At 37.6% G+C, this 288,358-nt stretch overlaps 1 protein-coding gene and 1 non-coding gene across 3 annotated transcripts; both read left to right on the top strand.

Moving 5' to 3' along the window:
- The first annotated feature begins 71,359 nt into the window (after positions 1–71,359).
- On the top strand, positions 71,360–276,404 carry SVEP1 (sushi, von Willebrand factor type A, EGF and pentraxin domain containing 1). 2 transcript variants are annotated; one of them, XM_054500630.2, is made up of 48 exons: positions 71,360–74,278; positions 103,159–103,414; positions 106,974–107,150; positions 139,189–139,347; positions 140,185–140,364; positions 149,958–150,137; positions 153,929–154,126; positions 156,231–156,349; positions 163,414–163,543; positions 169,508–169,615; positions 170,721–170,852; positions 171,802–171,996; positions 173,484–173,605; positions 176,936–177,047; positions 180,922–181,086; positions 181,650–181,883; positions 184,157–184,318; positions 186,929–187,090; positions 193,930–194,091; positions 194,481–194,572; positions 195,687–195,783; positions 197,347–197,460; positions 201,642–201,755; positions 203,007–203,208; positions 206,188–206,345; positions 207,208–207,409; positions 209,524–209,699; positions 218,369–218,493; positions 219,505–219,628; positions 220,366–220,536; positions 222,232–222,405; positions 222,826–222,945; positions 224,410–224,586; positions 224,854–224,938; positions 225,514–225,705; positions 227,087–227,254; positions 237,888–238,560; positions 240,588–243,370; positions 244,558–244,783; positions 248,080–248,235; positions 252,991–253,054; positions 255,128–255,301; positions 256,470–256,646; positions 263,078–263,248; positions 265,235–265,330; positions 267,127–267,222; positions 272,537–272,630; positions 276,025–276,404. In XM_054500630.2, the coding sequence occupies exons 1-48, from the start codon at positions 73,748–73,750 to the stop codon at positions 276,044–276,046; spliced, it is 10,707 nt and encodes a 3,568-aa protein (XP_054356605.1). In that variant the 5' UTR covers positions 71,360–73,747; the 3' UTR covers positions 276,047–276,404. The 2 variants fall into 2 exon arrangements, with proteins under 2 accessions (XP_054356605.1, XP_063506350.1); XM_063650280.1 differs by lacking the exon at positions 193,930–194,091.
- LOC129044864 (U6 spliceosomal RNA) lies at positions 272,852–272,960 on the top strand. The gene has a single exon (XR_008504838.1). It is a non-coding gene; the product is annotated as a U6 spliceosomal RNA (small nuclear RNA).
- Positions 276,405–288,358: the final 11,954 nt, after the last annotated feature.

The raw sequence follows: 288,358 nt of genomic DNA, 5'->3' as shown, positions 1-288,358 counted from the left end.
CCATAGTAAAGCCTTTACAACAATATAAAACAAATACAATAATGACCACCTCTTTTTTTATAAAATAAAAAAGTTATTATATAGTTATATGTTATATAACATATATAGTTATTATGTTCTTATTTTTTTCTTTCTAAATTTTATGATTTCCACCTGTAATACTGTTGTTCATAGTTCACTGTTACAGAGATGTCCCTCCCAACAACTTGGAAATAAGAACACAGTTGCCATCAGAGTTAAGTTCTGAAATCTATGCATAATAGATCAGTACACATAAGTACATTCAAAACATTGTGAAAATAAGATAAAATATATTTCATGCTGAAAACTGACGCAAGAACAGAAAACCAAACACCGCATGTTCTCACTCATAAGTGGGAGTTGAACAATGAGAACACATGGACACAGGGAGGGGAACATCACACACCGGGCCTGTCAAGGGTTGAGGGGCTAGGGAAGGGATAGTATTAGGAGAAATACCTAATGTAGATGACGGGTTGATGAGTGCAGCAAACCACCATGACATGTGTATACCTATGTAACAAATCTGCACATTCTGTACAGGTATCCCAGAACTTTAACAAAAAATTTATTTCATGCTGAAAGGGCTTTGGTATAACCTGTTTTAATAGTCACTTATTTAATTTAAGAATTTTGTAATAAAAAGGTGGTTCTATTAAACCTTGGAAACATAAATAAATATCTCCACAGGTTGGTATTGATAGTACTATTCCAGTAACGTCCCAAGAAAGCTGAGTTTTAGAAATTAGGCTTTCAACTTTTCTTAGAATTATTCTTTGTAAGATGATATTAACAGCTAACTCTGCTTGAGTGCTTACTCTGTGCCAATCACTGTTCCAAGTATTTTGTATCTATTATTTAATCCTCATTGGAATTTAATCCTCATTAGATAGTATAATACATATGAGGTAGGTATTTTCTCATTTTACAGGTAAGGAAATTAATTTTGTAATTTGCAGGCTACGTGGTTATTAAGAAGCAGAGCAATGATTTCAATTAAGGAAGCCTGAATCCAGCACCTGTGCTCTCAGCCACTATCTTGTGCATTCATGTATTCATTCAACAAATGTGTACTGAATGCTCCTAGCTATGCCAGGCACTGTGCTAGATGCTGAGAATAGTAGAGCTCAAAACAAATATGATGCTTGCTCGCCTGGAGCTTACAGTCTAGAGGCAGACAAAACTTAAAACAACAAATAAATGCAGAGCTACAGATTGAGGCAAGTGTTACAAAAGAAAACCACAGAGTGCTCTGGAGTATACGTCAGGGCCCCTTCTTAGATAAGAAGCCCAGGAATGGTTTCTCTAAGAAAGTGATAATTAAGCTAAGATTAAATGGATTACTAAAAGTAAGCAGAGAATGGGGGCGGGAGAGTGTGCCAGGCTTTGGTAAGAGCATGGCAAAGTGTTTCTAATCCCTTTGACAAGATCTCATAGGGAGATAAATATATCTCTCTTAGGCCAGTGCCATTAAAATAAATTTCTCTGTTTACCCTTATTCTGACTTCATATTTACTAAAATCTTCTTATAAACTGGCTTCAGGTATAATTTGACAATAAGAGGAGAATGCACTTGTTGTGTAGACTTTTAGTATGCTATTATGAGTCCTCTCCCCTTATAAATTAATAAATGTGCATTTATACCTATCTCTAGTACCTTCTCTTCTTATTACCAAGCTTATAAGCAACTTCAGATCCTGAGCCTTCAAAGCAGAAGACCAGATCCTTAAATGGAATGACTTGGATTCCAAACTGAGCTCTCACCCAGCTCCAAGCTGCCTTTCCTTTGAATGCTTATATTGGATCTCTCTTATTGGTGAAGTTTTATAAATATGCAATATTTGGTAAAGTAGGAAAAAAGACGAATTATTTTGTATTAAAAAAAGAATAATAGATTTAGTGAGCACACAATCCATGATTATTCTGGTTAGTTTTACTGAAAAGAAAGTCTATCTGGGACAGAGTCTGAATGAAATAATGTTTTGAATATTTAGGGAATAAAACAGACACCATTCTTGTCTTAGCAGTCATGTGCTGAGTGAGTAATGCTGGTATTGTTTTACGAGATTGTTTTAGTATAAAACCGTAGTAAACTGTGCTGGAAAGTATTTCCCCACTACAAGCATGGAAACGAGACTTACTCATAATATTTATTTCTTCTCCAGAGTGCCTTTGCAGACCTGAAACATCTGAACTAACAAAAGGCCTCCAATTTATAATATAACACAGCTGCTCCGAGGATTGCGTGCGGGCATATGTGTGTGCATGATGGGAGGGGATTTCCTTGTATGTATTCATTTATGTGCCCTCTGGAGAAGGGGCAATTTCAGTCCAACTGGAATTCTAAGTGTCTCTTACTGGGCATTTGTTATATGTAAAAAGCTGGCTCATGTCTAAAGTATCTTCCAGGCAGTGTGCAGCTGAGAGCCATAAAAGACAAGATTGTATATTGTTTAGGAAGAGTGATGCTAATGGGTAGCATTTTCACTGTGAACAATTAGTTTTTCTACCACTGAAGAATAGTGTATTTATTACAAAGAAATGGGAATTATACAGAAACTATCATCAGAAGATATGTTTCTATCATTATTTTCTATTATTAGTTATTCATAATCAGTAAGTTCACTTCTAACACATGTACTATACTTTTAACAGAGCAGAAACAAAAAGGCTATCAGTATCACAATTTAGTTCTTTCTTTATTCTTCACTTTTGTTCTTCCAAACTGTCAAAGCATGATTAATCTTAAATGTTACCAATTTAGAAAAAAATCTAGATATTCTAATAAATTGTTTTCTTCTTTTCTTTCCCATCTCTTTTCCAAACCTATTTATTCATTTAACTAACTAAACTTGATGCCAGGAATGCGGTGACAGGTGGATGAGTCTCTACCAGAGAACTCACAGTCTGACTAGGGAGATGGGTGACTATATCAACAACTATGAGAGAGTGCAATAAGTGTTAGGCATGTTTAGAGCTCTTGGGAGAACAGAGTATGGGCACTTACAGGAGTTAGGCAATCATGGGGGCAGTCTGAGATGACCACCCCACCCCACCAAGAGAGGACAGTGCTTGAACTAAGCAGTTGTTAAGTGGGTAGATGTGAAGGCAGGGAGAGCAGCAGAGCTCACAGAAAACAGCCTACAAGATGTCGGGATCTGAGAGATACATGCCATGTCCTTTCTGGCCTAGTTTGTTTTTCCCTTGTACCTTTCCATGAATGCCAAGAGCAAATCATGAGACAAGGATTCAAAGAGGTGAAATAAAATCAGAGAACAAATTGGTATCACTTTGCCTTCTGGAGGAAGGTGGCCACTTGACAACAGACAGATATTTTGCATATTCTCCCCCAGTAACTAGTGAAATCACCCAGAAAATGGTGAAACAACTACATTCACATCAGAAACTAGGGAACCATCTAAATGCTAGAATTTCTGTTACTTACAGGACAGATGAGACATGTATGAAGAAGGCTGAGCAGGACTGGCTTGCAAATCACTTGCCTTAGAAAGCAGAACCTTTCAAAAATTAACAAGAGATTTTGAATGTCATAAATCCCATTATTTATCTAGTCTAGGACTTGGATAGGTAATGGACCACCTAATCAGAGGAAAATCTCGTTCTTTGAGGGCGTTTGGCAGAGGCTGCCTGCTCGCCAGACTTCAGTGGCGTAGCTGCCTAGGGAGACTGTAACAGGATTCAGGAGTAGCTATCCCATGAGGTCTGGGCCATAGATGGCTTTATCAAGTCACTGGCTGCTGGCAAAGGTGACATTGGAAAACTTTTGTCAAGGTCTAGGTCACTAACTGTTCAGAATGCTAAAACTGGGGGGTAGATGAAGGCAGGTGAGGAACGATCTCCTGTAGGAGGCACGTTTTCATTGGGTTCTCATAGTTTTTCATATACTGCACCAGGAATGGGATGCAGCCATAAATGATTTCGCACCATTATAGATAAGTGTTGAAAGACACAGATGAGAAACTCTCCTGAAATGAGATGTACTTGCCAGGACTACCTACTGCCCCAGATCACTATGCACTCAATCTGGGCTACCGGATGAAGGAGCTAGAGATTAGGCTTCATTATGAAGACTCAAGTGAAGTATGGGAAAATATAAGGGGAATCCAGGCACCACACCTATAGGGAGACGTATTAGGCCTTTAACAAAAGAATGAGTAAACAGAAGAGACTCTTTCATCAAAAGTGGAAAAAATAGACCTTAAGAAAAATAAAAGTAAATTATTATAAAAAAAACAGAAACAAATTTTTATTACATAAGTAATAAGTATTCAAAATGTTAAAATTTCAGTTATTGTATATATATGTTTGTGTGTGTATGGTTGCGTATGTGTGTACTTTTTGCTACTTAACATCCAGAACTTCTCCCTTCCCACACTTGGAGACTTGAGAAGAAGTCAAAGTCCAGCCTTACATTAAAGAAGCTGAAGGTTCCAGATCTCTTCTCCTTGCAGGCAAAGTCAGGTGGGCACGTGACCAGGATCAGCCAATGGGATGCTCCTGACCATGGCACTGACTCTTGAGTAAGTCAAGCCAAAGCAAAAAGGCACTGGAGAATACATTCACTGTCATGGTGCACAGCAGCAACCGAGTCTGGAGCAGCAGTGTTGGTGACAAGATGTCACCAGAGCCCATCTGCTCCTAGGCATGACTTTGACTAAACTTTTGTGCCTCCCACCTAGCTTTCCTTGGGTTTTACCCATTTTTTCAAGTTTTATTCTCTAGCCTTCCTGTTGTTTCTATAAACTTCACAATATTCTTCTAATAATTCCTTTTCAGCCTAAGTTAGGCAGAGCTGATATTAATTGGCAACACCTAATACAACAGATACAGAAATGTTTTGTTTTTGTTTTTTGAGTCAGTGTCTCCCTCTGTTGCCCAGGCTGGTGCAGTGGCACAATCATAGCTCACTATAGCCTTGAACTCCTGGGCTCAAGTGATCCTTCTGCCTCAGCCTCCAGAGTAGCTGGGACTACAGGAGCACACCACTATGCCCAGCTAATTTTTTTTAAAAAGTTGTATAGATGAGAGTTTTGCTGTGTTGTCCAGGCTGGTCTTGAACTCCTGGGCTCTAGTGATCCTCCCACCTTGGCCTCCCAAAGTGCTGGGATTACAGGCATGAGCCACAGTGCCTGGCCTGGAAGTTTTTTGTTTTTTGTTTTTAGTTTTCCCAAAAGTTTTGCTTAATGAAAAAGTGCATTTGTACTGTCTCCTGGGCATTTAGAGTTTTCACAGACATAAGCATGTAAAATTTTCTTGTCATAACTGATGAAGATTCAGTGCTGGGATCCCGCCAAAGTGATGTCCTAGTAGTTAGCACTCAGCTTCCCTGTGTTGTTGCCTGTTCTGATTGGCATCTTGCTCCCCGTAAACAGAGCTCATTGATCACAACTACTCTTTGAACATACTCGTTAGTATCAACCACCTTCTTCATTTGTACTTGATGCTCTCTGCATTTCTCTTACCTGGTTGAAAACCCTAGTTCCAACCTTTTCCATCACCATGACTTACATGCTAGGCCCTGTGCTATATCTCACAGCTGAATCGGGTTAAAAATGTGACCTAATTAATTGTGTGGTACACACAGGCCTAAATCCTATTTTGAATGTAAGCCAATTGTATTTCTCTCAAATGGGTGTCATAAAAGCTTTAGCAAGAACTTCTCATAGCTCAAAGAGAGACATGCCTGATTTATGATTTCTTGATAGCACTTAACATTTTATTTGGATTTAGAGATAACTCTAGATACATCAATCAAACAAGCTGTTTTCAAATCCTTCTGCTCAGCTGTTCCTGGTGCCAGATTGTCTAACAAATAGAAGCATAAACAGATGTAATTTGTGACTTGTGGAGACCATTCTCTGTCATGCAATAGGCCAGCTGGTGGCACGAGCCACAGTACAGTCCACAGCCTGACTCACAGGCATCAGGCTTCTCACTCCTCATACACGTGAGCAATGTTTAAAGATCACAGTTACATAAAAGTTTATTCTGGAAAATTCATTTAAATATTTGCTTACAAACTTGATTGTTGAAAGATGGTATTTTATCATAACATGTATCCTCATAATCACACCTTGCAAAGTAGAACTTTCCTTACCCGATTAAAAAAAATGTAGCTATGGTAATTTGTAAAATAAAACTTTGGCAAAAGAACCAACAGCATGTATGATTGATAGCCCAGAAAAATGACATATACTAATATGTATGCACATACTTACATGCATATATACACATATATCTGTGTGTACATGTATGTATATATATGTTTGTCTATATATGTCATATACAAAATATGTATGTGTTGTGTGTGCATGTATATACAACATATACATATTAGGTATATGATAAAGTTATCACAATTTTGTGAATAGAAAGGATTATTTGGAAAAGTTGCACCAGGATGTTTTCTTTTTTCTTTTTTTCAAAACAGGATACAAGATCTATATACAAAAATCAATTGATTTAATTTCTGTGTACTGGCTATTAAAAATCTTTTTTTTATTACTATACTTTAAGTTTTGGGGTACATGTGCACAACGTGCAGGTTTGTTACATATGTATACATGCACCATGTTGGTGTGCTACACCCATTAACTCGTCATTTACATCAGGTGTATCTCCTAATGCTTTCCCTCCCCCCTCCCTCCTCCCCTCACCCCATGACAGGACCTGGTGTGTGATATTCCCCTTCCTGTGTCCAAGTGTTCTCATTGTTCAATTCCCACCTATGAGCAAGAACATGTGGTGTTTGGTTTTTTGTCCTTGCAATAGTTTGCTGAGAATGATGGTTTCCAGCTTTATCCATGTCCCTACCAAGGGCATGAACTCATCCTTTTTTATGGCTGCATAGTATTCCATGGTGTATATGTGCCACATTTTCTTAATCCAGTCTATCATTGTTGGACATTTGGGTTGGTTCCAAGTCTTTGCTATTGTTAGTAGTGCCACAATAAACATATGTGTGCATGTGTCTTTATAGCAGCATGATTTATAATCCTTTGGGTATATACACAGTAATGGGATGGCTGGGTCAAATGGTATTTCCAGTTCTAGATCCTGTCTTCCACAATGGTTGAACTAGTTTACAGTCCCACCAACAGTGTAAAAGTGTTCCTATTTCTCCACATTCTCTGCAGCATCTGTTGTTTCCTGACTTTTTAATGATCGCCATTCTAACTGGTGTGAGATGGTATCTCATTGTGGTTTTGATTTGCATTCTCTGATGGCCAGTGATGATGAGCATTTTTTCATGTGTCTGTTGGCTGCATAAATGTCTTCTTTTGAGAAGTGTCTGTTCATATCCTTCACCCACTTTGTGATAGGGCTGTTTTTTTCTTGTAAATTTGTTTGAGTTCTTTGTAGATTCTGGATATTAGCCCTTTGTCAGATGAGTAGATTGCAAAAATTTTCTCCCATTCTGTAGGTTGTCTGTTCACTCTGATGGTAGTTTCTTTTGCTGTACAGAAGCTCTTTAGTTTAATTAGATCCCATTTGTCAATTTTGGCTTTTGTTGCCATTGCTTTTGGTATTTTAGACATGAAGTCCTTGCCCATGCCTATGTCCTGAATGGTATTGCCTAGGTTTTCTTCTAGGGTTTTTATGGTTTTAAGTCTAACATGTAAGTCTTTAATCCATATTGAATTAATTTTTGTATAAGGTGTAAGGAAGGGATCCAGTTTCAGCTTTCTACATATGGCTAGCCAGTTTTCCCAGCACCATTTGTTAAACAGGGAATCCTTTCCCCATTTCTTGTTTTTGTCAGGTTTGTCAAAGATCAGATGGTTGCAGATGTGTGGTATTATTTCTGAGGGCTCTGTTCTGTTCCATTGGTCTATATCTCTGTTTTGGTACCAGTACCATGCTGTTTTGGTTACTGTAGCCTTGTAGTATCGTTTGAAGTCGGGTAGTGTGATGCCTCCAGCTTTGTTCTTTTGGCTTAGGATTATCTTGGCAATGCGGGCCCTTTTTTGGTTCCATATGAACTTTAAAGTAGTTTTTTCCAAGTCTGTGAAGAAAGTCATTGGTAACTTGATGGGGATGGCATTGAATCTATAAATTACTTTGGGCAGTATGGCCATTTTCACGATATTGATTCTGCCTTTCCATGGGCATGGAATGTTCTTCCATTTGTTTGTGTCCTCTTATTTCATTGAGCAGTGGTTTATAGTTCTCCTTGAAGAGGTCCCTCACATCCCTTGTAAGTTGGATTCCTAGGTATTTTACTCTCTTTGAAGCAATAGTGAATGGGAGTTCACTCATGATTTGGCTCTCTGTTTGTCTGTTATTGGTGTATAAGAATGCTTGTGATTTTTGCACATTGATTTTGTATCCTGAGACTTTGCTGAAGTTGCTTGTCAGTTTAAGGAGATTTTGGGCTGAGACGATGGGGTTTTCTAGATATACAATCATGTCATCTGCAAACAGGGACAATTTGACTTCCTCTTTTCCTAATTGAATACCCTTTATTTCTTTCTCCTGCCTGATTGCAGGATGCTTTCTTAACTATTCAGAAAAGAAATCCTCACATCATGTACAAAAACTGGTTCCACATGGATTTGAACAACAAAAACCAAACTACGCAATAGGTAGATAAAAATATAGATAAATCTGAATGATCTTGACTTGGGGAAATATTTTTTAAGAATCAAATCAATGTGAGGAATAAAAGAAAGCATGAAGAGATTTGACTTTACAAAAATTAAGGTATTTTGTATTATAAAAACATCATTAAGAAGCAAACAACAAATAACTGGAATTCAGGGGCTGAATAAATAAGACACCTCTACTCTGGTCAACTTCTGAACCAAGTGAACAATAAAGAAGATGAGTCAATAGGATAGAGGCCAAAATATCATCCTTATCATTATTAAACTAAGGTTGTAGAATGTTGCTGGACGGTGGTGGGCAGGTGAGTTTACTAACATGGGTCCCTTAAATTAGGCAGATATATCCATCCACGCACAGGCAGTCTCGGAGTGACTCAGGCCTTCCCTTATGGTGTCTGCCTCTGATGAACTTACAGTGTAAAAAAGCAAAAAACAACTTATGCCTCTTGTCTCACTGTGGGGAAGTTTGCCGCCAAAGAATAAACTTGAAAAGGATGTCAGGCTATATATGCCCAAGATTGTGCTCCCAAACTCATCAATTGGATTACAATGCTTCTTCTCCCCTTGAAAGAAATGGGTTAAAAAATAACCAGCAATCTTACACAAATAGAGTTCACACATAAACATCAGAAATAAGGTAGAACTATTATTTGCCAAATAGAATTTAAGGGTACATATTGGTTAGGGATTTGAACTGGCTACTACATATAGTGCACAAAGAGCTTATATAAGGGGAAAAAAAGAGAAATTCCAAAGAAAATAGAGCAAAGGATACAAAAATTCACACAATTACAAATACCTAGTAAAATATGAACATTTTGAAATTCATCTATTCAAAGAAATACAAATAATAAACATCAGAGTTTTATATATATGAAGTTTCTTAGAGTTATTTATTCTACCTTGGGAGATGAAGAGAAAAAAGCAGGAACAGTTTGCTAATATACAGCTAATATTGTGATAAGTCAAAGTAACTTTGTACTGATCAGCTCCTGATGACTATAAGAATGTCTTAATTTCTAATGTTATTAAGCTTTACTTTATCAAGGAAGTTAAATCAAATGCCATTAAGAATTTGTTCTCTGTTTCAAGTTAGCAAATTGTAAGAGAATGTTAGTCAATGAAAAGCAGTGAACATACTATGCTTCTAACCCAAGCTCTAACTTACTTTGTTCCAGTCTATGTGGTAGGTAGATGGTGTAACAATATGACAGTTGCTCAGAGCTAGAAAGACAATATAGGGGCAGAGTGGTGTGCAGGGGCGATAGACAGTGAGGATGGTATGGTTGAGGGCTCGGTGCCATTAAGATGTAGACATAGTCTATTCAGATAATGTAGTTAAATAGAACATGACTCCTTGCCTCCTTCACTAGCTACATTTATTCCAGGGAGAATACCCTGACTTGAATTTCTGCGGATGACACAGGTGCTAAATGAAATAAAATATAATGCCTTTAAAATGGAAAAGTTATATTTTTTGAGGATAAGTATTGCTATTGATGAGATAGTGAGACTGATACTCTTATTCACAGATGAAGATTGTGCAAATTAGTTAAAAATTTTTATCAAAAGCTTCATAAGGACAATACCTTTATATCAACTAGTCCCACATTCAGTACTCTATCCAACACAGAACTGTAAAAGAGATTTACATCTATGTTAGACATTATAGCCCAAAAAAAGAAGCTGAAATAATCATGTTTTTTGAATTTAAGAATATAAATTTTGATCCATTTTTTATTATCATTATTATTATTATTATTATTATTATTATTATTATTATTATTTTGAGACAGGGTCTCACTCTGTCGCCAAGGCTGGACTGCAGTGGCGTGATCTCTGCTCACTGCAACCTCCGCCTCCCAGGTTCAAGCAATTCTCGTGTCTCAGCCTCCTGAGTAGCTAGGACTACAGGAGCACACCACCACTCCCAGCTAATCTGTATATTTTTTGGTAGAGACAGGGTTTCACCATGTTGGACAGGCTGATCTCGAACTCCTGACCTCAAAGTGATCAGCCCGCCTTGGCCTCCCAAAGTGTCATTATTGTTTTTAAAGTATAAAATGTGCCTATATAGTATGGTTTGTACACATGCATATATGTAGAGAGAGAATACACTGAAATCTTTAGAATTTTCTCTCAGAGGTAGAAGAGCAGATACATTTTAAATATTTTAATACTTTAATTTTATATTTATATAAAAAGTTTCTACATTTTATATAAAATATATTTTTATATTCTTATTTTATAATTGAATTTTCTGATTTCCTAAATTATTCACTATGATTATGCATTACTTTCAACTATACACATACATATATATAAAATTTATAAATAAACATTTACATACAATTTTTATGTCTATGCCCAGTTTTGCAGTTATGCTTACAACACTTTAGTCAACTTTATACATTATTCCTGCACTCATCAGTTCTTATATGTCACAAAACTATCTTGACTTGCGAATTTTTTTTTTGAGATGGAGTCTCGCTCCATCGCCCAGGCTGGAGTGCAGTGGCACCATCTGGGCTCACTACAACCTCCGCCTCCCGGGTTCAAGTAATTCTCCTGCCTCAGCTTCCCAGAAAGCTGGGATTACAGGTGCCCACCACCACGCCCGGGTAATTTTTTGTATTTTTAGTAGAGACAGGGTTTCACCATGTTGGCCAGGCTGGTCTCAAACTCCTGACCTCAAGTGATCCACCCGCCTCAGCCTCTCAAAATGCTGGGATTACAGGCATGAGCCACTGCACCTGGCCTTGACTTGTAAATTTTGATTCATTTTTCTATTGAGTAAAATATTTTTCTTTCTTTTTCAGGAAGGGTACATAGTAGCTATTTTCTAAGGCTTTGTATATGAAAGATTGTCTCCTAAAGACTCCACTCATAAAAGGCAATAGATTGAATACAGTCTTTTCGTACTGTTGATGGACATTTAATATTGCATGAGTTTGAAGCAAATCTAATTTTTGTAGTATTGAAAGTCACCTTTTTAATTTTGTTTTTGCCTGGTTACTCCTACAGTGTTTCATTATCAAAATCGGAAAAACTTTGGTTCCATTTCTCACCAATTTTAGCCATTAAGACAGAGGCTTGTTTCAATTTGAAGGTCAGTGTCACCTGGAATATGGAAATTCTGTGGTCACCCCTGGTGACTGCACCAAGGCTATGTATGCTGTCCCTCAGATCAAGCAAAGCTCAGGGCACTTGGCAGAGCTAGGGCTGTGACTCTGCAGGTAAAATTATAAATATTTGCTCTGACTAATTTAGTAATCATCCATGAAAAACGATGATGTGTAACCCATGAGTGGATCTTTCTAAATCCTACATTAGCTTTTCTCTGAGCCCCATTAAGTTTTCATCATTTGAAGTTTGCTTCAGTCAAAGGACCAACTGACTCAAAATAAAGATAACTGGATTTCAGCTATCATAAAGCATTGCAGCCCAGGAATGAATTATGGCTGTGCAAATCAATCCCTTGATGTCATGAAGGTAATTCTTGCCAAATTACATCAACTTTGCCCCCTCGACACAGCTTCTCTGTCTTGGTAGAGGAATACTGTCTTTTCTCTAGACCATACCAGAGGCAAAAGTAGGACTATTTGTCAAGGCATATGCAAAATTTTCTGCTTTCAACTCCTTCACTCCATGTAGCATCAGGCATTCTGCACAGTCTATCATATACATTGCAAGTCTCCAGGGTAAGTGAGTGGGTGGGCGGTTGCACTTGAATTCACAACTGAATCTCTTCTCCTACCCCCATAGCTGCTGTTATCTTACTTTCTTGCAACAGCCTCTTCAATGAGACATCCTGTCAAACCTCAGCTGTAAGAGCCTCTCATCACTGTCACTCCTTCTATTGTTCTCTGTAATAATGTCACCAGGCCTGCCAAAAGGACTGTCTTCTAATACTCCTGAAGCTGTCAAAACAACTTCCACTGCAGATGTCTAGGTACTCCCACCGGGCACCCACCCAGCCACAGATGACAATCAATGTTATGTTAAGTCATCTTACAGAGTTCTAGGTAAAATCAGCACTTGAAGTTTTTATTTGCAGGCCTCTCTCTCTCTCTCTAACATAGTTGTGGAAATAAAACCACAAGCTGTAAGATGTTTTTGCTGTGTGGGTTTGAAGCCTGGCTATATTACCTTGGGCAAGTAATTTAATCTCTTTCCTCCTTTCTAAAATGTTATAATAATAATAATACGTACCTCGTGTAGATGTTTTGATGAGCAAGTACACCTATCCCTTGCTTAAAGAGTTTAAATTATTCTGGAAACTTCGTCATTAATCGAATGGCCATAATTTTTGAAAATCCACTAATTGAAATGGGAACTATTCTAGTCCAGTTAGGCAGCTTCCTAAATACTGAGCACATAAAGATATTCCACATTCTTCTTTACAGCATTTATACTATGGAATTCGGACCTCATTAATTCGTCATATGTAATGCTGTCACAGACTGTGGTTAGGCTACAGTTTGAAGGAAGCCATTGAAAAACGGTAAGATATATTTTTAGGAAAACTTTTAATGCTACTGAAAAGATCAAATGTTTCAGTTACTTTAGAAGCATATATTAATTGATATACTAATAAATATACTCATTGACAAACTAATTAGAAGGTATACTAAGTACAATTTGAGTTAAGAAAAGCAAAACTTAAAATGAGGCAAAGGGCTTTTTAAAATCAAAATGAAAAAAATCACACTAAAATATGAGTTATAAGCTTTAATTCATTGAATAATATAATGGTAAAATATATAAAGAAAAAGCAAATGTTAATGAAAAGAAATACAATTGTCAGAGATTTTGGTATCTCTTCTCCATGAGAAATCAAGTGGTTAAAATCAATGTAGCATTGGCTGGGTGCGGTGGCTCACGCCTGTAACCCCAGCACTTTGGGAGGCCGAAGCGGGTGGATCACCTGAGGTCAGGAGTTCGAGACCAGCCTGACCAACATGGTGAAACCCTGTCTCTACTAAAAATACAAAATATAGCTGGGCATGGTGGCGCATGCCAGTAATCCCAGTAATCCCAGCTGCTTGGGAAGCTGAGGCACGAGAATCGCTTGAACCCAGGAGGTGGCGGTTGCAGTGAGCCGAGATCACGCCACTATACCCCAGCCTGGCTAACAGAGTGAGACTCCATCTCAAAAAAAAAACAGAAACAACAACAACAACAACAAAACACATAACATTATATAGAGAATCTGAGAAATATAAGAAGGTTATAACATTTGAATTCTATATCATACAAATATAGATTAATCCTTTTCATGGTCCCTGAGAAACAGTTATTAAAATTTATCATGAAAAAACACTCAAAGAAAAATTCAATAAACTTTAAAAAAAGACACATTTTTTTCTAAAGTAAAATAATACTCTCCTAAATAACACTTGGGTTAGCAACATTGGCTTATATAGAATAGCCTTAATTGCAATGATGACTTTAATAAAGAGTATTCACAAAATAAGTAGAAAAATTGTGAATTATTCTATTTTTAAAAGGGTTAAAAGACATGAAAATGAAATTCACAAATATCAAGTAGATCATAAACCTACAAAATGTTTGAAAACATTTAATCAAAGACATAATTTTAAATAAAGTTATATTTTGTACCTATTTTGAGACAAATGATTTTTAATGTAACATTCAATGTGTATAAATTTAAAAAATGAGTGCAAATTATTATACCCTTTCTTGGGTCCAATTTGAAAATAATATTTTAAAAATATATTCTAATACAGCAGTTCTACTTTTGGGAATTTATCCTGTGGAGACAATTAAATATGTGACCTATAACTCAGGAATTAGACACAAGGATGTTCATAACAGTGTTATTTATGAGAATAAGAGATTGGAAATAAACTAAATTTCCTACTACAAGTCATTGGTTAACTAAAGTACGGTGTATTTATATACCATAAAAAATCATGTTGCCGAGAAAGATTTAATGACATGGCAATTTGATATAATACATTTTTTATTTTCAAAATTCAGTTAGTAGGCTCTTGTAGGATAGATTCCATTTATGTGAATATAAAACTTGGCCATGTACTAAAATGTTAATCATTATTTTATATACAATTATGGATCATTTTAAATTTCTTCCACCTGTTTAACATTGTTTTCTCACTATTCTGTAACACATCATAGTAACTGTTAACAGCTTTAAAAATATGTCATCAATTTTTAATATATCTAGGAATTGGTTTTTCAAGTTAGCAGTGCCATCTGCTGATCATCTTGGAGTGTTCCTTCAGAACAACAATAAAATTTTTCGGAACTTAGGGAAGTCAGTAATTATCATAATTAAACATTATAAAATATTTCAGAAGAAAAGTGGAATATATAAGAAGAAATATTGTGAAATTTACTTAGTTTAACTCTTACATATGGTGTTCAGAATCTGAACACTGAGTCTACCATTCTTTTATTCCTACATTTTGCATTACAGTTTTATCATCTTCAATTTACAGTAATTCCTTGTCATAGAAGTGATCAAAGAGAGACTTAGCCAAGTTTAGAATGCTAGTGAAGTGTAGATGCTAGCCAGAAAATTATAATAAGTAATAGTTCCAAGGCTCAAGGTAAAGTGAAATACCTTAATAAATAAATAATAAATGGGAAAATAAATCAGGGTAATGAATGAGGAACAACTGTTTAGGACATGGGAGTGGAAAAGAATGTGTTAATGGACTTCTTTTATATGGTGGGGTGAGTATCTGACACAGATATGTCTAATACTTATAGGAAATAATAGGAATCAGATGATACTATAATACAGGCTATATTTTCCATTTGTCCACAGGGATGTAATAAAAGATTTGTCAAATGTCTTCTCAATTCCAGATACATCATATTTACAGTAATCCCCCAAACCTATCCATCCTATAGAAGAAAGTAGTCCAGCTAACATGATAGTGCTTCTTCACAATGGACTCCTCTTCAACTAGTGCTTCACCGTAGTAATTCCAAACTACCTTTTTAATAACCATTCTGTGACCCAGCTTAGGCACATTGCTATAATTGTCTTACATAACTCATCTTTCACTTTGTGGAAATGTGAACACTATTTCCCACACGCAATCTCCTTGCAACTGTCTCATGCCCCTTCATATCTCTGAGGATCAATAGCAGTGGTTCCGGTAGCTCAATAGCAAGTACTCTTCCAGCACAGCCTGAAGACTTAAACATGTTTATCTGGTGTTCTCTTTAATTCCGTGCTCATTGTCCATCTAGGGCTCCAGTCATCTTCCAAGAGAGATGTTTTTCTAGAATTTTCAGTCCCATATTTATTTGCTTTAAAGAGAAGACAAAAGTAAATTTGGACCAGAGTAGCTCTATATTTTTTCCTCATTCATTCATATTTCACGATGGTATCAAATAAAATCTAATCCATGTCTGTGCGCTGTAATCCAGATTTACTGAGAAGCTTCTCGTGCTGCTGTGTGGGATTGTTTTAAAAATACATATTGTTTTCAAAAGTACCTTTAATCAAGTTGATAATATATTACAATTTGCCACCTGAGAATAAATCAGGGGAATTTAGGGGAAGCCAAAACAATGGCAGTGGTGAATATTCAAACCTCCCAGCATAACTTTTAAAGAAAGAAGTCAGAACAACAAAAAGAACCAATATGACCATGCAAAACACCTGCTTTCGTGAGTTTTATTAGTAGAGAATGCCCAAACTTCATATAACCTGTAAAGTAAGAAAAATAAAAACAAAATACCACTGAATTACCTCTTACACTCATGACAAATGCATTCATGGAAAACAAAACAGTCAAGTAAAAACTGAACAAAAGAGAAAAGAGGGGAACTAGCAGTGCAGCTAGGATTAAGCTAAAAAAAAACACTTCCAGAGGAAGAAAATCAACCATAGGTATAAAAATACTGAAAAAAGGCCGGGCACAGTGGCTCACACTTGTAATACCAGCACTTTGGGAGGCGGAGGCAGGCGGATCACCTGAGATCAGGAGTTTGAGACCAGCCTGGCCAACATGGTGAAACCCTGTTTCTACTTAAAAACAACAACAACAAAAAACACAAAAATTAGCTAGTTGTCGTGGTGTGTGCATGTAATCTCAGCTACTCAGAAGGCTGAGGCAGGAGAATTGCTTGAACCCAAGAGGCAGAGGTTGCAGTAAGCCAGTATCTCACCACTGCACTCCAGCGCGGGCAACAGAGTGAGACTCCATCTCAAGAAAAAAAAGAAAAATACTGAAAAAGAGTACTGATCTCATGGAAGAGACTTAAAAGTGTACCTAAGATATGAGGAGGCAATTATTTTAAAAAAAGTAAATATTTGGAGGCGATAATGGTTAAAAGGATAGAAGAGGCACCTTTTGGAAAATTCACAGTGAATAAGAAAAAGAAGCAAGAGATAGAAATTTAAGATCTTGAAACACAAAAGGAAGTAAAAATATCAAAGAACACACAATTATTCTCCCAAACCCCTACAGAAAGCAAAGCTATCTAGAAACAAGGTCTACTTTGCTATATTGATAGAAGGAGGCAATTTTGAATTAGGATTCTTATATACTACAACAAGCAGGGACATAGTCTTTGTACAAATTACTGTTAAAGGAAAACAAATTAAAATAAAAACAGTTTATCTGAGGAATTTTTCTCTAAGCAGAAGAATAGCAAAGCAAAACAAAACTATTAAACAGTTTCTAAAACTGAATTAAGTATCCTCAAACAAGCATTTTGATGTATGAAACAACAACAACAGCAAAAGACCTTGCATCTGAAGTTGAAAAGTCAAGAATAGGAAGAAATGAAATGAGAGCTGACTGAATTCAGGGGCAAAAATTACATAAGAAATGAAGACTAAGGCACCTACGGCACCCAAGGAAGAAAAGGTGTGGATGATCACTTAATAAAGGGCAATGAGTAGAAGTGGAAAAACAACTAATAAAATGAAAAAATAAGAAAAAGTCTTTTTAAAAAGGTCAAATAAAATTGGTTGAAATGGTATTCAGGCAAAAGACCAATTTATGTATAATTGGAGTTTCAAAAGAAGAAAAATTAAACAATAGAACAGAACTAATATTTTAAAAAATTATAGTAAACTTTCTAGAAATAAAGAAGATCTGTATTTACATATGGAAAGGACCCACCAGGTACTGGAGGAAACTGACCCACAATGATAACTCTGTGATAAACTCTAGTAAAACTATCAAACTTTAAAATAAAGAAAAAGATTTATCAGGGCCATTAGATTTTTAAAAAACAAATAGATTACAAGGACAAGATTAGACTAGGATCAAATTTCCCAGATAATAAGGAAAAACCAAACATACAAAGCAAAGCATCAATGGGGCAGCATTTTCAAAAGATTCAAGGGAAGAATATGTGAACTAAACATTTTATAAAGCCAAGTTGTCTTTAAAATGTCAATGCTTCAAATATGGAAGAAATCAGGAAATTCTATCCTCAGCAGCCCATTTTGAGAAATACACTAGAGAATGGGCTTCTTTGAACCAAGATATGACTAGTGAAACTTCTGGAAGAAAGACTAATGGTGAGCATTTAGTATGTTCGATTTGTAGATACAAGTGAGATCAGAAAAAAGTGAGGATAAGAGTGAGAGAATAACATGTTACATAGCGTATATTATATATCATATTATGTGTCTTATCTTTGACAAATATAAATGATGTGACTAAGAATGAGAGAAGAAAAATCGAAAGAGGAAAATAAAATAAGCACATTAATTTTTTAATATAGGGAACAAGTGAAAGCTAATGGATACCAGCAAAAACTAACAAAGTAGTAAGTAAAAGGTTAAATATGGAAACAGAGAACTAATGATATTTAAAAAGCTATAAAGATATATTCCACATATGAGAGAGATCATGATGTATTGTGACTATAGTTAATAACAATATATTGTATTCTTGAAAAATGCTAACAGAGTAGATTTTAAATATTCTCACCACAAAAATGATAACTTTGTGAGGTAGTGCATGTGTTAATTATCTAGATTTAACCATTCAACAATGTTTATATATTTCAAAACATCATGTTGTACATAATAAATACATATGATTTTATCTATCAATTTCATTAAAAAGGCATTAAGATAAAGATGGTCACTAGAACTTTCTAAATAGCCAAAGAAATTGTAAAGGTAAAACAGCAAAGAAAATATATGTAAAGGAAAAAGCTCAGCAATTGTAACATAAAATGCATAATTATGACAAATAATATGTAGATGTGAGACTAGACAATCACACTTACTAATAAACGTGAATGGATTTGATCCATATATTAATAGAAAAAGATTTCCAATTTGACTCACAAAACAAGAACCAACTATATGGACACACAAGACACATCTCTAAAATAAGTGACTACAAGGATAAAAATAAAGAGATAGAAAAAGGCATACCAGGCAAATGGAATCTGTCAGGGAAGCAGGTGTAGCAATTCTGACATTAGACAAAGAAACATTCAATTTTATAAGCATTAAAGGTATAAAAATGACACTTCTTAATGTTAGAATGAACCATAATTCACTTCTTAATGCTAGAATAAACCATAATTCACAACAAAGTTATATTTATGAATATCTATGCACTAAATAACAGAATTGCCTCACTGAAGCAAAAACTACAATGCAAGAAGACATAAGTGGAAACACACTCATTATAACTTTAGCACAGTATTCTCCACATAAGACAGATTAAGTTGACAAAAAATAAATAAGAAGATAAAAGACCTAAACAACATAATAAATAGGGTATATTTTAAGGCTATACAAAACTTTAAACTCTGTTAATGGAGAGTGCACCTACTCAAGTGTAAATGGAAGTCACAAAAATTGACTTTGAGATCATGTTACACACACAAAAAGTCAGTAAGTAACATGAACTAGAAATATTACATATTCTCTTATCACAAAGCCAAGAAACTAAAAATTATTAGCAACAAATAAAGGTTCAGCTGGGAATTTAAAAGCCTTACATTAAACGATTTTTGCAGAATGGGCAAAAGGGAAATACAAAAGGTTGGTGCAAAAGTAATTGCAGTTTTGGATTATGAATTTTAAGTCATTATAACTAGGCACAAACACATATTTGTTAATCAAAACAGGAACCATTACAATCAACACATTTTTGCCAACGAGAAATAAGTTTGTTTATACCCATAACATAAAAATTCGTGTTTTGGGATTTGATGAACTCTTGGAAAGCAATGTCTGCATCCTGCTGGTTGTGGAAGAGTTTTCCCTGCAAAAAGTTGTTGAGGTGCTTGAAAAAGTGGTAGTTGGTTGGTGAGAGGTAAGGTGAATAGTGGATGAGGCAAAACTTTGAAGTGTTGGTTGTGTGATATATGGTTGGGCATTGTTGTGGAGAATTGAGCCCTTTCTGTTGACCAATGCTGGCTGCCCGTGTTTGGTGCATCTCATCGATTTGCTGAGCATACTTCTCAGATGTAATGGTTTTGCCAGCATTCAGAAAGCTGCAGTGGATCAGACCGGCACAGACCACCAAACAGGGACCATGACCTTTTTTTGGTGCAAGTTTGGCTTTGGGAAGTGCTTTGGAACTTCTTTTCAGCCCATCCACTGAACTGGTCGTCGCCAATTGTGATATAAATTCCATTTTCCCCATTAACTCGTCATTTATAGCATTAGGAGATATACCTAATGCTAAATGACGAGTTAATGGGTGCAGCACACCAACATGCCACATATATACATATGTAACAAACCTCCATGTTTGTACCCTAAAACTTAAAGTATGATAATAATAAAATTTTAAAAATCCGTTTTTCATTGCATGTCATGATTTGATTGAAAAATGGTTCACTGTTGTGATGTAGAAGACAGAGTACACTTCAAAAATGACGATTTTTAAAAAATTTTTTGCTCAGCTCATGAGGTACCCACTTATTGAGCTTTTCCACCTTTCCAATTTGCTGCAAATGCCAAACAACCACAGAATGGTTGACTTTGAGTTCTTCAGCAACCTCTTGTGTAGTGGTAAGAGGATAAGCTTCGATAATTGCTCTCAATTGGTTTTTGTCAACTGTTGATGGTTAGCCACTATGCTCCTCGTCTTCAAGCCTCTTGTCTTTTTTGCAAAACTTCTTGAACCACCACTGCACTGTAGGTTTGTTAGCAGTTCCTGGGCCAAATGCATTGTTGATGTTGCAAGTTGTTTCGGCTGCTTAAACGTTTTGAACTCAAGAAAATCGCTCAAATTTGTTTTTTGTCTGACATCATTTCCATAGTCTAAAATACATATAAAATAAACAGCAAGTAACAAGTCATTAGCAAAAAACATAAAGTGAGAAATGTGCATTAAAATGATGTCTAACATAACCACATTTAAGAATGTATTCTAATATCAAAGAGCAAATTTCAACAATGCAAAAATCGCAATTACTTTTGTACCACCTAATACATTTGCAAAAAGACTTTACAAATAAAGTCACATTCACAGGCACTGAAGTTTAGGACTTGAAAATATCTTTTTTAGGGAGCTGAGGACAGGGTGGGAGGGACACGATTCTACCTACACAGAAATACAGGTTACAAAAATTTCCTATGAGACATACAAAGCTTAAACAGATTAATTTCCATGAAGAAATAGAAAAAGTGATAAAGGCAAGAACCAATAAACAATTGCCAGGAAGTTCTACCAGATTTTCATAGGCCAAACAGTCTCTATATGTTTTCCATTGCCTAAACCTGACACCTAAATCTAGTAAAGAAAGTATAAAATTAAAGATACTAATATTATTTATCAATATCAATGCAAAGTTTCTAAATAAAATATTAGTAAAGATAATCAAACACCACATTAACAAAACAGTATGCCACAATCAAGTAGTTTTTTTTCCAAGGATGCAAGATTGATTCAATATTAAGAAATTTATTCAAATAACACTTGTAATAATAAGCCTTGATTATATTCATAGATAATGAAAAAAGTCTTAGATAAAAACGAATATTTGTCTGATGAAAACACTCAAGAAAATAAAAACTGATGAATACTTTTTAAAGTATATATATTCTCCATCTCTCTATATAAATCTAGATATATGTATTAGAATATGTGTTCTAAACAATAAAGATGTGTGTTTTTGTATGTGTATGTGTATATTTTAAAACCCTGTTCACAATAGCAACAAAAATAAAATACTTAGAAATATATTTAATAGAAAATGTGTAAAATTTATATGAGGAACACTTTAAAACACTTGTGTTTAAAACCCAAAAGGAGATTTGAACAATTGGAAAAATATTCCTTGTTCTTGGAATGATTCAACATCATAAATACATCAGCTTTCTCTAAGTTAATGGATAAATTTAGTGCAATCTCAATAAAAACAGCAGCGAGCTTTTAAATGGAGCTAGATAAGTTGATACTGAAATTCATTTGGAAAAATAAACATGTAAGAATATCCAGGAAATGGATGTTGAAACACATTATAGAACCTCTCTAATAAAAACAGTTTGGTACTGGCACACAAACAAGCAGACAGGCCAATGAAATTAAATAAAAAATTCAAAGATATCCAAGTACATATGGAAATTTAACATATGATACATGTTGCAAAAATTGCTGGGACAAAGTCAGACATTTTAATAAATGGTGCTAAGTAGCTAATTCAAAAAAGTTAAAATTAGATCCATACCTTATACCAGGGATAAAGATAAACTCCAATGATTCAGAAATCTGAATATAGACTATAAAAACCATACAAGTGGTAGAAGAAAATATGGGTGAATTCGTCTTTAACTTCAGTGAGGAAAAAAGGTTTTCTAAGTAGGACTAGAAATTGAGATGGTATAATTCATTTGACTATAAAGGAATAAAAATAAATACTTCTGCATAGCAAAAAAAAGAAAAACAACAGAGTTTAAAAGAAACCGAGAGAAAATATTTGCAATAATTCACGCACACACACATGTAAAAGGAACTTAAACATATGGAAAAATGCTCAACATTGCTTACCATGAGAGAAATGCAAAATAAAACTGCACTGAGGAACTATTTCTCATCCATCAGAGTAACAAAATTTTTTAAATATAACAACACACACTCAACTGGTGTGGCTGTGGTGAAAAAGGCATATGTCCATATCAGTGGCAGGAATACAAGTTGTTGCAATACTTATGGAGTATTTAACAAAACTACCTTTAACCCAGTGTTCCCACTGGCTAGAAATATACACTAAAGTTTCCTCTAGCAATACAAACTACATATGTACAAGTCATTAATTAAAGTATTGTTTGTACTGACAAAGTCTTGGAAACACTGCATGTTTGTATATATGGAGGTAGTTGAATAAACTATGTTACACTACACAAACAAGTACTTCATAGCTGTAGAATTCATCTTATTAAACTAGAAAATGTCTCACCCTGAATAACTAGAAACCAAATAAAGTGCATGAAAAAACTGTTTTTAGACATTGGACAAGGGACAGCTAGAAGAGTGGTCCCTGAGAGTAGGAAACAAATGAGGTGAGCCCTATGGTGGCCAAGCTTACCATCGATGGAGAGTCTCCAGGCTGCAGAGCATAAAGAGAACATCCAAAAGCATCCAGCAGCCACTCTGAGTTCCAAGTCGAGGTACGCTAAGTGGCTAGAATTTGCTGGGGAAAATATGCCAGAGGAGAAAGACCTACACAGAAAGAGACCTGACCACTGCAAAGGAGTCTCCTTGAGTCTTTATAACCAAGTAATGACCTAATATGAGTGTGAGTTAGCTACTCAATGCCAGGGAAAGAACTGATAGAATGAAGGGGAACCATTTCTAAAATTCACAAAGAGTTGGGAATAGTTCTTCGTCCCACCAGCCAGGGTAGAAAGACCTCTTAATACACGGGTTTGGGGTAGAATCATTTAAAAAATACTGAAGCAAAATTATTTTAGGACTAAAGTGTGCTTTAGACACACACTAACAAAGCTTAAAGGCAAGAATCAAAAGAACAAATTAATTCCAAGTAACTTGACTGCATCCCAGAACAAAACCCCAAAAATATTTAAAGGAATACAACAAAATCCAGCACCTAACAATGTTCCGCATCCAATTAAATATTACCAGGAATGCAAAGAAGCAGGAAAATATGAATATAACTCAAGAGGAAAATATGAGCATAACTCATATAAGAAAAATCAAGCTATGGGAACAGATCCATGAGTTATTATAAATATGTTTCATATATTCAAGAAGATAGAGGAAGGCATGGGTGTGAGGGCAGAGGAATAGAAGGTGATAGATTTTTCAAAGTATCAGGATTATGGCCATATTTATTGGGAGGTGTTTTTACATTTAAATCCCAATCAAAATATTTTTTGGAAAAACAAAATTTATTATGTTATATAATAAGGCCTTCTATAAGTGATCAATTCAGTAGCTCTGCAATGTCAACAAAGACACAGATTCTTTTTATCTCTTCCGTTTATCATCATCTGTGGCTGCTAACTTTCCTCACAGAGATAAAATAACTGCAGCAGCTTCAGGCCTCATATCATTACAAACCAACATCTAGGTATAAAACAAACAAACAAACAAAATTTGAAAAGACAGTCTCTTCTTTATGCCTCTTTTCCAGATCCCAGAATTCTTTCCAGAAATCTGGGTAATTATCTGTCATCTCTCATTGACCTAAAATGTTCACATTTTGGCTTATCACTGGCTTAAACTAATCAAGATTTAATTGACGAGACTGGAATTGAGTCTGTCTTTCTCTTAAGCACTTAGACACACAAAAGTGCATGGACAAAAAACAAGGTCAGAGTTCTACTAATAAGAAAAAAAGATAATGTCTATGTGACAAAACATTCTTTGTAAGAAGGGTTAAAATTATTTAGATAATAAAAATACTATAATAATAGACATCACATATAGTTTAACCCTGTGCCAGGCTTTACACTTAGATTCTAATTGTTTTATATTTATTAACTCATTTAAGACTCACTGAATTATTATTTCCATTTTAGACATGGAGGACATGGAGTCAGGTCACTTGTCCAAGGTCAGTTTAATAAATAACAGAAAAATAAATGGTGATACCCAGACAGAAAACTTAATCATACAACTCATCTGAATTTATTTTTAAAAGATGATTTAACGTGCGTATATATACATACATATATATAATATATACATAACTGCAACACGTTTGAACTCAAACTATATTAAAGACATCATTCAATGTTTGTACACATAGTTCTAACCCCTTTTAAGTGGAAGCATTGCATTACAGCATACTAGTAATAAGCACATATTATAGTTTATTTAATCCTTTATATTGATTACAATTTGACTACTACACAAATATTTCTACAGTGAACAATTTTGTACATAAATATTTTTACCCTGTTTGCTTATGGGTATATATGGGTGCATTATAGTTTTAGAGATTAAATTCCTTGAAGTGAAATTGCTGTCTTACCTTTTCACATTTTAAATATTTTTAGAGGGTGTAACACTGTCTTCCCAAAGGCTCTGTTAATTTGCCTCTCAGTAACAACAGATGAGAATGTCTCTGTGCTTACATCACTGCTAAACTGATGGAACAAAATGGAATTTCATTTTTGTTTTAATGTGCGTTTCTAGGGTTCCCAGAGAAGATGATTTACTTTTTGTGTTCCTACACCATTTGCATTACTCCTATGAATTGCCTGCTCCATCCTTTGTTCATTTTTCAGTCAAGTTTTGCCTTTTCTTATTGATTTGAAAGATTTAAGACATTAATTCATGACTCATGTGTTGCAACATTTTCTTCTATTATTTGCCTTTTTAGTCTTGTTTATGAACCATCATTATCCTGAAAGAATATTTAAGTAATTATATTTTTCATTTTTCATTATGGCTACTGTCAACATTTTTCATTATGGCTACTGGGTTTCTCAGGCCACTGAAAGAATGAGCTTTTGCCACTTTCTAGTCTTCATTTTCTCCAATCAGAAAAGCTGATGGGAAGAACAGGTGAGACAATGTGGCTATCACCATCAAAGACATTGGGACAAACACAGTTGTATGATACCCAGAGGCTCTTCAGAACAAAGGCTTAATTTTATCATTCATTTATATCACTCAAATTATTTTCTCATAACTTTATTTTTGGCCTGCAACAAAAATCTCTCAATTCCTCTTCAGATCTTTCCTTAAAGTGGAACTAAGTAGAACACATGTGACTCAGTTTTTAATTATTGCTTATCTTATTTGGATATGTTTTATCCTCATTAAAATGTAATTATTACAGAAATGACAGCCCCATTGCCAGGAAAATTGGGAGTGTTATATGCTTTATTTGGCTTTTGGTAAAATTTTAATTCTATTAGGTCAAATTATTATTGTGTTATTTGTCTACTTTTGTTGCAACAGGAATGGAAGGCATTCCACAGATTGGTCAATTTGTTTGCCTTTTGTGTGTGTCTCCGTAAGTCTCAATGACAAATGTCTTCTTAATTTATCTATTTATCTTGTTTTATTTTTTGTCTATTAACCAAGCTTGATGTATTTTGCTTCTAAAGGGGTTCAGAACATGTCACCCCCAAATTTACTGTTTTGCATATTGATTATTTTGAGCTGGAGACACTTGAGAAACAGCAGATACAGAAAATACTCTTTGAACACCTTTTATCTAAAAGCAGGCCATAAAATTTCCCATGAAAAAGATGCCCTTCTTGTACCAGGAAGAGAAGACCATCCTTATCACTGGAGACTAGGAGTTGACACCAAAATCAATCGTACAAACAAATCTATTATAATAGTCCTTATCTTCCACTGGTCTCTCCCATATATTTCCTAGTCACTGTCCCACATTTACTGCCTTTGGCCCAAGCTTCTTTGTTGTCACATCCTCACAATTTATTGTTCTTTGTTTAAAAAGATATATAACTATTGAGGCCTAATAGCTTCTTCAGGTCTTAATTTTCCTTATGAAGACTCCCATGTACATATGAAAAAAATTAAACTTGTATGTTTTTCTCTTGTTAATATGTCTTCTGTTACTTTAATTCTCAGACCCAGCCACAGAACCTAAGAGGTTTGAAGAAAACTCCCTGTACTTCTCCAATGCAGTGTGTTATGATTTCTAATGTTATCATTTCTGTCTGCTTTGTTTTTGCGATCTCTCTCTTGAGAGTCGCCATAAGCCGAGATAGACACTCCCTAGGAGAGCACTGATGGGGGAAAGTTAGGCTCAAGTGGGTCAGCCAAGTGAGACTCAGTGAGGTTGTGAAACTAAAATGCATAAAACACAAGCAATTTATTACTCACCGGTTCCAGAGAGGCTGGGGGTGCCAATGTGAGGCCTATGGGGAAATCTGTAGGTGGTAGCAGGAAGCTCAACCAGTAGGTGGGCAATGAGATGGGGAGGCAGGGAACCTGTGGGGCTATGTCTTTAGGAAGGACCACAGCCACGGGCACTATCCCTTAGTTTTTCCTGCAGAAGTTGTGGATTGGCTAGTGTAAAGAAAACACGTGTGAATGAGGAACTTATTTATAGAGCTCTGGTGTTGACCATTAGGTGTTGTTGTGCTTGGCAATGGTGGGATGCATTGGGTTTTGGATTCAGTGGGATGAGGCATAAGCATGTTATTTTGCAAACAACCTCACAGGAAGGGGGAGTTTTAACTAGGCCAAAGGTGACGGGGTATGACTGGGTTTCAGACAACTTATGTCAGGCCTAAAGATGAATGCTGAGGCTGCAACTATAATAAACAAACGTATGACACAGTGCATTTCCACTTTGGAATTTCCCCCAATTCAGTAATGTCCATTGGTCAATAGAATTATCTTACTGTTCTGATCTCAAATTTATTCCACTAAGAACTGATAGGAGATGATAGAATAAAGATGGCATTATAATGTGTTAGATTTTCTTGCACTATAATACATTTATGAGAGTGTTTAGGAAACTGAAAGTATATGCTAGAGTTTTTTTTTCATTTCAGCTGTTTATTTTTTTTTTAATACTTTAAGTTTTAGGGTACATGTGCACAACGTGCAGGTTAGTTACAGATGTATACATGTGCCATGCTGGTGTGCTGCACCTATTAACTCGTCATTTAACATTAGGTATATCTCCTAATGCTATCCCTCCCCTCTCCCCGCACCCCACAACAGGCCCCGGTGTGTGATGTTCCCCTTCTTGTGTCCAAGTGTTCTCATTGTTCAATTCCCACCTGTCAGTGAGAACATGAGGTGTTTGGTTTTTTGTCCTTGCGATAGTTTGCTGAGAATGATGGTTTCCAGCTTCATCCGTGTCCCTACAAAGGACATGAACTCATCCTTTTTTATGGCTGCATAGTATTCCATGGTGTGTATGTGCCACATTTTCTTAATCCAGTCTATCATTGTTGGACATTTGGGTTGGTTCCAAGTCTTTGCTACTGTGAATAGTGCCGCAATAAACATACATGTGCATGTGTCTTTATAGCAGCAAGATTTATAATCCTTTGGGTATATACCCAGTAATGAGATGGCTGGGTCAAATGGTATTTCTAGTTCTAGATCCCTGAGGAATCGCCACACTGACTTCCACAAGGGTTGAACTAGTTTACAGTCCCACCAACAGTGTAAAAGTAGTGTATACTAGAGTTTAAGGAACTATTCAATTAGATTAAGGACTTCATGAAGGATAATGGAGTTGAGATTTTTTTTATTTTAGATTTAAATAATGACAACCACACCAAAGATAAAATCACTATTAGTAACTTAGATTATATCCTTTAGGCATTTTTTGTGTGCATATACATAACATATAAACATACATATGATGTACACACGCATATCCATTTCTAAAAAAATGGAAAAAATCTTGTATATACTTCTCACCTTTTAAAATTTTTTTAATTTACAAAATATCTTATAACTTTAACTTCTACTTGATATGTTATAGACTTGTCACAAGCCAATGAACATTTAAATAAAATATAATTTTAATTACTGAGTAATATTGCATTTTTGATGGTACTGAATTTATATAATACATCTCCTCTTGTTGGACATTTAGTTAACTTATTTTTTCTAATGCTTTACTGTTATAAAATATGCTTTGATGAGACACTTTATCTTAGGATTCGTTCTAAAATGCATTTTATGTACACTAGTCTCAACATATTATTAATTGAAAACAAGTTGCAAAATTACTATGACATAGAAAGTTGGAAAATGGTACAATTGTTAAACCCAAGCATTCGTGAGAATGCCAATAAAATGTACATAAAATTCCAGTAATCTACTTGAGAATAAAAAATACAGACGTTCATTATTATGAAGGACAAATGAGACATACTACAGAAAAAGAAGAAATTGCTTAGGTAGTAGACTATAATCCAAAAAGACAGGCTGCAAATGAGCAAAAAGATGGAAATAATCGTACCACCTAGAGGCACAGTAGCAAACTTTTGAAGAAATTGAGAGATTTCCTTGGCTAAAACCAAAAGAATATTCCAGAACCACAATAATAGGGAAAGGTAAAACATGTTAAGAATTCATCTAGACAAGAACTCAATTGGAGATCACTATCTAAAACCCCAGGATGAGGTCTGAGTCATAGGAGATCTGGGAACAGGTGATAGTCAATGTCAAAAACCCCATTTTCTTAGATACAGAAAGGTTTTCTCCTATGCCTACAAAAGACACCAAATGAATTCAGAATGTAATTCTCATAGTCCAGGGCAATAAAAAATATATAATTCTAATGGTTACCAGATTGCAGAAGATATTTGTTGATGATATTTGCTGCTAAGCTAACATCTTTCTACAGCACCACATTGTAAGTTTTAGAGTACAAACTGTTCATAGGGTTTTCATACCTAAAGATAACACTGACACCATCACCCACTTTGTAAAGGGAATCAGAGAAATTTCTAATAAACGAGATGCAATTGCTATCACCACTATTTCTTACTAGGAGTTTTCTGTGATAACACAATTGAAAAATCTCTATAAACTGTCCATGAACAAATGCTAGTATTTATTGGCACCATTTATGGCAGTTGCTCCAGCTTACCCTTCTGCAGGTGGGAGGAGATGGGTAATGCATTTAGTCTTGGGAATTTGGTCTTGATATACCAAGGTAATATCTAATAGGACAAATACAAAACTGTCCAAGAAAATTCCCAAGCTCACACACCTGAGCATTCATACTCACCACAAATAAGGATCTGGGAACAGACGGCACTTGATTTTCTCTTTTGAAGTTCTTCAGAGTTAAGCCACTGGAGGGCAGCAGAGACAGGATTTTAATACACAAACTTCAGTTTCTATTCATTGACCAGTTCATGGATTCATTAGATACATAAGTGCCCATGAGGTGCAAGGCATTCACCTTTTATGACAGTCATGTTGTATGCTTTTTCATTAATTATCTATTAAGAAAGAATATTTGACAGATATTTCTATTTGAATCTCTACTGGATTGAAATCTATATATTTTTTGACAGTACAATTGAGAACTCATAAAATTAGTTTTAAAGCTAGCAAGAAACTTATGGAACACCCATATCTACTATCCCTCTCTTGAACAATGTAATTATCTTTTCTGCTCTATCTTATATATAAAAATGTTAATTGGTTTTCTTTTCTATGTGCTCATTCTCAAAGTTTGGAAAAATATAGAAAAGTAAAAAAATGAAAATAAAATTCAACCCTTAATACTATCATTAGTGTTTTAATACAGTGCTTCCTAGTTGAATATGCATAGATGTATGTTTATTTCATTTACATATTTGATCTTAGAATCTATAGATAGAGCTTAAAATCATAGTATAATACTAGATTGCCATATCATTATCAATAAATATTTAAAGAAATGTTATTTATGAATAAAATTGTTTTAGAAATACAGCTGTTTACATGTGATACTGAGCAGGCCAAAATATTTTACCTAAGCAAATGCAATTATCTCTCTACTGAACATATTTATTTCTCTAGATTAGTTAATTTGTTATTATTATTCTGCTTCCAAAACAAGAAAAATATATTTAAGTTGATCTTGGAATTGTTTTGTATTTCAGTCTATCATAATGCATTAAAGTAAGAATAAGAAGAAGAAGTCACATACTCTTCTCCACAAGAAAAATTGAGGCATTACTGATTTAAGTTGGAAATATTTTAATAGTAAATTAGAATTTAAATGTAGTGTTTAAAAAAGAGTATGATTAAGTATGCGCATTTACCATCAAATATTCCAACCCATGTAGTCAAGTGGCAAGGCAAATGAATGCCTCCCTCGTCTTTACACCCTTGCCATTTTGAATGACCTCACCCAGAGAGACAAGAAGAATGCATGGCTCACTCTTCCACTTCCTCATTCAGCATTTTTTTGCCAAGGTATGCCAAAGCGCTATTTCACATGACGAGGTTTCCAGGGCAAGCAAAGTATATTTCCTGTCCTCAAGGGGTTTACAGTCCAGTAGAAGAGGCAAGGAAATAAATAACTTGCTGTGTTATGTGCTGCAAGGTGGAAAGCACAGGTCACTATGGTCGTCTGACTTGGCATTGTTCCTTAGGGAAGGTTTCACTGATAAGAAGATGTTTATGTCAGAAACTAAAGGGTAAAGAAAAGAAGTCAGGTAATGAGGCCAGGAACGGTGGCTCACGCCTGTAATCCCAGTACTTTGGGAGGCCTCAGGCAGATCACTTGAGGTCAGCAGTTTGAGACCAGCCTGGCCAACATGGTGAAACCCCGTCTCTACTAAAACTACAAAAATTAGCCAGGCATGGTGGTGCATGCCTGTAATCCCAGCTACTTGGGAGGGTGAGGCAGGAGGATCGCTTGAACCTGGAAGGCAGAGGTTGCAGTAAGCCGAGATTGCACCACTGCACTCCCGCCTGGATGATAGACAGAGACTCTGTCTCTAAATAAATAAATAAATAAAAGTTTTTTTAAAAAGAAGCCACGTAAGGAGAGGAGAAAAAAAAATATTTTTGGTGGAGGAAAGAGCATGCAAAGAACTAAGTCTCAAGTGACAGCAAAGTAATTCAGTATGGCTAGACAGTAAGTGTAGAAAGGCAGAGACTAAGAGGGTAAGTAAAAGTGAGACTTCTGTAAAGGGCATTGTAAACCATATTAAGGACTTAGACCTTTATCATACAATTGTAACTTTACAAAATTTACTCTGGCTATTATGTGAAAAATGGGTTAGAGTAGAAATTGCTGGAGGAAGGGGGCCAAGTTGCATCTCTAAGATGATAGATAAATATTATTTTAAAATGATAAGGAAATTATTGATTAATTGCAGAAACTAATGTGAAATCTAGACATAGTAGGTGTTTGATATATGCTGAATAACTGACTAAAAGGATGAATATATTTGTAAACAATGCAACACCTATATTTAGGCTTCCCTGAGGAGGCCATTGGTCCATTGCTATTTCTCCTACCACAGTTTCAGCATCACTTAATAACTCTTATTTGTATTTCTATATCAGTTTCAACGACTTGGAGTCATACACATTGAAAAAATAAGCCACTTAATTTTCCATTACCGCTGTCAAAAACTGGAAGTCTAACTTTTTCTAAATGTATGCTTAAATTTCGTAGAAGGAGAATCTATTTAGTTTATTGGATTATTTTTACTGATATTACTTGCTTAGTCTCCAACTTCCCTTGGAGTGTTTGTTTGGGTAATCTAGTCATTTATTAAATGCTGGCTTATCCATGAAGCATACAAAACTTCATGGAAATTCATTACATTTTAGAATTCAAATTATAAAACCAGATCTGCATACTAAAAAATTGTTGCATAAACTGTGTACATAGCATATAAAATACTGTTTCCTCAGGCATAATATAGCCACAGGGTCAGAGGGAAAATCAGAAGGGAAATATCTGATTATAACAAAACATTTATATAGCTCTGTGTTTCTTGAGTACTTCATCTGCTGTTTATTAGGAAACAAGCTGGGAGGAATGGAAATTCTTCCAACTTATTTTCTTTAAGAAATGTCCATGGAAGTATTTCAAAACTGCCAAGTCTGGAAATGAAATTTTTAAGCATGCCAAAGTGTTGTAGGAGCAGATGGTGCTACAGGATTTTTTAAGGATGGAAGGAAATCACATCAAAACAAAAGACAGTAAGACGAGGAAATATTTGAGTCATCTACAGCTAATAATATTTTACTTTGATCATTTTGTATCTGTGATGTTCATTTTAAACTGCTAAAATATGTCTTGTCAATTTTTCTTTTGAATTTAAAGTTGTATTATGTTGTCAAAAAATAGATAGGAATAACAAGTTTAATAAATAGCATTCCTTAAGTAATTTTTAAAGATGCAAATAATAATTTTCACATACAATTATCAAACACACACAGTATCTCCAAGAGCCAGATGGGTTGAGTAAAAATATTAACATTTTCTAAGCCAAAAGTAAACAGTTTATAAAGTTGGAATATTTTGCATTTTATACTTGAATTCATTAGAAATATCTCCATCATTTTAATCACACAAAAATATATTTGAAAAGGCTTTAAAATAATTGCAAAACCCCTGCTGGGATAGGTGGATGTTATTCTTCCTGCTTTCATATGCAGACGATGGTGATTAATGAGCGAAAATATCACATGGATAAATGAATGTAGGTAATTTTGAATTGCACATGGATTAATTCATGCAGGTCATTATTACAGGTTGGGTAGTGAGAAACATCAGAAGTTAATTCTTTATGGGTGAGAGATGGGAGGGAGATGAATGGGACAGGAGCTAGGAGGATCATCAGGGATGATAACTTCATTTTTGATGTGTTGATTTTGAGATGTCCATGGAAATCTGGATGAATAATCTGTGTTGCAAGTGACTAAACAAACCAAGAGTTTGGAGGGAGGTCTGGGCTGGAAATGAAGATTTATTTGGCATGAATACTTGAAAGTGAATGTGGTCATCTAAAGAGAATGTTTGGAGAATGAAAATCTGAGACCAAAACCAGAAATACCCATAAAAGGAGCTTTAAAATGGTGGAAGGTTCCATCCAGAAGCTGGAAGAAGACAAAAAAAGAAAGCAGATTATTATAGTATCAGCAGTTTACATTACCTGTCAACATTAGCAGCAAACATTTGCCAAATAAATTTGGTCATGATAGTCTTTACCATCAGTTAAATATAGTCTTTACTAAAACCCTGTTCTTTCCTTCATAATCTTTCAATTAACACTTTAAAGTGGGAATTTTATAGCTACTTTCATATTTAGCATGAAATCAGGTTGAATGAAGCAGAAACAAGCTATGGAGGTATAGAACATAAAATAAGGTTCAGTTTATAATCTAGGTAGCATGCTCTTGGAAAAGCCAAAGATAATGAGGAAACCAAATGACAATGTTGAAACTATGCCATGGAAATTCGAGTCACCATGCTGAAGAGAAGAGTGAGAATAGCTTCTAGCTAGCTATCCATACTTATCCTGTCCAGAGTCCTTACTAAAATATCAGTGAAAGCCAGATTATACATCAATACAAAGCAACAAATTATCATTAACAAATGCTTGCTGGAATCTGGAGGAAATTTTCAGCAATTATTTTGCCAATAAAGGTGGTTATAAAAAATACAGTTTGTGTTCTATACATTCTTCACGTCATGAAACAAAGTTGTTCCCGACACATGACAGTCTTTGGGACCATTACGAGTTACTCTAAATCTCAACTTCTTCATTAGAGAAACCTACTTATTGGGATTTGTTTGGATTAAATGAGCTAATCCAGGTAAATTGATTATCAGCGTGCTTGGTATAAAGTAAATAACTAGTTGTCAGGAGTTCCTCAATGGACTATTCCATATTGCCAAAACTGCCGACTAAAAACAAAAGAATGAGCATTAAAAATAATAAACACTGATAATAAATGTTAACAAACAGCCTGTTTCCAGACTCTGGACAGATATTTTCTGTAATCATTAAAAACTCCATTTATAAAAACAAGTATTTTTTTTCTCATTCTTCACTTCATGAAACAAAGCTATTAATTCTCATCATCACCAACATTTATAACTTACTACATGCCAAGAACAGCATGAACCCTAGCTACTGTTAACCTGGGTTCTAGGAGTCCTCAACTATTGGTGTTCTTCAGGAATCTGCAATCTATGAAAATTACATGCAAAATTCTGAATTTTTCTGGAGACTCCATAGCTTTCATAAACTTCCGAGAGCATTTTGTGATCCTCGCCTCCAAAGTAGTTAAGAAACAGTGTCTAGAACCTTCTCATTTTGCAGAGAGCCCAGATGGACTTTCATCCATCTTCACCCACGTTCACTTGCATTGATTGGTTACCTGCGGCCTCTATACTTTCAGACATGAACTCTGAGGCTGGTGAGGATTATCCTAACTAGAAAGAGAGAAATACACATATTACTGATCTGCTAAACACTGTATTCCTAATTAGGTTTTGGAAGATGGTCTTATTCCCATATTGTAAGTTACCAAAATCAAGGGAAAAAAATACGTAGATATAAATATCACAATCAGACTCTCCATGCGTTCCTCTTAAGTTTCAGAACTGCGGGAGCCAAATTTGATACTGTTCTTAGTATACTTAAAAGCAGAAATGTGAGTTACTGGTTTACGTTTACATTCTTGGTTAGAATTGATTATTTATACTTAAACTAACAGATGGAAAAGCTGAATATTAATTTTTAAATATCACCAGAAAAATTTCCATATATAATGTTGATGGGATTATATCATGGAAAAGCAAGTGTTACGATAAATGAAGGAACAAAAGACTGCATATTGTGTGATCCCATTTATATGATATGTCCGGAATAGGCAAATTATGGAGGCAGAAAGCAGCTTAGTTACTGCCTAGGACTCAGATAGTAGAAAAATGGGGAGTGATGAACAATGAGGTTTCTTTTGTGATGATGAAAAGATACTGAAAACCATAAAATTGTACATTTCAAATGAGTAAATTATATCTCAATAAAGCTGTTAAAATATGTAATCATTCCATGATTTGGGGGGCATTCTTGAACATTAGACACCTTTACCTTAAAAAAAGGTAATTTTGTAATTTTGAATTTCTCGTTATACATTTCCAAAATATTTTGGTAATTTCTCAAAGATCATGGAATTTTAAAAAATCATGTATCCGTGTAATAATATGGAAATTAAGGAATAAAATATCCTTTAAATTGGTGCTTTGGTGCTAATTTTTTCTCAATATTTTTACAAAATAAAATTTATTTACTGTATTCTCTACTCATAATTGCTAACTTCCGTATTCTAATCTTTCGCTGTTTAAAGTGTGATCCATGGATCAGCAGCACTGGCATAACTTAAGAGCTTATTAGAAATGCAGAATTTCAGGTCCAGTTCCATATCTACTGAATCAAAACTGCCTTTTAACAGAATCCTCAGGTGATTCATTTGCATATTCAAGTGCTCTAAAGCAGTGATTCTCAAGATATAGTCTCCAGAAAAACAGCATCAGTTTTAGCCAAAAATTTGCTAGAACTGGAAATTCTCTGGTCTCACCCAAATCTACTGAATCAAAAACTCTAGCAATCTATTTTATCAAACTCTCCTGGTGATTCTGATCATGCTAACAAGTTTGCAGTACAAGAGTCACTTCGTGGCACAATAGAATCACCTAGGGAACTTTAAAAAATCTTGATGCTCAGGTTGCAATTCATACCATTTAAATCAGGAGCCTTGTGTGGGATCCAGGTGTCGGTGTTTTTTAAATTCCTCAGGTGATTCCAGTGTGCATTCAAGTTTGAAAATTAGTGTCCTAAAGGAGACAGACTATGCAAATTCATTTTACTGGCTATAGTTCTCAAAATTACTATAAATTATTGGATGACATTACATTTATCGGAAATAATAATTGACTGCCATTTTTGCTTTATCTTTTACAGGAGAGTTTGCCACACTTCATTCCCCTCCCACTCTGTTTTTTCCTTTACTTAATCTAGTAGAAATCCTCAGGTGACATTATTACCACAAACGTGGAAAACATTTCAAAGTGAAATTCAAGCCCTATGTTTAATAATCCTAGGGACTTAGAAGAGGAAACAAGAGAACAAAAAGGGAAGTATTTGTTTTGAGAAGACCAAAGCCTAAAGAAAAGGCTAATTCTATGAAAGGGGATAGTAGGCAGCCACTGCTACCTGGGTGAGCTTTAAATTAAATTTAAATAAATTTAATCTCAATAATGCTGTTAAAAATATGTAATCATTTCACGATTTGCGGTGGAAGTGCGGGCATTTGCAGAAAGGTAGAAAGAGTGGAGTGGGAATGAAATTTTCATTGAGAAGCAACGTAAGCACAGGCCACAGATTCTGGTTATGGGGGAAAAAGGAAGAGGAAGGTCTCAGCTAAAAAATATACTGGTGGCAGCATTCAAGTGCTTCTGGAAAGCTGAGGATCATTTTAATAAGTCAGTCATAGTCCACTTGTAACTAAGAGGAGGAGTCCAGTTTGGGAGACACCACAAGGACCATGTCTTTCTGCTCTTAAAGTCATGAGGAAGATCTTGGATGAAAGTCAGAATTCCCACAGAGTATGGGAGAAATAAGGCCCAGCTCTGGTAGTTTAAAGAAATTCATATTAAATATGGAGATGGACCTTGGGAGGTTCAAACATTGTAACTTTTTGGCTTAATCAGTGCATCCATTGCACACTCTGTTGCTGTTGTACTCAAAATATTGCTAGCAAGAAGACACTCTTATGATTATCAAGCTACTAGCAAAATGTTGCCTAAGAGTATATATTTTTCCCTCACAGGCAGTATTAGCTTGCGGATACCACTCCCAAATGAGAAGAAATTGATAAAAACTGCTTAAGCACTTTGAGACAGAGCTAAGAACTACATCTTTGAAATATGTATTTTCTGCCGTATAAATTAACAGAAACTAATTGGAAAGCTGGAAAGAAAGGAGGGACTCTGGATGTGAACCCATAAACCAGAATTTACAGGCATAAGATGTATGAAAAAACAAGGCGTATAGATGTCCTTCAGTGTCTTAGCCTTGCCAAAATTATTTGGGCAAGGAACTCGGTTCCTCTGAGGACTGTTCATCCTTTAAAGCAGGAAATAAAGCTTATGAGACAAGCTACATGCTACTGAAAATTGGTGGATTTGGGGGATAGTGTTGTAAGACCCGTAGAAGGCAAACACTGTGCTGCAACTATGGCCACACCACAGAAAGGTTTACCAGAATGGTTAAGTTCTGAGTCAGAAAAGGGAACAAAAACCTGGAGGAGATGGCTCCCCTGGAGACAGCTCAAAGCCTCAAATCCATCTGCAATGATGCTGGAAGCAGCAAGGCCCTTGACTGAGAGGGTGGCCACGTAAAGAGTAGCAGACAAGTGCTTTGAACCTTCCTAAATGTGCACTAATACAAAGTATACACATCGCCGCTGAGGGGTTTGGCAGAGGGGAATGGGAATTGGGTTCCTAGAAAGAGAGGCTAGTCTGATACGCTTCAAAATGTTTCTGCAGATGTCTAAGGTTTCTGAGGTTCCTGAAGGTTATGTCAATTATCACTCTCAATAAATAAAGTCTTGGAAAGGAGGAGGGATGGTATTCAAAGTTAATGGGAAAAAAGTAAGAGGAATAAATCAATGATTGGTAAAGATTCAAGACTAAGCTTGATGGAAGCAGGCAATGGCTCTGAATAAAGTCTGGAGAGTCTGCTGAGATAAATGCCTCCAGTCACTAAAAATTCAGTTTGGGGTGACTTTTGGCATTTATAATTTTCAAGGAATTTGTCCATCTCATCTAAATTGTTGAATTTGTATGCATAAAATTGTTTATTGTATTCCCTTATTAGCCTTTTTAATGTCTGTAGGGTCTGCAGTGATATCTCCCTTTCAGTCCTGGTACTGGTCATTTGTATCTTCTTCCTCTTCCCACTCCCCCACGTTAGATATGAATTGTAAATTTCTTTTCAAAGAATCAGTATGTCAGTATGTTCAATTCTTTGCCTTCTACTTTTAAACTTAACTTCCTCATAAAGCAACCTTTTTCGATTACCTGCTCCACTCTGACTCATTTCAATCACCTGCTCCACCCTGACTCATTCCGATTACCTGCTGTCATTTTCGATTACCTGCTCTGTCATAACCATTTTTCCCGCCAAACCACTCACCCCGTCACTCTCTTTAAATGAGCCAATCAGAATTAGTTTAGCCTGTGCGGTCTAACCCTAGCCAATACGGGAATGACACAGCATCAGGGGACACATGCGTCAAGGATAAGAACCCCTTTCCCTCCCTTGTCCAGGTGTGCACTCACCATTGCTCCGTCTGTAAGGGCGCACCCTTCTGTAGAAGTACCTTGCCTTGCTGATAATTAAAAAGAAAATTTTATATTCAAGTGCTATTTTTTTTGCAGTACCAAAACTATTTATAACACCCACCACCCATAGAAAGTCTGAGTAGAGTTTTAATTAGAGAACCACCTTTTGGTTTCATTGATTTTTCTCTACTATTTTTCTGTTTTCCACTTCATTTATTTCTGTTTTTATATGTATCATTTCTGCCCTTCTGCTTGTTTGGGGTTTAATTTGATTTTTTTTTTTACTAGTTTCTTAAGCAAAGAGGCTAACTAACAAATTTGAGACCTTTCTTCTTTTTTAATATGAGCATTTAATGATCTTTTCATGTATTTCATAAATTACGATATGTTGTATTTTCATTTTTATTTAGTTCAAAATATTTTCTAATATCCCTTGAGGTTTTTTCTTTGGCTCATGGATTTTTTAATTTCCACATATTTTGGGATTTTCCAGATGTATTTCTGTTATTGATTTCTATTTAATTCCTTTAAGGTTAGAGCACATACTTTGCATGATTCCAATTATTGTAAATCAATTAAGGCTTGTGTTATGGCCCAGCATATGGTCTTTCTTGATGAATATTCCATGAACAGTTGAAAATATTGTGTACTGTACTAATGTCGGGTGGTGTATTCTATAAATGTCAACTAGTGTTGTTTTAGTCTTCTATATCCTTATTGATTTTTCTGTCTAGTTCTTCTAATTCCTGAGTGTAGATATATTCAAATAGATTTGTTAATTTGCCTATTTCTTCTTTCAGTTCTCTCAGTTTTTGCTTCACATAGTTTGATGCCTGTTGTCAGGAGCATACACATTTAGGATTATTACGTATTCTCAGAGAATTCACCCCTTCCTCAGTATTTAATGTCTTTTCTTATCCCTGATAATATTTTTAATTCTGAAGTCTATTCTATCTGATATTAATAAAGCAACTCCAGTATTCTTTTGATTGGTGTTTTTATGATATATCTTTTATCTTTCTCTTACTTTTATCTATCTACATATCTATATTTAAATGGGTTTCCTGTAGTCAACATAATTGTCTTTTTAAAAATTGAATCTGATAGTCTGTTTTTTAATTAGAGCATATAGAAATGTAGAAATCTTACATGGTCCCTTTTTGCTCTCTTCTTTATGTAGTGAATATATATAATATCTATAATATAATACTTATATATAATATTATATTATTATTTATGTTAATATAATATTAGGGTTGGGTTAGGATTACTATCCCTGTTGTATAAATGAAAACACCAATACTCAGAGAGGTGAGGCAACTTGTCTATTGCCATATAATTGTATTACATAATATAATAATTATATAATATCTGTGCATATTATGTATATAATATATATTCATTTACTCACATGGAAACCCCCACCAGACAATATTATAATTTTGGCTTTTGATAATTCTACTTACTTAAAGAACTTAAAAGTAGAAAAATAGGCTTTTAGATTTGACCTTTGAACAATACATGTTTGAACTGTGTGGGTCCGCTTATACACAGACATTTTTCAACCAGATGTGAATCGAAAATGCAGTATTGAAGATCCAAACCTTGCATATACTGAGGGCCAACTTTTTGTATACGTGGATTCTACAGGGCCAAATGCCGGACTTGAGTATGTGCAAATTTTGGTATATGTAGTGGTTTGGAACCAATCACCTGTATATATTGAGGGATGATTGTATGTTTACCTTGATATCTACATTTCTGTTTTTCTAAAGCACTTCCTTCTACATTTATTTTAAAGCACGTCTGCTGCCTGCCAATTCTTCAAGCTTTCGATCAGCTGAAAATGTCTCTAGTTTGCTATCATTCCAGAAGGTCTTTTCATTGAATATAGGCATAGGAGCTGGCAATTTTTTTCCCTTTCAGCACTTGAAATTTGGTATTTCCCTATCTCTAGCCTCCACAGCTTTTGATAAGAAAATTGTTGTTCCCCTGAATGTAATGTGTTATTTGTCACTGATCACTTTCTCTCTATATAAATATTTAAATCTTTGGTTAAGTAGTTAATTATGTGCCTTAGCATGGTTTTCTTTGAGTTTATTCTATGTGGGGTTCTCAGAACTTGTTGAATCTGTAAATTTATGTCTTAAATTCATAAAATTTACAAAGTGTTCACCTATATTTCTTCAAAAAAAAACTTGGCAGTCATCTATTTCTCCTCTTTTTCTAGGATTCGAATGATGCAAATGTCTTTGATATTCTTCTACAGGTACCAGAGACTCTGTTCTTTTTTAAAAATCTCTTCTGTCATTTTGTTTTTCTGATTTGATAATTTATATTTTCCTACTTTCAAATTCAATGCTATTTCCTCTGTCATTTCCCCTATGCCATTAAGCCCATCCAGTAATTAAAAAAAATTTTATATTCTGTTTTTCAGTTTTTAAATTTCCATTTCATTGATGTTCATAGTTTTTCTGCTCAGAACTTTCACTTTGCTGTTCATTTAAAAGTGTTCACCTTTACCTTATGGAACATGTTAATAACAACTGCTTTAACATTTTTGTCTGATAATTCAAATATCTAGGCCATCTCAGGGTTTGCATTTGTTGTTTACCTTTTTCCTTGAAAAGTGATCAGATTTTTCTTTATTTTTAAAGTAATTTTGGGTTGCATGCTGAAAACTTTGATGATTATATTGTGAGATTCCTGGTCATGTTAAAACCTTTCGGAGATGTCAATTTGTTTTTGTTTTTGCCCAGTTAGGTTTAGACCATGAGCTCTGTCTCTCCTTTTATGGGAGGCAGTTATAGATTTCAAAGCCTTTTCTATGCTGCTTGGGTCTGCTCCGTGCATGTACCTCATTGGGTTAGTCTGAGATATAGCTGGTGGTTTATATTGTAGCTCACTTTTCAAAGCTATGCTTCTTTGTGTCTGTTCCATGCATTTGCAGGTCATAGTGAGAACTTACGTTAGTGCATACACAGAATTAGGGGATATCTTTCTCCAGCTCTCCCCTACCTGGCATTTCCCATCACACTCTCTGGCTCTTATGGTTCCTTTTCTTATGGTCCCTTTTCCATAGGGACCATAAGATCCGTTGAGCACATTTGTCTAACCAGAAAGCCATGGTATCTGAGTTTTAGCCCCTTACTCTGTGTGTAGTCTGTGCAGCTGAGATGCTCCTCATGATGAAGTAGCAAGAAAGAGAGAGAGAGAGAGAAAGAGAGAGAGAGAGAACAATGATGATCCCCTCCATACTCTTTGGACCATAGGTGTCCCTTTTCTTTGTTCTTCTACTCAGAGAAATGAGCTCTCTCTCTGGGCTTTGCTGCTGCCCACACTGCTGCTGCCATGACAAATTATCCTAAAACTTAGTAGCTTAACACAAACATTTAGTATGTGACATTTTCTGTGGTTCAGGATTCCTGGTGTCACTTAACTGGGTTTTCTGGCTGAAGGTGTCTCATAAGGCTTCAATCAATCAGGGTACCACCCAGGGCTGCAGTCATCTCGAGGCTTCACAGGGAGAAGACCGGCTTCCAAGGCCGCTCATACGGCTGTAAACATGTTTCAGAAGCTCCACTTCCAAGCTCACTACATGGCTGCTTACATGCTACAGGTCCTTGTTGGCTGTTGGTCAGAGACATCAGTTCCTTGCCATATGGGCCTTTCCATAGGACATCTCACAACATGGCAACTGGCCTTCCTCAGAGCAAGAGATAGATAGAATGAAAGAGAGTGAGAAAAAAGCAAAACAGAGTCTTTTTTGTAACCTAATCTTGAAAATGACATCCCAACATTTTAACCATATTTTATTTGTTGGAAGTGAATCATTAAGGCCAGCCCCTCATTCAAGGGGAAGGAATTATACAGCACATGAATATCAGGAAGCGGAACTAATTTGGGGCCATTTTGGAAGTTGCCTGCTACACTGTCTTAAACCACTGCCTTGTGTGTATAATTTTTAAGCACATATTATGTCTTCATATCTTTTCCATGTAAGTGAAAGAATATAAAATACTGTTACAGGTTTTGTTTTCTTTCCTGGTAAACATAGATTCCATCTGGATTCAAAAGAAATTAAGTATGTTGAAAACTGCAAGGCAGATCTAGAAAGAGCCAAGGATATGGAAAATAAGTGTGGGTATGTTTAGTGCATCATTTTAATGCAGAATGGTTTCCTAGTCTGAATATTATTAGGCAAATTAAGTATAAGAAACATCTGGCCGGAGGAAAACAAGGCACAATTAGGGTGAACAGAAGTTAGTGGAGTACATTGCTTCATTTTGAACTGTTCAAGTTTGTGAGTCTGAGATCAAATCACACTTCTGCAAAGGATAAATTAAGCTACTTCAAATTGGTCCTTTATCAAGTAGAGAAGTAAGAGAGACATTCCTATTTTTTTAGACTTTATATCAGCTTAAGACCCACTGAGCACATTAAAGCTCTTTGAAGGAATAGAATACTTGGGTATCAGGCTGGCAAATTGAAAGGCAAAAAGGAGATGTCTAAAAGAGACAAATTTTCTTCTAATAATGAGTGGCAGAGAGTATTTTACAAAGTGGTCCATGATAATATTTTCCATTCTACCTGCTCTTTTGCAGTGTGACCTGGCTACTCCCTTATCAAGAGGTGGAGTCCATTATTCTACCTCTTTCTGGATTGGCCTTGTATCTGCTTTGGCCATTAGAATATGGTGGAAGTGATGGCATGTCAGGACCAGCCATCACTCTTAATAGATCCAGCAGTTTCTGCTTCCTGTCTTTGGAGCTTTGAGCCACCATATAAAAAGTCCAAGCTATTCTCTTGGAGAATGCTGGACATCTGGACATCTTGCTCATTTGAGCCGTTAGGTCACTCCAGAGCCAGCCGATGTCTAAATGCCATCACATGAGAAATCCCAAGTGAGAACCACTTAACTGATTCCAGTCAACACATAGAATCAAGAATGATAGTAAGACATTATCACTTTAGGTCATTAAGTTTAGGATGGTCTGTCACATAAAGCCAAAATTTGAAAAACTCCTTTATGTTAAATGTGGACTTTTCAGGAGGTTTACAATATTACATTATTTAGCTATAGGACACAACTGATGTACATTTTATAATATCTATCTGGATATAGAAACAAATTTATATTCTTAGCTTAATTACTTTCTATAGTTTAAAATATAACAAATAAGTGACAATCAGTAACTATTGTTCTGCCTTAAGATAAATGTTATCACATATTTGTATGTTTCTTCTCATCTTTTCTATGTGCACATTTAAAAAATTGCACAATTGTGTATCAATTTAACAGTATGTATTAAGCATTTTTAACATTAGTTTTGAAAACATAGCATAACTATGTATTTTTCTTTATATTTAATATACTTTAACCTTTCTCTTATTATATATTAAAGTTGTTTCCAAGATTTCCAACATTTCACTTTTGTAATTGTACTGTAAATTCTATCATATATGAATGCACATGCTCATCTCTGACTATTTCCTTAGAAAAGATTTCTAGCTGAAGGATATGGCCATTATCATAGCTTTAAAAAAAGATCATATTATTGAATCAGACTGTCAAGGACTAAGCATGTAGAACAGCTCCACTTTCTTCAAACCCTGGGAAGGGCAATTAGATTTCATCTAGAGTACCATCATTGATTAAATATCAGTGTTGACCTGGTACTCCGTTTTGAGAATGGCTGCAAGACCACATCTGAATATGGCAGCAAAGAATGCTAAGATAAATTAGTGGTGCTTAACCTCAATGAAGGATGGAAGCATAGAAGCACATGTGTTTTGTGTCTGCCAAATCAGCCTTAGCCAGTTCTGGGGATGAATATACATATATTCATTAATTTTTGCCAACATGAAATACAAAAGAAAGTTTCTTGTTTTTGTTATAAGGCATATTTCCATAATTATAAATGTGGTTGGATAGTTTTTAATATGCTTGATGTCCATCTGAACTTATTCTTTTGTAAATTACTTTTCCATTATCCTTTGTCCATATTTCCAGTTGTCTTGCTAATATGGACTTAGTGATTTATATATAAGGATAATTAAATTTTTTCCTACTATTTTCTAATTTGTCATTTTTATTTATTTTATTTTATTTATGAGTTTTTGATGAATAAAAGTGGTAATTGCTATATGACCAAATAATTTAACATTTTCTTTGTGGTTTCTTCCTTTGTGTGCAGGCTTAAAATATTCCTTCCTACCCTACAATCTTATAAATATTTATCTATATATTCTTCTGACTTATTTATGATTTAATCTCTTTATATTTATCTCTTAAATCCATCAGAAATCTAAGTTTATATATTTTTCGTAAGTAAGCAATTATCCTAGCATGTTTATTAAACAATCCTTCTTTTTCCACTGATGTGAAATGCAATCTTTATTATGCACTAAATTATTAACTATTCTGGTGTTTGTTTCAGAAATTTCTGTGCCATTTCATTGATCTATTTCCTTAAATTTGCATCTGAGACATAGTATCCTTTGTCTTTATGTATTAATTTATCTATTTACTTATTTATCTATGTGCTGAGGCAGTGAACATTTTTGGCCTATAGCCTGTCAAATCTAATGACTTTCAAATTTATTACTTTTTATTGTACTAGCACAGAAAATTCAAAAAGTAATATCAAACACAGAATTTCCTGTAAGCTTATTAGTTTGTGGGAAATAATTCTTAGGCTTGAGAGGCTTGAGTGGAAATATTGATTATCCTTCTAATTACTATGTTGCAATGAGCAAAATCATCCAAAAGAGACCGAAAAGCAAAAAGCTCATTCTGAGTTGTCTGTACAACACATTCTCTGGATTTAAACTATAAGATTAGAACATAATTTAAAAAGAGAGAAAGAATTTTTATGTAAACTATTATTGTCTCCTCATTTACATATATATGGAAAGAAGGCAACCAGATATAGAATAGGTAGAGGGGGAACAAAAACATCGCAGAGATGCAGAAGCTGTTGGGCGTGTAGATGTTACCAAAGTTCATTAATTACTTCTAGGAAGGTTGCTTTGCATAATTTTTCTTAAAGAAAGTCTCCAGCGAGATCCTTAGTAGTTTAGATAAATACACTTTTTTGGAAAGGAGAAACTCATTTTTGCTAAGGAGAAGGTCCCAAAGATTATATGCCCCATCTGGAGCATCAACATGGAATTCCTGCATTTAGAATCCCAAGAGGCTCAAGCTCATAAAATTCATTTAGGGTCATGTTCAACAAATAAGAACAATCATTCAACTTCTCCTGAAAGAAGGAACAGCAAACTTTTGATAAAAGTAGAAACAATGGCTGGGTGTGGTGGCTCATGCCTGTAATCCCAGCACTTTGGGAGGCCAAGAATGGCAGATTACCTGATGTCAGGAGTTCAAGACCAGCCTGGCCAACATGGTGAAACCCCATATCTACTAAAAATACAAAAAATTAGCTGGGGATGGTGATGCACACCTGTAATCCCAGTTACTTGGGAGGCTGAGGCAGGAGAATCACTAGAACTCAGGAAACAGAGGCTACAGTGAGCTGAGATCGTGCCACTGCACTCCAGCCTGGGTGACAGAGCAAGACTCCATCTCAAAGAAAAGAAAAGAAAAGAAAGAAAGAAAGGTTTGAATTAAGTAATTAGGAATGCATGCTTATAGTTTTAATTTTTATCTTTTTCTTAAGAATATTTTCAATAAAGTTTATGGAGTTATTTCCCCTTTTCCTTTCATTAAGTCAACACATTTACTCTACTAACTTCTTCAGAATAGCTATGCTTCATTTTCAATAAAGTTAGAATGGATAAAAGCCATTTTAGCACCATGAAATAATTTTCCTGTACTTTTGGTGGCTAAAACAACATTTCCTAATTATCATATGTAATTTACACATATGTACATAATTCATGTATGGGGTGTGTTTGTGAATACTCTTTGATATTCTGGTATTCAGGTAGTACATTTGTAGGACACATTCTCTTATCTCTGATGGAGGATTACAGAGATGTATGGGGCACTCAAAGTTGCCCATCTCCTTCCACTTCAAGAAGGAACAGTTTCATAATATATGGCTCAGGAGAAAATAAAATAGATTTCTTAGGGGACAACTTTGGTCTGTCATACCAAGGCAATGATTCTCAACTATGACTGCATATTAGAATAACCTGAGGAATTTAAAAACTAAACAAAACAAAACACTCCAGAGATTCTTACTTACATGGTTCAGGATAAGAATTTTTTTTTTTTTTTTTTTTTTTGAGACCGGGTCTTGCACTGTCGCCTGGGCTGGAGTGCAGTGACGTGATCTCAGCTCACTGCAACCTCCACCTCTCAGGTTCAAGCGATTCTGCTGCCTGAGCCTCCCAAGTAGCTGGAATTACAGGTGCCTGTCACCACACCCAGCAAAATTTTTGTATTTTTCGTAGAGAAGAGGTTTCACTATGTTGGCCAGGCTGGTCTCAAACTCCCGCCTGGCCAACATAGTGATCCGCCTGCCTCGGCCTCCCAAAGTGCTGGGATTATAGGCGTGAGCTACCACGCCTGGCCCAGGATAGGCATTTTTTAAAAGTATCCTAGGTACTCTTTAAAATCTAAGGTATAGCCAAGGTTGAAAACCTTTATTCTTAGGGCTGGAGGACAAAGTTGTGGTCTATGAATAGATGACTTACCTCAACTCCTTTCTAGGTCTTCGGAAGGGCTCTCTTTCCTTTGGCGTGTTTTTCATGATTCATCTCTGGTGTCTCTCTTTCAAGCATATGAACACATGGAAGGAATCACACTGCTTTTTCCTTGCCTCCTGAGGACACGGGCTTGGAAAATGCTGATGAAAGAAACCCCCCATGCTCCAGATGTGTTGGAAAAGTATGTGGAAAAGATCAGAAGGAGATGAAGAGATTATGAGAAATATAAGGCCATGAAATTAACTTATTTGCTTTTTATGTGACAGAAAGCACAAGCATAATTGAATTTTGCGGTGGCAGGAAACCAGGGCCTCAGAATAAATTTAAAGGAGAACTGAGGTTTTAAATTTTTAAGGGTACACTAAAGTACAAAAGAGGATATCAAAAAGGTGTCGGAAACTGGAGGCATCACTACTGCTAACTTCCTTTGAGGGAGACAAAACATTTTATTTGTTATTTTATTATTTTTTTATTTTTTTGAGACGGAGTCTCACTCTGTTGCACAGGCTGGAGTGCAGTGGCGCAATCTCGGCTCATTGCAAGCTCCACCTCCCGGCTTCACGCCATTCTGCTGTCTCAGCCTCCCGAGTAGCTGGGACTACAGGTGCCCACCACCACACCCGGCTAATGTTTTGTATTTTTTTTTTTTTTTTTAGTAAAGATGTGGTTTCACCATGTTAGCCAGGATGGTCTTGATCTCCTGACCTTGTGATCCGCCCGCCTTGGCCTCCCAAAGTGCTGGGATTACAGGCGTGACCCACCGACAAAACATTTTAAATGCCAGCATCTGCATGGGGCAGGTAACCAGCATTGAGGATGAATTTTGTACCCCAGGATGTGGGAAACCTGATGTTACTAGTAAAAGCTCGACAGGTGATGGATTCTGGGATATTGGCACAGGTTGTCTGGCATCTTGCCAAAGCTAAAGAGCTGAGAATGTTCTCTTTTTTCACTCCATTAGGTTTAGTTTATTCTGGATTTCCCTTCTGAATCTCTGGATTAAATTAAGCCTCTGTCTTGGTGCAGGGCTAGAAAAAGTGCAGTACAGCGCTCTGGTGGTCACTTGTGTTCCTGGGATTTTTCTGCATTTTCTGTGTTTTCAGCATGGACCTGTACTGTGGTATGTCCACGTGCCTTGGATCTGGGGAAAAAGCACAGAAGTCTCTGAGAAGGGTCATGAGCCTCTGCTTCAAACCCTGATTCTTTAATAGACCAAACTGACAAGGTAAAAACAGAGCAAAATGAAAAACTTCCTGTTGAATTCCCCAGTTGGCTTCACCATTACATTCTCTTGTCTCCACTTCAACTAACTGTCTGTAAAGAGGAGTATATAAGTAAAACAGGAAATAATATGACCTACGTCAGTGAGGGCTCTTCAGCTTCTCTTTTTCCCGGAGGAGCACAGCTCCTGGGTTTCTCAGATTGGTCACTCTGGTGAGGTGCAAGGAAGAACAGCAGAATGTAAAACAGCAACTGAGGCATAGGAGGTCTTCTCTGCATTTATCCAGACAAATCCACTCACGCTGAACATGTGGGGTGGGGGAAGGGAAGAGGATGGTGGTGAATACAAGTTTCATTAATATAGCACAATTCAAAGGCATGGCCACTGGGAGGATGACTCACTCCTTCCTGGATGGTCTTCCCATTGCTAAAGTAGCCTAACATTGGCAGAATCACACATTTCACAAAGTAGAATACACATGCTTTAAGTGGTTTGATAAATAATTTTGCAGATAGCTACAGAATTTCATAAGCAGCTGACTCTGGTATAAAGAGGGAATTATGACCGGGCGCGGTGGCTCACGCCTGTAATCCCGGCACTTTGGGAGGCCGAGGCGGGCAGATCACGAGGTCAGGAGATCGAGACCATCCTGGCTAACACGGTGAAACGCCGCCTCTACTAAAAACACACACACAAAATTAGCCGGCGTGGTGGCGGGCACCTGTAGTCCCAGCTACTCGGGAGGCTGAGGCAGGAGAATGACGTGAACCTGGGAGGCGGAGCTTGCAGTGAGCTGACATCGCGCCACTGCATTCCAGCCTGGGCAACAGAGCGAGATTCCGTCTCAAGAAAAAAAAAAAAGAGGGAATTATGGTTGCATTTTGAAATTCTGAAAGGAAAGAGAGAGGGCCAGTACATGAAACCAAACCCTGAGCCAGCTACCTGAAGGCTTTCTTTTATGCTCCAGCATAAAAATGCAGCCCATTCTCTACAAAATCGGAAAAGATGAGGCCCGTGAGAAACTTTGGGCTGGGTAACAATATAGAAGCGCTGACATACAGTACTGCTGGGGCAGGATGGCCCAGGTTACACCTGCTGAAGAAAGGATCCAGACTCCCCTGTGTCCTGACAGCCTTCTCCTCTGGCTGAGAGTGATTGAATAGGAAGAAATGGGACAGAAAAGAGTTTTTGTTTTTGTGTTTATTTTGGTGCATAGGTTCCTCTGTGGTTGTTGCAATTAAAATGGTTAAAGAGTTACATGATTTAAACATTTTAGAGCTGTTCAGAAATAATGTGGCATTTTTAACTTGCTGCACATCATTTAGTATTCTTTCTTATTGACAAAGATTAATTGATTTATTTCAAATGGAAAATAATGTAAAGGCATGGCATATATATGTATATATTTCTGATGTTTTTATGCATATGTGAGTATAGGAGAACAGTATATGAAATCTTAACTTGTAGGAGACTTTAACAACTAAAGGGACATTCTATTTTTCTCCTCTAGAACACCCGTGTATTGCCCACTGAGAAACAAAAGTCATATTAGCTGGCCAGGTCAAAAGCTCCTTTACCTCTGCATGAAATAGAGATTTTGGAAGATGTGGTCTGGGAGTACAGATTATTTTTCTGGCCCCTCCCTTTTTTAGATAGGACTAATGGGTTGGATGAAAAGAGGATGGATTGATGGGACTAGCAGGGCACCATCCTGACCTTCAAATACAGGGTAAATTAATTTAAGAGTAGCTGATTATTTGCCTGTACTATCCAGATTTTTAATATAAAGTATCCCCAGGAATGGGTTGCATATCGCTACGTGAGATAGAGTGGCACAAGGAGGCTGAAGAGCATGGTAAGAGAATGCCCATTGAATAGTTAGAGTGAGGATGGAACAAGTGAGGGCAAGTCATGCAAGCACAGGGCAGATTCTTTTGTTAATTAAAATTGTGATATTTTGTTAATCATTTGTTTGCATTCATTCTGCTATTTAAAAAATATTGTGTTAGTAGGTCACTTATCTTGATTTCTAAAGTTGTTGGCACCTCATTAAGTTTTGTGCTCAAGGCAAGTGACTCACTGACCTCACCCCAGCTGTGTCCCATTGGCTGCCTGGAACAGAGGCTGCGCAAAATACCCAACCAAAGGCTGTACCAGGGACTGTGTGGGTGAGGGGTAGAAGGCTGAGTGACAGACATTCAAGCCAAGGATTGGATGCACGGCATGACTCATCCTCAAGGGAATTTCCTTTCCCTAAAAGCTGCTCAAGGGACCAGGTGTCTGCCCATGGGGACCTCACCTAATGTTCCAAAACACACCAGATCTGAAACCACAGTGGAGAAAAGAATAAAGACAAAAGGACACTTCTCAAATGAGAAATCTAGGGCCAAGAAGCAAGTACACCCTTCTACTTCCTAAAAGCAGCCAACGATTCAGGAACTGGTCCCTCAGTCTCTCCATATAGAAAGACAAAGGCCACACTGGACAGAGGAGAAAAAGTCTACATAGCATTTATGATTAAGGCTATGGATAAGAAATGTCCTATTTAATAAGAAATAAAAGATTTCACCTGATCATTTTGAAAGTCAACACAAATAGATGTCCTAGAGTTGGCTCTGTGAGTTACCAGTGTTATGCTAGCTTTTCTTCTTTTTTTGTTGTTTTTTGTTTTTTTTTTTTTTTAGTTGGCTCAGCAAACTATCGCAAGAACAAAAAACCAAACACTGCATATTCTCACTCATAGGTGGGAATTGAACTATGCTAGCTTTTCATTCTGAGCCCTTTCACCTCAGGTCACAAGCAGACTGTGACAGTTCGGGGCATTATATTCTCCCATGGGCCCCTAAAAGGCAGAAACTAGGGTGTTTGTATTAGAGGGACTGGAGAGAACCATTGAGGAAAACGTCTCATTGAACTCCCTGTCTTTCTCAGGGATGAAAAACCTTTCCAAGAAGCGTCCAACTAACTTCCCCTTATGTCTCTTTGGTCAAATTGGATCACATGACCATGTCCTGCAAGTGGAGGTTCTGAGAAAATAAGATTGTTTTCTTCAGCCACTGTAGTAGTGAGAACCTGTCAAGGGTAAAGGGGATGGGAATGATTACTGGAGACCCAACTAACAGTGTTTGCCACAACATCCAAGTTCATGGTTATACAATTTGTCTGTTATCTATATTCACATAGAGATGAATACACACATACATCTACACATACACAAATGAGATAACAACAACAAAACCCCACAAATGTTAGTATGTGCAATCATAAGCACACACTGGCTGGGCTTGGTGGAGTGGCTCAGCTTGGTGGAGCAGCTCTACTCATCTCAGCTGGGGGCCTTCCTGCACCTGGCTATTATGGGCTGGGCTACAGAGACTTGGCTCTGCATTCCTTATCTCCCTGCTGTCTCCTGGGACCAATGGGCTGATGCAGGCATGTTTTTTCTTATGGCAAAAACAGAGGTTCAAGAGAGAGCTCACTGTGCTAATACATTTCAAGCCCAAGCTTGTGCGATTCTGTGAACATCTTGTTTATTAAAGCAAGTCACAAGGCTGAGCCCCAAATTAAGGGGTGTTGAAACAATACCTTCCATGGAACTGAGGAGTAGAGACGAATCTACCCTGCAAAGAAAATGGAAGGGAACAAAGGAAGGTGGCAAACATGCATTAAAAACAAAGAACCTAGGATAAAGTGACAGGAAACTAAATGTATTGGTTAAAACAATTTGTGAAAATGGGTTAATATCCTAATGCATCTCAAAGAGACACAGACTAAAAAAGAAGGTAAAAAGAAAGAGTAAAGAAATATCCAAGCAAATTGGAAATAGTGATGATGGTGATGATAATAATAATAATAATAGTAATATTATAATAAAAGCTGAAGTGCCATCCAGCTGTTTCAGATGCAGATCTGTGGTGGCAGATATCCTGATCTCTGCTGGTGATGTCCCTGATTCTCACTCCTACAGTTCTCCCAACTACTGTGTAAAGTCTACATCCTACATTAAACCCTTCATTCCTGGGGGGGGAAAAAAAAAGCTGCAATGTCATCCAGACACAGATAGAATTCAAGGTAAATATATTAGATGAATAAAGACTGATTTTATGCTATTAAAGTTACGAAGTTACATTGTTAATAAATGAATGTTTATTCACAGTAATATGTAAATATGAGCATTTATGCATAAAATTTAAAACATCATAAAAATATAAAGCAAACCCTGGAAAAATACAAATGTAAATGGTCAAAAACTGTACTAGATGTTAACAAACTTTCAGCCTCAAACAGATGGAATAGATTAAAGTGACTAAGGATATAGAGTAGTTGGATAATGTATATAATAAAGTTGATTTATAAGATAAATTATACATATCTTACAACCAAAAGTGTTTATTTTTCTCAAAATCTAATGGTATGTTTTACTGCATGTCACATAGTAGGCTACAAGAAATTTCAATAAGATCAGAGGATGTACAGGCCTGTTTTTAACTCCAGTAAAATAAAGTCAGGAATTAATTTAAAATAGGTCAAAAAAACATACAAATAAACATTTGGATTTAAAATAACAACATAAAAATAAAATAAAACACACCATTACTTCAATAATTTCTGGGCAAAAGACGAAAATAAACTTCAATTATAGAATGTTTAGAAAGTAATAATGATACTACACATAAGATTTAGTTAATGGAAAATTTTATCTGTAAAAGCTCTATTTAAAAAGCAGAATAAGGGATATGTAAATACAGCACCTTCAACTGAAATATCCGGGCTCTTGCACTGGGACTGACTAGGCAATCAATTTGACCCACAAAGAAATTAAGAAAAGCAGGGTGGAGCGATGGCCCACCCGGCAGTGGCACGGAGACAAGGGAACCCTCCACCCTCAGCCAAGGGAAGCCGTGAGTGATTGTGCAACCATGCCTGGGAAACCACGCCTCTTTCATGGATCTTTGCAACCCCTGCATCAGGAGATCCCCTTGTGAGCACACACCACCGGGGCCTTGGGTCTGACACAGAGCTGTGCGGAATCTCGGCAAAGCAGCTGCGCAGGCATGCACAGAGACCCAGGAGATTTACATATTCGGTCCTAGGATCCTTGGCAAGGCAGGAGGTTGGTACATACCCCTAGGAAGGAGGCTGAATCCAGGGAGCCAAGCAGCGTCGGTCTGTGGGCTTCACTTCCAGAGGACTTCACAAGATAAGACCTACTGGCTTGGAATTCCAGCCAGCCAATGGCAACAGAGTGGAGCCCGCCTGAGATGGAGCTCCCAGGGGGATGAGCAGCTGCCATCTCTGTGGTTTGGTCGACTCAGCCTTCCAGCCCACCGGCTTTGGAGAGTTCAAATGGTCCAGAAGAGGAAGGGTCCTCCAGTGCAGCACAGCTGCTTTGCCAGATCATGGCCAGACTGCTTCATTAAGCAGGATCCCAGTCCACTTCTACTCAATGCGCAGGACCTCCCTGCTGGGGCTACAGCACCCCCAGCAAGTTTTGTATGAACGGAGCTCTGATCTCTCCCTAGGATGGAGCTCCTGTGGGGAGGGACGGCCACCATCTCTGTGATTTGGTTGACTCAGCTGTTCCAGCTCACTGGCTTTGGAGACTCCAAATGGTCTAGATGAGAAACAGTCTCTGTAGCGCAGCACAGCTACTTTGCCAGATCGTGGCCAGACTGCTTCTTTAAGTGAGATACCCGATCCACTCCTGCTCATGGGGCAGGTCCTCCCAGCTGGGACATCAACCCACTCCCCACTCATGTTCTAAGGCCAACAAAGGTCTAACTTCCTCCTGGGATGGAGTGCCTGGGGGGCAGAGCAGGCTGCCACCTTGGCTATTTGAGTTTCTCAGTCAATCCAGCCTGCCAGCCCTGAAGAGCCCACACCAATCTGGGACTGAAGGGATCCCCAACACACAGCACACCTGCTCTACCCAAAAGTGCTAGAGTGATTCTTTAAATGATTCCCTGATCCTGTTCCTCCTGACTATGTGAAACCTCCCAACAGGGGTCTCCAACCACCTGCTACAGGCACGTCCAGGCCTGCAACAGGCCGATACCCATCTGAGATGGAGTTTCCAGAGGAAGGAGCAGGCTGCCATTTGACAGTATTAGACAGATCACTGAGAAAGAAAATTAACAAAGATATTCAGGACCTGAACTCAGCTCTGGATCAAGTGGACCTGATAGATACCTACAGAAATCTCTGCCCCAAAACAACAGAATATACATTCTTCTTATCGCCACATGGCACTTACTCTAAAATTGATCACATAATCGGAAGTAAAACATTCCTCAGCAAATACAAAAGAATTGAAATCATAACAAACAATCTCTCAGACCATAGTGCAATCAAATTAGAACTCAAGACCAAGAAATTCACTCAAAACCATACAACTACATGGAAATTGAACAACTTGCTCCTGAATGACTACTGGGTAAATAATGAAATTAAGGCAGAAATCATTTGTGTCCACACCCAAATCTCATCTCAAAATGTAATCCTCAGGTGTTGAGGGAGGGACCTGGTGGGAGATGATTAGATCATGGGGGTGGTTCCCCCGTAATGTTCTCGTGATAGTGAGCAAGTTCTCTTGAGATCTGATGGTTTTATAAGGGGCTCTTCACTTCCTACACACGCTCCCTCTCACCTGCCACCATGTAAGACATGCCTGCTTTCCCTTCCACCATGATTGTAACGTTCCTGAGGCCTCCCCAGTCATGTGGAACTGTGAGTCAATTAAACCTCTTTTCTTTTGAAGTTACCCAGTTTCAGGTATGTCTTTGTAGCAGTGTGAAACGGACTAATACAGTACATTTGTACTGGTAGAGGGAGTACTGCTATAAAGATACCCAAAAATGTGGAAGCAACTTTACTTTGGAATTGGGTAGCAGACAGAGGTTGGGACAGTTTGAAGGGCTCAGAAGAAGACAGGAAGATGTGGGAAAGTTTAGAACTTCCTAGAGATTTGTTGAATGGTTTTGATCAAAGTGCTGATAATGATGTGGACAATGAAGTCCAGACTGAGGTGGTCTCAGATGGAGATGAGAAACTTCTTGGGAACTGGAGCAAAGGTCACTCTTGCTATGCTTTAGCAAAGTGACTGGCAGGCATTTTGTCCCTGCCCTAGAGATCTGTGGAACTTTAAACTTGAAAGAGATAATCTCAAATTGGAACTTATGTTTAAAAAGGAAACAGAGCATAAAAGTTTGGAGAATTTGCAGCCTAATGATATGATAGACAAGAAAAACCAATTTTCTGGGGAGAAATTCAAGCTGGCTGCAGAAATTTGCATAAGTAATTAGGAGGCAAATGTTAATCGCCAAGAAACTGGTGAAGATGTCTCCCAGGGCATACCAGAGATCTTGATGGCAGCCCCTCCCATCACAGACCCACAGGACTAGGAGGGAAATATGGTTTCATGGGCTGGGCCCAGGGTTCCCCCTGCTCTGTGCAGTCTAGGGACTTGGTACCCTGTGTCCCAGCTACTCCAGCTCCAGCCATGGCTAAAAGGGGCCAAGGTACAGCTCAGGCCATTGCTTCAGAGGGTGCAGGCCCTAAGCCTTGGTGGCTTCCACATGGTGTTGGGCCTATGGGTGCACAGAAGTCAAGAACTGAGGTTTGGGAACCGCTACCTAGATTTCAGAGGACATATGGAAATGTCTAAATGTCCAGACAGCAGTCTGCTGCAGAGGCAAAGCCCTCATGGAGAACCTCTGCTAGGGCAGTGCAAAGGGGAAATGTGGGGTTGAAACACTCACACAGAGTCCCCACTGGAGCACTTCCTAGTGTAGCTATAAAAAGAGTGCCACCATCCTCCAGATCCCAGGATGCTAGATCCACTGACAGCTTACACCATGTGCCTGGAAAAGCCACACACACTCAACGCCAGCAGTGAAAGCAGCTGGAGAAGGGGACTCTACCCTGAAAAGCCATAGGGGCAGGGCTGCCCAAGGCCATGGGAGCCCACCCTTTGCATCAATGTGCCATGGATGTGAGACATGGAGTTAAAGGAGATTCTTTTGGAGCTTTAAGATTTAATAATTGCTCTGCTGGATTTCAGACTTGCATGGGGCCTGTAGCCCCTTTGTTTTGGCCAATTTCTCCCACTTGGAATGGAAGCATTTATCAAATGCCTGTACCCCCACTGTATCTGGAAGTAACTAACTTGCTATTTACAGGCTCCTAGGTGGAAGGGACTTGCTTGGTCTCAGATGAGACTTTGGAATTGGACTTGGACTTCTGGCTTAATGCTGGAATGAGTTGACTTTGGGAGAACTTTTGAGAAGACATGATTAGTTTTGAAATGTGTAAAGACGTGGGTTTCGGAGGGGCAAGGAGCAGAATAATATGGTTTGGTTTTGTGTGCTCACCCAAATCTTATCTCAAAATGTAATCCCCAGGTGTTAAGGAAAAGACCTGGTTGGAGGTGATTGGATCATGGGATTTGTTTCCCTCATGCTTTCCTCATGTTAGTGAGTGAGTTCTCATGAGATCTGATGGTTTTATAAGGGGCTCTTTCCCCTTCACTTCTTTCACATGCTCTCTCTCACCTGCCACCACATAAGACATGCCTGCTTCCACTTCCACCATGATTGTAAATTTCCTGAGGACTCCCCAGTCATGTGGAACTGTGAGTCAATTAAATCTCTTTTCTTTATAAATTACCTAGTCTCTGGTATGTCTTTCTAGCAGTGTGAAAATGAACTAATATGACCATTGACGCAAAAATTTGCAATAAGATACTGGCAAACCAAATCCAGCAGCATATCAAAAAGCTTATTCACCACAACCAACTTGGCTTCATCCCCGGGATGCAAAGTTGATTCAACATATAGAAATCAATGAATGTGATTTATCACATAAACAGAACTAAAGACAAAAGCCATATGATTATCTCAATAGATACAGAAAAGACCTTTGATGAAATTCAACATTCCTTCATGTTAAAAAACTCTTAATAAACTAGGTGTTGGAGGAATATACCTCAAAATAATGGAACCATTTATGACAAACCCAAAACCAACATCATACTGAATAGGGAAAAGCTGGACACATTCTCCTTAAAAACTGGCACAAGACAAGGATACCCTCTCTCACCATTCTTATTCCACATAGTATTGGAAGTCCCAGCCAGAGTAATCAGGCAAGAGAAAGAAATAGAGGGCATCCAAATAGGAAGAGAGGAAATCAAATTATCACTGTTTTCAGATAACATGATTCTGTATCTAGAAAACCCTAGAGTCTTGGCCTCAAACTCCCTCAGCTGATAAACAACTTCAGCAAAGTTTCAGGATACAATGTCAACATACAAAAATCACTAGCTTTTCTATACACCAACAATAGCCAAGCTGAGAGACAAATCGGGAACGCAATCTCATTCACAATTGCCACAAATAAAATAAAATAAAATACTTAGGAATACAGCTAACCAGGGAGGTGAAAGAGCTCTACAATGAGAATTATAAAACACTTCTCAGAGAAATCAGATATGACACAAACAAATGGAAAAACATCCATCCTCATGGATAGGGAGAATTAATATCATGAAAATTGTCATACTGCCTAAAACAATTTATAGATTCAATGCTATTCCCGTTAAACTACCATTGACATTCTTCACAAAATTAGAAAAAAAAACTATTTAAAAATTCACATGGAACCAAAAAAGAGCCTTAATAGCCAAGACAATCCTAAGCAAAAAGAATAAAGCCGGAGGCATTACGCTACCCAACTTCAAACTATACTACAAGGCTACAGTAACCAAAAACAGCATGGTACTGGTACAAGAACAGACACATAGACCAAGGGAACAGAATAGGGAACCTAGAAATAAGACTGCACACGTACAATCATCTGATCTTCAACAAATCTCACAAAAACAAGCAATGGGGAAAGGATTCCCTGTTTATCAAATGGTGCTGGGAGAACTGGCTAGCCATATGCAGAAAATTGAAACTAGGTACCTTCGTTACACCATATACAAAAATCAACTCAAGATGGATTAAAGACTTAAATTTAAACCCCAAACTATAAAAATCCTAGAAGAAAATCTAGGCAATATTATTCAGGACATAGGCATGGCAAAAATTTTGTGAAGAAAACACCAAAAGTGGTTGCAACAAGTGCAAAAAGTTACAAATGGGATCAAATAAAACTAAAGTGCTTCTGCACAGCAAAAGAAACTATCATCAGAGTGAACAAAGAACGTACAGAATGGGAGAAAAGTTTTGCAATCTATCCTTCCACAAAGGTCTAATACCCAGAGCCTATAAGGAACTTAAACAAATTTACAAGAAAAAAAAAACAGATAACCCCATTAAAAAGTAGGCAAACGACATGAACAGACACTTCTCTAAAGAAGACATATATGTGGCCAACAAATATATGAAAAGAAGCTCATATCACTGATCATTGGAGAAATACAAATCAAAACCATAATGAGATATCATCTCAGCCAGTCAGAATGTCTACTATTAAATAGTAAAAAACCAACAGATGTTGGCAAGGTTGTGGAGAAAAAGGAATGCTTATACGCTGTTGGTGGAAGTGCAAATTAGCTTAACCATTGTGGGAGACAGCATAGCAATTCCTTCAAGACCTAAAAACAGAAATACCATTGGACCCAGCAATCCCATTACTGGGTATATACCCAAAGGAATACAAATCATTCTATTATAAAGATACATACACACCTATGTTCATTGCAGCACTGCAATGGCAAAGGCATGGAATCAACCTAAATGCCCATCAATGATAGACTGGATAAAGAAAATGTGGTACATATACACCATGGAATACACGCTGCCACAAAAAGGAATGAGATCATGTCCTTTGCAGGAACATGAATGGAGTTGGAAGCCATTATCCTCAGCAAACTAATGCAGCAACAGTAAACCAAACACCCCACGTTCTCACTTATAAGTGGGAGCTGAATGATGAGAACACATGGACACATGTCAGGAAGCAACACACTCTGGGGCCTGTCGGAGGGTTGGGGGTGGGAGGAGGGAGTGCCTTAGGTAGAATAGCTGATAGGTGCTGGGCTTAATACCTAGTTGATGGGATAATCTGTGCAGCAAACCATCATGGCACACGTTTACCTATGTAACAAACCTCCACATCCTGCACATGTACCCTGGAACTTAAAATAAAAGTTAATTCAGAATAAATGGATTTAAGTCAAGGAACTACAAAACACATTGTTCAGAATAAAAGCATAATTTAATGTATCAGAAAACAAGGAGTCTAAGCATTTGTTCTCTAAAAAGCATAACAACATAGATAAAACATTCACAGGTGCAATTAAGAAAAAACAGTAAAATTACCAATACACAATATTGGGAAGAAACTAACACCACAGATATGAAGGAGGATACAATAAATCAAAGCACATGCTACTCAAATTTTCTGGTTAATACATTTTAAGATGTGTTAATTTAAGAACAATTTCTTAAGAAAATATGAATTACTAAAACTTTCTTAAGAAGTACTGAACTTTAAATGAACAGATGACTTTTAAAGAGTAATTAAGGGCCAGACACAGTGGCTCACGCCTGTTATCCCAACACTTTGGGAGATGGAGGCAGGAGGATCAGTTGAGTCCAGGAGTTCAAGACCAGCCTGGGCAACATAGTGAGACCCTTTCTCTATTTAAAAATAATAATAATAATAATTGAGGAGCAAAATACAATTGTTATTCAAAACATAAAGTAATGAATCTAGTTCTGAGTAAAATGGAGTAAACACACTTCACCCTGACTTAAATCCATTTATTCTGAATTAACTTTTATTTTAAGTTCCAAGGTACATGTGCAGGATGTGGAGGTTTGTTACATAGGTAAACGTGTGCCATGAAGGTTTGGTGCACAGATTATCCCATCAACTAGGTATTAAGCCCAGCCCAGCCCACTGAATGCAGCTGAAACTGCCATTGCACAATTGTAACTGAGACGGTGAAAGAGATCTGACTTAACCAACTCCATCTTTCTTCTAACCTCCAAGCTGTCCTTGTTCATTCCTGGGCATTAGGCTGAACTAACTTCGGAGAAACTTAGTTTATAGTTTAAAACAAATATGATAACAGCCCTTTCCCAAACTAACCTCCTTCTTGCCTAGGGACTAGACTGCTTTTGCAGGACTAACAAAGTAGCCACAAGATTAGAAATTACGGTTTAGGAGTAATACAGCTAGAGACTACAAGATTCTGACCCTCTCTAAACTGTTCCCAAGATCAGTATTGAGATAGTTTGCAGATCCTCTACTTGATCGATCAGCTGGTATCACCCAGATCAATAAACTGGCTCATCTGATCTTGTGGCTCCCACCCAGGAACTGACTCAGCACAAGAGGGCAGCTTCAATTCCCTATGATTTCATCTCCAACATAACCAATCAGCATTCCCGACTCACTGGCCTTCCCCCACCCACAAAATTGTCCCTGAAAACTCTGATCTCTGAATGCTTACAGGAGACTGATTTGAGTAATAATACAGCTCTGGTCTCCTGCACAGCCAGCTCTGCATGAATTACTCTTTCTGAATTGCAATTCTCCTGTCTTGATGAATCTGCTCTGTCTAGGCTGTGGGAAAGGTGAACCCACTGAGCAGTTACACAACTATAAAATCTGCACAGAGTGCATGGAGCCATAATTTGAGGGCACTGAAAAGTTAATAGTAGCAGGTGGTTTTGAGGAGAAGGTTAGAATTTAAAGTGCCATGGAAGCAGTAGTGAGTTTTTTACCAGTTGTATTCCCCTCTAGGATCCCCTAGTGTTAATTCAATACAGCCTGAAACCCCAAGTAAGCATGGATCCAGACAGAGAGAGCTCCAGAAGTGGCATTCAAATTCTACCTTAGAGAGTAGAAAGAGAGAGAGAGAAATTCCATTTGTCTTTCTTCTCTCTGTTTTCTTACTTCCCCACCCGTAGGCAATCTCTTGACAGTGGCAGCCATTGTAGAGGTTGTAATGCAACAGGAATCTGCAGGAGCCAAACCTTGGAGGAAAAAGAACCTTCTTCTCTTAATGGAGGACTTGTAAATCTAGGAGGATGGGGGCAAAACCTCTTTGTCCTCCTGTCATTTTGATGCCAGAAAAAGAGGTCCCAATTCCAGATCCCAAGAGAGGGTTCTTGGATCTCACACAGGAAGGAATTCAAAATTCAAGACACGTCACAGAGTGCAGTGAGAAGAGATGGTTTATTGAAAGTTACTCAGATGCACAATAGGGTGTCTTCAGAAAGTAAGAGGAGGAATGTGCCGTCTGTTTTAAACCCTTCTCAAATAGGGGTCTTATATATGAAAAAGCTGAGCTAATTATGTCTACATGCGGGTGTGTGGTCATGATAAAATTTAGTACTTTGTTGAGTTGATTGAAAGACAGTTATTCTTAGCATTTTAGTGCATACGTACATCAAAGCATGACTATAACTATCTTAAAAGCATATATTGTTATGCAGTATCAGGACATCTGGACATTCTGCTGTTGAAAGAGTTTGTCCTTGCAGGGATTACTGAACTGGTTCCTTAATGTAAACATGACAAAATTTAGTACTTTGTTGAGTTGACTGAAAGAAAGTTGTTCTTAGCATTTTAGTGCATACGTGCATCAAAGCATGGCTATAACTATCTTAAAAGCATATATTGTTATGCAATATCAGGACATCTGGACATTCTACTCTTGTAAGAATTTGTCCTTGCAGGCATTACTGAACTGCTCCCTTACTGTAAACATCTTATGACTACTGGTGGTGACTGACAAGGAATGTCCTTGCTAGTTTTAAGATGGAATTGATTTTAAAATAGTTTCACCTTGACTTTCCTATGCTTCTGTTTTCCTAGTTGACCCAGATGCAAGGACACTCACAGAAGTGTATAGGAGAGCAGGATAATTCAAGTCGCAGCTTCAGGGGCAGAGGTCTGAAAAAGGGAGCCCCAGAAAATCAGAATGTAATGAGGGACATGTGGGGAGCAAAGGGCTTAGGAACTTCTGGGCTCACTCCTGAGCTGCTCATCCATGAATCTGAATTTGATTAGTAAGGATATCTCAGATAGAATACTACCCGTATCCCAGATTGACCAGTGAGGAGCTCACACACAGGAAAAACTGTAATAGTATTGCAGAAACTTTGAAACTGGAATTAACATTGGAATCAATACCCATAGAAGGTTGGTTACATCTTGTTATCTGAGCCTCCCCAGATTAACTGTCAACTAAAACAAAATATCAGTACTTTCAATAGGATTTAAAGGAGACCCAGAATCTCATAACATAATATTAAAATATTCAGGATATGATTAAATATTACTTGTCCTACCAAAAAAAGGGGGACAACTTGTATGGGAAAACATCGGGGAACCTGCCCCGATAGTCACGTAGGTTCTTTTCTATTTTCCCTAAGCATCAGCTGGCTTGAGAAATAAAGGGACAGAGTACAAAAGAGAGAAATTTTAAAGCTGGGCGTCCAGGGAAGACATCATATGTCGGTAGGTTCCATGATGCCCCGCAAGCCACAAAACCAGCAAGTTTTTATTAGGGATTTTCAAACGGGGAGGGAGTGTGCGAATAGGTGCGGGTCACAGACATCAAGTACTTCACAAGGTAATAGAATATCACAAGGCAAGTGAAGGCAGGGCGAGATCACAGGACCACAGGAATGGGGCGAAATTAAAATTGCTAATGAAGTTTCAGGCACCATTGTCATTGATAACATCTTATCAGGAGACAGGGTTTTGAGAGCAACCGGTCTGACCATAAATTTATTAGGCTAGAATTTCCTCTTCCTAATAAGCCTGGGAGCACTATGGGAGACTGGGGTCTATTTCACCCCTACAGTCTACAGACCATAAAAGACGGCCACACCTATGGGGGCCATTTATAGACCTATACCCTCAGGCACGTATTCTTTTTCCCAGGGAGTTTCCTTGCTGAGAAAAAGAATTCAGCAATATTTCTCCCATTTGCTTTTGAAAGAAGAGAAATATGGCTCTGTTCCGCCTGGCTCACCGGCAGTCAGAGTTTAAGGTTATCTCTCTTATTCCTTGAACAATTGCTGTTATCCCGTTCTTTTTTCAAGGTGCCCAGATTTCATATTGCTCAAATACACATGCTGTACAATTTGTGCAGTTAATGCAATTATTACAGGGTCCTGAGGTGACATACATCCTCCTCAGCTGACAGGATTAAGAGATTAAAGTAAAGACAGGCATAGGAAATCACAAGGGTATTGACTGGGGAAGTGATAAGTGTCCATGAAATCTTCACAATTTATGTTTAGAGATTGCAGTAAAGATAGGCATAAGAAATTTAAAAAGTATTAATTTGGGGAACTAATAAATGTCCATGAAATCTTCACAATCCACGTTCTTCTGCCATGGCTTCATTCGGTCCCTCCGTTTGGGGTCCCTGACTTCCCACAACAGGAAAAGATGGCCCCAGATGAAAGATCTTAGAATTATATCATAAAAACTTTAGAACAGCTATCATATGAAGACCCAACAAGCAATCATAAACACTCTTGAAACAAATGGAAAAATACAAAGTTTCATGCAAGAAATAGAAGCAATGAAGAAGGAAGTGAAAAATTTTAAACTGAAAAATATAATGACTGAAAACAAAAACTTACTGAATGGGGTGAATAGTTGATTTGAGATAACAAAGAAAAGGGGAATATTATCAATCCAGAATTATATATCCAGCAACAATATCCTTCAGGAACTTAAATGGAATAAATACATTTTCAGATGAAAGAAAACTAAGAGGATTTGTTGCTAGTAGATTTGCTCTACAAATATTTACTAGGCAAGTAGAGAGAAACTTGGAAATTCAGGAGTTAAAGGTTAATATCGATGTCAATATCATTAGCCATTTGGGAAATGCAAATTAAAACTATGATGAGACCACTGCACACCTATTTGAATGGTTATATGTGTGTGTGTGTATACATATACATCTATGTATGTATTTTTATATATATATATACACCTACATATATCTGTATATATGTATACACACACACACACACATGCACACAGAATACCAAATACTGAATGGAATGCAGAGCAACTAGAACTCTCATACATTCCTACTGTGAATGAGACATGGTGCCTGCACCACTCAGGAAAACATTGTGGCAATTTCTTAGAATGAAACCATACTTTCAGCAAATAACCTAGTAATTTCACCTCTGGGTATTTACCCTAAGTAATTGAAAACATAAGTTCACACAAAGGCCTGTACACAAACACTTAGATGAGGTTATTATGCTGAGTGGAAAACATCAGTCTCCAAAAATTACATACTGTTTAATTTCATTTACATGTCATTCTTGACAAGACAAAACTATAATGTTGAAGGAAAAATCAGTGGTTGCTAGGGATTAGGGGTGGGTGAGGTGAGGTGTAACTATAAAGGCAGTTTTTTAATCAGTGAAACTCTTCTGTATTCTGATTACAAAACAATTGGATCTGTGGTTACATAACCACAATCACAAATAGGATACAGAACAGTTCCTGATTTCATGGACCTCTACATACAAAAAACTCAATTTTACTGTATGATAATTTACAAATGAAATTTGGCATGGTGGTTCACACCTGTAATCACAGCACTTTGGGAGGCTAAGGTGGGCAGATCACCTGAGGTCAGGAGTTCGAGACCAGCCTGGCCAACATGGCAAAACCCTGTCTCTATTAAAAATACAAAAAAAAAAAAAAATTAGCCAGGCATTGTGGTGGGTGCCTGTTATCCCTGCTACTCAGGAGGCTGAGGCAGGAGAATCACATGAACCTGGAAGGTGGAGGTTGCAGTGAGCCGAGATGATGCCACTGCACTCCAGCCTGGATGACAGAGTGAAACTCCATCTCAAAAATAAATAAATAAATAAATAAATAAATAAATAAAGTATAAATCTCACAGGACCTATAAAACAAAAATACAATTTAAAAACACCCAAAAAACCAAGGTATATGGGCAACAAATAGCATAATGAATGAAATAGTATCTCACGTCTCAATACTAACATTGAATGTAGATGGCCTAAATGCTCCACTTAAAAGATACAGAACTGCAGAATGGATAAGAAGTCACCAACCAACTATCTGCTGCCTTCAAGAGACTCACCTAACACATAAAGACTCACATAAACTTAAGGTAAAGGAGTAGAAAAAGACATCCCATGCAAATGAACATCAAAAGCAAGCAGGAGTAGCTATTCTTATTTCAGACAAAACAAACTTTAAAGCAACAACAGTTAAAAAGACAAAGAGGGACATTATATAATGACAAAAACCTTTTCCAACAGGAAAATATCACAATCTTAAATATATATACACCTAACACTGGAGCTCCCAAATTTATAATACAATTACTAGTAGACATAAGAAATGAGATAGACTGCAATACGTTTTAGTGGGGGACTTCAGTACTCCACTGACAGCACTAGATAGGTCATCAAGACAGAAAGTAAACAAAGAAACAATGAACTTATACTATACCCTGGAACAAATGGGCTTAACAGATATTTACTGAACATTCTACCCAATAACCACAGAATATATATCATATTCATCAGCATGTAGAATTTTCCCCAAGATGATAGCCCACAAGACAAGTATCAATAAATTTAAGAAAATTGAAATCACAGTGGAATAAAACTGGAAATCAACTCCAAAAGGAACCTTCAAAACCATGCAAATACATGGAAACTAAATAATCTGCTCCTGAATGATCATTGGCTCAACAGTGTAATCAAGATGGCAATTAAAAAATTCTTCAAACTGAATGATGATGGTGACACAACCTATAAAAACCTCTGAGATACAGCAAAGGCAGTGTAAGAGGAAAGTTCATAGCCCTAAATGCGTACATCAAAAAGTCTGAAAGAGTAAAGACAATCTAAGGTCACACCTCAAGGAACCAGAGAAACAAGAACAAACCAAACCCAAACCCAGCAGAGGAAAGAAAATAGCCAAGATCAAAGCAGAACTAAATGAAATTGAAACAAACAAAAAATACTAAAGATAAATGAAAGAAAAAGCTGTTTTTTTAAAGATAAATAAAATTGATATACCATTAGCAAGGTTAACCAAAAAAACAAGAGAGAAAATCCAAATATGCTCAATTAGAAATAGAATGGGAGATGTTACAACTGACACCACAGAAATACAAAAGATCATTCAAGGCTACTATGAACACCTTTACATGCATAAACTAGAAAACCTAGAGGAGATAGATAAATTCCTGGAAAGATACAACCCTCCCAGATTAAATCAGGAAGAATTAGATACCATGAAGAGACCAATAACAAGCAGCAAGATTGAAATGATAATAAAAAAATTACCAACAAAAAATGTCCAGGACCAGATGGATTCACAGTTGAATTCTACCAGACATTCAAAGAAGAATTGGTACCAATTGTATTGACAATTGGTAACAATTGTAGAGACAGAGGGAATCCTCCATAAGTCATTCTATGAAGCCAGTATCACCCTAATACCCAAACCAGGAAAGTACATAACAAAAAAGAAAACTACAGACCAATATCCCTAATGAACATAGATGCAAAAATCCTTAACAAAATACTGGTAAACTGAATCCAACAACATATCAAAAATATAATCCACCATGATCAAGTGGGTTACATATCAGGGATATAGGGATGGTTTAACATACACAAGTCAATAAATGTGATACACCACAGAAACAGAACTAAAAATAAAAATCACATGATCATCTCAATAGATGCCAAAAAATCATTTGACAAAATCCAGCATTGCCTTTATGATTAAAACCCTCAGCAAAATCAGTGTACAAGGGATATACCTCAATGTAATAAAAGCCATCTGTGACAAACCCACAGCCAACATAATACTGAATGGGGAAAGGTTGAAAGCATTCCCTCTGAGAACTGGTACAAGACAAGGATGCCCACTCTCACCACTTCTATTCAACATATTACTGGATGTCCTAGCCAGAGCAATTAGACAAGAGAAAGAAATAAAGGGCACCCAAATCAGTAAAGAGGAAGTCAAAATATTGCTGTTTGCTGATGATATGATCCTATACTTAGAAAACCCTAAAGGTTTCTCCAAAAAGCTCCTAGAACTGATAAATGAATTCAGCAAAGCTTCAGGATACAAAATTAATGTACATAAATGAGTAACTCTCCTATATATCAACAGCAACCAAGATGAGAATCAAATCAAGAACTCAACTCCTTTTACAATAGCTGCAAAAACAAAGAAACAAACAAAAAAACTTAGGAATATACCTAACCAAGGAGGTGAAAGACCCTTACAAGGAAAACTACAAAATACTGCTGAGACAAATCATAGACAACACAAACAAATGGAAATGGAAAGACATCCCTTGCTCATGGATGGGTAGAATCAATATTGTGAAAATGGCCACACTGCCAAAAGCAATCTACAAATTCAATGCAATTCCCATCAAAATACCACCATCAAGCTTCACAGAGTTAGAAAAAAAACAATTCTAAAATTCATATGTAACTAAAAAAGAGCCTGCATAACCAAAGCAAGTCTAGGCAAAAAGAACAAATCTGTAGGCATCACATTACCTGATTTCAAACTATACTATAAGGCCATAGTCACCAAAACAGCATGGTGCAGGCATAAAAAATACACATAGACCAATGGAACAGAATAGTGAACCCAAAAATAAACCCAAATACTTACAGCCAACTGATCTTTGACAAAGCAAACAAAAACCTAAAGTGGGGAAAGGACACCCTATTCAACAAATAGTGCTGGGATAACTGGCTAGCCACATGTAGGAGAATGAAACTGGATCCTAATCTCTCACCTTATACAAAAATCAACTCAAGATGGATTAAGGACTTAAATCTAAGACCTAAAATCATAAAAATTCTAGAAGATAACATTGAAAAAACCCTTCTACACATTGGTTTAGGCAAGAATTTCATGACCAAGAACTCAAAAACAAATGCAACAAATACAAATATAAATATTAATACAAATAAATAGCTGGGACTTAATTGAACTAAAGAGCTGTTGCATGGCAAAATAAACAGTCAGCAGGGTAAACAGACAACCCACAGAGCAGGAGAAAATCTTCACAATCTATACATCTGACACAGGACTAATATCTACAATGACCTCAAACAAATTCACAAGAAAAAAAAAATCCCATAAAAAATGGGCTAAGGACATGAATAGACAATTCCCAAAAGAAGATATGCAAATGGCCAATGAATATATAAAAAAATGCTCAACATCACTAATGATCAGGGAAATGCAAATCAAAACCACAATGAGATACCACCTTACTCCAGCAAGAATACTCATAATCAAAAAATAATAGATGTTGAGGTGGATGCGGTGAACAGGGAACACTTCTACGCTGCTAGTGGGATTGTAAACTAGTGCAACTACTATGGAAAACAGTGTGGAGATTCCATAAAGAATTAAAAGTAGAACTATCATTTGATCTAGCAATCCCACTACTAGGTATCTACCCAGAGGAAAAGAAAGAGATACCTACACAGGCATGTTTATAGCAGCACAATCTGCAATTGCAAAAATGTGGAACCAGCCCAAATGCCCATCAATCAATGAGTGGATAAGAAACTGTGAACGATGAAATACTACTCAGACATGAAAAGGAATAAACTAATGGCATTCGCAGCAACCTGGATGGGATTGGAGACTATTATTCTAAGTGAAGTAACGTCAGGAATGGAAAAACCAAACATCGTATGTTCTCACTCATAAGCAGGAGCTAAGCTTTGAGGATGGGGACTCAATGGGGACTCAGGGGGAAAGGGTGGGAAGGGGGTGGGGGATTAAAGACTACAAATTGGGTTCAGTGTATACTGCTCAGATGATGGGTATGCCAAAATCTCACACATCATCACTAAAGAACTTACTCATCTGTTCCCCAAAAAACCGATGGGAATTTTTTTAAAAAAGAAACGTATGGAGTGGCAGATGTTCCCAACCTCTGTATGTGAGAGAATGTCTTTGTTAAATTCACGGCAGAAAGATATTCTTATAAATACAGTCATAATGCAGTCACAAGGTGGCATCTTCCTCCTATCTCCACTGCCTGCCGCTGTGATTCCCTGACACTGTGTTATAGTTTTGTTTTAAAACAAAACATGACAACTAGCATGCGTGGAAACAGACATTTTTCTGCCTCTGCTCCCATGACTGGACTTGATGCTTGGAATCTCAGGAGGATCTTTGCCAGCACCACTCTCTGCTCTCTTCCTCGGTCCCTCTTCCATCTTTCCCCATATGCACATTGCAACTTATCTGTTCACTGTATCAGCTTCAATGTAGAAAGACTGGGGCTGTGAAGGGAGGGTGTAGTTGGTGTCCTCGACTCAAGCAGAGGTCCCAGTGGGTAGACAGGATTGAGGTTCCATTCCTGATTGAACAAAATGTGGGACTCTGAATCACAGTTTAAGTGGTGAGAAGAATATAATGCATGCCTCTTGCCCTTAGCCCACCAACACACTTTTTTTTTTTTTTTTCCCAGTAATCTTTATTTCATGAGATGAAGTCAGGAAGTCAGGGTAGGTTTTTTTTGCACTTCAGCTCCATGTTGTCATTTCTATACTTTTAAGTTGCTTTTTCTTTTCTTTTTTTCTTTTTTTTTTGAGTCAGAGTTTCACTCTATTGCCCAGGCTGGAGTGCAGTAGTGCGATCTAGGCTCACTGCAACCTCTGCCTCCTCGGTTCAAGGGATCATTCTGCCTCAGCCTCCCGAGTAGCTGGGACTTCAGGCATGTGTCACCATGCCCGGCTATTTTTTTTTTTAATTTTTTTTATTTTTTAGTAGAGACAGGGTTTCACCATGTTGGTCAGGCTGGTGTCGAACTGCTGACCTCAAATGATCCACCCGCCTCGGCCTCCTGAAGTGCTGGGATTACAGGCATGAGCCACTGTGCTCAGCCTTTCTAATCTTAATGTTTAGTCTAACAAGTTTTTATCATCTTCTGCATCTATTACTGTGGTATAGGCCAGAGTTTCTCAACCTCACCACTATTGTCATTTGGGGCTACATGATTCTTTGTTGTGGTGGCTGCCAGTGCATTGTAGGAGGTTTAGTTGCACCCCTTACTCCTATACACTAGATGCCAGTAGCACTGCCCCATCCCCCAAATGTCTCCAGACATTGCCTAAGGTTCCTGGGAGTGAGACATGCAAATCTCTCCCGCTGGGAACCACTGCTTTAGATTAGAGAGTAGAAGGGACTACAGAGCTCTGGGGAGTGGTGGCAAGAGTTGGAGCAGCAGTCTTAATAACACTCAGGCAGGACTTCTCTGACTGATGTGTCCCCACTCTTTTACCATGAGGACAAGTAACATAGGCCTGACTGTTCATCCCTTTGGAGGTACACAATGCCAGAGTGCTGTTCTTAGGTGTTCACCCTTGGGGCATGTGTTAGAATTATCCAGAGAGCTTTGAATGTGCCTAGGCCTATGGCAGACATCTCAAAATATTATTAACTTGAGTTGGTGGGGTAAAAGTCTTTCTCAGGTTATAAATCCGAAGAAGAGACTAAATGTGGCATCCAAAAAGAAGCCAAAGTGAGAGAAAAATTAAAGACCTAAGTAGTTTTTAATTTCCTTTTGCAAGCCTTTTTGAGACCACCTCTACCCTCTGCCCTTTCCCTAGTTTAGTTATACTAACCAAGAAATCCCTTTTTGTTTAAATGAGGAGACATTAGGTGCCACTTACTTGCAGCAAGAGTTCTAAAGCAATTGCATACCTCCTTGGTTTGTGTGGGGAACACAGGAGATGGCACACATTGCAGATGCCATGGTGCTTTGCACATAAAGGGCTTCATGATGTGTTTTAAATAACACAGAGTAGATGATATTTGGAAAAACTTTCTTTTCTTTTTTTTTGAAAAAAGTCCCAGCTCAGATGAAGTCTTACTCATTCCCCAAGAAGAACGAGATGTTTCTCCTTGCTCTTTCTTCTCTGCTTTTGCAGTCATCCTACTGCTTTGTAATTGTTTGCAAATCTATGTTCTTTTCTAATGTTCTTTGAACTTCTGGAGGACTGGAACTCAGTCTTATTCACCTTTAAATCCTCAGTATCTAACATGCCAGCACATAGCAGGTGGTCAATAAGTATTGTTACGAAAATAATTTGAAGAACATTCATGATTAAAGGTGGCAATAAGAGCAACCAGCCAGCATTTATTGAGTACATGCTATGTTCCAAGCATTGTCCTAAGAATTTTACTTTTTTATGACTTAATTCTTATGACAACCCTTAATATGTTATCGTTATTACTCCATTTTACAAATGAACAAACTGAGTCAAGGCTGTACAACTAATAAATGGCAGTCATGATTTCGCCCAGGAAAACTGATGCCAGAGCCCTAACATGTTAACCAATACACTGTGATACTTGTCACTGAGAGTATTTTGTTAAGTACAGATGGAGTTAAATCATTCACTATTAGAAACAGAGGAAACTGAGATCACTGAATTCCATCATGAAATAGATACTGATGCTGAGCCAAGGATTGGAAGTGACTCAGTTCAGGTGGTTTACATAACTGTAGGCTTATCTACACGATGTTCCTGACTCCCAGCTGGAATCTTTTAACCAAAGGCCCCACCCTCATGCAAAGTGCACCTTTCCTTTACATGTGCGCTATCCCCTTTGGAGGTCTTGCTTTGGAAAAACCACCCCAGGTAGCAACTTGTTTCAAAGCAGATATATGCCAGGTACCATTTAAAGCCAGGTGGATCTTATCTGTTGAAATAGATCAAGAACACATGAAACGGTACTGGGGACCCCTACTCATGCTTCAGACTTCAGCACAAACTTTCCGTCCTCAGAGAAGGCTTCTCTGGCCTCTCCAAGGTCAAGTCTGTCTACCTAAACTCTCCTTTATTTAGCATGGTCAGTTGTAATGACCAGTTTGTATGTTAATAACTGGTTAATGGTCACCTCGTTTGTTACCCTTTAAGTTCCTTGAGGATAGAATCCGTGTCAATTTTTGTTCCTTATATTTGCAGTGCCTCACGTAGCCCCTGGCACACAATGGGCATTCAAAAAATATTTGTTAAAATCAGGAAAGAATGAACAAACAGATGAATGAATAAATGCACGACTGAAGCACCATGACAAATCATTCCTATGGAATGCATAAGGTTAGATGCAACTCCTTTGTGGTGTGATCTGAGGGGGCCCTTAAGGGCTTAATCTGCACGCTCACACACACCACTGATTAGAAATCCCCATCAGGAAAACTGTACAATCATCTATTTGGTGAGGGCTTTGGGACACTGAATGGGGGAAAAGAAACACAAAAGGTGAGCAAGCAGTTTTCAAAGGATGCTTTCAACTCCCTGGCCAGTCCGCGTGTATGTTTTCGTTTACAAAGTGTTTCCAATTACTGTGGCACTCTCGGTATCTGGATCCATCTCCAGTGAATTCCTCTGCATCTCCTGCCAGACATATGGAATCAATCAGGGCTTCAGCGCTGGTGCGCTTGCTGCGGGAATGTTGACAGCCTGACAGACGCGGGGTTCTGGTGTCATGGAATCTCCGAGCCTTTGGCTTGATCCCGGGAGGAGAATGAGAAGGGGGAGGAGGGAGATAGAGTCAGAGATACAGAAAGGAGACAGGAGCGGGGAGAGGGAGAGAAGGAGGGAAGCGGGAGATTTTTCTTGACTGCCCCCTTTCCTTCAAACATTTTATAGGCTTCAGGGAGAGAGAGGAGGAGGAGAGAGGGAAGAAAAAAAGAGGAGAGCGAGAGGGGTAGAGAGCGCGCGCCGTTCCCTCCGGAGTTCCCGAGCTGCTGAGGAGTCTGGATTGTGTCTGTCCCCAGTGTCAGATGAAAGGGCGCTGAGGCTCTTGGCCGCTGCCCCGCGCCCAGCTCCGCGCACGCCCCTCTTCGAGTCCGGCCGCCGAGCGTCTCTTCCCGCCCGAGCCGCCGCCTGCGCTCCGGGGCAGCCGCTCTGTCTACAGCGCGATGTGGCCTCGCCTGGCCTTTTGTTGCTGGGGTCTGGCGCTCGTTTCGGGCTGGGCGACCTTTCAGCAGATGTCTCCGTCGCGCAATTTCACCTTCCGCCTCTTCCCCGAGACCGCGCCCGGGGCCCCCGGGAGTATCCCCGAGCAGCCCGCTCCTGGCGACGAAGCGGCGGGGAGCAGAGTGGAGCGGCTGGGCCAGGCGTTTCGGCGACGCGTGCGGCGGCTGCGGGAGCTCAGCGAGCGCCTGGAGCTTGTCTTCCTGGTGGATGATTCGTCCAGCGTGGGCGAAGTCAACTTCCGCAGCGAGCTCATGTTCGTCCGCAAGCTGCTGTCCGACTTCCCCGTGGTGCCCACGGCCACGCGCGTGGCCATCGTGACCTTCTCGTCCAAGAACTACGTGGTGCCGCGCGTCGATTACATCTCCACCCGCCGCGCGCGCCAGCACAAGTGCGCGCTGCTCCTCCAAGAGATCCCTGCCATCTCCTACCGAGGTGGCGGCACCTACACCAAGGGCGCCTTCCAGCAAGCCGCGGTAAGGCGCCCGCCCCTCCCGCCCCTCCCGCCCCTCCCGACCCCGGCCCTAGTCCCCGGGCCCTTCGACTCACCGCTGCCTGCCCATCTCTATCCCGGGGTTCAGTCCTGGGCAAGGCATAACCTCCCTAAGTCAAGCGTCCCCATCCACAAAACCAGAGTCATCGCTACCCGCCGATTATTGTTGTGGGGGTTCCAATGGGATAACGGATTTTAAAACGCTTTGAGAGATGTCAGGCTCCTTAAATAGTCGGCTTCGAGGACTCTGTTAGGAAGGGATCCTTGAAACCCTAATCACATTCACATTTGTAGGAGCAGACGGTATCCAAGCTGAAACAGGTGAGTATGGTTTACAAAGTGTTTCTAAAGGTAGGACATGGAGTGATATGAACGTAACCTAAATTCTTTTTAAAGTTATGTTATGCTTTCAATGTAAGATTCATGCCCTTCCTATTTTTGCTCCAATCCTTTATTAGATTTTTAATATCTGGAAGAGGAAGTCAGTTTGGGATGTCGGACTTTTATAAAGTGTGTCTGTTTTTCTGATTACAAATTAATCCATATTCAGTGGGGAAAAAAGAAACATATAGAAATATCTAACACATAATAGCAAGCCAGTGTTTGTAGAATGAATTAAACAAAAAGGAGGGAAAGGAAAATAAAACACTAAAATTTCATCACTTTAAAAAAGCCACTGTTTGCAGGTTGTTGAACAGTTGCCCAGTATGTACATCCATTCATACTTTTAATATCTTGCTGTTTTGTAGCCTACATTTTTCATTTGTTATATCCTAATTAAAATGTTCTACATTAGCTGCATACTATTCCATTGCATGCAACAATCACCTATTGTTGGACACTTAGGATTTTTCCTTACTAAGTTATCGTGAACATAAATATTTGTGGACTCCTCTGTTTAAATCTTTAGGAAGAATTTCTATAAAAGTTCCTGACCTAAGGTTATGAACATTTGTAACTTCTTGATACATATTGTCCATTTCTCCCTTGGAGGGTTGTATAAATTTATATTCTCATCAGCAGAGTATCTCAGCAGTAAATTTGCCACGTATTCACCAATATCATACTATTATTTTTAATATCTTTGTCAATTTAAGAGGTGATAGAGGCATCATTTTAGCAAATACACATTTTTGACTTTTGAGGATGAATATTTTCCAGTACAACTACTGGACATTTGTATTTTTTCCTTTGATAATTATAGTTTTTGCCCATTTTGCCATTATAGTGCTTGTTTTTTTTTCTTAACACACTGGCTTGTTTTTTTTCTTAATGATTTGCAAAAGCTCTTTATATAGTGAGGCCAGTAATTCTTTTGTGTATATGCTGCAAATGTTTTTCCAGTTCACTGTCTTTTATTTTTGTTTATGGAAATGTTGTTAGATGAATGGTTTACATTTTATACACTCAAATCTATCAAACATTTTCCTTAAGATCCTATATTTGTTCATAGTTTTAGAATAGCTCTCTCATTTCCCAAATCAGAGAAATAGTTTTCCATGTAGCAGCTTAATCTGTCTGGAATTTATTTTTGTGTATGGTATGACAAAGAGGTCTAATTTAATTTTAAAAAATAAATAGTTAACCAGTTGTCCCGGCACTACTTGCTTAATAGCCATCTGTCCTTTTCCAATTTAATTGAATGTCATGTTTATCATGTGCTAAATGCTTATGGGTATTTGATCTCTTCCTGGCTTTCTATTTCATCCCATTCTCTATCTCATTTGTATCATTGCCAAAATGATTTAACTATTGTAACTTTACAACGTATTTAAATATCTGGTAGTGCAAATTCTCCTTTTAAAAAATCTATTCTTTTTCTAGTTAATTCTTACCCGCTTATTATTTAATATGAATTTTAAATTCATTTTTACATATTACCAATGAAGTCAGTAAGGATTTTGATTTCAATATAGAAAATATTGAATTAACTTGGGGATTATATGTATTTTATAGTAATAATTCTTCCATTTCAAAAGTGTAAGACCTTATATTTTCTCAAAGTCTTAGAATAGCCTTCTTATTTCCCAAATCAGAGAAATAGTTTTCCATTTAGCAGTTTAATCCATCTGGAACTTACTTTTGTGCATAGTATGACAAAGATGTCTAATTTTATTTTTTAAATAAGTAAGCAGTTGTCTCAGCACTATTTGGTTCATATAATTTGCTTAATAGCATTTATGTGTATTCTTTATACATATACATTTATACATCTTTAACAAAGTTGTAGATTTTTAGAAATTGAGTCCTGTATATATTTTTCAAGTTTAGATCTAAATATATTCTGTTCAATATTACTGTCACGAATAGCATCTTTTAAAATTAAATTTCAAACGACTTTTCTTGACGTATAGAAACATTGATTTTTAAAAATATGCCTTCTATATTTGGATTCTTGTTGAAGTCTCTTTGATTCTTTTTCTCTTTTTATATATATTTTATTTTACTGATAATATTTATTGCAGAAAATAAAATAATCAGGAAAACTATTTCCTGGAAATATACTATCATAGTTTGGTATATAACTTCCTTGACTTTATTCAGTTGTCTAGGTAACAGACATGTTTTCATACATATATTATGCCTAAATTATATTTACCCAGGAAAAAGGATTCAATTGTACATCCTCTTGTAATTTGACTTTGTATTCCCACCATATATTTCAGTCTTCTTTCCAAAATAAGGAACATATTTCTACTATCATTATTTTTCAGGGTCACAGTTTTCCACCGTAGAATGTGCTTTTGTGTGTGTGAGTGTGTGTGTGTGTGTGTGTGAGAGAGAGAGAGAGAGACTACCTATTATTAATTTAGGCTGTTACAAACATTGTGTAACTAAATCTTTGCCCATATCTCTAATCATTTCCTTAAGGCAAATTCCTGAAGTGCCATTATTGCATCAAAGAATATTCATGTTTTTTTAAAGGCATTTAATACATGTGTCAAGCTGCTCTGCAGAAAATGGTGCCAACCTGCCCTCCACATGCAGCCCCAGTGTCAGGACCTGGGGTTCAGACCAGCCAGTGCTGGCTAATATCATTTGAAGATTCCATCCCCCACCCCCCAACTTTCTAAGTGAGAAACGGAGTCCCATTTTGAATTGCATTTCCCTATTAGTGAGGCTGAATATTTTAAAAATATGTTATTGTCCACATATAGCTCCTTTTTTTGAATACCTATTAAGATATTTGAGGATTATTATCCAGTTTTTAACTGGCAGTGGCTCTCTTTCTTATTGATTTGCAAATGCTCTTTAAATCTTAACAGTATCAACCCTCAGCTGTCATGACCCAAGTATGTGGCAAATATTTTTTCTCAGCTCTTTAATTTTGTTTAAGGTGATAGCAACAAATGTTTTGTTAGTCTATTGGATCTATTTTTTTTTCATTTGTGCTGTTTTCATTGCTTATGAAGGTTTAAAGGCTTTTGCCTTTAAGAGATAAATAGCCACCCTAAAAATGCTCTCTGTGTGTTGAAGCAGTCGCACCAGGCAGGGTATAGTTTTGCAGCTGTAGTTCCCTGTTTGACCTGGTCTCCGCTCTAAATACTCATGAGGTCCTGATGGCTGGCCTTATTCCTAATGCCATGGTCTGCTCCTTCAAGGAAGAACCCTGCTGCATCAGGGAAAAACCTGCCATGTGCCAGCTCCTCTGTTTGGCTTGGCCAGACTTGCCCGGGGCCTCTGAGAATGTTGATCCAAAACAGTAAAATGGGTAATGAGTCGAGTACACAGTGCTCCCCTCAAGACCTACTCTGTCTTCAGCTTTCCCCTTCCAGCTACTACATCCTGTCTTGAAAAGGGGAATTGCCAGCAAGGTTCCCAGTGCTGCTCTTCAGCCTGGATCCATTTGTAATCTAACAAGCAGGGATTTCTCAAAAGTTTGTATTAGCTGATCTTCCCTTTGACTTTTTTTATTTTTATTTTTTCTCATTTTGGTTGGGCTATGAGAAGGTACAAAAGAAGGTCAGCTGGACTTGGCCGGGCACAGTGGCTCACGCCTGTAATCCCAACACTTTGGGAGGCCAAGGCAGGTGGATCACGAGGTGAGGAGATCTAGACCATCCTGGCTAACACGGTGAAACCCCGTCTCTACTAAAAATACAAAAAATTAGCCGGGCGTGATGGTGGGTGCCTGTAGTTCCAGCTACTCGGGAGGCTGAGGCAGGAGAATGGCGTGAACCCGGGAGGCGGAGCTTGCAGTGAGCTGAGACCACACCACTGCATTCCAGCCTGGGTGACAGAGTGAGACTCCTTCTTAAAAAAAAAAAAAAAAATCAAGGTCAACTGGACTCAGTCCCTGTCTAAACTGGAAGCCTACATGTCTGCATTGTAACTTTTCCAAGCCTCTGATGAGCATTCTTAGGTATAACTAAAATATAAGATTTAGAGAAAATTGGTAGAAGACGACCAACATTTAGAAATGGTGTTGGTTGAGGCTTGAATTTTTGCATAGGGATCAGGCAGAAGCATTTAGCTGCAAAGTTAGTTTGAAAATGGTAAGCTATCTTGTGTGGGTTTTGACCTGAAACGTTGTACATTTCATCATGGAAATGAGATCATTTGTCAGATTCCCACGTGTGTGCAGAATGGTATTATCATAACTGATTGTGACGTAGCCTTTGTGTGAAATTGAAAATCACAGGGACATTTCTGAGATTACTAATTACTCCCTGGAAAAATCAGTTTTTCAAACCTTTTCTGTTTGAAACGGAATGCTCACACAACTGTTCACAGACACAATCACAGGCAAACACATAAACATGTATGGCGCATAGGCACACTGTGCAAGCACACAGTTACCCCTCAGTCAGACATCTTATTCCTCTTATATAAAAACCGCGAGATGTAGAAATTTTCTTTAACAACATGAAATTTGCTGTTATTTCTCAGCAGATGGGACTGACCAAACAAAAAGGATAACAGTGTTGCTTCTCTTTTTAAATGATTATTATTTGGTGTCAGAATTGGACAACTCGAGGGGTAGTATATGAATGGGTACTCACCGTTATCACACCTGATTTGAATGGATAAAGTGCAGTGTAGACATAGTCTCTTCAGACACCACCCCCTAGCACTCTTCAAAGAGCGCAAGGACTAAAGCAGTGAATTCTGTAATTAGTACACAGTCAATAGCCTGGGGGAAAGTTTAGCACCTTGAACTTAATTACATGGAATCCTTTTACAGAATTAATAAAAAGCTCTTCAGCTGTTTGTTCCGGGGGAGTAATTATCTCATAACGACCTTTCTTCTTGGTTTTTCTTCCTGCCATGTGTTTGTAAGTTACCTTTCCTAAAGTGAATATGTTTGAATTGGTCCCACTGTGAATGCCAGGCTCTTCTCAATCCTACGTATTTCACATCAAAATAAAACCAGAGCCCCTCATTTCCACTTCACTTTTGCTAAATATCCATTAAACAAACATCGCATGAAGCTTCCTTTGAAAAAAAAAAATCTGCTTTCCTCATTGTTCCAGAATTTCAGAAATGTGATCCTCTGGTGGGGGATGCGCTGTCTCGCCAAACATCCAAGCTTTAAATGGTCAGAGGACTGGGAATGTATGGGCGGAAGTGCTTCCTAGCTCAGGGAAAGAGCATCTTCCATGATGTGTCCGCACTAGTAGATATTTATACCTTTACCTGGAGAGTAATCTCTCCCAGGCTTATGGGAAGAAAGTGTGTCCTTTTATGTTTTCTAACAAACCCTGAGGATCTGTGAGATGCCACTAGGATTTGTTCATACAATAGGCTGATAATAGCCTTTGTATGTTTTGCAGTCGTCTGTCTGATGGCCCCAGTGCTGAAGTAATAAGGAAAGTTTAGGTTCTTTTTTTCTATAGGAAGGTGTGGGGGTACTTATGTAATCTGCAGTGGACTCAGTTGTTCCACACTCAGAGGATGGTGTTGCAGCAGCTAAGTTCTTCATGCTGAAAAGATATATTTCCAAATTTACGTCTGGAAATGTTCTCTGTTTTGTGCTTCTTAAGCTTTTGAAGAATTCTCAAATCATCCCTAGTATTATATAGGAATCTCTTTTTCAACCTTATCAGAACTTTAGAAGTATAAGTGGAATGGAATAGAATGGAATGGAATGAATGAATAATGAAAAAATAAATCCTCAGTATGTACAACAATTCCAGACCTCACATATATTTTCCAGGCAGAAAAGTAGTACTAAATTTTTTTTTTTTTTGAGAGAGAGAGAGAGGGTCTCCCTCTGTCACCCAGGCTGGAGTGCAGTGGCGCCATCTCGGCGTCACACCTGACTAAATTTTGTATTTTTAGTAGAGACAAGGTTTCACCATGTTGGCCAAGCTGGTCTCGAACTCCTGGGCTCAAGTAATCTGCCCACCTCGACCTCCCAAAGTGCTGGGATTACAGGTGTACGTCACTGTGCCTGACCTAAAATCTTTAATTTGAAGAGAGAGTGAATAATTCTTAATTGTCGAATTCAAATTTCTTCTTAATCTAACATTACATATATTTTATTTATTAGTTTTGTTATTTCCTGCATATAGGACACTGGTAGATTATAAGAATGTGTACCTACTGCTACTGTTAAAGGCACTTATTATTATTGGCTGCCAGTGTTATATTCTGTTTGGTTGAAATACATCATGAAAATGCTTGGTCAAAGACTATGAATGCTTAGACACATGAAGAGAGCCAACTGCTTTGTCCTCCCTCACAGCTGTGGCCAAAGGGTAGGAAAATTCTCCACCAATGACCTAATGATACAAATGTGCATAGAGAGGATTTCTCTTATCAATGACCATAATTACACACAAATCACATAGCTAAGTAAATGCCAAAGACAGTCTATCCAGTCTTCTGATTTATCACCTAGTCTTTTTGTGCCCCCTCTTTCCCTATATCTTACTATATTACCTCTGGAGGTAGGTATCAAAAGCTAGGGAGGAGGTAGGTATCAAAAACTAGGGAGAAGGTAGGGGATTCCGTGTCCAGTGTTGCTAAACTGTTACACAAGATGCAAAGCCAAACATTGTAACCCAGAGAACGTAAACCATGGCTGTAAAATATTCATTCCAAGGGTGCATTTCACTTGGCGTGTGTGTGTGTATAATTTAATCACACATTTTAAAATCAGGAGATAGCATGTTTTCAAAAATCTGGCTTTTTGGCTTACTCTTAGCAAATTGTAGCAATTCCAGGTGTGTATTCTTTCAGCTCATTGGAGTCGCCACCTGGCACTTGGAATTTCATACTGTGGTCCTTGATTGCTATTTCATGGCCTGACATGGAACAATCAATGGCAGAGGTTGAGATGGTGTTAACCCCCTAGATGGTATATACTAGAATGAATGAAGCGGCTAGGAGTAGCTTAGCTGGGTCTAATAGAAAATCTGAGGTACCACTAGCTTAAACATGATGGACATTTATTTCTTTCTCAAATTAAGCCTTGAGTAGAAAATTCAGAGGGAAAATGACAGGTCTGAAGTGTCTTCTGGGATCCAGTTCCCTCTTTTCAGCTCCGCTTCATCATCTTCAGGTCACCTCATGGTCTCAGTTGGCTACTGGAGCTCCTACCATCAGGGATTCATTCCAAGTGCCAAGAAGGAGAAAAGGACAGAGACAGTCACACTCTTAAGGAGACTCTGTGGCAGTCCATGCAGTACTTCCATATAGATCTCATTGGGGAACACTTGGTTTCCTGCTTACCCTTAGTTTTATGGAGCTTTATTGCTGAAAAAGAAGGAAAATGTGGATGCTAAGCTTAGCTAGGCATGGTGGCTCACGCTTGTAATCCCAGCACTTTGGGAGGCTGAGGTGGGTGGATCACCTGAGGTCAAGACCAGCCTGGCCAACATGGTGAAACCCCGTCTCTACTAAAAATACAAAAATTGGCCAGCTGTGGTGGCACATGCCTGTAATCCCAGCTACTCAGCAGGCTGAGGCAGGAAAATCACTTGAACCTCGGAGGCAGAGTTTGCAGTGAGTTGAGATCGTGTCATTGAACTCCAGCCCAGGCGACAGTGCAAGACCCGTCTCAAGAAAAAAAAAAAAAAAAGGAACCGTCTGGAAGACTGTATGTCTAATCAGGGAGATGACATCGAGAAATCCCATTCCATTTCTTCCTCAAATGCCACTGGCCTGGCCAGGATCAAGATAGAAGAGTCTGGCCTTGACTGAAAATACCTTAGTCCTTAGGGCAGGTGATGCTTCTTTTAGTAAAAATTATCAAAGTTCCTAAGCAACTCATTTAATTCGTATGGCCAGGCTTGGTGGTTCATGCCTGTAATCCCAGCACTTTGGGAGGCCAAGGCAGGCAGATCACCTGAGGTCAGGAGTTCAATACCAGCCTGGCCAACATAGTGAAACCCCGTCTCTACTAAAACTACAAAAATTAGCCAGGAGTGGTGGTGTACACCTGTAATCCCAGCTACTTGGGAGGCGGAGGCAGGAGAATTGCTTGAATCCAGGAGGCAGAGGTTGCAGTGAGCTGAGATCGCGCCACTGCACTCCAGCCTGCACAGCAGAGCAAGACTCTGTCTACACACACACACACACACACACACACACACATGCAACGGAAACTTTTTATCTTAGTTTCCCAGAAGTCAGAAGCTTCTAAATAATATGAAATTCACTCACAAATAAAAGATGATACTGATAGAGACAGGGAAAATTGTATACTACAAAATAAAATTAATACTTTAGTGTTAATTTGATAAATACAAATGAACATTTCTCAGGAAGACATGGTTCTTCATCTTTTCTCTAGTAAGCTGCCAGGTGAAGACATGTCTACATTGAAAGGAATTTCCTGTTATGTATTGTCTCTGCATTTCCCATAGATTTTAAAGACTGTTCTCTAAATCTCTCCGGACCATATTTGAAGACTGGATTTCCGGCATAGAGTCAGAGTCCGCTTCCATACAGTAACCTGCTCTGGTTTAGAGGTCAGCTGTGAATAGGAAAAACTCTGTGAGAGTTGTTGTTTAGCACGAATGTTGTTACAATGTTTCTCTTAAAATGAAAGATAGCACTCAGAAAATGCAATATGTGAACCATCAGTAGATGCATTTTCTCTTATCCATCTTTATGAAAAGATTTTTAAAGTATTCATCTTCTCTGCTATATGTCTTTCTCATGGGGTCATTCAAGAAGTTAATAGTTTATTTCTGTAAAGGGTGAAGCAATAAAGATTTTTCAAGTTCAGAGCATATAGTTATTTCATAGATGCACTAAATGTGTAAGCTGTAAGCTTGAAGATAGATTCTAATTACTACATCTATTGAAATAGTGACAGCTACCTTGTTTTATGTGAGTAAATGTAATTTGAAGTTAATTAAGGAAAAATTTAATTCCTATAAGATAAATAGAGAAAAAAAATTTCAGGGAAGTTCTTAGTAGGACTTATTACATGATTGAGTCATTTACTAAGAAAAAGTAGTAACACCAAGTTAAATATTTTTCCAGTTGCAAGCTACTGCCAGAGTATATTTTGAGGACATGAGTTTGGTAAACTATTTTCTTAATTTCTTTGAAACAGTCCCAATAGCCTCAATTTTTTTTTTTTTTTTTTTTTTTTTTTGAGACTGAGTTTCACTCTTGTTGCCCAGGCTGGAATGCAATGGTGCTATCTCGGCTCACCACAACCTCCACCTCCCAGGTTCAAGTGATCCTTCTGCCTCAGCCTTCCAAGTAGCTGGGATTACAGGCATGCACCACCACGTTTGGCTAATTTTGTATTTTTAGTAGAGACGGGGTTTCTCCTTGTTGGTCAGGCTGGTCTCAAACTCCCGACTTCAGGTGATCTTCCCACCTCGGCCTCCCAAAGCCTCAGATTTTAAATTGCCCACCCTATAGCACTAGCAGATAGGATGTACCAGTTGCTAATGCCAAGTATGTTTGTTTGTTTTCTAATTTAATTTAATTTTTATTTATTTTATTTTTTTGAGACAGGGTCTCACTCTGTCTCCTAGGCTGGAATGCAATGGCATGATCATGGCTCACTGCAGCCTCAACCTCCTGAGGTATCCTCCCATCTCAGCCTCCCAAGTAGCTGGGACTACAGGGTCACAAATTATGCCTGGCTAATTTTTGTACTTTTTGTAGTGACAGGGTTTTGCCGTTTTGCCCAGGCTGGTCTTGAACTCCTGGGCTCAAGCGATCCTCCCACCTTGGCCTCCCAAAGTGCTGGGATTACAGGCATGAGCCATCACTCCTGGCCTGTCTTTCTAATTTCAAAGATGGTGTTTAAAATATATATTTGTGTAGGTACATGGTTAAAATACCACCAGTTCTAATTTTATTAGATATAAACTCTTAAATTTTCACTAGTTCAACCCATAAACTTGTGCATTTGTAATCATCCTTGTTTTCTTACATTTATCAGAGTAAGGGTCCCTTCCTTCAGCAAAGTAGAACTTTCACCAAGCATATTCACTTCTTTCTTGCGCGTTCGAGATCTTCCTCTTCACAGGCCTTTTTCTCTGAAGATAGAGCATTCACGATTTGTCTACATATTTAAGAAATTGGCATCATATTTCCAGAGCAATATGGTAAATTGTCAGTATGTTTGCAATAAAAGTATAAATCCTAAAACTAAATATTTACCAATCAAGGAATTTCCCATGAGAAAATAATCTGAGATAAAGTTCCCTATAAAAGAATGTTCATCACACACTCTGTGTGTGTTTACCATGAGTATATAAACTCTCTATATAATGTAAGTTCAATTTCATAAACTATGTGCACTCTTAGAACTTGAGTGGGAGCCTTGATTTGCCCCTGTGCCTACTTACGGAAGAAGAAGTGAGCTCGAGACACATCTGATGTCTCCATCTAGACTCTGCCAGAAGCACAACCTAAGATGAGGATTCTAGTGTAAGTAGCTTATTTGGGAGTTGGTCCTAGTAAATATTGATGTGAGAGTGGGGAAATGAGACAAGGAAAGGAAGCCAGCCAATAGTACCATAAAACAGTAGTTGTTCTTAATTCCACTAGGGAACACTGGGAGCCAGTGTAGAATTCAGGCCTTAGAAGTATCACAACTTAAGGGTGATAGGTCTCAGGTATTTAGAGACTACCTCATGTCAGTCACTGCCGAGGATTGGTTCCTGGAGGGCAATAATTCTCTGTCACTTTTCTGTCCCCTGCAAGTAGGCAGAGTCATCTCCAGGAACCCAAGAAAGCCCTCAGGCAGAGATGCAGATGCTGGCAGGGGAAGTCTGGGAAGTCTGGGTGGGCCATCAGCAGGGTCCTCTGTGGCAGCTTGAAAGGGAGGCTAAGAGGACCAGCCTGCACTATCAACTTTTGGCAAAGCAAGGGTATGTGACATTTCCACAGGTGAAGAACTATGGAAAATAGCTCAACTGAAATCACTTTATTGCCCACTAAGCAGACAACTCCAGCAGTAAGAAATTACTAGGTGCAGTACTGGAAGTGGGATCTGAGAAAATGTGGAGCGTTCTTCAAAGAACTCACACATGGGCCAGCATCTGAGAGTCCACAAACACAGAAAGCACCAATGCCTTTTTATTTCCTTTCACTTTTTCTCTTTCAATATTTCCTCTTTCTCCTATTGTTTCATGGGATAAGACCGAGTATCAAAATTTAGTAGGCAAAGGTGGCTGAAGTCACAGCAGTATGGTTCTTGTGGGAATTTTTCAGAGTAATTTGTATTCACCAATTTGATATTTTCCCAAAATGTGGGGAAATACTGTAGGAAGATATTAGATAAGGAAATTACAGAGGTGTATATACGTGGTTTATAACTCTCTTGTGGCATTTGTTGTCTTCCCTCTGCTTGCTTAGGACAAAGATCACATCTTAGTTGACTTTGTACCTCCTACAAGACCTAGAAAATGTTATTCATTAAAACTTTAGAATTCTTGAAAAGATATATCTTTAGTGCATTTCATTTTAGTATATCAAGCATTATATTGTGTTTTCCTAAGTTTGTTTCTGTTGCAAATAACTGAAACAAAATAGTTATAACATCTCAGAGGACTATTCAGTGGATGCTTGACTTTTGAAATGATAGGATAATTTCAGCAAATTCATCCTTCAGATCACTTTCCTGAGAGAGCAATATAAAGTGTTTAGAAGGATCTCAGACACATGTGGACTCCTACCTGTTTTCCCACAAAATGTGATCAAGGAGGTAAACTTTACAGCACCTCTGGAGAGAGAAGCTCATCCAGTGAGTTCTCAAGGAATCTGTAGGCTCTGGGCTTTTAAATTCATGTCCTCTCTCCATATCACTGTCACAACTGCCCTTTAACCACTCCTGTAATGTTCTCCTCGATATTGCACAGATTCAGATAGTTCTTTTTCTGCTCTTCTGCCAAAAACATTACCACCTACTTTTTGGCTCAGGTGGAGTTGTGTGGTTATGTTATAGAGTCACAATTTTCCCTAATCCCATGTCCTGCCAGTAATAAGCATGATTACTGGTTTTCATTCACTGTTCTGCATAAAATGTTGGTTGCATTGTAATTGGTTTATCTACTTGACAGATGTATTCTAGCAACATGTTAAAAGTTCCTTGGATGAATCATGGTATATGATAATGAATGATTACTACTTGTCAGGCACCACTTTAAGCACTTTACCCATATGAATTTATTGAATCTTCACAATAGCAAGCTTTCTTACTTAGGTTATCATTTATTTATTTATTTATTACTATTATTATGGAGACAGGGTCTTGCTCTGTTGTCCAGGCTGGCATGCAGTGGCACTATCACGGCTCACTGCAACCTCAACTTCCCAGGTTCAAGTGATTCTACCACATCAGCCTCCAGAATAGCTGGGACTATAGGTGTAAGCCACTACACCTGGCTAATTCTTTTTGTATTTTTTGTAGAGACGTGGTTTTGCCATGTTGCCCAGGCTGGTCTCAAACTCCTGGCTCAAGCAATCTACCTGCCTCAGCCTCCCAAAGTGCTAGGATTACAAGTGTCAGCCACTGGACCTGGCCAGTTAGGTTATTATTATTATTACCAAAATGCAGATGAAGAAACTGAACCATGGAGAATATAAGTAACTTGACCAGGTGATACTACTGGTTAGGTTGAGGAACTAGGATTCAAATCCAGGCAGTCTGGGCCAAAGTCTAAATTCTTAACCACCATACAAAACTACCTCTATGTCATGTTGTCAGATCTAGTAGATGCAAGACACGCTGATACATACTCACCAATGTAGTTCATTGCAAAGTCAGGAGGCAGAAACGGCAGCCGTGAAAGGGACTTGGGTATGCCCGTGACCAAGCGGAAGGCAGGTTGGAGCAGATACAGGACTAAGAGAAGGGGATGTTTGGAGATTGTCATTTGAATGGGCACTCTCTAAGTTGCCTGATAATCCCAGCTGACCACCCTTATCTCACACCCACTTCACCCTCTCTCAGATGCCATTCTTACATGATATAATCGTATCAGCTAGCATCTCCTGCCTCATATACTTTAACAGATATTTCTACCGGTCCTTGCAGAGACCAAGCCACTGAGGAGGTAGGAGATCATATCTTTTAGCTGCAAGATATCTGCCTCTGTCCTTTTTATTTATCTAGCTTTCTGAAGTCTTAGGTTCCTTTAATCCAAGGTCAGCACTCCACCTCACACCCTTTATTGAAATAAAATGTAACCCAAGCAAAAATCAATTTTCTTTTAGTCCCAAGTGACCTTAAGTATTACTCTCAAACAATCATTCAGCCTACACTTAAGTTTGTAAATATATATGCCAAACCTCAGTACAAGACTTGGTCTTCCAGCTAAATTCAATTTATCCTAATCTGAGATACTCAGCATTCCCCTGCATCATAACATTCCTATTCTTTTCATACACTACCCATTTCACAAAAGAAAAAAAAAACAATTCCTTTTGACTATTTTAGTACTTACTTCAGGTAAAAAACAAAACAAAACCAAACCCCAAAACCTTGCTGTAGCAATTAGTTCCATGATCATCAGTGCTTACTAAAATCTTTCTTCAAGTATGGTAGGTAATAAACTAGATTCATTTATATGTCCAGTGCATATTTAAAGAACACTGCCCCTATTGTAAGAGGAAGCATGTAACTGAATTGTAAGGATTGTTTAATCCACCAGAGACTACATTTTATTCAAAATAATTTTAAAAGTCAACACATTTGAAAGATAATGTATATAAATATGACTACTGTCATTGATTGATAATTTAAATACAGATAATTAATCTTCTAATCTATGAATCAAAGTCAACCCTGAATCATTTGGGGTTTAATTTCAGTTTTTAAAGATAAGAAACAGAATATTTTGCTCCATCCTCGTTTATTTATGTGGTCATGTGGTCAATTATGCAAACAAATAAAAAAAAATGAAACAAACTTCCAAATGTCGTTTATTTGGAATGCTAATAAATGTCACAAATTAAATGTTTTTTTATGAATTTAAGATAACTATAACAAAGAAAGTACACAGTAAGTTCATGAACTTAAAAAATCTCCCTTCAACCTCCACTCCTTTGCATCCCCCTTGTGTCAGATTTGATTTGAAATATATTTGGCTTTTTGAAGCATTCCAGAGTTGGATTGTTGCTGACGCCTAAGTATTTGCAAGGTAATGGTTAGATTTTCCACGTCTTTCATGTGTTCTAAATTCCTGCTAAACTTTTTCTTTATGGTAAGTATTAAAATACCTGGTAAGAAGACATTATTTATTTTCTAACAGCTTTGAATCATAAATCACATTTTTCTTCTTTCTCAGTAATATTTTTACACTTGAATTCTCCCAATCTCTATGCATGCTTCCTGGCATTTGGTGCTCTTTTGGAAGAACAGTTTGACCTGATACATTTCCAAAATAATTGTTCTACTGGCTAAGCCTAAGCATAGCATTAAATGATTTCTTCTCTTCGTAGCCCATATTTTTTGCAGTCCAGTCAATCAACAGCCACTTTCGCTGAGGACCATGCCCCCCCTCTTCAGTCCACTGCCTACCCATGAGGGTTGTCCCTTTCTATTTGGATTGCAGGTGGCAATCCAGAGATTGAGATAGTTCATTTATATTCTTTTTCCTGGGAATTTGAATTAGGGCACAAAGAACCCTGAGAGGGTAGGTGTTTTTTGGTTTTGTTACCAGTAGACAGAGTTAAGGCTGCACAGAGAACCATAGAAATCTCATCAACGTAAGGAAGAGAGAATGAAGAAGCTTTACAAAGAGAAGTGGAGACAACATACTGTGTAACTCCAGAGGAAATAAATGTAAGGTTGGAGGAAGTAGCCACCATGGCTTCTACTGGCTTGCTTATTCCTGGTTTCAATCCCTCTTGAGAACCAGCTCTTCTCCCTACTTTCGGGTTAGAAAAAAATATTCCTATATGCATCCACTAAATCTTTGTTTAAGCTAATTAAGTGATTATCCAACCACACAACAGAGTGTGGTTGCCCTCATTCTTTGTGAATTTGGCAAATAAATTTGCAAAGGCCCGATAAATTGCAAAATTTATTTACACACTTGTGAATAAATTTAATTCAAGGGTAACCATTAAAAGTCTTTACTAACTTTCTTCTTCTATTTGCATGTTTCTCTAAAATAATTTTTGCTTGTTTTCCTTATTATGGAAATAATATACAAATTAATAGCTTAGATAAAGCAGGAAAACATAATAATAATTACAGTTTTTGTCCCTCACTCTTTTTATATATGTATGGGCATATGTAATTACATGTCATATGTAGTAAAAGCACATGCTGTAATTTTTATTTTTAAAGTTGCATAATGAAAATTTTTCCATATAATAGATTCCTCTAAAATTACCTTTCAGGTAATTTTATTTTTTCATGTAGATATACCACAATTGAATTTTAGAAATCTCCTATCGCTGGTCAGTTACCACAAAATTTTGCAGTTGAAGTAGTTATTCTTGTATATAAATCTTTCTCAATACCTCTCAATATTATCTTTCAATTTATTCTCTTTCATCTGAAACATGATTAAGTTCTTTTACACTTATTTATATTTCTTGCCTTGTTACAACAGCTGAACTTCTCACATAAAAGTGATGGGGCACTTTCGGAGGCTGAGGCAGTTGGATCACCTGAGGTCAGGAGTTCAAGATCAGCCTGGCCAACATGATGAAACCCCATCTCTACTAAAAATACAAAAAATTGGCCGGGTGTGGTGGCAGACACCTGTAATCCCAACTACTCGGAAGGCTGAGTTAGTGAGAATCATTTGAACCTGGGACACGGAGGATGCAGTGAGCCAAGATTGCGCCACTGTACTCCAGCCTGGGCAACAAGAGCAAAACTCCATCTCAAAAATAATAATAATAAAAAAAAGTGATGAGGCATTCTTACCTTGTTCTCGAATTTAATAAGAATGCTTCAGGCGTGATTTTGGTCATTGGTTTATGATAGCTCTCTTGGTCATGTTAAGTAAGTACCTCTCTGTTCTTTCCCTAATTTGTTTGTAGAATCATACACTGATGTCCAAATACCATATGTAATACTTGGGCCATTTGAGATTATCTTACTTTCTCCTTTGACCTCTTGATGTTAGCATGTGAATAATTTCTCTAATATCTTTGATTTTTTGGGCTAAGTGCTACTTGATCATATTGTATAGGAATTTAACATCTCAACTGAAATGATAGAGTTACTCATAACAATATTGATAATAAAATTAAATTTGATTTTTTATCCTGTAATAAATTAGCATTTGTTTAAGAGTAATAGGTCATTTAGCCTCCAATTTTCATTTGGATTCTGGTGACTTTTTTTTTTTTTTTTTGCTATTCAGATTTTCTTTATTCTCTATGTGCTTTTATTCCAAATGGTGGAATTTGTCATTATTAGAAATTTGTTTGGTCTTCTGCATGTTTTTTTTAAAACCGTTTTAATTAAGTCTGCTACTCATCAACTCCTGTGCGTACCATTTCCCAATTTGATGTACTGTCCCTATGGGTCCATTTCAAAATGATTTGTATCCATGTTTAATAACTAAAATATGTATGTGGGTGGAAAACCTCGTGACCATAAATTTGAGACTTAGTTCTTCTTTGACCCTCTGGTTCTTCTGTGATTTGGCTAGACTATAATAAATAGCCTAAATGTTATAGGGCCAACCAACTTTTTTCTTTCTTTCTAGACTCTCAGTCTATGAAGCCCAAGTAAATACTTAAAATAAATGAAGCATACTAAAAGTGATTGACTTAAAATTACAGTATAAATAGAAAAGCCCAGTTACTGCAGAATACTGTTTCCAGTTTATACTTTTGTCATTGTTTTATCTATTTATTTACTTATTTTGTTTGTTTTTAGTTAATGGTTGTGTCATCAAATAATACAACTGGTAAATCCCTAGCACAGTGCCTGGTATATGATAGATGCTCAATATGGATCTGGTAAAATAAGTTTACATATAATATTTATATGAATTTTCATTTCATGATTGCAGGATGGAATTTACTGAAAACGTTTTGGCCTAGAATGTATTAGTTTATTCTGCATGGTGGACATATAGCTAGTACAAATTAAGGCAATTGCTTTCATTCTCTTACTTCATAGTTAATCTTTGTTATCAATAGAGTGAGAATATAAGATTCAATTCCTTCCATAGAGTATCTTGCCATCTGGCTTGGGATGTAGTCAGACCTACAAGAATTTATTACGATGGGGTTAATATAATGGAATGGAATGTGAGTGGGGGCACTGATTTTATGCATAGCAGAAGAATTTGGGAAAGGTTAAAAGAGGAAACTTTGATCTAAAGTTTGAAAAACTAGTAAAAATCAGAGGTGGACATGTTGGGAGGTGGAAAGAGTTGTTAAGAATTTCCAAGCAGAGCAAACATCAAGAACGCATGGTATGTTTCAGAACCTCCAAATGGATTGGTGTAGCTAAAATCGAGTGCAAAAGTGGGGTTGGGGAGAGGGTAGACAGGAGGCAAGGGTGTGGTAAGGGTTGCGGTTGGAAGCATTATTTAGCACTGGATAGTAAAAGGACGTGTAAAGAAGTTTAGACTTTATTTTGTGGACAGAGGGAAAACATTGGAAGTTTAAAGACACAATCAGATCAGTATTTCAGAAAGATAACTTTGATGGCAGGTCAGAAAATGGATTTGAAAGAAGAACAGCTTCAGCTACAGATGTTTAAAACAACTCTTGATTTTCAAAAAGCCAGATTGAAATTCCTGAACCATGGCTGGGGCGATTAGATTGTGAGTTAGATAGATAACTTGGAAATGTACACATCTGGATGGTTACTAAATGTGATAGGTCAGAAAGAAGGCACCATAGATTACTCCCAGATTTCAGACTTGAAAGGTATTTGATATATCTTGAAAACAGGAGAAGGGAACCCCTATTTGTGTGTGGAGAGGGTATGTTGAGTTTGAGGAGCCTCATGGTGCATTCAGACAGAAGTGTATACTGGGCCACTGGAACTTTACACTGGAAGTTGAAGAGTTTGACATTGATTTAGGAACCATTAGACTATAAGCGAGACTCAAAGTTCTGAGTTCACATGATACTGTCCAAAGGAAGCATAAAAGAGAAAATTTGGAAATGGCAAACAACAACAAACTATAACATAGAAGTAAATGAAAAACTCTAAAGACACTACTAGAAGACAGTCAACATTTTGATGTACAGTCATGCATCGCTTAACAATGGGGATACCTTCTGAGAAAAGCATCATTAGGCAATTTTGTTATTGTGTGAACATCACAGACTGTATTTACACAAACCTGGGTGGTATAGCCTACTATACACCTAGGCTATATGGAATAGCCTATTGCTTCTAGGCTATAAGCCCTTACAGTATGTTACAGTACTGAATACTGTGGACAATTGTAACAGTATGTTAAATATTTGTGTATTTAAACATAGCTATAGAAAAGGCAGAGTAAAATATGGCATTATAATCTTATGAGATCACGGTTGTATATGTGGTCTGTCATTGACCAAAACATCATTATGTGGTACATGAGTATGTACATGACTATATACTGTATGAGTCAGTCACACTCATACATACACAGACATACAGTACATTTCCACATACATGCACACTAATGTAATGTACATATAGGTAATGAAATCATTGTGTTTGGTTGCCTACTTCTTAAATTTAATAGTGTTCAATAATATCATCGTAATAATATTATGTGATTACCCTATAATTTATTTAACTAGTGTACCTGTCCTATTGTTGGAACTGTATATTGTTTCTAATTTTTTATCATTGCAAATTATTCTGGGATACACATACATCCTTTTGATCATTTTGTGTGTGTATCCATTGTTATTTCCTTAAGATATTCTTAGCTGTAGAATTTCAGTTCAAATCGTGTGAAAATTTTAAGGCTTTGATCACTTTGTCAAACCGTCCTCCAAATATTACCAGAACAGGTGGCATTCCCAACAAAAATATCTGTTTTCCTATGTATTTTGAAATTTTGAAATTTAAAGAAAACCTTGGCCATTTGAGAAGTTAAAAAAAGAAAAAACAGTGTTACTATTTTGAAACTTATGCTATTTTGGTATTAATGAAGTTAAGCATTTTTCATATTTTCTGGCAAATACAATTTCTTTTTTTGGTCTTAGGTCAAAAATGCTCAACTGTATTTCTGTTATTTTTTCTCTTTTCTCCTCCTTAGAGATCTATAAAAATTATTTATATTTTAAAGACATTAATGCTGTATTTGATAAGCATAAGACATATATTTTCCAGTTTGTTGTTTTCTTTCTAATTCTGATTTTTTTAGAGGGAGCAGAAGCTTTAAGAAGTATAACACTTTCTATGGTTTTGTGTCTTATTATGTTAGCTAGGAAGTTCAAAAGGATTTTAAATAATAATGAAAATACTTAATACTACTGATTTATTTCTTATCTACTTGGGAAATCTGCTGTTTTTTTAATAGTCGAACATGGTTTCCATTATTGTTTTGAGATAGATAATCTATCATACTAATGAGGTATATTTTTATTCCTAATTTTTATTGATAAGCAAAGCAAAAATTAATTTATTGAATGTCTTTTCAGCATATTGGATTATTATTTCCTTTTAATTGGGATAATAATTGTGTTGCATTGGAGCAAAAGACTTTCCAATTTTAATATATATTTATATTTGAGGAATAAGCCTTATCACATAAACGAGAAAGTTTCTTTTAATATTATTTGAATTCAGTTTGGTAGTATTTATATAAAATTTTGTGGCTATGTGAGATTAGTCAGCAGCTTTCTACACTAAAATTTGTACTAAACTTTATCAATTTGAATTTCTGGCATTTTTATCTCACTATGAGCAATGTGGATCTCTGTCTTTCATTATTTTGAGTTTTCATTAGTTTCTTATCAAATTCCTCTCTTACACATCTCTCTTCATTTTAGCCTATTCTTTTTCTATGGCTTTCAGTTCTTGTTTTTATAGAGGTTTTGACTTTCTAAATCCTAGTAATACAAGCACCATTTTATTATGCTTTTTTTTTTTTTTTTGAGACAGGGTCTCATTCTGTCATCCAGGCTGGAGTGCAGTGGCACTATCTTGACTTACTGCAACATTCACCTCGTGGGCCCAAGTAGTTCTCCCACCTCAGCCACCCAAGTAGCTGGGACTATAGGTGTGCACCACCATACCCAGCCTATTTTTTGCATTTTTTTTATTTTTTATTTTTTTATTTTTATTTTTTTGTAGAGACAGGGTTTCTCCATGTTGCCCAGCCTGGTCTTGAACTCCTGGGCTCAATCAATCCACCTGCCTCGGACTCCCAAAGTGCTGGGATTACAGGTGTGAGCCACAGCACTGGGCCAATTATGCTCATTTTCTTATTTTAGTATTAAATTACATACTCTTCTGAATGCTCCAGTTGATTTTGTATAGCTTGGATTTACAGAATATTTTCATAGGCCTTCTCTAGATGTTTTGTGTTTTTTCATCCTGGGATGAGGATATATCTATCTTGGTTTACACTGTCCCGTATTATAGCCACTAGCCACATGTGTCTACTTAAATTTAAGTTAATTAAAATTAAACAAATTTACTAATTGAATTTCTCAGTTGCAATAGCCTCATTTCAAGTGCTCAATAGCCATATGTGGCTACTGTATGAAACAGAACAAATGATAATGTCAAGCATCACAGAAAGTTCTATTGGGGATTGGTGATCTAGGCCATCCATTTTTAGACACAGGCTGTGGCTTATTCGTTACAAATAGGAGGGTTAACCTCTTCACTGATCATTTGGGTAGGTTATCAGCTTGCTTTAACAATATTACTAATAATAGATAGCAGAATTTACAACCATAAATTCCAACACTCATTTTACTTTTACCCAGTTAGTTGTTTATTGTTTGTTGCAAACACTATGACTGAATATATGTCTTCATTCATGGATGGTGAAAAAGCAGAATAAAAATCCACAACTCTATCTGGCTTCTTTGAAAATTTTCTGCTAAATAAAATAAAGGTAGAATGTAAGATATAAAGTATAAGAATTCCCTATGAAAGAAAGAAAGAAAGGGAGAGAGAGAGAGAGGGAGGGAGGGAGGGAAGCAGGGAGGGAGGGAAGGGGTTACATGTGCTTCACATGAATTAATAAAACTTTGAAATGGAGATGAGAAAAGAGAAGATAAACAACAGATTAAAATTCAAACAAAACTGGCCGAGAAGCTGAAAAGAATAAAGTGAGAACTATAGGAAAGACAGAAATATTGTAATAAGGAAAATAAATGCAATGCCGGGATTCAATCTCAATTAGAAGTAGAGAAGAGAACGACACTGCATACACCCGAAACAGTGGTATAGAAGAAAAGCTTGGAAGTAGGATGAGATAAAAACGAAAACATGCTAGAATATAGGAAGTCCGGAAAACAATGAAAAGAATAGATTCTTTTCCCATAAATAATGTTAAATATAAAACCATTAACATCCTTTGAACTGAAGAACACCTGAGATTCAAATTAGAAATATTAACTAAATAACAGACAAAGCATGGTGAAATTTTAGAATTTGAAGGTTGAAGTATTACAAGTAGCTTATGGTGTGTTGTTTGGACTAAATGTTTCTTAACACAGAAACAATATATGTGGAAAACAGATTGAAACACGGACATAATTTACTAATTTTCTGCCCCTTGGAGAATAGCTGTCGTATAGTCATTGTAGGTATTAGTTCATTGTATTTATTTATTTATATTTCTTCTATTGGTTCATCAAGATTGATCAAGTTCTTTAAAAGATAACGTTATGGCCGAGTGTGGTGGCTCACACTTGTAATCCCAGCACTTTGGGAGGCTGAGCTGGGTGGATCACCTGAGGTCAGGAGTTCAAGACCAGCCTGACCAACATGGCAAAACCCCAACTCAATACAAAAAATTAGCTGGGCGTGGTGGCACATGCCTGTAATCCCAGCTACTCGGGAGGCTGAGGCAGGAGAATTGCTTGAACCCGGGAGGCAGAGGTTGCAGTGAGCCAAGATCACACCACTGCACTCCAGCCTGGGTGACAGAGTGAGACTTTGTCTCAAAAAGAAAACAAAACAACAACAAAAAAAGACTTTATTAGCGTCTCTAGTTAGTATTTTCAGTGAAGGCTGGTCACAACGGGTAATTGCAACTAAGCTTGTGTTGCAGTCGGTATGATATCGGCACGTAGTTTAATTAATACAGCCCAAGAGCAAACACTGTCCCCACGCCAGATCTGCTGTGACCTCTCTTTTTTCTTTCAAGACCATTTTTCAAAACAGTTCTCTTGCAGCCTGACATGGTGTGGGGGTGCAGTCTTGTGTAATGGTGATGGATCTCGGGTGTTAGAACAATATTACACAACCCTGCATTTTTGTCATTCTAATGACTATTGCTGGACAAGGGAAGCTTACTTTCCTGCCAGATATGTATACAAGCTAATCGGAGGCTTGATACAATACAGATGGTGATAACCTTTTGCCATACAGAGTCCATGTTGAGTTTTTCTTTGGCAGTGGAGGGTTTGTCTCATTCAGTATTCTGGACCAAAAAATTCTGTTTCTTAAATGTCTCACAAAGGCTAGCAGATGATGTAAACTATTTCAGGAACATTGAAAAGAGAATCAAGTGCTGGGCTTCTAATACATTCCAGAAACATTACCGCAGATCTATATACTTCTTAAATCTGGGGTATAAAAATGTTTTGATTGAATTAATGTTTTTATTCAAGTACAATGAAGCACAAAGATTGGGGCGAGGGGTAAATTATTTTCAGTAAATCCCCCACCCCTCCTCTATCCTTAAAGTGCATTCCAAACCCAGATCTTGTGTAATTCTTTGCTTGGACTACTAGTCCTGCTATTCTTCTTGCTATTTTAAGCTTAATATATTGTCTTGCCAACAGATGTAATGGTTTCTGTAAATATTCACCAGTTCTCTGTAAAAAGAGAAGAAAAATAGAATCATGGCTTGAAGTGTTTTGTGTGTAATGAGTAGTACAGCAAGAAATTACTGCTAAATCCTAATTTGGATGTTAAAGGATGTTATTGACAGGAGCTAGATTAATAAAAAAAAAAGCATTCGTTTGTTTCAGAAGGACAATAAAGGCGCACATAATTTTATCTTTGGTGTACAAAACTATACAAAACATACACACATGCATGTACCCAGACACACTAACTACTCACTCAAGACCAACTCACTCAGGTAACTCTGCTCCAGACTATCCTGTAGTTTATCCACTGCACTCATTCATTCATTCATTCATTGAAGAAATAGTTATGAACGTGTACTCTGTGCCCAGCACTATTGAGAATATCACACTGAAGAGACAATTTATTTATTTTTTTTCACTTCTCCTCCTTTCTAGGAAAATTCTCACATTTTTAGTGTCTTGCTTACAGTTGACTGCTGTGACCTTGTAGAAGAAACAGTAATCAAAATGAGCACAAGCTTAGGGTGGGTGTCTGTGGAGGTGAGACTGTGACTTCAGAGGGGAATAACTCAGACAGAAAGCAAGTTTATTACTTGGTAAAGAGCAAGGATGGTGTAAACACAACTTGCCACCTCTTGGCATACTAGAACTAGGAGTTACCCTTTGAATATGGAAAAGTATAATTTTAAAGACAAATAATGTCTCATTTCATCTCATTCAAAACAGATAATTGGACTTTTCCTCAAAGGTGGTTCTGAACAACAACAACAAAAATGTGTGTGTATTTGTGTGTGCATATTTCACCTTGTTCCAATTATTATTTATGTCAATAACACTTTTCCCCTGGAATGTGTACTAACTGAAAATGTAAATACATACATACACATACACACACACATCTATACATACACATAGATGTCTGTGTTATACTTGATACATTTAAATCCATTTCAGATATTATTTTTGTTGATACTCAAATTGACCTTTATTTGGCCAGAAGGAGCCTCTTCAGGCTGGCTCCTGATTCTTCTGGGCATGGTTTTAGGGATCTTGAACTGCGTCTTTGTTTTCTGACATGAGAGGATGTTGCAAGCTCATTTTGAACATTCCCTGCAATAGACCTGAAATCAACCATTTCTTCACCAATTCCTGGTTCCTTTTAGTGGGTAATAGTACTTGGAGACCACAGTGGGGGCTTTAGAGATGCCCATTTCTACTGGGGCTGGTCCTTGGTTCTGTCCATTTTTGTGTATCTGCCAGTGTATCTTTGGGATAAATTCCTAGAAGTGGGATTACTGGATCCAATGATTAGATAGAAACATTTTAATGAAGAATTTCATAAGCAGACTCTCAAGCTCTATTGGAAAAGAAAAATTCAAGGTTAACCACAAACATTTTAAAAGAGAGAAAAAAAGATGGTAGACTTTCCTTACCAGATTAAAAAAAAAAAAAAATAGTATAAAGCTATAGCAGCCGAGACAGGGTGGTATAGGCCAAGAATAAGCAAGTAGAGCAATAAACCTGGATGCAGAGATTATACCCAGGGAAAGAACAGTTTAATCAGTAAATGATTTGCAGGAAAATTGCTTACCCTGTTTAATAAAAGTAAAAGTAGTCTCTATGTCACAGCAAAGACAAAATATATCTATTTGGACTTAAGAAATATTTTAAAAATATAAGCATTAAGGAAAAGTATGTGAGAATATTTAATAGGCTTGGGGTGGGGAAACTTTTTAAAGCAAGATATAGGAAGACACAAGAGATAAGGATGACTCCAAGGTTTTTGCTTGAGCAACTGGAAGAATTGCTGCATGAAGGGCCACTCCTTATTGACAAATATTTATTAAGCGCGTATCATTTGTCAAGCAGTGTTCTAGTCTCTGGATTTTGATGACTTTAAAAAATACACAAAAATACCTGCCTTCAAGGAAGTTACATTTAGGGAGAAGACTAGGCTTCTGTTTGAAGCCATCCTTGGCCTTGAAATACCTGGGCCTGTCTCCCCTGGATATCTTTGAACTGTGTTGCAGAGGGGTTAAAGTGACCTCCTTCTCTTCCAGCCTTGGCCTTCATCTCTAGCCCTTGCCTCTCCTCCTAAATAGATGGTGATGGCAGGATTCCAAAAAGTTTTCTCTATTTACTTTCCAAGATATCACAAGGTTTCATCAGGAAGAGAAACTGTGTATGTAGAAGATAAACAAATTCACTATCTGCTGATTAAAATTTTTTAATCTCTATTTCCCCAATACTAAATTTAATTTACATTTTGTGACCCCAGTTCTCCTGATGACAGAAACCTCATGTAGGCACATCTAAGCAAACTCAAAATCAGAAGGCTCTCAAGCACTACACTTTTGAAAACAAAGTCACGTTGAGAAATATTACCTCGTCCCTTCCTCCCTGTAGTTGACTTGAAGCTCTGGGGCTTGGGCAAAGTTACAGCAAAGGAAGAGATACTCACCTCTCAGCTCTGACATGTCCTGTGCTGCCATCCTCTGAGATGCCTAGTTGTCTCATCAATAGTCATGATGGTCTTTTTGGTCATCTGCATGTCTATTGGTTAGTTTTGTCACCTTTGAGGCAGCTATCTCCTGGGGCTTCCAGTATTTCTTCCCATGGATATTGCCCAAGAGAGACACATCTCTTGTTGGCTCACAAGGTCTGTGGTGTCATCTACTGCCATACCTTTATTATTGCAAGACTCCTTCAGGAGTCTTAAAATTGCATTGATTCTTTCTCTGCTACACCTCTCTGGAATACATAAGCTTCATCAGGTACCCTCTCCTTTACCACCCAATGGAGTAGTTTTACTCTATTGCAGGGGGCCCCAGTACCCAGGCCGTGGACTGATGCTGATCCATGGCCTGTTAGGAACTGGGCCGCACAACAGGAAGTGAGCAGTGGGCAAGCGAGCATTACCACCTGAGCTCTGCCTCCGGTCAGATCAGCGGCAGCATTAGATTCTCATAGGAGCGTGAACACTATTGTGAACTGTATGCGAGGGATCTAAGTTGTGCACTCTGTCGCCGTCTCCCATCACTCCCAGATGGGACCATGTAGTTGCAGGAAAACAAGTTGAGTGTTCCCACTGATTGTACGTTATAGTGAGTTGTATAATTATTTTATTCTATATTATAATATAAAAATAATAGAAATAAAGTGCACAATAAATATAATGTGCTTGAATCATCCTGAAACTGTCCTCCAGCCCCATTCCAGTCCATGGAAAAATTGTCTTCCAGGAAACTGGTCCCAGGTGCCAAAAAGGTTGGGGACTGGGCGGACGTGGTGGCTCATGCAGCAGGGCGTGGTGGCTCACGCCTGTAATCCCAGCACTTTGGGAGGCTGAGGCAGGTGGATCACGAAGTCAGGAGATCAAGACCATCCTGGCCAACATGGTGAAACCCTTTTCTACTAAAAATACAAAGATCAGCCGGGCGTGGTGGTATGTGCCTGTAGTCCCAGCTACTCGGGAGGCTGAGGCAGGAGAATCGCTTGAACCTGGGAGGTGGAGGCTGCAGTGAGCCGAGATCGCACCACTGCACTCCAGCCTGGGCGAAAGAGTGAGACTCTGACTCAAAAAAAAAAAAAAAAAAAGGTTGGGGACTACTGCTCTATTGTCCGCTGTCATTATGACCAAGGGCACTTCTTTGGGACGTACCACCATCCCAGATATCCAGATGGAAAGAGGACCTGGGGACCTCTGTGCCTAAAGGGAGGCTTGTCAAGCATCTCTTCTTCTGTGACAGAGTTAGGGGTGTGGAGAGAGTGTGGAGAGTTCAGGGTCTCACAGCAACATCTCACATTTCTCATTCTCCCCTAACTCTTTCCCTCTTCCTCTCCTCAGAGGTTTTTTCTTCTCTAGAGTGTGGAAAAATTTCACACTTACCAAGCATTCACTCCAAATCTTCCTGTCATTCGTCAAGAGGGCAGCTTTTTAAACTTTAAGAGCCAAGAATTTTGAGAGTGTTGATTGGGCCTCTTGGTGTGTGTATTTGGGGAATGTCTCCGGTAACGTCCCGAATGCTACTCCGTCTCAGAAGCCAGAAGCCACCCTCTGTGCCTGTCTTTGGTGTGGTCCCATCTGTACGATTTTCCTTGATCTCATTTGGTTTTTGAGAAAGAGTGTGGTGAAGTGTTTGAATACCTTTTCTCAAACTGCTGGCTTTCCAGATATTTCTGGAGGCATTGTTAGTTTCATTTAATTTTCCTTAAATTCAGGTTTAGCAGCTTTAGCTTTGCCTCACAAAGACTAACTAAATTTAGGTAAAACTTATTGAATTGTAATGAATACCCACTGATTATATACTAATGAAGATTGCTTTCTACGGACACGAATCTCATAGTCTGAGAGAATCTGGATCTCATAGTGAGTCTACACCCTAAAGTGAATTGTATCAAACATTTAAAAAATCACAATATCTCCTTTTCACTTTAACACAATGCAGGATGCAGTTGTCACTCTTCCTGCCTACCTTCTGAAAAGCATGTAGTGTTTCTTGAGTTCTTGCTGAATAAACATGAAGTTCTTTTTTAAAAATTAATTTATTTTTTAACAGGAATTTCTTCTAAGAACTTACCAGAAAATATACCCTGGTGCTTCTTTATCTTTTCTACTCATCTGTAGTGAAAAGCAACAACAGCAAATTGAATTAAATGCCAGATTCACCACTGGAGTTCTTGTGCCTTTATAGTCTGGTGTTAGAAAGCATCAACGGCAATATATAAATGTCTTTTTAAAAGGTTTCATTTTTTAAAATTCTATCTGTAGAGAAGGAAGAACGTATATCATTGTAAAACAGAATTCACTTGTCCTAAAATAATAAAGTCCCAGTGTCGGATTTAGTGAATCAGTATTTCTGGATACCACCAAAACTAGCTATTTTTATGCTAGTACTGGGTGGTCCAAAAAGATGAAGTATTGAATCAATTCTGCGTTTTTTGAAGGAGCAAGTGGGAAAACAAATGTAGGAAGCAGGTCAGCCATTATTGACTCTGGAAAAGACATGTTCTGTTAAATTTCCTTCCCATTAGGATTTTGGTGTATGATCATGCAGTGGTTTGGATAGAGATGATAGATAGATAGATAGATAGATAGATAGATAGATAGATAGATAAGATAGATAATTTGTGGAATTTGGATTCAGATTTTGTTCATATTTTGAGAGCCTAAGAATCAGTAAAAATAATGTAATAGTAAGTGATAATATTGATTAAAAATTCATTCCATAAGTGTTTGTTGTACTTCATTAGCAAGCTTCATCAGCAATATTGATGATGATGATGATGATGATGATAGTTTTTAAATGCTTTTGAGGTTTATTGTGGCTCTGTGAGAAGACCATTGTAGGCTCTCATCTGTGCCTATTTCTGTTTTACTCTCTGACTAGGGCTTCCATCCCTCATGCCTGTGAAATACTAACGATCTTTGCGAGTACCGCCTTATGTAAGAAGAGAAGCACACAGTAGGCAAGACAGTACAAACTCATACTAACTTTCCCCATTTCATTACAGCAAATTCTTCTTCATGCTAGAGAAAACTCAACAAAAGTTGTATTTCTCATCACTGATGGATATTCCAATGGGGGAGACCCTAGACCAATTGCAGCGTCACTGCGAGATTCAGGAGTGGAGATCTTCACTTTTGGCATATGGCAAGGGAACATTCGAGAGCTGAATGACATGGCTTCCACCCCAAAGGAGGAGCACTGTTACCTGCTACACAGTTTTGAAGAATTTGAGGCTTTAGCTCGCCGGGCATTGCATGAAGGTAATGGAAACCTAATGGCATCACAAAGGTACTTTTAAATGAGGCTTCCTTCCCTCTCACTGCTTGAAACCCACGGGAGGGTACTATCAAACCCTCACAAGGTCTTTGCTGAATATGATGCCCATGTGTCCTTTGGGCATCGTGAAATGTGCTAAACTTCACAGAGATGACATTCTGACCTTGCAACAAGTGTTCCTTTTGTTTTTTTTCTTAGCAGCTGTTATGTGTTTTCACTAAAATATCCATATGCTCCCACCTTAGAATCAGTGGAATGAATTTAGGTGTGTTTTGAGGCCACACACAGAGTGGGAAGCCTTGACTTAGGTCTCTTTACAGTTATCTGGACAGGGGAAGTAAACATTCAGAGACATGCTCAGTGAAACTCACCAGAATGTTTCCAGAAATACACATGAAGATATAGGAACAATAAATACTTAACACATACTTCTTGCCCTGACCATTTGAAGATAAATATGCTTATGTAAAAGCTTAAGAGCATTAACCCTAAAAGGGAAGGAAATCAGCAAATGCATCATTATTAGAGCTTTCTATGCATCACTTATAATTTAATTATAAATTATAATTTAAAAATTAAATCATAGTTATACATTATAATAAGTTAGCTATGTAATTTAAATTAAACTTCCTATCAGAATATAGGTTTTGTCTTAGTGAGCTAGGAGAAGAAAACACAGCCTAGGAAGAGAGCACAGGAAATCTAGCCTCAGAGTAAAGTGATGTGGCAAATTAGGCTTGATCCTTGCAGGTATCCATGTGAAAGATTCAGTTTGAGGGGAAAACCATGGCAACATGAGTTCTAAGAAATTAGTGATGTTCATAATAAGTGGGTTAGCTCTACTGGAGTTTCTTTTTTTAAAAAAAAATAAAGATGGTGTCTCGCTATGTTGCTCAGGCTGGTCTCAAACTCCTGGGCTCAAGCAGTTCTCCCACTTGGGCCTCCCAAAGTGGTAAAATTATAGACATGAGCCACCATGCATAGAGCAAAAAAGATTGATCTCTCTGAGGGATGATGCTGGCCAAAGTTTTTGGAGGCTAGGATTTTAGTGAAGTGAGCAAGGACTTAGGACAGGGCTTAGAAGCAGCAAGAAATTAAGGATGGGAAATAAAGTATGGATTTGGGTTCAAACAGGTTTGGATTTAAGTTCTCGGCCTGCAACTTAATGAAATCTAATTTTTAAGAGCTAAGCCTTAAAAATCCAGAATGTCTGGGTTTAAATCCCAATTTTGTTACCTACTAGCTGAGGTTTTTTGTTTTTTTGTTTGTTTGTTTTGTTTTTACATATCATTTATCTTTTATATTCCTTAGGTTTCTTGTAAATAGAATAGGAAATGAGAATAGTATCTACTTCATAAAATTGTTACAAGGATTAAGTGGGTTAATACATATAAAGTGATGAGAGAGTTCCTGATGGCTTATTATACTCAGCACTCAATAACTGTCTACTATTACTGATATTTATTATTTATTAACATAAATTATTATTTATTATTAATCCCCTAGGCAATTTATTTAACAAGTATGAACTTCAGTTTTCTCTCCTTTAAAAATGGAAAGTATTATTATATGTATCACAGAGGTTTTCAGGAGGATTAAATAAGATATTGAAAATATCACCAATACAGTATCTAGCACATTGAAGAAGTTCAGTAACTGACTACCTTTTTTTGTCCTTTTCTCCAAGGAAAGTGGTATGTTAAGTAGGAAAATAGGGTGGTTGCAGTTGGAGATAGTGGGTGTTGCGAGATGGGATTATGAAATTATGAGTGCTATCAACAAATTTCAGCTCCTGTCATCCCTCTGTCTTCTAGGAGTGGGGACTTCTGTCCTGATGGAAGTTGACCCAGAAACTAGAGTCAACAAGGAAAGGGTTTTGGTTACCATAATGCAATAGGGTTTTAGAAGACACCACATTTATTACACTAAACTAATATCTAAAACGTGTAATACTTTAGTTGAGTTTCTAGGTTTAGTAAGTAAAACCCTGTTTTTACTGGAAAGACATGATCAGATCAAAGGAAATGAGCCTCATTTCCCCTGCCTCTGTGTTCTCTGCAGCTACTTTCAATTTAGATGGATCCACTATGGGTTTCATGACTGTTCATGTTTCTGGCCATTCTCAATAGACATAGGTTACAGAATAATAGCTTTCCCCATTTGTACCTCCTCCACTTATCTCTCTTCCAGACCTGAATGCTAGTACACTAGTTTTGACAGCTATGTTTTTCTTTTCTTTTCTTCTCACCCTTTTTGATACAGGGTCTCATTCTGTCACTCAGGCTATAGTGCAGTGGTGTGATCACACCTCGCTTCAGCCTCCACCTCCCAGGCTCAAGTGATCCTCCCACCTCAGTCTTCCAAGTATCTGGGACAACAGGCGTGTACCACCATACCCAGCTCATTTTTAAAAAAATTGTTATTGTTTTTATAGAGACAGGGTCTCACTATGTTACCCAGGCTGGACAAATAGGTTCTCCTTGCTCCCTAACTTGCTTTACTGCCAAATAAACCTGTGGTCCAGTGTCTCAGAGCTGAGTCCTAAGGGCCTGTGTTTCAGATCTTTTACCCACACCACAGTCTATTGGAAGGAGCTTACCAGGGTACCTGGTTGCAGTGGTTTCTTTCCCTTGGGGCTGGAGCCTTCCCTTTGCTTTGCCCCTATCTAGATGCATGGAGATGGATGTTCTATATTTGAGTCTGCCACCAATCTCCTTCCCAGGTGTCCAATTGCAGCCCACATGTCTTGCTGGAACTCACCCACTTGAATTCCTACTACGAGCCCATCATGATATCTGGGCTTAGAGCCCCATGGACCTAGTATTGGAATTTAGTCTAAAACTTTCAAACTTCTTGAAAAGAATAAAGGGCTTACTGTTTGTGTGATTCTAGGCCATCCATTCTGGGTCAATCATATTCAACCTTACCCACCCTGTCAAGTCACTTTCTAAACAGGTCTGGCTGAGTTATTGCATTCCCAGCATGCCTCTCTTCAGAGCATGGCTCAAGTAATAAGAATGGTCTGCACTTACCTACTCAAATACCATAGAAGTGATGGTGTTTATTCCAAAGTTGGTGGCTCACAATTAACATCTCTGCGCAGTGATCAGGATGGTGGCTTTTTTTCTCATTGGAACAAGGATTTGGGGAATCTGGTTGCTGGGGCCTGACCTCACCCAGAGGCAGTGGAATGCTGCTGCTTTGGAAGCCAGGGGAATGACCTGCAGAACTGACTGCACTGCTTCCTGCAGCATCTGGAGATTCCTCACTAAACTACTTAATTTCTGCCTGACCCTGCATGGCCTTGAGAACTTATGATGAGGTCCCAGACTGGAATAACTTAACTGGCTTCAACGAATTCCCAGAGTGCGCTAGTACAAATAACACACATTCATATTTGGGTGGGAGCAGGAAGCAGTTGGGAATTAGAGGGATATGGAAAGATATTTTCTCCAGCTTGCACTTAAATTTTAATGACTAGAGAATGTAACATTGAACTGTGACTCATTTTTTTTATCGCCCTCTGTCATATGTTATTTGTAGATCTACCTTCTGGGAGTTTTATTCAAGATGATATGGTCCACTGCTCATATCTTTGTGATGAAGGCAAGGACTGCTGTGACCGAATGGCAAGCTGCAAATGTGGGACACACACAGGCCATTTTGAGTGCATCTGTGAAAAGGGGTATTACGGGAAAGGTCTGCAGTATGAATGCACAGGTGAGTCTCCAATCTATGTATATCAGTTGTCTGTTGCTGTGTAACAAATGATTCTAAAATGCAATGGCTATAAGGAATACATGCTTGTTATTGCTCATTAGTGTGTGGGGTCAGTGGCGCAGCTCTTTGGGGCTTCAGCTGTGCTGACTCATTTATTTGCCATCAGCGGTGAGTTGAGTAGGCTGCTGGCTGATCTCAGCTGGATTCTCTTATGTGTTTGGGTGTCTGACAATAGTCTGACCTAAAATGGCTTTGTCTAGGACAACAAGGCTGTCCTTTATGTGGCCTCTCATACTCCATCAGGCTAGCCCAGGCTTGTTCAGGTGGGGATGGCAGGGTTCCAAGAAGAAGAATGGAAACTTGTAAGGCCCCTTGAAGCCTGGGTTCAGAACTGGGAGGAGAAAGATTTGGGGTCTTTGTAATTAGTCTAATAAACAGCCAAATCTGTCCTCTAGGCATGTAAACTAAAATATGCCTCAGTCTCTCTATGAGATTGAAGCCAGTGGAATTCTTGTCCCCAGGCCACATGTAACTGGTAAGAATTAACACATAAAAAAATGCATCGTTCACTTGATGGCTTTTTAAACTCTTCAGGAGCCTCCACAAAAGTGCATCGAAAAGTTCTAAAACTGCCATCACTTCAAAATGGAATTGGAATGGCTATTATCAAAAAGACAAAAAATTACAAATGATGGCAAGGATGGAGAGAAAGAGGAACTCTTAAACACTGTTGGTGGGAATGTGAATTAGCATAGCCATTATGGAAAACAGTATGGAGGTTCCTCAAAAAACTAAAAAGAGAACTACCATATGATCCAGCAGTCCCTCTACTGGGCAGATATTCAAAGAAAAGGAAAATCAATATGTCAAAGAGACATTTGCACATCCATGTTTCTTGTACCACCGTTCACAATAGCCAAGATATGGAATCAACCTCAGGGTCTATTCAATGGAAGAATAGATAAAGAAAATGTGGTCTATATACACAATGGAAGACTACTCAGCCATAAAAAAAGAATGAAATCCTATCATTCATGGCAACATGGGTGAGCCTGGAGTTGTTAAGTGAAATAAGTCAGGCACAGAAAGACAAACACCACATGTTCTCATTCATATGTGGAAATTTTTAAGAGCTGATCTCGTAGAAGTAGAAAGGAGAAGAGTGCTTCCTAGAGGCTGGGAAGGGTAGAAGGTATGGGGGATAGAGAGAAGTTGGGTAACAGACTACTAGATAGGAGGAATAAGTTATAATGTTCCGTAACACTATATAGGGTGACTATAGTTAACAATAATTTATTGTACATCTTTAAATAGCTAGAAGAGAGGATTTCGAATGTTCCCAACACAAAGAAATGATAACTGAGGTGACAGATATGGTAATTGTCATAATATGATCATTACACATTATATACGTGTTTTTAAAATATCACACTGTGCCCCATGCGTATGAATAGTTGTTATATGTCAATTAAAAAATAATAATGAATGGGATTTAATTCATTGACATTTGTAATTTTTCCCTCTCTAGGTTTTCTTATAAGAAGATCTTTATATTTTTATATCTTATTAGAGAGGCAAGAAGGGAAACTTAGGAATCTTGCACTCTACATTATATTTTAAGAAAATCTAATATTTTAAAGTAGTACATGGTTTTTCTGTGTTGGATAGCATTTGTTGGATTTGTTTTTTACCTAAAGAGCAACTTTTTTTTATAGCTTGCAGCTCTTTCATGATTTGCTGTTTCGGAAAACTGTATTCCCATGGAAATTAACACCCACAAGGAAAATTTAGGAGCACTGGGTTCGCTTTATTTTGTACCATGTGGTCATTCATTGCTTGTTTCATGTGAACATTATTTTATTCTGGCATTTTGTAGATGGGTGTGCTCTCCACACAGAAATGTGGTTCTCTTGTCTGTCTGAAAGGTTCTCTCCTCTTTCCTCCTTTCTTTTTTCCTTCTTCTTTCCTTCTTCTCTTGGGACATTTCCTCTTGCATCTTTCTTTTACTCTCTTTTATTCTTGTTGCCTCTCATCTCCTTTCCCTTAATTTTTCCTGCATCCTCTGGCCTTGATCCAAGCTGGCAGAAACCTCCTTCCTGGGTCCAACCATCCATGCTCACCCAGCAGAATCACTCCTTTCTTGGCCCTGCTCCCACCCCACCCAGCAGGATTTCTCACTTAAGCAGAAAAAGGGTGGGGGGTTGGGAGGGGATCAGCTCAACTGCCTCTGAGTTGGCAAAGTGCCTCCCCTTGTTTTTCCTTCCCTTTGAATCTTCCCACACTCTCATCAACAGCCCAGCTTGGCACTCTCTCCAACCCCCATTCCTTACTCCCCCATCCTAGCCCACCAAACCCAGGCAGAAGAGCTCATTTTCTTTGCTGGATGCTGTAGTCAGCATGTCTGCTTTCCGTGTGGTCCTAGACTGAACTGCTCCCTGCCAAACAGCCAGTGGCCTGTGGCTGCCTACAGCCTTAGCCACTCTGTGCTGCGACTCTTGCTGTTCCACAGCACCAGAATTTTGCATCCCAGGGGACAAGCAGCAGGAAGAAAGAGGGGGCAGTTCACAAAACCACTGCCCCCAGTTACCCAAGTAGCATTGTCTACTACCAATAACACATTCCAGGATGAAAGGCGCGGCAGTCTGTAAAATGTATATAGTTGGGTGGGCCTGTCATTAGTGCATCAGTAGAGGGGACTGGAGCACTTCTGCTGTTGCTTCTAGCCAAGAACACCAGGCACATAAGGATTAGTTTATCCATCCCTGCCCTTAAATTAGTAAGCCTCAGCTTACTGATACTCAGTGATGCTTTCTTACATACAAGATTTAAATTATATAGAATTGCATCAACACAAATTTTCATATGGTCATCTTCAATATTTGTTTCTAAGAGATTAGGAAATGTGGAACTGGAACTCCAAGAGGTGCCTCTGTCTTTGTGTAGCTGTAGGAGGCAGTACTGATCACAAGCTTCTCTGGAATAGTAGGAGCTAACAGAAAAGAAATTATATCCTTCCTATGGCATGAAGGACTCATGACCAGACTCTCCTTTCGGAAAGGCAGAAAGAAATCTTAGCTCTAAGTCATCCAGGACCAAAAACCTAGAAGCAGTGAGCCCGTATATTTATATATATATATATTTTTTTATACTTTAAGTTCTAGGGTACATGTGCACAACGTGCAGGTTTGTTACATATGTATACATGCGCCATGTTGGTGTGCTGCACCCATTAACTCATCATTTACATTAGGTATATCTCCTAATGCTATCCCTACCCCCTCCCCAAAAGAAGACATTTATGCAGCCAACAGACACATGAAAAAATGCTCATCATCAGTGAGCCCCTTTAAAATCCATTTGGTAAATAAATGTTGAGGATGTTCTCCACACCAAGCCCACTGCTAGGTATGAGGTAGGTATTCAATAGTGAGCAGACAGATATGCTCACTACCTTCTTGGGACTTACAGTCTAACTGCAAAAATCAGTTTATAATTGCCAACGTTATGTGTTATTAAATTTTATTTTTAAATGTCCATAATATAAAGAACAGACGACACAGAAGTTTCAAGTTAGACAGCTGAGATCTGAAGGATGACTAGATGATAGATGTTTTATTACTTAAGGAGAGGATGTTAAATTTCATTCTGAATAGTTGGAATTCTGAGTATTTATCCTCACTGCAGAAACAATGCCTTTCAGAAGGAAATCATTCCCTTTTAGATCCAGAAGTAACCCTAGAGATTATCTGCTCTAAACCTCTCATTCTACAAGAGGAAATTGAGGCCTCAGGAAAGATGAGTATGTTGCTCAAGATAACATACCCAACCATCAGCAGAACCCCGGGAAGAACCCCAGACACTTTTCTCTAAGTCCTATATTATTTCCAAGATATCACACTGCTGTCTTCCCCCATGTTTGAAAATAACGTCTTATATACATTGCTTCTCAGAGACAACAGACACTGAACTGTGTTCAAAATGTTTCACAACACAGAAAGAGCTGGCTTAAATTCAGCCTCTGCCAATTACAAACTGCGTGGCTATGAGCAACTTAATTTCTTCTGTTCTGAGTTTTTTCTGTAAAATGGGCTTAAATTATAGTATAATTTTATACATATCTACATGCATATATATGCATGTCTATGTACATAAATATGTATAAATGTAATATGTAGATATCTGTGTATATAGATATATATAGATATCTATGTATATAGATATATGTAGATATGTATATAGATTGCATGTGTGTATGTGTATGCAAAACTAGTTGGGTTAATAGAGAATATACTTAGAATACATAAGATGGTATGTGGCACATCAATTCTCAACCAGGGTGGATTTTATTATTAACGATTATTTTGAGATAATATAAATGTCATGAGAAAGCTAATGAATGAGCATTAAGATAATTACTTCAAGTATGAAGTGACAACCGTATATCTTATGAATTCCACTGTTCTAGGCTAGACTAGAACATGTGTGCATGCTGGCGCACAGGCTTTGCACCTAGTAAAGAGCCCTTGCACCTACTAAAGTTGGAATAAACTTTTAATCTGATGAGTATGCAGTGAAAAGCAAGAATATTAGATGGGAGAAAGCAGAGGAGTAAAGTGCCATTGAATGTTGAAGAAAGCAGATGTTATTAAGCTTCAAGTCAATGACAAGTTTAAAAAAAATAATAAATTAAAACAGACAAAAAGTAGAGGTTGTTTACCTTGATTAGGATAAGGACAGATGCTGAGATGAGTTATATTTGTTAGTTTCATAGACAAGTAGAATATTAGAAATGCCCATAAGGGTTTTTCCTCATCATTCGTTCAGAAGATGAGGAAATCCCATCCCATCATCATATAGTAAATTTGTGGCAGAGCTGAAGTAGAATTAAGGTATCCCAATTCCCAGGCCAAGGCTGTCTCACAGGGTACCCTTGAGACCAAAGATAGCTGACCATCACGATATTACTGTGGTCTTCTCGTTCTTCCTCGTTGTTGTGGGAGATTGGTGGTCTGAGTTAATTGAGTCTTCAAACAATGACCTCTCAAATCTGTGGCCAAGGCAGTGGCTTCCCTTGAAATGAACGCCACTGTCACAGAAAGCAGCTACTTCATGGACAAGATCCTGATGCACAAAAATATTGTAATAATTGTAGATCTGTTCCATGCCATGAAAATCTTAACTTGAATACAAGTCTTTGTTAGAGGTATTTGTTAGAAATCACTGACAAGTAATAGTCTGTCAAAGAGTTCAGTTTTATAATACATGATATGTTTGAACTGGTTTATAATTTCCCTTGACTCAAAACTTCAATGAATTAGTTTCAAGTTAATCATGTGCTTTTAGCTAGTGGTCTTGTCGTTCTTGTTCTTTTCTCTTGATGTTACATTACTCCTTAAGAAACCAGAAATGGAGAAAAACAGGAATATCCAGATATCAATACTTTTCTTGTGGTAAATCAATCAATGTTTTACAAAAGCATTGGTATTTTGCTGTTTTTTTTTTAAAAAACCCTGCATAACTCTGTTTCATTTACCGCAAATATTTTGGATGACTCAGGAATGTAGGTCTGGTATTTTAACACACATAATTAGATTTAGAGGATGGAGAAAATATTATTCTGGGTTTAGTTATTAAACTTCAGCTAAGGGAACAGTATTGCAAAACTGTGGATCTAATGAAAAGAAGGTGTTACTTACATTTCTACCTGTTACTAGTATGACTGTCTTCATCCTTTACCTTTCACCTAGGCATTTGGATAGTGAGAATGATAATGATGATGATGATAGCAATAACTGATAATAATAGTAGCTAATATTAAATAGTGCTTACCATATGCCAGACAGTTTTCTAAGCATTGTTTATATTAACTCATAATCTTTACAATAACTCTCTGGAGTATTTTTTCATTTTGTAGATAAAGAAACTAGAAATGTGAGAACTTAAGCAACTGTCCAGGGTCACACAGCTAATAGAGCTGGGATATGAGCTTGAGTTTTCTGGCTGCACAGTCTATAGTCTAGCCATAGGGACAGAAATTTAACAAACAGACTCACAATTAAGAATATAATTTTTGTGCTTGCATTGGCAGCAGATATACTAAAATTGGAGTGATACAGGGAAAATTGCACAGAGGGGTTTGTGCAAGGGTGACTAGCAAATTCATGAAGCATTTCTTATTTAAATATGCACATATATGTACTGTACATGTATACATATATGTACTGTACATGTATACATATATGGAATGTACATGTATACATATATGGAATGTACATGTATACATATATGGAATGTACATATATACATATATGGAATGTACATATATACATATATGTAACACATACATATATGTGTGTATATATATACTTTCAAAATCTGTTAAGTATTAGTTTATCCCTTATAATATCATCAATATTTATTATCAATATTTGATCATTTTAAACTTACAAAGTAGCATCTTCATATTGTTCAACCTAATACTCAGAAGGAAAAGAACAGAATGAGTTATATAAAATTCAAATCTGGTCATACTGTACTCTGTTTAATGTTTTCGAATTATGACCCACTCATACAATAAAGTTCAGGCTCCTTCACATGGTATAAAGGCTTAGCATGACTTGACCTCTCCTTTATTCTTTGAGCTGAGAGCTCGAACTAGTTCTAGTTTTCTGCAGCTCGCATGCTGTTTCATTCCTTGGATCTTTCTTCATGTTTTTTCTGGCTCCCTTTCCCATCACACCTAACTATTTTCTTTGTTCTTACTTTGAAGTGTTGCTAACAGGCAGTGACTTTCTAATTCATTTGGTATCCCCACTGCTTGTCTTCAGAGCCTATAGTAAGTAAGTGCTCAAGAAAAAGGATGTCAGTAAGAAGTAAACTTTAATACCAGAATTTTAAGCGGAACAGAACTCATTACTGAAATCTTAGGCAATTGCAAGATTTTCATGTTTGCCTTGAGCACCACAGGATTCCTAGCACAAAGGTACTAGGTAAAAATTCTTAAAATGCTTTTAATTTATTTGAAACCAAAATATTTACATTTGATTAACCTTTGCCAACAACAAATCAAATAAAGCATGTGGTTGCTTTCCTAGATTAGTCATTTTAAGATGGATAGATCATCAAATCACATTGAGAGTAGTCGGTGAACTCTTGTTGTAAATCCAAGCAGTTGCAGCTGTTCTGAATTTCCCCTGGAGGGATTTGAGAGACACATGTACCCTAAAACCTAAAGTATAATAATAATAAATAAAAAAAAAGAGACACAAAGTATAGAGACAACAGGCATCTTGAGGACAGTGCTCTTTTGCAGAGATTGGCTATATTTCAATGAGTTAGGCATGATTAGCAGATTGAACATTATAGCTGGATAGAGGCCAAAGCTGAGGGCCAGATAACTTGAGCCAAAGCTCCAGCTATATTATTTTCATAAAAGGAGGAAACACTATTGAAATAGAAACACTGGAATATTTATTTGGGAGTATCTTATTATACATGTAAATATATGCACACAAATCCCCACCCCTACCCTGCACACATACACACTTTCCTGTCTAAATATTATATCATTTCTTTGGAAAGAGAGAGGACAAAGAGCTCTAGAAATTCTTGAATGAAAACCAAAACATTTGGAAATCTTGTTCTGTAAGCAGAGCTTGGCTGATTTTTTTTCCCCAAAAATATCCTCAGTGGTACGTAATAATGGATTTGTAAGGTATAAAGAATTTGTACAATGTATTCCCATTTGCTTTTTATGAAGGAATATTGCTAGCATGTTGACACTGGTTCCATCAACTTAAGCTGGAGAATTTGTAACTGTTGCCTAAATCAGGCTAGTTTGTTCCATTTCTATTGAATGAGGTAGGTATTCAGCCCTGATAGTGCATTTTCCAGTCTATCATGATTGTAACACACATAAAATTAGACTATTGGTGTGAAGCATCACAAACCCCCAAAGTCAGTGTATTGGATTCCTTAGAAATACTCAAAAAATATATACAGTTGCCAAGAATTCTCAAGATAAGGATTGTGATCAATATCTGCTTATTGTTATAAGATCTTATCTTTCTCTTCTTCCTTTCCCTAGCCCCATTATAAGACTCTCTCCAATAAAAATGATATGTGAACAAAGGGAAAACATTTAACATCTACTGACTGAATCATGATCTTCAAACACTTGCTCACGTAACCCCTAAAAAAAATGGAAAATTTACAAATCCCTCGTTGATTTTTAAATAGCCATCTAAAACTTTGGCAGGACTTTAAAATATGGTAATTCATAATACTGTATTGACATTTTAAAATAAAATTACTGTATCAGTTGCAAATATACCTACTAAAATCTAAATATTATAGCCAATGTTTTTAGTATCCATTTGTTAACAAGCACCCTTTTCATTACAGAAATTTTGCTGGCTTCTTATTTTCTTAGTCCTCTTCTATTCTACTTCCACTACATAATTCTATTCTAATGTAATATATTTTTTTCCAAAGCCTTCTGTTGATCACAGAATTGTACTTCTCCACTACAAAAATTGTGGATAAAAATTGAAATTAATTTTTAAATATTCTGTGACCAAAGTTGCTACTAGACTGAGTTATTATCACAATTGCTGTTTGTATATAATTTGTCATGCATGTTATACATTTTGATACTTTCTCACACATAAAAATGCTATTGAAAATTCACTTCTTAATAAGATGCATTGTTAATTAGTTCATGTATCCATGGATTTTTATTATTCATTGTTAGGTTAAGAGAGCATACAACATCAATTTTATTTCCTTTTTTCAGTTTTATGGATTTTAGTGCTGAAAACCTTCTTCATGTAAATATGTACATGGGACTTGAATAAGTTGTGTTAAATTGATGTCACTCAATTCTTGGAGTTCCTCCTGAGTTGCATGCCAAAAATAACGTCAGTTATCTATCATCAAAAAAGTATCGTAAATGAGTTATTAGCTTACAGGTCCCTTAGGTCCTTTACATCTTTATTGAAATTGAAGAATTTGAGACATTTTGACGTGCAAAAGGAGTTGTTACACAATCATTGCAATCATTCACTTTCTCAATTTCTGGGATGCCCTCCAAAAAGACTTTACTAGGACTGTTAAATGACTATCTGTTAGTTTTACTTATGCAAGATGAATAAGTTCTGGAGATATGCTGTAAAACAGTGCCTGTAGTTAAGAAAAACTTGTTATAAAATGAGTTAGGGAGGATACCTAATGTAAATGACGAGTTAATGGGTGCAGCACACCAACATGGCACATGTATACATATGTAACAAACCTATACATTGTGCACATGTACCCTAGAACTTAAAGTATAATTTAAAAAAAAAAGCTTCTTAAAGACCCTGCTTATTATTTCTTGATTAAAGGAGGGTTTCCAAATGTCAAGATTTTGAATCATGCTGAAGATTTTTCACCTCGGGGCAATGTACCCTAGTAAGATTTGAAGGGGTGAGAAGTTCACATTTCTTTTGAAAAATGAAAGGCAATTGTGAAAAGGTGCCATAGACACTTTCTCCAGCATACTAATTTAGTTGTATATGTATGTTGAGGTTCTGGAAATTGGTTCTTTGAAAAGGGTGCATGTAACATTCACATGCCACTTGCAAAGCCTTTGCCTTGCATACGTTTCTCATTTGCAGAAGAGGAAACAGTTTTGAATAATTTAAGTAGTTTTTCTAATGTCATTCAACTATAAAGAGGTAGAGTTCACTGTGACCAAGTAGGCTTCATCCCTGGGATGCAAGTTTGGTTCAACATTAGCAAATCAATAAATGTGACGCATCACATAAGCAGAATTAAAGACCAAAACCACATGATTATCTCAATAGATGCAGAAATGGCTTTTGATGAAATTCAACATTCCTTTATGTTAAAAATTCTTAATAAACTTGATATTGAAGAAGCATACCTCAAACTAATAAGAGCCATCTATGACAGATCCACAGCCAGCATCACACTGAATGAGGAAAATACTTGAAAACTGGCTTAAGACAAGGATGCTTTCTCTCACCACTCCTGTTAAACATAGTATTGGAAGTCCTGGCCAGGGCATTCAGGCAACAGAAAGAAATAAAGGACATCCAAATAGGAAGGGAGGAGGTCAAACTATCTCAATCTGCAGACGACATCATTCCATATCTAGAAGACCCTATAGTCTCTGCCCAAAAACTCATTCAGCTGATAAACAACTCCAGCAAAGTTTCAGAAATATAAAATCAATGTACAAAAAAAATCAGGAATGTAATTTCATTCACAATTGCCATAAAAAGAATAAAATACCTAGGAATACAGCTAACCAGGGAGGTGAAAGAGCTCTGCAATGAGAATGACAACACACTGCTCAAAGAAATCAGAGATGACACAAACAAATGGGAAAACTTTCCATGTTCATGGGTAGGAAGAATCAGTATTACTGTGGCCATACCTCCAAAAGCAATTTACAGATTCAATGCTATTCCTATCAAACTACCAATAACATTCGTCACATAACTAGAAAATACTATTTTAAGTTCAAACCAAAAAAGACCCAGAATAGCCAAGACAATCCTAAGAAAAAAGAAAAAAGGTGGACGCATCATGTTACCCAACTTCAAACTATACTATGGGGCTACAGTAACCAAAATAGCATGGTACTGGTACAAAAACAGACACATAGACCAATGGAACAGAATAGAGAGCCCAGAAATAAGGTCACACACCTACAACCATCTGATCTTTGACAAAATGAACAAAAACAAGATATGGGGAAAGGACTCCCTTTTCAATAAATTGTGCTGGGATAACTGGCTAGCTATATGCAGAAGACTGAAACAGAATTCCTTTCTTACACCATATAAAAATCAACTCAAGAAGGATTAAAGACTTAAATGTAAAACCCAAAACTATGAAAACCCTGGAAGACAATCTAGGCAATACCATTCTGGACATAGGAATGGGCAAAGGTTTCATGACAAAGACACCAAAAGCAATTTCAACAAAAGCAAAAACTGTCAAATGGAATCTGATAAAACTTAAGAGCTTCTGCACAGCAAAGAAAACTATCAACAGAGTAAACAGACAGCCTACAGAATGAGAGAAAATATTTGCAAATGCTGCATCTGACAAAGGCCTAATATCCAGCACCTATAAGGAACTGAAACAAATTTACAAGAAAAAAAGCAACCCCATTAAAACATGGGCAAAGGACATGAACAGACCCTTTTCAAAGGCATACATACAGCCGATGAGCATATGAAAAAATGCTCAATACCACTGATCATTAGAGAAATGCAAATCAGAACCACAGTGAGACATTACCTCATACTAGTCAGAATAGATATTATTAAAAAGTCAAAAACAACAGATACTGATGAGATTGCTGAGAAAAGGGGACACTTACACACTGGGGGTGGAAATGTAAATTAGTTCGATTGTGGAAAGCAGTGTGATGATTCCTCAAAGAGCTAAAAATAGAACTATCACTGGACCCAGAAATCCTGTTACTTGGTACATACCCAACGGAATATAAATCAGTCTACCTTAAAGACACATGCATGCAAATGTTTACTGCAGCACTATTTATAATAACAACAACGTGGAGTTAACCTAAATGCCCATCAATGACAGATTGGATAAAGAAAATGTGGTGCATGTACACCATGGAATACTATGCAGCTGTAAAAAGGAATGAGATCATTTCCTTTGCAAGAACATAGATGGAGTTGGAAGCCATTATCCTGAGCAAACTAATGCAGGAACAGAAAACCAGACGCCACATGTTCTCACTTAAAAGTGGAGCTAAATGATGAGAAGTCATGAAGACAAAGAAGGAAACAATAGACATTGGGGCCTACTCGAGGGTGGAGGGTATGGGGAATGAGAGGATCAGAAAAAATAACTATTGGGTACTAGGCTCAGTACCTGGGTGATGAAATAATCTGTATAATAAACCCCCATGATGTGAGTTTACCTATATAACAAACCTGCACATGTACCCCTGAATCTAAAGTGAAAGTTTAAAAAAATGGTGGAGTTAGCCTGCAGACCCAGATCTCTGACCCTAGAGTTCATGCTGTTACTTGCAATTCATCCATAGCACTCATTGTTCAGTCATTATCCATCAAAGAAATGATCCAGAAATATTTTGCTATTTCCAGGTTATATTTCAAATAAACAGTTGCTTCTAAGTTGTAGCTTAGTATTTCCAGTGTTTGGTTCCACAGGGCCTGCATGGGGTTGTTGTTCACTAAATGTTTCATGATTAGCCAAGTTTAGATGATGGCCAGTGTTAGCAATTTGAAAATGATAGCCCAAGCTAGAGGAAATCAGGCTATGCTTGTTCAAATTGCCCATCATTCCAAACTCGTTGAAAACATGGTGTGTCTTATAGTGTGCTAAGTGGTGGTGATGCCAAAATACACACACACATGCTCGCGTGCGTGCGTGCGCACAAACACATACACACACACAGAGATAGTAACCCCGGGTATACACAATAGATTGGTTTGAGGATACTAAAATTCAAGGATGCTCAATTCCCTTACATGTGGTTTGTGAATGATTCAGTCAGTATGCAACTGTGTGCTCACATCATATATAGTTATTGATACTAGTTAATGGCATGAATCCTGATTCTGTCACCTACTGTGTTTTTCTGTGCAGTTTTTGATCTCTAAGACGTGAGTTTCCCAGTCTATAAAATGTGGTTAATAATAGTAGGCTCGTGAGAAACGTTAAATAAGATGTGAATAAAAGCTTGCTCAAGTGCCAGGCATGTAGTAAGTGCTGATTGGCATAAATTACTGTGCTCCGTCAGTGGTAGTTCTCTACAGCAGGAGTTCCCAACCTCTGGGCCATGGACTGGTACTGATCTGTGGCCTGTTAGGAACAGGGCTGCATAGCAGGAGGTGAGCGGCAGGTGAGCAAGCCTTACCGCCTGAGCTCTGCCTCCTGTCAGATCAGCAGCGGCATTAGATTCTCATAGGAGAGTGAACCCTATTGTGAACTGCACATGTGAGGCATCTAGTCTGCATGCTTCTTATGAGAATCTAATGCCAAATGATCTGAAGTGGAACAGTTTCATCCTGAAACCATCCCATAGCCTAGTCAGTGGAAAAATTATCTTCCATGAAACCAGTCCCTGGTACCAAAAACGTTGGGGACTGTTGCTCTACAGGAAGCAATTTTGCCCCCTCCCCAGGGGACATTTGGCAAAGTTTCTGGAGGAAACTTTGGTTATCATAGCTGGAAAGAGCTACTATTATCTAGTGGATAGCAGTCAGGGATGCTGATAGACATCCTACAATGCCCTACACAGCCCCTGAGAGGCTACAAACATCAATAATACTGACATTAAGAAACCCTGTTCTGTATTAACAGATTGGATTAGTGCATTAAAATGATTAAAAAAACACTACTGTAATTCTTTTTAAAAACTTTTAGAAGAAATATCAAATTCTGTGATTCTACGAGGGTTGAATGATCTCTTGGATATGATCATTGCAGCATCTTATGCTCCAGATACCCCAAGCTGCTAGTGGCTCCTCAGTCACTTCAAGCCTTTTCATGAATCCGTGCTTGTGCAGTTTTGTTCCCTTTGCCTAGAATACCCTCATGCCTTGTGTGTCTGTTCATTTCTTACTAGTCCTTCATGATTTACAACAAACTGACTTCTATGACACCTTTCCTCTCATCCCTTCTCCCTTAGATTTATAGCTCTGACACAGCTAGACCTGAAATTTGAGGGTCATAAATATCTTCTCTCTGTTTACACTTACCATATGGTATTATAATGTTTGGTAGGTTTTCTTTTCTCTAATATTCTATGAATTCCTTTGGGGCAAGATTATGCCTCCTTTATTTTTTTATAGCCTCTGCTAAAAAACATATGGACTTGGAGTAAGCATTAATAAATTTTTGGTGAATGAATGAAGGAGTAAATAAAGTGAGTGCATGTTTAGATACTAGAACACAGCATATGGGAACTCTGCTTGGTTCCCAACTTCCTGGGAATTTTCCATTCCTTTTTTGGAGAAGTGAAGGTGAACAAGTCTACTGACCCTGGGAAGCACTGGCTTAGTATCAAAATAAGCCATCTGGAAGGCTGAGTTCAACAATAGGAAGTGGCTAATCACACATTTATCTCTTTTATGTTATCTGGTTACTAAGATTGTTTCCAAATTTATTCCTAAAACCACAGTAGTGCACATGTGTGTGTCTAAAGCTATTTGCATATATTGATGGTTTGGGGTAGTGTTTTAATTCATGCAACAGTGCAAGACATAGCATTCAGGGTACTGTGGATTTTTACTAAACAAGCTATTTAACAAATCCGTAAGTCAAACTATTTCTACCATAGGTGGCTGTATTAGTCTGTTCTCACACTGCTAATGATGATATACCTGAGACTGGGTAATTTACAATGAAAAGAGGTTTAATTGAATCACAGTTCTGCAGGGCTGGGGAGGCCTCAGGAAACTTACAATCATGGCAGAAGGGGAAGTAAACATATCCTTCTTCATGCAGTGGCAGCAAGGAGAAGTGCTGAGCAAATGCGGGGAAATCCTCTTATAAAACCATCAGATCTCATGAGAACTCACTCACTGTCACGAGAGCAGCATGAGGGTAACTGCCCCCAGGATTAAATTACCTTCCACTGGGTCCCTCCCATGACATGTGGGGATTATGGGGAACTACATTGCAAGATGAGATTTGGGTGGGAACACAGCCAAACCATACCGGTGGCATAATGTTTTCCAATAAAACTTGAGGTTTACAAATGTTGTCAAAATATGGAAGCAGTTAAATGAAAGTAAATCGTGAACTATAGAACAAGTTATAAAAAAATCAAATCACTATATATGAAATATTTAAGACAAAATCATAAATGCTAGTAAAGCAAGGTTACTCTATTCTATAATTTAATATTCAAAATAAAGTTGCTTTATTATTTGCATGCCATATCATCGTTCACTTGGAAAATCCAAAGGAATCAACTGAAAAATGCTAATATTAATAGAATAGATTTGCAATGTGGCAAGATAGTTTAAAATCAATAAAATTTGTTATGGAGAAACATTACACTTTTTAAAATGTGATAAAATTCCATTTATACTAACAAGAAAAAAATACATTTTCTAAGAATAATTTGAAAGAAAATTGTGTGACCATCATGAGAAGCTGTAAAAAGCTGTAAAATTTTATTGATCCTGATATATGAATAAAGGCTGGGCATGGTGGCTCACACCTGTAATCTCAGCTGTTTGGGAGACTGAGGTGTGAGAATTGCTTGAGCCTAGGAGTTTGAGACCAGCCTGGGCAACATGGTGAGACCCCATCTCTACAAAAAATACAAAAATTAGCTGGTCACGGTGGTGTGCATCTGTGGTCCCAGCTACATGGGTGGCTGAGGCAGGAGAATCACTTGAACCCAGGAGGTGCAGGTTGTAGCCAGCCAAGACCATATCACTGTACTCCAACCTGGGCAACAGAGCAAGACCCTGTCTCAAAACAACACAAAATAGAAACAAAAACAAAAAACTGATGTATGAATAAGAATACCAATTTATGAATTTATGCAGGAGGAATTGCCCTTTCCAGTTATTATAATACTTATGTATACTTTTCATCATATTCTATTCCATGTATCAATCAAAGTGTCCATAAAGCAATGTGTAGTCATGAAGGCATGTCCCTAATGTCCAACCAAGCATGTCCATGTCTCTGTAGTGACCAGGATATACCAATTTCCAAAATGTGGTTTCTTACAGACCAATATCTCTGATGAACATAGATGCAAAAATCCTTACCAAAATACCAGCAGATCAAATCCAACTGCACATCAAAAAGACAATTCACTTTAATCAAGTGGGTTTCATCCCATGGATGCAGGGATGGTTCAACATACATAATTCAATAAATGTGATTCAGTACATACACAAAATTAAAAACCACGTGATCATCTCAATAGATGGAGAAAAAGCATTTGATAAAAATCCAGCATCTCTTTATAATAATAACCCTCAGCAAACAAGGCATAAAAGGAACATACCTCAAAATATAAAAACCATATGTGATAAACCTACAGCCAACATACTAAGTGGGAAAAAGTTTAAAACCTTCCCCTTAAGAACTGGAGCAGGACGAAGATGCCCACTTTCAACCATTTATTCAGCATAGTACTGGAAGTCCTCACCAGAGCCATCAGAAAGAAGAACTAAAGAGCATCCAAATTGAGAAAGTGGAAGTCAAACTAACTCTGCTGACGATATGATTTTATACCTAAAAGACACTAAAGACTCCTCCAAAAGAATCCTAGATTTGATCAATGACTTTAGTAAAGTCTCAGATTACAAAAATCAATATACACAAATCAATAGCACTGCTATACACCACCAACAACAATCAAGTTGAAAATCAAATAAATAACTCAATCTCTTTTACAATAGTAACAAAAAAACCCCAAACTTCCTAGGAATATACTTAACAAAGGAGGTGAACCATCTCTGCAAGGAGAACTACAAAACACTGATAAAAGAAACCATAGATGACACAAACAAATGGAAAAACGTCTGATGCTTATTAATTGGAAGAATCAATATAAGGAAAATGACCGTATTGCTCAATGTGATGTACAGAGTCAATGCAATTCCTATCAAAATAACAATGTCATTTTTCACAGAATAAAAAAAAAAATCTTAAAATTCATATGGAGCCAAATAAGAGCCCAAAGAACCAAAGCAAAAAGAACAAATATAGAGGCATCACATTACTCAACTTCAAATTATACTACAAAGCTATAGTAACCAAAACAGCAGGGTACTGATATAAAAGTAGACATATAGACCAATGTAACAGAATAGAGAACCCAGGAATAAAGCTAAATACTTACAACCAACTGATGTTCAACAAAGCAGACAAAAATATACACACTGGGGAAAGGACACCCTATTCAATAACTGTTGCTGGGAAAATTGTATAGCCACATGTAGAAGAATGGAACTGGATGCCTGTCTCTCACCATATAAAAAAATTAACTCAACACGGATTAAAGACTTAAATCTAAGATCTAAAACCCTGAAAATTCTACGGTTAAACCCAGGAAAAACTCTCCTGGACATTGACCTAGGCAAAGAATTTGTGACTAAGACTCCAAAAGCAAATGCAACAAAAATGAAAATTAATAAATTAAAAATTAAAATTCATTTTTAAAATTAATAAATGTAATTTAAATTTTAATTTGAAAATAAATTTATTTTAATACATTGATTTTTAAAGCTTCTGCATAGCCATAATAATAATAATCAACAGTAAACAACCTACAGAATGGGAGAAAATATTTGCAAACTATGGACCTGACAAAGGACTAATATCCAGAATGCACAAGGAACTCAAATCAGCAAGGAAAACAAACAAATAAACAAATAATCTCATTAAAAAGTAGACAATCAGACATTTCTCAAGGAAGATATATAAATGGCCAACAAACATATGAAAAATGCTCAAAATCACTAATTATCAAGGAAATACAGATTAAAACCACAATGAGATACCAGTTTACTCCAGCCAGAATGGCCATTATTAAAAAGTCAAAACACAAAGTATGTTGGCACAGATATGGTGAAAAGGAACACTTACATACTGCTAGTGGAAATGTAAAGTAGTAAAACCTCTATGGAAAACAGTATGGAGATTTCTCAAAAAACTAAAAGTGGATCTACCATTCATTCCAGCAATCCCACTACTGGGTATCTACACAAAGGAAAAGAAGCCATTACATAAAGAAGATAAATGTGTGTGTTTATCATAGCACAATTCACAATTGCAAAGATACAGAATCAACCTAAGTGCCCATCAATTGCTGAGTGGCTAAAGAAAATGTGACGCATACTCCATGGTGTGTATATATATATATATATATATTCCATGGTGTGTATATATATATATACACACACACGTGTGTGTGTATGTATGTATAGACGTGTGTGTGTGTGTGTGTGTGTGTGTGTGTGTATATATATATAAAATGTGTGTGTGTATATATATATATATATATACACACACCATGGAATACTATTCAGCCATAAAATTAATGAAATATTGTCTTTTGCAGCAACTTTGATGGAATTGGAGACCATTATCCTAAGTGAAGTAACTCAGGAATGGAAAACCAAATACTGCATGTTCTCACTTATAAGCGGGAGCTAAGCTGTGGGTATGCCAAAGCATACAGTGTGGTATGATGGACATTGGAAACTCAGAAGTGGGGAGAGTGGGAGGGGAGTGAGGGATAAAAAAACCTACCTAGTAGTTTTTTATAATCGTGTATGATATACACCATTTGAGTGATGCATACACTAAAATCCTAGACTTTATCACTATGCAATTCATCCATAGAACATAAACCACTTGTACCCCTAAAGCTATTGAAAAAAATTTTTTATGAAATTCACTTAAGAAAATTACAAATAGGCAATAAACATAAGTAAATATGCACAATCTCACTAATAATGGACAAATACAAATTAAAATGAAAATATTTCTGAGCCATAATATTGGCAAACATTAATTGATACTTTCCTCTAATTAAGGATGTAGGTAAATAGGAAGTCGCATACAATGATGATGGAAGTATAAATTAGTGAATCCTTTATGGAGCACAATTTTTACATTTTTATCAAAATATTAAACATTCATACTATTCACCTCATTAATTTTTAGGAATCAATCATTAAAGAAAAAATAAAAATTCTTTAAAAAATGCAGTTTCTCTGCTTTGAATGTTTCTGGATGTAACTTGAAATTTTCCTTCCCTGTCTTCTGCTTTTAAAAACATTTTTTTATTACATTTTTTCTTTTGAAATAATTATAGAGTCACACGCAATTTTAAGAAGTAATATACAGAGATCCTCTGTATCCTTTCCTGCTTTAAAGGATATCCTCTATATCCTTTTCCCCAATGGTAACATCTTGAGATACTATAGTACAGTATCTCAAACAGGATATTGACATTGATCTGGTTACAATACAGAACATTTCTATCACCACAGTAATCCTTTTGTTGCTCTTTTAGAGCCGCAGTCACTTCCCGCCAGCCCATAGCCACCGCCTCCCCCTTTAACCTATTGTAACCACTAATGTATTCTCTATTTCTATAATTTTGTCATTTCACGAATGTTATATAAATGGAGCCATGCAGAATGTGACATTTTGAGCCTGGCTTTTTTCACATGGCATAATTCTCTAGAGATTTTTCCAGATGGTTGTGTGTACCAATAATTCATTTCTTTTTATTGCTGAGTAGTATTTCATAGTGTAAATGTACCACAGTTTAACCGTTTGCCTGTTGAAGGACATCTGGATTGTTTCCAGGTTTTGGCTTTTATGAATAAAGCTGCTATACACATTTGTGTATACGTTTTAATGTGAACGTAAGTCTTTAATTCACTGGGCTAAATGCCCAGGAATATAATTGTGGGATTGCACAGTAGTTGCATATTTTTGTTTAAGAACTTGCCAAAATGTTTTCCAGAGTGGCTGAACTACTTTACATTTCCATCAGAAATGTGTGAGTGATCCAGTTTCTCTGCCTCCTTGACAGCACTTGGTGTTGTCACTATTTTTCATTTTAGCTATTCTGGTAGGTGTGTTGTGATGACACATTTTGGTTTTAATTTGCATGTCCCCAGTGACTAATGATGTTAAACATCTTTTCATATGTTTATTTGCCATCTATGTCTTTTCTTCAGTGAACTGTCTCTTCATGTCTTTTGTTCATTGTCTGATTGTTGTTTTTGTTTTTCTACTTTTAAGTTATGAGAGTTCTTTATATAGTCTACATACTAGTCCTATGTCAGATATGTAGGTTGAAAATATTTTCTTCCATTCTGTGGGTTGACTTTTTAGTTCTTCTATGAGAGGCTTTTACAGTGCAAAAATTTTTAAGTTTGAAGTCCAGTTATCAATTTTATTTCTATGAATTCTGCTTTTGGCATCAGGTCTAAGAACTCTTTGGCTAATACTGGTTCCTGAAGATTTTCTCCTATGTTTGTTTCTAAAAGTTTTATAGTTTTATATTTTACACTTAAATCCATGATATTTTGACTTAATTTTTGTATAAGGTTTTAGACTTAGGTCAAAGTTAATTATTGTACTTATGGATGTCTGATTGTTTCAGAATCGTTTCTTGAAAAGGCTATCTTTCCTCTATTAAATTGTTTTTGCACTTTGGTTAAAAATCAGCCAGGTGTAGATGACAGGTTGATGGGTGCAGCAAACCACCATGGTACATGTATACCTATGTAACAAACCTGCCCATTCTGCACATGTGTCCCAGAACTTAAAGTATAATTTTTTTAAAAGTAAAAAAAAAAAAAAAATCAGCCAGGCACATTAGTGTAGCTCTATTTCTGGATTGCTCTTCTGTTCTGTTGATCTATCAATACTGCGTAGTCTTGATTATTATAGCTGTATAATAAGTCTTGAAAGGAAGTAGACTAATTCCTTCTACTGTATTCTTCTTTATAATTGTCTTAGCTAATTTTAATTTCTTTGCCTTCCCATAAAAATTTTAGAATAATATTGTCTACATTAAAAAAAATCTTGGGATTTTCCTAGGAGTTGTATTATATCTGCATATTAATTATGGAAGAATTAACATTTTTACTATGTTGAGCTTTCCAATCCACAAACATGATATATTAATTTAGATATTTGATTTCCTTTTCAGCATTGTATAGTGTGTAAGTTTTGTACATGCTTGCTTTATTATTTTTGAGCAATCGTAAATAATTGTAAACATATTTTTAATTTCATTGTCCACATGTTCCCTGCTAGTACATAAAAACAACTTATTTGTGTTTGTTTCCCTTGTGTCCTGCAACCTTGCTTAACTTACCTGTTCTAGGAGTGTTTTGGTTTTTTGCTTTTGGTAGAGTACTTGAACTTTCTTACAAGGAGAATCACATCACTTATAAATAAGTATAGTTGTATTTCTTCCTTTCTAATCCGAATATGTTTTATTTCATTTTCTTCCCTTACTGTTCTGGTTAGAACTTCCACTACTGTTTTAAAAAAGAATTGCTTTATTTCCAATCATAAGGGAACAACATTTGGACTTTCATTATTAAGAATAATATTATTTGTGGCTCACACCTGAAGTCCCAGCACTTTGGGAAGCTGAGGCAGGCGGATTGCCTGAGTCCAGGAGTTTGAGACCAGGCTGAGCAACATGGTAAAACCCCATCTCTACAAAAAGTACAAAAATTAGTCAAGCATGGTGGTGCACACTGGTAGTCCCAGCTACATGGGCAGCGAAGGTAAGAGGGTCACTTGAGCCTGGGAGGTCAAGGCTGCAGTGAGCCTTGATTGTGCCACTGCACTCCAGCATGGGTGACAGAGTGAGACCCTGCCTAAAAATAATAATAATAATAATAATAATAATAATAATAATAATAATATTTGTATGATTTTGAGGTTTCTCTTCATTGAGTTGAGTAAATTCTCTTCTGTTACTGCTTTTCTGAGAGTTTTCATCATAAATTGGTGACAATTTTGTTTGCAGAAATTTTTCTTCATCAATTGGCATGACCTTGTGCATTTTCTTCTTTAGCCTGTTAATATTTTTAATATGATTACACTGATTGATTTCCAAATACTGAACCATCCTTGCCTCCCTACTTAATCTGACTTAATCATGATGTATAATTCTTTTTACATATTGCTGAATTCCATTTGCTAACATTTTGTTAAGATTTTTTGTGTCTATATTTCTAAGATGTTGTTCTGCGGTTTTTTGCTTATTTATACTCTGCATCTCACTTAGGTATTAGGGTAACACTAGCTTGATAAAATGAATTTGGAAATGTTCCCTTCTCTTCTATTTTTTGGAAGAAATTTTGTAGAAGTGGTGCTGATTTTTTTTGGTAGATATTTGGCAAATGTTTGGTAGAATTCTCCACTGAAATCATCTGGACCTGGATATTTTTTGGACATTTTAAAATTATGAATTCAATTTTCTTAACCATAGGGCTATTCAAATTATTTTCAATACTGTATGAATTATCATAGTTTATAATTTTTGATGAATTGGTCTGTTTCATTTGAGTTGTCAGATATGTAAGTAGAGCTGTGCATGGTATATAGTATCTTTTCCATGTCCACAGAGTCTGCTTACCTGATATTGGTAATTTGTGCCTTCTCTCTTTTTCTCTGTATTAATCTTCCTAAATCATTTTTTTATCTTTTCAAAATCTTTATTCTATTAATTTTCTCTTTTGTTTTTCTGTTTTTAATTTTATTGATTTCTGCTCTTGTATTTACTATTTCCTTCCCTCTGTTTAATTTGGGTTTATTTTGCTCTTCTTTTTCAAGGTTCTTCAGGTGGGAACTTAGATTATCAATTTGAGACTTCTTCTTTTCTAATGCACGCATTTAGCACTATAAATTTCCCCTTCAACTTGCTTCATCTGATATAACATACATTCTTTCTTTCCTTTCATTAATGTTTGCACAATGTATCTTTTTCTATAATTTTACTTTGAACTTGCCTATATTATGTTTAAGTGAGTTTCTTGTAGACAGCATATAACTGGATCATGTTTTTAATCCCTATCACTTAATTGGTATAGTTAGACTACTTATATTTGATGTAATTATTGATATGGTAGGGCTTAAGTCTGCCAGTTTATTTTTTGTTTTCTGTTTATTCTCTCTGATTTTTGTTTCTCTGTTTATTTTTTTCTGTCTTCCTATGGGTAAATTGAATTTTTTTTAGAATTTTATGATTGAATGAAAATAAAAGTAATGTGACATAAAACATATACAAAATGCTATAGGCATTCAAAAATGTTTCCCATTAGTTGTGGGGGTGACAGGATTTCAACTTGGTTTGAATGATAGGATTTGGACAGTTAGAAATGAAGAAGACTTGCAGAGAATGAAAAGTATAAGCCTGTGATGGGGACTGGAGGTAGCTTGCATGGGTGGGAAGGTAGGAAAAATCTATGGATATAGTAGGATTCAAGGCAAGACAAGTAAGAGTAAGGACTATATTCTAAATTGTACTGGGACTTGAATTTCAGGCTGAAGACATGGCCTTTGGTTAACTGGCAATAGTGAGGTATTGAAGATCTTGGGGCAGAAAAGTGGCATGATAAAAGCAGTGTAACAATAGGAATATTAATTTGGCACCTGTGGCTGAAAGTCACTGAGTGTGAAGCAAAGTAGAAAAGGCAACGTATGTATGGAGGTTAGAGACAATCAAGGCCTAAAATAAAAAGGCGTTTAAATTAGTGTACCAATAATGGAAATGGATAACAACTGATATAATCCGTATTTCCAAACTACTACAGACTAATTTCTTATTGAATGTGAGGTAGAGGAGTGAAGAAAGAAAAATATCAAAGCCAACTACAGCCTGAATATTACTCATAAGTTACCACTCTTTATAGGACCCAAAGGAAAACACATTTGACAATAAACACCAAACTACACTCAGAATCTTTTCTCCTTCCTAGCTGCTAAAATCAAGGGTCATTAGGGCCAACATATGTTGATTCTCTCTTTCGTTAGGACAGGCTAACCCTCAGCAAGTATGCAACAATACAGTTGTAAAACTTGTTAAAATCCTGAAATACTTATGTGCTGGTTGGTAAACTGCTATTGTTCAAGTTCCTTGAGTGCCTCTTTGCTTATCTGACCCCCTTTGCTGGCCCACTGGCCTATCCCACAATCCAGCATCTATAAAGGTAACATCTGGCAGATAAGTTGGTATGCAGAACCTTGCTTTGCTGCTACAGTGGATGTCTGATCTAAGTGATCAACAATCATGCCGTCCTAAATTGTAATTTTTTTAATGTTATCCCTGCCATGGATGGAGTTTTCTCCCAGAAGGCTCTCAAATTCTTCATGCAAATCAACTTCTGTTGGACCTACACAAATCTGAATCCCAGGGATGGATCTACTCTAGGTTCAAGTTGAAACCCTGTTGCAACTGAAGTTCACAGACTTTCATATTTAAATAATTATCCATTGGTAATTTTTAAAACTGCTAATACCCAGTGAAAATGAAGAGTACAATAAGTCATGTACTTTCAATCCTGATAATGGGAATATAAAATAGTTTAACAAGAGACTCGTGAGTTTAAAAATTTAATATTCCTTTGCCTAAGAAAATTTTTTTTAAAATGGATCAAATATTTAAGGGAACAAAATGTTTAGAAAAAAGCTGTTCAAGTTTGTAAAAAAATTAGAATCAACCTAAGTGTCAAACATTAAAAGAGTAGTTAAACCAAACTTGTTTAGCAATTTTTTTCTCTTTCTTACATGATTCTGAGTTATTAGCTATTTTAGCAAAGAAAAATAACGTTAAAGGTAATTGTAAAAAATCTCCAGAGGGCCTCTCCTAAAAGTACTTGCCAATGAAATTTTAATTATAAAAATCAGGATGATGTCACCTTTCTCATCCAGATGGTAATCACTTTAAGACAATAAAGAATACAGAGTTTTCAACAACAAAGGATTCATTTAAATGTTCTCTACACAGCTGGTTGTATTGATGTGTGAATATATGTGTGTATTTTTGAGTGTGTATGAGTGCATACACATATATTGATCCCCAACATATAAAAATTACTTTGCTGATGCAACCTCTTTTGTACACAGTCCTTTGAGGGTTTTGTTTTTTCATAGACTTGTCCTGATCCATCACGAATCTCCTGGCAAGTCTGAGCATGTGCTTACATTTGCAATATGGCATCCTGTAGTTAGGGTGCCATTTCCTGCCATGGCACCACATCAGGGTTCAAATTCACAACTTTGTCCAAATAGTCTGTACTCCAGCCAAATGAGCTAACCAGTCACAGGGAGAATGACAGGCTGCTAATGCATTCTACACAGGTACGGATGTATAGAATTCAGGGCAATTGAAAGTCTCCTTGTCTAATTCATTGAGGAAAATAGAAAGGATCTTGGCTGCCTCATAAAAAGAAAGTCCCTATATGCACACCTGGGTCCTTGTCTTATTTTTGAAAACATTGGTTCAACATGGAGAAAACATTCTCTTCTAGAGCAGTGTATTCCTATGTTCAAAATCTTAGCACGACTCTTTGTAGGAACAGATTCCTTATTCAGATCAGATCCATAAAGTCGAAAAGAGAATGCGGGCCCCGAATTTGCTTGGTTTCTTAACTATTTATAGCAGAACGTAGAGCCCTGGTGTTGTACAACTCCAGGGGATGCCATTATTATTCACATAAACAGGCACCCTTGAAGTTGTGGAGTGCACAGCCTAAATGCAGCTCATGCAACTGCCCTAAAACTCCTTAAAGTGATTTGTTAACTTTTAAAGATGAATTGTGCAAGGAAATAAGGGTTCCTAATATTTATCAGGATTTTTACAAGTTAATCTAAGACATGTATGAGAAGAAATTTTGTGAAATGTAAGTCACCATCTAATATATGTTATTAATACTGAAATAGTCATCTAAGGAATTGATATTTAATGGGTAAGATATATTAGAAAGAGTGGAGTTTTTTTGTGTTTTACAAATTCCAAACTGATTGTTGTTTTTATTTGCTTCAGTCAAAGAACTGCATGGTCAGCTGAAGAAAAATCTAATGTTAGTACAACGTGATAACCTCAAGAATTCACACTTCCAGTAATAGTAGCTGATTACCGCCAAGATGTTTCTGAAAAGAGAAAGTGCTTATTTTAACAGCAACAAAAGAACAATTAAGAAATAATATTTGGTACATTTCCAGGAAGGAAACATCTCATATTAAAAAGGGAAAACAATTCATAGCCCTTTACGAAGACTTGTGAAACTTGTTCAAACCAAAGATTTATTTCATTTTTTTCAACTTTTGCTTGGTTTGGGATGAGGAATTTTCCCCCTTGGGAATCAAGGAAGTTGATTACACCTCTCCCACTAGAATTGTGCAATGCCTTTAAATAGTTCTCCTAAAGTCTGTTTTTCATTATCATTATGAATTTCACAATACATTTCCAAATGTACTTTTGGGTATTTTTATTCAAAACTCTGTTCTTCAGTGTTTTAAACTCTTGGTTATTTAAAAGATTTTGGAGAGTAATACTATAAGATTAGGTCCTTTTCATGCAGTATTACTTTAAAAAAATAATTTATAAAATCTGTAGCCAGAATCCGACCATTCATATGGAGGATTTCTTTAAGTTGCTTTTTAGTATTATTCTATTTATGGAATCATCTTATGTTAGTTAGCCTTGGAAAGATCATAGACATCCTTACTTGTAACTTCTGTATATTATAATGAAAGAAAAAAAAAGTCACTTGCCAGTGACCCCATAACTTGTTAGTGGAAGAGCCAAGATTGCAACTCAGTTGTCTTGACTCCAAGTCTACTGTCCCTTCACTTCATTCTGTTGTTAGTCTTCCTGACTTTACTACTCTCCTTGCACACCAAACCCACCCTCCACTCTCCAGCAGGACTTGTTTTCTTTTGCCCTCCTTTGATTGAGTGACTGCCAGCTCAGGCAATTGGCTGGACAATGGCCAGGTCAGGTAATTGGAAGACTCTTTGAACATACAGGAGCACACTTCCCACTGAAGGAATGAGAAACCTGTGTGTTACAAAGAGTGTGATGTGTGCCAGTGCAGAGGAATGGGTAGTGTACTCTGTGGGTTCCGCGAGAAGGCAACAAAATCTGTCTGAAGAAGTTAGAGAACCTTTAAAGAATGAGTTAGAGTCTTGAAGGATGCTGGAGATTCACTCAGAGGCAGGAAGGCAGAAATGCAGAAGTGGAAGATAGGAAAGGGAAAGAAAGGAAGGTAATATTTACCAAGCGCCAGAGCATCTATCTGGCACAACAAATCTATAAAAGAAGTATAATTATCTATTTTATGGTTGAGAAAATGAAGGGTTGGAGACATTATTCTAACATTTCCCAAATGACAACAACATGCCAGGCATTGTTGCTTTACTCACATGATTTCAATTAATCCTAACAACAACAACAAAAATGTACAAGGAAAGTACTACTCCTATTACACATGAAGAAACCAAGTCACAGAGAAATGAAGTAAATTGCTCAAACTCCCCAAAAATGTGTTGGGAGTCAGGGAAAAGGGACAGTACAAAACTAGGCACTAGTTGATCTTGAAACAGGTTCTAACCAGTTTATGATATGCTGGTTCATTGCAGCTGCAGAGGTAGGAAGGTTACAGACAGATCAAAGATATCTTTATATTCCAGGCTAAAGAGAGAGGGGCTTATCTGGTTGGTACAGCCTTTAGGTGGAAAATGATTTGATGGAATTTATAGTTTTGAAAAATGTTCAGGTCGCAACATTGCAAATGGGTTGAAGGGTAGAGGTAAGGCCAAGGGACTAGTAAGGAGGATATTGTAAAAACCAGAAGAGAGATGATGAGGTCGCATCTAAGATAAAAGTAACGTAGAAGATTTTTAAGGAATAAGAACCAAAGAACATAAGTTTTATTTAGATATTGAAGGAGATAGAGGAGGAATGAGAAATCAAAGTGGTCTCCAAGGTCAGAGCCGATAACCATGAAATGAAATCTATGATTTGAAGCTGGACATGGTAATATGTGCCTGTTGTCCTAGCTATTTGGGAGGCTGAGGTGGGAGGTTTGAGAGTTTGAGAGTTTGAGCGCAGCCTGGTTAAAGAGCAAGATGGGGTCTACAGACAAACAAACGAACGAAACATATGATTTGAGACAATACGCTCTTTTATATATAACTGCATTTACTTTTTTTGTTGTCTTTTTTTTTGAGATGGAGTCTTCCTCTGTCACCCAGGCTGGAGTGCAATGGCACTATCATGGCTCACTGCAAACTCCGTCTCCCAGGTTCAAGTGATTCTCCTGTCTCTGCCTCCCAAATAGCTGGATTACAGGTGTGCACCACCATACCCGGCTAATTTTTATATTTTTAATAGAGACGGGGTTTCACCATGTTGGCCAGGCTAGTCTCGAACTTCTGACCTCAGGTGATCGGCCCGCCTTGTCCTCCCAAAGTGCTGGGATTACAGATGTGAGCCACCGTGCTGGGCCTAACTTGGTTTACTTTTAGTTTTGCCCACATAATACCTATTCGTTGTAACAAAGCTAGAAAATGTAGATCAGCAAAAATAAACAAACCTGAAAGCCTGATAATTCTCCCATGAATACATACTTGTAAACCATAAAGATCATTTTCTTCAAGTCTCATATATTAAATATGTATTTAGAAGCAAAATAGAGTCTTTTGCTTTCTTAGGCTTTCTTTAGTATTTGTTTTCATTTCCACAATTATTTTAGTTAGCAATTTACTATATGTTCCACAGGTTTCCTAATCTCAAACTATTAATTCAATACCTTTTTTTTCTCATTCTTGAAATCTTTTTTTAATTTCTTTCTCAGTGAATGAAGTATGGTTTTTTGTTGTTGTTGTTGTTTTTGTTTTTTTTGTTTTTTTAAGAGACAGGTTCTTGGTCTATCCTCCAGGCCCCAGGCTGGATTGCAGGTGGTGCAATCATAGCTCATTGCAGTACCTTAGCCTCCCAAGCAGCTGAGGCTACAGTCAAGCACCACCATGCTCACCTAATTTTTTAAATTTTTTTTTTTTTTTTTTTGAGATAGCATCTTGCTCTGTCATCCAGGCTGGAGTGCAGTGGCATGATCTTGGCTCACTGCAACCTCTGCTTCCCGAGTTCAAGTGATTCTCCTGCCTCAGCCTCCCAAGTAGCTGGGATTACAGACACCTGCCACCATGTCCAGCTAACTTTTGTATTTCTAATAGAGATGGGGTTTCACCATGTTGGCCAGGGCAGTCTTGAACTCCTGACCTCAGGTGATCCGCCCACCTCATCCTCCCTAAGTGCTGGGATTACAGGCATGAGCCACCCGTGCCCGGCCTAATTTTAAAAATATTTTTAAGAGACGGGTGTAGCTATGTTGCCCAGGCTGGTATTGAAACTCTTGGGCTCAGGTAATCCTCCTGCCTCCGCCTCCCAAAGTGCTGGAATTACAGCCGTGAGCCACCATGCCTGGACATAAAATAAAATGGCTTTGTTTTCTAAGCCATGCACATCCTCAAATGTCTTTCTCTTCCCACCTACTTACCAATAGCTTGCCCACATAATAAAATTTGGGGTTCATAATCTTTTTCGCAAAGCTATGTATCTTATTCAGTTTTTTTCTGGCATTTGCTTTTGCAAAGAAAAAAATGAAATATCAGTTTAATTATCCCCTTTATGAGTATCTTAATTTCTTTTCCTATAAGCTTGCAATATTTTTCTTTCATCCTGGATGTGACTTTTGTTAATTTTTCCTGGAACTTAATGAGTACTTTTGCACTAAAGCTCCAGGTTAGGAATATATCTTTGCATTAATATCACAACCATTACTTCTCATGTCTTTGCATTAATATCACAACCATTACTTCTACTCAATTCTCTTGTTCTGGAGTTATATGGCTTCTTTTTACTGGCCCAATGACAATTCTAATTTTGCATTTACATTTTAAACTTTCTTTTCTATTTATTTATCTCGATCATTTTCTTCTACAGCTGCTGACTCCTGTTTAAAGGAAACCATGTTATCTTTCATCTCTTTGAGGATCCTGATCAGATATTTACTGATATTTAATAGAAAGAAATATTACAATATTAATATTCGGTAATATAAATAATTCAGTAATTCAGTATCGCTAATACAATGCTTCAAAGTAATGTTTCCTTTATGCTAAATTATTTTTCATGTCTTATATCATTATTACTATTTTTAAGTGTTTCCTTCATTCATAGTCACAAATCTCTCCAGATCTAGAATTTGCTACTATATATCATGAGAAAATGGTATCTTTTGTTTTTAAAGAAAGTCAAGAATTTTAGAAGCATGGCTTTTCAAATAATGACATATTATGAATCCCACCTTTCAATATGATTTTTTTAGTATATTATAATGTTTTAGTTTTAGTTTATTATAATGTTTTAGTATATTATATTTTTATTTTATATTTTAGTTTATTATATGATTTAGTTTTAGTATACTTGAGTTTTAGTATATTATAATGATTTAGTATATTATAATGATTTAGCTTTAGCGTCCAAGTGGCCTGGTTTGAGTCACAGCAAGTGTAGTGGTAAAGAACATGGACTCTGGTTCTGAATTGTCTGGATTCAAATCCTAGCTCTGCCACTTAACTCACTGTGTAACTATGACAAGTCATTTAAACTCTTAGTGCCTTTGTCTTCTCATCTACAAATGGGATTAATAATATTAGTTACTTCATAAGGTATTAGGAAGTTAACAAGATAATATTTATAAAATATATAGAACAGTCCCTAGGACGTAGTGAATGATATATAAATATTTGCTTTCAAATTCTATCTCTGTCACCCACTAACTGAGTAACTTAGTCGTCATTGAATCTCTCTAAGCCTCCATTTTCTGATGTTTAAAATGGATATAATAATACTAATGAAATTAATGCAAATATTGATGGTATTAATCTTGTAATGCTTCTTATTAATACTGTGAGGATTAAATGAGATAATTTATGTAAAATATCCCCACATAGGCTGGGCACGGTGGCTCACGCCTGTGATCCCAGCACTTTGGGAGGCCGGGGCAGGCGGATCACGAGGTCAGGAGAGTCCATCCTGGCTAACACGGTGAAACACCGTCTCTACTAAAAATACAAAAAATTAGCTGGGCATGGTGGCGGGCGCCTGTAGTCCCAGCTACTCGGGAGGCTGAGGCAGAAGAATGGCGTGAACCGGGGAGGCGGAGCTTGCAGTGAGCCGAGACCACGCCACTGCACTCCAGCCTGGGCGACAGAGAGGGACTCCGTCTCAAAAAAAAAAAAAAAAAAAAAAACCAATATAAATGCACATTGCTTAGTTGTAACTGTTATTTAATAATAAAATGTAACCTGGGACTATACCACATTTAATTGGCTTAACTGAGCATTGGAGTCTCTTGATTCCACAATTTCGCTATTATTAAATTTCTGAAATTTAAATTATTTTACAGACGCACAACTCCAGAGGGATTAAGTTACAAATTCAAAGCTACATTGTCTCTGCAGAGGAAAGATTTGAAGCAAGGTCAATTAGATTCTGCTTTTAATCTTTTTTTTTTCATGAGCCTGGGAAAAGCAGGGTCTTTAATTCTTTTTTTTTCAAAGGGCCTAGTTCCTGTCAGTTGGATTGTGTCCCTCAAGCTCTTCACTTTCTCCTCATCCTTTCTCAAGATCTTTGAACAGAAACAATGGGCTAAGTGCTTTTTGCATATCTGCAGTTATTCTCCTTTGCTAAGAGAGGAGCTGGGGCTCAGTGATAGAGATGAGGTGCATAGGCTGGAGGAGACGGGCTATAGGGGACATCATACTTATCAAAGTTTTTTTTAATCTGTTGAGGATCATTGATTCCTCCTAGTGACTTAATATAAGTTGCTATTTTGAATTTTTCTACACATCAGCCCAGACATTTCATGCTGTGTTGTGTTGTATTTGAAACTAATTGTGGGACATAAGAGGCCACTTCATACCTTGCAAATAACAAATTACATCTTTCTTTAAAAAACAAAAATGTTGATTTCTCTCTTTGCTTGAATTATATTACTATTTCATTTTCTTTCCTTTTTTTTTGAGATGGAGTTTTGCTCTTGTTGCACAGGCTGGAGTGCAGTGGTGCTATCTCGGCTCACTACACCAGTGCAACCTCCGGCTCCCAGGTTCAAGCGATTCTCCTGCCTCGGTCTCCTGAGTAGCTAGGATTATAGGCACACACCACCACGCCCAGCTAATTTTTTGTATTTTTAGTAGAGACGGGGTTTCATCATGTTGGCCAGGCTCGTCTCGAAATCCTGACCTCAGGTGATCCACCCGCCTCGGCTTCCCAAAGTACAGGGATTACAGGCGTGAGCCACCACACCCAGCCTGCATCATTATTTCTATGGAAAGCTATTGTCTGGCTTTCTCTCCCGTATTAATTTCAAACGTTTTGTTAACTACCAGCTGATGTGCCACATAACATGGACTTCTCTGGCTTGTCTGCCCACAGCTTGCCCATCAGGGACTTACAAACCTGAAGGTTCACCAGGAGGAATCAGCAGTTGCCTTCCATGTCCTGATGAAAATCACACCTCTCCACCTGGAAGCACGTCCCCTGAAGACTGTGTCTGCAGAGATGGATATAGGGCATCTGGCCAGACCTGTGAACGTGAGTCTCCCACTCTTGGAAAATAGGAGATATAAAAGCTGATTTCTCTGAGACAAACGGTGCTTGTGTTTGCATCTAATTCATTTAGAATGATCTTTAATTTTCTTTTCTCTAATATTTTTTGGGGGAGTGGGATGATTTGCTTTTATAACATTCTTATCATGGAACACATCCCTATCCTGCTCCAGAGAAAGGGAATTGACATGCTGGGAGTAACATCACCTTGAAATCAGAAAGGCTTAGTACTTGGAAAACATTTAAAATGAATCAAAAAAAGAAAAGCCACAATTTTAACAACAAATTTGAATAAAAATGAGCTCATCTTGACTCTGGTGATAGTCACATTTATCTTTGAAATAATATATTTTTATAAGTAAAGGGTCTCAGTATTATTCATGTCAAAAATTACAAATATTTAAGTAGCATATACCATGTGCAAGAAGCTGTGGCTCTTGGGGTTTGTAGCAAATATACTTTGCTAGCCTTATTTGTTCTTTGTTTTATTCTACCTTAGTCAAGAGGGGAAATATCTAATGACATATAAAGGTCAAGAACTATAAAATCTCATATCATATAGATATCAAAATAAATTTTTCAAAGCTTAAAAAATAATATTTAGTTTGTATTTAAAATTTAATTGGAAGTTAGTACCTAATAGGAATTGGATATAAGTGTTCTTCTTCCAAATATGTACTTGAAAATCCAAATGTGGTAAATGGAAATGCTATAGGCAATTGACACATATGCATAAATGTCCCCTTGAAAGAAAAAAAAAACAGGATATGTCATAGACGAAAGGCTAACTTTGCTTTTCAATTTTATTTTTGTAAATGTTAGTTGTCCACTGCCCTGTCCTGAAGCCTCCTGAAAATGGTTACTTTATCCAAAACACTTGCAACAACCACTTCAATGCAGCCTGTGGGGTCCGATGTCACCCTGGATTTGACCTTGTGGGAAGCAGCATCATCTTATGTCTACCCAATGGTTTGTGGTCTGGTTCGGAGAGCTACTGCAGAGGTATGCAAACTGCCAATTTACATTGTTTATTTATTGTCTTGCTTGATTTCCTTGATTTAAACTCTAATAAACCAGGCAGTTCTTCATTTCTTTTTGGATTTCATAGACCCCACACTACAGAAAGAGAAAAATTATAGGAAATTTGAAATCAAAATTACCAAGTTCAATTGACCACATAATTGTAAACTATGCCTTTTATAGCCCTTTTATGAACAAGGAAAGAAAAAGTTTGCCTGGGAAGTAAATGGACAGGTTACCCCAAACCTCAAATTTCAAGCCTCTAAGACATGGTATAAAGAAGAGTTTAGAATAATCAGAGTGGAGACTGATGCCTCTTGGAATTGTAGGACTTAAGGAATCACACAAGTATCCTGCAACAAGAGCAGTTAGTCAACTTGTAATCTCCAGCCTTTACTTCAGCTAGTCGACCTGTTATAGAAAGTAGAGAATTTGTCAAAGTGAGAGTCCAAGGAGCCTACTCAGGCCAATAGAAAGTGGGCACCATCAATAGAACCTGAGGCTCCCGTGTCAAATACAGAGAAGCAATTAAAAAAAAAATAGTGCCTCAATCTGCCTCCACTTGCCATCTCCAGGACCTACTTTCCTACTTCTTACAACTGTCACACAACCAACTCCCTAGGGTTTTACAAGTAGGGTTAGAAGAGGAGGATATTTAAGAAAAGGTAAGAGGGGGGCAAGCAAAGGGACTTCAGGACCTCCATCAGAATCCCTGCCCACAAAGCTTCTCAGTACAGTATCTGCTCCCTACCTATGGTTGCTGGTTGAAACACAGGATGCCAGTTAAATTTGAATTTTTGATAAACAAATAATATTTTAGTATATGTGGGTCCCCTGCAAGATTTGGAACCTACTTATACTAAAAAATTATTTGTTGATTTTCTGAAATTTAAATTTAACTGGGCGTGCTGGTTTCTTGGTTTGTTTGTTGTTAATCTGGCAACCTTACTCCCACCACATCCCCTAGTCATTTTTTGGCAGAACACTTTGCTGAGGATTTGACTACTCCAAAGCCCCACAAATCAGCTGGACCACTGGTTAAAGATTAGTTCTGTCTTCTGGTCTTTTCTTGGCATCCATATCCATAAGGGAGAACCACCTTCTCATGACTCCAAGATCATTTGTGAATCCCAGGAGACATCTGTGTTGGTACCAATTTATTAGGTACCAATACTGAACTCATCTATAAATGTAAATTGGCCTACATGGTATCCCCAAAAGACAAGGAAAACTGAAAAGGATCAGCAGATTGAACAAAGGAGACCTGACAGAAAAGAAAGAAAAATGGAATCACTGAGATTCAAAGGCAACTACATTGCTAAAATAAGGCCAGGATTCCAAGCAATGAAAGAAATTTGAGAGGAAAAATATGTATTAGAAGTCAAAAAAAAAAAAAAAAAAAAAAAGGTTACTGACACAATGAATGGACCTAGTTAGAAGTCAAATTAATAAATTAGAAAACTAACTCAAGAAATTCATTTGAAAGTCAATCAAAAAAATCCAAAGATAAAAATATGAAAGAATAAAGTAACATGAGAATAGTCACAAGAAATAGACTCGTTTCACATGAGGAATCCAGAGAGAGAACAGAATGGAGGAGATGCACCAGTAGAAGATCTAAAGATATATCCCTGAGCTGAAATTTTGAAAATATTCACCACCCAAATCTTGGATATTCAGTTTAAAATCACTTAGTAAGTGCTACAAAAAAATATTAGAAACAGATTTATGTCCGGAAATAATCTTAGTGAATTTTCTGAATGCCCTAGAAAAACAGAAAACTGTGTCCATTTCATAGTTAGAAACAACACTACCTACCAAGGAGAAAGAATCAGATTAGCCTTAGGCCCCTTTGTTGGCCATTCTCAATGTTAGAAAATAAGACTATGTTGCCAGGATTCTGAGGGAAAAGAATAGACCTTAGATTTCTAAACTCAGGGAAGCTACTGTTCATGTGTGAAGGCAAAGGAAAGACATTTTCAGTCATGCCTTAAATGGTAAAAAGCCACATACCATTACTGAAAAAATGAATCCTTGAAAACCTGTAAATATATTTTTGTGAAGTCAATAGTTCTAAGTTCTGTGTAAAATCTTTACCCATTCTTCCAAATACCTTACGGTAGAGGGTGGGAAATACTACATTTTAACTTGCCACTCAGTAACCTTCCAAAGAGGAGTGAGAAAATAGAGAAGATTGCCCTTTCAGAATAAGGTCTGGCCCCTGCCTCTCAAGCCTGCACCCTCCATAACCAAGCCTTGTGTCTGACCCTAAAGCTGTAAGAAATAGCCATGCTCTCTCAGGAAGCCGGCCCTTTGAAGCTGTCCCCACAGCCTGGCTCTGCCTTTGCTCTGGGTCCTCTCAACCCTCCACTGTTGCCAACTTCCTCCTCCTGAATGGGGTGACCTCTACACCTGCATCTGTGCATCTGCAGACCTGCCCCACCCCTCATTATGTTTCTTATGCTACGTGTCAGGGTCAGTCAAGGAAGCACAGTCACCATGCATGTTATGGGATGAGGGATTTATTTCAGGGAATGGAGCTTACACAATTTTAGAAGGAGCTTGGAAACAGAAGAGGAGTGGGAGGATCAGAGGAGTTCTTGACAGGTCAACTTGAGAGGCTGCCCAGCTTTTGAAGTGGAATCGCTAAGGAGAAACTCATGGAAGGTCTAAGAGAAGCTTTACCTCTGCGTACTTATGCCCTTGTGGCTCTGCAGTCAAGAACCTTGCAGTGAACATGGGGCCACCACTGGTCATGGGATCAGCAGTAAGGACGTGGAATGGAGGCAAGCAAGGGCAAGCTGGAACCCCCTGGGCGTCACTGCATTTTTCTATCACTGACTCTGACGACAATGACCACTTCCTCACTTCTGCCTTCCAAAATCAAGTGCAAGTTCCTCTTTTGATCAACCCTAACTTGGAACCACAATAAAGGGATTCTGGCAAACATATTTCCCAATGTAACTAACTTGTCGCAATACAAAGCACCACACTTTTGTTGATAATTAACTTGTCTACCTCCTCTGCTAAACTGAATTCATTATGAGCACAGAATTTATTTCTGCTCCTCAATCATTGATGATACCTCTGGTGTATGAATGGAAACTTGAAGTTAACAAATACACATATCGATAAATGTATACATTGATGTACATTGATAACTACAGTATATACATTGATGACCTGCTTCTGTCACTTCATATTAAAAACCATGCATGGGTGTGATGGCACAAGCTTGTAATCCCAGCTACTTAGGAGGCTGAGGCAGCAGGGTCACTTGAACACAGGAGTTGGAGGCTGCAGTGAGCTATCATCACACAGCTGCACTCCAGCTTGGGTGATAGATTGAGACCTTGACTACAAAAAAGCATGCTTGTTCTCTTTTATGTAATTTCAATTGCAATTCCAACATAAATAAAATAATTTAAAGCACAGTAAGGAGAGATGCTACAATTCAACTTTACCACCAAAGCTACAGCTAACTTACCAGTATACAAAGTTGTACTGAATGAAGGTACTTACCCAGGCCCTTACACTTTCACTAATGCTCAGTGTATTTAGTTACATCAGATATTGTTCTATGAAACGCATACCATATTTCACTAAATCTGAAACACATGCCATATTTCACTAAATCTGAAACACATTTTTTAAAACATTTTAACATCTCTAAAATGGAGATGCATCTTAAAATCAGTGGCAGCAAACCCTTTAATTGGCATTATTGTTTCTTTATTAGTGGCACATAAAATAATGTGTCTTACAATGGGGATTCAATGAAATATGACAGTTGGGTAGGAATTCATGTCTGTTTCATGGTAGGTAGTATGGAGAAAGTAGTATATTTTTATGGATTTAATTATAAGAACGGTGAATAATTTTAGTTATACTTTCTCAAAAATACGGTAAGATTGAGGCAGAAATGAAAGACCTGCATAAAATCTAAAGCCTTTTACAAATATCACGTTACATTGTTAATGTTTTTGTGGATGTTGACTAATAATTGGTAAACTTGATTCTCACTTCTCCTATGCATTTTTCATAAAGTACTTATACTCATTTTCAGTTTTATCTGAATTCTGCATTTCCTTCTTTTTTTTTTTTTTTTGAGACGGAGTCTTGCTCTGTCGCCTAGTCTGGAGTGCAGTGGCACAATCTCGGCTCACTGCAAGCTCCGCCTCCCCGGTTCACGCCATTCTCCTGCCTCAGCCTCCCGAGTAGTTGGGACTACAGGCACCTGCCACCATGCCCGGCTAATTTTTTGTATTTTTAGTAGAGATGGGGTTTCACCATGTTCGCCAGGATGGTCTCGATCTCCTGACCTCGTGATCCGCCCGCCTCAGCCTCCCAAAGTGCTGGGATTACAGGCGTGAGCCACCGCGCCCGGCCAGAATTCTGCATTTCTTTCTAAACAGGAAAGGATTCTTTTGTGGTTTCTCAATCTTAACTAACTAAACCTGAGAAAAAAGGTTCAACCAATGAGAACCTTACATTTAACATCAGATTTATTTTATTTTCAGTAATAGATACTATCACAATTTGGAGACTAACAGGAAGCACGTGCCTGGAAAAAAAAAAAATCTGATTAGTCTTTAAGATGGGAACCAGAGTAGCTTCTTACATTGTCTACTACAAGTAGACTGTTCTCTTAAAAGTCTAAGTTTCTGTTTTCTAAAAAAGACCAAATAAATATTTAGGAATTGTGATAACATAAATGTAAGTCAAGAAATATTAATTGCAGGATTTTTCGGCGTGTTGAAATGAAAAAAATATAAGTTGAAAATTCTTTAAGAAGTGTGTACCTATTAAAATGGTATTAAGTGTTCATTCTTGAGTGAAATGTTTAAGGAATAAATAGGAATTGTTGCATATGTTTTGTTTTCAGTGGGGAGCAATGGAAGTTTATTAATACCAACATCTGAGAAGCAGTATAATTTGCATCTATATGAGGCACCGACTCTAATTTATTATCAGTAATAAATCCATTTTGTCTCAGGTTAGGAAAGCTGGGTCATCTTGGGCAGTTTGTTGAAGCCAAAACATTGTTTAATATGGTTTTTCAAATTTTATACATCAGAATTTATCTGATTCACCTTTTAATCCCATCTCACCTCACACTTTGCCTTGTGATACACATGAAGGACACACTCAATAAAAGTCAAAATGCAGAAGACAAGATGTTTCATGCACGTGATAGACACAATAAAGATTCTATTTGCATAATGGGCACATTCAGGAAAAATTAAAACACAGAAGGCAAAATGTTTCTGATCATTTTTTGTTAATACTTGACTTTGGTCCAAACCATTCCAGGGATAAAAGAGGCTAGGGCTTATAATCTAATCTCTAATCTAACTCTTGCATTTTCTCTAAGGAGTAATCGATCCTAAACTTTTATTTAATGCACACAATACATATGCTCTGCTGATTAATATAATTTGAATGGGTTCATTGTAGAATAAATTCAAATAATGACTTCAGTTGAATATGCACTTGAACATTTTGCCCCCAGCTTCCTTTCCTGGTATTTTAAGGTTGTCTTTGACGTAACTAAATATATGCATGGTATGAACAATTGGCAAATGCAGAAAAGTAGAAGAAGAAAAAATATATCCCACTCGGAGTCTCAACAAAATTCTTGAGTCCCAAATGTTTTGTTCAAAAATCTTTAGAGATTGTTATAAGAGCTCTCTGAGAGGAAACTGAACTTTATTCTTTTGTAGAGGTTATTTCTGTCTTTTGTACGATGCCCAATGCTTGTAGGTTCTATCTATAATCTATCAAGATGAATATATGTCCCCATCATTTGGCATATTTAACAGGCACTGACTCTTTTTTCCTCTCCAATCTCTGTTCGTGACTGGAATGTGCGTGCTTCTGACTGAGAGTGCATTTTCCATGGGTCTTGACAGCTTCCCCATCTTTCTCTTTCTTTTCCCTGTTTATTCTTTCCCCTCCCCCTACCCTACCCTCCTTTCCTGCTCTGACTTCCCCTTCCCCTCACCCTGCTCTTCCTCCTCTCCTCTTCATCTCCTCCACCTATGTTTCCCCTCCCTTTCTCTTTCCTTTCTTCTCCCCTCCCTTCTTCACGGCTTTTCCTTTCTCCTTTATGCTCCTCCCTCCTTCCCCTGCTTGGAAACCCTGATTGGAGAGAGTCTAAGTTAGAACTAGAGGACAAGAAGTGTAGGACAAGATTATAAACTCGTTCTAGAGGGTTTTCTCTAAAGAGGAGACTACGGAAGATGATAGATCAGAGGCTCCTGGAGGATGTGGGAACTGATGGATTGAAGCACTTGAAGGAGTGATCCCAGAAGGTAAGAGGTGATTGTCAGAGACTAGGAAACTTGGATTGGTGACAGCGAGGTCTATAGGGCATGGCAGTGGTAGAAGCTGAGAGAAGGTGAAGGATATGATCATTAGAAAAGAAGAGATCATTCTGTAGGTTGCCTGTTTACTCTGATGATAGTTTCTTTTGCTGTGCAGAAGCTCTGTAGTTTAATTAGATCCCATTTGTCAATTTTGGCTTTTGTTGCCATTGCTTTTGATGTTTTAGTCATGAGGTCTTTGCCCATGCCTATGTCCTGAATGGTACTGCCTAGGTTTTCTTCTAGGGTTCACGATAGCAAAGACTTGGAACCAACCCAAATGCCCATTAATGATAGACTGGATAAAGAAATTCTGGCACATATGCACCATGAAATACTATGCAGCCATAGAAAAGGATGAGTTCATGTTCTTTGCAGGGACATGGATGAAGCTGGAAACCATCATTCTCAGCAAACTAACACAAGAACAGAAAACCAAACACTGCATGTTCTCACTCATAAGTGGGAGTTAAACAATGAGAATATATGGACACAGGGAGGGGAACATCACACACCGGAGCCTGTCAGAGGGCTGGGGACTAGGGGAGGGATAACATTAGGAGAAATACTTAATGTAGATGACGGGTTGATGGGTGCAGCAAACCACCATAGCACGTGTATACCTATGTAACAAACCTGCATGTTCTGCACCTGTACCCCAGAACTTAAAAGTATAATTAAAAAAAAGAGAGAAAAGAAAAGAAGAGATCAGGAATATAACTCCAGGATACTGGAATGATCATTTACATAGATAAGGAAGTCACTGAGGTGTGTGTATATGTGCGTGTGAGAGAAAGAGAGAGAGAAAAAAGAGAAAGGAGAGAGAGAGACAGAGAATTTTAAAAAGGATATTGGATATATAATATGATACTTCAAAGGAGCTGGAAGTTTTTACGAAGGAAGGAGAGAGAATTATGTGGGAAGACAATCAGGAGCAACAGAGACACCTCCTCACCTCCAGTCCCTGTTACAGAAGACAACATGATTTTTATTAGGGCAATCAAGTGAAGGAAAAGTTACTCAAAAGGAAGTTTAGGATATGAGGGGATTTACTGAAACCCATCGTTATTCTAGGGGGCAGGTCCAAGGGTCTATGGGGATAGATTTGGAACACAGCTACATGTGGATAACCCTGGTGGATGAGGGATAACTACAGAGCCTTGGACTTTCTAAGTGATTGCCATCAACAGGAATAGAGGACATGATGGAATCAATGGAAATGGACTCTAACATACATTGTTGGGTTTGAGTGGGCAGTTGGAGACTTTTACCAGGAAAACTCAGAGCACAGACATCGTTGGGGAACCTGCAGAGGCTGGAGTAGTGTGAGTGCTCTCCAGTAGCTTTTCTGATGTAATGTTGAGGAAGAGACTCAAAGGTGGCAGAACCGCGGAAATGCAGGTTTCTCTGGATAACTCGTGGCACTTTTTCTGATGGTGATGTTGAGGCTGGCTGAGGTATGGGGCGGTTTTCAGCATCCGCAGTTTAGTGAATATCCTTCTTACTGCTTTCTCATGGTGAATTCAAAGAAGATGAAGAAAACCATGTCACCAATTGTGCCTGCTCACTTCTCTGACCAGGGAAATGTGCTCCTAGATAACATGCTCTACCCTGAGCACGTTTGGAGCACACACACATCCCATGATCCAAGAAAGGGGGAAGATCTTTCCCTAAAAAATTAACAAAGGAAAAGTTAATGGATGCTGGGCAGACGGAATTAGAAATTGTCTATAGCTGGTATCAAGGACCCAAATGCTGGGCAGAAGGAATTAGAAATTGTGTATAGCTGGTATCAGGGACCCAAATAACAATGTGTTAAGCCAATTAAGGATTCATTTTTCTTTTAACTAAAACAAGGACAGAAGTAGGTAATCCAAAGTTGGTGTAATAGCTCCACTGTCATCAGAGACCCAGACTTCCTATGCTTTTTGCTATACCATCATGGTGCATGATATGTTCCCATAGTATCATATACTTATACTCTAGTATGCTGGGCTACCATTCCTCATGTCTGTATTGTGGAAGAAAAGGAGAAGGAAGCAGGGAAGGGAAAGAAGTACTCTCTCAATTGAGACAGCCCCCTTTAAAAAGCTTTCCAAGGCCGGGTGCGGTGGCTCACGTCTGTAATCCCAGCACTTTGGGAGGCCGAGGCTGGCAGATCACAAGGTCAGGATACCATCCTGGCTAGCACAATGAAACCCCATCTCTAATAAAAAAAATTCAAAAAAAAATAGCCGGACGTGGTAGAGGGTGCCTGTAGTCCCAGCTACTCAGGAGGCTGAGGCAGAAGAATGGCGTGAACCCAGGAGGCGGAGCTTGCAGTAGGCCGAGATCATGCCACTGCACTTCAGCCTGGGCAACAGAGTGAGACTCCGTCTCAAAAACAAAAAACAAAACAAAATAAAATAAAATAAAGCTTCCAAGAAGTCCTGCTCAATCTCAGCTATATATTATTGGCTCTCATTAGTTGAGGTAGAGGTGGAGAGTTGTAATCTTCTAGCTGGGCATATTACTATGCTTAATAAAACTGGTGAGAATGGCTATTGGGTGGGCAACTATAAGCCTCTACCACAGCAGCAAAAATAAACTGATGTTAATGCATAAGTCAAGATTCGCATCATGAGCTATGATTGGCAGGAATATATGTGGGAAGGAGAAGTGAAAAAGCTGGAAAAACAAGAATTGGGGTTGGACAGTAGAATACCACAACCGAAGATGGCAGAAGTTGAGTAGCTTTGCAGAGGCTAACACTATTAGAAGGCCTAGGATATGCCCATGAGGTCTAAGAACCAAGTTGATCATGAACCTGAAATACTCTGTCCTGGAAAAGACCACTTCCTTTTGTTGGAATGTAGCCTGAAAAATCACAGGAAAGGCCCAGCTGAGAGCATCAGGTACCTCCCTTTTGTGATCACCTCTAATCTACAGTTACCATCTTCCATGTAGGGCCAGGCCTCTTAGACAGGTTAAGTTTCCCACCTATGGGCAGAGGGCTGCATGCGGTGATATTATTTAGGCAATGCATTTGGTAAAACATGAACTTTCAATTGTCCCATAAGAACTCAAAAAATGGTGGTGTATTATGTATCGTTTGCTATTTTAAGAAAAGAATATTGTCTTGCTTGCAATGTGCAGGCATTGCTAAACTTGTAATTATTATTTTTATCCTTATTTAGTAAAATGTGATGTAATTGCTTTCATTTTACATAGTAAGAACATGTCCTCATCTCCGCCAGCCGAAACATGGCCACATCAGCTGTTCTACAAGGGAAATGTTATATAAGACAACATGTTTGGTTGCCTGTGATGAAGGGTACAGACTAGAAGGCAGTGATAAGCTTACTTGTCAAGGAAACAGCCAGTGGGATGGGCCAGAACCCCGGTGTGTGGGTAAGTTTCTAGAAGGTGTAATGCCCTGAGTGATTCATTTCCTCTGCTCTGATTTCTCCAGTATTCTGTGAAGACCTAGAACTAAACACTAGCTGGTAATGAGTATAAATACACATCCACATGTACAGGTGCAGGTGTTATAGATACAAAAACAAATGTGTTGTCTTACTCCTCTCCACTAGCAAAGGAACTTCTACAATGAATTCTGTTTTCTAACTCACAGAAGTTTATACCTTCAAATGACCATGACTTTTTTCTTAGTTTTAATTGAGGCCAATTTGGATGGATTTTTTTTTAAAACGCAAATGCCTCATAATACGCTTGCTTTGTTAAACATGTTTTACATTTACCTTATTAATGGAAGGACAAAATTAGGAACCAGTGAATCTCAAAAATTGCTTTATTATTAAACAAGAACAAATAAAACTAACTGAACATTCAACTGAAAAGTTAGGAAAATAAAACAACTGCAAGGAAAATTGAAAGAAGGATATAACCAGAATTGTTTAAGTAAATGAAAAAACTATAAAGGGAGAAGGGATGCAGTAGAATGGTTAAGAAGCAAAGCTTTAAATAAAGTAATAAAATAGAATTTAAAATATAAGTAAGAAAAATTCAAAAATAGAATTTTTCTGGCTGGGCAAGGTGGCTCACGCCTGTAATCTCAGCACTTTGGGAGGCTGAGGTGAACAAATCATGAGGTCACAGCTGGAGACCAGCCTGGCCAACATGGTGAAACCCCGTTTCTACTAAAAATACAAAAAAATAGCTAGGTGTGGTGGCAGATGCCTGTAATCCCAGCTACTCAGGAGACTGAGACAGGAGAATCTCTTGAACCCAGGAGGCAGAGGTTTTAGTGAGCCGAGATCGCGGCACTGCACTCTAGCCCCAGTGACAGTGCAAAACTCTGTCCAAAAAAAAAAAAAAAAAAAAATTCTGAGAAATTTCCATACCATATAGTTTGGCCTAAATAATGGAAAGCCAGCCAATTCATATTCTTGAAGTATTATTATTTCATTGTCAACCTGACAATTATTACCAAAAGAGATAGAAAATTATGGACCAACCTTACATTGGTCTGTAAAAGCTGTAAAAGCAAATATACTAGCAACCCACATTGAAAAAAGAATAGTCTGCCAAAACAAGTAGAGTTTATTCTAGGATTGCAAAAAGGAGTTAAAATTAAGTAATCTATCAATATAATAAATTATTTCATTATAGCAAATTGGAAAAAAATTGTATGGTTGCTTAGTAGAGGATAAAAATTCATTCATTATCATTTAAAACACATTTTCAGTAAAATTTTTTTAAAACTCATATTGATATAACTCACTTAATAAAAAATGTCAATCTAAATCTGCAGCCACTTATGGAGAAACAATATAGACAGTCTTATCAAATTTGGCAAAAGAAAAATATACTCACATTGTTTAGTACTATTCTGTAAGCTTTAGCTCTTGTAAGAAATTATGAGATTAGAGATATTGGGATTGAAAATCATCATCATTTGTAGACTACAAGCCTAGCCCCCCCACCACAAAATAGAATGAATCTACTAATCAACGAGAGCTCATTAAAGTCATAAGAATAGCAAATATATCTGCCAGCAGAGATTAGAAAAAATAAAGAAAAATAAAACAAACAGCTTTACTATATACAATGATAAATAGAACATATGGTAAAATATGACATTCAAAAGATCTGTGGAAAATATAAAATATGTCAGAATAACCTTAAATAGAAGTGTGTGGAACCTGTATTAAGCAAACCAGAAAAATGTTACCGAGAGATGAAAAGAACATTTTAATATTTATATAAAATGTTTTCAAAATGTTAAGTTCTTTCCAAATTATGTATTTATATATAAATTTTTTATATTTGTATATATTTATATTACTACATAATTTATATATTATGTATTATAATTTTATAATTTATATGTATATTAATTATATTAATATATAGTACATATATTTATGTTAAGTTCTTTCCAAATTAACATAAGGAAAGAACTTAACACATTACATATATATGTAATACACTGAATGCAAACTCATTCAATAGCTTAAAAGGGATTTTCTGTTTTGCCCTTCTTTTGGAATTAGGGAGTGATTCTAGGGTTCATCTAGATAAATATTGTAACGAAAAATCACTAAAATCAGTTTGAAAAGGAAGAGCAATAGGAATAGTAAATAGGAAGTAGCTCTATCAGGTTTTCAAATCTTTTTTAATCTGCAAAGATTAAGAATATGCAAGGATTGCCATACAGATCACAATTAAGGAAGTATCACAGGTCAGTTGAGGGAAAAAAAATTTATTTAACTGATCATAGGGGAAAATTGACTAGCTCCTTGTGAAAAACAAAACAAAATAAAGTTTCCTGTATGTTTTCAATTCACATTGAACACAAATAAATTCTTCATAGATTTTAAAGATAAGGTAAAAGATAAAACCATTACAACCTAGAAGAGAATATATTTAACATATGTAAGTGAATGCTAACCAATCTCAGAACTTACTAAGCATAAAAGCAATGGAAATACTTCAAAAAGAAAAACACTCAGTAGATTAGACTATATAAAAGTTAAAGACACGCTTACCGAAAGTACCATAAACAAACAATAAAAAAAGAATAAAATTTTCAACAACTTTGACAGCCAAAAGGATAATTTTCTTACTTTATATAGGCCAAGCCCTAAATAAAGGATACTGAGTCCCACATTGTCATTATCTTCGAACCACAAATTTGGCTTTGATTTTCCTGTTGATCAAAGTAGACTAGGAGGTCTGGGCAGGCATGCAGTTCACACTGTGCAGAAATAAAGAGACAAACCATTTCTTGGAAAAAAATGGCTTTTGCTGTCACAGTTTGGAAAGAAATTATTTCATGGAGGAAGTATGATAGTGGAGTGTTTAGTAGCACACAGATTTTGCCACTTACTTGCAAGGTGACCTTAGGAAAGTTACTAGTGTGCTCAGTTTTCATTTGTAAGTTGGAATACCTCTTACAGCATATGATTAAATAATACATGCAAAGTGCTTAGAATAATGCCTGGCACATAGTAGGTACTGAATAAATGTTAGCTATTTATTCAGCTATTCTAATAACATGGAAAATACAGACTAAAGATGTGAGTAATGCTGCCAGTAGATTCTCTACTACAAAAAACAAATGTGCCTATGGGTGTGTGCACACACTGCCCCTCTCACATACACTCCCTGTATTAAATCCTAGCCTTGATTTTCCATTCCATCTGCATTCTGCCTAATTCATCTGCTATTCTTTTTCTGTGCTAAATATAGCATTCAAGGTCAAGGCCCTAAATATAACATAGTGATTTTAGGAAGGCTATTAGAAACTTTTCTCATTATATGCTTGCTTAAAAATAGCACCAAAAAGCTCATAAAATAGAGATTGCTGAATATATCACTTAATCCATGAAATATGGAATTCGATTTATGACTTTCTACTTCTAAGCCATAAAGTAATATTTTGCAAACTAAATGAATGTGCTCCAAGCAAATGATAAAAGTCACAATCAGTGTTAATTAAAATATCAGAAGTTTTTGAAAGTTTTGATGCACTGGCAAAAATAGCAAAAGATAACTAAAGAGGTATAGGTTAGTGTTATTTACAATACATTATACATTCAATGTCATATATAGTTATCATTTAGCAATTTATGTAAATCCTAAGGCAGCATAATTGCATTTTTCTTGTGTAAAAAGAATCCGTGGCATTTCCAGTTTGTGGGAACACAAATAACATTCTCTCTGTTTCCCTACCGTAGAGCGCCACTGTTCCACCTTTCAGACACCCAAAGATGTCATCATATCCCCCCACAACTGTGGCAAGCAGCCAGCCAAATTTGGGACGATCTGCTATGTAAGTTGCCGCCAAGGGTTCATTTTATCTGGAGTCAAAGAAATGCTGAGATGTACCACTTCTGGAAAATGGAATGTCGGAGTTCAGGCAGCTGTGTGTAAAGGTAGGTCTCTACACTAGTCAGGTTAAAAATCAAATTTTTTAATAATGCCATATGGGTGCAGTATAGGACAATCCTTTGCAACTTTTGCTGCAAACCCGTGATAATATGGTAGGTGCTACCCCAATATCCTCTATGAGGATTTCTGGTTCAAAGTGGTGGATTTACAAAATCTGATTACAAAATGCCAGACAATGACAGAAGAAATACACAAATAAGGAAAATAGTAGAGCTGAAAATCAGGTAAGTTTTCCGTAAGACCTAAAATCTTTAGGGAAGTCTTGGTCTATATAAAGCAGATGAGACTGAATTGATTTTCAAAAAGAAGCCATCAGCACTTTGAAACCTGGCATCATATTCCATTCACAAGAGGACATTGCCGTTTTCCCTGCAACAAGAGCAGACCACTATGAAAAAGGAGTTATTCAAAACAAAAAAGAGTTCTTAGAAGTAAAAAATGTCCTAACTATCTCTAAGAGAAGGACAAGGGCAGATGAATGGAATGAATGCTGTTGAAAACTATATTAGTAATTTAAAAGACTGAACTGAGAGTTTCCTCACAATGGAGAACTGAATGAGTAAACAAAGAAAGTGCTTGAATTTCCCAATTGATCAAACCAAAAAGATGGAAGTTGAGGGATGCCAGTGACAGAAGGAAAAACCCCAATGTCCATTTAATAAGGAGTTCCAGAAGGAGAGAGGAGAGGAGATGGAGAAGAATTTCTCTACCAAGAGAAGAAAATTTCTCTGAGATAGAGAATGGCTTAATCCTTTAGATCACAAATAACTCCTGAGTGTTGGGTTGGCATACTTTGACTACTCCTAGTGAAATTTCTGAGTTGCAGAGTTAATGGAAAAATCTTAAATAACTTTTCATGGAGAAAGAAGTTGCACAAAAGAAACAAGAATTAGACTCACGTTACATATCTCATTTATAACTTTAAATGCCACAAGGAAATGTAGCAATGTGTAGAGGATATGGAGAGCAAATAAATATAAACTTTAGATTCCAGGTCCAGTCAAGCTATTGTTTAAGCATGAATGAAAAATCAAATACTTTAAAAAAATTTTTTTCAGAGTTAATATGCTACTATGTGTTCCTGTGGGAGAAAGTTGTCCAAGTATAAGACCCTTTGAGAAAAAGAAAATATAAATTGAATAAAATTTTGAAGAAACAGAAGACATGAGACACAATGAAATCAATTCAGATATATTCAGCCAGAAGTTATAGAAGACCTAATTTAACATAAATTAAAATAAAAGATGTATTTCATCATATAACAAAAACTTAGCACTACCATGACTGGTGTGCATCTGTGTAATGTTAGCATGTCTAATTCAGCACCATAGTATAAGTAAAAAATATCATTGGCTTTAATTTGTTGTTTGCTTTGACAGTACATTTCAGTTTCTGCTAGTTAATTCTACTTGACAGCCTCGTTTTCAAGTGTAGTTCCTTCCTGTCACAGTCAACATTCATTTTTTAATTTATTTCATTCAAAAAATATTTTTCAAGCTCCTATTATATGCCAGGTACCATATAAGACGGTGGGGCAAGACATCCTGACCTTCAAATAACTTAAATTCTATTGGGGGAGAAAATTCAATTTCAAAATAGCTTGTTGAGCTTTATGGTTGGGAAGTCCAGAGGGCTATGGGAACTTGTGGAGTGGGCACTTCAAATGGGCCTGGAGAATCAGCAAGAGCTTCCTGAGGAGCTGTGTCTAAGCTGAGAGTTCAAGAGCAAGTACCAGACATCCAGGTAAAGGGAGAAGAGGGCACTAATTCAGTCAAATAAAAGAACATAGGCAAGGGCCCAGGTAAAAGAAAGGTGATGGCCTGACAGTAACTCAATGTGGAGAGTGAATTCCTGTAGGAGAAAAGGAAGAAATGAGGCTAAGAGGTCAATAGGTACCAGTTCAGGATTGGGCTCGTAAGTCATGCTGAGATAAATGATCAGGAAAGCAGGTGCAGATTCCGAACAATCAGTAACTGGGATGTACAAATGTATCACAATGTATTAATATAACTAGATATGTACCTCTTCCTTAAATGATCTAGGACCACATATCAGTGTATTAATCTACTTGTGTATTTTCTGAGTTAGACGTGGAGGCTCCTCAAATCAACTGTCCTAAGGACATAGAAGCTAAGACTCTGGAACAGCAAGATTCTGCCAATGTTACCTGGCAGATTCCAACAGCTAAAGACAACTCTGGTGAAAAGGTAAGGTTTGCGCAATTATGTGCATCCTTTTTCAAATGAATTCTAAATATACTACAGATATGTGTGTTGAAGACTTACGAATATGCTCATGATAATACTTGTATTAGGGTTCTCTAGAGGGACAGAACTAATAGGATAGATGTATATACGAAAGGGAGTTTATTAAGGCCTGTTGACTCACACCATCACAAGGTGAAGTTCCACAATAGGCCATCTGCAAGCTGAGGAGCAAGGAAGTCAGTCCAAGTCCCAAAACCTCAAAAGTGGGGAAGCCGATAGTGCAGCCTTCAGTTAGTGGCCAAAGGCCCAAGAACTCCTGACAAACCACTGATATAAGTACAAGAGTCCAAAAGCTGAAGAACTTGGAGTCTGATGTTCAAGGGCAGAAAGCAGCCAGCACAGGAGAAAGATGAAGGCTGGAAGACTCAGCAGGTCTGCTCTTCTCACCTTCCTCTGCCTGCTTTATTCTAGCCGAGCTGGCAGCTGATTAGATGGTGCCCACCCAGACTGAAGGTGGGTCTGCCTCTTCAGTCCTCCTCAAATGTTAATCTTTGGCAACACCCTCACAGACACACCCAGGAACAATACTTCATATCCTTCAATCCAATCAACTTGACGCTCAATATTAACCATCACAATACTCTTTGTGTATAAACTCTACTCATAAATGTGAATGCTGCATCTGATAGAATAATGATCAACCTTGAATTTTTAATTAGAAATCTCAGATAAAATCCTCAAAACCAGAAACTTTTCATTCTATGGATTTGTTGTATTATTGTAGCCACTAAGATTACTTGACTAAGAATTCTTTGCCCTTTACTAGGTTCTGAGGATCTTTTAAGAAAAGAAAAGATGTGGAATCAATCCTAATTCCTATTTATGAACCTATCTTTTAAAATATGGGCCCAAAATGATTGTGTATTTTTCAGTCAGAAAGAGATAGCATTGGTGTTTCTTCTTCAAGCTTGTCTAAATCCAGCATTATTCAGAACACAATATTTTAATTTTCTTTGTATAGTGGCTTGAAATAATCATCCATCAGATGTTAGAAAAATAGTCATTTAGGAATTTTAATTCCTCTTATATGTACATGGTTAGTATTCATACACATTAAGATGCACTTAAATATTATGCTATTCCTACACTTACCTGTAAATATATATAAGTTGTACCAATCAGGATAGATTGGAGGTGGGGGGATGTAGAGCGCAACATGGAAAAAATAACTGTTCCGATCATTGTGTTGAATATACTTACAATCAAGGTAGCTTTTAAATCTGATTTGAAAAGGGCAAATGTGATTTTTAGGGCTGAATGCACTTCAGGTGATTTGCAGTCTCTCATGTGTGATATTTCCACCACATCTTTTTATTTTCACTCTGACCCTCCTGCCTTCCCCTTATAAGGACCCTTGAGATTACATTGAGCCCATCCGGATAACTCAAGAGAATCTTCTAATTTTAAGATTCTTAATTTAGTCATTCTGCGAAGTCCCTTTTACCATGTAAGATAACGTATTCACAGGTTCCAAGGATTAGAACATGGATGATCTTTGTGGGGCCATTATTCAGCCTACCACATGGGGGAAGAACTTGAATGTGCTTAAAAGAATAAAAATAGAAATGGAGAGAACCAATTGAGATGGAGAAGTTGAATATACAAGGAAAAGAGGGGGCAATTCATTGTGAATGGCTTCTGTTTAGAAAGTGATCAGACCTGAAGCGTAACTAAAGGGAATAAGTAAGAGAGTTTTGAAGTTTTAGGAGAATTGAGAAGTTTTGAAAAACTCATTCTGAGAAGGAGAGCGAACAGATCAGAGAAATATATTAGGATTATTTGGCTACCATTGGGGGTCCATTTGAGTTTTGTGATCATAAACTTATAGAGAGATTAATCTGCACTACTGTGTGAATTTCTCCAAAATTGATGTGATTCTCTAGCAGAGGCATGAAAAATGTAAATAATTGGGTTTCTTTATAATGTAGAGGTTTGAAAGAAAAAAAAAGACAGAGAAACAAGGCAGTTTAGACAATTGGGGGAAAAAAACCCCACTACATTTATTGTAATAATAGAACATGAACTCAAAGCAGGGTAAGAAAGAATAAAAAGAAAGAACTCATGATGCTGTCATGAACATCCTTGTACTAAGTCTTTGTCTTTTGTCTCTGATTATTCCCTCAGAAAATTTCCAAAAAGAGAAATTTCTTGGTAGAAAAGTAGGATGCTAAATTATATGTACAGTGCAATCAAAACTATAATTGTGTAACTGATATTGAATAGTCTGAACTAGGAAAGGCACCAACAGAAAATAACCATTATTCTACAGTCACAAGCTTTGTTTACTCTAGGGTATACCAGTAGTTCTTTCCATAATTAAAAACCACTTTCAAGGATTAAAAAGAAGAGTCTTGCTGTCTAAATAAAAGCTTGAATCTTGTATCCACTTCAAAGCTTTTTCCTCTTGTGGCTCAGAGGAGGCCTGACTGACTTGAGGAAAGAGGAGCAATTGATGCTATTTTCCTCCTTCTATGCCTCCCCATCTCTGTCTCTGGCCTCTCTAGGGTCAGGGCTGGTGGGATAAACAGAAAAATGGCTACCTCAAAGATATCCTTGCCCTAATCCCTAGAACCTGCAAATATGTTTCCTTACATAGCAAAGGAACTTTGTAGATGTGATGAAAGTAAGGACTGTGAGATGGGAGGATTAGCGTGGGTTATCCAGGTGAATCCAACTTAATCACATGAGTCCTTAAAAGAGAAGTACCTTTCCCAGCTGTGGTTACAGAGCGATGATTTGAGAGATGTGCAGAGAGAAGGACTCAACCTGCCATCAGTGGCTTTGAAGCTAGAGGAGGAGGACCATGCAGGCAGCCTCTAAAAGCTAGAAGAGGCAAGGAAACAGATTCTCCCTCAGAGCCTCCAGAAAGGAACTCGGCCCTACTAACACTTTCATTTCAACCCTGTAAGACCCATCAGTGTCTCTAACCTATAAGACCACAAGATAATACATTTTTGTTGGTTTTGTTTGTTTTTTGCTTTTTGTTTGTTTGTTTGTTTGAGACAGAGTCTTGCTCTGTCCCCAGGCTGGAGTGCAGTGGCATGATCTCAGCTCACTGCAGCCTCCACCTCCCAGGTTTAAGCGATTCTCCTACCTCAGCCTCCCAAGTAGCTGGGCTTACAGGCAAGTGCCACCACGTCAAGCTATTTTTTATATTTTTAGTAGAGACGGGTTTTCACCATGTTGGCCAGCCTGGTCTCAAACTCCTGACCCAGTGATCTCCTGCCTCGGCCTCCCAAAGTGCTGGGATTACAGGCATGGCCCATTTTTGTTGTTTTAAGCTGCCACATTTTTAGGAATTTGCTATGGAAACAATAGGAAGTGAACACAACTGGGAAAGGAGTATTTTTGAGGAAAGGTTCAAAAGTCTTTCATTTGTTTAAGGCTGTGTGGCCCTCTCTGTATTGCTGATGCACTCTGAGAAGCAAAAAAAAAAAAAAAAAAAATTGTCTCTCTTGTGCAGTCCATGTTCAGATTCTACAGGAGGCCCTGTAGGAGTACCACCCCCTCCCCAACCCCTTACAGTTCCCTGCCATGAAGGTGCATTCTGACAGGACCCCTTCTGCCCTTCCCGTTAGCTCCAAGCCCTGTCATACATCCCACAACCTCTCAAAACCCCTAGAGCAGAGTGTAGGGCAGAACAACTCAAGTACTGCCATCTCCCCTTTCAGCCTATGTCATTTCACCATGCCAAAAACTGGGAGTGCAGGCTGACCCATTTTCAGAACAGCCTTCCTCCCAGTCTGTCCATATTGCTCAAATAAGCCCCCTGTCTTCAACATTCACCAGGAGAGATGCAGCCACCTGTCTACTTTCATATATGCCCCTAAACTCCAAGGCATGGGTGTCAGCCTCACCTAGCACTCCTCACATTGGGGTGAATCTGTGGATTTCTACTGCCCAGCAAGCATCCAGCCTGGGAATGGGATGCTGGTCTCCCTTTTCTATAGGCACCCCCTGCCCCCTGCCAATGTTCTATGAGTGGTTGTCTGAAGCCCTGCTGCTTGGTTTAAGGCAGTATTCCTCCCCATTCCTTGCCCCATGGAGAAGACAGGGGAAATGTCCCAACACTCTACCCAAGTCAATTCTCCTATTTCATGTATATATATGAAATATATATATCCAGCCACTCTGTGTCAGCCTCCTGGTGATTTTTCCATTCTTTTAGGAGCTCTCTTTAGAATATGCGATTACTTAACCTTTATACTCTTCAGCTTTAGGACTGTAGCTGCAATTATATATGGAAGGAATATAGTCTTTTTAATAAAGTTTTAAAAACATGCATAAGCCTTTCATTACACGATTATCTGTGGCAAAAAAGTAAGAGTATCTATTGCATTTCACCCAAGTAAAAGGAGTAAATTATCATCAGTTTAACTTTTCAGCCGCTTATAGTTTGTTGACATAATCTGGGATTCTTATTCTAATTTATTATAGATTAATTAATATAGTTTTTTTTACATCCCTTCAAAAATCTTTGATAACACTTGAATCCTAACAACCACAATTTTTCAGACCGAGTATGTGTTTACATACTTTTGGTGTTTGCTGACAGTTCTTCACACCATTACTTTTCTCTCTTGGGAGGGAGTTGTTGTGATTCATCTCATTTGGTAGGTTCAAAATCCATTCTTTCAGAAAAAGTATATACAGGTGGTATATTTATTAAGCCTTTGCATATACAAGAACATCTTTTATTTCCAGACTAGCATTTAATGACTAAGAGAAAGATAATATAGGCTGATTATTATCTTTTTTTTTAGATAATCTGCTTTTTTTTTCTTCCTGAATGCTGTGGGAATTTTTTATTGTACATTGTTACCTGGGATTTGTTTAAGTGATGATTGTTCTTTATCAACTGTGGTACATCAAGAGTCCTTTTTATGTACAGTCATAGCTTTCTTCAAATCAAAGTTTTCTTCTATATCTTAGAACATTTTTCCTATTCCATTCATTCTGTTTTTTTTTAGGAACACTGATGATTCGTAAGTTATATCTCTAATTTCTGTTCTGTATGTCTATTATCTATTCCATGATTTGTACTCTAAGTTTTCTTCTGTGTCCTGAATGAGACTTTTAAACTTACTCTTTGTATCCCTGATTTAATTTCCTGGAGCAAAATAACTATTTGACTACGAAGATAAAGATAAATTCACACACACACACACACACACACACACACACACACACACCCCCCCACACCCCATTCTATAAAATATGTAATGCTATATATAGTAATAGGTTACTAAAATATGTTAAAAAGGGATTCTACTTACAATGCAAGATAAAATGTAAAATATTTAGGTTTCTATTTAAAAAGAAGGGTAAATGGCACCTTAAAGGAAAATATAAAACATTGGCAGGTGAAATAATGAAATCAAATGGAAATACATGCCATATTTGTAGATTAAAAAGCAAAATGTTTCATTCTAGTTTTTCTGAAAGAAAAAAATTAAAAAGCAAAATATTTATAGAATAAATGTATTTCAAAGGTACTATTAATATATTTTTGAGCATGAAAAGTGATTCTGTAATGGAAAGTAGAAGAATACCTAGATTAACGTATTGAAAAGAATAATAAGAAACAACTGGGTCTATCAGAAATCAAAATATTTAATAAAATAAAAATAAACAGAATGGTGCAGTACTATTTTGTAATAGATGGATTTTAAAATATCATAAAGGGGAATCAGTGAGTGATTTTTAAGATGTAAAGTTATACTCTCAAATCATACCACACAGAAAATATATTTCCAAATTATAGCTTAAATCATTAAAAAAAAACTACCATCAAATATATTTGGATGCTTATCAAATCATTTCATGAATAGCTTTCTAATCTTAATTGAAATATTTTTAAAACTACAGTGAAAAGGAAATTTATCAATTTTCAATGGATGAAGAAAATAAACATACAATTCAAGAAGTAAAAAATACATGCAAACTTGATAATTTAATCTTAGCATATGGCATTAAAAAACAGTTCATTAAAACAATGACCTGGTGCCAGATTTTTGACTTACCAAAAATTGATGATATTTAATATAGATCAGAAAATGTGGTTGACAGTGGGAATATGAATTGTTACCATGCATTTGGAAATAAGTTTTATATTATCTACTAATAAAATGTTAATGGTTTGGTTTAATAATTCTGTTCATGGAACTCTATTACAAGGAAATAATAAATAAGCAAAATAAGCCAAGCACAGAAAGACAAATATCTCAGGTGAGAGCTAAAAAAAAAAGTGGATCTCATTAAGATAGAGAGTAGACTGGTTGTTATCAGAGGCCAAGAAAGGTGGGGGAGGGAGAGATAAGAGAAGAGAATTAATGGGTAGGAATATATGTTTTGATAGAAGTCATAAGACCTTGTCTTACATAGATCAGTAGGGTGACCATAGTTTACAATAATTGATCGTATATTCCAAAATAGCTAGAAGAGAAGAATTTTAAAGGTTCCAGCATAAAGAAAAGATAGATATTTAAGGTGATGGTTATCTGAAGTGCACTGATTTGATCTTTATAAATTATATGAATGTGTGAAATTATTACATGTACCTTGAAACTATGTACATCTATTATGCATCAATAAAAAGAAGAAGAAAAAATATGTTTAAATTATCTGTTCAAAACTGTTTACAATGGAAATGTTTGGGTCAAACTAATGTCCTTCAACAGGTTTTTCTTAAATTATATTTATCCTATACAACATTATGGAAACATTTAAGAGTCATCTTAAGTTTCAAAGACTACCTAAGAGCATAAAAGATGTTTTCAGGTATTATGTTTAAAAAACAAGGAGAAACATTTCATATGTGTGCCAATTCTATAAATCATGTAAATAGAATAATCTGGAAAGAAATATGCCGGAAAGCTGTGCCTTTTTCCTTTCCTGTATGTGAAATATTGTATCATTGTTAACATTACTAGTAATATATAGATCAGAAAAGAATAAACACACTTTTGACATTAACTTTCAAAATACTTGTGTATCTCCAAAAGGTGTCAATCCACGTTCATCCAGCTTTCACCCCACCTTACCTTTTCCCAATTGGAGATGTTGCTATCGTATACACAGCAACTGACCTATCCGGCAACCAAGCCAGCTGCATTTTCCATATCAAGGTTATTGGTAAGTGATATAGTTTGGTTGTTTCCCCATCCAAATGTCATCTTGAATTGTGGCTCCCATAATTCCCATGTGTCGTGAGAAGGACCCAGTGGGAGGTAATTGAATCATAGAGGTGGGTCTTTCCCATGCTGTCCTCATGATAGTGAATAAGTCTCACAATATCTGATGGTTTTATAAGGGGGAGTTCCCTTGTAAATTCTTAAGCCTTGTAAATTCTTGTAAAGAGGCAAGGGCGTGCTCTCTTGCCTGCCACCAGGTAAGACGTAGCTTTGCTCCTTCTTTGCTTTCTGCCATGATTGTGAGGCCTCCCCAGCCATGTGGATCTGTGAGTCCATTAAACCTCTTTCCTTTATAAATTACTCAGTCTTGGGTATGTCTTTATTAGCAGCATGAGAACAGACTAATACAGTAAGTCTTCATTGAATCATTTGGGCAGGTTTGTGAAAGCAATCCAGAACCCCAGAGACTAATTCTCCTTTATGATCAACAACTCCCTTGTCACTGATTCTTCTAACTGGCATTGAAACTTGCTCAAAGCACTCTCTGTTTGAAAACTACATACCCTTTAACTATCACCACTTCTCTTTGATTTCTTCCCATATGAGCCCACATGAAAGTTCCCAATGCTTGCCATGTCTTTCTGCTTAATTGCCGTTTATTCTGAGTCACCCAAGTCTGGCTTCTGTCCCCTTCACTCATATAAACTACTGTCATCAAAGTCACCAATGATCTCTGGTGTTACTCTGCACACTTTCTGGTCCAATTTTGCATAATCTTTCCTCATATTTTACATTTATTTAATTTTTTTCAGAGGCAGGGTCTCACTCCGTCCTCCAGGCTGGAGTGAGTGCTGTGCCACAATCATAGCTCACTGCAGCCTCAAATTCCTAGGCTCAAGCAATCCTCCTGCCTTAGCCTTCCAAATAGCTGGGACTACAGGCATGTGCCACCACACCCAGCTAATTTGTTTTTTTTTTTTTTTTTTTTTTTTTATTTTGTAGAGACAAGGTCTCACTGTGTTCCCAGACTGGTCTCAAACTCCTGGCCTCAAGTGATCCTCTCACGTTGGCCTCCCAAAATGCTGGGATTATAGGTGTGAGCCACCACACCCAGCTATGTTTTACATTATTAATCACACACTTCTTACCAAAACTTTTTCCTTCCCTTAGCTTCTATGATGTTAGTCTTTCCCGTCTTTTTTTTCCCTCCATTATTTTTACCTAACGTTCTTTATCTCTTTTGTAGGCTTCTCTTCCTCAGGCTAATTCTCAAATGTTGATCATCTCTAGGGTTTCAGCCCTGGTCTTCTCTTTGTCTCTCTGTAGTTTTCCTGAGTGATTTTGTTAACTGACAACTCATATTCCTATTTCCAGTTCGAATCTCTTTTCTGGAATCCAAACTGGACTCTGAAAGCCTCCTGGACTTTCCCTATATTAATGTCTCACAGGCATTTCAAACTCACCCAAACCTAAATTATTTCCTAGCTCAGAAAAGGACACAACCAACCACCTAACTACCAAGTGAAAACATTGGAATCATGCTTGACTCCCTGCCCTCTCACCAATATCCAAGAAGGTATCAGGTGCTGTTGGTTTCACCTACTTGATATCTCTGAAGTTTGTCCCATTCTCTCCATCCTCAGAACCACCACTGCAGATCAGTCCTTTGAAATCTTTTGAGCCTGGTTTACTGTTATCATCTCTCAATTGGTCTTCTCCTCATTACCAAAACAAAATACATGGAGAGGTTGGCTATGTAGCAATCTGTAATGGACAAGAGCATGGGCTCTGAACCCAAGCTGGTTGGGTTCATGTTCATCTCCACCACTTAAAGTCAAGGGGACCAGTTGCTGCTCTATACCTCAATTTCTTTATCCAAAAATAAAAGTAATGAATGTATTACCTCATTGTGAGATTTTTAATTTGCGGTAATATATAAACCACTTGATCTAGTGCCTGCCATACTTTAAGCTCTGTGTGAAAGCTAGATGACAACATACTGACATTTTGCAACATTTATCTCAGGTCTATTTTTCTTATGTTTATTTTAAAATTCACTACGTTAAATTCATTTTGTTTTAAAAATGTTACATAACTTATTGAAACAACTAACATATATTAAACTGGTTCCTTACCCTATACATTACAGGTTTTGGTAAAAGTAGATGAAAGAAATCCAGTAAAAATCAGACTATTTCACAATGCTTAGTTTTTAAAAATTCCTTTTTCAGTGTTGTTTTAAACATGAACTTTACCATTTGCATGAAAAATATGTTGGATTCTCAAAAATCTGACACATTGATTTTAGACTTGGAAATGTGGTTGAAGAGTTTGCCAAGTTTTAATTTTTCGTAATGAAGAGTCCGCATAGTGAAATGTGAAATGTGTACTCGAGTGACTACTAGACTTTAACTGAATTCCCAAATTATGAAAGAGAGAGGGCCAGGCTTGGTGGCTCACCCTGTAATACCAGCACTTTGGGAGGCTGAGCCAGGCAGATCACCTGAGGTGGAGAGTTCCAGACCAGCCTGACCAATGTGGAGAAACCCCATCTCTACTAAAAATACAAAATTAGCCAGGTGTGGTGGCACATGCCTGTAATCCCAGCTACTCAGGAGACTGAGGCAGGAGAATTGCTTAAACCTAGGAGGCGGAGGTTGCGTTGAGCCAAGATCGCACCATTGCACTCCAGCCTGGGCAACAAGAGCAAAACTCCTTCTCAAAGAGAGAAAGAGAGAGAGAGAGAGAGAGAGAGAGAGAGAGAGAGAAGGTCCAGGTGTGGTGGCTCACACCTGTAATCCCAACACATTGGGAGGCCGAGGCAGATGAATCACCTGAGGTCAGGAGCTCGAGACCAGCCTGGCCAACATGTTGAAACCCTATCGCTACTAAAAATACAAAAATTAGCTGGGTGTGGTGGCGCATGCCTGTATTCTCAGCTATTCAGGAGAATGAAGCAGGAGAATTTCTTTAATCCGGGAGACGGAGGTTGCAGTAAGCCAAGATCACGCCACTGCACTCCAGCCTGGGCGACAGAGAGAGACTCCACCTAGAAAAAAAAAAAGAGAGAGAGAGAGAAAGAGAAGGAAGGAGAAGGAAGATAAAGCAGGGGAAGAAGGAAGCAGAAGCAGAGAGGGACACAGGGAGTGAGAGAGAGAGAGACAGAAAGGGACAGAGAGAGAGAGAAAGAAAATACACCAAAGCTTACATTTTTCTTATTTTCTTCAGGGTGTTGGTGTCACCCTGATAAATGAGAGGCAAGCCAGGAATGCTTCTCCTTGGCTGCCGCAGAGTGCTGTCTCACTTGCTTTGAAGTGGGCTCTCCCTCTCCTTTAGAGACAGTACATCTGCTGGCACCTCCAATTCTTTTGACAGTAATTGACTGAGCCTTACTGCCCTCTTGCACCTGTGATTTAACTTTAAAATGTCTGAATAAAATCAGATATGCCCAGAAAATCTTTGAATATTCAATTGTCATTTCTTTTAGCAAAATAGTAAATACTGCTGGATTTGTAAATTTAGCTATGAATTGACTTGATTCAGCATTCTCAAAGTACACTGACCTGCTATGAGCATTGCTTTATCCTTTATTCAGCAACTTGTTTTGAGCACCTGTTATAGGCCAGATGCTGTGCTATCTAGTGGAGATCTAAACATGAACAAAAGAGACTGCATCACTGGTCTACAGAGTTTACAGTATAGTAAAGTAATAAACCTAAGGTCTGCACTAATAACAAACATGAGGAAAAGACAAAAATTGAACATATGTTCATGAGACTTAGCTTAAAATGGGAATCCATATATTCTCACAGGTGTAGTTCAATTAATTTCAGAGTAAGTATTTGCATACATCTTGGATAGGAATACTTGGTCTTAATGCTTGTGGCTAAAATTTAATAGCTTACTGACCGCAAGCAAGTTTCTTAAGTTTGCCTCGTCTAACATTCCTCACCTACAAAATTAGAAAAATAATGCTTTTGCTATCTCCCTCAAACCTCAAAGGCATGTAATAAGAACACTTCAGACGTATAAAATGTATAATTAAATTAAAATTACTTCCTATACACCCTCCTTTTAATTTAAGTTCCAGGATACAAATGCAGGATGTGCCAGTTTGTTACATAGGTAAATGTGTGCCATGTTGGTTTGCTGCACCTATCAACCCATCACCTAGGTATTGAGCCCTGCATGCATTAGCTGTTTATCCTGATGCTCCTCTTCTCCCCCAACCCCTGAAAGGCCCCAGTGTGTGTTGTTCCCCTCCCTGTATCCATGTGTTCTCATTGTTCAACTCCCACTTATAAGTGAGAACATATGGTGTTTGGTTTTCTTCCTGCGTTCGTTTGCTGAGGATAAGGGCTTCCAGCTCCATCCATGTCCCTGCAAAGGACCTGATCTTGTTCCTTTTTATGACTGCATCGTATTCCATGGTGTGTATGTACCACAATTTCTTTATCCAGTTTATCATTGGTGGGCATTTGGGTTGATTCCATGTCTTTGCTATTGTGATAATGCTGCAGTGAACATACACGTGCATTTATCTTTGTAATAGAATGATTTATATTCCTTTGGGCATATGCCCAGTAATGGGACTGCTGGGTCAAATGTTATTTCTGGTTCTAGGTCTTTGAGGAATCACAACATTGTCATCCACAATGGTTGAACTAATTTACATTCCCACCAACAGTGTAAAAGCATTCCTATTTCTTCACAGCCTTGTTAGCATCTGTCGTTTCTTGACTTTTTAATAATCACCATTCTGACTGACGTGAGATGGTATCTCAATGTGGTTTTGATTTGCATTTCTCTAATGATCAGTGATATTGAGCTTTTTTTCATATGTTTGTTGGCAGCATAAATATCTTCTTTTGAAAAGTGTCTGTTCATGTCCTTTGCCCACTTTTTAATGTTTTTTTTTTCTTGTAAATCTAAGTTCCTTGTAGATTCTGGATATTAGACCTTTGTCAGATGGATAGATTGCAAAAACGTTCTCCCATTCTGTACGTTGTCTATTCACTCTGACAATAGTTTCTTTTGCCGTACAGAAGCTCTTTAGTTTAATTAGATCCCATTTGTCAATTTTTGCTTTTGTTGCAATTGCTTTTGATGTTTTTGTCTTAAAATCTTTGCCCATGCCTATGTCTTGAATGGTGTTGCCTAGATTATACACCTACTTTATTGTTCTTTACTAACATCCTAAAAACACCACATTCAATCATGGCTTTGAAACCTGGCTCACTCACCCCACCTCACATCCGCCCTTCAGCCAGAATTCCAGTGCTCAGCAACACAGACTCCCAGTGCTTTAACTTCTACTGTGGCTTTCATCCTCTCTCTCCTTTCCTCACTTCCAGGTTCCCACTCTTTTCTTTGTCTTCATCTAGAATTTGTCAACCTTAGAAATCTTTTAGCTCCAACGTTCCACCTCTGGACATAACCTCCTAGCCTACAGCAATAGCCCCCCACACTAACATCTTGCTTATTCTGCAACATGACTCAGATCTCTGGCCCATGGTCCTTCTATTTAGCCATCTATTAGCCCTTGTCTTGACCCTTCAGATAAGAGGAACATCTTGGGAATGACAGGTGTGGTCATTTCATTCCTTCAGCTTGTCTGGAATGGTTCTCTTCCCTTCCAGTTGGGTCAGCTCAACAACCGTGGACAAAACCCACAATTTAAATGCCCACCACATCAGGAATTGCCTTTCACACACTTGTGCCCAAGGTGATTTTAGAAAGGTGGCATTTTTTTCTTCAACAGATGGGGGAAGTATAGCAAAACCAGCTCTTTCCTTTGATGTTGGGGATCAGGGAAAAGATATCACAGGAGCCACAGAGTCAGCCTTGTTTCTTACAAGCTCAAGGTTGTCTGCCAGCACAAGCCGACTTCAGTTCTCTTTTGAAAACCTCCTCATCGTTTGTGAATATCAGCTGTGACTTCTTTGTCTGATTTCATGTTCTTTAGATGTAGAACCACCTGTCATAGACTGGTGCAGATCTCCACCTCCCATCCAGGTCTCAGAGAAGGTGCATGCCGCAAGCTGGGATGAGCCTCAGTTCTCAGACAACTCAGGTGAGGTGACAAGGACTTTGTCGTCAGCATAGTAGCACTGAATTCTTTTTTATTTTAAAAAGCTTTTTAATGGGATAAAAGAGAAAAAGCAAATAACAACTGTCTAGGGAGAATGAATAATTATATAAGTTAACATGTTTTAATGCCAGAATAAGTATAATTTAACATTATCAATCTTACCTATCCACGAGAGTTTTCCTAATTCAGTATTTCATGGACATTTGTTGAACCTGCACTAGGTGTTGTACCTAGCAGTGTTCTAATGAATTTCTTTAGTCTCCAAGCTTATGTTGTTCTAGAGGCATAAACCATGCATTTTATCAGCATCTCTACTGCAGATCTATATATTCAGACTCACTTCTTAAATACTTGACAAATAAAATTATAAAAGGTCATAAGAAAGTAGAAAAAAACTAAGCAAATACAACTGAAGTTTATTTTAAGGGTTTCAGTAAAACCCAGAAACAACAAAAAATGCAAATGAAGTAATTTCTTAATTAGAGTCCCAATGTCATAGCAGATTTACCTATTGCCTAGTTGCTTTGTAGGACATCTCAAAGGACTTTGAGAAAATCAGTTGTTTATCAAAGAAAGGCTTAATTTAATGGGGGTCGAATCTACTATTTCTATGTTACTGCATAAAATTAAATCTTTTATTTTCTACAAGTGGGAAAAGCAACACTTCAGATGCCCAACTGATTTGCATAAGTAGGACATGAAACTTCAAATCAAATAAGAGACTAATAAAGTGACTACAGGCTGGGCACGGTGACTCACACCTGAAATCCCAGCACTTTGGGAGGCCAAGGTGGGCAGATAACCTGAGGTCAGGAGTTCAAGACCAGCCTGGCCAACATGGTGAAACCCTGTCTCTACTAAAAATATAAAAATTAGCTGGGCGTGGTGGCAAGTGCCTGTAATCCCAGCTACTCGGGAGGACTGAGGCAGGAGAATCACTTGAGCCCGGGAGGTGGAGGTTGCAATGAGCCGAGATCATGCCATTGCACTCCAGCCTGGACAACAGAGTAAGACTGTTTCAAAAAAAAAAATAAAGTAAAATAATGTGAATACAACCCAAAAATTGGCTGCCTTCTTTCCTTTCCAGGGGCTGAATTGGTCATTACCAGAAGTCATACACAAGGAGACCTTTTCCCTCAAGGGGAGACTATAGTACAGTATACAGCCACTGACCCCTCGGGCAATAACAGAACATGTGATATCCATATTGTCATAAAAGGTATTGTCTTCATAAGCCCCCAGAATTCTAGTTGCCATTTGATACATGTCATTGCTATAGTGCTCTGTTTTATGAAAGAAAATAGGCTATGAGCATTAGATTTTTTACAGTTAGAAGACTGACAGGTTTTATTTAGGTTTTCCATTGTCATTCCTTGACCTTGTGATAGATAAAAAAGTTTTCTCCCAGAATAGTCTTTAGTTAACATTTTGTTAACATTTTCTCTAAGGTTACAATGTGTTATTGACATAATCCTATTTTAAATGTTTGAGAAGACAGATTCTGAAAATATATTAGCTGCACAATGTTATTCAGTTTTTGTTTTTATTAAAGGAATGTCAAAAATAAGGGCAGGGCATGGTGACTCACGCCTGTAATCCCAGTGTTTTGGGAGGCTGAGCAGGTGGATCACTTGAGATCAGGAGTTTGAGACCAGCCTGGCCAATGTAGTGAAACCCTGTCTCTACTAAAAATAAAAAAATTAGCCAGGCATGGTGGCATGTGACTGTGGTCCCAGCTACTCAGGAGGTCAAGGCACAAGAATTGCTTGAACCTGGGAGGTGGAGGCTGCAGTGAGTCGAGATAGCACCACTGCACTCGAGCCTGGGCGACAGAGCAAGACTCTGTCTCAAAATAATAATAATAATAATAATAATAATAATAATAATAATAATAATAATAAACTACTCCAAGTCAGAAGTACTTTAACTTTTTTATAAAAATATGCACAACCTCTAATTACACGTAGGTACAGCTTTTCAATGTATGTCAATCTAGGAACCAAAAAGCAGGTGTTGTCCTTCTCCTGCACTAAAGACATATGGTAAAAGCTTTTCTAGAAATAGTGATAGACAGGAGGAGTCGTTTTCAAAATTCCGCTTAAGCTCCTGGAATTTAATTTATGCTTCTTGTACCACTATATATGAATAGTACAATTTTTTTTACACAGGTTCTCCCTGTGAAATTCCATTCACACCTGTAAATGGGGATTTTATATGCACTCCAGATAATACTGGAGTCAACTGTACATTAACTTGCTTGGAGGGCTATGATTTCACAGAAGGGTCTACTGACAAGTATTATTGTGCTTATGAAGATGGCATCTGGAAACCAACATATACCACTGAATGGCCAGACTGTGCCAGTAAGTTTTAATTTTATTCTAGACTTCTTTAATGTATATGAATGTGTGTACATTTCTAAGTGTTAAAGAGAAAAATTGCCTTACGATAGGAATTAGTGGAAAATGGTGCCATGAATTTGAAATGTTTGTGAATAAGAGAAGTACTCTTTCCTGGATTTAAAATATTAGCCACTAAAGTCTTATTATAGATTGTATCGCTGTAGGACAAGATTCAGTTTAAGGCAGAACCATCTGAGCCCTCTCATTATTTATCAGAAATATCTGGAGACTTGACAATGTGTAATTCTGAACCTGTAAATATGAATTTCAAGTCTCACAGTGGCCAGGCATGGTGACGTATACCCATAATCCCAGCACTTTGGAAGGCTGAGGCGGGTGGATCACTTGAGCCCAAGAGTTCGAGACCAGCCTACCATCTCTACAAAAATATTTTTTAAAAAAATTAGTTGGGCCTGCTGGTGTGCTCCTGTGGTCCCAGCTATTCAGGAGGCTAAGTTGGGAAAATCACTTGACCCCTGGAGTTCCAGACTGCAGGGAACTTTGATCACGTCACTGTACTTCAGCTTGGGTGACAGAATGAGACCCTGTTGCACAAAAAAATAGAGAAAAACTCTCATAGTCTGCAGAAGAGCTACTTTAAAATAAAATCTAACATACATGATGGAATAAAATACATCAATCATAGTCTCTTCATATTTGATTTAGATTTTAAACTATTCTGTAATCTTAAATATACATTGTTATAAAAATAACCTAATGTATTCATTTAGTGTAAATAAATATTCTCTGAAGTGAATCTTTGATCCACTACCATAGATGGAATTTAAATAGCAGTGTCTTGGAAAAAAATATGAAACCCACTTAACAGAGCTATTTTCCCCCCAAACTGCAGTAGTAAATAGAAACAATACCATTCACCTCTTTCACAGATTGAGACAGTGGGATGCTAGTAGGGGACTGTCCCTGAATTCTTCAGGGGCATTTTGCAAAGTCTACCATGCAAGCTTTTGATCCAGGAAGAAATTTGTCTTTATGACAATTACACTTTCAAGGAATATGATTGCACAAAAATAATATTTAGAAATGTTTCAATGCCTATTTTTTAAAATTATTATATGTATGCTATATAAGATATAACAACTTTGAGCCAGCCAGGATTTTTCAAAAATCCCCAGGAATATAATGAAAACAATTTTTATATATCTTCTTCCCTTAAATACTCACTTTTTTGTATGAATGGAAGATAAAGAATCATATATCAAAAGCAAACTCTTCACTGGATAACTGAGTCCAGTGCTGCTTGGTGGATGGTTTATTATGATCAGTTAATGCCTAGAAACTCTCCTTAACTGTCATCTCTTGTTTTTATAACAATCCCACAAATTACGTTAGAATTAAAACATTAAGTTTCAGTTATTTCATAGAAAGTCAAATCTTTGTTTTAAAAACACTAACCAACTGAAGCTGTTTTGTCCAACATTTTCTAGAAAAACGTTTTGCAAACCACGGGTTCAAGTCCTTTGAGATGTTCTACAAAGCAGCTCGTTGTGATGACACAGATCTGATGAAGAAGTTTTCTGAAGCATTTGAGACGACCCTGGGAAAAATGGTACATCAATAGTGGTCATTTATTGTGTGTCCTTTTGTAAGGCTTTCATAGCCTTTCTGAGTCATTTACAACTGCAATTTCTCATCCTATTTCCGTCTTCTTTGTGATCCAGACATGTACCTAATATTTAAAATTATTCATAGATTTTGAACTTCTAGAATGACTTAGAAGTAAACATGCATTAAAACATTTTTGAATCTTTAAAAACATCCTTAGGAAGTCAGAGAAGCTTAAGGTCTGGATGGTTGGAGAATGACTTTATTATTTAAAGTTTGACAAAAATGCCTAACATTGTAGGTGGTATTTTGTTTATGATAAGAAGATAATTGGACACTTAAAAGATAATTGTACATTTAAAAGATTTAAAAGATGCATTTTTGTTTAGAAAGGACTCTTACAACAATGATAAAAAAAAAAACAGACCAGGTACGGTGGCTCACGCCTGTAATCCCAGCACTTTGGGAGACCAAGGAGAGTGGATCACAAGGTCAGGAGTTCAAGACCAGCCTGGCCAACATGGTGAAACCCCGTCTCTACTAAAAATACAAAAAAACTAGCCAGGCATGGTGATGTGTGCCTGTAATCCCAGCTACTCAGGAGGCTGAGGCAGGAGAATCACTTGAACCTGGGAGGTGGAGGTTGCAGTGAGCTAGATTGCACCATGCACTCCAGCCTGGGCAACAGAGCAAGACTCCATCTAAAAAAAAAAAAAAAAGAAGAAGAAGAAAGAAAAGAAAACAGAGCAATATATGTAACTGTATTGAACATCTTCAAGGCAGGAACCGTGCTAGATACATATTTGTATGCCCTGCAGACTGGGTAGCACTTTATTTATTTGCTAACATTTTATTGTGTTGCTTACTGTATGCCAAGCACATTACAAGTACACCTAACATATTAACGAATGTCCATTCAAAAACACTTGTTAAAAACATTATATTTAAATCTATTCAGTAAAACCAAATTCCAAAAAGAGAAATAATATTGTCACTGTTGCTAGCAAACCAAGAAAATATTACAACCATTAGGCCTCTGTTACTATAGACCTATACTTGAAAGGCAACAATACACTCACACTAATTATACTCCACCCCAAAGTGGTGAAGAAATCTTTAAAATATTAAATATTTTTGTGTGTGTTAGACTCAGTGTCTATCAGACACTAAATTGTAGCAGGTTAAAGATGCTATAAGGGATTAGAATGTGCTATTAAATGCTTATTTATTCATTTAATAAATATTTAGTAAGTATGTCCTATTCTAGACACCAGGGATTTAGATCTGAATAAACAGGCAAAACTCCCTGTGCTTATAGAATTTACATGTTAATGAATAGACCAACAATAAACAAATTACAAGGAAAATATGTAGCATGTCAGATGGCGTATGCTATGGAATAAAATAAAGCAGAAGATGGGAAAGCCTCACTAGGTTCCTGTCTGAGAAGAGACCTGAAAGAGTGAGGCAGTGAGCCACGAGCATATCTAGGGGAAGAGCGTTCCAGGCAAAGGGAGCAGCAAGTGCAAAGTCCCTGAGGCAGGAGTGTTTCAGAGTTTGAACCGCCGTAAAGATGTCAGAGTGGCAAAGGTAGAGAAGATGACAGGCTGAGTGATAGATGGTCAAAAAGATCACATGGGGAAGAGGAGATGGGGGTAAGAAGAGAAATCAGACTGTGGACAGCCTTGAAAGTCACTGTAAATCTTTGCCTTTTACTCTAATTAAATGGAAAGCCATTTGAGGGAACAACTTACTGATGACTTTGGGCTCTAGGAGGAGAGGGTAGGAGAGACAGTAAGAAGACCACATAGGAAATGAAAGCAAGAGATAATGGTGGCTTGGGTGGCACTGGAGGTGGTGAGAAGTGAATGGATTTTTTTATATCTTCTGAAAGTAGATTCAGTAGGACTTGCTGATACATTGGAAGTAGATTGTGGGATAAAGAGAAGAGTCAAGGAGGCAGAGCATACAAGGGCATAGGTCCAGGTACTGGGTACTCATGGGGATGGAAGCATGTGAATGGAGGCTCTTTTCTGAGTTCAGTTTTGATCGGTGTAAAAAAAATGATCATCTGAGAGTAAGAATGGGGAGGAGTTGTTGGAGGCTTAAGAAGAGAGAAGGTGGTGTAAAATAATTTTCTAAGAAAGGATGAATAAGTATGCTAAAGAAATGTAGTAAGATTGGCAGCCTGCAGGGTTACATTTTTTCTCAAGCCTTAGTTGACTGTGTAGTACAGGTGTGGGGAAGCAGAACGATTAATTTAACCAAGGGTAAGTGTTGTCCAGGCAAACAAATTGAGGAAGAGTCATGCAAGGGAGGAGACATTCCATAGTGATGGATCATGGAATCTTAGATGGGTAAACAAGGACATGACGACATGAGTGACTAAGGGAGAGGCACTAGGGTCGATGGATTATACATTCTGATGAAGTCAAGGAACTGTTGGATTCCTGAGAAGAGAAGAAGGTGCAGTTTCTGACAATGACAAGGTCTGAGGGTATGACTATGGGAGTGAATGACAGAATAAGGCTAGAATACAAGAGAGAAGAGGGAAAGGAACTGAGAATCCAAGGAGATGGAAGAATTTGCTAGGTGGCTATAGAAATTACCAAGAACTATAACAGGGACAGTTACCAAATGTTCTTGGAATGAGGGAGTGACGCAGAGGGGAAATGCTGCAGGTGACTGTCACCAGAAGGGTCAATGAGTGGTAGAGTTGACAGCATGAGCTTCAGAACTGTGAGCCTTTAAGGGGATGTGAGGGAGTGTGATCTGGAAGCAGCAATAAAGAGTGAGAAGGACCTTCCTCCACCTTCAGGCCTGTCCCCAGTTCCAGGATTCTGGAATTTCTAGTATTTCTAGAATATTTTCTGGGAAATGTTCCAGAAAATTGGAAAGGTTTTAGGGCAAAGGTGAAGAGAACATAAAGAGAGGAGGTAGAGAATAACAGATTTGCTGATTACTGACTGAGCTTCAGAGGGCATAGAGGAAGGCTTGGGGGATTGGGAAAGAGGAGTGGGAGATGGGGTCAGAGAAAGGGTTCCAAAGAGCCATACAGCCAAAGTTTAGAGACAGGAGATATCCCAGGAGTGCTGGGCTTCTCATGGTGAGTGACATAAACAGAGATAAAAGGTGTGAAACTAATCCTGGTGACCAACAGACAGTTAGAGGCTGCCGGGGAGGAGGGTCAGAATCCCTTTGAGGAATGTGCAGAGCTCTGGGGCCCTCCCTTCCCTCCTGCTGATGGAGACGTGAAGGCCAGGGGAGCAAACTGTTTATCCAAGGCATGCAGAAAAGTGATTTACACTTTATCCTCTTCGTTTTTTACTTGCAGGTCCCATCATTTTGTAGTGATGCAGAGGACATTGACTGCAGACTGGACGAGAACCTGACCAAAAAATATTGCCTAGAATATAATTATGACTATGAAAATGGCTTTGCAATTGGTAATTAAATTCTGTGGCATCGGTAGTTGGCAAGACTAATCTGTAAAATAAGAATAGTTCCAGAAAAGTGAGGCAAACTAGAAACGTTAACTTCTATTAATTTATTCATCAAGTATTTTAGGATGGCTAAATAATTTGATAATGTGCTGAATGATCATTAAGGATATATCAAATTTTAGTAACAAATTATTTAAAATTATTTGCCAGGATTCTTAAAAATGACAAAAACTAAGTCACATATGCTGGTAAAATTCAAATGTTGATGTATCCTAAAAAAGAATAGTAATAAAGTCCTAACAGCAACTTTTATATGGCATTCAGTGTAACTTACAATGAAGTCATTAACATAAAACAGTTACACATGTAAAATATTCAGATTCCTCACCAAAAATATGTTAAGATTCCATTTATTCAAGTCTAACATATCTTTAAGTGGAATTTTGATGTTTTCTCTATATATACTCTGAACATTTTTATTAAGATTATTTTTTGCCAGGCATGGTGGCACACACCTGTAGTCCCAGCTACTTAGAGGGATGAGGTGGGAGGATTCCTTGAGCCTAGGAGTTCAAGGCTGCAGTGAGCCATAATTATGCCACTGCACTCCAGCCTGGGCAACAAAGTGAGACTTGGTATCAAAAAAAAAAAAGATAATAATAATAATGATATTGTTATCAAAGTAGTGTAGTGGTTATACACGTGGATTCTACAACCAACTACTTATGTCTAAATCCTAGCCTCACTACCTACTAGCTGTGTGATCTTGAGCAAGCTATCAACACACTCTGTGCCTCAGTTTCCTCACCTATAAAATGTGTATATAAGAGTACTCACCTCATGTGACCATTTTAAGCATTAAATGAATAAGTACAAATCATGTACTTAGAAGGTTATGAGATGGTAAGTATTAATTCGCATTATGGCAGACATCTTTTCCGTTTCGAATACTAGTCATGTCTGTAATATTTTTGGTGATTTAGCAGTAAGAGTGATGTTGACTGTTGCTTTTGATTTTTAAATTTTTTAAAATATCATTTGTGCATATGTTTATTATACAATTTTTAAAATGCGTAAAACCAAACAATGAAATCAAGATAATCCACAACCCCAGAAATAAGCCTGTTAATACATGTATACATTTATAACTATATATGTATGTAGATACACATATATATACACCATACTATATATACTATATATACCATACTATCTATGATATATACATACTACTATATATATAAAACTGTTTATTGTGTGTATGCTGATGCTATTTTGAACACAAATTCTTAGTTAACATTGTATTGAGGACATTTTTATTCACTAAATATCCCACTTCAATACAGTTTGAATAGCCACATATTATCCCATTGATCAGTTTACCATAATTTATAGAAATAGTTCCCTATTGGTAGATTTTCGGTTATTTTCAGTTGTTTACTATTACGTATAGCACTTTAGTGAACATTTTGGAAATTAAGGTTTTAGATAGGAAAAAGTAAGGTGGCATTGTCGGTAACATATATAGAATAATCAACCCTCTTCTCTTAAACACGATCCAAGTTTCCCCTCCCATATTGTTGGGGTAGGTTATGGGGGCACAAGTTGACACCTAGAGAGAGTCAGTTGTCATCACAAGTCTATGAGATGAGCGATATTTGTCATCTAATAAGGGTCCAAATGGCAGTTCTTGAGAAAAAAGCATGGGCAGGTGGCACACGTGATCCTAAAAAACAAGCATTGCTCCCCAAATGTATTCCCAGTAGAAAGTCACAAGATCGGTGTAACATTTATAACCATGCCTTGGCAGATCATAATGTATGAAAAATAAACAACCAATAAATATAATAAAATCAATTTGACTTCATAATAATCATGCAATTAAAATTAAAACTAGGCCAGGCAAGGTGGCTCACACCTGTAATCCCAGCACGTTGGGAGGCTGAGGCGGGCAGATCACCTGAGGTCAGGAGTTAGAGACCAACTTGGCCAACATGGTGAAACCCCGTCTCTACTAAAAATACAAAATTAGCTGAGCGTGGTGGCACGTGCTTGCAATCGCAGCTACTCGGGAGGCTGAGGCAGGAGAATCACTTGAACCCGGGAGGTGGAAGTTGCCGTGGGCCGAGATCATGCCATTGTACTCTAGCCTGGGCAAAAAGAGCAAAACTCCATCTCAAAAAATAAAATAAAATAAGTAAAGTGAAATGCAATTTTTGACCTGTCAGATTAACAAACAAGAATTATAACACCCACAGTTGGCAAGAGTGTAGGGGAAAAAAATCATATTCATACATTGTATAGAAAGGAGAAATTAAGAGGGCATTTGACAATGTGTATCTAAAGGATTTTAAATGCCCATGCACTTAGACCCAGAAATTTCATTTCTAAGAATATTTCTCAAGGTAAAAATCATGCCATTGTGCAAATATGTACCACATGTCATAGATTTTGAGATGCATATTTTTCCTTTAGACCTGAAATTGGGATGTATCTTCTAACCAATGGTATCTTAGATTTGATTAAATACTGTGTGTGCAAGGATATTCTAAACATTTGAAATAACCTAAAAGTCTAAAAATAGAAACTGTAGGTTGTGTTGTACCATACAAGAGAGTATTACGCGGCCATTTCACATAGAAATGCCATAAAATTTGAAAAAGATTACTAAATAATACATACATAGTATAATCTTGTTTTGTTAAAAGTGTGTTGTTTGTTTTTATTCCAGGTTTGTGTGTGTGTATATGTATGTATGCACATATGCAAAAATGTATATCTGTGTGTATATTTATACATTCATAGTGGGAAAAAAAGCTTGCCTAAAATGTTCATGGTGATTATTTCTATGTAGTAGAATTATAGTAATTTTTAATACTTTTCTCTTTGCTCATTTTTTTTTATAACAGCTACCTAATGCTTGTGGAGCAAATGTTTAAGTAAAAAGACAATATTAATCCCAGTTAATTTTAATAGCCAAAGCATAAATAAAGCCAAAAAGTTCACAAAACAATTTACTAAGTGGAGAAGCCTATATAAATATAAATTATTGTCTAAAGTACCTAACAAAACATCAGAATGGCCAGAACAATACTAATATAGTTTTATAATAAGTCAAATACTGAGTTTGACAGCTTATATATTTTGTCTCATTTAATCCACAGACAAATCTATCAGGTAAGAATCATCTCAATTTATAAATGAAGAAACTGAGGCTCAGAAAGAAGAAAGTAACTTGACTAAGATTATACAGCAGTCTACATCGAGGAGCCACAATCTGAACCCATGCAGTTGATCACAGTGATATCAAGGGCATCTAGAGAATTCCATGTACTCTTGTTGCCTCCAGTGTGGTTGTATCATAGAATCATTTAACTTATGGGCTGCCTTTGAAAACTACCCTTACCTTTAAAATATGATGAAAGCATCTTGAGTAATCTTCACAAGGGGAGATCTATTTATGTATATTAATAGTTTATAAGGCCAATTTAAAAAGAAAAAAGGATTGGAGAAAGCCTTGCAAAGAAATAGAAATTGATTAGAATTTTGCACCCAGCTCTTATTTACCTCTAAAATTTACCTCTAAAGCTAAAATAATTAACTGTTAACTCAAAGATAGCGTGGTATAAACGCCCTGGTAGTTCCATAAAGACTTTTCTTTCTTCTTTTAGTATTATTCGTTGGTAATCTATATTAAATATGAAGTGACCAAAAATTACAATATATATAACATTGTAGACCAAACCCTGTATGCAGTATATTATGGGCATTGGAGGAAATGGTCAAGTGTAATTTCACTTGTGGCTTAACATTAGCACCTAAACACTGATGAAAAAGCAACTGTGTGATCATTTGTGTCTCTGCCCCGACTATACAGGACCAGGTGGCTGGGGTGCAGCTAATAGGCTGGATTACTCTTACGATGACTTCCTGGACACTGTGCAAGAAACAGCCACAAGCATCAGCAATGCCAGGTCATCACGGATTAAAAGAAGTGCCCCATTATCTGACTATAAAATTAAGTTAATTTTTAACATCACAGGTAAGGATAAACTGTCTATTTGAAAAAGTAATATTATGGAAAATTCTTGGTTGGAGACCTGCTTCTCAAATCTTCCATTTGTTATCATTATCAGGAAATGACTCTGGAATTCAGAATTAGGGAAAGCACAGTTAACTAAGTCTTGTCATCTTTTGCTGTCAGTATCATAGATGTCTTTTGTAGGTCTCACGGCGACAAGCACCCTACTTCATTCTCATCTTGGCATGATTAAGGCGTGCTTTTAAAATGCAAGAATTTACAGGAATTTATTATGTTATAATAAAGAACTCCCAAAAAAGGTGATATAGATTTAGCTTCTGAGAGAAGGACTGAAACAAATTGTATAGTTCTTAGTCTTATCCGTGTACTTACTTAGTTGTTCGGTGAATAGTGGTTAAATTTATTTTGAATTAATTTTTCCTGAAAGATTTTTTTTTCTATAGACCAGTTATTAGTACTAAAAGATTTTAAATATTTCTATTTGGTAAAAAATCAACTACAAATGACTTTCTGAAACACCATGTGTTTGTGTTATGTTTTATTTTGTTTTGTTTTTATCTCAGCTAGTGTGCCATTACCCGATGAAAGAAATGATACCCTTGAATGGGAAAATCAGCAACGACTCCTTCAGACATTGGAAACTATCACAAATAAACTGAAAAGGACTCTCAATAAAGACCCCATGTATTCCTTTCAGCTTGCATCAGAAATACTTATAGCCGACAGCAATTCATTAGAAACAAAAAAGGCTTCCCCCTTCTGCAGACCAGGCTCAGTGCTGAGAGGGCGTATGTGTGGTAAGACTATTCCCTGTGATCAAAAATATTTGGTGCATATTGGGTCAAATGAGATGGGTGTAGCCACTTTACAACTATAAAGGGATATTGAAATGAAACATATTTTGCTCTTGTTGTGTGGTTGTTATTATTACTATTTTGTTTCAAGAGTCTAAGGAACTACTGTTGGTAAGGACAAGAAATCTAGTTCAGGGAGGGACTCAAATCTGATTTTTATTTAAAGATCTTTAGACCTCACAGCTTTCAGTAACAGCTCCAATAATAATAATGAATACTTTTTGACCACTTCTGTATTCCAGCTGAGCACCTGTCATGTTTAATCCTGTTTAGCACCTCTGCGAGGTACCATTATTATTAAGCACATTTTACAGATGAGAAAACTGAAGCCAGAGAGGCTAAGAATTTGCCCATAAGACTTACCCATTAAGACAGTAAGTGGGGAGGGATAGCATTAAGAGATATACCTAATGTAAATGACAAGTTAATGGGTGCAGCACACCAACATGGCACATGTATACATATGTAACAAACCTGCACGTTGTGCACAGGTACCCTAGAACTTAAAGTATAATAAAAAATATATATATTAAAAAAAGAAAAGAAAAAAAAAAAGGACAGTAAGTGGAGGCCAGGCTCGGTAGCTCATGCCTGTAATCCCAGCACTTTGGGAGGCCAAGGCGGGAGGATCACTTGAGCCCAGGAGTTCGAGACCAGCCTGGGCAACATGGCAAAACCCTTTCTCTACAAAAAATACCCCAAAAATTAGCCAAGCATGATGGTGCATGCCTGTAGTCCCAGCTACTCAGGAGTCTGAGATGGGAGGATTACTTGAGCCCTGGAAGTCAAGGCTGCAGTGAGCTATGATTGCACCACTGCACTCCAGCCTGGGCAACAGAGTGAGATACTCTCCAAAAATAAAAATAAAATAAAATAAGATAGAAAGTAGTGTGGCAAAATTCCCATCCAGGCAGCCAACACCAGTCTTAGCTTTTTTTTAAATTGAGGTGAAGTTCGCATAACATAAAATTAACCATTTTAAAGTGTATAATTCAATGGCATGAAGTACATTCACAATGGTGTGCAACCATCACCTCTATTCCCAAAACATTTTCATCACCCTCAAAGGAGACTCTATACCCATTAGACAGTCACTTCCTATTCTCCCTCCCCACTCCCAACCCCTTAACTTTTAACCCCTATTCTAGACTGCCATGATCTGGATCAATTCCAGCCTGTTCCCCAAAGAAATCATCATTTATAGATAAGGAAATGTCCTGTAATGGAACTGTGTACTCAGCTGAACCGAATGGCATGAGTCTTATGTTCATCTCTCCATAAACGTGGGTTCTTGTGTCCTTCTTCCCCAGTTCTTATTGCTAGTTGAAGAGCTCAGTTGGGTTTTTTATAGTGTGACAAATTCAGCCCATCCAAAGCACATTAAACCTTGTTCTAAGCCTGCATTTGTTTCCTCCCCACCTTGCGAGTAAAAATCAGGAATCACGTTGACCGGACCGGTGTTTCTCATTTCTCAGTGTGATCTTGCATCACATAAAATGCTTGTAAAATGCATCTTGACTCAGGCCCCATCCTAGGACTAATGCATTTGGAGCTGGGGGTCTTGAAATCTGCGTGTTTAACAAGTACATGGATAATTATTACACACTTTTTAACATCTCAGAATCACCTAGGTACTAATTACTAATCTCAAGTGTCTTCCCCATTAAGGATATTAACTTTGGTAGCAGGCTTTTCAGTTTAATGTTGTATTTTGGTCTCAGAATTTCTGAGCCACCCCAAACCTACCAAATCTCAAGAAAAGGAGGGTGCTAACTGACAAGCAGTCAGTTTCAATGGGGAAGCATTCAGAGAAACAACTAAGAAAATGTTTGTAGTATCTGAAATCCTCAAAGAAACCTAACTAACTGTTTTTTCCTTTTTGTCCATCAGCTTTTTTTTGTCACTGTCTTTCACATGATAATCTGGCTTATCATAGCTTTAACCCACACTTTTAAACCCCCATTATATAAGCCTTAAGCTTGGTCAATAAGAATTTGCTTTATCTTTAAAAAATAAACAAATGTCTTACTGTTGGTTTCTGGGAATATATTTCTGAAAGGTTTACCTTGTGAATAAACCTCTGGCCATAAAGTTTAACCCATAAACAATAGCACCTTCAAGCATGCTTTATTACTTTCATGTCTTAGGAAAAAAAAGAGCCCAGTGTGTTCCGCCGTTGTAGTTTATTCAGTGTTTCCTGTTTGCTTTTTCTGTAGTCAATTGCCCTTTGGGAACCTATTATTCTCTGGAACATTTCACCTGTGAAAGCTGCCGGATTGGATCCTATCAAGATGAAGAAGGGCAACTTGAGTGCAAGCTTTGCCCCTCTGGGATGTACACAGAATATATCCATTCAAGAAACATCTCTGATTGTAAAGGTAGAGGCTTACTGGACATTTCAACTAGAAGCAGCCCAATTTTTGTTTCCCTTTTGGGGGAAAGAAAGATTTATTTTCTTCACCCAACACTAGGCTCTTGTCTGAGGCCCCCATGGCAAAAGATAGATTTGCAAGAGAAAAGCATACACATTTATTCAATATAAGTTTTAGGTGACATGGGAGCCTTCAGAAATGAATCAGGGAAACCTGTATATTTTTATGCTAAATTTGATGAAGAAGAGGATAGTTGTGGAGAAGAATAATCTATTGGGAATAAGCTAGGTGGAGCTTAGCAAGTCTTGTTTGTTCAGATTCTTCAGTGTGTCCCTGTGTCTTCAGGGCTATGAATATTCTTTTCCTTTGAGTGTAGGGTGGGCATTTCTCACATGAGGGTTTTACAGTCTGCTTCAAAGGGGAAGGTCCGAGAATTATTTCTAGGTTTTAAGATCTCCTAAAGGAAAGAAAGGCAGAAGTTCAGAGACACTTTCCTGCTTCTATGGTTTTCTCAAATTTCCTTCAGCTTGAAATATTCAGTATGCCAAGGCAAGGTACGATATTTAGGGGTAGGGTGTTCTAAGCCCCATCACAGTCCTGAAATCTAAATGGCAAATAAAGTGAAATAATAGTATACAGAAAGCAATTTTATTTATTTATTTTTTCTTTCTTTTAAACATAAAATATTACCTGAGTGTTTCCCCCACTTTAAAGAAGTCCATTTAGCTTTCCTTTTGGAAATATTCCATTGCTGTCTCTAAGTCAAACTCCAATCCACATTCATCAGTTAGCCTGGTGTGTTAGGCCATTCTGGCATTGCTATAAAGGAATACTTGAGACTGAGTAATTTATAAAGAAAAGAGTTTTAATTGGCTCATGGTTTTGCAGGCTATACAGGAAGCGTAGCAGCATCTGCTTCTGGGGTGGCCTTAGGAAGTTTCCAATCATGGCAGAAGGCAAATAAGGAGCAGGCATGTCACATGGAGAAAGTAGAAGCAAGGCAGGGGGTTGGGGCGGGAGGGGGGAATGTATGGTGGCTCACACCTGTAATCCCAGCACTTTGGGAGGCTGAGGCAAGCAGTTTGTTTGAGCCAAAGAGTTCAAGACCAGCCTGGGCAACATGGCAAAATCCTGTCTCTACAAAAAATACAAAAATTAGCCAGGCATGGTGGTGCGCACCTGTAGTCCCAGTTACTTGGGAGGATGAGGTGGGAGGATTGCTTGAGCCCGGGAGGTGGAGGCTGCAGTGAGCTATGACCGCACCACTGCACTCCAGCCTGAGGGATAGAGCAAGACCCTATCTAAAAAAAAAAAAAAAAAGAGAGACAGGGAGGTGCCACATACTTTTATACAATGAGGTATCACAAGAACTCAATCACTATCACTAGAACAGCACCAGGGGTATGATGCTAAACCATCCATGAGAAATCCACCCCCATGATCCAATCACCTCCCACCAGGCCCCACTTCCAACAGTGGGGATTATATTTCAACATGAGATTTGGGCAGAGACACACATCCAAACTATATCTATCAGCTGGATTCTTTTCTTGAATCTCACATTAATTAATGGAAAGAAGTTTCGTGACACTTTGCAATTATTGGATTGTTTTTTGGTAGAACAGTGTCTGATGTGATGAGATCAGTTCTCAGTTTACTTGGAAATGAATAACTACAGGCACATGTGCACATATTCTTGCTACTAAAATATTCAATATTTTCAAAATGTTTTTTTCACTATTATTCTCAATAAGAGTTCCTGATGGAAACATTTTCTCTCATAATTAAGGCTACAGCAAGACATGCCTAAAATAAGGAATTTCAAAAGTGTGCGTCTTTGCCATGGTTCTGAAGGCAGGTGTGGGTGTTTAATGACTGATATAAACTCTAGAGCAGTGCTACGTAATTGGAAATGCGCTAAACATGTTAGCAATGGTGAAAAGTAGAGTTGTTTGGAGGTCAAAAGCAGAAAGAAAGGCCGGTACTCTGGGAGTCAGGGCATCTGGCCAAAGTTCTATTCTACAAATCATCCTTATGAATTTTAGAAAGTTACTTCACCTCTCTGGGCCTGAAGGTATGTCTGCTTTTATGTTCTACTCCCCACTGGCCCTTGGATGAAATGGCGTGTCTAGGTAGGAGGAGGTAGCAGAGCCAGTTCTTATTTAGAGCAGCCAGTTCTTTTTTAAAGCAGAGATTTCAGAGTAGTTTATAAGGCTCTAGCTAGGTTTGGGGTTTTGTTTCCGCCACTCAGGATAACAGTGTACATATTGAGAACTTCTACATGAACAAATTTCCAGTGTACAACTTGTTGCTATCATAGTGTCCTTCTGTGCTATGTATTTCTAACTTCATTCGACAACTATTGAACGTGTTCTATGCATCAAACACTGTAAAAGGTCATAATGGAAGTAAATGGAAACAGTCTGAACCTTAGTATAGAGAAGCATGGTGGTGCCACAATATGTGTATGCTTAGCTAACAGGAGAAAGAGCTCTCTGGGTCCCTCATTCTGTCCTTCTGTCCTAAATTAAAATGCAGAAAACCCTATCCCGCACAGTGCTAATTTTGTGCAGCTTAATATCATTGTTAAAAATAATATTAGCTTTTTCTTTTCAGCTCAGTGTAAACAAGGCACCTACTCATACAGTGGACTTGAGACTTGTGAATCGTGTCCACTGGGCACTTATCAGCCAAAATTTGGTTCCCGGAGCTGCCTCTCATGTCCAGAAAACACCTCAACTGTGAAAAGAGGAGCCGTGGACATTTCTGCATGTGGAGGTTATCAAAGCCTTAGACATTGATATTTCTTTAAACCTACTAGGTTGTCTGCATGAAGGAGTGGCATATTTTCAGCAAAAACATACATCTACTCTACGCACAGAATGGAAATAACTGTCTTTCATAAAGAGGTTTTTTGTTTGTTTAGTTTCTCAGCCAGTTAACAATTAGGTATAAATACCTGCCGTGTAAACACCGGGCTGGGTTAGGAACACAAAAGAAGTTCAAGACTTGGTCCCAGGCCTCAAACAGTAATAAACATGTGGCTTCGTGATATGGTAGAAATATATCTAAACTAGGAACTTCATTCCCTCCTTTATAAAGTGAAGTTCTGTCTAGTGTTTCTTGAAACTCTAAAAATATTTTATTCTGTGGATTATGAATTTCATTCCTTACGAGTTGAAGGTTTTCATGAGTGGTTATTCAGTCAGGCAGCACATTAGAATCATCTTCACATTTACATGAGTATTTTTAAAATACTGAAACCTGATCTTCTCTCCCAGAGATTCTGATTTAACTTGTCTGAGTAGAGCCTGGGAATTGGTTTTCTTTTATTTTTTAAGTTTCCCCAGGTGATTATTTGATGTGATTACGAAAATCTGAGAGCCACTAATTTTGGTTCTCAAATGTCAGCATGCAGAGCTTTTTAAGACAGATTGCGAGGCCCTACCTCCAGGGTCTTAGATTCAGTAGGTCTGGGGAGGGGTCTGAAAATTCGTATTTCTGTTAACAACTGGTTTCAAGTAATGCTGATTCTACTGGTCCAGTGACCACACATTGAGAACCACTGGTTTAAATAGAAAAAAAAAAAGATTAGAGTTCCAATTTTTAAGTATTTCTGACTAACATCCCTACTGAGGGATGTTTTCCAGCAAAATACTCATGAACATGTAAACAGAAACAAAAGATGAAAACTTAGAATGACAGTGAAATTAGGACTGACAGTCAAGGTCAGCCTACTTCCAGAAATTCCAAAAAATTTGCAACTACTGTAATTTGCAAAGTCAATAGAACTGGACTCAAAAATTTGTTGGCCTACCTCTGCTACTCACTGGGAACCGAACAAACATTCCTTGATGAAAGATTTTTTTTTTAATGTGTATCCTACCTCTATAGTTTTATTTAAAAACCTAAGGTCTGTGGCAACTGAGAAATGAAGAAGCTGTTCCCATATTGAATGAATGATGTTTTTAAGAAGCCAACCTACTGGTTCCCTACTTCTCTCAGGCTACACGGAGACACATAGGCACACTTCCTACTCTCGCTGCACCCAGCCATGCTTGACCTCATCCAGAGAGATTACCAGTAAACAAGAGGTAGGAAAAGTTAATGTGCAATGGCAGGAAGGGGCGTTTCCAGCATTGCATCTTGGAAGTTGTAGTCCTCTTAAGTTAAGTGCATTGGAAGTAAAGGAAACAGGCAAAACACACTCTGAATTATAGGTTTATATATATTCCATCTGTTTAAATTATCTCAGTCTGGTAGGATCAAGGTAGATACAAGTCTGAGACCTGAGGCACTGGGCAAGTAATGTTCATCAACCTAATAGTTTCACTGAAGAGTTGAGAAGAAAATTTAGGGCCTAACTGAAACTCATAAACCATGTCTGTTGGATAATACCAGCTTTGGATCTTTTAATTAAAAGTCTCACAAGCCTTCACATTCTGATTGAAATAGATCTGTTAGAGACTCTTTTGTCAATATAAGAAATAATTTTGGCAGAAAGTCCACAGTAAAAAATTCTTCCTGCCCACTTCCTCCAACCACAAAAGCAAGTAGGATTTTTATAGTGAAACAAGTTCACATTTGACAACTTTTTTTAGCTTTCTAAATAAACCTTGAGGTTTGTCTAATACTAAATTATTATATAAGGAGTTATAATTCCCAAAAAGTCTCTAAATTTCTGGCCCTACTCTCCTAATATTCCTAGCAAAAGTTTAACCACATTCTGCTTGTCATGAGTGGGAATTAGAAATGACAAAAGTTAACATTCTTCTGCGGTGCTGGATAAACATTTTATTTTAAACTTAAATGTGTATAAGTTCTAAAACGGTCGCTTATATATATTTTTTGTTAGTTTTTAACTCCTTTCTTTCTCTCTTTCTCTTGCTTGCTTTTTGCCTTTCTCTTTCTCTCTCTTTTGCCTTTCTTTTTCTTTCACCTGTCTTTCTTTCGCCTGCCTTTCTTTCTTTTTCTCTTTCTTTTTCTTTCTTTCTTTCTTTCCTTCCTTCCTTCCTTCCTTTCTTTCTTTCTTTCCTTTCTTTCTTTCTCTTTCTTTCTTTCTTTCTCTTTCTTTCTTTCTTTCTTTCTTTCTTTCTTTCTTTCTTTCTTTCTTTCTTTCGTCGGCCTTTCTTTTTCTTCCTTTCTTTCTTTCCTTCCTTTTTCTTCATTTTCTCTTTTGGTATTGATTTATTATTTTTATTATTGATTTATTTTCTATCAGTATTGATTTATTTTTATAGTGTACTGTTTATCTTATTTTTTGCTAAGACATTGCTTTTGCATTTCTCTATCATGTGGCACTTAAAATATTAAAGGTAGCAATCATTTAAGTATCACAAAGTATATTAGTTTGTTAAAGTAATATATTCTTTGTACATTTTACTTTTTATAACTTCTTAGGTTATTACATATTCTTGGGTTTGTAGGTACACACTCAAGAGTCTGAAATTTTTCATTCATTAAAAATGATTTTCATCAGAAGAATAAGTTCAACAGGTGACTTGTTGTTGTTGTTGTTAATATATGATCTATAGGAGAAGAAAAGATGATGTTTAGACTAGGATGACACCACCTTTTACCCTGACTCTCCAGGATGAAGTTAAAAGGAGGCTCAGGAAGTCATTGACCTCTGACCTCATCTTAGGAAACCGATTTATTTATTTATTTAAAATGACCTATAATTAAGGTGTACAAAATGATGTTATGATATTCTTATGCACATATACATCATCTCACATAGTTGCCCTTCTTTGGGTGTGTGTGGTAAGAGAACCTGAAATTCTCTTAGCAAATTTCTAGTATGCAATATAGTATTATTAATCATAGTCAGAAAACTCATTGAAAAGGCAAAATCCACTTGGCTCCTGGTCTATATGTGTTGCCCTTAACACTGTCAGAGAACAGCACCAGTGATATGACATTTTTTTCTGGTCATTTCCACGCACTGTCGTTTGATTTTAATATCATTTTGGCATACTTAGATAATTTCTCTCTCTCTCTCTCTCTCTCCAATAGAGGAGGTGAAAAGAGGATTTTATTCCATTTTTCTTGACTGGGAGACTAGTTTCTTTGGCCAAGAATCAAAATGAAACATTCACCCCTCTTTTCTCATGACACTAGTTCATTAGGAATTGCATATTTATGTGTGTGTGTGTACGTGTACATGTTTAGTACTGTATTACATATTAGATAGTGCCACTATTTTGTATATGTGTATGTTTATATATACATATATATGTGTGTGTGTATATATGTTTACTACATATATAAATACTCTATTAAATGCTAATTGACCACTGCAGGAAAATATATTTCTGAAGACAACTGTCTGCCCTTGGACAATAACTTAAACTAATAAAATTGCACATGCAAATTTATTTTATATTTTCTATGCTAAAAAGTATAGACATTACAGTGATGAGTTAGGTATTCTTAGAAGCTAATAGATTTATTTATTTTTAATGTTAGTATTTTATTACTATTACATCTTAGTACAATTTTTTACCTTCTGTTAGTTTCTAGGGGCATAAACTTCTTTTTGAGCATCTTTGTGCTGAAAATTATATGTAAAAAAAGTTTATTTCATTATAGCATCCTGAGTTTTACTGGTGGAATTTATCTTTTCAGCATTTCATACATACTCAGAGATATTAACTCAAACAAAAGTTTTATACTTTTACCAGCGGAAGACTGATGCTTTCAGTTAACTAATTAGCTGTGTGTAAGTTACCTTTTCCAAATAGGCAATCACTTTTGGAAACTTAAGATTGAGGAAACCCATTTTAAAGTAAGCAAGTTTACAGTTTGTGTGAATGACAGAGCTCTATCTAACACTCTGAGATCTATCAAAGAGTAAATTAGCTTGTTCTTAGTGAAATAAAGATACAGTTTAAAAATGTAAATTTTATGCATGTAAAGACCAAACCTGCAAGAAATTTTTTTTCTAAATTTGCATTAAAATCTATGATATTTTCTGCCATCTCTTGATTGAATTACCATTTCTTCATTGAGCTCTTTTGTTAATTGGGTAAAAGAGCTCTTGAGCAAAAAATTTGGCTTTTTTGTTTTAAAATTTTGATCTAAATGTCTTGAGATTATCACAAATGCTTTGTTTTTTCTCAAATCAATTTTAAAAAGATGCTATGACATGGGATACCCTGCTCCCTTAAACCTCAGTCCATCTCTAAATTTTTCAACCGTACTGCTAATTATCTCTGCTGTACTATTTTTATTACAATGCCACCAAACCCTAAATGATAAGGATGCTGACATCCTGAGTAGCTACTTTTTGTGTTGTCTTCCATACTTACATTTATGCAGACAAGTCTTAGTATTTTTAATAGTTTTCTCAGTTTATAATGGCTTTAATATCTATCCAGATGATGCCAGTTCACCCAAGGAAAGGACACACCCAACCTGAATTCATACTTGGGTTGCTGTCTAAAACCCCAACCAAAGAATTAAGTCATGAGTACTCTGTTCCCCTGCCCTCTGCTAAATGCAACAAAACATCATGGAGGAAAACCCGAGCTTGTTTTATGTTTGAGGCCATTTTTAATTTTGTTAATATTCCACTCGTTAATGGCAAGAGAATTTCAGATTTGGTTAAATGACAATTCTCAAATGAATGTTATTTACAAAAAGCCTAACACAAATGACGGTGAAAGGTTAAAAATAATAATATTTCCAGACCTATGAATACAAAAAAAAACAAGCAAGTAGCAGTGGTAAAGGGAATTTATGAAAAAGTTCAATTCAAAGCCCAATAGCATCACATGAGGAAGAAAAGAGTTATTTTTATGTAATTCACAAGCAGTATAGCAGTATAAGTTAGTCATAATAAAGCTTTGTCATCAAATAACAGCAGTAAAATACAACAAAATCTGTATGTCTCACAATGGTAAATTGCAAAAATAAAATTTTCATGGAAGATTTTAATACCTTTCTTGAATTTTTTTTTTTTTTTTTTTTTTTTTTTGAGACGGAGTCTCACTCCGTTGCTCAGGCTGGAGTGCAGTGGCGCCATCTCATCTCACTGCAACCTCTGCCTCCCGGGTTCAAGCAATTCTCCTGCCTTAGCCTCCTGAGTAGCTGGGATTACAGGTACCTGACACTACACTGGCTAATTTTTGTACTTTTAGTAGAGATGGTGTTTCGCCATGTTGGCCAGGCTAGTCTGGAACTCCTGACCTCAAGTGATTTGCCCACCTCAGCTTCCCAAAGTGCTGGGGTTACAGGCGTGAGCCACCATGCCCCACCACTCCTTTGAATGTATAAGGATCATGTAGGCGATCAGTAAGGACACACAGAACTTGTAGTACATGATTGATAAGGCTGAACTAATAATACATGTTATACTTTTTACTCTACTGTGATAACACTTTTAGTGAAGTATTATTTTTATCTTTAGATATAATGAACAAAACTCAATAAAATTCAAAAGGTAGCAATTAGTTATGCAATATAAATTCTGACCATAAGATGATTAAAAACAGAAATTAATAAACATATTCCAAATATTTATACATTTTAAACCTCTTTCTGAAAAATAATTGTGTCAAAAAATCAAATTACAATTCATATTACTTAGAAAATAGCCAATAAAAATACTAATGATAAAACTACCGATTTCGCTAAACCTTTCATAGGTAAATATATTACCTTATATTATTTTAGTATTAAATAAGGAGGAGTCATAATTACTTGGTTATGAAAGCAGTTAAACAAAATTAACAGGTGAAGCACAAACTGGCAAAAATAATTAGTCTGAGTGTGTCAAAGGATTCATATTCTTAATATATAAAATCATAAAAAACCTCCATAAATAATAGACTATTCAGGAGAAATAAAATTTCTAATAAGTAGAAGAAAGCAACTTCATTTATCATCAAGATGCAAATTAAAATAACTGTAATTCCATTTTCACCCTCAAATTGGAAAAAAAATTTAATAATACCAATGCTGAGGAGCATGTAGTAAAAAGAGTGATTGCATACACTACTAATGGGAGTGTAAATTGGAACTACTTATTTTTTTAATGATTTGGCACTATATATCAATGGCTTTAATCTTTTCAAATCTTTAGACCTAACTATTCAACTACTCAAATCCAATTATTCTAATTCAACTACTCAAAGTCAACTATTATCCCAAGGAAATAATCAGAGCTAAATACAAAGATTTATGCAAAAAATTTACTTCAGCATTATTTATAATAGCAAACAAATGAAAACAATCTAATATCCAACGTAGAAAAAAATGTTAGATCAATCATGGTCTGTCAATGAGATGCAACATTTTTATTTTATTAAAATCTATACTATTCAATAATCGGGGGGAATGATTTGGGAAACACTTATGATATCGTGTTAGGTAGAAAAATCAGAATACAATTATATGGCCAATTCTAAACTTTATTAAATTAACGTGTTACTAAAGACAGGAAGGAGACCCAACAAAACATTTACCTGGGTGATAAGATGGTATGGGTATTAAATATACGGAAGACATTATATAGATAATTCAGTAGGGTTCTTATATGCACAGATTAAATCACTTCTTTCAAATGTAGGGTGTGTTACTTTATATGCACATATGATTTGTTTTTACCTCTGCAGTTCCTTGTCCAGAAGGAAAATTCTCGCGTTCTGGGTTAATGCCCTGTCACCCATGTCCTCGTGACTATTACCAACCTAATGCAGGGAAGGCCTTCTGTCTGGCCTGTCCCTTTTATGGAACTACCCCATTCGCTGGTTCCAGATCCATTACAGAATGTTCAAGTAAGAGGAACTTCATTTCTTATGTAATCCTATGTTGGACATTTACTTTTCCCTGTCTCTGTTGTAGTGTCAGTTCTGAATATTACTATTTTTGGTGGATTTGGGCATCTGGACTTGTTAAATTGTCCTTCTGAAGTATTTTTGATGACCATGACACAAAGAGTCTTGTTTTGGAAACACTGAACTTGATAACTTCTAAATTTCTTTCTAAGAGTCTAGGATGTAATGATGTAGGCCATCCATCTCTGTTTTCTTTTTTAAAATATAAGTGAAACAAAATATATGTGGCTTTACTCACTCTGACAACCAGAATCTTGACCATAGTGTTAGACATAGTCCACTTACTGGCATATGTACCACACTGACATGTTTTTCTATTAATTGATTAGGTTTTAGTTCAACTTTCTCAGCAGCAGAGGAAAGTGTGGTGCCCCCTGCCTCTCTTGGACATGTTAAAAAGAGGCATGAAATCAGCAGTCAGGCAAGTTCATTTTGCATAAAATTTTCTCTAGTGGAATGCTTGGAAAGCAATTTGTCATTTTACACGTCACACACAGGAAAAGGACCAGGATTGAAACTTTAATCAACATGTATGAATTTTATAAATGAATAATTGTATTTACAATGACTCCTGTTTAGAACATTCCCAAAATGCAACGTTAGATGTTCTAAGTACCAAAAATGAGAGTTTTTCCCAGAAATGCCTGGCAATAAGAATGAGTAGATACGGGGAGCCTTTTGATTCACTATAAACACTTACCACAAGCACAACCCATCATTTGAGTAAGAGAATTTGGTTTAAGGAAAGGCTTTTTCTAATTGGCAGGCAGAGTTACCCAACTTTCATGAAAATTATTTAAATTTCTTTGCCAGAAAAGAAAAGATTTTTTGGGGAAAAGTATGAGTCCTTAAAAATTAAGAAACATAAATTAAGAATATAGCTAAACCAAATGCTTTATATTTTTTACAAGACTAGTTGTTAAGTCTTGATTACTTTAATAGATTCACTCATTACTCTGTATTCACCTTGCCCAATGTCATGAATTCCTTGCCTTTTAGTATTTTCATGGATAATGGGGATATATTTCTGATTACAACTTCCTACAGCCTAGTCCAAACATAATGACTTGTTAGGACTCTATAAGTCATATTTCAAACTGAGCCTAGTGAACACAGGAATTTGTAAGATCCCCTAAAGCAGTGGCTGTCACGTGGAGGCGTAATAGAATCCTGGCCAAGTTTTTAAGACAGTAATGTATAGACTTCACTCCCAGAGATTCTGATTTAGCTGATCTGGGTTGGCGCCCTGACCTTAGTACGCTTTTAAAATATCACTTATATTCTAGCATGCAGCCAGCATTTAGAAACGCTCCTTAGGTTTACCAGAACATCACCCAAGAATGATATATATCATTTGCTCCCCTATATGGCAGGTACCAGTGTTATTCAGGCAGCAACCCACCTAGCTTGAGTGAACTTACCTGGAAACAGGAACGAGCTGTCTAATGTTGCAAACCTGACTCTAATCAGGACTGCTTTGAAATAAATAGAGTGCTTTGTCTCTGATTGATTTTTTTTTTTTATGCTACTGGTAGGTTTTCCATGAATGCTTCTTTAACCCTTGCCACAATAGTGGAACCTGCCAACAACTTGGGCGTGGTTATGTTTGTCTCTGTCCACTTGGATATACAGGTAAATAACTGAGAGGAATGTAGATTTTAAAATATTTTATATGAAATCATTATGACTTGCAGTATCAAACTTCAGTACATTAACTATATCCGATAAGATACATTAGACCATGTAAATGTGCCAAAATTTGTTGAACAAGATAAACAATAGGTGAAAAAATTATACATACTTCACAAATGACAGTTTTCTTTGCCTATTTTGGCTAAAGAATAAAGGCTCATCTTCCCTATGAGTCTTTGTCATAACCCACAATTTAAATTGAAATACAGGGGTCATGTTCAAAGTTTCATTCTATCAAAAATTATATGCATGATACTCAACATAGAACAGATTGTCCAGTATAAACATTTTTAAATGAATTGGCAGTTTCTCTGATTTGCTACACACTAATAGAAGTTCTTGTGAATAGCTATGATTTGTTGCTTTGTTTCTATCTTTCTGGAAGCTGTGCTTAGAAAACAATTTGGCTTTGGACTTTATTATGTAGGAATTATGTAGGAATTATGGGGGTTTTTAACAGTTTGGTTCACATTTGACTTGAGTCCAGAAACATAATTTTTGAGGGGAAATGAACTATACCTTAAAATTGCAATTAATTTAAAATAATTATTTTCTTCTAGACAGTTTTTTTTCAGTGTTATACAACCAACTTAAGTTTTTCATGAGAAATGGTATTTAAGTAAAGGAATTCACCACAAAATAAGCAAAAGGAAAGTCAAAAAACAAAGTATAGCCAAGATCTATCTAGAATATTGGCATTCCATTTATTATAGCTGGCTCATGTTGTGTGCATGTGTGTCTCTGTGAATTTTTAAAAAAATATTTACCTTGATGTTCCATAAGAAATAAAGGATCTTGTTTGGGAATTCTGTAAGTGAGTGGTGGTTGAGAAAGGGTATAATATAGGACAGTGGTTCTCAAACAGTCATGTGCATCAGAATCATCTGGAAGGCTTGTTAAAAACACAGATTGCTGGAGTCCAGCCCCAGAATTTCTGATTCAGTAGGTCTGGAGTACAGCCTGAGAATTTGTATTTTTATTGCATTCCCAGGTAATGCTGATGCTAGTGAGGAGGACCCTGAGAAAGAATATGGGTTTCCAGCACAGCTAGCTCATAGAAAGCCTGTGTGCACCCTGTGAGAGGATGCAGCCACTCTGGGACACCTGGCATGTGAGCTGTGATCTGGCAGGCTTTAGCCCGACCTCCACCCCTGAGCCAGGTGACCTTGGTAGCAAGTACAGATGATATTGTAACTTTCACTTTGAAATTAGCATAATTCCTGGCTCCATTTTATGCTTCCAGGTGCCCCCACCCCACTTCTAATTTGGGATCTTTTGCTATCTTCTATGTATCTTTATAAGAATATCTTATATTTGTTTAGAAAGAGGTGTTACCTTCATTAGATACTTAATAGATGGTAGCACTTAATGAATATTGCCCTTTTCTTTACCACTACCCATTTAAAAATTCTGATTATTGAGATAATTGCCTTTAAATGATCATAGTTCTATTTCGGTTAATCCCATCCTGGATTGTCCCTCAGCATTTGGTTTACATTGTAGGCTTAAAGTGTGAAACAGACATCGATGAGTGCAGCCCACTGCCTTGCCTCAACAATGGAGTTTGTAAAGACCTAGTTGGGGAATTCATTTGTGAGTGCCCTTCAGGTTACACAGGTAAGGGGAAGGTCTCTTGTTTTCAACAATATAAATCTTTGAATCATTAAGATTTCATCACTGAGATAAATTTGGAATGTGTCAAAGATACATTTATAGAATATTATAAACATATTGAAGAAGCATATTTTCTAATATTACTTATTTGCATTGGAAAAGCGTTCTTGTCCTTATCCGGTTATGTAAGGAGAACAAGATATCAATATGGCAGTGTGTAATTGCTTTATAAAACAGGCAGGCGTGTTCCCATCTTTGCCAGCTAGATATGTGACCTTGGACAAGACATTTAACTTCACTGGACCTATTTCTTCATTTGTAAAAATGGAGGTGAGGAAATGACAGAAAATAGGTAAAGCCTACTACAAATACAAGGTCATCGCCAAGCTTTTTACTAGTATTTTACTGAATTTATGAAGTGTATATGCTAATTTCTGTGGATGTTTATGTGTGTGTGTGAATGTGTGTGTGTGTAATTATTACTAACTGTGGACTTCAGGTGCATGTATCTTTGAAATTGTTATGGACCACTATGCCTCTCCTTTTGACTTAAATGCATATTTAAGTGTTATCTTATTTTTTAGCATCCAAAATCTTTGTCTTTATTTATGACTTAAATAATTTCAACTTTTATTTTAAATTCAGAGAGTACAAGTGCAGGTTTGTTACACGGATATATTATATTGCATGATGCTGAGGTTTGGAGTACAGATAATTCCATCACCCAGGTAGTGAGAATAGTACCTAATAGGTAGTTTTGCAGCCCACACTGCCTTTCTTCTCCCCTCTAATAGTATCCAGCATCTATTGTTCCTATTTTTATTCCATGTGTACTCAATGTTTAGCTCCCACTTTAAGTGAGAACATGCAGTATTTGGCTTTCTGTTCCTGCTTGAATTCACTTAGAATAATGGCCTGCAGCTGCATCCATGTTGCTGCAAACGACATGATTTTGTGGAGTTTTTATGACTGCATAATATTCCATGATGTATAAGTACCACATTTTCTTTATCTAATCCACCATTGATGGGCACCTAGGTGTATTCCATGTCTTTGCTATTGTAAATAGCACTGGGATGAACATACAAGTGCATGTGTCTTTTTGGTAGAATGATTTATTTTCCTCTGGATGTATACCCAATAATGGGATTGCTGGGATTACTGGCCAACCATATGCAGAAGAATGAAACTGAACCCCAGCCTTACACCATATACAAAAATTAACTTGGATTAAAGAGTTAAATGTAAAACTTCAAACTATAAAAATCCTAGAAGAAAACCTAGGGAATACCCTTCTTGACATCGGCTTTGGCAAAGCATTTATGGCTGAGTCCCCAAAAGCAATTGCAACAAAAACAAAAATTAACAAGTGGGACCTAATTAAATCGAAGAGCTTCTGCACTGCAAAAGAAAGCATCAGTGGAGTAAACAGACAACCTACAGAATGGGAGAAAATATTTGAAAACTATGCATCTGACAAAGGCCTAGCATTCAGAATCTATAAGGAGCTTAAACAAATCAACAAGCAATACACAAATAACCTCATTAAATAGCGGGCAAAGGACATGAACAGATACTTCTCTAAGAAGACACATAAGCAACCAACAAACATGAAAAAAAAAAACTCATCATCACTAATCATCAGAAAAAGGCCAATCAAAACGACAATGAGATACCATCTCACACCAGTCAGAATGGCTTTTTTTTTTTTAATTTTTGTATTTTTTGAGATGGAGTCTCGCTCTGTCACCCAGGCTGGAGTGCAGTAGCATGATCTCGGCTCACTACAACGTCTGCCTCCCAAGTTCAAACAATTCTCCCGTCTCAGCCTCCCAAGTAGCTGAGACTACAGGCGCATGCCACCATGCCCGGCTAATTTTTTTGTATTTTTAGTAGAGATGGGGTTTCACCATATTGGTCAGGCTGGTCTCGAACTCCTGACCTCAAGTGATCCACCCACTCCAGCCTCCCAAAGTGCTGGGATTACAGGCCTGAGCCACCGCCCCTGGCCAGAATGGCTATTATTAGAGTCAAAAAATAACACATGCTGGCAGGGTTATAGAAAAACACGGATCACTTATGCAGTTTTTTAGGAATGTAAATTAGTTCAGCCACTCTGGAAAGCAGTTTGGAGATTTCTCTAAGTGTATATCTTAAGAGTCGCAGCTTCCAGCACCTTCTCACAAAAATAGTTCAGAAACAGTGATCTTATTCTCAATTCCCTTGTTAACCCACATTATAATTACTTAATATTGATGATATATTCTAATAAAATAGACTAGGATTTACTACTTTATAAATAGTAATGACCCCATAATATTATGGAGAGTACTGAGATCATCTAAATCATCCAGCGTTGTACCTAACTCATCATTATTATACTAAAAAGATACATATTTTAATAGGTGTGGGTATATAATTTTCTATATTTTAAAAAGTTTAGTAAAATCCTGATAACATTTCAAAGGAACCAGATTCTAATAATTTTATTGTGTATCTAAAAACAACTTCCATAAAGACATGAAAATGTTTAACATAACTTACAGTAGTAATCATTTGGAACAACTCATATATTTTCTCTATTTCACATCCATGCAACACTGGTAGTCCCAGGCTTATGAAAAGATATTGAGTTTATACAGTAAAATTGCATTTCATCTGGAAGTGTAATTTGAAAGTTTATATATAGGGAGACATTTTAAATGTCAATGTTGCCCTTGAAAATCCTTCAAATCAGCCATCAAGTAGAGTGGACTTGATATTGCACTTGATAAAGTGATAGCATACTCTATCAATTACAGTGGACAGGCATGCTGTTTTGAAATATGCCTGTTTTACCTCAACAACAGAAGATATCATTTTTGTCTTATGAACACCAAAGCGGGTGGCTTGCGTTTAGGGGCCACATCGCATATATCTTAAAACAAATTTCTCTCAGCTTATACTCTAAGAGGCCCACATGCTGTGAGACCAACTGCAGACCAGCAGACTCATCACCCCAACCAAGGGTGTGTATTCAACAGCTAGAACCACATCCAGATTGCTTGCCTGGTTTTCATTTTCTTTCCCATGCTCTTTCCTCTCCACCATCTGCCTATGGTTGCATTTCTATAGGCAGTATTAAAATTATGCACCTGTATCCTACAATTCTTTATTTAAAATTCCAAATCTCATGTTAGCGACACCTGGTGTTGAATCATAGTAAAAACTTGTGACAAGAATGGCAGACACATACTATGAGAAAAGTGGAACCAAGTTTCTAAAAATATGCATTTACTAGACGTGAAATATATTATGTATGTTATTTATTAGACATTAAATTTATTGTGTGGATTTACTGTGAAAAAACAAGTGTTCATAATGGTCTGTATGAAAGTGTAGATTTTATGTTAGATTTACTATTCTCAAAAAAACAACTTTTATTATGAAATTTCCTTCTAGCATATTTTAATGTCAAGGTACATAAATTATTAGATACGTGTTACATAATTCCATGAGTTATAAATTTAAGCATCCGGAACTCTTCAACCCAACGAGTCTTTGCACATCTTTTCTTGAATGTGAAGATTTATGGTTCTAGGCTCATTTCTGTGCCTGTGCTTGGCAATGTCACAGACCTCTTTGGATCTGTTTCTAGATGTGTAAAATAAAGGATATGAATAACATTAGTTGTTCCCAAATTATGTTCACACAAAACATGGGACAGCTGCACAGAAATTTGGCTGTGTTTCCCTAATTTGCAGAAGAAAATGAGTTATTTGCTTCATTCAATATATTTCTCCCATAATTTTTGCCAACTTTGTAACTGTAATGCTGTAACTGTTACCACTTAACTCTAAAAGGAATAAACTCAAAAAGAGAACAACTAGCAAACAAATAAGGAGAAAAAATTTAAAACAAAATCACACATCTTTTTAACTAAAAAATATGGTCAGATATTCATGGTTATCATTTTCCATTGCATGCTGAGTATGTTAGATTTCTTGCTAGAAAAATTTTTCAGTTCACAGAATAGAAGAAACATTTTATTTCAACATGTTTGGCAAAGAGTTAAATTTGTCACAAACATGTTAGCCATGATTTCCAATTTCCCTATTCCAATGCCTGAACAACTTGCTTGGAAACTATTGGTCTTAAAGTCCTGTCACGTTTTCTCCAGCTCAAAGATGAATGATTCTTTGCAGGTCAGCGGTGTGAAGAAAATATAAATGAGTGTAGCTCCAGTCCTTGTTTAAATAAAGGAATCTGTGTTGATGGTGTGGCTGGCTATCGCTGCACATGTGTGAAAGGATTTGTAGGTAAGATGTTTCCAGTCTTCCTATGTTGTCTTAAAATCTTGTAAACCACCACAAATTAGTACATTTCTTAACATGATACATATTGTGAATTTTTGGATTTTATGACTGTATAGTGATTATGTAAGAGAAAGTCCTCCTTTTTGGAGGAAATACACGCTGAGGTGTTTAGGGTAAAAGGACATGCAAGTCTGCAATTTACTCTCAAATGGTTCAGCAAAAAATATTTTTTTTGTATGTGGTGTGTGTGTGTTAAGGCAAATTTTCAAGAAGGAACTGGAGACAAACCATGTAATATCATATTGCAAACAGATGCACAATAATATGGTTTAAAAGTGTATGCTTAATTTCTAAAGAGTAAATCCAAGAAAGTGGCCAGTGAAGGAAAAAGGCAAGATCAAAGAAACAGGCAAGTTTTGAATGGAAAATTTACTAGCTTTATTTCTTAACATTATCTCAATTAGTTGTCTATCTGGGACACATTCAAAGCAGTGTGTAGAGGGAAATTTATAGCACTAAATGCCCACAAGAGAAAGCAGGAAAGATCCAAAATCGACACCCTAACGTCACAATTAAAAGAACTAGAAAAGCAAGAGCAAACACATTCAAAAGCTAGCAGAAGGCAAGACATAACTAAAATCAGAGCAGAACTGAAGGAAATAGGGACACAACCCTTCAAAAAATATTACCAAACTTAATTTCAACAAAAAGTAAGATTTAAAAAAGCAGATTATCGGCTGGGCATGGTGGTTCACGCCTGTAATCCCAGCACTTTGGGAGGCCGAGGCAGGTAGATTACTTGAGCTCAGGATTTCAAGACCACCTCGGCCAACATGGTGAAACCCTGTCTCTACTAAAAAAATACAAAAATTAGCCAGGTGTGGTGGTGGGTGCCTGTAGTCCCAGCTACTCAGGAGGCTGAGGGAGGAGAATCGCTTGAACCTAGGAGGTGAAGTTTGCAGTGAGCCGAGATCGTGCCACTGTACTCCAGACTGGGAGACAGAGTGAGACTCTGTCTCAAAAAAAAAACAAAAAACAAAAAAAACCCAGATTATCAAAAACTCAGAGTCCACAAAAAAATGACTTACAAAAGCCAGAGCCCATTACAGAATGGATCTCAAACCGGTTTGATGGGCTCCACAGCCTCCATTCCAATCCTCTAGAAGCAGTATCCTCCAGGGAGTCAACACTTTAGTTACAGTGTTCCCAGGGAGTTAATCATTTGGGCTGTTTCTCTTCCTTCTCCATCCTCAGGCCTGCATTGTGAAACAGAAGTCAATGAATGCCAGTCAAACCCATGCTTAAATAATGCAGTCTGTGAAGACCAGGCTGGGGGATTCTTGTGCAAATGCCCACCTGGATTTTTGGGTACCCGATGTGGAAAGAATGTCGATGAGTGTTTCAGTCAGCCATGCAAAAATGGAGCTACCTGTAAAGATGGTGCCAATAGCTTCAGGTAAAAGGCTAAGTCTGATTCTTTTCACTGTTTTTATTTTTTAAACTATTCAGTGATTCTGCAGCCTTTATGGAGTGTTGCTTTGAGTCTCAAGTCAGTCATTCTCAAATGCTGGCCCGAGGACTGGCTACAGTTGAATATTCCCACCACCATTTCTGCTTCACTAAGCCTGAAGTAGAGCCTATCATTTTAAAATAGGCAACCTGTTATGGCTTAAGTTTCCCAATGATTCTGATGCACAGCCATGTTTGGGAACTAACGTTCTATACTTGGGAAGTCATAAAAGATGAAAGGAAATATAATTACTCAGAAGCAGATACAGTAGCACTAGACAAAGCCCATATTTTAATTATTTATTTATTTATTTTTATTTTTTTATTTTTTTGAGATGGAATTTTGCTCTCGTCGCCCAGGCTGGAGTGCAATGGCGCGATCTCGGCTCACTGTAACCTCCTTCTCCCGGGTTCAAGCGATTCTCCTGCCTCAACCCCCCAAGTAGCTGGGATTACAGGCGCCTGCCACCACACCCAGCTAACTTTTGTATTTTTAGTAGAGACGGGGTTTCACCGTGTTGGCCAGGCTGGTCTGGAACTCCTGACCTCAGGTGATCCACCTGTGCTTTAGCTAAAGTTTTTATACCAGATAAAATCAAAATGGAATCTGCAATCATACTGTGATAGTGCTCATCTTTATTCTATGTCCATGATTTTCAAACTTTTTTTTTAGTTTAGTAACCTTTGGTTCAAAAGAAATCTAACATGAATGTAAAAAAGTAAAATAATCAAAGCTAAGCTTTTGTGGCTGAAAATAGTAGTATTTGAGGGGCAGAAAGACTATGTCTCCCTGAGGCAGCTCTTAGGTGCCAGTAGAATACAGTTTGAAAAACAACCCTCTCCTGTTGTCATTATCAAGACTATCCCATTCCATCCCCCACTCTTTGCAGGGAAGTACAGAAGATAGCACATCTGTAGTACACAAGACAGATTTCTCTTGCTTGCAAAATTACAGAAAACTGTATTGTCCTCAAGATGCTGCTGGTGTTATAAGTTTGCAAAAGTAAAAACCAAAAAGAAAAAAAAGATCTAGCCCAATTGCAACATTTCCCAATACCCTTCCTTCTAGTTCAGCCCCCTTCCATTACCATCCTCCCACAAACAGCCAAGGCACTATCCAGAAGAAAATAAGAAGGCAACTCTGCCAATGAGACTTTCACCTACAATATGGAAATGAGGTCTTATCATGTAGCATCGCTTTCTCATGGGTGTTTGACATTTTCTGGCATATAGTACGTAACTGTAGACAATGAGAAATTTCCAGATGAACAACAAGAGTTCTAAACTCTTTCCTGGGTTTAAAACAATGGATGAATACCAAAGTTGTCTAAATCCTAACTAGAAGAAAGGTGAAGGTACAAGCTCCCAATTCAGAAGGAACATAGGTTGTTGACAAAGTGAATCTATTTCATAGATGAGGATATGATAGTGTTGTAATGACACCAAACACAGGAGGATAAAGGTGAGTGAAATTATAGTCACAGTAGATTTACCATCAAATGCAGAGACCCAGTAAATATCCCTCAATTCCAACTGAGATTTTGTTTAAATCCCCCAAACACCAGTTATTCCTATTAGTCACTGTTAGGTCAATATCAAAGAGGTCTTCGTATGATATGCTAGTAACAATAACATTAACTCGCATTTATTGGACCAGTCCTTTTAAATTACAAAATATTTCAGTCACATGGAAAATTACAATAATAAAAGTCATGTACTGATGACTGTGATTATCAAACCTTAGTATTTTGCCATATTTGATTCACATCTTCTGTTTTAAAGATGTAAGTTCTAAAGGTAGGGCTGGATTCCCTCCAACATAGACACATGCATACACACACACACACACTCACATTCACCTTCTTCCCCCAGCAGTAATCACCGTCCTGAAGTCTGAATATATCTTTCTTATTCAGGTTTTATATTTTGCTACATATATGACTTCTATAAACAGTATATAAGTTACATGTTACATAAGTGGTATCATAACATACATATTCTTTTTGCAATTCGGTTTTTTTCCCACTCAGCATGATATTTTCAAGTATTATCAAGGTGGTTACATTTGGCTTTGGTTTGTTCATTTCAGCTGCTCCTTAGTATTCCATTACATGATGGAATTAATTACACTATGATTCATTTTCTCATTCTCCTCTACATAGACATTTAGAATGATCCTGCTATGAACATTTGTTATATGGGTCCCTGTGCACCTTGTGCAATTATCTCCTAGAGCAGAAAACAAGAAATGGATTTACAGGGCTCTGGGAACACAAACTCTCAACTTCTCATGACATTGCCAAATTGTAGTCCTACTCACTATATGGGACTTCCTGTTTTATGACACTCTTGTCAACATTTGACATTACCAGATATACTTTCCATTCTGATGAGTTTAAAATGGTTTGTTGCATAGCACAGAAACTATATAACATCCTGATTAAGAAAAAGGATATAGGTTGATTCAAAACCCCACTCCACCACTTAGTAGCAGTAGAACTTGGGCGAATTCTTTAACCTTTCTGAGCCACAGTTTAGCTTATCTGTAAAATGGGAATAATACTAGTATTACCTCATTGTTATGAAAATTGGCTTAACATATGAAAGCCTTTAGAACAGCATTTGAACTTTTGATATTTTTCTGAGAACTCCTATGAGGAGAGAAACCACAATGTATGAATTATATTTCACCTGGACCAGAACTACTTTCTACTTTATTTTTGCTCCTGCAACATTTCTAATACATCTTGTCTTACATAGATTTAATCAAGTGAACTGGAAAAAGTAACCTGCAATTAAAGCATTGTTTTGATGTGGAAAATGTGTTCCAGCATTTCGATTTTCAAAGTCTTTTGAGATGAGATTATCATAAATGGGAGACTTCCTACAACTGTTCTAATTGTTACAACATTTTGTTTTCTTTCAGATGCCTGTGTGCAGCTGGCTTCACAGGATCACACTGTGAATTGAACATCAATGAATGTCAGTCTAACCCATGTAGAAATCACGCCACCTGTGTGGATGAATTAAATTCATACAGTTGTAAATGTCAGCCAGGATTTTCAGGCAAAAGGTGTGAAACAGGTATGTGTCAACTCAGTGTTATTAATAACAATACCAACAATAGTAATATAATAACAATACCAATTTTGCCTGCACCAAGCACTGCCCATAGGCCAAAAACTATGCCAAGCACTTTGTACTCATTCAATCTTCACAGCCATCCAACAAACTAGGTACTACTACTATTATCCTCAGTGGCACAGATGTTGAAATTAAAGCTTAAAAATTTAGGGGGGAAATAGAGAAAACTGAATTTAGTAGAACTCTTCACATTCTACTTACTTATAATAGAAAGAATACTTTGATAAGCCACTTGACTTCAGAGGTGAGAATCCATGGACATGTTTGAGAATCAGCAGATCAAATCTAAATACTTTCTCAGGAGACTGGAGCCTTTTAGCTGTAAGACTTGTTTTATTCAGTGGTCTATGCAGGTTTGGGGCAGAGCTGAATTGTTCATGAAATAGGGAAAAACCAGAGCCTTGAGTAGGGCAGCATGTTGCCCTCGCAGCACCTCCTCCTTCTCTCCTGTGACATCAATTACTTCCTCTCTACTGAGTCATTCTCATCAGCATACAGACACGCTTTAGTATCTCCTGGCTTTAGAAGCATTTCAATTCCACCTCTCCTTCCAACTACTTCCTGTTTCTCTGCTTCCTTTCACCATTGAATGCTTTTCCTATCTTATATACTCACTGGTTATTTTATTTAAAAGAATGCACTATGTATTTTGTAAATAATATGTATTTAATTTTGAAACTGCTTCTTAGATAAATAATCATATTCACTGAAATGAGCTTCTTTGACAATAGCACTGCTTCCTCTGACAATTGGAAATGTCTTTCAAGTGCCACAGTCTGCACACTTTTCTTATTCATTGCAGAACAGTCTACAGGCTTTAACCTGGATTTTGAAGTTTCTGGCATCTATGGATACGTCATGCTAGACGGCGTGCTCCCATCTCTCCATGCTCTAACCTGTACCTTCTGGATGAAATCCTCTGATGACATGAACTATGGAACACCAATCTCCTATGCAGTTGATAACGGCAGTGACAATACCTTGCTCCTGACTGATTATAACGGGTAAGCAGAAGTGTCGGGAAGGCTATGCTTAAGACCTTATCTTGGAACCGAATTGAACTGACATTGAGGATGGGAAATGGGAAAGTAGAGGGTCAGGTGTTCCCAGAAAACAGTAGGGTGTCAACAATCAAATGGAGCATCTGAACAAGTTCTGTAAGAAGGTAAAATTTTAGTGATAATACCTCAAACATGTATTGTATTTTGCTGTTTACTAAGTCTTTTCATATGTATTACTTCATCTGATCTTCACAATGACTTGAGGAACTGTGCCCATTTTACAGACAGTAGAATAAAGTTTCAGAAAGTCTAAATGACTTGCCCCAAATCTCACACCTTGGGAGTAGCAGGGCTAAGTCTCAAACTCTGACTCAAATACTGATGCTCTTTCTTTTATATAATAGGATCTCTAAAAGTTAAGGGATTTCAGTGACATCATTGACGCTTGGGAGACAAGTGTATTGCATACAAATCAGTATACAAACTCAGTGTGCATATTTTTTTTAGAATCCATTAATTCCAACTCCAGAGCCCCATCCCCATGGGTTGTCAGGAGAGCCAACCTTAGTTGTACCCAGAGTCTTGCCAAAGAGCCACAGACTTGAGCAGGACTTCCATCGTTGGCCAGCTGTCCACATTATTTATCACTGAGCTGTCCACTGACCCAGCCTTTGTGGTCCCTTTAAAATCACTGCTTTTTTAAACATGTGAAATCCTTGGCAAAACTTCAGGTTCATAACTTCGATGTGGTTAGATTCTGTGGTGCACCACATGTCCTTTTCCTCTCAGATCCACTGAAATCGTTGTCCTATGTATGAGCAGGTTGTTGGTGTTCAAAACCCACTGAGCTTTTTTTTTCTATCCCCAATCCAGGGGAATCTGGTAGAAGTCTCCCATCCTCAAATACTATTCTTCTTAATGTACTTGATCTGTCAAAAACAAAAATCCAAGAAGTTTGCAAAAACCCTCCTTTGAGACAAAATATATATAAAGAGAGAACCTGTCGCCTCCTTGAATAAGAAGAGAAACTGGAAAAATGCAGAAAGGAAACCATTAATATTGCAAAAAATATTATTTTTTCATAAACATCTGTAAACAGGATCTGATAAGATGCTGGGAGAAGTAGTCAATGAAATTTTATCTTCATTATCAATTTTCTCTAATCGTTTCTTTTTCTCCATTTGATTTAGAGGATTTTTTACTTTAAACTGCTTGTTAGCTTTGTCATTTCCCTGAATGACACAGTTATTGGAAACATCTTCTGGCTGGCCATCCTTGTTGTTTCAATTATTCTTTTCTTTGGATTGGCATACTTTGTCTGACATATGACTACATGAGCAACTGTCTTAGTCCATTCAGGCTGCTATAATAAATAGCATAGACTTGGTGGCTTGTAAAGAACAGAAATATATTTCTCACAGTTCTGGAGGCTTCAAGATCAAGGTGCCAGCATAGTTAGTGTCTGGGGAGGCCCTACTTTCCTGTCCACAGATGGCACCTTCTTACTCTGTCTTCACATGGTGAAGGTGCAAGTGGTCTCTTCAGAGCCTTCATGACCTAATTACTCCCCAAAGACTCCACCTCCTAATCACATTGGTGATTACATTTCAATATATAAATTCTGAGAGCACACAAATATTCAAACCATAGCAGCAACCATCAAACAGACTAATTGTTTGTTTGATGAAATATCTATGAAACATCTGAAATTTGTTCTTGGTCTTAAGAAACTTACGTTCTGGAAGAAGGATGTCAGTCTGACATTTACACAATTCTCACCCTTTCCATTCTTGACTCATTCTCTCCAAAACAGCCAGTTGGTAAACTGTCTCAAATTGGAGCAACTTCTCCTGGCTCACCCTAAGACTTTTTCCTACCCCTCAGTGTTTAAGAAACACAAACCAATTTTCAGTGAGCTACAATAAAGTATAATTAGTAAATCAAATCTGCTTCTACAAAATGTGACCAAATGGAGAAAAAAAAAAAAAGAGTAATGGGTTTACACAAAGTACTTTACCCACAAAAAAAGAAAAAGAAGAAAAATAGTAACACGCCCCACAGTAAGGATTGCAACATATGGCTAATGACTGCATTCCCTGGAATCTTTCTCTCTACAGCTGGGTTCTTTATGTGAATGGCAGGGAAAAGATAACAAACTGTCCCTCGGTGAATGATGGCAGATGGCATCATATTGCAATCACTTGGACAAGTGCCAATGGCATCTGGAAAGTCTATATCGATGGGAAATTATCTGACGGTGGTGCTGGCCTCTCTGTTGGTTTGCCTATACCTGGTATGTTTTAACAAAATGAGTATAATTCTGTTGGACTCTAGAGGTGATGCTGCTTAAATGGACATCAGGTTTGCTAGCATTGTTGCCCTTGGTTTCAAACAAAGATTAACAGCTATCTCTCTCATTTCCTACTCCCTGATTATCCTAACTGTGGGTTATTAGAAGCTTTTTTTCCCAGGTAAGCTGTTTGCCTCTCTGTGTGAGAAATGCCTTTGAAGATCTACATTAAGACTACCAAGAAGCATGCTGAACTAACAGCTGGTTGCTAAACTGTCTTCCAAGGAGATTAATTACTGGTATTTTTTGTTTATTTTAAGGATTGTTTTGTTTTGTAATCAGTATATAAGCAGGACCACTGCTATCCATCTTTTATGGCCCTTTTCAAATAGATCTTGGCTTGTCTTCTAAAAAAATACTTTTTAATAAATATCCCAGGAGTTTTAGTTTGAAGAATTGCAAACTAAATTTCATTAGGTGACCCAGGTTCTCAGCATTGTACATGGCAATAAGCTTGTTCTATCTGGATACATCTATAGAAGTATATGCATATGACATTATTTTTTACTTTGCTCATTTGTTTCAGGTATACTAAAAGAAAATTAAATAGACAAAAATGAATTAAAGTATTAGAAACTGACTAAAATATTCTAGAAGTAAGTTGTATGAAACTAGGATAAGTATACTAATAAATATAGCACAAAAATACTAAACTTCATAAAAATGTGATGAGACGACCTTTGTGAAGCCTCAAATACAATACTTATTTTATTTATTAGAAATTATTTCTCTGATGGCCAGTGATGATCATTTTTTCATGTGTTTTTTGGCTGCATAAATGTCTTCTCTTGAGAAGTGTCTGTTCATATCCTTTGCCCACTTTTTGATGGGGTTGTTTGTTTTTTTCTTGTAAATTTGTTTGAGTTCATTGTAGATTCTGGATATTAGCCCTTTGTCAGATGAGTAGGTGGTGAAAATTTTCTCCCATTTTGTAGGTTGCCTGTTCACTCTGATGGTAGTTTCTTTTGCTGTGCAGAAGCTCTTTAGTTTAATTAGATCCCATTTGTCAATTTTGGCTTTTGTTGCCATTGCTTTTGGTGTTTTAGACATGAAGTCCTTGCCCATGCCTATGTCCTGAATGGTAATGCCTAGGTTTTCTTCTAGGGTTTTTATGGTTTTAGGTCTAACGTTTAAGTCTTTAATCCATCTTGAATTAATTTTTGTATAAGGTGTAAGGAAGGGATCCAGTTTCAGCTTCCTACATATGGCTAGCCAGTTTTCCCAGCACCATTTATTAAATAGGGAATCCTCTCCCCATTGCTTGTTTTTCTCAGGTTTGTCAAAGATCAGATAGTTGTAGATATGCAGCATTATTTCTGAGGGCTCTGTTCTGTTCCATTGATCTATGTCTCTGTTTTGGTACCAGTACCATGCTGTTTTGGTTACTGTAGCCTTGTAGTATAGTTTGAAGTCAGGTAGTGTGATGCCTCCAGCTTTGTTCTTTTGGTTTAGGATTGACTTGGTGATGCAGGCTCTTTTTTGGTTCCATATGAACTTTAAGGTAGTTTTTTCCAATTCTGTGAAGAAAGTCATTGGTAGCTTGATGGGGATGGCATTGAATCTATAAATTACCTTGGGCAGTATGGCCATTTTCACGATATTGATTCTTCCTAACCCATGAGCATGGAATGTTCTTCCATTTGTTTGTATCCTCTTTTATCTCACACCAGTTAGAATGGCAATCATTAAAAAGTCAGGCAACAACAGGTGCTGGAGAGGATGTGGAGAAATAGGAACACTTTTACACTGTTGGTGGGACTGTAAACTAGTTTAACCATTGTGGAAGTCAGTGTGGCAATTCCTCAGGGATCTGGAACTAGAAATACCATTTGACCCAGCCATCCCATTACTGGGTATATACCCAAAGGACTATAAATCATGCTGCTATAAAGACACATGCACACGTATGTTTATTGCGTCACTATTCACAATAGCAAAGACTTGGAACCAACCCAAATGTCCAACAATGATAGACTGGATTAAGAAAATGTGGCACATATACACCATGGAATACTATGCAGCCATAAAAAATGATGAGTTCATGTCCTTTGTAGGGACATGGATGAAATTGGAAATCATCATTCTCAGTAAACTATCGCAAGGACAAAAAACCAAACACCCCATGTTCTCACTCATAGACGGGAATTGAACAGTGAGAACACAGGGACACAGGAAGGGGAACATCACACTCTGGGGACTGTTGTGGGGTGGGTGGAGGGGGGAGGGATAGCATTAGGAGATATACCTAATGCTAAATGGCGAGTTAATGGGTGCAGCACACCAGCATGGCACATGTATACATATGTAACTAACCTGCACATTGTGCACATGTACCCTAAAACTTAAAGTATAATAATAATAATAAAAAGAAAAAAAAATTATTGGCCAGGTGCAGTGGCTCACGCCTGTAATCCCAGCACTTTGGAAGGCTGAGGAGGGTGGTTCACGAGGGAGTTTGAGACCACCCTGGACAAAATGGTGAAACCCCATCTCTACTAAAAACGCACAGAAAAAATTAGCCAGGCATGGTGGTAGATGCCTGTAATCCCAGCTACTCGGAAGGCTGAGGCAGGAGAATCACTTGAACCCAGGAGGTGAAGATTGCAGTGAGCCAAGATCACGCCATTGCACTCCAGCCTGGGCGATGGAGAGAGGCTCTGTCTCCAAAAAAAAAAAAAAAGAAAAGAAAGAAAGAAAGAAATTATTGTCCATGCATTGTTTCACTTTAATACTACGAAGATCCATGCGGATCCAACCAAAATTGATCTACTTGTGAATGTAAAGAATACGTCCTAAGCACTCACTAGGAGAGCCAGGCACCTATGCAAGGCACTGGAAACCCAATGGTGGGCAAAAGCCGTGTGGTCCCTGCTCTCCAGATGCTTTTATTGTGGTCAGGGAGTGAGGTGTTCATCACATAATCACACTAAATGATGTGTAACTTCACACTGAGGCAAGCAATATGGAGGAAAGGGACATCATTCTATGAAAGCCTGTACCCAAGGAGCTGATGTAGAATGGGGAGTCCATCGAGGCTTGTAGAGATGTCCCTAACTCTCAAGGATGATCAGGCACTAATTAGTGAAGGAGACTGGGGCTTGTTGAAAGAGGTAGACAAAGATTGATATATCTGAAATGCAGGCTGAAAGAGGGAAGGCAAGGCATGCAGGCAGAGAGGGCGGACATGGCCAAATCACGTAAAGCCATGTGGTGTGGGTTAAGGATTGAGGTTTTCACCCTAAAATCAATAGGGAGTTACTGAAGCATTTTAAGATGGCTGGGGGAGATGGCAGGAAGGGCAGCTTAGGTGGTTCTGGGCACGAGCAGAAAGAAGTAATAGGGTGTATGTGAAAATTCCTAAACAACAAAGAGGTTTCTAACCAGAGGACAAAAGGACTCCCCAGTGCAGGGACAGCACTGAGAGTTAATATCTGAACTCTAACAAGTATTTATTATGCTTCTCCTGGGAGGGAAACTTGGGACAAATGAAAAATAAAAGAGAAAGCCACTCTTCCTTAAACCCCAGAATAACTGAAGAGAGGAATGAAACATACAGACAGATCCTTGGATGTGTATCCACACACTGAACATTTGCCAAGCGCCAATCCAGCCAGTAAGGCAACATCTGAGTGTTGAGGTTCCAGAAATGGAAGACCCAAAGGACAGAGCTGTAGAGTCAAGGACACATGCATTTTGCTATGAGGAGAGGGCAGAGAAGGAGGCTCAGGATGTTTAATGAATTTAGGGAGCAAGGGTGATTTATAAAGAAATGGATTGGGGAGATTAATTTGGAGGGGAAGGAAAGAGAAACAGAGACAAACTAGAAACATTAGGTTGTTGTAAGATGGGAGTATTGGGGATAATTTGAAAATCATGTAATTATTTCATAATACTAGGGCAATATCTAATAAGATAATTTTGATGAAATCACTCTTGATAAATTTAAAACGTGGTCTATCATCCTTTGCCTTTTTGTAAAATATGCTTGAACAGGAAGCCAGTGCCAAAACCAAAACTTCCTTGTAATACCATTTATGCCTAATTACCCAAATATTTTTACAAAATTTACACAATATTTTTGTCACAATGATCATGTGAGTTTAATAGAGTAGTTATGCTACTATTTTAGAAATGAAGAAACAGAGAATTCCAGAAGAGTTAAAGTGAGTTTCTCAAATTGCATTCCTATGGCCTAACTCTTTTAATTGATGGCTGTGCCCTTTTCGTGGCCCCTTCTGCCTTCACCACTTAGATTAGCTTATTGATACATGCCCACAGATGGAGCAGGTGTGGGACCATTAGAAGCTGTAGCACTCAGAATGGAAGAGGGGACCTCAGGGGATGTGGATGGACACCTTCAGTATCTGCCATACACATCCTGCTATATAATTCTTTCTGGCATTCTACCCACTCCTTTGCCTAGAAACTCTCCATATCTCCCTTCTGCACGAGATTAACTCTTAATCCTCAAGATCCAGGTCTGAAAGATTTCCCTGAGCCCAGCCTTTTCTCACTGAGCTTTTTCTTTCAGTTCTTCTTTGACTCTGCATGCCTCCATTACTGCATTAACCACACTGTATCAGAAAGTATTTATGTATGAATTTTCTCTTAGAATTATCATCTCTTAGAAGAAGAAATGTTTTTTCATCTGTGTAAGTCCAGTGCCTGGTATTGTCGACAGCATAGTATTGGTAGCTTCATAAACATCTGAATTTAACCAGCCTGTGTCTTGAAGGATGAGTCAGAAGAACAGGGAAAGGCAGCTCAGACAGAAGGAGCTCTGCATGCAGAGGCAGGGAGCCATGAATGGGGTTTGTGTGAGGAGGAATGGTTGGCTGATCCCCAGAGCAGTAGCATAGTGTGTATAGAAGAGAAGAAAAGGAAGATGTGATAGAGAAAGAAGCTGAAACATAACATAGTGTTGGGCTGTAATGAGCCTGTTTATGTTCCCCAAGAAATGCACATTTTCTCCTTCAGTGAATTAAGAGACATTAAAGGTATTTCAAAAGGAAATGGCATTATCAAGTGAGGTGGGGTGGTGGGTTTTTTGTGTTTGTTTAATTTAGTGTGTTCTTGTTTTCAACTATCTCTTCTCTAAGTGGTGCGATTACAGGTGATTTTTATTGACTTCATTTTATCATATTTTCATAACGTATATTTCTTTTCTGGTTAAAAAAAGCATTTTTATCTTTAAAATATCAACAATGATGGAAGAGTAAAAAGTAGATTGAAGGAACAGGAAAATAAAACCAAGAAACTCTTACAGTAACCACCTAAGGAAATAGCTTGCTGACCAGAGGCATAAGGATGGCCAGAATGATTGAGAATCTATAAATATTGCAGAGTTCCAATTGACACCCTTCATGGCTGTCTTAGTCTGCTTGGGTTACCATAAAAAAATACCATACACAAAGTGGCTTAAATAACCAAAATTGGCCAGGCGCAGTGGCTCACACCTGTAATCCCAGCACTTTGGGAGGCTGAGACAAGTGGATCACCTGAGGTCAGGAGTTCAAGACCAGCTTGGCCACTGTGGTGAAACCCCGTCTCTACTAAAAAAAAAAAAAAAAAAAAAAATTAGCTGGGTGTGGTGGTGGGTGCCTGTAATCCCAGCTACTCGGGAGGCTGAGGCAGGAGAATTGCTTGAACCCAGGAGGCAGAGGTCGCAGTGAGGTGAGATCGCGTCACTGTACTCCAGCCTGGGCAACAACAATGACGCTCTGCCTCAAAAATAAAAAAATAAAAATAACCGAAATTAATGTTCTTGTAGTCCTGCAGGCTAGAAGTCTGAGATCAGGGTACCAGTATGGTTGGTTCCCGGTGAGAACCCCCTTCCTGGCTTGTAGACAGCCACCTTCTCACTGTATCCTCACATGGCAGGGAGAAAGAGAGCAAGCTTTCTGGTGTCTCTTCTTATGCAGGCACTAGTCCCATCACATGGGCCCTACCCTCATGAACTCATCTAAATCCAATCACCTCCCAAAGGCTCCATCTCTAAATACCACCATGGTGGGACTTAGGGCTTCAACATATAAATTTGGCAGGGACACAGTTCAGTGCATAGCAGTGAATGACTGGCTTCAGTTTGAGTGACCAAGTTTATTGAAGAGTCTGTTAGCTAAGGTAAGAATTCTAAGAAAAGGAGTTGGCGAGAGGGGAAGAGATTGTGTATATGGTTTTGGACATACTGAGTTTAAGGTCTATGTTGAATTTCTAGTCACAAAAACACAGCTAAAGATATAGGTCTGATACTGCTTTATATCAAATTGGCAAAGTGGTTTTTAGTGACACCATAAAACTGGCTAGGATTCAGCATAGCAAACCTGTGTATAGAGCGCTGGCAAGTATGTAAGTTGATACAATCTTTCTGGGAAGCAATTTAGAAACTCGTATCAAAAGCCTTAGAGAAATTCTTTGCCTGCAACCATCAGTTTAACTACCAGAAATCAATCTAATGGAAATAATCAATAATTCAAACATACGTATAATTATGTATAAATAAACAGGTTTATCTCAGTGTCATTTTAGTATTAAACTTAGAAACAAGGCCAACATCCAGTAATAAGGGGCTGTTTAATTAATGAAGCAAATTATGTTTTGTTGTCCATTCATGTGTTAAAATAGCATAGCTAGGCCAGGCGTGGTAGCTCACATCTGTAATCCCAGTACTTTGGGAGGCTGAGGTGGCTGGATCACTTGAGACCAGGAGTTGGAGACCAGCGTGATCAACATGCATGGTGAGGGTGGGCGAAACCCCATCTCTGCTAAAAATACAAAAATTAGCCAGATGTGGTGGTGCATACCTGTAATCCCAGCTATTTGGGAGGCTGAGGCATGAGAATCACCTGAATCTGGGAGGTAGAGGTTGCATTGAGCTGAGATCGCACCACTGCACTCTAGCCTGGGTGAAGGAGTAAGATTCTGTCTCAAAAAAAAAAAAAAAAAATTAGCGTAACTACTAAAACTCATGAAATGAGAACATGTTCAAGATGGTCTCACAACACCTTCAACAATATTCAAACATTCTGTATAGTATGATACTGAGTTATGTGTTTTAAAATACCTCATACATACATACACATACACTAAAACAAAAACTGGAAAGAAATACAAAAAACTATTAAATAATTATTTCTAGGTAAGAGGAGTTCTTTATAATTTATTTTAAAAATTTTCTTCTGTGCATGTATTAACTTTAAAATTATTAATACAATTTAAAAACACGTAGATTGGGAAATCATGAAGGAGGGATCTATGGACATAGATTGACCAACAAGGGAGATCAAATTGAAAGAGTGGTTGACTTTGGGGACTTGAGGGAAGGGTGAGAAGTGGGTGAGGGTTAAAAGTCTACACATTGGGTACAGTTTACACAGCTCAGGTGATGGGTGCATCAAAATCTCAGAAATCACCACTAAAGAAGTTATCCGTGTAACCCAAAACCACCTGTTCCTCAAAAACTGTTGAAATAAAAAAAAAAGAGTAGTTAAAGGAAGAAAGTCACGGGGTAGAATCTTGGGATCACTTCTAAGAGGCAGGCAGAGAAGGGAGACTGAGAATGAGCAGAAAGGTTCAAAGAAAACCAGGAGAGGATGCTCTGATAGAAATCAAGTGTAGTGTAATCAAGTCAGGCTCCTGGCAGGAAACAGGTAGCGTCACTAAAGTGAGTTTAATGAAAAGCTGTTTTCAAAGGTGTGAGCATGGTTAAGAAGACCAAAATATGACAGTAAAACACATATGACTAGCAACAACAGATGTTTGTAAGGGATGGGCCTGAAGTGACAAGGGTTAGGCATTGTTGCCAGAATTTAGGAACCTGTCGTGCTGGAGAGAATCCCGTGATCTCTTCAGAAATAGAAAAAGCCACTCCTAGTTGGTTGCCTGGCAGGAAGGGATGCAGGAGTTTCGAGTTCTCCCTCATCCCTTTTTCTTATCTCATGCTGGCTCTTCATTGGCCAGAAACAAAGAGAAGCCAGGGGACAAGGAAGCCCGGTGATGAAGCTCACGGGGACAACCTTTGGGACACAAAGCTGAGTGGAGAAGGGTGGAGGGTAAGTCTGGCAGTGCAGACACAGACTGTCCGGCACACCCAGAAAGGCAAGTTGAATAGGATGAAATGCTTAGATGATACAGAGAAGTCACAGAGATGAATACTGAAATTTCTATTGAATTTGACAATTAGGAGACCCCTGGCAACTTTAGAAAGTTCCCTGGATTTGGTGATAGAAATTATATCATTGTAGCTTAAGGAATAAGAAAAATAAAGAGCAGTCACTTCCACAGAGGGTGATTTTCTACAAGAAAGTAAGCAAAATAACACCTACTTTGTCAACATAAAATATTATATGCATATATATGTATTGAATATAGTTTTTGTAGTTACAGGTTTATAAATCAACTTAACATTCTAAATCCTGTCTATTATTTCTATATAATGCTATATAAAACATTGAATTTGTTCTTATTGATAAAACCTGCAGTAAATTTACAGAATTTTGCTTTTCAGTAATTTTCTTTCATTTATTTGTATCAGCCATGCTTTCTTTAAATTTAGATTTTAGGAATAACAGACCATCAGGCCAGTTTTCCTCCTTTTCTTTCTCTCTCTCTAGGTGGTGGTGCGTTAGTTCTGGGGCAAGAGCAAGACAAAAAAGGAGAGGGATTCAGCCCAGCTGAGTCTTTTGTGGGCTCCATAAGCCAGCTCAACCTCTGGGACTATGTCCTGTCTCCACAGCAGGTCAATTCCATTTTCAGTGTATGACAGTAATGAGATGCAAAGGTACAAACCTAGTAAAAATGTGAACAGCCTAATGATGACATAACTTATTGTAAGCTCTTGGTTATCAGAATTTATCACCAGTATCATTTGATGCTGTGGTTATAGATGAAGTTAGGCAGAAGTTACAGTAATTTTCAGTGAACACCCTTTTTAGTTTCTTGGTGATATTCTTAAATTTTATTGTAAAACTTTATTTTAGATTTTGCAAAACAATGTTCTCCAATAAAATTTAAGAATATCACCAAAGAAGCAGGAGAAAATCATAAAGAATAATGCTTCAAATCCCTCTGACTGAAGATGCGGAAATTTAAGGCTGGCACGAGATCATCCATAGAGAGCAACATACGACCTAGTGGCTAAAACCAGCCTAGAGTCAAACAGCTGGGGTTCAAATCCTAGTCTTACCCCAAACTCACTGTGATGATTTTGAACATGTTATTCCATCTCACTAAGTTTCAGTTTTCTTATCTATAAAAGATAAATAGAACTACATAGCAGAGTTTTGACAAGATTGAACAAAATACTACATATACATTTGTGGTAGTATTTGTCCCATAGTAAATGCTTAATAAATGTTTGCTCTTATTACTACAGAGGCTGAGCCTCTAAGAATCTCTAAGCCTCAGCTTCCTCATTGCTTTGTCAGAGGTCAAAGACATAGAATGAAAAAGGGGAGAGCCTCTACAACCCCTTAACAAACCACTTGGCTTTACATAGGGAATTCTAGGTGTAGGGTTCCAAAATTTCAGGCAACAATGAGTCTAGTGGGAGAAGTAGCTGGGAGAGGGAATGATAGAGCTGGGAGAGAGGGAAACAGAAGAGAATCTCCTGCTGCCCCTGAAATCATACCTGCTTCCCTCCACCCCCATCTCTAAAAAATCTGTGAATGTTTTCAATAGGACTAAACATATAATAACTCCATCTTAATGGAACAAGTAAGGCTTATCTGAAGTGTTATTAAACTTTCAGGTGAAGTCACTGGCTACCTCCTGCCCAGAGGAACTCAGTAAAGGAAACGTGTTAGCATGGCCTGATTTCTTGTCAGGAATTGTGGGGAAAGTGAAGATCGATTCTAAGAGCATATTTTGTTCTGGTGAGAATTTTCTTCTTTCATAGACTCCACTATCTCTTGACCACCCTGGGACTGTCTAGCAAAAGAAGACAATTCAGAATTCTCTGTCGGTCCAATTGTATGTGACTGTCAATCTACTTTTTGTAACTATTAATTATATTTACCCTACTTTCATCCAAAGGATTTGTTTTTTTTAATGCTAAAATATATTCTGTATAACAAGATATAATTAGGGAGGAAATTTGGATGAAAGTAAAATAAAATCAGGAAAATAGAGAAGAGATGAGGAGAGAAGAGATGAGGTTATTCTTTTTCAATGCTCACCGACATACTATGCACCTGTTTGAGATGGGGTACTCTTTTGGTTCTGTAATTTGTAGAAGGTATCTAGGAACAGGTAGCACAGGGAGAAAAGCAATGGATGTTGCAATCTGCACACTAAAACTGAATGATCGAAACTGTATCATAAAATTAAATTTATTTAAATGAGTTTCTTAGACTGTCCTAGAATTTATGGCTTTTGATAACTTACAAGAACATTTCATTAACATTCCTAAAATATTTTGAAAGAGGGAGAGTTATTAAATGCTTTTTTTTCAGTAATGTTGCTTGCTAGTGATCTGGTTACATGTTAACTCGTTTTCACATCAGTAAGGTGGCCCTCAAATGCTGATACAGAATACAGTTTGAAATCATTGTCTTGGTGATGCTACGACTATGTTGCTGACAAGCTCTGCACCTGTGTTCTTTGCCCTCAGATTGCCCACGCTTAGGAGGGTCAGTGCCTCATCTGAGAACTGCATCAGAAGATTTAAAGCCAGGTTCCAAAATCAATCTGTTCTGTGATCCAGGCTTCCAGCTGGTCGGGAACCCTGTGCAGTACTGTCTGAATCAAGGACAGTGGACACAACCACTTCCTCACTGTGAACGTGAGCTGCCTTTCTTGAAGCAGTGACTTTTGAAAAATATTGAAAACTTAAGAACTCTTTTCAGGAATGCTAGACAAAGAGTGAATACTTCACAGTAGCAAATATACCAAATATTCATTGAACCTTTTCTTTGTTTAATGAACTGTGCTGGGCATCACGAAGAAGATGGGTGATTAGGATCCAAAGGGACCATTTGTGGATGCATCCAAGGTGATGCAAGGAACTGAAAGGGTTGGAAAGACACACCCTACAGGTGGAGGCCCAGAGATAGATGGGTCATTGCTGGAGGGGAAAACAGGGAGAGACATCTTCAGTCGAGTGCATTCATTCGTTCATTTATTCAGCAACTTTTAAAGTACCTATTATGTCCTAGGCACTGATCTAGGTCCTGGAGATGCAGCAGTTGGGGGGAAAAAGCTCCTATTCTTATGTAGTTTACATTCTAATAGAGACAGAAAAATAAATAAGTAAATATAATATTTATTTATAGTAAATAATAAAGGTAAGGGCTAGAAGCAAGAGCTGTGAAGAAAAATAAAAGAGGCTAGGAAAATACAAAGTGTAGCCAGGTGTGGTGGCTCATATCTGTAATCCCAGCACTCTGGGAGGCCAAGGCAGGTGGATCGCCTGAGCCCAAGAGTTCAAGACCAGCCTAGGCACATGATGAAACCCTATCTCCACAAAAAATACAAAAATTAGCCAGGCGTAGTGGTGTGTGCCAATAATTCCAGCTACTCAGTAGGCTGAAATGGGAGGATCACTGAGCCCAGGAGGCAGAGGTTGCAGTGAATTGAGATTGCACCACTGCACTCCAGCTTAGGTGACAGAACTAGACCCTATCTTTGAAAAAAAAAAAAAAAAAAAAAAAAAAGTAATACAAAATGAGGGTTAGGTGGAGGCTAGACTGCTATTTTAGATAAGCACCTGTTACCACCTGATATATTCACCTTTTTTTTTTTTTTTTTTGGCCTATCTACCCCACTAGATAATAAGCTCCATAAGGCAGGGATTTTGTTTGTTTGGCTCACTGCTGTAACTCCAGCACCTAGAACAGTGTCTATGTGTTAGGCCATTTTGTGTTGCTATAAAGAAACACCTGAGACTAGGTAATGTATAAAAAAAGGAGATTTAATTGGCTCACAGTTCTGCCGGATGTACAGGAAGCACAGTGCTGGCACCTGCTCAGCTTCTGGGGAGGCCTTAAGGAGCTTTTACTCATGGCAGAAGGCATCAAGAGTAGGCACATCACATGACAAGAGCAGGAGCAAGAGAGACAGTGGAGGGAGAGGTGCCACACACTAAACCAGATCTCATGAGAACTCACTCACTATTGCAAGGACAGCACCAAGCCATGAGGGATCCGCCCCTATGACCCAAACACCTCCCACGAGACCCCAATTCCAACATTGGGGATCACATTTCAACATGAGATTTGGGCAGGGACAGATATCCAAACTTTATCAGCGTCTAGTGGGTAAATGTTTTTTGAATAAATGAATTGCATGCCTACTATGAGCCAGGCAATGTGCTAGACACACAGGGTTCAGGCTGCTGCTATCCCTAGGATACCCTCAGTCTGATGTTTGCATTCAGTAAAAATGTCATGCTTAACTGAACTGCTAGTTTAATACAAATAAAGTGTTCTTGGAGTATTTTGCTCTTAATGTCGTTGTCTTCTTCCTGGTCACCTTACAGGCATTAGCTGTGGGGTGCCACCTCCTTTGGAGAATGGCTTCCATTCAGCTGATGACTTTTATGCTGGCAGCACAGTAACCTACCAGTGCAACAATGGCTACTATCTATTGGGTGACTCAAGGATGTTCTGTACAGATAATGGGAGCTGGAACGGCGTTTCACCATCCTGCCTTGGTGAGATAAATGTTGGCAACTACTATACGAGATTATTCTAGCTCTGTAGATGACAGTCATCCCAAATTCCCGAGGTTCTTGGAGCATTGCTTTGTTAACTTTATCTCATCCCAGTAAGCTGTGGCCAAGCCATAGTGACAAAGCAGCTGTATGTAGAGGTGCCAGAAATGTTTTAAATTTTTATCAGGCTCCTTATTAAGACTATATTTATATATCCCTGTCTTATACTTGCCCACCTATAAACTAGGGAAATAATAGCTTTTATTGTATATCTGCAATGTGATTATGACTGTTATATTTAAATTCTATACAAATATATGAAGTGTTGTGCATTACGTGGTATGTAATGATTTAAAAGTAAAAACAGATGTTTGATACATAAGGAAAAGGAATCAACTTTATAAGCTGTCTTCATTTCAGATGTCGATGAGTGTGCAGTTGGATCAGATTGTAGTGAGCATGCTTCTTGCCTGAATATAGATGGATCCTACATATGTTCATGTGTCCCACCGTATACAGGAGATGGGAAAAACTGTGCAGGTAACCAATATATGTAGAACTAGAAGTTCCTAATTCCATTCTTTTATTCAAGTACATATTTTAGGTGTATGTTATTTCTAAGTGAGATAATAGTTTCGACTTCAAAGGGCATACAGGTAGGCAGACAAGATAAAGTTCTTACAAAAGACACATCAGTAACAACTAAAAGTGCTTTAAAGTAGCATTGTGCCTCCCCCAACTTCCCAATTTCTCAGAAACAAAACTGATAGCCAACTATGCTGCTAGAATGTTGAAATGTCTACATAGTACAAGAATAATAGAGTGGATATAGAAATATAATCGGTGACCTCCCTGCCTCAATCAGAGCAAGGAAGATGCTTTATCACATCTTCACTATCAATATCTTTCCTCTGCCTCAGTCACACAAAATTATATCATTGAAAAAAAATAGACATCTTGCCTCCCCAAGACATCTTGCATTACAATATTTTGAAATAGCTTTGATAATACTAGATCATCTCTCAACCCGTTGTTGTATTTCTTCATTTGTTGTGAGGAGTAACTCCTGGAAAACAATAAGATGTCTATATGAACACACCATATAAACAGTTCTTTATTTTAGTTATTTCATGTAATATTATATCAGGCACATTTTTGATGTCACAAAATAGTTTGAGAGCAGGATTTTAATTGCCGTTTTATAATTCACTTTATGGATTTTCCATAAGTAACTTTTCTCTGTATGTTAATATTAGGTGATATTCACTATGGAAAACAGTTTAATAAGCATCTTTGGACATACATCTTTATGCTTACCTCTGGCTGTTTTCCTCAAAATCAGCTCATAATTGCATTTACTTTAAGAATTTGTTTAAACTCCTTGACTTATGTAGCTCAAATGGCCTTTGAAAAGATTGATGCAATATATCCTCCCCTTTTGAGAATTCAAGTATTATATTCACTTTTCTTGTTCAACGCTGGCCCAAACCTTGCTTTAGCCTTTTCTCCTTCCTATTATAGCAGTGGAGACCAACCCTGAATCTGTAGATAGGGAGAGCCCAGAGCCCACACTCTATTTGGGAAGGGAGGCTGGAAACTTTCCTGAATCTGCTTTATTCAGCCTTTCCATCAGCCTGACACCAAGTCAATTGCTCTGAAAAACTGGGTATGAAGAGGGAACAGATGAAAGAGGCTAATGCCCTTCTAAGCCACGCTCTAGCACCACCACTACTTTCCCAATGAGCGCCTAACTTTGGAGCCAGAAAAACTACGTATATTGTTGTTAGGCATTGCCATTTCAAACTATTATTGCTTAAATGCTTATTAAATGTATGTTCTGGTCTAATGTCCAATGTGTCTCTGGGCCCTCATGCATTTCCCTTCACGAGGTTTTCTCTTGTGATTTTAACAGGTTTCTTAACTATAGTGGAATTCTTTTGCTGTGAGACTTTGCATGGTTGTGTGAAAGCCACTTATTATTCCACCAAAACCATTTGTTTCTAGAACCTATAAAATGTAAGGCTCCAGGAAATCCGGAAAATGGCCACTCCTCAGGTGAGATTTATACAGTAGGTGCCGAAGTCACATTTTCGTGTCAGGAAGGATACCAGTTGATGGGAGTAACCAAAATCACATGTTTGGAGTCTGGAGAATGGAATCATCTAATACCATATTGTAAAGGTATGTTTAGTAAATTCACCATGTTTCTTAAGTTTGGCAATCCTAGAAAGGTAAGGTGTAGACATTATGAAGTGTTATATCAGTGTTCTTTGTATTTGAACTGAGGTATTAGGCTCATGTTTAAACATGACCCCCCCCACACACACACCAAAAAAAAAAAAGAGAAAACAAAGAAACAAAAAAAGATCTTCAGCTGCCCCTTGAAATTTCAAAGATTTTTTGCACACAGTCTCAAAAAAGTCACGTGTTTGTTTTTCGTTTGTTAAGCTGTTTCATGTGGTAAACCGGCTATTCCAGAAAATGGTTGCATTGAGGAGTTAGCATTTACCTTTGGCAGCAAAGTGACATATAGGTAAGTATCTAAGATTAAAACTATATTGTAGAAGATGTTGATGGCATACTGGTAGTGATATAACACTGAAAGAAAGGGGGTGGGAAAATAATTCCAGAGGACATTTTTGAATTAATATGTAATTGAATGATATGTAGTATAAACAAATCTTAATCCAATAATTTAATGGTAGTTATATCTAGAATCCTTAAATCCCCTGACCAATAACCTATCATTACCTCCAGTGCCCCCTTGAGGCACCCTGAGAGTGGATACTCCTAGCTAATGAATACTCTTGATGTCTCAGAAACAGACTAGACCACACCACTCTCAAGCCAAGGATTCCCTGTTTGTAGTTACTAACCCATGACACAAACTGAAGGCAAGCTAGATTCTTAAATCTATCCTACTTCCCTGTGGGGAAGATATACAGTATTCAATCTTGAAAAAAAAATTAAAAGCATTATTTCAGTAGGAAAAAAAATCAACTTTTCCAATATGTATAAATTCTTAATATTTTTAGAGGTTTTTGGCACAGATAAAAGCATGCAAAATAAAGCAAATAACATCCTGTAATTTTCCTCTATCTTCTTTAGGTGTAATAAAGGATATACTCTGGCCGGTGATAAAGAATCATCCTGTCTTGCTAACGGTTCTTGGAGTCATTCCCCTCCTGTGTGTGAACCAGTGAAGTGTTCTAGTCCAGAAAACATAAATAATGGAAAATATATTTTGAGTGGGCTTACCTACCTTTCTACTGCATCATATTCATGCGATACAGGATACAGGTAACGTTTGTAGACACCAACCAAACTTTCTACAATACTGTGTTACTCGCTCCCTATTTAAATTTTTCGGAGACATGGTCTCACTGTGTCACTCAGGCTAGAGTGCAGTGGCGCAATCTCAGCTCACTGCAGTCTACGCCTCCCAGCCTCAAGTGATCCTCCCACTTCAGCCTCCCAAGTGCAGGGACTACAGGTGTGCATCACTATGCCCAGCTAATTCTTGTATTTTGTAGATATGGGGGTTTTGCCATGTTGCCCAGACTAGTCTCGAACTCTTGAGCTCAAGCAATCCACCTGCCTCAACTTCCCAAAGTGCTAGAATTACAAGTGTGAGCCACCGTGCCTGTATTCTTTACTCAATAGGTTTCATTTGTACGTGACTGGCTGACTCTAAAAACAAATTTATAAATACGAGGATATTCTCAAATCTGTATGCTTCCTGAGGCCTACCTAGCTAATGGTAAATGCCCAAGGAAATATTCTATCTAACTATGACTCTGGGAGTCCTAGTTCAATTGCTATAAGCATTCAGACTTTAAACATGAAAGCCAAAATTGTTTATGAAGCATAAACAGAATACCCGATAAATCCTTTTGTGATGGATTTCTTTATAAACAGCTTACCAAGCTTATACTCAACATTGCATGGAATGTTATGAAAAAGCATGTCAAGATAAGGGGCTAGGTTCTTAATACTGTAGGAGATTAACTAATGGTGTGTGTGTGTGTGTGTGTGTATGTTTAAACAGAAGGGACAATGGAGAAAGTCAGACCGTGATCAGAAACATGATCAACAGGATCTGAAGTGGAACAGATCGAGTGAACAGAAAGTGGAGTGAATTAAAGCATGCTATCAGAATCAGGTTGAGAAGAAAGGCAGATAAGCCACGGCATAGGGATGTGAGGTTTAAGTCAAAGGAAGACCAGAGGTCAGAGTCAGGGGTAGCATGGTTCAAATGCCCAGGCTCATGGCCTGGACAGTTCCCTTTGACCTTAGTTGCCCTGATTCCCTGGCTACTTAGGTGAGTGTCTTTCTTCCTGCTGGATTCTAACCAGTCTAATGAACCCCTTCTCATCCAAGTAATCTGCTCTTCACAGGTCTGGAGTGCCTTACACCACTGACCATAAGCGGATTCAATATTTTACTATGCACCAAGTGATTATTGTTGTTATATTGTTTTCACCCATTGATTGTTTTAAATGGTATATAGCTTGTTTAGATTTCTCTTGCTTTCATATAAAGCAATCTAATATGAAGAAATGCTATTTTTGTGTACTCAAATTCCTCAATTGTCCCTTATTTTCTTCTGAGTTCTTCCTGTTTTATCTCTATAGCAGCAAATCTATAGCCAATGAAAGAGTAACATCATTTTTTCCTGCAGCTTACAGGGCCCTTCCATTATTGAATGCATGGCTTCTGGCATCTGGGACAAAGCGCCACCTGCCTGTCACCTCGTCTTCTGTGGAGAGCCGCCTGCCATCAAAGATGCTGTCATTACAGGGAGTAACTTCACTTTCAGGAACACCGTCACTTACACTTGCAAAGAAGGGTGAGTAGAGCCTGTGAAGGAAAGGATCATTGAGAGCCAGGGAAGTGGATGCTCCCGACTGCAGAGATGGGCTCCATTGGACACGAAATTTAATTTCCTGGCAGCCAAAGACAAAGAGAGCCTTATGCTTTTATTTCCTACCTGCAGAGACAGAGTATATTCTCCTATGGAAATAATATTTTCCTGGAATTTGAGTAGTATATCAAATTAGACCCTCAATAATGGACATTGGGCAATGCAGTGAAAAAATATCTTCATCTTATACTTTTTTTTAACCTTTTTTTTTTTTTTTTTTTTTTTTTGAGACACAGTCTTGCTCTATCACCTTGCCCAGGCTGGAGTGCATTGGTACGAACTTGGCTCACTGCAATCTCCACCTCCCAGGCGCAAGCAGTTCTCATGCCCCAGCCTCCCAAGTAGCTGGGACTACAGGCGCCTGCCACCACACCCGGCTACTTTTTGTATTTTTAGTAGAGACGGGGTTTCACCATGTTGCCCAGGCTGGTCTTGAACTCCTGACCTCAGGTGATCCACTTGCCTCAGCCTCTCAAAGTGCTGGGATTACAGACATAAGCCACTGCGCCCAGCCTTATATTGTACTATTAAAGATGCAAGAAGTACCTTTAAGTGGGCGTTTGTGTATTTATATTCTGCCAAACCAAAGGCAAGACTTAAGTCATAACATAAAGATGACATATCTACAGGGAGGAAAAAAGATAATAAAGTTCAGGTTTTTACATTTCTAAGGATCTTATTTAATTCAGAGATAATCTTTGGAAACCAGAAAACAAATTACAAAGGGCTTTCAGACTCATTGTCTCATTTGATCTTCACAAAAGCCCTGTGAGGAACAGAGAAGGGAACGGCTCCCTTTGGGATGATCAGTTTAGGGTCTCAGTGCAGCCAATAAAGTATGGAGGGGTGGCTAAATCTCAGGTCGTCTGAGTTGCATTTCATTGCAATCATTGTTTTTTCTCTATGCATCCTCAATAAATATTTTCATCAATAGGGCTTTCACACTCCAGATTTACTACAGTTGTTTTTCACAAGCTGACACAGCAGAAAAGTTGCCATTTTCTGGATTTGTATCTCAACTCTGTTGTTCACTAACTGTGGGGCCTTAGGGAAATAGTGTGACCTCTCTGGCTTGATGGTCCTCCTGCATAAAATGAGTTCATACTTATGGATATTGTGAGAAATAAAATAATACATGGCCTAATCAGAAAAAAAAAAATCAATGAACCCAACAAACTTAGCCATTATTATGATGATTGGTGCAGTTTCTGTATTTTCATGGAAGTTGGATTTTACTTCACGGGAATAGAAAACCATTCCACTAATACATGACTGCCAGCAGGTGGCAACAATATTTTCTTGCGAAAAGATAATAAGAGTTAAAGACTTGCATAAATAACTGAAGCCCAAATCTTAACATCTTCTTAAGTGAACAAGGAATCTTTAATATTAAAATGTCAGTGCAGGAATGGCTTTTCTTCCCCTGTGGACTCACTCACATAAGAACTGCCCCTAATGAACTGATAGGACTATTTAAAATTAGTCATTTAAATGTTTGTGAAATCTTAGCAAATATACATGTTCCAAACAATATCTAGATATTGACTATTGCTGGTGCTTTTTCTGATTTAAAAAGTAATGCATGATCACCATATAAAACTAGAAAATACAAAATCTATATTTAAAAGTCACCATGATTTTTTTACCCAAAGACAAATATTGGTAATATTTTACTTCATTTCTTCCTAGAATTTTGTCTTTGCATGTATTTTTGAATATTAAAGATGATGCTACATGTACAGATTTATACCTTTTCCTCTTCACAAATCATACACATCTTCACAAATTGTTCACTTAGAAGATATAGTAAGAAGAGTTTTATGTCTGCCTAATGTTTATCTAAAAGTGATTTAAAGAATCAATTAAGACAATTATGAAAATGATTTAAAAATCTATTCATTTGAAGAGGATTTTTTATTTAGAGGAATTCCATGTGAATCATCTCATGTACTTCCTTCTACAAAGATGGCGTTTGGCAGAAGAAATATTATTCCCACTTTATAGCTAAGACATGAAGGTGTTGGGCCACATTCTCTTACAGGCCCATTCGTTCTATGCAAGATCATAGTCTGTGGAAACTTTTTCTGTCATTGAAAAGATGGAATCAGATCTGCCTATCTAAATTATGTAATTGTTAAAGGGTATGAGACCATTTTTATAAAAGTGTGTTATATATATAAAGTATGATGTAAATATGGCTTTATTGTTTTCTGTATCATTATTAGCATATAAAGTGATGACATTTCAATAATATATGGGGAAGCTATCTGAGCTAGCTAATCAAATTAATATGAAGTACACATAGTCACAAATCACTACCACTTGTAGTCTTTTTCTGAAAGGAAAAAAAACAATAACTATTAGGAAACAGTTTTATTTTTCTGAAATTAAAACTCTTGATGAGAAGAAAAATGATGCCCCTTTAATATGCATTTTGCCCTTTTAGGGGTGCTCTGAAAGTGGCCAGACTGGAAGGAAAGCCTCTCTCTTGTTCATTTCTTCTGGCCACATTTTTAACAAAACATTTGAAATATATAGAAATGCAAAAATTAGGCTGGACGTGGTGGCTCATGCCTGTAATCCCAACACTTTGGGAGGCCAAGGCAGGTGGATCACTTGAGGTCAGGAGTTCAAGACCAGCCTGACCAACATGGTGAAACCCTGTCTCCACTAGAGAGACAAAATTAGCTGGGTGTGGTGGTGCACGCCTGTAATCCCAGCTACTTGGGAGGCTGAGGCAGGAGAATTGCTTGAACCTGGGAGGCAGAGGTTGCAGTGAGCTGAGATCGTGCCATTGCACTCCAGCCTAGGCAACAAGAGCGAAACTCTGTCTAAAAACAAAACAAAAATGCAAAAAAAATAAAATTCTCTCTATTTAAAATTACCCATGTATCCATTGCTGAGATAAAAGTACATGTTAAATTCTTGTCATAATTACCTTAGATCTCTATTTATAAAAGAAACACAATATTACAGATATAATTAGAAGCCATTCTCATCAGTCGTCTACACTCCTCAAAGTAACAAACATGGATATTTGTCTTTATTAAATACATATTCCCCCATAAACAAATATCCTATTGATTTATGCATTTTAATTTTTGTATATGTTGCTTCATATTCTAAACATCCTTTTGAAGCTTTGATTTTCACTTAACCTTACCTTTTTTTACATTTATCCCTCTTGATACATGTAAATCAACTGAATTTATTTTCACTGATCGCTCATTCTCACAAGAAAATACTATCTCTAAATTACCATCTTCCTTACTGATAGAGGGTTAATTTATTTACTTTGTTTGAATACAAGTACTGAAGTAAACATTCTTGCATATGTTTCCTGGCACACATATAAAAGAACATCTCTGACCTAGACATGAAGAGTTGGAATTGTCCAGTCACGGAAGATGCACATTTTTAACTTTACAAGATAGTACCAAACGCTCCCAGAAGTGACCATATCAGTTAACACTCTAAAAAGTAATGTGTGAGAGAGCATCCCTAGCTCCACATCTTTGCCTACAATGGTGTTTATCACAGTTGATTCTTCTTTCCAATTTCATCATTGTTTAAGGTTGTCCCATTGTTTCTTCCCAAAAATTACTTTAAGACCATAAACACTTCTCAAATTGTAGTTTAACTGGGTATACAACCTTCCAAAGGGTTATTGAAAGTGCGTATTTCTTATTCTAGGGATGAATTGTTTGTGTCTCTTTCCCATTTTGTTTTTCATATTGACTTATATTTTCAGGAAACCAATCCCTTTTTTATTACATGAGTTACAAAGATATTCTGCTTATCTGTGGCTTCCTTTTTACTCTATGGTGCCTTTTGTCATAGAATTTTTTTTTATTTTAATATAGCCATATTTATCAGCTGTTTCCTTTAGAGTCCTTTAGGGTTTTTTATTTTGTCAGGTTTAAGACGTTTTTCCATACCCTAAGATCATACTTAATATTTCTGCCTTCTTCCTGAACAACTTGAAGACTTTAGAAAGCATTAAATTCTGTCAGCACTCCCATCTTAAATGTCTTATCACTATGTACCTTTTTACTTCCCTTTTATCTTATAGCTTTCCAAATCAGTCATTTTTTAAATGCAGTCACTGCTTATTTATATTTATGTACATGTCTGTTAATTTTTTCACCACTATTTCTTTTTGCATCACACTCCTTCCATTTGAGTTTCATGTTTCTACTTCCTGAAGATGTTCTTTGCATCTTTTCCAGCAAGAGTCATGAATTATACAGTCTGTCAGAAACTAATAGTATTTTGCCCTTGCTCTTGAATTGCAGTTTAGGTGAGTATACAAATCTACACTGACAATTTTTTCCGTAAGTATTTTGAAGCTATTATTCCGTTGCCTTATGATTCTAATGTTGCTATTGAGAATTCCATTATGAGTCTAATTTAGTGATCCTCAGTCAAGGACAATATTGCCCTCCAAGGATATCTGGCAATGTCTGGAGATATTTTTGGTCGTCACAACTGGGGGGGAAGATGCTACTAGCATCTGATAGTTAGAATCTAGGAAAAATGCTAAATATCCTACAATGCACAGAACAGTCCTCCACAACTAAGAAGTATCTGGTCCACAATGTCAGTAGTGCTGAGATTGAGAAACTCTGGTCAAATTCTTGTTTCTGTATAAGTAATATATTTTCTCTTTGGTTACTTTTTTAAAACTTGTCTTTGTTGTTTTAGTGTTTCACTATGAGATGACTATGGTGTATTTATTGTCATTCATCTTGTTTGGGACTCATTGTACTTCTTACATCTGAGAATTTACATCTTTCACCAATTTTAGAATATTCTCAGTCATTTTCACTGCAAATATTTTGTTTCTCACTTTCTCTTTTATATCTTTCTGGATGTCTTACTAGATATATGTTGGGCCTTTTCATTCTATTTTTCATGTTAATTAATCTCTCACATTTTTCATCTCTTTCAAAACCAATTACATTTGGATAATTTCCTCATATATTTCTTCCAGTTCACTGATTTTTCTTCTAGTATCTGTAGTCTGTTTTTGAATATGTCCGTTGTTTTTAATTTTTATGTTCCACATTTTTATTTCCAGAATTTCTATTTTTCAAACATTTCTTTTTTTATAGTCACTTTTAATAGAATTTTGAGTCTTTCTTTTGTCCTTATTTCGGCATACTTATTTCATACTATTTTTTATATTTTAGAACTTTTTTTCTATTATCTCACTTATTGGTGCTCTAACCTTGCAGTTTTTTCTGTCTGCCGACCCATCTGTGATGGAAAACATGTTTGTGTGTGTTATAATTTCAGATTGTGCCCTTATAGTAAACAGGGCTTGTTTTATCTATGGCAACCCCTTATTTTCTGAGTATGTAGATTTTTTTTCTACCAGGTGTTTCAGTAGTATCACCAGCCAAGAACCTAATTTTACATTAATTTATCAATTTGAAGATTTTCCATACAAAGTGAATGGCATAAATTCTAAACTCCAATCCACGTGAGGTACAGACTCTGCTATTGCTCTCTGTTTTAACTCTGAGGCTATATTTTCTATCATCTCGACTTCCCTTCTTTGTCTAATCCAAGGTCAACCATAGCATCCATTCACAAGTTTACTTTTCTGTTTGTAATTTCCTCTTCATTTCTGGCACATGGAAATTTCCTTTCTTGTCAGCTCAGCTATGCATTTAAAATATCTGTTATAATTCATCAAGTATTATAGAGGGAGGGTTTTCAGATTATTGTATAGCAGAACAAGAAGTCAGCACTCATCTTATCTCTCTTTACTTATTTTCTATTTCTTTCCCCCACGGAGTTGATTGGCATAGGTCTACATGCCCTGTGTCTTGTTCCAGTCAAGGATGGCATCACTCTGTTCAAGTCATGGCCTTTGTAAAATGTGACCTGTCTTACTGTCTTCTTCCACTTCCCAAGATGCTGTTGGCCTTATTAAAGTTTATTTCCTTCCCCAGTCCCTCTTAACTGTCTCCTCCCTTGGGGCTGCCTACCGCAGACCATTGCCCTGCACACAATGTAAGCCTCCTGGGCCTTATATAAGCCACATGCTTACTGTGTGTACATACACATTTTTGCATCTGTCTCACTGTGTTTTCCTCCTATACCGGGTGTTGTACTTTTCATTGGCCTTTCCTTGAATTATAAGGGCAAGATCCACTCTCAAGCTTAGGACAAAAACGCAGAGACTTTAGGAGACTTAAGTGATATAATGAATGCCAGGGAAAGAAAGAAGCAAGAAGTCTCATTTCTGTGTCCTACCCTAAACTTGGCCTTCCAAATTCATCTTTTATCAAAACATTTATCTTTTTTAAACCTTTTATCAAAACCCTCAAACGTAGGGGATTTTCAGTTGTTTGCTCAAATACGTAAGTGGTCATTTGTTTCTCATTTTCCTTTTCCTGCTCATGTTTATACTCCTTGGTGAGAAACTTAGAGGGAAGAAAGGGTTATTGCCACCCTAAAATCCTAATTAAATGTTTCCTTTTGATTCTTCTCAAATATAAACTTCTAAATGCAATTATTAGATACGTTCAGACAAAAATATTTATGATTATTGAAAACATAATTATTGATGCTGACTTATGCTTCCTGTTGTTCTTATTAAATTGCAGCTGTTTAAATATCTAGTAGGCTGCTCTTTTAAGGCTCTTTTGCTAAGACAGAAGAGCTAATAATGCATTTGGGAGCTGTCTCATAAAGCTCTCCAGGCACATGCTCATTAGTAAGCTTCTACCCAGTGTGTCAATCAAATCATTGCAAATTGCATCTGAAAATTATTCTGCCCATTTTCAAGGGATTTTTTGTTATGATTCCAGAAAAATGCAAATTTGTTCCAGCCAGTTTATCCTACGATGTGTTCTTCTAAAGCATCACTGTGAAATCGATAGGCTATTATTCCTTGGAAGTATAGAGTAAAACAATTTGTTTTATCATGTGTATATCATGGTTTTTAGTAAATGTGTGCAAGAGTGTCCCCAATGCCTCTTGAATGAGAATACCAAATGCTACACAGAACTTAAATATTCCATCGTTTTAGATTTGTACCAGTTCCAATTTTTCCTCCTTTTGTAGGAAACATTTAAAGAGCATATCTCATTCTTTGCAGAAAACTTTATCCTTCTCTGATTCTTTAATAAAATAAGTGGGTAAAATATGTCCCCTGTAAATTTTAACACACATTCAGACTTTTAACATCATGAAATAGTGCAGCAGTTTTATCAGAGACCAGTTATAGTGCTATCTACACAATAGCTAACAATTAATTTCTCCTTGTTATTTGGAAACCATACCCTTCTTTAGCATCTTTTTTTTTTTTGAGACAGAATCTCACTCTGTTGCCCAGGCTGGAGTATAATGGCACAATCTTGGCTCACTGCAACCTCCACCTCCCGGGTTCAAGTGATTCTCCTGCCTCAGCCTCCCAAGTAGCTGGGATTACAGGCGCCTGCCACCATGCCCGGCTAATTTTTGTATTGTTTAGTAGAGACGGGGTTTCGCCATATTGGCCAGGCTGGTCTCGAACTACTGACCTTAGGTGGTCCACCCACCTCGGTCTCCCAAAGTGCTGGGATTACAGGCATGAGCTAATGTGCCCTGTCTTTAGCATCTTAAAAGACTAACTGATCGATTTTAGAAGATACTTATTTTTAATAAACTCCTATCCTCATTTTCATGGGATAAGTAACCTAGTTATTTAAAGCAGTGGTATCCCTATCACTCAGGAAATTACGAGGGCTTTAGGAGCTCTGTGTCAGGTACTGGGGGGAGAGAGAAAATATGTATTTCTTATGATGTGACACAGTTAATCTATTCCTGCCACCTCTTCATCAAACATAACAGTAACCCAGTCAAAAAATACACAAGATCCTAGTTTTTGCCTCTCGCTTTTCCAGATGCTTGTATGCCATTCCTTATTATTTGTAAATTCCCAATATGTTCCCTGGCTGTGTCACACTCCCATTGGCTAATGCTACTTTTCTGTCTTGAATGATTCCTCTTCCACTTCTTCATGAAAGAATCATGACTCCCCTGAAGAGCCATTTTATTTGTGAGGCCTTTCCTCCCCTTCCCATTCTTCAGAATCAGTCACTTCTCCCGTAAGCAACCACCATAGATGTGAAGAGACCTACAACACACCAGGTAGTTGATGGGGTGAAGAGAACAACAGAAGTGTAAACAAGTAAATTCATTTTTGGCTTTGCATCTGTGCACTAAAGAAGTAACTCTGGCACATAGCAGGTCTTTTAAGAATTATTTAAGAAGAACTAAATGTTAATTGAGAGTCATCAAGAAAAGTCAAGATCTTAGGTCAGATCAAAAGCTATTGTAGGTCCTAAGAAATTATGGGTAATGTCAGCAACGCATACGTTAAATTCATTTATTCAAAAATTATGTATTTAGTGGTGATCTTCCATTAAATCATAGAGCAGCTTTGCTGTGATTTTGCATTAGGGATAAGTAGTTGGTGGAGATTTTCCAGAAGCTCAGGAGTCAGAGGCCTAACAAAGTGCTGCCAGATTATAAAACACAAATTCTTGTATTTTCAAGAGACTTTGAGGAGTCTAAAAGCTTCTGGAGGCAGATACTTCTCCCTCAAAGTAGCTGATCCCATGAAATGAAGAATTTTATAGACGGCACAATGGACCCTTATAAATCAGGGATGGCTAAGGCCATGTCTGTGAACTTCAGCCAATGAAATATGCTAGCAACATCAAGGAATTCATGAAAATAATGATGCATGGTTCAAAGTGTGCACATGATGTCAATTGTGCTATAAAACATCAGAAGCCTCAACAAAGGGAACTTCTACCCAAAGCACATCCTACACAAGAATCGTAGAATCTAGGTACTCAGACCAGGATAGATTTTTTAATAATAAAATTATGCTCTTAGTATATTTTCTGTGTATACCTTCCTGAATTCTCTTAGAAGCCATCTACAAGCTAAGTTCAGATCTTCATACAAAGAACTGAGCCTATCTAAAGCAATGAAATGCAGCAGGCCCTAACTGGGGGCTGTACTCAACTATTGGGGGTGTCTGAGTATTCATTTTGAGACCATTTCCGTCCATAGCATGATGTGTGAACTTAGGTAAGGTGGCTGGCTTATAGCTCTGCTGATACACTGTTATTTTTTTCCTGATTTCTCTGTCTTTTATAGATTTCATAAATATTGCCAGTTAGGATGAAGGAATTTCAACCTCTCTATAATAGCTGATGCTTTATAAAACTAAAAGAGATCTCAGGAGAAATATTTGCTAACTAATGAATTAATCTTTGCTAATGGGTGGGTCAAATAATTTGTATTAGTGACACTGCAATACAGTTTGCCCAGGACACCCAGAAAGTATGATCTAACCTGCTTCACTTTCAAAACAGAGAGAGAGAGAGAGAGCAGTGCTGTGGAAAAGGTGTAGGTGTTGGAATCTGATCAACCAAATTCCGATCCCAATTCTGCTGCTTATAGCTGTGTAACTTCAGGCAAGTTTCTAAGCCTGTCTGAACCACCATTCACTTTATTTTTTTATAATGAAGAAATCAATATGTCTAAGCAGGATTAAACTAGGTACTCAATTATTTTATTTCCCTTACCCTTCATTTGTATCAAAATGACAAGCTAATCAGGTGTTAGAGATTTTTTCAAAACTCCATCAATTTTCTGCTCAGTAAGAGAGCAATGATGAAAATAAGCATGACTCAAATATAATTATTCTAATACTGCATATCCTAAACTTTTGTTCTGTCTCATTGACAGAGCACTTGAGAGTAATTTTAGATTTTTGTAAGTCATCAATCCATCATTATATATGGGCAAACACCTGTGCATAAAGAAATTACTAAGAAAAATTTATTCATACTGATTGAATAGCAGAGCCATATGCAGAAGACACCTTTTAACTCTAGCCACGTGGGGTAAAGGTTTAGGAGACATTGGAGACTGAAATTATAATCACTGTTTTAAAATTCTCTAGGTGTCGGTACATAACAATGAGCTATATGTAGGCTAAATATGGCATTGTACATTATAGCTTAAGAACAAACAATAAAGACAAATGCTAAAATCAAGTTAAAACCATCTAAAGGCAGATAGATAGAATTCCATATTTGAGTCAAATAGCACCATATAGCTTACTCCTCGATTTAATTTTTTTAAATGTATAGCAATTTAGAGTTCCTTAAGTAGCAAAAAATCTTAAATCCATTTCCCTTTCTGAACAAATATTAATATCACAATGTATTGACATATCTCAAATGCAAGTCATTTGATCAGTAAGCTCAATATTCAAAGAGTCAATATGATTTTTATTTTAAAGATAAAGTCATTGTTGGGAAGATTTAAATGTTTCTGAACAAACATTAAAATCACAATGTATTGACATATCTCAAGTGAAAGTCATTTGATCAATAAGCTCAGTATTGAAACAGGAAATATTAAAGATAAATTTAAAGTCATTGTGGGAAAGATTTAAAAAATAAAAACAGAAGAAGAAGACACACACACTTTTTCTCAAATATTATGCTTAGTTATTCTTTCTTTCTTCCCAATCTCATAGCTATACTCTTGCTGGTCCTGACACCATTGAATGCCTGGCCGACGGCAAGTGGAGCAGAAGTGACCAGCAGTGCCTGGCTGTCTCCTGCGATGAGCCACCCAATGTGGACCACGCCTCTCCAGAGACTGCCCATCGGCTCTTTGGAGACATTGCATTCTACTACTGCTCTGATGGTTACAGCCTAGCAGACAATTCCCAGCTTCTCTGCAATGCCCAGGGCAAGTGGGTACCCCCAGAGGGTCAAGACATGCCCCGTTGTATAGCTCATTTCTGTGAAAAACCTCCATCGGTTTCCTATAGCATCTTGGAATCTGTGAGCAAAGCAAAATTTGCAGCTGGCTCAGTTGTGAGCTTTAAATGCATGGAAGGCTTTGTACTGAACACCTCAGCAAAGATTGAATGTATGAGAGGTGGGCAGTGGAACCCTTCCCCCATGTCCATCCAGTGCATCCCTGTGCGGTGTGGAGAGCCACCAAGCATCATGAATGGCTATGCAAGTGGATCAAACTACAGTTTTGGAGCCATGGTGGCTTACAGCTGCAACAAGGGGTTCTACATCAAAGGGGAAAAGAAGAGCACCTGCGAAGCCACAGGGCGGTGGAGTAGTCCTATACCGACATGCCACCCGGTATCTTGTGGTGAACCACCTAAGGTTGAGAATGGCTTTCTGGAGGTAAGAGACGAATTAGCAAATGGTCTATGGCTTTTGTCACAGGGCCCATCGATACATAAACAAAACAAATAACTGAGTCCAAACACTGCCAAGTTCACTAAGGCATGGAAACTGGAATTTACTATTATCACTAACAAAGAATCATGATAATCTTTTTAACATTTTCATAATTAATTCATCTCTTGATGAATTAATTCATCTGCCTAAGGTTGTGAATCACTTTCTGGAGGTAAGAGACTAATTAGCAAATGGTCTGTGGCTTTCATCACTTACAGGGCCAGCCCACTGTGATGAACCCACTATTCAGAAGCGGGGCAATGAACAAATTAATTATTGAAAAACAGAAATGGCTAAAATCTACAGGTAGTGAAGACTGGAAAAAAAATTAGTGAAGATGATTATGAATCTTTAATATATAACTTTCTGCATTTTACTAGTGTATAGGCATTTCAAGTGCTTTGTGGCAACAGCTTAGCCCTAAATAGGAAGTTAGAATAAACCAATTTTAATATAATATTTTGTTTTATAGAGGTTTTTCAGGATGGATATATGCTTTATTTTATAGAAGGCAAGATCTAAATGGGACCTAGAGAAATATAATTTTAAATGCTTAGACAAAAGATAGGGTAAACCAAATAATGTAGTTTTTACAATTCTGTTTTGGTAAACCTAAAGGTAATTTCACTGTGATGGACAAAAGTTCAGTCCAACCCAAATATGTCCTGCTTTCACACTAATGTGTGTCTTCTCAATAAGCCTACCAAGAAAATAGGAATGAGAATCTATTCCCCCAAATCAAGGGCCATTTGAAATTGACCATATTCTAATTAAACACTTTTTTAAAACCCACATATATACACGGTACAACCTTTTCTCCTTTACATTCAAAATAACAAAACAACAGTAAAAGCCTTTTAAGACTTTTGCTTAGATTTAGTAGCTTTTCATTGGAAGAGGGTATAGAGTGTAAGTAGAGAGGTGTTCATTTATTAATTTAACAAATATTTCTAGAGCTCCTACTTGGTACCAGGTACAGTTCTAAGAATTGGCGACCTAGCATTTAACAACACAGATTAGATGTGTAATGGCATGGTGCTTACATGCATGGGAGACACACAAGCAATGCATAAACAAAATGAGTAATTTTATTTGTTTATGACCTGTTATATTACATGTGTTTGAATTTTGAGATCATGAATATTAATTTTTTGTTTTAAAAGATAGAAAATTCTTTATTTTCTATTGTGTTATAACAGCAATTTTTAAGAAATATGTTAAGACATACTCATAAAAATATTTTATTTGCCTATTTATGATCTAACAACATTAACAAATACATGCTCATTGTTTATGTGCTTCTTTACTAGCATTTCTTTGGGCAGAAAGACTTTTTTTGAACTGAGTAATTTATCATTTTTAGTGTTGCCTCATCAGTTCACCAATCGATATATAGATTACTGATCTTTTACTTTTTATGGGCTCAACACTGTAGTAAAGATTTCTGCAATGGGGATTACTTAATTTGATTTTCTCTTTTTCTTTCTTCCCTTTAGACAGAGTCTTGTTCTGTCTCCCAGGCTGGAGTGCAGTGGCACAATCTCAGCTCACTGCAACCTCTGCCTCCTGGGTTCAAGCGATTCTCCTGCCTCAGCTTCCCAAATAGCTGGGATTACAGGCACACACCACCATGCCTAGCTAATTTTTGTACAGGTTTCACCACGTTGGCCAGGCTGGCCTCGAACTCCTAACCTCAAGTGTTCCTCCTGCCTCGGCCTCCCAAAGTGCTGGGATTGTAGGCATGAATCGTCATGCCCAGCCTAATTTGACTTTCTACTATCATTTTCACTTATTAAAAAAAAATAGAATGGACCTATTGGAAAAACCATAAATCATTATTTGCTTATATCCTAATTGATTCATTTTAACATAGACCTTTTAGTGTTTTTTTTTTTCACTATCCAAGGATTTAGTTAATGCCATTGTCTGTTATACAAATCGCACTCACTTGCTTTCTTCCTATTGCACAGCATACAACTGGGAGGATCTTTGAGAGTGAAGTGAGGTATCAGTGTAACCCGGGCTATAAGTCAGTCGGAAGTCCTGTATTTGTCTGCCAAGCCAATCGCCACTGGCACAGTGAATCCCCTCTGATGTGTGTTCCTCTCGACTGTGGAAAACCTCCCCCGATCCAGAATGGCTTCATGAAAGGAGAAAACTTTGAAGTAGGGTCCAAGGTTCAGTTTTTCTGTAATGAGGGTTATGAGCTTGTTGGTGACAGTTCTTGGACATGTCAGAAATCTGGCAAATGGAATAAGAAGTCAAATCCAAAGTGCATGCCTGCCAAGTGCCCAGAGCCGCCCCTCTTGGAAAACCAGCTAGTATTAAAGGAGTTGACCACCGAGGTAGGAGTCGTGACATTTTCCTGTAAAGAAGGGCATGTTCTGCAAGGCTCCTCTGTCCTGAAATGCTTGGCATCCCAGCACTGGAATGACTCTTTCCCTGTTTGTAAGATGGTTCTTTGTACCCCACCTCCCCTAATTTCCTTTGGTGTCCCTGTTCCTTCTTCTGCTCTTCATTTTGGAAGTACTGTCAAGTATTCTTGTGTGGGTGGGTTTTTCCTAAGAGGAAATTCTACCGCTCTCTGCCAACCTGATGGCACCTGGAGCTCCCCACTGCCAGAATGTGTTCCAGTAGAATGTCCCCAACCTGAGGAAATCCCCAATGGAATCATCGATGTGCAAGGCCTTGCCTATCTCAGCACAGCTCTCTATACCTGCAAGCCAGGCTTTGAATTGGTGGGAAATACTACCACCCTTTGTGGAGAAAATGGTCACTGGCTTGGAGGAAAACCAACATGTAAAGCCATTGAGTGCCTGAAACCCAAGGAGATTTTGAATGGCAAATTCTCTTACACAGACCTACACTATGGACAGACTGTTACCTACTCTTGCAACCGAGGCTTTCGGCTCGAAGGTCCCAGTGCCTTGACCTGTTTAGAGACAGGTGATTGGGATGTAGATGCCCCATCGTGCAACGCCATCCACTGTGATTCCCCGCAACCCATTGAAAATGGTTTTGTAGAAGGTGCAGATTACAGCTATGGTGCCATAATCATCTACAGTTGCTTCCCTGGGTTTCAGGTGGCTGGTCATGCCATGCAGACCTGTGAAGAGTCAGGATGGTCAAGTTCCATCCCAACATGTGTGCCCATAGACTGTGGCCTCCCTCCTCATATAGATTTTGGAGACTGTACTAAAGTCAAAGATGACCAGGGATATTTTGAGCAAGACGACGACATGATGGAAGTTCCATACCTGACTCCTCACCCTCCTTATCATTTGGCTAAAACCGGGGAAAATACAAAGGAGTCTCCTGCTACACATTCATCAAACTTTCTGTATGGTACCATGGTTTCATACACCTGTAATCCAGGATATGAACTTCTTGGGAACCCTGTGCTGATCTGCCAGGAAGATGGAACTTGGAATGGCAGTGCACCGTCCTGCATTTCAATTGAATGTGACCTGCCTACTGCTCCTGAAAATGGCTTTTTGCGTTTTACAGAGACTAGCATGGGAAGTGCTGTGCAGTATAGCTGTAAACCTGGACACATTCTAGTGGGCTCCGACTTAAGGCTTTGTCTAGAGAACAGAAAGTGGAGTGGTGCTTCCCCACGCTGTGAAGCCATGTCATGCAAAAAGCCAAATCCAATCACAAATGGATCCATCAAAGGAAGCAACTACACATACCTGAGCACGTTGTACTATGAGTGTGACCCCGGATATGTGCTGAATGGCACTGAGAGGAGAACATGCCAGGATGACAAAAACTGGGATGAGGATGAGCCCATTTGCATTCCTGTGGACTGTGGTTCACCCCCAGTCTCAGCCAATGGCCAGGTGAGAGGAGACGAGTACACATTCCAAAAAGAGATTGAATACACTTGCAATGAAGGGTTCTTGCTTGAGGGAGCCAGGAGTCGGGTTTGTCTTGCCAATGGAAGTTGGAGTGGAGCCACTCCCGACTGTGTGCCTGTCAGATGTGCCACCCCACCACAACTGGCCAATGGGGTGATGGAAGGCCTGGACTATGGCTTCATGAAGGAAGTGGCATTCCACTGTCACGAGGGCTACATCTTGCACGGTGCTCCAAAACTCACCTGTCAGTCAGGTGGCAACTGGGATGCAGAGATTCCTCTCTGTAAACCAGTCAACTGTGGACCTCCTGAAGATCTTGCCCATGGCTTCCCTAATGGTTTTTCCTTTATTCATGGGGGCCATATACAGTATCAGTGCTTTCCTGGTTATAAGCTCCATGGAAATTCATCAAGAAGGTGCCTCTCCAATGGCTCCTGGAGTGGCAGCTCACCTTCCTGCCTGCCTTGCAGGTGTCCCACACCAGTAATTGAATATGGAACTGTCAATGGGACAGATTTTGACTGTGGAAAGTCAGCCCGGATTCAGTGCTTCAAAGGCTTCAAGCTCCTAGGACTTTCTGAAATCACCTGTGAAGCCAATGGCCAGTGGAGCTCTGAGTTCCCCCACTGTGAACACACTTCTTGTGGTTCTGTTCCAATGATACCAAATGCGTTCATCAGTGAGAGCAGCTCTTGGAAGGAAAATGTGATAACTTACAGCTGCAGGTCTGGATATGTCATACAAGGCAGTTCAGATCTGATTTGTACAGAGAAAGGGGTATGGAGCCAGCCTTATCCAGTCTGTGAGCCCTTGTCTTGTGGGTCCCCACCGTCCGTCGCCAATGCAGTGGCAACCGGAGAGGCACACACCTACGAAAGTGAAGTGAAACTCAGGTAAGACCATGGCTCTAGAGTCTCCAAGGGGTGCAGGCAGGAAGATTATAAAATGAAATGTGATAGATCAAAAATTTTGCTGATTGGGAAGAAAACATCATCTCTGACCTGCTCGCCAAACACTGGTGCTTTTAACACTTGGCTTTATTCTACCTACAATTATGTAGAAATCCACTGAGTATAAAAATAAATCGATACATTAGAAACATGTCTGAAAAAAAGTAATTATCATGACTATCATATTCTGTTGAGCTTCATGAAACCAACAGCAAGATCCTCTAACTAGCTTGAAGAGCTCGAATCATGAAGCTGTTTTTTATACATCAGGATAGTAAATTTCTTTATGATTATAACTTTGTGATTATATTTACACATGCAAATACTGGGGACATAAGGCAAAAAACTGAAGAATTCAGGCCATGATCATGCCAAATAATCAGGATTAAAAGAAATATCTTATGTAAAGGACCTAGAACAGCACTTGGCACAAAGTAGGTATTCACAATACATATTAATTATGCTGTATCTGAGTCCATTTTGGACTGTCTAGAATTTCCTGAACTGTTAGCTGTTTATAGAATAAAAATGAATTCAATAATAATATTATCCACAATAAGGTAAATAACATCAAAAACACTTAAAGTAATTTTAGTCTTGACTGACCTTTCATGTGGATAACTGAGAACTGATCTGGTTATTACTGGTTTTTTGTTTTTTGGTTTTTTGAGACAAAGTCTTGCTCTGTCACCCAGGCTGGAGTGCAGTGGCATGTTCTTGGCTCACTGCAGCCTCAACCTCCTTGGTTCAAGCAATCCTCCCACCCCTGCCTCCCAAGTAGCTGAGACTACAGGCATGTGCCACCATGCCCAGCTAATTTTGTTTATTTTTTATAGAGATGAAGTCTCACTATGTTGCCCAGACTAGTCTCAAGCTCCTGGACTCAAGTGGTCCTCCTGCCTCAGCCTCCCAAAGTACAGGGATTACAGGCATGAGCAACCGCACCCAGCTCAACTGGTTGTTATTGTTATATTGGTGTTTTTGCATGGCAATGCCATCCGCCTGACAGTAGAATCAATATGTTCCACAAAATGTCTACTGAGCCTTGTAACAGCTTCCTAAATCCAAGGATAGATCAGAAACTATATTGTACTTCCTTTAAGGCACTCATTTTTGCATTTCCATTACAGATGTCTGGAAGGTTATACGATGGATACAGATACAGATACATTCACCTGTCAGAAAGATGGTCGCTGGTTCCCTGAGAGAATTTCCTGCAGTCCTAAAAAATGTCCTCTCCCGGAAAACATAACACGTATACTTGTTCATGGGGACGATTTCAGTGTGAATAGGCAAGTTTCTGTGTCATGTGCAGAAGGGTATACCTTTGAGGGAGTTAACATATCAGTATGTCAGGTAAGATTCTGTCTTAATTAGAATGTGTAACGCCTATATATACATATATTGCCAAGCAAGCAGTATCTATAATAGTAATCCAAAAAGAGAAACAGTCTCAAGTTTTCACTCATTTCAAAGGATTTGAGCAATTTCTTGGTAGAAAATATAGTAAAATGTATCTTTTTTTCTGCAGTATTCCCGCTTTAAACTAAGAAAGTGCCAAGGTTAGGTAAAATATTAAGATTTCTATAACAATATATTTATAACAAATTAACCATAAATCTTATTAAAAGAGGGTCCTTGTGTAGAAATCAGCCATGGGCTATGCCCAATATGTTTCCAATTTTAGTGGAAAGACAAAAGTTTGCAGAAGCAGACAGATAATTGGTGTCAAATCCTCTTCTCTGCTATTTGCTACTTGTAAGCAGCAGATAAAGTTGCTTAAAATTTCTGAACTTTGGTTTCCTTATTTGTTAAAAAAAAAAAAAGTATTATTACACGTATCTTGTATTGTTGGTGAGAAATGAGATAAATAATGGAGGAAAGTGCCTGCTTCTACAACCTTGGTCTTTCCGCTAAATCTGGAAACATAACCCATGGCTGATTTCTATGCATAGACATTCTTTTGCACATAAGATTTATGATTCATTTGTCATGAAATCTTATTATAGATATTTTCACATTTTTTTACCTAATTTTGGTACTTTTAGTTTGAAAATGGGAATCGGGCCAGGCGCGGTGGCTCACGCCTGTAATCCCAACACTTTGGGATGCAGAGGTGGGTGGATCACAAGGTCAAGAGATCGAGACCATCCTGGCCAACACAGTGAAACCCCGTCTCTACTAAAAATACAAAAGTTAGCCGGGCATAGTGGCGCATGCCTGTAGTCCCAGCTACTCGGGAGGCTGAGACAGGAGAATTGCTTGAACCCAGGATGCGGAGGTTGCAGTGAGCTGAGATTGCACCACTGCACTCCAGCCTGGCAACAGAGCGAGACTCCGTGTCACAAAAAAAAAAAAAAAAAAAAAAAAAGCGGGGGTTGGGGGGAGGGAATCAGCACGGTAGATAGCAGACTTCCCTAGCCCATCCCCTTCTCCTAACTTCCATAAGATATACCTGGAGAAGAAAAAATGTGTCATTGATACACTCTTGCTGGAGTTGGGGTGGGTGTTGGGGGTTTAAAAGCAGAGGAATGTGGCATAGTATAGCAGACTTTCACTTCAAGCATACTTTTTTGTTTAAATTCCATCTCAAATATTTATAGGTTCTATGACCTTATATTCCTTCAGCTTATTTTTTTATTTGTAAATCTGTGATAATTGAAAGGATTAAATTACCTAATGTAATATAAAATTGCTAGTACTTGCCTGACCTATAGTAGGGACTCAAGAACAATTCCCTTCTCCCAGTTTTCCATTTATAAATCATGCATACTCAATGATTGGTCAATGTCAAACCTAAAAGCAGAAACATCAGGGGGAACAAGTTAAATAACACCATGCCCTCAAAATTTGTATGGTTCCAGATGGTCCCTTTTAGATATAGAGCTGAAGAAGTTTTAGAGGAAACTTTGTCTAAGACTCTGAGCTGTCTGACACAGAGTTCTGCCATAATTAAGGGAATCAAATTGTTGTTCTCCAGGTCGGGTGTGTAGACAACTGGGTCCCCTTGTAAGCCCTGGAGGACTCTGTGATACTGGCTAAAAAACATACTAAGCTCTTTTTTTTTAAAGTCAATAATTTATTTTTGACAACCTTCATTAGTTTCTTCACACATAGTATCACCCTCCCTCTTTTGCTCAACTGGGTTTTGGTTTAAATTTTTGGTCTGAAAAGTAGTATAGACCCTTTTTAAGTGTTAAAAAGCATAAACTGTGTAAAACTATGTTCAGCACCTAGGAGTATTTTGTAATGTGACAAAATGATTCTGTAGTTCGTAAAATAAATACATGGATAAGGAGATCAATATAAATTTTGAAAAATGACTACTGAAAGAGGACCAGTATCTCCAGAAACTAAAACATATCACAGAATTACAAAACTCTTAGTGTAGTATTCATGTAAAATTACATAGGAGTAAAAATAAATGGGAACAGAAGTAATGAGTCAGAAGCTGGTTCTGATAAAGGAGTCACCACAAGTCTCTGGAGAAAAAGAAATCATTAATAAATGATTAAAATAAAAATAACCAAAATAAATTTCAGATATAACAAAAGAAAACAATAATATGTAGCTTTTTAACAGTTACTGGTGTTATAATACCCAGAAAGATTTCTGCAAAATAAAAAATTATTAAGGCATTACTTACAATATTGAAAAATTAAATGCAACATATATACTAGGAAAATGGTTAATCACGATGCAGGCATATATACAAAATTACTTTTGGTTCATATGTAGAATGAGGGTTTAGCCTCAAATCCTGTTTAAAACTGTTATCCAATTCATATATATTTCCACAAAGAAAACAGAAAAATATTAGCAATAGAATAACAATCTTCAAGAGATATATCTCTGTGTGCCTCACCTTACCCAACAGATTAACCATTTTCCTAGTATATATGTTGCATTTAATTTTTCAATAGTGTAAGTAATGCCTTAATAATTTTTTTTTGCAGAAATCTTTCTGGGTAATTATAACACTAATAACTGTTAAAAGCTACATATTATTGTTTTCTTTTGCTATATCTGGAATTTATTTTGGTTATTTTTATTTTAATCATTAAGGATTTCTTTATAAAATTTATTTTCATCATTATTGATTTCTTTATAGATATGAAATTTTATATATATATCAATTTTTTTCTATGTGACCCCTTCAAAAATATGTGATAAAATGTTTTCAAGTATTCTCGTTGGAATGGAGAAAAGGAAGCTGATTTTCTTGAACTTTGAGTAGTATGCCTAAAATTTGCTGTTTCTCATAAACTATTATAAAATATAGAATCATGAAATTTAAGAGTGCATTCATGTAAGTCATAGAATATTTGTATTAACCTCCAGTTCTCATGCATTATAATGAAAATATATTTCTTGTTGTTTGTGATTTTTGAATAGATTCTATTAGGAAGAAAATGCCTGTTTTATGGGCTTAAGAAATGTCTAAAATTGTCTATGGGTGACTATTAAGGCCATCTAACAATTAAAGTGTTTTTTAAGCCCACAGATAATAAGTAGCAAAAGTAGGACCAAACTCTAGGTGCTTTTGACTATCATTTTGGAGATTATTCTGCAAATAACCAATATTTGCAAATTTCTTCATTCGTATGTATTAACTTCTAAACATAACTTACATTTTGTTATTTGTCACTTAGCTTGATGGAACCTGGGGGCCACCATTTTCTGATGAATCTTGCAGTCCAGTTTCTTGTGGAAAACCTGAAAGTCCAGAACATGGATTTGTGGTTGGCAGTAAATACACCTTTGAAAGCACAATTATTTATCAGTGTGAGCCTGGCTATGAACTAGAGGTAAGCGAACAAATTGTTTAACTAGAATTAATTTGTTTTTCCAATATACTTGGGGATACTTTCAGTATTAGCACAAATTTGTTTTACTGACTTTGGTCTCAAAAGATTCTATTATACTTTGTTCTCTTATACTCTAACATTTTCCAAGAAATATTTAAGGCAACTTAGAGTTTTAAAAAGCAAAATAAACTCGGTGCGGTGGCTCACACCTGTAATCCGAGCACTTTGGGAGGCCGAGGTGGGCAGATCCCTTGAGGTCAGAAGTTCAAGACCAGTCTGGCTAACATGGTGAAACCCCGTCTCTACTAAAAATACAAAAATTAGCTGTGCATGGTGGCGGGCACCTGTAATCCCAGCTACTTGGGAGACTGAGGCAGGAGAACTGCTTGAACCCGGGAGGTGTAGGTTGCAGTAAGCTGAGATCATGCCACTGCACTCCAGCCTGGGCGGTAAGAGTGAGACCATCTCAAAGAAAAAAAAAAGCAAAATAAGTCTCAAAAAACATGAAAGCCATGATAAGGAAGGAAAAAAGTAAGTTCGCAAACCACAAGACAGATGCTGTGACTTCAACTGACCATTTAAACTGTGTTTCGGCTTGCTGGTAATCATATTCTGCAACAGGGAAGTCCACTGGGCACCATGGAGAGGTAACCACAAGGATTTAGGTATGCAAAGCCAGGATGTCCTCAAACAATGGGCTCATATACCTTGGCATTGAGATGCCAAGTTCCCATAAGCAAATCTGGCTTGAAAAAACCACAGAACGGTTTTAACTAATACCAACTTCATTCTTGAGACAACTCTTGCTTTGTAATATTAAAATCCCCTCCGCAGCACCTAGGTCTCTGTTTACTTTAGTGGGAGAGCTAGATCAATCAGTTTTGCTGAAAGCATCACCGTATCACTAAACTTGAAACTTAAGAGGCCTATTTTACATTACACCATGTTGTCATTTAGTTTTTCAGGACTCTTTTTTATTTTTATTGTTATAATGGTATTTAAAGGTAGGTTTTGGCTGGGTGTCATGGCTCACACCTGTAATCCCAGCACTTTGGGAAGCCAAGGAGGGTGGATCACTTGAGCTCAGGGGTTCAAGACCAGGCTGGGCAACATAGTAAGACCCAGTCTCTACAAAAAATACAGAAAATAGCCAGGCGCAATGGAATGTGCCTGTAGTCCCAGCTACACAGGAGACTGAGGGAGGAGGATCGCTTAAGCCCAGGAGGCAGAGGTTGCAGTGAGCCATGATCGCACCATTGCACTCCAGCCTGGGTGATAGGAGTGAAACCCTGTCTCAAAAAAAAAAAAAAAAAAAAGTATTCATCGCCAGTTTTCTGTTAAATGTTTTGCATGTCCCATTATTTTCTGACCATGCAGTGCAAGAATTATCATAAGATAGGTATATGCAATCTGGGACCAGGCTTATATGTATCTTCTTTCCTCAAAAGATGATAATGTAAATGGTGATTACATTCGGAGTGTTTTCCTGTTTTTGAAACCTCGTTCTTCATGCAAGAATATTAATCTTGCAGTTTATTAAGAAGAAAAGTAATATAAAATTATGAACAAATATAGAGCAAACTGTCATTAAATTTGAAGCAGATAATTTAAAAATTTGTGGAAACATATGTTAACTGAAAAATTGAGAAAGGTGCAATAGTGATTGCTCTCACTCCAAGCTATTATACATGTTAGAATCACTTGAGAAACTTTTTAAAATATTAATGTTCAGTTACTTGGAGAAATTACAAATTCCAGGTCTGGTAAAAGATTGCCTGGAAACTCTTGTCACATGAAATAGCAGGGAACCTAACAAAGACTACATGTCAAAAGGATTCAGAAGCTACTGGACAAGGCTCCCACAGGTCAAGATGAGACCATTTTAGCATTAACAAGCATAATAACTTCAATGGACTGAAACACATCAAATAGGTCATAAATGACACTAGGCTTATAATGATACTTTAAAAAATTAGTTAGAAACTCTTAAAGGATGCTTATGAACAAACTCATTATTTTAAAAGCAGACAACTGAAGAGGAAGAATTGTCTTTCCAGTGCTACCTGTTTGACTAGATAACCAAACAGCAGATAAGGGGAAGTTACAGTTAACAATGATAAAATAGAATTTAAATAGCAGAATTCACAACTCCTAAGAATTAATGGATTTAGGTCATGATCATCCATGGCTGCTGAAGTCACAAAAAATGGAGACAATGAGACATTATGTGTCTCTGGATGGGTGAACAACCCCAATCTATGAAAACATTGTGTGCTCTCCTACCTCCACCACACACACACAAAATGAATATGGAACTTATCAAGCCTCTAAATCCAACAAACTGTGTCAGAGACACCACAGAAAATTCTATCTGTGGGAACAGATACAGGACCAATGACCCAGTTTTTCAGTGTCCAAGACAAATAAATTGACAGGGCAGAGGGGAGTAAATAGAGAAGGAAACTAATTTTAGAGGGACATAAGAGACATTGCATTAGTCATGATTCTCCAAAGAAAGAGAACCAATAGGAGAGAGAGAGAGAGAAGAATATATATATATATAAAATGAGGAATTGGGTCACACGTTAATGGAGGCTAAATCCCAGGATCTTCTGTCTGCAAACTGGAGACCCTGAGAAGCTGGTGGTGTAATTCAGTCTAAGTCCAAAGGTCTGAGAACTAGGTGAGCTGATGATGTAAACCCCTGTCTGAAGATAGAGGAGGAGATTGAGTCCCAACTCAAGTGGTGAGGAAGAAAAAGAGGGCCATTTCCTCCTTCCACGTTTTGTTCTATTTGGTCCCTCAGTGTTTTGGAAGATGCCCCCCACACTCCACATCGGGGAGGGCAATCTACTTTACATGATCCACTAATTTAAATGCTAATCTCATCCAGAAATATCCTCACAGACACATCCAGAAGCAGTGTTTAAGCTGGGCACCTCATGGCCCACTCAAGTTGCTGTACATCAGTATTTGTAAAGAGTTTCTTAGGTGATTCTAGCGTGGAGCTCAGAGTGACAGCAATCACTATTATCGCGCTCTCAATTTTGTAGTTAATACCAGGATGTTTCCAAAAGTTTAAAGGTTAATTATCTATTAACGCTTCTTCAAATGTAATGACCCATCAAGGCTGGGCATGGTGGCTCACGCCTATAACCTCAGCACTTTGGGAGGCTGAGGCGGGTAGATCACCTGGGATCACAAGTTCGAGACCAGCCTGTCCAACATGGTGAAACCCCATCTCTACTAAAAAATACAAAAATTAGCAGGGTGTGGTGGCAGGCACCTGTAGTCTCAGCTACTTGGGAAGCTGAGACAGGAGAATCGCTTGAACACAGGAGGTGGAGGTTGCAGCGAGCCGAGATCGTACCACTGCACTCCAGCCTGGGCAACAGAGCAAAACTCTGTCTCAAAAAAAAAAAAAAAAGTAATGACCCATCAGTTTGCTGTACATTTGTTCATAAAATTAACCATCACAGAAACATAAACTAGTCTCAGTGTGTGGATCTTATTTGGTACTTATTCAACAGAACTATTTAAATAAATTATGAAATTTATGCAACAATTGGAAATTTGAAAACTGGACATTTTATTAAGGAATTGTCACTTTTTAAGCTGTGATAATGTGGTTATAATTTTTAAGAGCTCTTTTAGCGATTCATACTGAAATAATTATTGTTAAATGTTTTGAAGTCTAGAATTTGCTTCAAAATAATGTGAGTTCATGGAAGGGGTGGGGCTTACATGAAACAAGGTTGGCCTTGAGTTAATTGGATAAACTGGGTGATGTCTACATGGTAGTTTCTTATACTGTTCTTTCTACTGTTGGTATTTCTCATGTGTTTGAATTTTTCCATCAGACAGCATTTTTTTTAATGCAAATACCTGTTCTCACGTCAGACTAATTAATTCAATATCTCTGTGGATTGAGTCTGGGGCAGCAGTACCCTTTTCAGAGTTCCCTTGGTGATTCGTGTGTGCAGCCAGGACTGAGAATCACTGACAAATTGCTGCTCTTATAATCAGTGGAGTTCACTACCATCTGCTTGAGAATCACCTGAGAAGTTGTAAAAAGAAAAAGAGTACATATTGCTAGGCCAAGATCATCTGAACCAAATAGTTTCTGGGGGTTTGCATTTTTAGAATGTATGCTTAATATTATTTCTGATTGTCAAATCATAATTGTATACATTTTTGGGATACACAATTACCAAGATATATATGGAGTCAGCCTAAGTGTTGGGTGTCATCGATGGATGAATGGATAAAGAAAATGTGAGATATAAGTGTGTGTGTGTGTGTGTGTGTGTGTGTGTATATATATATTGTTATGTGTATACATCACATCTGTTTTTATGGCCAAATAGTACTCTATTGTGTATGTATGTGTGTGTATATACATATATTATGATACTATGATTCATATATTTCTAAGAATACTACCGTTTGACCACTTCTAATGCATTCTTTGTCAGTCTTAGCTACAGATTATAATTAGTTGCCATTTAAAATAAAAGGTGAAGCAAAGTCTGTACCTTAATTATACTGGTCTGCCAGAGTGTGAATTTTGAAGCAATTTGATAAAAACATTTTTGAAAGTCTAAATCTACTCCTTAAACTGTATTTATTTAACATGTTTATTTAGCATTCCAGTGCTGAGCGATTCGAGGCCATAGCTAAGATTACTTTGCATTTCCTTATTATCTTTCTGTTGTAGAGTTATGAGCTTGATGACCTTTCTCCATTGTTTCACAGGGCAACAGGGAACGCGTCTGCCAGGAGAACAGACAGTGGAGTGGAGGGGTGGCAATATGCAAAGGTGAGTTGAATGACACTTAGCCCCCAAAATGACACTGAGGACACAAAATAACAGTGTGGCTACATTTTCTTTATAGGTTAGTTTTGTAATTAAAATGTAAGCCAACTCCATAAGCCATATGAGAACCTTTTAATGGGCTTCTTCTCAAGGGCAGTAAACCAATAAAAGGATCAAAAACTGTAGCAGGGATTAACAATTAACTGCAATAGGACACAAGATTACTGACTCTGGAATGGCAAACATTTTGTTTAAAAACTAGTTAATTATTGAGTTTATTAGCATTTTTGTGGGGGGTTTTCTCAAATAATTATAGAGGGCTTAGAGCTGTTGTTTTTTTGGTGACAATACTAGCCAATAATTTTAATGTACTGTTGGTCCATCTGTCAAGTTGGTCCATCTGTCAAATCAATTAATATTCTGCATGGAATTTTACATTAACTCATTTTATGAGAACAACCAAGTTTATTTGGCAAAATGTGGGTTAATGCACATAACTTTATCCCCAGTATTCCCTTCTCTGCCAAAGGACAATGTATGTATGTATTTTTATTTTTATTTTTATTTTTAAATAGAGTCTCACTCTGTCACCCAGGGTGGAGTGCAGTAGTGCAACCTCAGCTCACTGCAACCTCCACCTCACGGGCTCAAGCGACTCTCATGCCTCAGCCTTCCGAGTAGCTGGGGCTACAGGCATGTTCCACCATGCCCGGGTAATTTTTTGTATTTCAGTAGAGACGGGGTTTCACCATGTTGGCCAGGCTGGTCTCAAAATCCTGGCTTCAAGCAATCCACGTGCCTCAGCCTCCCAAAGTGCCGGGATTACTGGCATGAGCTACCACGCCTGGCACAACATCAATAGCATTTTAAAGCTCCCTATGTGATTTCAAAGTGCAGCCAAGGTTAAGATCTGTGATCCCAGCGTACTCAACTTTGGGCTGAAAGAAGTCCATTAGCTTCTAGTCCAGGGACTCAACTCTGAGTTCACATTTGAATTGTTTGGGGAATTTTTAATATAATACTGCAAAGTAGCCCTCAATATAAAGATTTGGACTCATTTGGTCTGTGATAGGCCATAAATGCTTCCCAGGTTCTCTAAGGTACCACCAAACTTGAGAACCACTAGTCTAGAACCACCTTCTCTGCCTTCAAAAAATTATAAAATTAAGACTCAAGCCCATTTTTTGAGATTCTTGAAAGGGTGATCCTATTTTCCTCATAGCATCCCTGTTAATAACATTTCTCACAATAATGCAAAATCATTCTTTATAACTTTACTGTAATACTCACCAGTTTATGAAGTCAGCATATTCCTCAAAAGCCATATAAAATGTCATTTATTCTAATTCTCCACAAGCTCTTGGGTCCCTGTTCTTTATAGTTTCCTATTATCTTTTACCTTCTGATAATTTTATATTTTCTCTTCTTACAAGCAGTATGACCTTGACCAAATTATTTAACTTCTCTAAGCCTCACTTTTTGTCAACTGTTACATGAGATAATCTCAGAGTTGCTATAAGTAAGGTTGCCAGATTTAGAAGAAACAAAAATACAGGACATGCAGTTATATTTAAATTTCAGATAATAAATAATTTAAATGTAAACTTATAAATATGCAATATTTGAGACATGCTTATACTAAAAATGTATTTGTTATTTATCTGATACTGAAATTTAGCAGGACATCCTGTATTTTATTTGGGCTTACAACTGAAGTGTTGTAAGAAATAAATTTAATATTGTTTGAAAAGTTCTTGGCCATTGTTAGCAACTTACAATGAGATTGTTTTATTTTACCCACCTGTTCATCCATACTCCCTGTCCCCAGCATTATTAATAATACATAAAGACAGCTGGAGTCAATAGGACTAAATCCCAATCTTTAATTGCATGCATGTATCAATCCAATAATTAGGTATGCTATATTTTTCTCATTCAATGAATATCACTGTGCTTCACACATGAGTAGGCCATAATATTTTATATATTCCATGAAGTATCTTTGGCAATCATAGGAAAAGAAGGAAAGAGGAATTGGTGAAGCAATTAATATGAGGCTTTTATTCTTGTTTTTAGAGGCCAGGTGTGAAACTCCACTTGAATTTCTCAATGGGAAAGCTGACATTGAAAACACGACGACTGGACCCCACGTGGTATATTCCTGCAACAGAGGCTACAGTCTTGAAGGGCCGTCTGAGGCACACTGCACTGAAAATGGAACCTGGAGCCACCCAGTCCCTCTCTGCAAACGTGTGTGTTGACTTTAGGAGAAATTTTAATCAGATTCAGTTTCACAATTAGCTTCTCACATATCCCAAACATAGAGGAAACTCCACTCATAAGGGATATGGGCCCAGAGAAAGCAATTAATGCCTACCCAAGCTGAATTCTCTGGGCTATTTTAAAAATCTATTTGTGTTATCTAAGTCCTGTCTGAGAATCAGCTTTTGTCAGATTCCTTGAGTGATTACTAAGAGAAAATGCAACTTAATGAAAAAATTTTGACATACATGTATCATGAATTCTACTGGGGATAGGAAAGAAATGAAAGAAAATACATTTAATATATGATGTTAATATAATGAAGTATATATAAATATGATAAATTAAGATAATGAGTTATAACCATTCGAATGAAAACAATATTCACAAGCAAGGTATAAGTTGAGATTGCTCTTGTTACTGTTTCAAGTATCATCATAAGGCAGTAACAACGGAAGTGTACCTCACTCAAAATACTTTTGTGCCTATTTAAAAATCTGAAATTGCTTGAAATATGTGTTGACATGTGTGTCAAACACTTGCGCTAAGCACGCATAATGCCATCATCATTTCCTGTGTTTCCCTCGGGCCTATAAAAATGAATCCATCTTTATCAATAAAGCATGCAAACTCCACTAGTTCTAATATCCTGCCCATAGCAGTATGAGTCTAAAGTCATATTCAGCTCACATAGAAATGTCTGATGGTTTCCTGGTTCCATCCTCCTGAAGGATGTTCAATAAAAGAAAGTAAGGTGACAATGAGAAGTATTTGATATTCTTCAAATAAGGGAATATTTGATATACCCCTTGATTTCTAGTATGCCTTTTGTTTTCACAATGCTGATCCAAAAATCAGTCTAAAATAATGTTGTGGCCCATAATTTGAGGCATAAATTGTCATCTTCAACTTTTAGGACCTTGCATTAGTGGTTGAATAACTTCATGTTTTCTGATCTTATCTGGCTTTATCTTTACATGTAATTTCATGAGGATGCAAAACAAGTCTATGTCTAATGTTTGAAGTTCCACATTTTTAAATCTTATATGATCATTATTGAGAACCCATCTCTTATAGGACTACTACTCTGCCTTCGAAGAAATACATTAGGAAAAGAGGGGAAATATCAGTAAGCATTTTCTTTTCTTTTTGACAGCAAATCCATGCCCTGTTCCTTTTGTGATTCCTGAGAATGCTCTGCTGTCTGAAAAGGAGTTTTATGTTGATCAGAATGTGTCCATCAAATGTAGGGAAGGATTTCTGCTGCAGGGCCACGGCATCATTACCTGCAACCCCGATGAGATGTGGACACAGACAAGCGCCAAATGTGAAAGTAAGTCAGCAGGTGGAAGCCAGTTCATGCCGCTAGTGTGAAATGTTTTCCCATCCCTGTGAGGCTGTTTTCAATCAAGTCACTTAGTTGTAGATATTTAGATCTCTGTGCCATCACAGTTATCATCTTCCTCATTATGCCATCACAGTTATCATCTTCCTCATTAATGTTTGTAAATTTTTTTTAATCTTCAAATTTCAAACATTTAAAAAAAAAGCTTTCCAGAACTAAACTAAAACCCACCTGACTAGGATTCACTGAACAGATTTTCAAAATGTGCTCCTCTAAGAATGAGCAAGATATTAAATTCAAAATACAAATTTTTCTCCACACTGTCAGGGTCCCCAAACTATCCTTTAATAGACTATGAATGTTTTGCAATAGAAAAATTATTCCACAGTGGTTCTCAAACTTGAGCCTGCGTCAGAACCACCTAGAGAACCTGTTAAAACACATTTCTAGATGTTGCTGATGAGGATGCTGCTGGCCCAGGAAACACAATCTGAGAACCACTAGCAAGCACTACGTTGCTAGCACTAGCACTATAGGTTAGCGCTTTGTTACTGCATTTATGCAATCTGGAGGCATCTTTTGCAGCCTTGTGATAATGCAACCTTTTTTAACACACACTTTTTCTAACTCCATTTAAAACATCTCACTGCCGGCAGGGTGCGGTGGCTCACACCTATAATCCCAGCACTGTGGGAGGCCGAGGTGGGCAGATCACCTGAGGTCAGGACTTTGAGACCAGCCTGGCCAACATGGCAAAACCCCGTCTCTACTAAAAATACAAAAGTAAGCTGGGCGTGGTGGCACACACCTGTAATCCCAGCTACTCAGGAGGCTGAGTTAGGAGAATCTCTTGAACCTGGAAGGTGGAGGTTGCAATGAGCCAAGATCGCACCACTGCACTCCAGCCTGGGAGACAGAGCAAGACTGCATCTCAAAAAATAAATAAAAATAAAAATCTCCCTGCTCTCCAGGCTCATTTGTTGTCCAAGCTACTCCCTCTACAGTAATCAATTAAAATATTCATTGAGTCCGACCAGAGGCAAGGCACAAGGCTGCATAGTATAAGAATGTATCATGCCTACAATGGTCTTCATCTTCAGTACACTTGCACTCCACTTAATGAGATAAGAAATATGCCTGTGAAGGTCATGGGGATTCTGGAATCAGAAAGGCCTGAGTTTGAATTCTGTCCTCAAAATGTTTAACTCTAAACTTATGCTAGTGCCTTACTTCTCTGAAATGTTTAACTCTAAACTTATGCTAGTGCCTTACTTCTCTGAGTCTTAGGGCTGTCATTTGTTAAGAGTCTCAACTATACCTATCTTGTAGTTATTATAGATATCTTAATAGATTTGAAGAATAAACAAATTGATGCATATTAGCAATAATTCCTAATAGGAAGATATACACAACAGCCCAAGTCCCTGAATTTTCAGCTAGCAGCTTATTGTAGTATTAGAATGTTTATTTTGCGGGGAGGGGTCAAGATGGCCAACTAGAAACAGCTGTGGCCGGAGCTACCCACTGAGAAGAACAAAAACAGTGAGTGAATCCTGCACCAGCAACTGAGGTATCCAGGTTCTCTCATTGGGACTGACTAGGCAGTTGGCACAATCCACAGAAAGTGAGAAAAAGCAAGGTGGTACAACGGCCCACCTGGGAGACACATGGGGCAAGCAGAGCTCCCACCCCCAACCAAAGGAGGCAGTGAGTGATTGTGCTACCCCACTCAGGAAACCACACTTTTTCCATGGATCTGTGCAACCTGCAGATCAGGAGATCCCCCTCATGAGCCCACGCCACCAGGGACTTGGGTCCCAAGCACAGAGCTGTGCAGATTCTTGGCGGCCACTCAGCTGAAAACTGCCTAAGCCTACCGAGTTATCGGAGGGGGGAGAAGCCACCATCACTGTGGCTGCCTCCTGCCTAAGATGACTGAGCTTCTGGGGGAAGGGGCGGCCACCATCACTGCAGCTCCAGTCTGCCATTTTTTTCCCTGCTGATGCCAGAGAGACTGGGCAATTTGGACAGAGGAGGAATTCCCCACAGTGCAGCACAGCAGCTGTGACAGATGGTAGCCAGACTGCCTCCTTAGGCTGGACCTGACCCTTCCCTCCTCACTAAGCAGGGCCTGCCTGCAGGAATTTCAGCAACTCCAGCCAGGGGTTTACGAACAGAACTCTGATCTCCCTGAGATGGAGCTCCTGGGGCTCCATGTGGCCATGGTCTCCACAGATCAGCAGGCTTAGTTCTTCCCCTGCTGGCTCTGAGGAATCCAAGCAGGCTGGACTAGTGGGATTCCCCACAGCACAGTGCACCTGCTTTGCCAAGGGGCAGCTAGAGCGCTTTCTTAAGTGAATCTCTGATCCCATGCCTCCTGATTGGGATGAGACCCCCCCCCCCCCACAACAGGGGTCACCAGACACCTTACACAAGGGTGTTCCTGCTGGCATCAGGTCAGTGCCCCTCTGGGACAGAGCTCCCAGAGGAAGGAGCAGGCAACCATCTGGTAACACCTTCAGATGCAGGTGGGACCCAGGCAAATAGGGTCTGGAGTGGACCCCCAGCAAACCACAGCAGCCCTACAAAAGAGGGGCCTGACTGTTAAAAGAAAAAACAGAGAAAGCAACAACAACAACAGCCATCAACAAACAAGCCCTCACAAAAGCCTCATCCAAAGGGTCAGCAGCCTCAAAGATCAAAACTGGAGAACTCAGGAAGATGAGAAAAAAAAATCAATGAAGAAAACACTGAAAACTCAAAAAGCCAGAGTTCCTCTTCTCATCCAAATGACTGCAACACTTCTCCAGGAAAAGCACAGAACTGGGCAGAGGCTGGGATTGATGAATTGAAAGAAGTAGGCTTCAGAAAGTCGGTAATAATGAAGTTCGCTGAGCTAAAGGAACATGTTCTAACCCAATGCAAAGATGCTAAGAACCAGGATAAAACATTACAGGATCTGTTAACCAGAATAACCAGTTTAGAAAGGAATGTAAATGACCTGATGGAGCTGAAAAACACAACACGAGAACTTCACAATGCAACAAGTATCAATAGCTGAATGGACCAAGTGGAGGAAAGAATTTTAGAGTTTGAAGACTATCTTGCTGAAATAAGACAGGCATACAAGGAGAACAAAGAATGAAAGGAATGAACAAAACCTCTGAGAACTCTGAAATTATGTAAAAAGACCGAAACGATGATTGATTGGGGTACCCGAAAGAGATGAGTATAGAACCAACTTGGAAAACATACTTCAGGATATCATCCAGGAGAACTTCCCCAACCTAGGAAGACAAGGCCAACATTCCAGTTCAGGAAATCCGGAGAACCCCAGTAAGATACTCCATGAGAAGATCAACCCCAAGACACGTAATCCTCAGGTTCTCCAAGGAAAAAATGTTAAGGGCAGCCAGAGAGAAAGGCCAGGTGACCTACAAAGGGAAGCCCATCAGACTAACAGCAGACCTCTCTGCAGAAGCCCTAAAAGCCAGAAGAGATTGGGGGCCAATATTCAACATTCTTAAAAGAATTTCTAACCCAGAATTTCATAGCCGGCCAAACTAAGTTTCATAAGTGAAAGAGAAATAAAATCCTTTTCAAACAAGAAAACACTGAGGGAATTCATCACCACCAGGCCTGCCTTGCAAGAGCTCCTGAAGGAAGCACTAAATATGGAGAGGAAAAATCATTACCAGCCACTACAAAAACACCCTGAAGTACAAATATCAATGACAAGATGAAGCAACATCAACAAGTCTGCAAAATAACCACCGAGCATCGTGATGACAGGATCAAATTCACACATAACAATGCTAACCTTAAATGTAAATGAGCTAAATGCCCCAATTAAAAGACATAAAATGCCAAGCAAATGAAAAGCAGGAAAAAAACGGGGGTTGTAATTCTAGTTTCTGACAAAACAGACTTTAAACCGGCAAAGATCAAAAAAGACAAAGAAGGGCATTTCATAATGGTAAAGGGTTCAATTCAACAAGAAGAACTAACTATCCTAAATATATATGCACCCAGTACAGGAGCACCCAAATTCATAAATCAAGTTCTTAGAGACCTACAAAGAGTCTTTGACATTTACACAATAACAGTGGGAGACTTTAAATACCCCACTGTCAATATTAGATCATCGAGACAGAAAATTAACAAGGATATTCAGGACTTGAACTCAGCTCTGGATCAAATGGTCTTGATAGACATCTACAGAACTCTCCACCCCAAAACAACAGAATATACATTCTTCTCATTGCTTCACAGTACTTACTCTAAAATTGATCACATAATTGGAAGTAAAACACTCCTCAGCAAATGCAAAACAACTGAAATCATGACAAACATTCTGTCAGACCACAGCTCAATCAAATTAGAACTCAGGATTAAGAAACTCAAAACCACAAAACTATGTGGAAATTGAACAATCTGCTCCTGAATGACTCCTGGGTACATCATGAAATTAAGGAATAAATCAAGAAGTTCTTTGAAAGCAATGAGAACAATGAGACAATGTACCAGAATCTCTGGGACACAGTTAAAGCAGTGTTAAGAGGGAAATTTACAGCATTAAATGCCCACATCAAAAAGATAAAATGATCTCAAATTGACACCCTAACATCATAACTAAAAGAGCTAGAGAATCAAGAGCAAACAAACCCTAAAGCTAGCAGAAGACAAGAAATAACCAAGATCAGAGCAGAACTGAAGGAGATACACGAAAAACTCTTCAAAACAATCAATTAATCAAGGAACTGTTTTTTTGAAAAAAGTAATAAAATAAACCACTAGCTAGACTAATAAAAAAAAAGAAATAGACAATAAAAAATGATAAAGGGGGAATATCACCACTGATGACACAGAAATACAAACAACCATCAGAGAATACTATAAACAACTCTATGCACATAAACTAGAAAATCTAGAAGAAATGGATAAATTCCTGGACACATGCACCCTTGGATACATTCCTGGACACATACACCCTTGGATAAATTCCTGGACACATACACCCTTCCAAGACTGAACCAGGAAAAAGTTGGATCCCTGAATAGACCAATAACCGGTTCTGAAATTGAGGCAGTAATAAATAGCCTACAACCAAAAAAAGCCAAGGACCAGACAGATTTATAGCCGAATTCTCCCAGAGGTACAAAGAGGAGCTGGTACCATTCCTTCAGAAACTATTCCAAACAATTGAAAAGGAGGGACTCCTCCCTAACTCATTTTATGAGGCCAGCATCATCCTGATACCAAAACCTGGCGGAGATACAAGAAAAAGAAAACTTCAGGCCAATTTCTCTGATGAACATCAATACAAAAATCCTCAATAAAATACCGGAGAATCAAACCCAGCAGCACATCAAAAAGTTTATCCATCACAATCAAGTTGGCCTCTTCCCCTGGATGCAATGCTGGTTTAACATATGCAAATCAATAAACATAATTCACTTATTTCCTTCTGATTTCTGTTGCATAGTAGGCATTTTGTCCACCTTAGAAGGGAAAAAAAATTTAGAAAAATCATACAAATTTATTATCTCCTCTAACAAGTTTTTGGTAATATTATGACAACAAAGTGACCTTTTAGAAGCCAGCTCATAAGGATGCTTCATTCAAAAGTTGAACAAACTGGATTCTGATTAGAATCCTGATACCAATCTAGCCCTTGCCTTGTGTCCCACCACGGAATAATTCTAATTATCTTAAGGCTTCTTGTAAAATTCTCAAAACAATATCAGTTATACAATTTCTATTTAAATATACAGCATATGTCCCTTTTAAGACAGGATTGTCATCCAATCTATCACAGATCCCAAAAGCAGAAAGTCACTCTTTTACAGTATTGAAAAGAGGAAAACTAACATGAAACCTTGAATTTCATAAACCTCATCAAGTTGTATTCATTGATCATCTACAGACTAGAGACAATATTTATTCACTGACTCATTTTCAAGAGCATGTTGCATGTTAGGCACTGTTCTAGGCATTAATAAAATAGCCCTGATACAATATGCAGTACTACAATTAATGATCTTTACTCTGAAACAGTAGACTACAATCATCATGCTTTCTCTCCTAATTTAATAAGCATCCTGTTTTGAAAGTCTCTTGCAGCCAGTTATTTGATGAGGTACAAGAGCTAATTCTTGATGTCCTACAGACTGCTTTCCTCAGGTTTAAAATAGGCTCACTTTCAACATTTGAATCAGAAGACAAAAACCTTTGATCTTTGTATGTCTAATTTTTCTCAACAGCAGCAGTTAATTCTTTTAGTTCTTACTATTCTAGATAAGTAGGTGAAAATGTTTTCCTTATTTTATTTTTGCTCTTTAATTCATTCTGAGAGATGAGACTGGGTTCTCAGTCTGTGTTAATAGCACAAGCTTAATTGTTGTCTTGTTTTCCTGTAGAAATCTCATGTGGTCCACCAGCTCATGTAGAAAATGCAATTGCTCGAGGCGTACATTATCAATATGGAGACATGATCACCTACTCGTGTTACAGTGGATACATGTTGGAGGGTTCCCTGAGGAGTGTTTGTTTAGAAAATGGAACATGGACATCACCACCTATTTGCAGAGGTAAGGAAATATTTGAATGATTATTTCTTAGTGAAACTGCAGGGAAATGTGTATAGAAATCTGATTTGTCCAACAATTAATATGCATACTACTTTATTTTTCCTTGGCTTTAAAATTTCTTTTAGCAGCTGTGTAATTTTCTTTTAATGTTATGGTTTGAGTTTTAAAAGCACATAGAACTCTTAGGTTCTGTGCTTGAAATTTTGCAAAATAGAAAGAGGTAATGAGGCACCCTGGTATTATGTCCTAAAATGTACACTTTTATAATAAAATATGATTTTTATACATCATAATTATTTCATTCATTCTACAAATATTTGCTAGAAGTCAAGAAGTACGCTAGTACACACAGATAAAACCAAGGAACTAAATAATTGGATGAGTTGACCACAAACAATGTTCAGATTTGGACTTTTTTTTTTTTTAAATACTTTAAGTTTTAGGGTGCATGTGCACAACGTGCAGCTTTGTTACCTATGTCTACATGTGCCATGTTGGTGTGCTGCACCCATTAACTCGTCATTTAACATTAGGTATATCTCCTAATGCTATCCCTCCCTGCTCCTCCCACCCCACAACAGGCCCTGGTGTGTGATGTTCCCCTTCCTGTGTCCATGTGTTCTCATTGTTCAATTCCCACCTACCATTCAGGACTTAGGCATGGGCAAGGACTTCATGTCTAAAACACCAAAAGCAATGGCAACAAAAGCCAAAATTGACAAATGGGATCTAATTAAACTAAAGAGCTTCTGCACAGCAAAAGAAACTACCATCAGAGTGAACAGGCAACCTACAGAATGGGAGAAAATTTTTGCAATCTACTCATCTGACAAAGGGCTAATATCCAGAATCTACAATGAACTCAAACAAATTTACAAGAAAAACAGATTTGGACTTTAATAACTGGTGAGGCAGGGAAGATTGAGGAAGTCAATGGATGAATGGCATGAGCCTCAAAAGAAACAGGGGCTATTGCAAGAGAAAGAGGACTCATTGTCTGGCAGCAACAATGAGAAGTGAGATCACCAATACATGGGATGTAAGAGAATGTAGAGCCTTCTGAGAGGGGTGCTGAGGGGGGGGACATCTTAAAGGAATATCCCAGACTTCACTTAAAGTCTAAAGTCAGAATGAGTGTTGTGTGTGTGATATTGAACAACATAAATGTCTGTTGACAGATAAATGGATAAAAAAATGTGTGTGTTGATAGAAAGATGATGATGATGATGATGACTAAGAAGATAGACTAGATAGACATGCAGATAAAAATAGGCAGATATGATGAAATATTATTCAGCTTTGCAAAAGAAGAAAATCCTGCCATTTACAACAACATGGATTAACCTGGAGGACATCATGCTACATGAAATAAGCCAGACACAGAATGACATATACTGCCTGACTTTGCTGATAGGTGGAATCTAAAATAGTCAAACTCATAGAAGCAGAGAGTAGATGGTGGTTCCCAGGAGCTGGGAGGGGGTGAGGATAGTGAGATGTTGCTCAAGGTATCAAAGTTTCAGTTATGCAAGATGAATAAGTTCTGGAATTCTAATGTCCAGCAATGTGACTGTAGTTAACAATACTGTATTGTATACTGAAAATTTGCTGAAAGGATAGATCTTGTGTTCTCACCACAAAAAAAGAAAGAAAGAAAATAATAACTATGTGAGGGGATGAATGTGCTAATTAGCTCAATTGTGGTGATTATTTCACAATCTATACATAAAACATCAGGTTTTAAATCTTAAATATATACAATTTTTATTTGTTGCACCTCGATAAAGCTACAGGGAAAACTGAAATAATAGCAGCCAATAAAATGCTATACTTCTCCACATAATGAAATTCCCTCTTGAGATTCGATTTTTGTCTCTCTTCCTGAAAGCTTGACTCAAAGTATGAGATATGAAGGGGCAATTCTATTTTCTGACTCCTTCTCTTCGTAATTCCCTGCATTTGTGACCCGTCCTGCTTCTTTTCCAGCTGTCTGTCGATTCCCATGTCAGAATGGGGGCATCTGCCAACGCCCAAATGCTTGTTCCTGTCCAGAGGGCTGGATGGGGCGCCTCTGTGAAGAACGTGAGTTGCTCTTCAGATCTTACTTTGAGTCCTGACAAATTGCCTGGATGCTCCCACCTGAGGGGAGTTACCAGGAAATGGTTGTACTGTTGGGAAGAATTCATTTGCTGTAAGTCCCTGTCCACACCAAACAGAGCACATATGTGTCAACAGGTTGCAGAAGATCTAGAATATTAATGACTTTGAAAATACTGTTATTAAGATCCATCTAAAGTCATCTTCACATGCTCCCTGGCACAAATTTGCAAAAGTCTTCTTGAGAAGGAGCTTGTTTTAAAGTCTCCAAGCTATCCTCTTCCTTTAACTCAGGGTCTACTATGTGCTATGTCAGTCATTGCTGCAGTTGGCATAAACGTGCACCACTGCAAAACATGTACTTTGCAGGTAATATTTGCAGCTCACCATTTCCTCTTTGTTGTTAAGAATAGTTTCTACTAATTAAGAAAATAAGGAAAGCTGGCACTCCTATATCCATACTTGGTAAATTAATATAGAATTTTGATCCTTATAGAAACATTTGAATTTGAAATTCCAGGGAGGTGTAGATAGTGATGTTAAATTTTTTAAATATCTCAACTACACTTTATTTCAATATCTTAAAATATATATATAAGGATAAAATGATTTCATATTTCAACGGGAACAGTGTATTCATGAGATGGCCATTGGTCTATACCAGTTTTTCCTGCAGGGCAGAAATTTTATAGGAGACTAAAATGTTTTAAGTGTGACTTTTTCAACTAATCTATAAAGGAAAATGTATGATGGAAATAAATTTAGGCTAACAACTCACCAAAACAAGTATTCTCAAGTGATTAAAAAAAAAAGAGAAATCACACTTTTCTCTTCCAGCTCACCCCAATCATTCCATTTCACCTAGAGCTCCCAGACTTAAACCTGCTCTTATTTCGAGTCCAAAGACTTAGTGAGCATTGACTTGGGGGTACCCCACGACAGGCCTGGCTTGGCTGCCTTAGCTGGTCTGGCTCACTGAGCATGTGCCTGTACTCCTTCATTACACCAGCACTTCCCAAGCTTTGCTGTGCATACAGATCATCTGGGAGATCAGCAGATCTGGGTTGGTACCTGACATCTGCATTGCTAACCAACTCCTAGGTGATGCAAAGACTATTGGGGTTAGGGAACTTGATTTTGGGGAGCAAGGCAACAATCTCATATCTTTTAAACAGACTATGCCTCTTTAAAGATTTCAGTGATTTCTAGGAGGAGGAATGATAGTCATGAACAGTGTTGGGGAGGCATCATTCAGTCACCATCAGTCCTCAGCTTCTCGGAAATAAAGGGTGTGTTGTCCCATTGTTACCAAAATGTTGCAAACTCCAACCCTATGTTATAGCCTATCTGATTCCCATTCTCACATTTAGTTCAAGACAGGAAGACAGCCTCAAGGCAGCCAAATCCTCTTAGAACATTTTATGTAATTTGTAATGGAAATTTGAAACTATAATAAATGGAGACCATTCTGCTTATTTTGTGAAGAGTTAAAGCAAAGCACTTTGCAGACACTGATTACCGAGTGTCTTCAGTGAAAGTGGATTTGGCCTTAGAGTCATTACATGTGGCTAAGAATCCAGGCTTACTTTCCTGATTGTGTTTTCCCAATGATACTCATTAATAAGCAGAACAAATGCAGGAAAGTTATTTAGTGAGTCATATAAGGTTTCACTCCTGCAAAATGTTTTCTGAACCCTTGAACCTATCTAAGATGTGTACTTTGATCAACACCATTTCAATCCCCACCAGCTTTTTTTTTTTTTTTTTTTTTTTTTTTTTAGCAATCTGCATTCTTCCCTGTCTGAACGGAGGTCGCTGTGTGGCCCCTTACCAGTGTGACTGCCCGCCTGGCTGGACGGGGTCTCGCTGTCATACAGGTAGGCCTGTTTCATGGTTTGTTTTCTTGGTGGCTCAGTCCCATGAAACTCCAGAGGACATTGAAGAGTGTGACTCAGACTCAGAAGTGGTGGCAAAGTGAAAAAGTACTGATGTTTCTCAAAAATTCCTCAAGATGATCCCTTGGATTGGTGTCTCAACACTGAATTTTATGGTTGCCTAAACATGTTTCCAGGTCATGTGCCAAAGAATAGCATCTAAGTCTACTCAATTATCTGTCTTCTTTATGTCATCTGCTTCATTTTGCAGAGCATAGAGAACACACAGAAGTTCAGAATAATATTTATTTTAATCTCTAAGAAGCTAAATTACTAAATTCATGCCTACTCTTTAGAAAGAGCAAGGTTATACATAAATACAATTTAAGTTAAAATGGAAAAAAAAAAAAAAAAACCACTTTATCCAGTCTACCATTGATGAGCATTTAGGTTGATTCCATGTCTTTGCTATTGTGCATAGTGCTGAAATGAACATACACGAGCATGTGTTTTTATGGTAGAATGATTTCTATTCCCTTGGGTATATACCCAGTAATGGGATTGCTTGGGTTGAATGGTAGTTCTGTTTTTAGGCTTTTGAGGAATCGCCATACTGCTTTCCTCAATAGTTGAACTAATTTACACTCTTACCAACAGTGTGTAAGTGTTCCCTTTTCTCCACAACCTCCCCAGCATCTGTTTTTGTTTTGTCTTGTTTTGTTTTTTGAGAACAGAGTTTCACTCTTGTCACCCAGGCTGGAGTGCAGTGGCGCAATCTTGAATCACTGAAACCTCTGCCTCCCAGGTTCAAGCAATTCCCCTGCCTCAGCCTCTCGAGTAGCTGGGATTACAGTCACCTGCTGCCATACCCTGCTAATTTTTCTATTTTTAGTAGAGACACAGTTTCACCATGTTAGCCAGGTTGATCTTGAACTCCTGACCTCAAGTGATCCACCCACCTTGGCCTCCCAAAGTTTTGAGATTACAAGCATGAGCCACTGCATCCAGCCTATTTTTTTTTACTTTTTAGTAATAGCCCTGCAGCCATAAAAAAGAATGAGATCATGTCCTTTGTGGAATATGGATGGAGCTGGAGGCCATCATCCTTAGAAAAGGAACAAAAAACCAAATACTACATGTTCTCACTTATAAGTGGGAGCTAAATGATGAGAACACGTAAACACATAGGAACAATAGACACTGGAGCCTACTTGAGGGTAGAGGGTGGGAGGAAGGAGAAGATCAGCAAAAATAACTATTGGGAACTAGGCTTAGTACCTGAGTGATGAAATAATCTGTACAACAAACTCCCATGACACAAGTGTACCTATATAACAAACCTGCATATGTACCCTTGAACCTAAAATAAAAGTTAAAAAAAAGTTTAAAGAAAAAGAAAAGGAAAAATATTACAAAACTCATCAAAGAGATGGTTTCTTATCATGGACAACAGTAACAAACGGTAGTTGATTGATTAGTAACAAACATCCTCTTAGCACCTCTTCGGACCTCAAATACAGTATTTGGCCCACCGTACTTTGACATCTGTTCAATTGCTTGATTGTCTATCCCTTCCCCCACTAGATTATACGCCACTTGAGGGCAAGGATTTTTTTTTTTATCATCTTTATATCCCCAGTGCTTAGCATAGTGCCGAAATATAGTAGATATTTTTAGTAAATGTCAAATAACTCAATTTAAAATTACAAACTACCTTTCTAATGCCCTAAAATTTTAAGCCACCATTTAAAACATAGAGCTTGCTATATTTATGAAGTATTAATTCTGACATACCACTATTCCTCCTATAAACAATGTTTATACCACCTCCTCAGTGGAGTAAAACATAAATGGCATGTAAAGTATAGACAGGGCTTCCTAACACCAGAGCTTGTCATGAACCCTAAGGCTGGGAAGACCATATGATTTAGCTTCCAAACCAGGACATTTTTGAGAGTAAAAGAGGCACTCTTAATAAGTAAACCAGAGAAATGAGACTGAAAAGTACTGTTAACAGACAAAAGCAGACGTGCAGTCGTCACCCTACCGAAAGCCAAAATTGAGCCATTCATGAATGTAGAGAAGGAAATATGTCCTGGAGGCTGAATTTGAAGGCCTTATTGGAGACTCTGAAAGCAGTCTATATAGTGTTTGTTTATAACAAATCAACTTTGATATTTACCCACGTTTCTCCTGCTCATCTATAAACAAGCTCTGCTTTTTTCCAGGTACCTTACTGGTGCAGGTAATGAATGAATTACTCTTGACTCACCCTCCCTTTCATCTGAGGTTACAGCACCATCACTATTTTTGTTCCTTCCTGCTCAGCATCTCTCACATTCTACTCCACACCCCTGTCACCAGTCAGTAAAAGACTCTGGATCATGGCCTATGACCTTCTTGTCTCCAAGTCCCTCCAGACTGAACATCATCAATGTACTAATTTGGCATGTCTTTGCCATGTTTAAGAGGCTAAAACGGTTCTCTATTTTAGTCTCCACATTCACCCTGAATTCTTCTGACTTCCAAGGTGCTGCATAAGCCAGCTTCAGCACAGCTGAAGCACAACTCACGTGTTATCCTACCATCACACACTGTGCCCTGCAGTGACGGTTTTCTCACTACCCCTGCAAGCAGCCTCTTCTCCTCCCCAGTCTCCTTACATTTGCACATGATCTTCCTTTCCTCCACCTATTCTAGCCTCACTCAACCCCCAAGTCCTGCCTAAGTTTCCTCTGATCTCTAAACTTGTTCAATATCACAATAATCTACTTTCTAACATTCCATTTCTATAAATGTTACACAACTAGCTAGAATCATGCAGTTTAAAGCTAATAAATAGATTTGATTTATTTGCATTTCTTTTAACACCTTAGCTCTCTAATAAGAATATGCTCCTAATGACACTGAACTCTATAGCCTTCGTTTTGCCAAATCTTACAGCAGCTACCTCAGCATAGATCCTACTTACACCCCTAAGTACTAAGCATACCATAACCATATAAAACAGGGGCTCCTGCCCTCCAGAATTTCAATCTAGGAAAGGGGAAGAGATGTGGAATGGCCTATAAATAGATAACTAGGACGTGTTAACATAGAGGCTAATCAAAATCTATAAAATGGGCTATGACAACAGTGAAAATGGGTAAACTAACCAAATGTTGAAGTTCAGAAAAAGCTACTCAAGCATAGAATCTGAGGAGAAACAAAAGGAGTCACCAGAAGAAAATCGTTGCAGCTAAAGGCATGGACCACAAAATATACAGGTGTGTTCAGCAAAGGATAACCGAAGCCATAGAGGAAATGCGGGGGAGTGGCTGGAATGAAGCTCTAAAGATGGGCAGCATCAGATCAGGAAACGCATCACATGCCAAGTGCAAGATGCTAAATTATGTGTTGACAGCAACAGAAGCCACTGAAGGATCTTAAGCAGGAAAATCATGTGACTGGATTTTCTTTTAGAAAACTGATTTTGGCAACAGTATGAAAAGTGGAAGAAAGCAAGACTTATAATAGAGAGATTCATTGGGGGGTTGTAAAAGCAGAAGTGGCAAGAATTAATGAAGTCTGGAGAAACAACCACAAAAGAGCAGATTTGAGAGACAGTAAAGAGTAAGAATCAATGCTACTTGGTTACAGATCTATTGTGAGGGATAGAATCCAAGAAGAGTCAAAACTAGTTGGAAAAGTAAAAGCTGTTTCCAGCTTGGGCACTGGAGTAGAAGGTGTTGCCATTTACTGAGATAGAGAAGCCAGGAAAAACAAGCTTGAGAGTAGAGATAAGGAGTTAAGTATGGACACGCTGCGTCTGAGAGGACTGTGAAACATACAAGCGGAGTGATAGGCAGTTGGATGATAGTTTAGGTTCCCAGAAAATTCATTTAGATGAAGATAGAGATTTATAAGTCATCATTGAAAAATACTCATGGGAGGAAAAAATAACACTGCAGAAGACATGCAACATGAAAAGGTGGCCCTGAATAGAACACTGGGACCACCAATGTGATAGGGAAGGAGGCTTAAGCTTTTAGACAAGGAAGTAAACCTAATGACTAGTTTGTTAGTGCAGTCAGGCACTGCTAATTCAGCATAGTCCTGAAAAGCAGTAACATGTTCTTATATCAGCAAGCAGAAACTATGGGGAGTTGGTTTTCAATTATTGAGTTTTATTTTTGCTTGTTTAATCCTGCTTTGTTTCATAATTTTCTTTCCCATTAGATTGCTAATAAGTGCATTCTGCTGGCCAGCTCTTACTCTTAACAAGAGAGCTCCCCAAGGGGAAAGACATATTTTACTTGTCTTCTCTCTTGTTCTCTCTGGACAAGGACCAGTGCTTATCAAGTGCCTGCTACTTGCTTAGCAGACATTTTCTCCATATTTTATGAATGAATGACTGAGGAAAGGACATTTACTTACAATTCACCAAAAAGGAGTTTTTCATCCAGGAAAGAGCCTGCCTTTCTGTGCTACAGATATTGGAGTGGTTCTTATTTCCAGCTTTCTCCCAACAAACATTTTATTTCCTACAGGGAGTTCTCCTTTCTCTTTGATATGTTACACTTGCTAAAAATTCATTTAGACCTCATACCAGCATCTTCAGGTTTTTTAACAAATAAATTTATGCAGCTGAAGAGTTTGGTTATGAGATTACGGATTTGTGAGAAAGACACTTAGATAGCAAATCTTTCAGTGTCCTCTCAGGGTTTTATCTGTGGCTAACCAGTTTCTGTAATTCTAGTTAAAGCTGACAAAAGCCGTGAACTATGTCTCCTCGCCAGACACAAAGGGATGTTGAATCATCTGTTATTTTAGACAATCCATGTGCCTAATTTATTATCATAAAAGTTGACGTCTGACTTAATCACCCAATCAATCATAGAGTTCAATGCTAACTCCCTCGAGGAATTTACAATCTTGAGCTTCAAGTCAGTGGAAAGAAATGTACAATCTAATTGAACACAAAAAAATTTATAGTTCAAAATATTCAAAGTGTCAGATTGGTTGCATAAATCAAAAAAGATTAGAGAAGACGAAAATCAGTGGACTTGAAGTGATCAGCAAAGGCTTCAATAAGTAGGTAGAACTTAATCTGGGACTTAAATATGAAAATTGACCAGCTTGGAAGGAAAAAGGGAGGTGGTACCACATAAGGATGTGAGGTCAAGCAGAACAGCAGAAATGGATAATGCTAATGGTACATGAAGACCAGCAGTGGCTGCTGCAGGAAGTAGAGGCAAATCTTATCCTACGTGCCTTTATGGATATCACCAGAATTGCTAAGTATTAATTAAATAAATGCACGAGTTTTTTATTCCAGCTGTTTGCCAGTCTCCCTGCTTAAATGGTGGAAAATGTGTAAGACCAAACCGATGTCATTGTCTTTCTTCTTGGACGGGACATAACTGTTCCAGGTAAGATAACCAAAAACTAATGTTCACCTATAACATGAAGACTCTAAAATTCAAGTAAATTGTCGTAAGAGTCAGAAGTTATCTCTGTCTAGTTTGACTGTAAGTATTTTGTATGTGAAAACATCCATTTTGAGACAGGCTCTCTAAATTTGAACAAAAGCCGAAGCTAAGAAATATTAGTTCAGGATTGACAAAACAATATCTCAAAAATAAGCAGTCTTGTGCTCACTTCAGCAGCACATATACTAAATAACTGGAACTTCACAGAGAGGATTAGCATGACCCATGCTAGAGGATGACACACAAATTTGTGAAGCATCCCACATTTTTTGCAATTAAAAAAAATGGGTTATATAAATAAATAAATCATCTTCTTGAACAGAAGATTGCATCCCACAGATGCAAGGATGTAAAATAAATAAACTCAATGTATTTTATTGAAAATGACCCAATAGATGTTTAAGTTCTCATTACAATAAAAATAGTATTGAATTGCTAGGAAACGTTTATTTTAAAGTAAAATATTTTGTTTTGTATTTTAGTGTTTCTATGCGTAGCATTCCATTGACTACAAAAAGATTATGTAAAAATATGTTTTTTTATCGGTATCTCATTTCTGACCAGATAAATATCATAGTTTAAAAATACTATCACAAAAATAAGTCAAAGGGAAAATAGTTAAAAGATCATTTGTACCTTTTTAAACATCAGGAAAATATCAGCCATATTGTGACATACCATAGATAAAATATTTTCAATATTCAAACATTGTCCTCACCAATGTTGCAATGTTGAAATATTATCAGCTATATTTTAAGACTTTCAATATATATCATGGCACTTAGATTTGTATTATGTACACTTACCCCTATCATATAGGACTTTTTAAAAACAAATGGGTATTTCCATATTCATTTTTTAAAGTGGGAAAAATTCAGTTCACTGAAAACAACTTTTATTTTTCATTTCCTGATTTGTTATTTTGATTGGAATGTCAAAGTCAACTTGCAAATATAAAAAAAGCAATTAAAACCTAGCTTAACAACAACAACAAAAAAATCTGTCTAATGCCAGTGAATTTCCTCACATCATCTCAAGTATATGCCATCTCTGCAAAAGGAGAAAAAATAAACTGAACCCTAAACAGCAAATTTGAAATGGACAAATATATTTAGAAGCTGCCAAGATTATACCTTTACCTGAGAGCAGAGTTGAATTTAAGAAAATGAGAGCCAAAAGAGAGGAAATAAAAGAGAAAAAAACAAAACAGTGACTCAAAAAAAGGTATTTAGTACTTTCTTATAATATTAGATTTTATATTTCAACCTTTTCATTTTTCAGATAAAGAAAAGGAAGCCCAGAAAGAGTTTGTGTGATTTAAAAACTGTCCATAGGAGTTGTTTCTTGATTGAGGAAGGGATAATTATTAGCTTGTATTAAAATATTGTACATTAATAAGGAAAACAAGATCTAGATTTTTTACGCAAAAGTTTTATGTAGGCATCCAAGAAAAATAATGGCAAATTAAGCTGAGAGGTGTAGCTCACATTCAAGGGAAGGCTAACTAGCAACCCAGAGGACCAGGCAGGTTCCTCCTCCGTATACTGTAATTCTTGTTAAAACTCTAACTAGTTTAAGCAAAGAAGAGAATTTATTATCACAATAGAGGGACCTCATATGGAACCCAAAGACAGAGGAGTGGTTGAGCATCAGGAGGACCAGACTGGGGACTTGAAAGCCACGTGTACCTCTCCACCTCCCATGTCACCGCCTCTTCCAGGGTCTGCTCCATCCTCTGTCTTGCTACAGAGTGGTTTTCTTCTGTTTGGTTCAAGTGGAAGGGAAGGACAGAATTTCTCTTTTTTTAAAGACAGAGTCTCACTCAGATGCCCAGGCTGGCATGCAGTGTGCAGTCTCGGCTTACTGCAACCTCTGCCTCATGTGTTCAAGCGATTCTGTCTCGGCCTCCTGAGTAGCTGGGGACTACAGGCATATGCCACCACACCCAGCTAATTTTTGTATTTTTAGTAGAGATGAGGTTTCACTACGTTGGCCAGGCTGGTCTCCAACTCCTGACCTCAGGTGATTTACCCACCTTGGCCTCCCAAAATGCTGGGATTACAGGCATGAGCCACCATGCCTGGCCAGGACAAAATTTCTTACAGAATTTTTTACATGTCACCATACAGTATCCGGAGACATAGTACACTGTCCTAGTTTAAAAATCCAGGACTCTGATTGGTCCAGATTGATTCAATGGCCAAGCATGAATCAATGAACTATAATCCTAGGTTGGATTATGTTATACCAACATAAAGGGTAATTTTGGCAAAAAAAACTGGGTAAAAGGGCGGAGAGTCTGGCAATTCCCAGAAAAAAGGAAAGTGGGAGGGGGAAGAATGCTTTTCTGAGAAATAAACAATAAATGTTACCATATAATTTTTTCCTTCTCTCCCATGAGACTGAATGACTTAAAGTTTGTATGCTGGGCTGAGTGCGATGGCTCACACCTGTAATCCCAGCAATATGGGAAGCCAAGGCAAGCGGATCACTTGGGCCCAGGAGTTCAAGACCAGCCTGGGCAACATAGGAAGATCCCCTCTCTACAAAAAATACCCAGAAAAGTTAGCCAGGCATGGTGGCACATGCCTGTAGTCTCAGCTACTGAGGCGGCTGAGGTGGGAGGATTGCTTGAACCCAGGAGGCGGAGGTTGCAGTGAGCCAAGATTGTGCCACTGCACTCCAGCCTCAGCAACAGAGTAAGATCTTGTTTTAAAAAAAATATATATGCCTAGTGCCTTGTACAGGCACAAAAGTCACTGTTCAATAAAGGCTTGTTAACAGATGGAGCAATTTCCTGGCATGAATGTCAGTTGGTAGAGAAATGCCTTGTGGCATCCATTAAATCCCTCAATGTTTAACCTTCTCTACTGATAAATAAGACTGACCTGGCCTTTTCCCCAGATAATTCAGTTGTTCAGAAGGAAATTGTGTTTCCTCTGACCTCTGTGCACATCTTCAGAAAACTGATCCTGAGCAAATATCATAATGAAAAATCATAGATTGTTAATGGACTAAGAGACCTTTAGGTTCATTAGATCCAAACCCCTCATTTTACAGAAGAGAGAATTGTAAGATAGATAGAAAACTAGTGGCAGAATCGAGACTAAAACTCAGGTCTGATGCTTCTCAGATCTTTCCATAAGTTAGCACTTGTTTCCCATGCCTCTTAGTTATCTCAAAGAATGACCCCCATCCGTATAAACGTCACAGATAATGCCCAGGTATCTGGGACTTTCAGTCCTGTTTTCATCAACCCCTAAAGAGATGTTAGCTCTTCAGTTCAATTTTTTTCTTTTAAATCTATTTGGTTGCTTTTTTTCCCCCCCCCCAGGAAAAGGAGGACTGGGTTTTAACCACTGCACTACCAGCTGGCTCTCCCAAAAGCAGGATCATCTCTCCTTGGTAGTGCCTGGGCATCCTGGAACTTATGCAAAGAAAGTCCAACATGGTGCTGGGTCTTGTTTAGTAAACTTGTTACTTGGGGTTACTTTTTTTTATTTTGTGATATATTTTGTTATTCCTTGTAACATACTTTCTTACGTTTCCATTTTTAAATATGCCTGTATTTTCTATATAAAATTATATTAAATAGATGCTGCTCTACCCTCACAAAATGTACATATTCTGCTGTCTATTGGGAAAGTTTCTGGTACACATTTTTATTCAGTTACTTAAAATGATTTTTCAATTAAAATATATTTTGCTACTAAATAATATTTTGCTGGATAGTACCATTTTATGAGGTGGCCAAAGGATTCAGAGAGAGGACTCATGATCTTTCATCTATGCCACTGGCACCACATAGGAGACCCCTTACAATAAAGGAGACCCCTTTGTTCTGGTTCCATCTTCTATACAATATGTGTAATAATAAAAGCTTTTTCTTTCATTTAATCAGAGAGTAACTGTTGGACCTGGTACTCTCCACCACATAATTATGTCCTGGTACTTAGGGTAGCCTGGCTAATTCTTTTCTCAACATTTGAAAAGCCATAGGCATTAACTTCATGGATGTGGAGAAACAGCATAATGACCTTGGTTCACAATGAAAGTGCTAGCCTTCTTTCTCGTGGCTGGAATAAGAAATGCAAGAACTGGAAGATTAACAGAGAGCTGATACCCAGACTGGTAATCCCACAACTCACTATTTTGGGAGGAAGGGGAAGACAGGGAAAGAGAAGGAAAAAGGCAAATGGGAAACATTCCCAGAGCTGTGCTCCTGGTCCCACCTGCAAAAAAGAATTGCAGCCACCTAAGAGAAAGCTGAACTGCCCCTCAGTCCTCAGTGTCACCTACCTCTATCACAATACTTGTACCAAGATGAAGACTTCCCCGGACTTCAGAAAATAAAGGTAAACCCTAGATTTTGTTTTAAAATAGGAAACTCACAATCAACTTGCCTCCATCCTCTGGTAAAACTGCTCCCACACAGGCCTTGGAGTGTGTTGTAGCACTGTGGAGGAATGCAGAAAGGATGAAAGACATCTTGATTCTCTTAGTGGTTCTCGTCACTACCGTAGGCATCCCTCAGCCATTGATTTCTCCTTCTTTCTCTTGACATTCACTTTCTCGACCAGTCTTACATGCTTATGAGTCTACCTTCCAATAAATTTACTCATAGTCCATTAACTTCCAAACCATGTTGATCTTTGTCATTTATAATCATAAAAACATAAAAATACAGCCAAAAAAGCTGGGTGCGATGGCTTGCACCTATAATCCTAGCACTTTGGAAGGCTGAGGTGGGCAGATAGCTTGAGCTCAGTAGTTCGAGACCAGCCTGAGCAACCTGGAGAAACCCCATCTCTTTAAAAAAAAAAAAAAAAATTAGCCAGGCATGGTGGTGCATGCCTGTAGTTCCAGCTACTTGGGGAGGCTGAGGCAGGAGGATTGCTTGAACCTGGGAGGTCGAGGCTGCAGTGAGCTGAGATCACACCACTTCACTCCAGCCTGAGTGACAAAGTGAGACCCTATTTCAACAAGAAAATACACCCCCAAATCTGAGTAATCAAAAAAATAGTACCAGAAAAAATTAAGCTAAGAAATCAATTGGAAACAACACTCAGTTCTGAAAGTACCTACCAAATAAGTATACCTTCAAAGTGGAGTTTGTGTTGGGTTACTTTGAATAGGCTGAAAGGTTTATATTTTCACGGTAAGTCAAAGTAGTCCAGGCATATAGAGAATATAAGGAAGTAAAGCACCATACAAGTGAGGTGTGGAAATAATACATATTTAGAAATGTGAGTCACAGAGTAATGATACTAAAAATAGTTGAAGAATATTATTTTTTAATCTTCCATACTATGCAGAGAAGACCAGTGTAGGGAAACAAAAGTTTTAAAAAGAAATTTTTAAATCTTTCATACTAGATGTATCTTCTAGTGAATTTTTGAAGGGGGAGCCATTCACCATGCTATATAAACTATCCCACAAGCTGGAAAAGATGGCAAACATTGAGTAATATTTGCCAAATATTTACCAAATATCACTCTGATGCAAAAACCTAACAAAGACAAAAATGAACTATAAATCAATCATATAATTTAGCTTTCAAACTAGTTTTTGAACAACTAATAATACATGCTACACACTACAGTAGGTGTTTTAAAGAGATTAGGTCTTTGAATCTTCACAACAATTCTACTGAGATATGTATTATTATCTTTATTTTATGGATGAGGAAAGTGAAACTCTGAGAAGTCAAATAACTGATCTAAAAATAAATGGCAAAGCCAAATGAACCCCAGGCCTGATTTACTCTAAAACTCATGAACTTCCTACTCTACTGTTTCTGCATTTTTGGCCTACATCTAACACTAGGTAATATTTAGCAAATTTAATGTTTTAAAACAATACTTGACAGGCAGATGGTATTTTACAATGATACAATATGAAATGCATGATAACAGCAATAAATATGGAAAAGGCATTTGATAAAATTCAGCACATTCTTAAATTTCTACAAAAGTAGTAAGAGTCCAGCATACTGAAGTTTATCTGTTTCAATTATAATCAATCCTATTAGGAACCACTACATGCCTCACTTTAAAATCAGAAACAAAGCAAAATATTCCCATTCACTTTGAGTATTATTCTTCAGTTCTAGCCAGAGCAATAATACATGAAATAAATAAAGAGTATAGAAATAAGAAAATTGTCACGGTTTCATTTTGGCAGGAGATATAATAATGTGTCTTGTAAGATGAAAACTCAAAGGCATGAAAATCCATTAGAAACACTGAGTCCAGTAAACTGGATGAGAACCAGATAAACATACCAAAAAAGAGAGCTTCCCTGCATATTAATTATAGATAATATAGTAAAAATCTTCTACTCACAATATCAGTAAATATATACATATGGATTATACAAATAAGAAATATATGTAGTCTCGAGGAAGAAAATTAGAAAAATATACCTATAAACATTCATCAATGCTCAGCTCATGGAGAAACATGCCATTTCTTGGATGAGAGAACTGTATGTCCTAAAGATGTGATTTTTTTTCCAAATAAAGTTACAAGCTTCATATAGTTCTAATTATATTTGCCATATTGGGTTTTTGGGGGGATCATGACCAAATTATTTATTCTAATGTTTATTACAAACAAAAGCAGAATGGAAAATTAAAATATTTTAGGGAAAAATAATGAAAAAGATCTTTTATAAAATTAACATAATAAAAAGCTACAGTAATTAAAATAGTATATGCTGGAACAAGAATCACAAAAGCATCAATGTGATAGTCTCTATATATGAATTCAAATATTTTATTTAAAAACTCATAAGTGGCCAGGCACAGTTGCTCATGCCTGTAATTATAGCACTTTGGGAGGCCAAGATGGGTGAATCACTTGAGGTCAGGAGTTCAAGACCAGCCTGGCCAATATGGTGAAACCCCTTCTCTACTAAAAACACAAAAAATTAGCTGGGCATGGTGGCACATGCCTCTAATCCCAGCTACTTGGGAGGCTCAGACAGGAATATTGCTTGAACCCAGGAGGCGGAGGTTGCAGTGAGCCGCGATCATGCCATTGCACTCCAGCCTGGGTGACAGAGTGAGACTTTGTCTCAAAAACAAACAAAAAAACTCATAAGTGATCAAGAAAGCCTTCCAAAAAAAAAAAATGAAGCCTCAATAGTCAGTGAAATGTTTACCATAAAATATTAGAAAGCAAGAGAGAAAAATATTGAGTGACTGGTATTAGACAATTAGTAAAAATTTGAAAATCTTTTTGTTAGAATTCTTACCACATAAAAATAAATTCAAGGTGGATTGTGAAGTAAATATTGATATGAAAACCATAAAAATTGTCTTTAGAGTTAATTTTCTCAAACATTTGAAGGATTAAAAAACCTAGAAGTTACAGTAAAATCACAGTGGGAATGGTGAGCAGATTTGACAGCATAAGTAAATTGAGAGTTCTGGATGTCATTCAAAAAATCGTAATCAAAATGTTGTCAAATTTCTTACGACAGACCAAGGAATCATGTTATACTACCTTTATCATATAAATGGGAAAAAAATTTAATAAAGCTCAAGAACACAGACAACCCACCAGAGAAATGCAATAAACTCATTTTCGTATGTATGTGAGAAACTATTCCACCTCACAAACACAGCACACAAATTCAAGTAACAGTGGAAACCCTTTTGCTTTTCGGATTAGCAGAGACTTATTTTTAATGTTAATAACTAATGCTAGCAAATGTGGGATGAAATAGAAAATTTTATGCATTGTCAGTGAGAGTGTAAGTTGGCATAATTTTTTGCCTATTTTTTCCAGCTTTATTGAGGTATAATTGACAAAAATTGTATATATTCAAGAATGTACAATGTGATGATTTGATACACGTATACATTGTGAAATGATTAGCATAATCAAATTCATGAACATAATTCATCACCATACATAGTTACCGTTGTTGGAGGAGTTGGATGGTGGTGAGGACACTTAAGATCTATTCTCTTAGCAAATTTTAAGTATACAATACAGTATTGTTAACTATAGTCACCATGCTGTAGATTGGATTCCCAGAACTTGCTCATCTTAAAACTGAAGGTTGGTACCCTTTGACCAACATCTACCCATTTCCCCCACTCCTCCCCTTTCTAGCCCCTGGCAACTACCATTACATTCTCCACTTCTGTGAGTTTGACTATTTTAGATTCCACATATAAGTGAAATCATACAGTGTGTGTCTCTCTGTGTCTGGTTTATTTCATGTAGCATAATATCCTTCGGATTCATTCATGTTATTGCAAATGGCAGGATTTCCTTCCTTTTATGGCTTAATAGTATTCTACTGTATGTGTCTATGTGTGTGTGTATCACATTTTCCTTTTCCATTTTTATATTTGTAAATATGTTTTCATATTCATAAAATCATCTTCATAAAAATTAATTGAAGTAAAAGTCCCACATTAATGTGTATGCATATATAATTTTTCTATTTACCCTAATTAACCTGACAAGCACATTGGCATCTATTCTATAAATGTAAAGATCTTGTCTCTGTTTAGTTTTGTTTAAACACAACTTTAGGAATCTGTAGTGAAGAGTTCAGATCAATATGATTAGTTTAATATAGAAACAGAAGCTATTACCAAGAGAAAATTTGATAAATTTTGAGCCATTTGCGTACACAGGAGGAAAATATTTGCTTGTCAAGGAATTTTAAAAATCAATTATTAAAATTATCAGTACATTTTTACAGCATATCCTTGTACTTTATGGGTTCTCCAGGTAAGAGACATCCAAAGAGGTGGACACACTTATAATATCTCAAGTTTTCCAACCAAGTTACATCAAAATCACTTTTTTATGCTTCCTCAACAACCAACATAGCAGCAGCAACACTCATTTCTTTCAAAAGATCATATTTAATTACTCATGATTTTCTCCTAACTGTGACCTTAAGCCAGGGCCGTTCATTTTTTTCCCTAATTATCTTATAAGCCACCGTTCAAGGTGGCCTGGGCCAAAAGTGTAGGTTTGGATGGAACTACAAAGAAATTGAGTAATTTCAAAATAATGAGAAGCAGCCAGTCAGGATGGTTATTATTAAAAAGACAAGAAATAACAGATGGCAAGGATTCATACCAATATAAGCGTCCCCTTTTCTCTGAATCCTTGCCATCTGTTATAGTGAGAATGTAAATAAATGTTATAGTGAGAATGTAAATCAATACAACCTCCACAGAAAACAGTATGGAGATTTCTCAAAGAATTAAAAATAGAACTACCATTCAATCCAGCAATCCTTCTACTAGGTATCTACCCAAAGGGAAACAAATCATTATTTTTAAAAAGACACCTGAGTGAACTCCCATTCACAATTGCTTCAAAGAGAATAAAATACCTAGGAATCCAACTTACAAGGGATGTCAAGGACCTCTTCAAGGAGAACTACAAACCACTGCTCAATGAAATAACAGAGGACACAAACAAATGGAAGAACATTCCATGCTCATGGGTAGGAAGAATCAATATCGTGAAAATGGCCATACTGCCCAAGGTAATTTATAGATTCAATGCCATCCCCATCAAGCTACCAACGACTTTCTTCACAGAATTGGAAAAAACTACTTTAAAGTTCATATGGAACCAAAAAAGAGCCCACATTGCCAAGTCAATCCTAAACCAAAAGAACAAAGCTGGAGGCATCACACTACCTGACTTCAAACTATACTACAAGGCTACAGTAACCAAAACAGCATGCTACTGGTACCAAAACAGAGACATAGATCAATGGAACAGAACAGAGCCCTCAGAAATAACACTGCATATCTACAACTATCTGATCTTTGACAAACCTGAGAAAAACAAGCAATGGGGAGAGGATTCCCTATTTAATAAATGGTGCTGGGAAGACTGGCTAGCCATATGTAGGAAGCTGAAACTGGACCCCTTTCTTACACCTTATACAAAAATTAATTCAAGATGGATTAAAGACTTAAACGTTAGAACTAAAACCATAAAAACCCTAGAAAAAAACCTAGGCAATACCATTCAGGACCTAGGCATGGGCAAGGACTTCATGTCTAAAACACCAAAAGCAATGGCAGCAAAAGCCAAAATTGACAAATGGGATCTAATTAAACTAAAGAGCTTCTGCACAGCAAAAGAAACTATCATCAGAGTGAACAGGCAACCTACAGAATGGGAGAAAATTTTTGCAATGTACTCATCTGACAAAGGGCTGATATCCAGAATCTACAATGAACTCAAACAAATTTACAAGAAAAAAACAAACAACCCCATCAACAAGTGGGTGAAGGATATGAACAGACACTTCTCAAAAGAAGACATTTATGCAGCCAAAAGACACATGAAAAAATGCTCATCACTGGCCATCAGAGAAATGCAAATCAAAACCACAATGAGATACCATCTCATACCAGTTAGAATGGTGATTATTAAAAACTCAGGAAACAACAGGTGCTGGAGAGGATGTGGAGAACTAGGAACACTATTACACTGTTGATGGGACTGTAAACTAGTTCAACCATTGTGGAAGTCAGTGTGGCAATTCCTCAGGGATCTAGAACTAGAAATACCATTTGACCCAGAAATCCCATTACTGGGTATATACCCAAAGGATTATAAATCATGCTGCTATAAAGACACATGTACACATATGTTTATTGCAGCACTATTCACAATAGCAAAGACTTGGAACCAACCCAAATGTCCAACAATGATAGACTGGATTAAGAAAATGTGGCACATATACACCATGGAATACTATGCAGCCATAAAAATGATGAGTTCAAGTCCTTTGTAGGGACATGGATGAAGCTGGAAACCATCATTCTCAGCAAACTATAGCAAGGACAAAAAAACAAACACCACATGTTCTCACTCATAGGTGGGAATTGAACAATGAGAACACATGGACACAGGAAGGGGAACATCACACACCGGGGCCTGTTGTGGGGTGGGGGGAGGGGGGAGGAATAGCATTAGGAGATATACCTAATGTTAAATCACTACTTAATGGGTGCAGCACACCAACATGGCACATGTACACATATGTAACTTACCTGCACATTATGCATATGTACCCTAAAACTTAAAGTATAATAAAAAAATAAAAAATAAAAATAAAAAGACACCTGCACGCATATATTTATTGTAGCACTATTCACATTAGCAAAGATATGGAATCAACCTAAGTGTTCATCAGCAAATGATTGGATAAAGAAAATGTAAAATGGAATACTACTCAGCCTTATAAAAGAATGAAATTATGTCTTTTGCAGCAACATGGATGAAACTAGGGGGCATTATCTTAGTTAAAACAACCGAGACACAGAAAGTCAAATACCACATTTTCTCACTTATAAGTGGGAGCTAAATAATGTGCACCCATGGACATAGAATGTGGACTGACAGACGAGGGAGATTCGGGAGGGCAGTGGGAGGGGGCTGGATGATGATAAATCACTTAATGGGTATAGTGTATGTTATTCAGGTAATGCACACCCTAAAATCCCTGAGCTCCACCACTACATATAATCTATGCATATTACAAAATTATACTTGTACTCTATAAATTTATACAAATCAAAAAAAAAAAGAGCAAACATATTGCACTGCAGCTACATGTTCCCAGCTGCAAGAATCAGCAGGCAAAGCCACTTAAAATACATGCTCCTGGGTGCAACATTTCTGGGCTCTTAAGTTTTGTGAAGCAAGACAACCGACTTTAAAAAGACACACAAGACCGGGAGCAGTGGCTCACGCCTGTAATCCCAGCACTTGGGGAGGCCGAGGTGGGCGGATCATGAGATCAGGAGATCGAGACCACAGAGAAACCCCGTCTCTACTAAGAAAAATACAAAAAATTGGCCGGGTGCGGTGGCGGGCGCCTGTAGTCCCAGCTACTCAGGAGGCTGAGGCAGGAGAATGGTGTGAACCCGGGAGGCAGAGCTTGCAGTGAGCCGAGATCGCGCCACTGCACTCCAGCCTGGGCGGGCGACAGAGCGAGACTCCCTCTCAAAAAAAAAAAAAAAAAAAAAAAAAGACACACAAAGATATAGGCTGTCTGGGTGTTTGTAAGAGTTACAATACAAACTGCTGTCTCTCTGGAGGAACTGCTGATCACACCCACTCCTTGCAGACATCATTTTCAAGTGAGTTCACTCCACCTTCCTAAGTCCTGACCTGTCTAATTACAGTGCCGAATCCTCACCCTTCTGAATCATGCACATTCCACCTTTCATTATGTCCCCCTGGATCTTTTTACTTTCCCAGCAGTGGTCAAGCTAGTTTATGTTTCTGTAAGTTAAAGTGTATCCTATCAGCAAGGACAATAAAGAGAGAACTGACAAACTAGAAAAACCTGCAAGAATGGATTAAGGTAAAGACCACAAAAAAGTAGCAAACCTACCCACATGCATTTCTCAATCATACCACATTCTTCACAAGAGCGATGACTGAGAATCTATGGATCATATGTTCAAATGGGGAAATACTTCCAAAATCTTTACTACATACCTTATAGTTTGCATTCTGCTTTGTAATTTAAAATGTATTTTCTCTTACACTATCTCATAAATTGTGGGAACTAAAAACTATGTGGATGCCTAACATGTAACAATGGCTGAATAAATGTCAGTGTCCCTTTCTCTGCTCAACCCTTCTTCGATCTGTCTCAGTGAATTCTGCAAAGCTTCCTCTTCTTTCCATTTAAGAAACCTGAGGCACAGAAATGCAATGACCTGGAAATTACAGCCTAACACCTGAGACCCAAGGCTGGAGCTCAGAGCAGTCAGTCATAACACCCTTTCCAGACAATGAACCTTAGCTAGGCCATGTCCCTGGCATTTTCAACACCACGTAAGCTTTATAACTATGGTGGTTTATTATTACAGTCTATGTTTCTGGTGTTTGAAAAAAAAAAAAAAAAAAAAGTGTTCCTAATCACAAAGTAGTGTTGGTTTATGTGAGAATTCCACCAAATAACTTTAGGCTATGTTTAAAAGACAGCCCAAAATGTTCCATAAGTCATAATTGCAACATTGACAAGACCTCATGATGAACAGCTTTCAGTTCTCTGAATACACCACGTTCTCTTCTTGAGGCCTTTGCACAAGTTATCTCCTTTACCACTGCCACTTCCCTTTATTCCCAGTTCTCACCTAACCTTACCATCATACTCACTATCCCCCACCCTATTTTTTCTACCATTTGTTCTTGAGTTCTCAGATGCTGTTGACTTTGCCCTAAACCTCCCATCCCCACTCCAAGTCCAACTTTTATAGGGTGCTGGGAGAATGCACTCTGCTCTTTCCCATTCCAGGGTTCCTTTGAGCCAACAATGCCAATGAGTAGAACCAAGAAGTATTAGTCTGTTCTCACATTGCTATAAAGAACTACCTGAGGCTGGGAAAGATGGCTCATGCTTGTAATCCTAGCACTTTGGCAGCCCAACACAGGAGGATCACGAGGTCAGGAGTTCGAGACCAGCCTAACCAAGATGATGAAACCCCATCTCTACTAAAAATACAAAATTAGCCAGGCGTGGAGGCACGTGCCTGTAATCTCAGCTACTCGGGATGCTGAGGCAGGAGAATCGCTTGAACCTGGGAGGCAGAGGTTGCAGTGAGCTGAGATTGCATCACTGCACTCCAGCCTGGGCAACAGAGTGAGACTCCATCTCCAAAAAATAAAACAAAATAAAAGAACTACCTAAGACTGGGTAATTTACAAAGAAAAGAGGCTTAATTGGCTTTCAGTTCTGTAGGCTGTACAGGAAGCATGGCTGAGGCGGCCTGGGGAAATTTACAATCATGGCAGAAGGCAAAGGGGAAGCAGGCCCATCTTACATAACTGGAGAAGGAGGAAGAGAGAGAAGGGGGAGGTGCTACACACTTAAACAACCAAATCTCATGAGAACTCACTCACTAGCACAAGAACAGCAAGTGGGAAGCTTGCCTCCACGATCTAGTTACCTCCCACCAGGCCCCTTCTCCAACACTGGGGATTACAATTTGACGTGAGATTTGGGTGGTGACACAAATCCAAACCATATCAGAAGCCAGTGTGGACATCCAACTATAGAATGAATATACTGTGTGTGTGTGAGAGAGAAACACTGAGATCCAAAAGAAGTGTGACAGATCAGATATATCCAGAAGCACTCTTAAACCCAAACACACACATACACACACACTTGCCACAAACACTTTGTCCCTATCAGAATAGTTTGACTTTGGTGTTAAGCCACTACCCAGCTTGCTTTACTTGAACCTTGAGTAGGTCCAAAAATACAGAAATAAAACCCAGAAACCTCTCAATATGGTGCAAGATGATGCTCATGTTAATAGAATAGATTATTGGGTGCTAAGGTGTCTCCAGGAAGAGTGAAAGGTCCAACAGCTGTGGTTGATTCTTCACTCTACACAGGCTGCCGAGATCATCAAACTTTGATAACCTCACGTGGTAGAACTAGGGAGGCAACAGGAAGACACACCCACTCATTTGTATTCTTGATCTCATGGAAATCACCATTCTAATATTTTGCTAGTTTGGTAGTAAACTAAAGGAAAAGCCAATCTATACAAGTCAGAGTCTTCCTTCTCCCTAGTTTAAGAAGCAGCACCAATCTTTGTGGTCTGGTCCAGCTGAACTAGTTTAGCATCACAAACCATACCCACCTCCAAGGTGAAGCTAACTAGACCACAGGTAGTTGTTCTTCAGATTTATTTTATGCTTTATATTTTAAGACAGTTGAACACAGTTCTTATAATTTACAGTTCCTATAAGACAACCAAGGTATAAAAGTGCCCAAAGGAGGAATGAGAATGAGACATTGAACTCTACAGAAACCTATTGTTATTTCTTGTTCCCATCCTCTTGTACTAAAAAAATTGCAAATCATTCTGAATAGTTCCATCTGGTTTATTGCCTCATTTCACCTTCTGATATATGGCACACCTGAACTCACCAACTTGTTTCCTTTCCTTCCTGCTGCCTTTCCCTCCTCCTGTATAGTAAACCTTTTTTCTCATCTCTCCCCGACCAATAGTTGCCCTTCCACAATGGTTCTAGGGTTAGCCCATGGCAGACATTTATCATTTGCCTGTCTCTCTTCCTCCTTGAAGAGAAGCATTATATTTTTTCACCAATGTATACTTGGTAATGCTTGACATGTAGTAAACGCTCAATAAATACTGAGGAAAGAATGAAATAATAGAGCCTGATGGGAGAAGAAAAGCTTTTAAACAATTTCAAAAAGCATTTAGGAGGCCAGGTGTGGTGGTTCACGCCTATAATCCCAACACTTTGGGAGGCCGAGGCAGGCAGATCACTTGAGGTCAGGAGTTTGAGAACAGCCTGTCCAACATGGTGAAACCCCATCTCTACCAAAAATACAAAATTATCCCGGCATGGTGGCAGGCGCCTGTAATCCCAGCTACTTGGGAGGCTAAGGCAGGAGAATGGTTTGAACCCGGCAAGTGGAGGTTGCAGTGAGCCGAGACCGCTCCATTAAACTCCAGCCTGGGCAACAAGAGCAAAAGTCTGTCTAAAAAAAAAAAATATATATATATATATATTTAGGGAAGGTCCCAGGAATACAGTGTCATAAAAAACAATACAATATTTTACATGTTTCTGTACATGTACATATACACATATATATACATTTTTTCA

Source organism: Pongo pygmaeus, chromosome 13, assembly GCF_028885625.2.
Source record: "Pongo pygmaeus isolate AG05252 chromosome 13, NHGRI_mPonPyg2-v2.0_pri, whole genome shotgun sequence".
NCBI lineage: Eukaryota > Metazoa > Chordata > Mammalia > Primates > Hominidae > Pongo > Pongo pygmaeus.
This window is presented reverse-complemented; position numbering and strand designations above follow the sequence as displayed.

Excerpts from the sequence above, each read along its gene's own strand:
- SVEP1 (XM_054500630.2), top strand. The coding sequence starts at position 73,748 with ATGTGGCCTCGCCTGGCCTTTTGTTGCTGGGGTCTGGCGCTCGTTTCG. Across the intron at positions 103,415-106,973 it reads TCGCCGGGCATTGCATGAAG|ATCTACCTTCTGGGAGTTTT; the intron begins GTAATGGAAACC and ends TGTTATTTGTAG. Across the intron at positions 177,048-180,921 it reads TGAAAATGGCTTTGCAATTG|GACCAGGTGGCTGGGGTGCA; the intron begins GTAATTAAATTC and ends CCGACTATACAG.